Here is a 288,358-nt window from a genome sequence, read left to right as displayed (position 1 = left end):
CTCTTCTTTTCGATTGGTTTCATTCTTGAGCTTCATAACACTTTTGAACTAAAAGCACAACGCATCCTCTTTTCTGAAACCACTCCATGCTGTTCCACAGCTGCCTAAATAAAAATGCATTTCTGTCGGAAAAATTGTTTGGCAAGTTAATGTACCTGCGGCGGAGCTTTGTGCTCGCTGTGCAAGTCACCTGTCTGATTAGTGAGACCGACATAGCCTTTCAACTTTCTGATGTGATAAAATGAGCTCCCTTGAGTTCATTGACACCTGAGCTTTACAGCACTATAAAGATGCAAGACTGCGATAGTGAGCGCTATATAAAGTTAATATCAGCCTGTGAAGGGTGCACTTATTCCTTATTACTTTCCTTTGAGTGCTTTCAGTGTCCTTCATATTGTGCTTTATTATTGTGTCACATGACTGAAGCTCTTACTGTAAAGTGCTATTGGGGCCGATGGTGTCCTACAATTAGAAACGGTGACGAAACGTACATTTCTTGAGCCCTTACAGTCGTAATTATTTTGCTGGGGAAGGTGAACTGTTGCTTGCGAGACTTGTCTATGTCCTTTGCACATTAAATTAAATTATCTTTTTAATAATTGGTAATATTTCAACTTCAGTGTTAGATTGTGTCAATCTAAGCAGGATGAAATGCTGAGACACTCCTGGCGACATTCCAGTCCGTGATCTGCAAGTTACATGCCTGTAGCTGCAGTAAGTGCTCAACCCAATGTGCTGTTCAACGAGCTGTCTATGCAAGCACATTCCAAGCATGCTCTGTGACTGTACTTGCAAGATAAGGCTTTCCCTTCCATCAATGAACGGCAAGATTGCTAAATTATTGCTGTTTTTAGCGCTGCTCAATAAGATAGAAACTGTTTGGCTTGTGGTGCGGCGAATATTGACTGTATTTCTCTGCATTCGGACCGCCATTTGCTTTCCATTTGCTTTGAGCAAGGTCAGGGCTGTCAGAGAAGATTGATGAGGGCTGGCTCTGAGGTGCTGAAAAAGGCTGGCATGCGAAGAGGAGTTGAGCTCTAAAGAGTTGCACACTCCGAAACTGTCGCAACCGAGGCAATCAGCTGTGTGTACAGGCGCACAGTAAGGCCATGTAGCTGCCCTGTATATGGTGCACACAGATATGTGCTAGGAAAATGCTATCAATGGGGCCCTAAATCCTGGTTCCAAGCTTTGGGTAATAACAGGTGAACATAGCAGCTGCTCCACCAGCATCATAGTTAGAGCTGGGCACCGGTAAAGTAAAGTCCACTCCGCTTGCGGTTAGCAGAGTTTTTTTGCTGTACTACGTTCTCCAAACGGAGTGGCAAAACTCTGCGAACTCCGATGGCGGAGCCGAGTTTACTGCCCAGGGCTACTTCTAGCCAGGCCCTCAGCGCCTTTTGCAGCTCCACCTTCTTGGTGAAACCTTTGATAGAAACCTCAAACTCCTTGCAAAAATTCCTGAGTTGCTGTACTTTGTACTTCTCCACCTTGGACAACTCAAAATCCATGCTTGCAGGTGCAGGTGCAGTTATGGGACCTCCAATCAGAGACATGATTTAGAATAAAATGCAAAAATGGCAATTGGGGAGAACTGAAAAATAAAAAATGGCAATTAAAGAGAGTAGGAAAAGAATTACTGTGAGGTACTACAGAAACTCAAGTCCTATCCTCACTGCTGACCACCAAATGTTAGAACTTAAGGTTACTGGTTGGTAGAGTATACACCCTGTCCAAGCAGGAGCCCCAATCCTAGTCAGGGTAAGTCAGATACACACCCTAAATGAACCTGTGCTCACCCTCTGGTAGCTTGGAACAGAGCAGTCAGGCTTAACTGAGGAGGCAATGTGTAAAGTATACGTGTACACTTTAATTACCATAACACAGTGAAAACACTATGAAAAGCCTCCACACCAGTTTAGAACAATAGAGACTATTTATCTATGTAAAACAAGACCTAAATGACAAAATCCAATAAGTTGAATTTGAGATATGAATTTTTAAAGATTAAATGTGAAAACAATGTTTAGAAGTCACTAGCGGTCAAAACGTTACTTATGGTTGCGAGGGACTGGTCCAAATCCAAAGTCCAGGCCAACAGCGATGGAGGGCAGGCCAGGTACAGAACCCACACAGGGTCCGCTGAGAAAGAGCATTGGAGCAAAGCATCGGAGTCAAGCACACGATGTGGCTGAATTTTTCCTGCAGTCGGTTCACTGCGTCCGAGACAAGAATCACAGATGGCTGTGAACATTTTCCACTGCATCGTCGTCAAGCCTTGTAGACGGTGTGGAAGAATCGGAGCTGCGTCACCGTCAGACCTCGCAGTCGGACCCACGGCATCATCGATATGACACTGCATTGGGTCACTGCGTCGGGGAGTGAGGTATCAATTTTTCACCCACAGTTGGGTCGATGCGCCAGTTTATGCAGAAAAACAGCTGCAGAACCCACTTCTGAGGCCTAGGACTGGAGGGGGCACCTCAGGCAAGGGAAGGACTCACAGATGGCAGAGACCAGCAGCACCAGCAGATTAGCAAGAAGTCTAACCCTTGAAGAATCTTGGGCTCAAGGATGTAGAGAGCAGGTCCTGCCCCCCTCACTCCCAGGCAAGAAGCAGCAGGCAGAAGCCTAACACAGCAGAGCAAAGCAATCAGCAGGCAGCAGGCCAAAGCAGCAATGCAGGTATCAAAGTGGGAGTCCCTCATACAGCACAGTAGCTCTTCTTCCAGGCAGAATGTCCTTGGTTCCAGCAACGTTCGGCTTTGGTGGTGTCAGGGCTCTAGTACTTATACCCAAATGTGCCTTTGAAATGGGGGACACATAAAAGAGGCCTCTGAAGATCACAAGGTCCCTGCGTTTCCTCCCCTGGCTTCAGACTCACTACAGGGGGTATACACCTCTTTGTGTGTGGACAGGCACATCCCTATTCAGGTGCAAGTGTCAGCTCCTCCTTCCCAATCTACCTCCAGAAGGTCCATAGCCTTTGCGTGCCTGTCTAGAGGGAATACAGAAAGCCCAACTGTCACCCAACCCACACATGTATTCAGAGACAGGCAGACGCACAGAATGTTTAAAGTAAGAAATTGCCAACTTTCTAACAGTGGCATTTTCAGACTTAAATTTAAAATCTGACTTCACCATAAGTTGTGATTTTAAACTGTGAATCCAGAGAGACCAAGCTTCAAATTTCTTTCTGCTGCCAATTGGAAGTTACACTTAAATGATTTTTAAGGCAATTCCAATGTTAACCTATGGCAGAGATAGGTTTTGCAGTAGTGAAACACAAATGTAACAGTATTTCACTAACAGGACATGTAAAACTTAAAAGTACATATCCTACGTTTTGACTACACTGCACCCTGCTCTGTCCATCAATTGCTGTTTTTGCATGGGGCTACATTGGGCCTACTTTAAGGGTGACCTACATGTAATAAAGCAAGTAGGTTAACTTGCCAGGTTGAAATAGCAGTTTAAAACTGGACACACAGGAGTGGTAGGTCTGAGCCATGTTTAAAGAGCTACTGAGTGGGTGGCACAATCAGTGCTGCAGGCCCACTAGTAACATTTAATTTACAGGCCCTGGTCACGTATAGTGCACTTTACTAGAGACTTATAAGTAAATTAAATATGCCAATTGTGGATAAGTGAAAGTAACCATGTTTAGAGTACAGAGCATATACACTTTAGCACTGTTGGGAGTGGTAAAGAGGACAGAATCCTAAAGCCAGCAAAAATGAAGTAAGCAAAACAGGAGGTCAGAAGGCAAAAACTCTGGGGAAACCAAGCGAGGATTATTGGATGCCAGCTCTAACATCATCATGTTTAATAGAGCTATCCATCAAACATTTCCTACACTGACAGGAACTGCCATGACAACAGTTCCTGACAATGTATAGAGATGTCCACAGGGCTGGTGGTTGATTCTCAATTTCGAGGGCAGAGTAAAGGCAAGGTGGCTGACATCAATTCCTTGCCACCCTGTCTGCCTTTACTCAATCTGACAAACCTAAATGAATCACTCTGTCTAGAGAGGCACCCAGGGCAAAAAACAATGGGTTGGAATGCTGCATGAAGCGATTGTCAGTGATTAGATTATTTCCAAAAATTCTGGTGGAAGAGTCTTAATTTCGAGGACAGAGTAAAGGCAAGGTGGCTGACATCAATTCCTTGCCATCCTGTCTGCCTTTACTCAATCTGACAAACCTAAATGAATCACTCTGTCTAGAGAGGCACCCAGGGCAAAAAACAATGGGTTAGAATGCTACAATAAGCGATTGCCAGTGACTAGATTATTTCGAAAAATTCTGGTGGAAGAGTCTTAATTTCGAGGATAGAGTAAAGGCAAGGTGGCTGATATCAATTCCTTGCCACCCTGTCTGCCTTTACTCAATCTGACAAACCTAAATGAAGCACTCTCTCTAGAGAGGCACAGAGGGCAAAAACACAATGGGTTAGAATGCTACAATAAGCGATTGCCAGTGACTAGATTATTTCCAAGAATTCGCCCCATCCCTTTTTGGGTGTATAATTGCCAGTACTATCGCTGGAAATGTGATATTACTACTAATATTACTACTGCCAATGTTTGTGAATTTCAAAAGGTAGTAAGTTAGCATCCATTCAAAGAGTACTTCTATGGGTGCAACCTTACTACTTTTTGGTACTCTGGTTACTATATATATGTAAGTTACTTATCCAAAACATGAGAAAGTTAAAACCTCTTAGTGAAGTCAGGATAATGAGAAAAACCAAATCAAACGTAGCAGATCTGACTCAGGGTCCCCTGACCCAACTAACAAGCCAAGACTGCATTTATGGGGGGGGGGGTCACACCCAAAACACCCCCCTTAAGCTATATGCCTGCACTGTTAGTCTTTCCTTTTGACTTGGGTATAAATCTACCTGTGTCCTCACCCAAAGCTTCCTGTGTAAATCCTGATTTGAATGCAAAAATCTGGATTCCTCGTTTTGTACCATTCACCACACTGCCCCAGTGTTTACTGGATATATTTATCCAGGAAAGAAACAGGGAAAGTTTGTTCAAGGGAAAATGAATGGATGGATGCAACACGTGGTTGAGTGCACAAACTCCCAAACAATATCTTCTGTATCATTTTAACTCATGGAACCTCGCTTGGGTAGGCAATGAAGATTACCAGTAATATCAGCATTATCACATTGTCTCTCCTCCTCATGGCCACTGGCCTTACTATGTTTGCTGATGCCACAGCAGTGCCAAGTCATCAACCAACACTGCCCACAAACCCTTGTAATGCCATTTGTATCAACAAACAAACATATACTACTGTGTAACCCTTACCAAATGTTTAGAACTGAAGACGTAAAGTCAGAAAAAAGCAACCAACTAACCATAAGCCTTAAAAAGCCACAAAAGAGCAAGGGGGTTCATCCATGTATGATCACTCCAAAGTTCCATCAGAGAAACCTCAACATGTTGTCCATAAGACAGCTATGCGCCCACTGCAAAAGGGATGCAAAGGAGTGTCAAAATTCACATAGATCAACAACCACCTCCTGTAAGTAACCACGGAGGAAGTGGTGATAAGTTTCCTGCAATCTGATCAAATCCTATGTGTTCGCTGTAGATTTAAGACACTAGACGGGCCAGATGTACGTACCTTTAGAGTAACAATTCCCAAACCGTTCCACTTCTCTATTGGATAATTGGTATTCTAAAATTCTACGGGGCTTATTTACAAGCTCTTTGCACTGCCAGTACATCACTTTTTCCCATTTTAAAAGTGACGCCCCAGCGGCACAAGGGGCTTGTAAATAAGCCCCTAAATGTTTATTTCTTAATTTGCTATTTGCAGTGGGTCGCAAATTAACCTACCTCATGAATACTAATAAGGTAGGTCGCAATTTACAACCCATTGGAAATGGAAGCCATCATAGGGCTGGTGGCCTGCCGAGGTCAGCATATCACCATGTCTTTCATTGATTTTTAATAAAGCAATATTTTTTTATAAATGCAGCCCGTTTTCCTTAAAGGAAAACGGGATGCATTTAAAAAGAAAAAAAATGAAACTTGAAAGTTTCATTTTAGAAGAGAGGCAGTGGTCCGTGGGGACATTCAAGCACATGCATCAAAGGAAAAACCGGTCGCAAACGGGCAGATTCTCAGAATCTGCCCCTTTGCGACCGGTATTTTTGCATTTGGGATGCATCATCCCAAATGCAAAAATCGCAATTTAAGGAATCTCTAAATTGCGATTACTTAAATTGCGATTGCATTTAAGGAATCCCAAATTGAGATTCCTTACATGCAATGCATTAAAGTAAAAAAATTAGCGATTTCGCTAATAGGGGGAGCAAATTACCATGAAGTTGAACTTCATGGTAATTTGCAAAAACTTTGAAAAATGCACTTTTGTGCGTTTTTCAAAGTTTCATGTTGCGCACACACATGCCCTTAGAGCATGTGTGTGTGCAACATATGTGCACAGATCAATTTCAGGGGTGCAATAGGGTGTCATTTTGACACCCTTGCACCCTTGAAATTGCATGAGCAATTTACGAGTACCAACAGGTACTCGCAAATTGCTCATGCAATCTCCAATTCATTCCTATGTGCCAGAAATCCCATAGGAATGAGTGGGACAGCATTCCTTAATTGCGACTCACAACTTGCGAGTCGCAATTAAGGAATGCGTAGGAATCGCTATTTTTATAGCGATTCCTACATGCATAGGCTTTTGCAATTCCTTAATTGCAAAGTGTGATATTTGTGATTTATTACCAGGTGTGATCCCAATTTCCTGAATGACCACACATCAGCTATGTATGCCTCTATCACATTTTGTCTGCAGTCAATGCTGTAGGGCCCCAGTCCTCAATGGCTTTAACAAACTGCCGACCTGGCTACCACCTGCGCTCCAAGTTGGTATATTTTACCTGCTTTTTGCCTTAAAAGAGATCAGTAAATATTGTTTTATTGCTTCCAGTTTTAAGTAATTATGTGCTAACTATCCAATGACCAAACACATTACCCCAGGATTGAGCATTCTGTGTGCTCCGATGAGGAATAACGTCTGGTAACAAGGAACTTAAATTTGATTTCTTCAAACCAGCGGAAACTATTCTCTATCGCCACAATACATTTCGCATTTCTCTGAATCTGCAAGAATGATAGAACCTGATTACCAACCTTTCTGTAATTACCGCACAATTCAAAATGCACTACAGCATCTTACACATGGATGATTGGCTACAGAATGAAGACCTGTGCTAATTTGTGACTTTCCTTTAACCTCAGTGGTCTTCATCTGGACACCTTTCGGTAGAACTAGACTGCATTAGGGATATCCAAATGTCGGTGGTTCTTAAGTAAGTTTAGGAGGAGCAAACACTTCACTTTCCCTTATAATTCATTTCCAAGAATATTGTTTTAAATCCTGGGCAAATGTAAGATATCCTGATATACTATGTATGCCTGTCATTACTCTTTATTTTCAATTTAACATAGTCTAGACGGATCATGGAAAACATTATAGGTTCCTTTTTGATCTCGAAATTGAGGAGGCATGTTCCACTGGGACTGGTGCCAAAGCATGTGGTTAACTCAAACAAATGAAGGAGCATTTTTCATTTTTCAGAGGGAATTATATAAGGCAACAGAACATACTTCCCAACTTGTACAGCGTAAAACAAGCACTAACATTTGGTTCTGTTTCAGATAAAACCTAACAATTTAAATGAGAAACATGAACAAGCTACATAATGTCTCAATTCTTTGAGATGTGTGCTGTTCAAATCAGGCACAATCAGTAAACTGATCTTTGTACAAATCATTGGATAAGGTAGGGTGGTCAGTTCCTTCTCTTGGAAAGTAACTGCAGACTACCTTTCATCTCTAAAGAAGTCTCACTTGTGGAAGTTATTTACTCTTGTGGTTTCAGGCACCTATGCTTAGCTGTCTGTAATTTTACCACAATTGTCCAACGATGAATGCAATTTTGTTTCCTTTGTTGAAGTTCTACTAAAGACAAGGCATCTAAAACTCACTATGTCCTAGACGCCCGCAGAACTTGTTAACCACATATGACCATTTAACCCTGTCCTCAGTAGGACAAACTGGCACATTCGGGACTGTGGTGAAACCTGAAATCACTCTTACTGCATAATAGAGGTATCACAGCGTTATTTACCAAGTACGCTACACTCTACCTGGGTTTTAAACATCTGCAGCCAGTCGTTTCATTATCCTAGTATTTGAGAGGAACTGTCTAAGATTTTATCATCTGGCTATAGGAGCTATTTTATCACACCATACATGAAGTCATATTAATGTGAAGAAAGGGTGGTCCCTTCGACATTAGTATATTATTCTGAACATTCCATCTATTGGTGGCATTATTATCTCTCCTACCTTAAGTGAAGATTAAAGAACTTTAGTGTTTTATTCATTTATGTATTATTCAGTCATGCCTCCACAGGTTATCTTGCTCGCTACCTTCTGATGCATGTTTGTTTACTCCGTCCATAAAAGGATCCCGTTATTGGCTTCTTAACTGAGGATGACTCAAGCACCTTCTCCTCAAAGTCAACCATTGGTGCTACTAGATTAGAATTTGGTACCACTACAGCCACATTACCCGGTTATACTCCTGAAGTGGCTGTGTGTGACAGTGCCAATGGCACACTGCCTGTCTGGTTCACAACCACCTCAGCCCGGAATTCCACAATCTTGGATACACATGTACATACAGTCTCACTAAAATAGACCCTCCTACTGACATCCACAGGAACCTATTAACACTGTTGTGAGTGCACACCCTTTGGATTACAAATTATACAGTAGCTTACATTTTTTATTCAGTCACTATAGCCTTTCACACCTGGCACACTGTACTGGTCATGTTGGAAATAACAACTCCCTTAGAGAAATTAACCTTCAACTCATACCGATACCGAGCAGCCACTATCGCCACATGGTTGGCCAACTATCTGACTGAATAGGATGTTCTGATTCATGAGTAAATTTTCCTATACCTACACTTCTAACACAAGAGTAAGCAACTCCAAGACATTTACATTAGATGCAACATGGCCTTTTCTCCACCTCTATAGCTACTCCATTGTGCCCCATTTGTTGGTCATTAAGATTGCCCAAAACTGCAGGGGCGTGGCTTGCGGCCGAGCGCGATGGGCGCCACCTAGAGAAGCTCCGGGGACACAGCGATGTCCTCGAGCAATCCGGGCTCTAATCTGGACTAAATAAGGAATCAAAGGGCCCGCAACGCAATCCGGAGGTGCTGGGGTCCCGATCGCGGAACTTACGCGGCGAGAGTCCAGTCTGGAATGCCGGTTCGACCGCAGCGCGAGGAGCGGCCTGGACGTGCACCGGGAGCCGGGGACTCGCCTGACTGCTAGATCCGGCGGAGCGGCGCTCCACTTCACTACGACGCTGGGAGGTGCGCAGCGCAGACCCGGTGACCGCTCTTGGAGGGGGCATTAAGGAGGCTTTCCACCCCCCTCCTCCCCCCTCTTGCTACTTGGGTGGCACTGTGCTGCCCGCCTGGGACCAGCTGCTGGCGAGGCAGGGGCGGGGAGGAGAGAGACAGGTGCCGATGGTGGAAAAAAACAAAAAAAAACAACAACAAAAAACAAAGTACTGCCGAATAATTGGACCACAGGGCCCCATCGGCGGAGTGCCCCGGGGCGGGGGAAAGCGGCCCTGGATGCCTGGTGCCGGCCAGTGACGACCAGGTCGGAGCAACAGGTGCCATAGACGCCAGCACTGAGAGCAGCGTGGGCAGGCGGAAGAGGCCCTTCACTGAAGTTTCTGGAGCCTTGCTTTGGTGCACCAAAACTGGAGCGTGGTGGACGGCTCGGACTGCGACAGAGCTCATCATGGAAAAATGGGAGGCAGGGGCCCAAGCGCAAACACCCAGGGCAAACTGGAGAAGTACGCCTACACGAAAGAAATGCCGGCTTCCGTGTCCAGCAAAGAGGTGCAGGAAAAAGCAGCGAACCAAGGGGAGGCGAGTAAGGTGACGCTTGATGATATTATGGCCGCGCTTTCTCTGGTCCAGTCTACGGTGGGCACCATTTCAACCGATGTGTCTTTTTTGAGAGCCGACTTTCAAAAGATGGCGGCGCGAGTCACGGAGGTGGAACACACGACGAAATCCCTGGTTGGTGATACCACAGCGCTGCTTCGGAGGGTGACACACCTTGAGGCCGAGAACAAAACTATGGCGGCGAAGCTCGATGACCAGGAGAGGCGCTCCCGCCACAATAACGTCCGAATTACGGGCCTTCCCGAGAGTGAAGGAGGTCAGGCCATGGATCTGTACGTTGAAGAACTCATCAAGACACGACTCCAGCCGAGAGGATTATCCACCTTCTTCTCGGTTGAAAGGGCGCATAGGGTGCCGGGTGGTAGGCCTAAACCGGGGGCACCCCCCAGGCCGGTGTTGGCGCGCATCTTTAACTTCCGTGACCGAGATGCCATTTTACAGACTGCAAGAGTGGCCCCACCAATTCGTGTGCATAACTCACTCATCTCCTTTTTCCCGGACTTCACAGATGCAGTCACTAAACGCCGCAGAAGCTTCCTTGAGATCAAAAAGGATCTCCGGCGAAAGGACATTGCCTATTCAATGCTATTTCCGGCGAAGTTGCGAGTAGTAGCTGATGGAAAAACATGGTTCTTTGATCGCCCGGAGGAGGCCCGAGAGTGGCTTGAGGGGTGGCGACAAGTGGAAGGACGTAAGCGACCAGACAAACATCAGCAGCGGCGACGTGTGGAAGAGAGCCCCGAGGATCACGAACAGAGACGAGAAGAGGCGCGGCGCAGGAGGCAGAGACAGAGAAATGAGAGGAGGAACCATGGATCTCGCATAACTGCACATTCAGAGACAAAATATGACGGTAGGGTAATGCTGGCCAGGTTGATGGTCGGTGGGGGCCTCATGTGATCTTCTATACACACTAAACGGGTGGGCGAGGACCCGCAGATGCAGGGTACACATGGCGGCCGCAGAACGGTCTCGAAGAACAATGGCCCTAAGGAAGGGGATGGACTGTGGTGAACACCGGACTTCTCACCCCCGACACGCAAGTACTGTTACTGGGAACGGGTATAAAGCTTTCTGCAAAGTTGGGGTGGCGGTTAGTTGTACGTCCGTCTAGCAGGGAGGCAGGGTGGGGGGGTGGAGGGTTGGGTTTTAATGTTATGGTTTGGTTTTATGGGTTCATGTTTTATATGCAGGCACTTGGAAATGATATGTCCTCACATGAGAATGGCAGAGACTCCTTCCACACAGATCCGTCCCATTGACTATACGTCTTGATGATTATGACAATGTCACACTCGCAGTCCACTGAGCAAGGGCAAAGGTCGGACACAAAGGAGAGATCCCTAACACTAATGACGTGGAATGTACGTGGCCTGGGGGATAAAATCAAGAGGGGTCTTGTGCTGCAGTGTATTAAGCGAAGCTCCCCAGCTGTTGTCCTGCTGCAAGAGACGCATCTCACTGGGAGTGCATGTCAGGCGTTAGATAGATGGGGGTTCAGGATGGTGGCCCACTCAGAGTTCAGAGGGGTGGGCATCTTGGTACGTAAACAATCACGACGTATAATACATAAAACTAAAACAGACACGAATGGCCGCTTTGCGGCTCTGGTGGGGCAATGGGAGGGACACTCTATCAACATAGTGTCGGTGTATATTCCCCCGGCGCTACAGGCAGTTGCGCTTCCGGCCCTGAGTGACTTTCTCCTTGATCTCCCGGAGGGGGAACTGCTGATTGGAGGGGACTTTAACGACGTGGTGGACGGAGATGTGGACCAGCACCCTGTGAGGGGGCGGGCGATGGGGGGGTCACGACTCGGGTTTTTTTTGGAGGTAATGGGGCTGGTGGATGCCTGGCGACATCGGCACCCCCTGCGCGTCATTTTACTTTTCATTCTGCGGTACATGATAGCTTATAGAGAATAGACCACTTTGTGGCTTCCTCGGAGAGCCTCAGACACGTAGACTCAGTGGACATTCGGCCTAGAGGTATTTCAGACCACTCGCCGATGGGCTTAAGGTACACGTATCATCAAGGGGGAAGGCGGCGAATATTCCCCATATTTCCTGGCTACTTGAAAGTTCCCAAGATCATGAAATCCATAAGCACATCCACACAACAATACTTCAGGGAAAATGCCGGGTCGGTCCACTCCCCGTCCACCCTCGGGAGGCCTATAAAACCGTACTCCGAGGGCACGCTATCTCCTCTATATCGGGCTATAAGCAAGAACAGCGGCGAGAACTCACTGCCTTGGAATTAGAGCTCCAGAAGGCTGACATACAACATTCACAGGACCCGACTCCCGTTACGGCCCGCACCCTACGCCTCCAACAACAATTGCACAGGGAACATTTGAGGGGGGTGACTGTACTTAGACTGTCAGCAAAAAGGCATAAAGTGTACGAGGCCGGTGATAAAGCAGGGAAGCTGTTGGCGTGGCTCGATAAAAGGGAGAGAGATAGAAAGTGGATAGCGCAGCTGAGAACGACAGATAATGCAATGAACGCTGACCCACGAGCCATAGTCCACAGGCTAGCGCAGCACTTTCAGCAGGTATACATGTCACAGTCAGCGATGACAATGGAAGAGGCACTGACCTATATCAGGGATATTGCGATGCCCAAGATTACCCCAGAGACAGCCCTCACATTGGAGGCGGATCTGACGACCGAGGAGCTGCAGGTAGCAATTGGCTCCTTGCAGACGGGAAAAGCGCTAGGACCGAATGGAATCCCCGTAGAGCTTCATAAAAAGCTGGTGGGGACAATGGCCCCACACCTACTTAACATGTACCGGGACGAAGGGAGAACTCCCGCGGGATCAACGTGTGGCCACAATAGTGGCGATCCTGAAGACAGGGAAGCCCCCGGAAGAATGTACATCGTACCACCCCATTTCCTTAATGCGGAAGCTAAAATATTAGCGAAGGTCCTTGCGCTGCGGCTTACTCCGCATCTCGCAACCCTGGTTCACCCGGATCAATCGGGGTTTATGCCTAATAGGAACACGGCGTTAAATCTGAGGCGACTGCATGGAGTGATGGCCCGTATACCTGATCTTCAGGAGCCAGCAGTTATCCTGTCGTTGGACGTCCGTATGGCATTCGATATTGTGGAATGGCCCTTTCTATTTGCGGTTTTGACACACTTGGGGTTTGGCCCACGGTTTTGTGCGTGGGTGCGCTACTCTACACAAAGCCACTGGCCCACGTAGCGGCTAATGGACACATATCCGAGGACTTCCCACCGTCCCGAGGCACGCGTCAGGGCTGTCCGCTGTCACCGTTATTGTTTGTGCTGGTGCTGGAACCACGGGCGGCATGGATCAGGTGGGAGCCTCAGATACGCAGACTGAGATGGACAGCAGACTGGGAAGATCGTATATCGCTTTACGCGAATGACGTTCTGCTTTACCTGGCCTCACTCAGACGCTCCATCCTGGTACTTCTCAATTTATGTGACCAATTTGGTCGTGCATCAGGCTATACTATCAATTGGTCCAAATCAGTACTTTTCGTACTCCGGGGCCCACCGCCACAGCTCCCGGAGGATTGCCCACTACAGATCTCAGTGGCGGGATTACGATATTTGGGAATCTACATCACGGCGGATCCTGATGAATTTTTTAAACAAAATCTTGTGCCTCCCCTGGAGCGTTTCAAAAGAGATGCCACCCACTGGGGGACTCTTCGCCTAACGCGTCTGGGGAAGGCAGCGCTTTTTAAGATGATGGCACTGCCTCGATTCCTGTATGCCCTCAAAAATACGCCATACTCGGTGCCGCCCACCTACTTTAGGCACATTGCGGCTCAAGTCACGGGGCTACTGTGGGGGAACAAACCGGCACGCATCGCACAACGCAAGCTCAACAACGGGTGGTATGATGGGGGCATTGCACTGCCGGACGTCCAGCTATATTATTGGGCGGCGCATTTGAAAGTCATTAATCAATGGGTGCATGCTCCACAGGCGAATCCCACCTATAAGGCAGATAGATATGGACTTGGGGCTGAAGGCATGATGTCCGCACTTTATAACAGAAAGCGTACACCGATACTTCTCGGACCCACTAGGCAGACAATTGACATCTGGCATGTAGCACACGCTAAAATGGGATGGGCAGGGGGTGTGGCTTCGGAGCCGTTGGTGATGGCCGCTGCTTTCGGGAGCTCCGCGGCAACGTAGGCAGCGGGGAGTCTCCAGGCTTCTTTTCCCCTGTATTGGACCGCGGAAACCGGCATTTCTTTCGTCAGAATACCTCAGCTATCGCTATGAGGATTAGCGGAGAGTTTCCATGCCGTTAAGGTGATTTTATATCGGAAAATGCGGTCAGTCAGAACAGCGGCCGCCATTTTGTTTTCTGTGACGATATTTTCCTGATGCATTCGTTGCCTTTTTATCAGTGCCATTCGCTACAGGATTTCTACTATAACACATGAACAAAGGTTTTTCCTCATTTGCGTTGTGATTTCCTGGTCTTCTTTGTGACAGTTATTGGAGTACCTCCTGCAGACTCTTTTTTCTTCATTTTTATTTTTTCTTTTCATCAACGCTTTTTTGCGGAATTCCTCTAACTTTGACAAGTATTGCTTTCCGAACCGTCTTTCCTTGTGACCTTCTCTACCATCAACAAAAGGGACTTTGTCTTCTTTCTCTTCATGGCAATGCCGCGTGGTGCTCGTAGTGGTGCTCGTAGTGGGGCTCACCAAGTTATCTCCCCGCCACTGGCTGATAACAACCCTTTTAATGTCCTACGAGATAATATGGATGAAGCTCCCCCGGAATCCTCTGACCCTAAGGCCTCCTCCTCGGCGGATACTCGTCCCAAACAACTCTCCAAACTACCAGCAGCTTCGCCTTCTGGCAAACGGGTAAAAATTAATCCTCCTTCTCCTACTAATCCACCCTCTTCAGTCTCTATGGAGCTTCTCCTTGATGAAATTCGTGCTCTGAAGCCTTATATGGAGGAAACTAATTTGCACTTACAAAGCCTTGAAGACAACTGGTCTCACACCGTCCAGAGAGTTGTGGCCCTTGAACAAAGAGTTGACGCGTCTGAGGATACCATACATCAAGTCCCCATTTTACATACAGAAATTGCTCGTCGTAAGCAACAAGTCGAACAATTGGAAAACCGCAACAGGCGCAATAACCTGCGTATTTATGGTTTGGTTGAAGGTCTTGAAGGTTCTAATCCAATCTCATTTTTCCAGTCATTCTTACCTACTCTTCTTGGTCTTCCTGAATCTCCTCCTTTGAACATTCAACGCGCTCATCGTTTGGGCCGGATGTCTGCTTCTTCCTCCTCCTCAGCGAGACCTAGAGGTACTATCTTATATTTTCTGGAATATACTGACCTGCTCAAGGTACTCCAAGCTGCCAAACAAAAAGGAAAGATTTCTTGGCATGGCTCCAACCTATTTTTTACTCAGGACTATGCCAAAGTGACTGCAGATCGTCGGAAAAGGTTCCTGGAAATGAGACCTGCTCTTCGAAGTCTTAATGCTAGATATCCATGCCTTTTTAAAGTGACATATAACAACAAGACTATATCTTATGAAGATCCGGCTGTTCTCCAACAATTTTTGAATACTTGTCGTCATGATTCTATGGATGTTTCCAGATTGTAACTGTTTTGTTTTCCTCATGTAGAATGTTTGCTGTTTTACTGTATTTGGTTCTAATGTTCTACATTGTTAACATTTGTATTGTGTCTTTTTCCCTTTAGTTTTGGATATTTGGGCCCCTGTATGTTATCCTCTTCAGTTTTCCTGGATGACGTCCTCCCTGTCGTTGTTGCCCTGCGGTTTCCCGTTCGGCGTTCCATTTCCCTGATGTGGTTCCAACACCCTCATCCTTTCTTGTTTTCTTGTGGTATGTCTTTTGCCATTGTGTTCTTATGTTTATGGAACTGGTTGATTTTGCTTTGTTGTTCTCTTCTCTTTATTCTATTTTCTTCTTTTGCTTCTTATATCTTCTTTTGCTACCGTTGTTTCACTCTTTTTCTTTTTACTCTTACTTCCTGTTCTTTTCTTTTTCTTTATCTCTTTCTTTTTAACCATTTACTTCAATTTATTTTTTACCTCTCTTTTTCACCTGTTTACTCCTATTTTCTTCCCGTGTTTCAATCTCGTTTTCTCTTTGTATTCTTTGATTTTCTTGCCTTTTCAATGCAATGTGTTTATGGCGGTTCTTCGTTTGTATTTACTAAATTATGTATCTTCTTTTCTTTCTTGTACTTGGTATGATTTCTTCTCCCTGCAATGCTTTGTTTCTCCCTCTCTTACTAATGTAAGGATTACTATCCAGTTTTTCTCTACTATGCTTTTCTGTTTTCCTTTTATTTGCATTTTCTTCCTTATCTGTAAATGTCTTTGAATATTTTATCTTGGAATGTTAAAGGTCTTGGTTCACCTATTAAACGCCAAAGAGTTTTGTCTCATGTAGCAAATTTAAAAGGGGATATTGTTTTATTACAAGAAATTCATGTTAAAGATACTGAAATTCCTAAGTTACGTCGTAATTGGGTTGGTCATGTTTTTGCCTCTCCTGGGTCTGGGAAGCGCAATGGTGTCGCCATTTTATGCCATAAGAGGTTAGATGTTCATCTTGTCAATCAGGATAATGATGCAGATGGTAGGTGGGTAGCAGTTTCTTTGTTGATTAATAAAATTCCTCTGACTATTATTAATATTTATGCTCCCACTGTTCCGGATAAAGTCTTTTGGCCCCATATTCTTTCCCTGCTCATGCAAGTCACTGATGATTATCTGATTTTGGGTGGTGATTGTAATATGGTTATAGACCCCTTTTTGGACAGAAGATCTGATTCTAGGTTCTCCCCCTCTCACATGCATTCTTTGTTTACCTCCACTATTTCCCAAAGAGCCCTTGTTGATTCTTGGAGGCTTTGCCACCCTACCCTTAGAGAATACACTTTTTACTCACCTCCTCACTCTTCCCAGTCCCGATTAGATTATATTTTCATTTCCAAAGCCCTCACTCAACTTATTACTCACTCAGACATAGGTTCTATCTTAATTTCTGATCACGCTCCAGTCTCTTTAAGTCTGGATTTACTCCCCCCCGTGAAAGGCACTAGGAGATGGAGGTTTAATAACTCTCTTTTATTGGACACACAGTTTACACCAGCTTTTATGGATTTTGCCTCTTCATTTTTTGAAGACAATGACTCGCCTCAGCTAACCCCTTCCCTTATTTGGGATACATTTAAAGCCGCTTCTAGAGACTTCATTATTTCATTTGTTACCCGTAAGCGTCGTAAAGCCTCTCAATCTATTAATTTGCTTAACGCACAAATTAAACAATTAGAACACTCCTTTTACCTCTCTAAGAAACAATCTGACCTAGATGATCTTATTAAGGCTGAGCTTTCCTTTAATAAAATTTCTACTGACTCTGCCAATTTATTTTTACTTAAGTCTAGTGCTAAATATTACACCGCACAAAATAAAGCCGGTAATCTTTTAGCTAGATACCTCAAAGTTAAGAAGGAGCGTACTAAAATTGAATCCATTGTTACCTCCTCTGATTTGTGGTTCATAAAGACGAGGATATTTTAGCTGAATTCACGGATTTTTATCAACGTTTATATACTCCTGAATCCTCTCCTGTCTTGTCTGAAATTACTCGATATTTATCCTCCATTGCTCCACCTTCCTCTTCAGAGGTTGATTTCTCCCCTTTAGAGGCTGATATCACGCATAAAGATATTCTGGAGGCTATCCAAGTTCTAAAGAGGGGTAAGGCCCCTGGCCCCGATGGGTTTACTATAGAATTTTATTCCCATTTCTCCTCTTTACTTCTTCCAAGAATTCATCAATTATTCTAATCCTTTATAACATCTCAAAAATCTGAAGGTACCTTTCAGGAGGCCCTTATTTGTCTTCTCCCCAAGGATGGTAAAGATCACACCTTCTGTAAGAACTATAGGCCCATTTCTTTAATTAATTTAGATTACAAAATTTTTGCTAAGATCCTTGCACTTCGTTTAGAAAAAATTCTTCCACAATTAATCGCCAAAGAACAGTGTGGTTTTATCAAAGGACGTCACCTATCTGACAATACCCGTCTTTTCTTTAATGTCTTAAGTAAATCTCATTCTCATAAGACGTCATTGGCAGCTATTGCACTGGACGCTGAGAAAGCTTTTGATAGAGTCAACTGGCAATTTATTTTTTCTTCCCTTTCTTGGTTTGGTTTTGGCCCTAAGTTTCTTTCATATGTCTCAATGCTCTATTCTTCTCCTAGGTCCTTTATTTTGGCCAATGGCCTTGTCTCTTCCTCCTTTCCTCTTCTTCGTGGTGTTCGGCAGGGTTGTCCGCTTTCTCCGCTCCTATTTATATTAGCATTAGAACCCTTCTTTACTAAGATTCGTATGAACGCTGATATTTCTGGTTTCCCTTATGGTTCTACACAGTTAAAGATCTCTGCATACGCAGATGATATTTTGTTATTTCTCTCGAATCCTCATACGTCTCTCCCAGCATTTTTATTAGAGGTTTCGAACTATGCATCAGTGTCTGGCTATAAGCTTAATGTAGACAAATGTGAAATCCTTCCTCTCAATAAATTCTGTTTTCATGCCGATTTCTTAACTTCTTCCTTCAACTGGAGCCCAAACAAAATCAAATATCTTGGTCTTTGGTTTACACCTTCTATTAAGGATACTGTGGCTTTGAACCTTAAAAATTTACTATTAGCTCTTACTGCCTCTACGAAACAATGGAATCCCTTATTCTTATCTTGGTGGGGTAGATTAGATTCTATCAAGATGATGTTGGTACCGTTAGTCTTATTTCTCTTGTCGAATCTTCCAGTTCACATTCCTAAATTTTATTACAAGAATATTTATTCCGTATTATCTAAATTTTTATGGCAAAACAAAACTGCCAGAATGTCTTTTTCTAGACTTAAATCTCCTAAACATTTAGGTGGTGTTAATTTTCCTGACTTTCCCTCATATCATACTTCCTTTTTTCTCACTCATTCTGCCTCTTTCCTTTCTGATCATACTCCTGACCCCTCTTCTTGTCCTTTGTGGATAGAGGTTGAAACTTCCTTTTTTCATCCCTTTGCGTTTGAAGAGTTTGTTTCATTGGCGCAAGCCCCAAAGAAATTTTCTCTTCCCATTCTTCAACATGTTCGTAAGACCTTTCAACCTATTATTTTGCACAACCTGGATGACCGTGCTCGTTTTTTACAATCTCCTATTTGGTATAACTCTTTTATCAAAATTAAAAATAGATCTATTTTTTGGAATGACTGGTTATCTCTAGGTCTTAAATGGACTCATCAACTCTTTCATGATGGTTCTTTTATCCCCTTTTCTGTTCTTCAAGATCGTTTCTCTCTTCCCCTCTCTTCTTATCCCAAATATATTCTATTAAGAACGGCGGCTCAAGCTACTTTTGATGCTCTTACGGGTACTTCCATTCAATATAATTCTTCTCTCATTTCCTTACCATTTTTGCATTCCTCTCCATCTGCTTCTCAAATTTACAACAAATTGCGAGATTCGTCTGCTCATCGAGTGAAATCTGCTGTGGAATGTGCTTGGGAATCAGATTTAGATGATGGTTTTCCGCTTACTACCTGGGATAACATTTGGATCAAAATAAGGAAATCGTCTAAAGCGGCAAATACAACTCAAACTCTATTTTTTTATATACAATAGACTTTTAATAGCCCCATACAAACTACACCACATTGACTCTTCTATCCCGTCTATCTGTTGGTCCTGTTCGGCTTTAGTGGCTGATCTTAAACACATGTTGTTTACTTGTCCTGCTGTTCACCTTTTTTGGAACAAAGTATGGCAACAAATTAATTCCATTTTTTTCCACCAGTTTCCCCTTTTCTCTTTCTCATATTTTTCTTGGTAGTCTTTCACAAATGTGGTCCTCCTCCAATGCTGATACCTCTATTGTTGATCTCCTTCTTGCTGTGGCATTTCAACAAATCACGAAAGCTTGGAAGGATACTTCCCTTATTGCTTATCAAGCATGGTGGTATGGGGTTTGCTATAACCATAGACTAGATAGAGCTTATGTCCAGCCTATTTCCCTTGCGATTAAAAGGGACTTATTATGGTTACCCATTACCTCCTTTCTGAATTTGTCTGCCCAACCCCTTCCCTTACATAATCCTTGCAGGGAGGAAGTGCCTAAACCTCCTTGATCTTCTTGTTATTATTATTAATAATTCTGATAGTATTAATGTATGAAGTTTGCCAATTTGTTCTATCTCTTTTTGAGTATTAATTCCTGTATTATGAAGTCATATTTTTTCTTTATTCTGCCAGTTATATACTATATTGTTGTAATATGTTTATGATGATATCCCTTTCTCTTACCTTCTTTTCTTCTCTCTCTTTTTCTTTCTACTCCTTTTTATTTTTCTGAAATGTTTTACAATGTATTTTTTCCCACAAATGTATATTATTACTGTACTGCAACTTTTTCGTTCTTCAATAAAATCCTCTTTAAACTGAAAAAAAAAAAAAAAAATGGGATGGGATGGGCAGGAAAGATAACACAGCTCACCCGTCTGTGGGTGACACAGCGGCTGGGCGGCTTGGACACTGCAAGGGCTTTGACAAGTGGGAGGCAATTGGAATATCAACAGTGGGTGATATGTGGCATAAGGGAGGAATAGCCACGTTCGAGCATCTCAGGGCGCAATATGACCTGGCGCCCTCTGAGCGCTTTAGATACCTGCAGATCAGACATGCGCTACAGGCGACCCTACCACCCGGCACAGAGGTCCCTGAGGCCACCCCCTTGTAGGATAGGCTTTTGACAGACTGCACGTATAAACGAGCCATTTCTTTGACATATAGAAAGTTTGTGAACAATCTCCCGGACCCTCACGGGGCGCTCAGGGGAAAATGGTCACGAGATGTGGGCAATTTCGACGACTATGAATGGCGAGAGGCGCTAGCCTCACCACGGGAGGTGGGGATACCGTCCAGACTTAAACTTGTGCAACTAAAAATCTTACATAGAACTTATTACACTAGACATATCCTACACGCAATAGGGTCGGCTACATATCCGTACTGCCTGAGATGCTGTGGGGAGGAGGGCTCTTTCCTCCATACCTTGTGAGAATGTCCCAAGATAGTAGAATACTGGGTAAAAGTGATGAGGACCATATCGCAAGTGGTGGAAATATCGCTGGCGCCTGAGCCCAGAAGATGCATTTTAAATGTATGGGAACCGAATGACCTCACACGCCCAGCACAGACCTGGGTAACAATGGGGATAATGGTGGCTAAGCGCAACATCGCACAAAAGTGTGGTGCGAAAGAGACACCGTCACTTGCCGCCTGGTGTGGGGATCTCGATTTGGCCATGGTGGCAGAGAAAGCAGTGTTTGTAAATTGTGGCTGTCCGGGGAAATGGAACAAGATATGGGGGGCCTGGAATAAATACAGGGGATACATTTGTGAACCCCCCGACATCGGAGTAGAGGAGGACTCAGATACTGAAAACGGAGGGGTGCTGGAAATGTAAGGTGAAGACAGTTACCAATTTATGGAAATGTTTAGGATTTTATAACACCAAGTGCCATCATTTTCAACAATGTAAAGGTAATGATTATATGTATTTGACTGAATGTGTCAGAAATATCTATGCCTTGAACATGAAAATAATAAAAACAGTTAAAAAAAAAAAAAAGTTTGCCCAAAACTTATGTTTTGTATCTCACCCTAGTGCAGCTCCACTCACTGCAAGTCCTCTGCTTGCATCTACACCTGAAGATCCCTTTGAACTCTGTCAAAAACCCATTCCATTTTCCAGATGGTGTTTGGTGACCTAAAAAAGGTGTGAATTAAGTCCATTTTGTTCTAGGGATGCATCTACAAAATGCCTGTCTCAAAAGTATCACTTTTGTTGCACAATTGAGCTGCCTTTTAAGGAGTGTAGTTGTTTCCTTTTGCCTTTTGTCAGAAAGAAATAACCTGCAGTCTTTACCTATCCTTCTTCAGTCAACTAACCTCTACATTACAGCTCTAAATGTGTTAATGCTGTATATTAAAGTTGTACAAGAAAGGGTTAGTCTGACTCAGGAACAGTATAAGTCAATTTTTCAGGTTTCAAGACAAAAGATACCTTGTTCTAATCATCTGAAAAGGCCTTGAACAAGAAGTGAAGATGGTAATGGTATTCTTATTGCTCTTACTTCAGTAGGAGAGACCCAGGGGTCTGTGCTCTTCTGCTGAGGGGGCGGTGCTGAGCTCTCCTGTAGCCTTTAGACACACTCACCTAACAAGGTTAACCTTCTTCGACTGGCAACTAGTTCCTGACCAAAAAGGTTTTTTTTTTCAAATTTGTTTATTCAGGTCAGCAAATTCAGAACATTACAGTTAAATATATGCAGAGCCTTGGCAAAAGCAGGCAATTTCTGATCCAATCTACCACTGTAACGTAGCATGTATATAACAATCAGTTTTCTTTTACACCCAAATTCACCGTCACATAAACCATAACCAAAACAAACAATGGTACAGATGGAAGGCATTATTAACCACACAGTTCGCACTATCGATTGAGGAACGACTCCTGCTGAGGGAGCAGCACATTCGGAGAAGCACACAGCAATAGTAAGCAAGTTTGGACACTCAACCCAGCTCAACGGGACCCAAGTGGGCTTCCTCCCTGCCTCTTACAGACCTGGGGATCCATCCACCCTGGCGCCCCACCCCAAAACCGGCGAGGCTCAGCCTCACCTCCCCTTCACCTGGCCGGCCACCACCACTTACAATGTCGTCCAGGGCCCAGCGGTGCATGCGAACTCCTCCACACCCCCGATCAGTCTTAACCCATATCATCAGATATCTCACCAGACAGTGAACCTGTGGATCGTGGGGAGTCCGCCCTCTCACGGGCCCATTGCAAAAAGGGCTCCCAGATGTCCCTAGGTCGGGAAGTGACCGGCATTGTTTCCCAATAGCATTCAAGTTGTGTGTTGCCATACGTCACGTCTTTCACCCAGTCCACAAATTTAGGCAAGGATCTGCGTCCCCAACGTACCGCCACCTGCCGCTTAGCATAAAGGAGCAACAGCGCATGTAGTTTCCTAGATTTTGGTAGAGTATTTTTGACATAACCTAGTAGCCCCAGGTGTGGAGACGGCGTGTCGGTTCTATGGAGGATTTGATTAACAGCAACAAAAATGCTCGACCAGTATTCCTCCAGGCGTGGACAGCTCCACGCCACATGCAGAAAAGTAGCATTTTCGGCCCCACACTTCCAACAAGTGTCGTCTTCCCTGAGGCCCATACGGTGCAGCAACCGAGGTGTACGATAGTATCTGTGTAGGAACTTAAAATGCACGAGGCGCAACCTATAGTTAGGCGACAATTCCTTCAATTGCCCACAACAAAAGATCCACTGTTCTTCCGAAAGAGGGGACTCTAATTCCGCATTCCACGCATGCATCGAGGGCGGCACCATAATGGGAGCTTGCTCCTGCATACAGTTGTATAACCGGGACACAAGTTTTTTGGGGGAAGCCCTCGACAGTAAGTTTTGCAGCGCCTGGAAATGCGGGGGCTCATCCGGGAATAGAGGCCATAACGCCTTACAGGATTCTTTAAGCTTATGGAGCGCGAACATATCCGCAAAAGGCTCCGGTGTTTCAGTTTCCCCCTCTACAGGAACCCCAAAGGTGCCATCAGGGTAAATGTCTGCGAAAGTGCGTAGAACTTTCCCTCTAATCACGACATCTCCCCCCCTGTCCTGCAGGCAGGGAATCAGTGGATTGCCCCTCAGGGGCACAGCCGGCGCATACAGGAGAGGGAGACGTGCCCTCCTCTGCAGCTCGCGCCACGACCAGCGGAGCAAGGCCACCGTGTCAACGTCTCCAGACGGGCGGGGCGCCCTCACGTATAATGCCACGCTAAGGGGCAAGGGAGCCGCCACTGCCCTCTCCACCGCCACATGCGGCTGGTAGGGGGTGGGGAAAACCCAGAAGTGCAGAAATTGTGCTTGCGCACATAGCGCGTACAGCGCCATGTCTGGGGCCCCCAGTCCACCCTGTCTCAACGGGAGGGTGAGCAGCGCCCAGGACGATCTCGCCTGGCCTCCGGCCCAGACCAGCGTCAACAGCAGTGACCGCACCCGAGCATGGAACTGCGCAGTCAAGGGCACCGGTAGATTTACAAAGAGGTATAGGAACTGTGGTAAATAATTTTCCTTTACCGGGACTGAATTTGATACAGGAACATAATAAAATAGCTCAGTAAAATGAGAGGCAGAATCCGTGGTATTAGAGGTTCGGAATGGGCTTTATTCCATTAACTCGATTATAATCGGTTGCTCCAATGTTCCGTCACCACGAAGGTTCAGGAAGTGAAGCACACACATTATTGATATGAAATGACTTTTATAGTACATACATTACAATGAAGCGAATGCAATAGGCGTAACAATTGATAAGGAAAATGACGAGTTGTCTGCGTAACCGAAAATGGGTGTAATAAGGAGTAAAAAGGAACATAATTGGTTATGATGTCACCTATAGGTGGATCTATAAGATAATACTTGGCATAGATGCGCGCGCAGCAGCATGACGTGTAATTGACGTGTAACTAGGGGGTGAAGGGGACTTGACATTTAGCTCTACATGTGGAGACAAGAAGTCTGAGGGGTCAAGTCAACCTAATCCCAAATCATATCTAACATCCTATGTTTAAAGAACTATGTTATCCATAAAGAAGGACTCTCGAACAGAATCTATTCTATACTGACTGTGCGTGCGTGTACAAGCGTCTAAGTGTCTACACTAAATGCGAGGGCAGGAATCTTCCATAGTAACAGGGCTATGAATTACTTGTATTAAGACAGAGAAGCCGGGCCTTTTGCTCGGTGGCTGGGAGAATGTTTACTTAAACTACTAGGCAGGAATGCATCGGCTGAGGGGGAAGCAGATAACTCGAAGGTGAAATACAGTTCTTGGCAGAGAATAGGCTGATGTCAGGCTTCGTGAGCCGCGCAGAGAATGAGACAAAGTTCATGGTCACAGATGCAGGCTCAGACTGGAGCTTTCAGAGGCAGAAGGCAAGAAGAGTTTTGATGACAGAATCAGGGCCTACTTGCCTGGACTGTAAAATGGCATAAGTGAGCCATATAAAGCCGGTGGCCTTTCGTACCTAGGAATGGGATATCCGGCCTATTCATGTCGGATCTGACAGAGGACATGTTGACGGTGGACGCACATGTATTTGCGTCTTCATAACTGGAACTGGAGGGAACATACATGTACTTGTGACATGCACATAGAACCGTTGGGGTCCAAGATAGGGGACATAACTGACCAGAAAAATCCATATTTCCACATTCCCTCCTTGTCCCCTACTTGCCAGTTAAGAGATATCAATCTTCATTAATCCATTGATCTGTTCATATAGCATCATTTGTTCTTCTTTCTTCTTCCGGGATCTTGAATGAAATCTTGGTGGTGGAATACACGATGTGGCACACAGACCACAAATCGCTGGTCCACATTGTAGACATAGACAGCAACTGAATAGTATGAGAAGGCCAATACCTAGGAAGGATAGAACTCTCCATCCCCAGGCTGATATCACACTCCAAAACCAACTGGACCAAGTCCAAGTGCCTGGGTTCTGGTGTATCTGGCTTACAATCTTGTGAAGGCGAGTTATAGCTTTATATACAGATGGCGAATTCTCTGGTATGAATACGCAGCAGCTTGATCCGATGACCCTACAAGCTCCGCCTCTATCAGCCAGGATGACGTCAAGGACAAGACGATTTTGAAGCACAACAATCCGCATAGCAGACTGCTCTTCTGTTAAATTGCCTAAGGCGGAAATAGTTTCATTCACTACTGCTTCAAGGGTTCTAGTTAATCTACGTATCAGCTTACTATTGGTAACTGTACCTATATAGGGAAAGATGCCTTTATTGAAATCTACATACTTGTCCCATGCCGTCTCAGTATAATCGACAATTGGGAGATCTCTCCGCTCTCTATTGTGTACTAAATGAATATTTCTATAATAATCAGGAGGAGCTAGGAAAACAGGTGGCAAAAGGAATGCAATGTAGCAGGTACCATCCCAATCTAGAGGTAGACGCATATATGCAGTCTGACCACATATAAAGTAGGAGTGGCGATAAGCTCTGAATGAAGATTTGCCTTGATCACTGAATTCTACTGTAGTAGTGCACTTACTATGGCCCATATGTATGGAACCAACCTTTCTTACACACAATTCACCTTTTGCTGGGAATACTGACATGGTGGGTAAGACTAGTTCAACTTCGGATACGACATTTAGAATCATGAGATTAGGTGTAAAATTACCTAATCCATATACTTCATTTTCTAGATCAGTTCCTGTTCTTTTGGGGCGACCCTCCTTGTCAGGATAGCAGACCTTGAGTAAAACTAGGTTCAGGTTTCCCCATACCCACTGATCTTGGTAAACTGCTGTGTCTGAGTCTATGGAATTGATTAAACTAAACCATGCTCCACAGGAGCCATTATGTGTAAATGGGTGTGGAAAGAAAGGCAAGACTCCTTCATAATTCTGATAGGGAGGGAGTCGGCCACACACCCAACAATTAGTTGCATTACTAGTCTGATGGGAATGATGTAACATACTAATGAAAGTGTTATTGCGCAGCGCAAGTCTATAGGACAATTCATGCGGGGGTAAGTCACTAAAAGAATGTTCTGCAATAACATTGTGAACATTTCTGGCAATAGGGTAATATATGTGCAACAACATACTGGTAGTAATTATTAAAAGACTTATGGAAAACAAAATTAATAATGTCACTATACAATGGCTACGCAGTGATTTACAATACGCCTGTCGTTTCATCATTTTTCGCAATTGTCCATGATTCAGGTCTAGAGGATACATGTCAGAGACAGATTCAACCGCTTCACCTAGGAGAGGACTTAAACAATCAAATCGTCTGACGTCCTAGGCCTCAATTTAATTTTATAAAGTTCTGTTTCAGTCTTTTCAACCAAAGGAAGTTTTGAATCAGTCTGTGAGGGAGTGCAGGGCACAATGTCTATATCCGAGGATAGTCCATGAAATTTCTTGATATGACTTGAATGAATCCAGCCCTTGCGGCCCTCGATCTTCACGGCTGTTCTTGTGGTCAGCAGAACCAACTTGGGTGTCTTCCACCTGGGCTCCAGCTGAGTCTTTCGGTCGAAATTTTTCACAAACACGAAATCACCCGGAACTACGTCATGGGGTTTCACCTCAGTGTTGTCGGGAAATGCTGCAGCAACCTGTGAACGACAAGATTGTAGTGCAGACATCAAGGAAGCCAAGTAATCTGTCAGCATATTACAGTCAATATCAGTTATTTTGCGTGGTACAGGCGTCCCCCACATATTTGGTGGTCTGCCGAAGATCACCTCATACGGGGATAGCCCTGTTCTAGAGTGTGCTACCATTCTCATGTAAAAAAGTGCAACTGGTAATGCTACTATCCAGTCGACCCCTTTCTCTCTGCATATTTTGGACAGTCTGATTTTCAGTATCTGATTATGTCTTTCTACGAGACCTGCTGCCTCGGGGTGTCGAACACAGTGGAATTTCCACTGATATCCTAGCAGAAGTGAAACATGTTTCATTAATTCGGATGAGAACGGTTGGCCGTTATCTGAGTAGACAACACGTGGTAAACCGTATCGTGGGAAGAATTCTCGAACTAACTGTTTGGCAGTAGTCGGGGCAGTGTAATCTGAAACCGGGTATGCCTCCGTCCAACGGGACAGAGCGCAGACAACTACGAGAACATATTTGAATCCTCGACATCGTTCCATCTGGATATAATCCATCTGGAGGACTTCAAAAGGGTGATCAGGAGGATGAAATCCACCCTGTTCTACGGGAACACTTTTTCCTGGGTTGAACTGGCAACAGATCATACAGGTACGGACTTTTTGTTTGGCTGCTGCTCGTAAATGTTTATTGAACCAAATGCGTTGAATGCTGTCTAGCATAGCTTTTTCTCCTAGATGGGCTGGGCTATGGATAGTGTTAATAATGACTTGGACCATTGAATCAGGGAGGAACCACACAGATTTTTCCTTCGTCATCCATCCTTGGTCCGTTTGGATCCCTCCTAATTCAGTCCATCTCTTTATTTCATCTGGTGTAGCATGTGTCTGTATGTCAATTACGTCAAGGGTAGGATCTTTAACTGTCATACAATGTGTCGGCATCGGGACTACTGTCTTTGTCATGTCGGGGGTTTGAGTTTGAGCAGTCTGTTTAGCTGTTCTGTCGGCTAGATCATTGCCTTGAGAAATGATATCAGTAACTTTCGTATGAGCTTTACATTTCATAATTGATATTGCAGTAGGTAGATGTATTGCATCTAATAAGGCATGAATGAGGGGTCCGTGCTGAATGTGGGCACCATGGGAAGTTAAATAACCTCTCTCTCGCCACAGCACGCCGAAGTCATGTACAACTCCGAATGCATAACGTGAATCAGTGTATATGTTGACCTTTTTACTTGTGGCTTGAATACAGGCTTGTGTCAGAGCGATGAGCTCTGCGGCTTGAGCTGACAAAGTATTTATAGGATTAGTTTCAATGACTTCAGTATCTGTTGTGACTGCATAAGCAGCCACCAACTCTCCTGTATTTGTTCTCATACATGAACCATCTACATACAACGTCAGGTCTGGATCTGACAATGGGACATCTGTCAAGTCTTGTCTGGGTTTTGTCGTTATAGTAATAACTTCAATACAGTCATGAGCTAGTGGGTCTGTTCCGGTTACTGGCAAAAGTGTGGCAGGATTCAATGTGTTACAGCGTCTGATTTCTATATGTGGCTGAAACAATGTAAGTTCATACCCTGTAAGTCGTGCTATAGTCAAGTGTTGTGTTTGCGTTCTATTTACAAGAACCTCTACTGCATGTGGTACTTGAACTGTCAATGGATGTCCTAACACTATGGCATCGCTTTGTCTGATTGCTAAAGCTGTCGCTGCTACTGATTTTAGGCATGCAGGCAAAGCCTGAGCTACGGGATCTAGTGTACTAGAAAAATAAGCACATGGTTTGTGTGCTCCTGCTTGTTCCTGTGTGAGTACTGACAAAGCAGTACCTTCGCGTTCTGTAACAAAGAGTGTAAACTGTTTTCTGTAAGATGGTGTTGCTAAAACGGGTGCTTGACATAAAGCTTTCTTTAGGCTTTCAAAAGCTTGTGTATGTTCCTGAGTCCAAGGGAGAACAGTCGATGTGGCTGCCTCCTGGGTTGTCAACTGAATGAGTGGTTTTGCTAGAAATGCATATTGCGGGATCCACTGTCTACAGTATGAAGTGAGGCCTATGAAAGCCCGCACCTCCTTTTGTGTCTTGGGTATTGGCATGTTAGCTATTAACTGAATGCGGTCTGGTGTAAGCTGCCTTCCCTCCTTGGACAGCGAGTGTCCAAGATAAATAACTCGCTGGACACAGAATTGCAGCTTAGAAGGGGACACCTTGTGCCCCTTTTCGGCTAGAAATTGTAAAACTGTCAGTGATGCTTTTTCACATTCAGGTTCGCTTCGGGCGGTGATCAGCAGATCATCGACGTATTGAAGCAGAGCAGTGTTAACTGGCGTGTATATACTGTCAAGTTCTCGTTTCAGTGCTTGGCTATAGATGCTGGGGCTTTCTGTAAATCCTTGAGGTGCGCGTGTGAATTTAAAGCTACGTCCATTTAAACTAAATCCGAATAAATATTGGCTTTCCGGATCTATTGGGACGCTGAAAAAGGCATTCTTGAGATCGATTACAGTAAAGAATGTTGCTTCGGAATCAATGGCTGTCAGTAATGACGAGATATCGGGAACCACAGGAAATTGTGGCACAATGCATTTGTTTAATTCGCGCAGATCAATAACCAATCGATATACTGGCGGGGCCTTTGGATCTGTTCGTTTAAGAATCGGAATTATTGGTGAATTACATATATTGGAGTCAGTTTCTACAACCACTCCTTGGGCAATGAGTTCGTCAATGATTTGCAGTAAAGCCATTACAGCATCTGGGGGTAACTTGTATTGTCGCATTCGTGGTAGCACCACTCCTGCCTTTAATGTGACTCGATATGGTGTAATATTCATGCATCCAACATCAGTAGGGCCTTGTGCCCATAGATGTGTAGGTAAAGTCTGTAATCGGGGATCCATGTCTCTAGACACATAATGACCTTTAAAATCACGTAAAAACAATCTTACTCCTTCCGGAGAACAACATATTATGGCTCCTAGAGCTTTTAACGTTTTTATTCCTAATAGATTTTCTGGACATGATTTAGTAAGCAATAAATCTGTAGTTCGGGTCAAAGGTCCTATCGTAAGTGGCAGAGGTTGTGACACTTCATTAACAATAGGTTTTCCTGAAAAACCAAGGGAAATATTCTGTGAGCCTGAGAGGGGTGCCCCTGGAACTTCACTACGTTTTATAGTTGTTCGACTTGCCCCTGTATCGAGTAAAAATTTTCTATCTTGACCTAATAATTCACTGTGTACATAAGGTCCTTCTTGATCTACAGGTATCTCGATAAGGGGTAAGTCAACTTCCCTCTCTAGGCTTTTTCATGCGTAACGCTGGTACTCAGGATATTCATACTGTGCGGTCTGATACATTTGTCGTGTTGTTGTTTGTGTGGCAGCAACAGGCAACGGTGGTGCAGCTGGCACAAACTGTATTGGCTGTTGTGCGGCTGGCATGGACTGGGCATGCTGCAAAGCTCCTTGTTCATTCTGATCTTGTCTGAGTGGCCGTGATCTTTCTTGTGTTTTACCTATGGCGATATTATGTTTTAAAACTGGGCAATCGTGTACATAATGACCTGGCTTTTTGCAATAATCGCATGTCCCTTTTATAGGTCCGGCTGAATCACCGGAATGTGTCATACCCTTCTTATGTCCTTCAGCTGGAACTGTCTGGGAAACTAACATTTTCATTTTCGTGTCTTTCATGCGTCTGTGTTCATGTTCTTGTTCCTCTCTAATTCTATTGTGATGGTACTGTAACATTTGTAACATTTGTGATGGAGTGTTACCTTGCCAGGTACTCTCGAATTTTAATACTCTATTCTTTACTTGGGGTAGAGCATTCTCAACTAATTTTGTTACAAACAGATGTGGGTATGATTCGCTACTTGCTTTTATGCCACTATTTATACCAAAACATTTTTCAAATCGGGCATAGTAATCACTAGTGTCTTCATCTTGCTTCTGTTTACAGGCTGAAATTGTACCCCAATCTTCCTTTTTTGTAGTTAATAAACGCGGCAGTACCTGTACTAGTAATCCTGGTAATGCCTTAGTTTTGTCCCCAAGCCCTGCTCCTGCAGTTCGGGCCTTTTCTTCTGCTTCTAACACTGACCATTCTATCTTTTGGTCTCCTACCTCCCATTCTTTTTCCTTGAGTTTCTCATAAATGCCAGCAGGCATCAATACCTTTAATATTGTCATAATGTCGGGGTAGGTATACTCTCCCATGAGTAACATGTCTTTAATTTCTCGGTGAAAACCCGCTGGGTCTTTGTCATGACTGGGTACCACTTTCTTCATTTGTAACAATTCTATTTTCGATATGGGCGTATATACAAATACGCGTTTAAACTCGTTGTCCTCGCCCTTTATTGGGTGCACTTCTCGTAAGGGATTCTGTCTATCCATGTGATACGTGGTTCTCTCCTTGACGGGCAATGAGACATGTTCTGAACATACAAAAAGAATATACTGCTTTCTTGATTCTAGAATTTCTTTAATTAATTTAGTACCTGCACCCCTCCATTTATTCATAAGTAATTCAGTCAGTATGTCAGGTAAGGGACCAGGGTCCGAATGCTGACTTCGATATAGTATAATGAGTTGTTGAATCATATAAATCCCAGCTAACCTCTGTTCATCTGGGGTAAGATTCAAGAATGTGCGTACTACTGTATCATCACTATATTTTCCGGGACTGTCCACCCAATGGACAGCTGCCCTGGCTAAATCTTGTTCATCCATGGAATCGAGGAAATGATAACCCCTTCGTTCTCGGAGTAACTTGTCAGCTGTTTGGAACGAATGCTCGTTAGACCTTATATGGACTATGGGTGTTGGGAAACCCCTGTTATTGTCTGGACATATCGGGCGTATCGGGTCAATAAGACATCTCGTACTATTATAAGATCTTCTTTTACCTACATAGGCTATAGTTTCTGACTGTCCTGTGGGCGGTCCTGACCCTTCTTCCTCGCTTTGTTCGAAACCGTCTACCTCTAATCTCTCTTCGTGTAGGCGTTCTATTTCTTTACGGATCTTTCGGCACATGGCTATTATACAATTTTGTTTATCATGTCTCCCTTCTGATATATTCTGGCTCCATCTTGTAAGAATTTGCATTGCTTCCGGGTCTACCCCCGGTCGGTCTTGATTTCTGATCACACAGTTTATGAGGAAACGTAACAGTTCCCCCTGTATCTCTACTTTCTGGCTCTGTTAATACATTCTGGATCTCGCCCTGTTTGGACAAAATGGTATATATTATCTAGATGCGCAGTCATTCCTGGTAACTTCCCTAAATACACTGCGGCTCGTCTGATACGTAATGATGCTAGGGTCATTTCGTCCTCTTTTCCAGGCACAGGGTCATATCTACAATCTATAAGAAGTTCCTTAAGCGCACGGGCACTAATGAGTTTGGGTGTACGTGAATGTCCTGACTCTTGAAATGTAAGTTTATTTATTCTGGGTGGCGTAGAAAAAATATTGGTAGCACCTCCCGTGGCCCCATCTGGGGTGTCGGGTGTGAAAGGATTCGTTGAACGTGATACAGCAACTATAGGTGTGGACACAGCTATAGAAGCAGCTGTGGGAACAGATGTAGAAACAGATGTGCTTGCCAGAACTTGTGACTCGATTTGTTGCTGTAGGGATACGGGTGCCGGATCTTGGCGTTGAACCTCCCTGACAGGCGGTCTATGTGGGGCGGAATTAGCATACTCGGGAGCTGCGTCATCTAAATATGAGGAAAGAAAAACATCTTCTGCGGTTCGAGGATGCCCCTTAGGATGTACCTTTATTGGGAACAATGGGGGTGGCAAGTCTTTCGGTATTTCTGGGGTAGCCTTAGGTAATCCTTCGGCCAGAAGGGGATACATACCATTCATAAGGGCATTTCTTTGTCTGTCTACTTGTTCTGATTTCACTCGGATACCTTCCTCAATTAATAGATTTTCTCGAACTTTATTGGAATTCTCTTTACTCTTCTCTTCCAGTCTACGTGCTTTTTCTGTTCGTCTATGTGATTCCTTACGCCATAATTCAATGGCATCTTTCTGTGACTGTCTGACTTTCCTTTTCCATAACTCTTCTTCTACTTTCATGATGCACTCTGCATCCCAGGTTCCCGCTGTGGGCCACCTCTGACTTTCTGGTAATTCCTTGGTGTAGTCTACCCATAAATCAAGAAATAATATGGCATCTAAGCCATGTTTATGATACATGAAGTACCCTGGGGTGTCCCTAGGAGGAATAGGAACGGCTTCTTCGAGTACCCCTTTTCTTGTAGTGATCTGTCTTAATTTAGAAAAGAACGGCATATTGAGAACTGACCTTATACTTGATTTTGACCAACTGACCCGATACTTGATTTTGAACAGACTTAATACAATAAACACGATAATGAACAGTCATTCATACCACAATATACAGAACGTATTTAAACATATTAAACATTAAACATTAAACCTTTAACTGAAACAACAATGATGATCGTCTGCATAACTAATCACCAAGCTTAATTCTCGACAATAACTAGACACTTCGGAATACTTGATATACTGCTAAACAGTACAGATACACTGCTAAAACAGTGCAGACCGGATTTGTGTACCCAAACCCGTCTTGACCGGCACAACCTATGTGCACGTCAGAAATGCCTCCCCAGCAATGGTACTCACCGGGTAGCTTCGGAAACGGAAGGCCTCAGTAACTTGAACTTGAACCGGACTGGACTCGACTCGACTCGTCGGACACTGGGCTTGACTTCGGACTGGTGGGTCTCTGTGTACCTCGGATCTTGCTCTCTCAGCTAGGCTCTGGTCGGGATACTTCGCACTTCTCACCGCCTCGTCTGGGTGTTGATCGCAGTCTCAGTCGCCCCCGCTTGACCGGAGGGAGATACAGGAAATCCTGCTGGTACGCGTTATTGTCCGTCCAGCTGTGGCAGGAGACCGGGCCTGCAACGCACCGCCGGCGCGTGAGATGAGAAAGTGTCCCTATTCGGGCGCCATTCATGTGGTAAATAATTTTCCTTTACCGGGACTGAATTTGATACAGGAACATAATAAAATAGCTCAGTAAAATGAGAGGCAGAATCCGTGGTATTAGAGGTTCGGAATGGGCTTTATTCCATTAACTCGATTATAATCGGTTGCTCCAATGTTCCGTCACCACGAAGGTTCAGGAAGTGAAGCACACACATTATTGATATGAAATGACTTTTATAGTACATACATTACAATGAAGCGAATGCAATAGGCGTAACAATTGATAAGGAAAATGACGAGTTGTCTGCGTAACCGAAAATGGGTGTAATAAGGAGTAAAAAGGAACATAATTGGTTATGATGTCACCTATAGGTGGATCTATAAGATAATACTTGGCATAGATGCGCGCGCAGCAGCATGACGTGTAATTGACGTGTAACTAGGGGGTGAAGGGGACTTGACATTTAGCTCTACATGTGGAGACAAGAAGTCTGAGGGGTCAAGTCAACCTAATCCCAAATCATATCTAACATCCTATGTTTAAAGAACTATGTTATCCATAAAGAAGGACTCTCGAACAGAATCTATTCTATACTGACTGTGCGTGCGTGTACAAGCGTCTAAGTGTCTACACTAAATGCGAGGGCAGGAATCTTCCATAGTAACAGGGCTATGAATTACTTGTATTAAGACAGAGAAGCCGGGCCTTTTGCTCGGTGGCTGGGAGAATGTTTACTTAAACTACTAGGCAGGAATGCATCGGCTGAGGGGGAAGCAGATAACTCGAAGGTGAAATACAGTTCTTGGCAGAGAATAGGCTGATGTCAGGCTTCGTGAGCCGCGCAGAGAATGAGACAAAGTTCATGGTCACAGATGCAGGCTCAGACTGGAGCTTTCAGAGGCAGAAGGCAAGAAGAGTTTTGATGACAGAATCAGGGCCTACTTGCCTGGACTGTAAAATGGCATAAGTGAGCCATATAAAGCCGGTGGCCTTTCGTACCTAGGAATGGGATATCCGGCCTATTCATGTCGGATCTGACAGAGGACATGTTGACGGTGGACGCACATGTATTTGCGTCTTCATAACTGGAACTGGAGGGAACATACATGTACTTGTGACATGCACATAGAACCGTTGGGGTCCAAGATAGGGGACATAACTGACCAGAAAAATCCATATTTCCACAGAACTTCGGGAGGACTACCAGCTTCGCTAGGGTAATCCTCGCAACTAAAGACAGGGGGAGCTTGTTCCAGATCTCGATTTTCCCCTCCAGCCAGTCCACCGCCCTCCCATAGTTCAGTGTCCACAGATCACTCAGGTTGCGACTAATCCAGACCCCCAGGTATTTGACTGAGTCCGTTTCCCAGCGCAAGGGATAATCCGAAGTCACCTCCGGGGTGGCATCCGTCAGAGGGAACGCAACAGACTTGGAACAATTTATAGCTATTCCTGCCAGTCCCTCGAATCTGACAAACTCCCTCAGCAGTGGGTCCAGGTTTTCGGCGGGGTCAGCAACATATAACGTTACATCATCCGCGTACAAGGATATCAGCAGGCTGCGAGAGCTGAAGCCAATACCCCGGGCAGTATGGTGCTGGCGGACCCGAGCCGCTAGGGGCTCCATGGCAATGGCAAATAGCAGCGGGGACAGGGGGTCCCGCGAGAGATGCCAAATGGCTTGGAGATCAGCCCGTTCACCCGCACTCTCGCCCTGGGAGCTGCGTATAGGGGCCGTATTAAGTCTATGAAGAGGGGGCTAAATCCCATTCTGCCTAGAATCCGGAACAGGTAGGGCCATTCCAGCGAATCAAACGCTTTTGTAGCGTCAAGGAAGATGACCGCCGCCCGGATGGAGGGGTGTAGGTAGTGCAGTACTGAGAATATCGTTCTTAGATTGTGCGACGTGGCGCGGCCGGGGACAAATCCCGATTGATCGGGCAGTGCCACCATGGGCAATAGGGGCTGAAGCCTGTCTGCGATCAGTTTAGCGTAGATTTTAACGTCTACGTTGATGAGGGATAGTGGACGATACGAGTCGAGCAACTGGCTATCTTTGTCCGGCTTTAGCAATGTGATTATCAGTGCCTCCCGCATCGAGTCCGGCAGGGAGCCCGTCTCCTGGGCCTCAGCGAAGACCGAGAGGAGCCTAGGGGCCAGTTCGCCAACATAAGTCTTATAAAAACTAGTGGTCAACCCATCGGGGCCGGGAGCTTTGTGCGCCGGCATGCTCTTTATCACCTGCGCGACATCCCGAACAGTGAACGGGACATCTATATATCGACGGTGGTGGTCATTAAACCAAACAATGGCAATGGAGTCTAGGAAAGCGTCCAGGGATTCCGGGGCTGTAGTCTGCCTGGACGTATAGAGGGCCGAGTAAAACTGAGCGAAGGCAGTCAGAACTGCATCATGCCCTAACCGGAGTTCACCTGACCCGTCCCTTATGGACGTTATGAAATCAGACCGCGCGCCCGGGGAGATTAGCCTCGCCAGGGTTCTGCTAGGCCTATCGCCTTCACCATATCGACGGGCCTCCGCCTGCCTTCCCAGGAACTTCACTTCGCGCTGCGCCTCCTCGCCGAACTCCAGCAGCTTGGCTTTCATCTGAACCGCCAGTGCGGGCGACGGGTCGTGACAGAAACTCACATCCAAGTCCCGCAGCTCTCCCTCCAGCCTGCTCAGTGTGCCGCGTATTGCCCCGAGGACCCCCGCCTTCCTAGAGATGCACTGGCCCCGGATTACCACCTTGAATGCGTCCCAAAGTGCGGCCTCCGTATCTACTGTACCCGCGTTTATATCGAAATAGCGCACAATATCCTCTCTAATTTCCTCCGTAAAGACAGAGTCGGTAAACACGTACGGGGGCAGCCTCCAGGAGAACGCGCGAGCAGGGGCATCAGGCATCCTCGCCACCAACAGGCACGGAGCGTGATCAGAAAGTGACCGGGCCTGAATATCCACCTCTTCCGCCCAGGATGCCACATCCGGCGAGACCAGCCAGTAGTCCAGCCGGGACCAGGCCGCGTGTTGGCTCGTAATACATGTCCCCACAATATCAGCCGGATGTCTGACATATATCTGACAGCAACCCTTCTTCCATGATGTCAAAGACTGCCTGCCTCGCTCTGGTGTGTGTGGGTCCTCCCGCACCCCTACGGTCCAACGCATCCACCAGTGTTACATTAAAATACCCTCCCAGGATAATCGTGGAGCAGTCCATTAGCAGAATCCGTGCCCATAGATCCCTGAAGAAGTCAGGGTCATCTACATTGGGTCCGTACACCGCCGCCAGCACTATCTCCCTCCCCTGCAATACACCATGGGTAATAACGTAGCGCCCCTCTGTGTCCAAGTGAGTGCGGTGTTCCTTCCAGTCCAGCCCGGCTCTTATGAGGATCGCCACCCCTCTAGCATAATTAGAATAAGCGGTGGAATGTACCCATGCCCAGCGTGAGTGCTTCAGTCTAGGTGAGGGGGTGGACTTCACATGCGTCTCTTGCAGGAAGCAGATGTCTATCTTGTGTCGGGAGAGGTACCCCTGCATGAGCCGAGCCTTTTTATAGTCCCCGAGTCCTCTAATGTTCCACGTTAATATTCTAACGCCTGCTATCACTCTAGCCATTTTGCGTTACTTCTCCTCCACCCCCATCTACATACTGCATCTCTCTCCAAGTGCTCAACCAGTGCCATGCATATGGTAGCATCATGGTGATCTGAGAACCCACACATCCATCGTACCAGAACCAACATAACTCAAACCAACCCTCCTTCCCCCCCCGCCCCCCACCCTCACCAATCAGGTTGTGACAAATCCCCCCATGGATCAAGCGAAGCGTGATTGCAACTCAAACTCACCAACATTGGGATGCACCCCATGGGGCGTGGTGCACCAAGCGTACTCCCCCGTTTGCACAGGGTGGCTGCACTATAGCAAACACCGCTTCACACCAGCCGAGCCCGTCCCACTCAGATCCAAGCTTATACCTAATTGGGAGACCTTGTCCTGAAGGAGCAATTCAGCAAGTGCAGCACACATGACATATGCAGGCCCCACTCATCCCCTTAGCAACTAAAAACTGTAAACCATGAGCAACCGTGGACGGAACGGGGCTGGCACCCCACCCGCCAGGTAGAACACCCCACACGGATCATACATGACTCCCACTCCCGTCAGGGTCAATCATTGTCACTTAAGTGCCCTTCGTCCACCTCCGCCTGTGGCGGCCTGCGTCTCGACGCAGCCCCCCCAAGCTGCTTGGCGAACTTCAGCGCTGTCTTCGCCTCTGTGAAGTAGTGTGTGGTACCCTCGTGTGTCACCCTCAATTTCGCTGGGTATAACAGTGCATACGGGACGGCAGCCTGGAGTAGCAGCTTCTTAGCAGGTAAAAATTCCTTCCGGGCTGCCTGTACCAAGGGAGTGAAGTCCGGATAAAAGGAGATGTTGTTCCCCTTGTGTACAATTTTCCCCTTTTCGCGAGCAAGGCGTAAGATGAGGTCTCTGTCTTGGAAATTCAGGATCTTAGCCAGGATAGGACGCGGCGCCGCCCCCACCGGCGGCTTCTTTCCGAGCGATCTGTGCGCCCTTTCCACCGTGAACACCGGGGAGAGCGCCGGATCAAAGAGCTCATGGAGGAGTTCTGAGACATACATTTCCATTTCGCCAATGTTCGTCGTCTCTGGTATGCCCGTGATTCGGATGTTGGATCTTCGGGACCTCGCCTCTAAATCATCCGTTTTGGCCCGGAGGAATTCCAGTGACCAAAAAGGTTGGTTATATTTCGTGTTACAAGGCTGGTAGGGCATCTGCCAATTTCACCAATGAGAATCAAGAAGGGTCTATCACTCAGTCAAAAACGGATCTGTATGTAAGACAATCTGTCATAAAGGACTAAACTGTCTTTGAAGGAAACATGCTGTCATCCTTCACTCTTGCAAATTCCTACACAAAACTTGTTGGCACAGGTTTTACTGGGTAAAGACCCGGGTGGAAATGGGAATTTGGATCCTGGAGCAGCAATGAATGTCTGCAGCTGTGTTCTAGTAACAATGTCTTTAGCTTTTGCTGTTTAATGTAGTAAGAGCCCACATATGTATTTAAGAGACGTGTATACTGGGTGTCTAGGCATTCCTGGTATACCAGGCTTTGCATTACTAGCTACAATATATATTATATGGCTATAAAAGCTGCATGCCCTATCTGCTGTACACAAACAGAATCTGCAACATAAAGTCACAATCAGTTCTATTACCTCACAAATTGGACAAATCAGTTCCCATTTCAGAACAGAGTCCCGAAAAAAATGCATTCCATTCCTTGGCATTGTTGAGGTGGGGACAGAGTGGAAGCTTGGGCCCTTTTGAGATACAGGGTAAGAGACTTTTGGAGGTTCTAACATTAACATTTTGAACAAAATCAACACTATAATTTACCAGTTATAGTTAGCATCGCTTATGACTTCACATATTAATATTACATCACTCATGACATTTTCGATGACATAATTTATGACATAGCTGATGATATCTCAAATTACATCATTGATCACATCACTGAAGACATCATCCAATGAGTGTGTTAGTTTGTTTTATGGTTTACATAGAGACGGGTATATACTATTTTAGTTTTCTACCTAATTTTGTATAGCCTGAGTCCAGCTAATCGGTGTAAATGTTTACAAACTCATGTGTTCCTAATGCACCATGGGTGTGTAGAGGTATTGGAATAATTTATAAATCTTTGTATTGAAGAGTAACTCTGTGTGTAGGTGACAGCTAGCGACTTATGTTCATTATATTCCACACAAGCTTTTTGGTATTGCAGAAAAAGTGTCTATCAGGGCAAATATTCTACATACTAAGTATTGTAAGAAGCCTTGAGTTATTAAACAGAATTGTCTCAGCATGACAATTTCTAAGTAACATAGAAGACTGTGTGTACCAGGTACTAACCTAGGTACACATTTTTGTTTTTCTTCAGAGGATAGGCTATCTGTAAAGTCTTATTCACAGTATGAAGGCTGCAGGTGGTATGATCTTTAGCATCACCAGACCTGGCTATTTTAATTGAATGGTCACTCTTTGGACAAGTTTTGCAGAGTGTACACTGTACTTAGTAGATACATTTTAATACTCTGTGTTGTATTTCTCATAAGAGTTTCACAGTCTGCAAACAGTTTGGTACAGAGTAAACTCTATCCATAGAGTAAACACTGTTAACTATACCCACATTTCTACTTATATACACTTCATTTCTCAATGTAGGTTCAGTGACTGTCGGGGATTTAATATGGGTAAAGACTGTCCAAGGTAGGGCATTAGTTATGTAACAGGGCTTCAGTATCTGGAGGAACTTGGTTTACAGACTGAACAGTGTGTGAAGGATAGGTTACCCTTTCATCTGTGGTTCATAGTCAACATGAACTCAGCTACCTATGAAGTGTATGGTATAGGGTCACTGTATGTTGCACATAACAGAAGCTTGCTTTTATGTATGATAGCATTAATAATGATTCATATTATTCTGAGCTATTTTGCACTTACTTTCAGAGCTCTAATGCCTTTTTTACAGAAGCTTGGATGATGTAATCAGTGATGTCATCAATGATGTAATTTGAGATGACATCAGTGTTGTCATAAATGATGTCATAGATCATGCCATGAGTGATGTAATATGTGAGGTCATAAGCAGGTCATAAGCAGCGCATGGCAGGGGCGCTGTGCTGGCTATAACTGGTGAATTTCTGTGTTTTGTTTAGTTGTCACTGACATATTCACCAAACTATAAAAATACTTCAACCATTGTTTTTTTCAATACATTTCGAAGGATTTTTTAAACAAAAAGAGATCTTTTTATCACACATTACTTTAACCTTTGTTTTTTTAGTGAATTTCTAGGTATTTTTTAACGTAAAGTAATATTTTATTACCACATGTAAACCCAACCCTCTGTCACGCACGGCCGAATGGGGGTTGGCCACAGGACCTTATGTTTTTTAAAGGGGAGAGTGACGACATGGCCCAGCTCCCCAAGCCTTATAGGCCGTGGGGATCCCATCCCCAGGTCTTTTTTTTTTAAAGGAGAAGAGGGCCAAGAGTCCCTTACCCCGAGCCATATAGCCATATTGGACCCTGGGGACCCTATCCAACTAGGTCTTTTTCTGTTTTTTAAAGGAGGGGGAAAACATATCCCAAACCCTGGGCCCTTATATTACTTTTCTTTTTTTACTTCAGGACAGGGAATTAAGGGCTAAATGTAAAAACAGTGGGAATACCAGTTTCCTAATCGCGATTTTCTCGGAATCATAGTTAGAAAATCGGTATTCCTAATGTATGAAACTCATTGAGTTTCATTTAGGAATTCCTTGTGGGTCGCAAATCGACCTACCTCATGAATATTAATGAGGTAGGTCACAGTTTGCTAGCCATTAGGACTCACAGCAGCCATCACAGGGATAGTGGCCTGCTGAAGTTAGCTGACCACCATGTCTGTGATAGCTTCTTTTAAATGCAGCTCATTTTCCTTAATGTGTTTAAAAAGAAAAAAATGAATCCTTGAAGTTTCAAAGTTTCCTTTTTTAAGAGTAGTCAGTGGTCTGTGGGTCCACTGTCTGCTCTTCAAAAAATATAATTATTTACATTCTCAAAGATGGGGGTTCCATCAGGAGCTCTGCCCATTTGCAAATGGGTTTATTACTGTTTAGCGACCGTAACTCGGTCGCAAAACAATAACAAACCATACCAATTCAGTATTTGAAAGGGCAGCCTAAACATGCCCCTTCCAAATACCGAATCACAAATGCAAAATGAGATTCGATAAAAACTTACTTAATCGCATTTTGCATTCTGTACCTTTGGAAAAAAAAAATTCTGATTGCAAATGGCCGGATTTCGCAAATAGGGCCGTTTGCTATTGGGAAAATGCTCTGTACATCTGGCCCTAAGTCCCCAAGTGCTGTAATGGCTGCCAGCAAAATGTTCTCATGTTGTTGACAGCCAATCAGACAGCTCGCTCCCGCGGGAGTCTGACTCCAGCAGGAGTGAGATAGACCAAGGGAAATAAAGCTCACTGAGTCAATCAGAGCGCACTATTTTTAAACTGGCGCTCCCGCAAGAGTCTCTTGAACCTCTTGCAGACCCAACCATCCAGATAAACAATTATTTTTGACCCTTAATTTCTCAAAAACTACAGAACGGATTTATACCAATTCACAAAAAGAACAATCTGTGTACCAGGATCTAGCTTTCTGCCAAATTTTGTGCAATTCCTTTCAGCAGGTTTTGCAGTAGCCCTTCTTAAATAAGTCTATGGAAAATGCAAGAGGATTTTGTGTTTTGGGATCCCCCTTTTTTCTCAGCCCTGCTTAACAGATCACCCCAAAACTTTCCATTCACAAACTAGTTAATAAATAGCACCATTGGAAAGTTTAATGGAGATTCATCAGACAGTGACAAAGTTATTAGCAAGACATAATTCACTTTTCCTCTGGAACCGCTGACCTATCTACAACTACCCAGTGGCAGCTGCCACAGGGTTATATTCATATATACATATATCTATACATATATACACACACACAGGTGCTGTTCCTATGTCCTGATGAGATCCTGGGACGTTTGCCATTATAAACGCAAAATGTCAACACCATCTACAGGAGTGGAATTTCCACCATCTTTGTGAAATCCCATAGTAAACAGAGATTGTTTCTATCATAATTCTTGTAACCAATTGATTCTACCTGTATGCTATGCATTGTATATAATTTTTCTCACACATCTTTCACTGTGCTCTGCATCACATGCATGATATTTAGAAACAATCCAAATACTTTTTCTGATTTTTCTCTCAATCGTATGTTCTTGTGTTGTTTTTGCATTTATGAGCTGACAACAGATTGTGTTGTGTTGTAGTGATGATTGGTCGATATCTGGAATGAATTTCCCAGGTTTTGACATTAGATCAATATACTGTATATCCTAAATGAATAATTATGAACTGTTGTTTGTGTCTTGTATCCGCATGCATGGATCACAAGTTGCACAAACATATCCTTCCAAATAAGACACTGCACTTAAGTTGCTCCCAGTCACAGCCCTTAAGTGGCCAACCCTTCCTCTTGCGCATTAACCAATAGAACTAAACCAAGCTTATATACTCCTAGTCTAAACTTGAAATTCGACTGAGTGTAGTGCTAATTGAGACCGTCTTATTTCACAAATGAACTTAACAGAAATAAAATCATATTACTATACTAAACTTCTCATCACTGTCAGGACAATGTAATTATTGTATGTTACATGTTTTGGCAGACTGGATATCTGTCTCCATTGTGACGGAGTAACCCGTCCACCGAAATCTAAATCAGGCCCTTGGTGTTCACTATTAACCTCGTTCCCTACTGAAATTAAAAAGCCTAAGTAGCCAGCACTGGGTGGATCAGCGAGCATGCACTAGAAACAGGAAATTGTAGCAACAGGGACAGAATCAGTATTTGTTACAAGGATTTCCTACTTGACCTGAGAGATCTGGCATGACAGACACTCTGGACCATTCCTGCCTTCTGCAGCATCTCTATCAGGCAGACAATATAGATTCTGCTCTGAAGTGATTCATCATTTATGCCTGACAGATTTCAGCCTGTATTTTGTTTACTTATGAATCTTCATTTATTACAGTTATTTCTTTAGTTCCTCAGGTCTCATCTACCTTGCAACTTTTTATATAAGACCTTTGGAAGGCATTCCCCAGCATTTAGGGATTCATGTTTTTGAATCCAGACTGTGCATACGCTACATTAAAGGCTCAGAAGGATAGTGCAAAATCTTCATTTCCACCTCTTGGGGCTTATTTTCACCAGATGGTAAATATTCATCAAAACTTAAGCCTACCAGGTCAGAGTTCCTGCTCAACAAAAAAGAATCAATGTTTTTGGTAAGCCACTTTCCGGCGTGAATCGCGGGACTGGAGCATTTTATAAGCATACTGAAAACAGAAAAAGATAATGTAATTCATTATATCTAATAGATGAACAAAGCGTAATCTAAGAAATATGAACTTATATGATTAAACCTACAGCACTAGGATCCATATTATTTCCTGGGCACCAGTGAATGCAGTCAGATCCTGTTTACTTGCATGTGATAATACATCCTGGTGACCAGGACTGTTGGCTTGGCAGCGGAACTTATTTCAAAGATGATCTAAAATCATCAATGTGTTGACGCTAAGCTGCTTTGAAAATACTGATCTGTAATGATCCCCATATCGGGGTGACCACCTGACTCCAGGTCATTGTGGACACCGTCTCCGAGCTCAAATCATTGATTTCTGATGTTAGTCTAATTAGGTCGTTGGAGGCAAAATAAGACCTCAACTCCCAGAATGCATTAGACTATCACACAAACATCCAGGTCAGGAAACACTACCCATGATGACTTGGAGGGAATTGGTCATCCTATTATCATCCAGGACCACCAACAGCCCTAGAAATTCTGGAACAAGGCACAACGATTTTGCCACCAGCAACAAGAGGAACAGTTCCCATTAAATAATTGTCACATTTAGAGCAAATCACAACCTTACATTACCAGATGAACATGTTAATACCTTTCTGAAGGTAGGTCAGAAGTATTCACATGCATGTCTAGGGGTTTTGGGATAACCTACGTCTTGTTAGCTTTGTGCACCACACATTTATCCAACTTAGGAGCTGTTTACAAATTGTTTTGTTCACCTAGACCTCTGTTGCTAGTTGTCTGGTTCTCGCCACAATATGAGAACACATTGGCAATCGGGGGCAACAAACAACTGGAAAAATACCATTTGCACATAACATCTGGTCAATATTTGCATTTGATTACAGGTTTACCTGCTGGTGATGGGCTAGAACATGCGCAAACTGTTCTTACAACTATTTTGCACATTGTATTCCTCTTACCACAGTGTTTTCGAAGCACTGCGTCCTGCAATTTCTACAGCACAATGTGTAAACCAGGCACACAATCCATTTGCACCCAATTTCCACTTTGCGCAAACCCGTCATGTGGCTTGAGTGTTCTCCATTTGTCTAGTCAGCGCCTAGAGGTAGCAAAGTGGGTACCATCTTTATGAACATTTTGAAATGGAAATTAAAGGGGGGATGTCCCGGCCAGGAAGCAGACCCAGCAAGATGTGTCCCACCTGAGCTCCACACACGTTTTTCCGCCTGCATGAAATTCAAATGAGCCCCTAGTATGGAGACCCCAGCTCAGAGGGTGAAACTGCATTATAACACCCCAGAGGTGCTGAGAATTCTGTGCGGCACATCACAGCGGGAGGCGTGGCGGCCAAGATGGCGCTCATGCTGGAGATCGACTACCAGGAAGGTCTGAGCACAGAGGAGCAACTGTTTCTGTTTTTAATGTATGCAGACTCGAGGAGCGGCAACAGAAGACCTGAGGTGGTGAGGCCAGCGAAGCAGCTGCCGTCGGGGTCCTCCCCACCCAACACAAAGCTGCAGTGAGCAATGAGAGACACAGCCTTGAGGCATTTACATGGGTGAGGTTCGGCTACTCAGTGAGTAAGATTGCTGCATCGGTCTGGTTGGCAAGGTACCTAATGAAGGTGGCATCCTGAGGCCTATACATATATGGGGTGACCTAACAAACTCTTGTGGACTCACCACTGGTCATGGGAGCGTACGCTCAGCCTGGACAGACTGCGCCCTTTGCTCTACTGCCCGCTCTTGGGCCCCCACCCCATCAATGAGCGCCACCTGGGAGGTTTTTTGCCACAGTGGAGTGCCAAAACGAAGAGGTGCTCTTCACCCCTGCCTCACACTGCTGGGAGTGGGTACCACTATGGCTGCCACGGCCTCTTCAAAATCTAAGGCAACTAAAATTTCCACGATCAGGGACATGCTGCAGCTGCTTAGGACAGAGCGGGGGCACGAAAACGAGACCGCAGACACACCCCTCCATGATGTCTCTGCTCCTCTACCAGACCCTGGGCAGCATCTGTTAACCACAAAAACGAACATCCTTGAGCTGCTCCAAGAATTCCGCAAGGACGTGGCGGGTTGGCAGCAAGACATTTACATGGCAATATCTGATCTGGATAGCTCTTTGCAAAAGACAGAGGGGCATATTATCAAGGGCCTTATCTCCGCTTTTTTGGCTTTAAAAGCCAAAAAAGCAGAGATAATCTTTTCGCCCTATTTACGAGGCGGTGCTAACATGCATTAGCGCATGTCAGCAGCCGTTTTCCCGACACCTTGCTTTGCATCTCTAATGAGATGCAAAGTGGGCGTCACTGGGCGTACCTCACACAGAAAGACATGTAAAATATCGCTAAGTACACATCGCGATATTTACAAGGCGGCCCACAGCATTTTATCAGACGTTAGTTTTCGCCAAAAACTGACATCTGATAAAATGCTGACTTACCCTAGTTATCCTATGGCAGGTGGATCATAAGGCTAAGTGCATCGTTGGCCTATTAACAAAGTTTTCGCCATCTATGTAGTAATTCTGCTGGATTTCCAGCAATATGCCCTCGATAAAGCCGCTATCGCTGGAATTTTTATCGCCTCGGTGATACGTGTTAATAATGCGCTAACCGGGCGATAAATTCCAGTGCGCTTTGCGATATTTATCGCCGTCTATTGATAATATGCCCCCTATTCTTGTATTAACAATGTGGTAAAAGCATGTGGCAATCACAGACCATGATCAGGTAGAATTAGCTCAGCGGATGGCAATCCTGGAGACCCATCACTGGGAAGATCTTGAAAATCGTTCATGAGAAAACAACATACCAATCAGAGGTGTCCCAATAGAATTTTCATCTAAATATCTGGAGTTCGGGGAATGCATCCAAGTCTTATTTCAACACGTTTGACTAGATTCACGATCTGACCAGATACAGCTGAATTGCACTCACAGAGCCTTCCCCTCATTCCAACAGTGCTGGAATCTCACCACGGATGTCTTTACTAAGGGTGGACTTTTCTAAGGTCAAAGAAGCAACCCTCCTAACCGCATGCCATCAGGAATTCATCACCTTCTGGGATTCGGCATTGGCGCTCTTTCAAGACGTTTCTCCATCTGCATTACTCCATCACAAAGAAAGTGCACAAATATTCATGCAACTCTCTAGTGAAAAAATCCCATACAGATGGAGTTTTCCCTTCCATCTAGTGTTTACATATAAAGGCACACAACATGCAATCCGAGAGGTGGTAGAGGCGTGCTCTTTCCTGTGCCTGGCAACATCAGCTCCATGTCAGACCCAGTGTTCATGTCATCCCTAAGAGAAGGGGCCCAGGAGTCATGGCACACCCCAACACAAGTAAGGCTTACATGGAGCAGAGAAGTTGGGGAAAACAAAAGGAATGGTCTGAGCATGTGGTCAGCTTGGAGGATGACTAACAACAGTGTTCACTGTATCTCTCTCTGGCTAGCCATCAATTTGAGGCTACAAGGGCCCCTCTCTCCAAGTCCATACTGTTTTTTTTTACTAACCACCCTCCCACCCCCCTTTGGGAGGTTGAGTCCACCATCGACAATCTCACTAACCTCTGGGAGACCTACAGACTCACTCCTGATACCCACACTGATACTCCACAAAACATACACAGAACGAGTGCTCCACAAACACAGTTCAGTCAGACTAGCCCCTCAGACCCCTACTAGCGGATCAGCTGGCAAGACCATCAATCTTTGACTATCAGTTGGTTTGCATGGCTTCTTTTTTTGCTATTCTGTAGTTTGATTATGTTTTTATAGGTATTGGTTCCAACCACCTTAATTGGTTGAATACACATCCACAATTATCACACTGGCCTACACGTCATGTTTCATCACACTCCACACCACACTCGCTAACTTTTTACACCTAACACACATCTGAGGGTGGGTGGAAAGCTCTCTCTAGAAGGTTGCCCATCCTTTCAATCAACTGATAAAAGTCACACTGTCCCGCCATGACAAATGATCATCAATATCCAAGGCCTTTATTCGCCGATTAAGCAGAAAACACTGCTCCAGTGGCTCAGACATGAGGCCGCGGACAGAGCTCTTCTTCAGGAGCCCCATCTTCTCGCAAGCAATGTCCCTAGGCTGCACTCCTACTGGGTCCCCTGTCAATTCCAGGCCATCAATACTACAAAGACAAAAGAGGCATTTATCCTTAAGAGGGCTCTCCTTCGATTTAGACACAAAATTAGCCAGCAAGAATGGGCGATGGACATGCTTTGCAGGCACTCTGGGGAGGTTTTCCTTGTCCATTTGGTCATTGTACGCAAGTGATGAAGATAAAGAATCATTCTATGATGACTTTCTCCTGATAGTGGCCCCCCTCTGCAATGGACACACATTTTTGGGGGGCAACGTTAATGTGATCCGTCACCCTGATGAGGACAGGCACCGACCCGCCAGACTTGTCCTAGAGCCCCCATCTCTTCTGCGAGGTTTAGATGACCTTACTCTTGATGGCATCTGGAGGGCCCAACATCAAGGGAAGAAGGACTAGGTTTATTATTTGCAAGTACACCAGTCTTTTACCTGTACAGACATCTTGCTCTCTTCCAGAACCTTGCACCCCCAGATAATCAGTTCCGCACTGAACCAAAGGTCTTATCACACCATGCTTTGGTATGTCTGCATATACACGCAGTAGAACTCTATCAGCGGAGGCGTAGCCCATGGCTCATACACGAGGTGTGCTTAAGGATAGGGTAGTGAGAGAATGCACCTGGAAAGCACTTGGCCATTGCTTCCAGGACAGTTACATAGGGGAGGGTGTCACTCCATGCTTTGGGAGGCAGCCAAGGCTGTAAGATGGGGATGTTCATTTTCCATACAGCCACGTACAAAAGACTAAACAAGTAGAAGAGGCGGGAATCGTAAAACAGTTTGCGCTGTCAAGCAAAACACTTCACTTAACACACAGCAGGCCCTAGGCAAGGCACGGGGTGAACTAAAACAACTTCTTATGAAGAAACCACCCAACAAAATGACTGTATCTGCAGCAGAGTTACTATGAGAAAGGGGACAAAGCTGAATTTCTATTAGTCTATAAGACTTGTTAAACCCATACAGGGAATCACACCTACGAAATCAAAGACAGATGGGGAAACCACCACCCTTCGATACCAAATATCATAACATGCTTCACCAATTATTACGGAGCCATCCTCAGCGGAGAATCATTGTCCCCAGACACACAAGATAACTACTTCCGTGACTATCACCTACCCATAAGTAGGGATAGCACGCTCATAGAAACAGCCAAAAGAACTCACACATAGCGGGTCCTCCTATTGCTAAATGCAGAGAAGGCCTTTGATGCGGTAAATTGATCCTATATCACCAAAGTCCTACATAATACCCCCTAAGCCCTAGGTCTAGGATGTGACGAATGATTTTGACAAATTACAAAAACCAATTAAATAAATTAAGGTCAGCCGGGTCTATTCCCCTCCATTACCTATCATGAGGGGCACCCGACAGGGTTGCCCACTATCCCCGCTAATGTTTTCACTAACAATGGAACCCTTTATTCAGAGAGTGCAACAAAACCAGAACATAAATGGAATGAGAGTGGGCACAGAGGAATGCAATCTGGCATTTAATGCTGATGATGTCCTATCTTTTCTGACTGAATCGTTTATTTCCGTCCCAGCACTGAAGTGCGAATAAGCCCTGTTCGCTGAAGCTTCTGGCTTCCTAGTGAACTATTACAAATCCAAATGCATGAGGATCCCCTCTATATTAACAGCCTCAAGACAATTTTAAAGAACAATGGCGTTACCGTGACACACAGACCCTTTAAAATACCTTGGCATATATCTGCTCAACTCCATTACGATCCTCTATCACTACAATATTTCCCCGATCTTGCGGGCCCTCTATCAGGACCTTTATTGATGGGAAAGACTAGAAATCACATGATCTGAGAGGCTCACCTCAATAAAAATGAATTCTCTGCTGAGATTACTACACACAGCACAGATACTTTCTCATAGATTTCCATGCTCTACGCAAGATCATATGCAGATACGACTCCTTCAATTTGTTTGACAAAATTGCACCCCAAGAGTTGCAAAGGCTACCTTGCACAAAAGCACAGTGGAGAGAGACCTAGGTTTCCCCAACATCTGCACATACCTCCAGACGGGACAACTCAGACGAGCCCTAGCCTGAAATTACAATTCAGATAAGAAAAGCTGGGTCCAGGTAGAACCCCCTGCACCAAATCATCTGACTCCCTCAAAGAGCTCCAGTCAAAGACAGCCCGCGCTGGCTGCCACACAGATCCTTCTTGACACTTGGCAACAAGTCACCCACAAGACGGGTTCCACCATTTTCTCTTCCCCAATATCACCCATTGTAAACAATCCCGACTTCACCTCCAGCATCGATGATCCCCGTTTTCATAGGTGGAATGGTAGCAACCAGCTGGTCCTGGCTGAGATGTACTCATATTCTGTTCTAAAATCGTGAGATGAACTACTGAAACATTATCGACTGAATAATTCGGACAACTACAGACTCACTCAACTACACTGGGTTGGATCCAGAGATGTTAGGAAAAAAGCTAGCCGGGAGTGAACTCCCTTGGAAAGGCTCTTTCATTACAAACTCCAGTGCAAAGGGATGACCTGACTACGGAGAGCACTCCTAAACCTAGGCCCTAAAGCCAAACACACCTACATGTCGCAGTGGAAAAGGGAAGGCAGCTCCGCTGACTTGGCTCTCTCCTTCTAAAGCTGCTCTGCTGACCTGGTTTCTCTGGCTCTACAGCAGCACTGCTGACCAGGGTCGGGAGGAAAAAGCCTGGAGCAGGATATGACCGAGGACTGCAAAATACACCAATTGCACTTCACACAAAGAAAATGCATACAGATTGCCTACCCGTTGGTACGTTTCTCCAATCCACTCAATGTCTGTTGGGTCAGACCTATGTTGAAAAAACTATAGTGAACACGGCACATTCTTACACATGGTTGTCATGCCCCTCTATCAAATCATATTGGACGAAAATAGCTGCCCATATTCAAGCGATGCTCAGAGTATCACTACCTCTCCAGTCACTGATCATACTTCTGGGGGAGACGGGGAACACAGCGAATATCCTCTCCCACACCAAGAGGCAAGCTGAACACCCATCTTCTAGTAGCAGCCAGGCTGACCCTAGCTCAATTCTGGAAGTAACCCACAACCCCTACCCTTCACGTCCAGTGGGGGGAAATTTGGAACATTTAGGCTCTTGAAAAAATTATGGCGATAATTGGAGATAGAAAGGACAAATTTGAAAGGGTCTGGCTTTCTTTTGGACATTCGTGAAGCGAAACCGTGGAGTGGAATCTGACCCTGGTGGAGTCTCCTAAACAATGCATAGGGCAGGGCTTGATATATCAAGCTGCAACGCGAAAGATTCAGCTAAGGAAGAACTTGTAACGTGAACTGTCGTATCATCATCAAATCCCCTAATTGCCAGTTACATTAGCTTCCTTTCTGCACACAAAATGCGATTACTCAACAGAATTTTTTTTTCATATGCTATAAAATGAGTCAAGTCAAGTCAAGTCTAGGAAAGCTTTATTCGGCTGCTTTTTGAAACAGACATAAAAGCACATAAAAATCGTAAACATTTCATATTAGTTATAGTACAAAATATTAAAAAGCAATAGACATATCACAAGTTATACAATATAAAAATATTTACAACAAATTTTCTAAAACAAGAGCACATGCCCGCAGCAAGAGGATGCCCAAATTACAAGTCATCAGTTACACAACATTTCCTCTGTTGAAGCACCTTCTTTAAAAACATAGCTAATCTTCATGCTGTGTGCTCATCTTCCAGTAACTGGAGTAAAATAAAGGCTGGGCGACACTGCCTCAACCTTCGATTTAATAAAAGTGGAATTATCCAAACTTTCCTTGGCTCGATATAAAATTTACAAAACAGGACTAAGTGAATAGTGGATTGTTCTGAACTTTTGTCACAGGGACACAATGGTAACACATGGGACCAGTCATTCAATTTTGGAAATGACACTAATCTATGGACATTACCCAGACTAAGTCTAATTAAGAGGAGTCTGTCAAAGGGCCCTGGTACAAAGGTTAGGTAAGGCTCCATCCCTGGGGTAGTGCGTAACAGCTGATGTTGCCTCACACTTATCTTGGAAATTTCCCCTGCCATTCTGATAGAATCCAATAATTGGAGGCCCTCTTTCTTTAATATCTTTCTGGGTATCGCCAACATAGAACTTGGATTTGAAAAATATTCCGGATGACCCAGGTCGTTCATAAAATCATGAACAAATCTAAACCAGGGAATCTTAAAAGTCCCTTCCAACCTTAAGCTGTCTTGCAGGATCTCCCTATTTAACTTAGTCTGGTCTTTGTACCAAATCCTGTGCCACAGAAGTATAGGCTCTAGTTTAATAAGATCGGCAATGTAGGTAAGGCCAAGCTCCTCATGGTAGACATAAGAGGAGGTACTGGGAGGTACTGAGAGAATACACCTTAAGAAAGCATTTTCTACAGTTTGTAAAGGAAGAATGTTTGCAAAACCCCACACCCCTGCCCCATAATCCGCCATGGTGATACACATGGCCTAGTATATCTGCAAGAGTTCTAAGGGTGGTTTCCTGCCTAGCTTTTTGGCAAAGATTACTAGGGCTGTTGTTGATCTAATAAATGCCAATTTTTTGGCGAAGATAGTTTGAGCCCATGAGTCCTGCTGATTAAAATACCTAAGTAGGAAAAACATCTAGTTGAGGCTAACTTCTTCCCATCAACAAACATTTCGCATGTCCTCTGTGTCCCTTGGCCACATCTCATGACGAAGGTCTTGGAGATATTTATATTAAGACCAGGATCCTTCATAAAGTCACTAAAGCTCTCCAAAACCCTCTGGAGGCCGTTTTGAGTGCGTGCCATTAGCACGGCATCATCCGCGTGTAGAAGTGCGGGTATCGGTCGACCTCCAGCTTGGTGAAGATCTTTGCCCTTCGAGAGTAGCGCTCCTAGTCCATTAATATAAAGATTTAAATGGAAGGGGGCCAGCACGCAGCCTTGTCTGACCCCTCTCCTGATGGGAAAAGCCTTAATGCACTCCCCCCACCCCCCAGGCCATACCGCACGCTTGCAGTAGCACCACTATACAAGTGTCTTAAGAAAGCAATAATATGGGGATCAACCCCCAACTGCCTCAAGGACCTCCCACAGCCTATCGTGTCTTACGGAATCAAAGGCCGCGGTGAAGTCCACAAATGCCAGGAACAGACTACCTTTCTTTGCTCTTATATATTTGCCTACCAAAATGGCTAAATTTAGGCTTTGTTCTGTTGTACCAAGCCCGGCACGAAAGCCATACTGTCGGTTGGATAGGATCTGGGTATCCTCTGCCCAGTCTTGTAGGCGCTCCAGAATAACCCGCCCGGCCACTTTGACCAAGGAGTCCAACAAGGAGATCGGTCTGTAGCATCCTGTGTCATGACGGTCCCCCTTTTTAAAATTGGAATAATAATTGATTCCACCCAAGTCTTGGGGAATGTTGACTTGACACTTGCGTTAATGACTTGGGTTAATATGGGCCCCCATGAAGAAATGTTGGATTTAAACAAGTCGACTGGAACACCATCGGGTCCCGGGGCCTTGCCACCCAGGCTGAATGTTACTGCTCTGGTTATAAAATGAAAAATAGGGGGGCAGATTTACAAGCCCCTTGCGCCACCAGTGCGTCACTTTTAGTGACGCACCGGCAGCGCATTTCACTGCCCCATATTTACAAGGACGGGAAAAGCCACCCTGCATGACTTTTCCTGTCCTTGTAAATACGGCCCCTTTACACGCAACACATTTCCAGATTTACGAGGGATCGTAAACCTGGAAATGCGTTAGAATGCTACGCCACACTAGGGGTGGTGTAGCGAGGTGCAACGAGGAGGAATGTTTTCATTTCGCCTTGTTTTTTCCTCTTTCAATCCGTGCTACATTTTAAAGCATGCATTGAAAGAGGAAAATGCCTGTAGTGATTGTTTTATTGCAGGAAGGGGCACCTTCCTGCACAAAAACAATCTCCGCATGACGCAGGCTTCCTTGCACCATGGTTCAAGGGTGCCAGCATTGGTGCATGGCAGCTGTTTGTGCGCCAGCGCAGGGGTACGCACAGGAATGTGACATATTAGTGTAAATATGTTGCATTCCTGTGCTTTGAAAGTGCCGCAGCGTGGCGCAGCCAAAGGGCTGGCAGTGCCTTTCTTGCGCTGCAAACACTTTCTTGTAGATCTGCCCCAGAGTGCTTAAAAAAAAGAAATCATATCATGATTTATGGAATAAATTGGTATTTAGGACAGTTTCATGGACAAGGAGTGGGGTCTGGGCTTGGGAAGATTGCCAGAATTCCATCTCATAATGACTGGGTGTGAGCAGTTAAAAATTGCTACATTGTTCTGTAACGCTTGACTGGTGGTATGTTGTATTAAAACGCTAACAAAATATTTGGATAAAAAATAAATGCTGCATTGTTTCCTAATTTCTGTGCTAGGATGAATGAGCCTAGGGGGATAGTCAACACTGTGCATCGCAATAAATTTACTGTGCAAGCAGCTAATGTTGATATTTTTCACTGAAGGTCCTTGATAAAACGTAGAGTTTTGATGTTTATGAGCAAAATTTATTTTTGCATGATTTCAACCTCTCATTAAGTCTCTCCAGTGAAAAGGGGTCTGTGTTTAGTCCAAGGGGAACATAAGTCAAGCTGCAAAGCCGCCCTTTATTTGGCATACGTTTCTGCTCAGAAATACTAGAACTGGAGCACAGAGAATGGCTTTTATTCGAAAGCAGATCTATTATTAAATACGATACGCTGCAACCCGAGGCACGGGCTCGGGGAGCGGAGCAATGTATGCTTTAATCATTTCTTTAAAATGATACGGTATGTTTATTGTTATACGCTTGGTAGGTATTAAAACAAGATTTATAGAAGCAAAGATCGTCGTCTAGATATAAATGGCATGACCTGAATCCTAAACTAAACATACCATCGTTGCTTAAGTCATGCGATCTATGGGATGGCTCCAGCAACTCTGCTAAGCATACATCTTTTTTCTAAAGATGTTTATTATTTTGTGGGTTAAGTACAGGCCTCCTTCTCGGGGTCTCAAGCAGCTTAACTCTGAGGAGTATTTGTAATAAAACAAGTTATTATGTGCTGTGGTGAGGGTTCCATGGACCAAAAAATCAAAACAAAGAAAATGGCGTCTCACCATGTACCATGCACCATGCTCGTTGTTGAAAGACGTGTTACAGCAAACAAATGATGGACGGAATGCTGACAATGCAAACATTCTCCCCCAGTCAAAAGATCTGGGTTAAATCCATCGTTCTTTTGCCCACTACGCCAACCCAGTTTGACCCAGCCATATGCAAATCAGTCTTGACCCTGTGCCCCATGGGAACAGTCCAGACCGAACTGCCAGGCCAGGTCCTTCCTGGAACGGAAACAAGAGTGTTGAAAGACAGCCATTATTGAGGTGCAGTGGTACACTCACACCCGCAGGTCACAGTGCCATTGCATCTGCTGCTCTTATGAAATATATGGATCTGATTTAAGCCTAGTGACGTTTTCAGCCCTGGGCTTTGTGAGAAATTTGGTTGCTGTTTGAAGGGGAGGGAGGCGGGAAGGGGTGATGAGCCATTCTCATGCAACAGCCTCAAAACTTGTCAGAGTGAGCCACAAAAGTCACTAAATTAACCTGTGCTTAATTTACTCTGTGGAATTTGGCACGAAAGCAGTCAGGCTTAACTTAGAGGCAATGTGTAAAGTATTTATGCAGCACACAAACAATAAAAAAGTGAAAATCCGACACAAGGAAAATCCGACACCAATTTAGAAAAACAGAATGAACTTTACAACTAATATGATGACAGAACAAAAAAATCCAATTAGGTGACATGGATATGTGCAATTAGAAATATTTAGATAAAAGTAGCACCAAAAGGCACAAAGCGCCAATTGAGAGTATCTGGTTGTGCTGGACATAGTCAAAAGTTCAGGCCGACCATGATGTTTGGCTTGCTAAGGATTGTTCCTTATGTCTTTGGTATGCAGTCTGTGCAGAGTTCCTTTGCGCTGGATTTGGTGGCACCTTCAGTTAGGCTGATACAGTACCTTTAATCCCACTTCCAAGGGTCCAGGACTGGAGGGGCACCACTTGGAGGGTTAGGACTCACTTAGGATGGGTCCAGGTGGAGGTTCAAGATGGTTGAATTCTTTTCTGTATCTGAGGCTCTGATCAGAAGGCCAGACAACTAGCCCTTGGAGCTTCTCTGGAAGTCTTGGGTGCAAGCAAAAATGCAGGTCACAAGCAGCAGGATAGTCCTCTTGGTGATTTTCCCCACTGCAGTATCTGGAATTTCCTGCCTCCCTACCCTGGTTGTCTGGGGACTTAATGACCTAGTGTAAAGTTATTTGTGAGTGTGCTGAGGCAGCCCGTTTGAAGTTCAGGTGTGGTAGGTGACAGTTTCACCCCCCCCTATCCTGTCTAAATGGCCCATCCTGTCACCACCCAGCCTCTCTATTGTGTGGCTCTCTCGGAGGAATACACAAAGGCCAATTGCCCCTCACACCTAGTCATGTGACCCAAAAGCAAGCTGCAGGCACCAAATGGTTAGGATAAGAAAACGCCAACTTTCTAAAAGTGGCATTTTCAGAATTGTGACTTAAAATCCAACTTTATCATTAAAGAGGGTCTTAAATTACAATTCTTTAGAGACATTCCTACCTACTTCAAATTCAAAGTTGTCACTTATTAAATGTAATAAGGTTGGCCAATGATATTGTATGGGAGAGGTAGGCCTAGCAGTATTGGAAAGCAAAATTTCACTTTTCACCAGCTGGACATGTAAAACTTAAAAGTACATGTACTTACTTTTTAGATACACTGCATTCTGCCATGTGAGCTGTTTAGGACTTACCCCAGAGGTGACTTATATGTATTAAAAAAGAAGGTTTAGGCCTGGTAAAATATTTATTTTTCCAGGTCAAAATGAGAGTTTAAAACTGTCCTCAGGCTGCAATGGCAGACCTGAGACATGTTTTAAAAGGCTACTTAAATGGATGGCACAACTAGCGCTGTAGGCCCACTAGTAGCATTCAATTTACAAGCCTTGGGTACCTGTAGTACCACTTTACTAGAGACGTACAAGTAAATTAAATGTACCAATTGGGTGTAAGCCAAAAAAATCTGCAAACAATGCACATGAGTACAAAATTTGTCCAAGACCACAAATGACCCAAGTCGTAAACATCCCAGCACCTGCAAAGCACGCAAGTCAAAGGCACACCGACTCAAAGGAATAAGGGGCCGCCAAATCAGAGCTGCAGGCACGACTCACGAACAATGCACAATACACACATAGCAATCACAGTACATCAACATTGATGAAAATGTGGTACAAGGTGCAACCCTTACACCACAGGACAGAGGACACAACTGGTGCCGCTCATGCACAGAAACTGGCCAATCACATCTGGCATTGCATGACACTGTGAGATGATAATGTACGAGTACAACCACACATCCGTCATGTAGTCGAAATGTCCAATGTCTCCCATCAAATAGCCAGCTTCACCAAAACAGCCACAATGTACATTGTCATGCAGTCTGAATGTAAACATCTACAATGCGTCAACATACCTGCATCTCCCCATTACATTGCAAAGGGACAATCAAAACCTCCTGCAGAGCAGGCCACACATCTATACAGTGATGATGAAGAGGACACCCTGCACATTTGCCCAGACACCCTCCAACGGCTCGTGGACAGCCTCCGCACCCCACCCCCAGGAGCAGGGCAGCCCAGCTGCATCGTGGTGACCCCACACCCTGCACAGACCACACAGCAGGAAGCACACACCACCACGGTTGGTTCACAGGACCCCCATGACCAACACATGGAATTCCAACACTGTGTGTTAGAGTGCCAGGAGAAGATGGCTGATCAGCTGCGGGTGGGGTTCGAACTCATGGCAGCCAAACTGGATGCCATACGTGGGTGTCTGAGTCCCATCAGGGACCACTTACAGTCCCTAACAGACAACCACTGTCCGCACCATGCTCACCAACAATCCTTGGCTGACCTCGCTGGGGCCATTACTCGGATACAAGAACTGTCTAGTCAGAAAGGCGCCAGCGATGACAGCACAGAGTTGGCACAGATGCGAAGGACAATGGAGACCATGGAGCTGATGCAGCCTGGAAGTATGGTTGCCACGGCTGTACACCAGTGAGACGTAGTTGGGATCTTCCATGCCTTGCAGATCCTCATCTTGCCATTGCTGCCACTGAGCCTGTACCAGATGAGTGCTGCAGGAACCTCAAGACACACATTACCGCTCCCTGACGTGTCATTGGCACAAAGTGATGCAGCCCTATCACCTTCGCACCACCACACACACCTGACACACTGGACACAGAAGACACACTCAGTAAGATATGTAGGGTAATGACTGTGTGAGGAAGGAGGTAGTAGCATCCGTCCCCGCCACATGGCCTGTCCCTGCTTGGTTCAGCCCTATGCATCATGCCCTGGAACAACACCTCCCACTGTCCCCCGAAACACTCTGTGACATTCACCTGGACCCCAACATGGCCTGCCATATCTGCTCTGGTACCAATGACACAGCAATCCGGCTGCGGCCTAACTCTCCCTCTTCAGATTAACTTTGCATTCCCCCAAGGACTCTGGTTGGCCCACCACTGTGCAACCATGTTATGTGGGCATGAACTGGCCATGTACCGCTCCAGCTCCGACACTCCCCAGAATGTGAATAAAACATTCCAAATCACACAGATGTGTCATGTCTATGTTCACTCACGTATGAAAGTATGGATGAATGTAGGGACATTGATTGCACAAAAAGGTACACCCTGGTAAATGTCAGCAATGCACATGTTTGACCCTGACCCACATGGCCAATTAGATGACTGTGATGGTGTGAACTAGCTGTGGGCTCGTTGCACATAAACAACAATCTTGCAACCCCCCCAACGTAGCCCCACGTCCATGTATTAATTAGGGCTGTGTGTAGAAATGTCAAAATCGGTAGCACGCCTGAAGTAGTGTCCCCCATCGCATGTGGCAACAGAACATCTCTTTGCATGACGTACTCACACACATCAGTGTGGACAGAGCCTGTTTTGATGGATCACATTGATCCACATGGCCAGAAGTTGGACACCATACTCACATTGCTGAAGACACATAAGAGCACAGGTCTACCAGCAACTATCCCAAACACAATGTCTGGCTCACAGAGGTGAAGCTGCCAATAGAGATTCACCACCAGTGTACATGCAGCAGTCTGTCCCTCCCTGTGTACGGACAATGCTCATTGAGGCACACGATTTGTCATACTAATCAACACTCACAGTTGTACACTGGTGAAGTTGCGTAGACTTTATTAGCATGTGCGTGTGAGTACGGGCAAGGAATGGGCCACAACATGCAGACAAATGCTTAAGACACTTAGAGCCAGCATAGGAACGTGTTGAGGTGCAAGAAATGGGGAGGCAAAAATGAAAACATATACTTACGGATGGCAACGGTCTCAGCCCATCTTGCCTTGCTGGTCGAGTCATGTGATGGTTGGCGTCTGCTCATTGCCCCGTGTCAGGGGACACGACTCGCAGCCCATGGGATCTGCATGGAGCTATACCAGCAGACTGTGCCGATTGCTTGCTATGCTGACAGTGAACAGGTGAAAGGGACCAACAAGGTCACATGTCGTGCTACATTGCCATGTGTGTAGTCTCCCTCCAGCAGTATGTCAGATTTAGGAACGTTGCCAAACGACGCTATGCAGCTCCGCCCATGGAGCTGCATCACCTTGCACAGGTGGGTAACAACACGCGTAGCTGCATGCAAATGCATTCTGAGTCCGGGCGAATGCAGACATGTCCATTGTTGTTCTGGGATATGTGACCATTCCTCCACGATGCAACACGGTGTTGGAACCTGTGCTTTGGGCGTCAATAAGTTGTGGCTGCAGGAAGGTAGTTACTCGTCCATGAATGCGACCGCAGCTTCATAGGCAACCAGTTCCAGAAGTACGTACGTCATTCTCGAGTTCAAAGAACACGAGGGAGAGCCAATTCAAAAAGTGGTCCGGACAGATGTGCTCCGTTCACACGGTTTCACCAATCCGCAACACAGCCCAATAGGGGAGCGCCGCGATGTGGTCACTGCACAAGATGACTTATGCAATCTCCCATCCACTACTGCCAGCACATACGCCACAGATCAAGGCATCCCATGCACGGGTATCCCGGTTGCACTCCTGTTCATGGGCCAACAGGGGGTGCACACACAAGTCATAATCCAGTTCAGCTACCGTTGTGTTGGATTGGCAGACATCCATGGGCCACTCGAATGTGCATGGTCGACAGTGGAACCAGGGCTGGACGCATGTGACATACGCAAGCCGGAAACTCAGACGGAAACTGATTCGCAAAACTGCCACTGGCCCCAACAGATGTAGCATTCGTGCACGGTACAGTTCCAAGTGACAGGGGTTGTGCATGTGCCCGGGATTGTCTGCCATTGCGTTTGTTGGTCCCGTACCGCAGGCACTCCTCAGACCGGAGGCAGTTCTGTGGACGATAGGCCATAGCTCGGAGCAATGAGTCGTATGTGTGTTCAACATTTGGATGTATGGTTGTTTTTTACCAATGTGTCAGGGGCATCCCATGCAGGTGTAGCTCGAGCAGGGACAAGTGTGTGTGGGGTGTGGACACATTGGTCTTTCATTAGCGCAGTTCGTGGTGTGGGAGTCGTTAGAGTCTGGTATGGTATCTCATTCAGGGGGTGCCGGGCGCATTCAAGACCAAGGTCGGAGGTTTGTATGTCCTTCCGCCTTGTGTATTGAGACAAAGGAGCTTTCATGCCTAATTTTAGTCTGACTACTGCTTGCATTTCTGAAATGTGATGTGGCCTTTGCGCTGAAATTGATGCCAGGCCTTAGATTTAGGGTGCACCAATTGCGAAACACATGCAACAGTTGGCATGTATGAGCCAAGGGCCAGATTGACCTTGCGCTCCTTGTTCAGTCTCTCTCTCTCTCTTTCTTTCTCTCTCTGTCCTTTGATGAGTTCCTGACATACCTTCTTATCTTGGATATTGTCTTGCAGGCTGTCACTTACAGATTGTCCAGGGGTGACCCGCCATGACTCTTCCAAATAGTTGTTTGGAGACAAATTTGAGTGTGATATTTTGTTTGGACTTTTAATGGTGAATGATTGATTCTGCTTTTTCTGTACTTACATGACTGTTATTCGTTGTGATTCTGCGGCATCAAGCGAATGATTTTGTTCATGATTTCGGATGTTGATGTGCAATCTCTTGGTCTGGGGGAGGTGAGGGGTGCCCGGGGTAGGGCCCGGGGGGGTAGTTGAGGGAGTCCAGGGGGGTGGCGGTGGGTGTTGTGGCCCTCTTGGGGGTCCAAGCTGCATGATCCTTGGCTCAATGGCATCTGTTGTTCTTCAGGTGTGGCTCTGGGCTGGGCTCCCTTTTCTGGTGCAGGTTGTAGTCCGACTTTACACCAGGTGAGAGCAGGTATTAAATTCCTGCTGCTAAAGCGCCTTTTCGCCTGTTTTGTGATCTTATCGCAGATCTGGCTGGTTGTTGAGAATGTTGTGACGTGGTGTTGTCACAGCTTTTTGCTCGGGAACGCCTACTCTGCATCTCATTATCGATAGTTGCCAGGGTCATCTGTGGAGATATTTTTTGCGGCTGCTATCGCAGGTAAACTGGTGGTATCAGCTGTTAGCACCAGCTTGTGAATGGGGCGATGAATTTATCGCAACTTTGGCTGAGATAAAGTGCCGATAACTCGGCGATAGATCCTTGAGAATATGCCCCAAAGTGTAAACCAAAAAGATCACTCACTAAACCTTTTTGGAGTAACAATGACTCTTGAACTCCTTCAATGTACACAAGAATCAGGTAGTACAGTTCCCTTACCACCAACGTGGTTATTAGACAAGATTGACCTTGCCTTGACAATTTTGGAAAGATTCCACCAATGGCCTCCCTCCACTTGAAATGCATTGTTTCCAATTTTTACAACTTTAATTGGTTCACCATATTTACCTTTCTCTTCCTTGACATGCACGGGAATCTTGATGCGAACAAAATCACCCACAACCAGAGGAACCACTTTTACACCCTTTTTTTGTCAAACCAACCTTTCAGTTTACTTCATACAATTTCAGAATTCACCTCGACAATTTTCATGAGGGAGTCCACATTAGATTCAGATTTAATCGATTTGTTAATTCATCTGGGCCTGAAGAACGTATTATTACCCCTTAAAAGCTCAAACGGGGAAATCTTTGTGGATGAGTGGGGCATGGTCCTGTAAAACCAAAGCATACTTTCTAAAGATTTGACCTCATCATGGTTACCACCCACAGTCCACCTGAAACACTCACCCACCACACGGTTCATTCTTTCTACAAGATCGTTGGTCTGTGGATAATAAAGAGAACTTTTTAAGTGCTGAAAAGAAAAGTTTAAACTCTTCATTATCCGAGACAGGGAACTCGGGAAAATCTTCCCTCAGAAAAACTTCTTACAAAAAGTTGGTGACACCAGCAGAGCTAGCTTCCTTGACTATCTTTATCTCAGGCCATTTTGATGCATAATCCATAAGCACTAAAATGTACTTGCACCCAAAAGGTAAAACCTCATACGGACCCATGATATCAACGCCTACTTTAACCCATGAACCAGAAGGACATTCAACTGGCAAAAGCGGTGGAGTGACAACTTTCAAAGTTTGTTTTCTCAGCTGAACAACACACAAGACAATTCGCCACTAGGACACTTATCTCAGCATCCACACTTGTCCTTCATGTGCCTTCTTGACAATGGTGGGTCTGACTGAGTGAGGTGGAATATGTTTATCACATCTCATGAGTACACCATCCTCTAGTGAAATTTCAGATTCTACTTTCCAATAAGGCTGTAGGAGAGGGGACAGCACCTCTTCTCTGGGCCACCCCTCCCTGACTAACACACACACTTGTTGAAGAAGGTTACCCTCTAATAAGGCTGCTCGCCAATCCTCTTCTGATCCAACAACAAGATCAGGTATAGCCATAGCAGCCACAAAGCAATCTTCGGCATCTTCCTCACACAGCTCTTGAAAATTTGTACCTTCACATCCATCATTACTTTGAGGAAAGCGGGACAGAAAATCTGCCCTACCATTCCTCCCTCCAGGAATATGTGAGACATCAAATTGGTATTGTAACAACTTACTAACCATTCTTGTTATCCTGGGTGTGCAGCACTTACTAGGACCAGAACCAAGAATAGAAACCAAAGGTTTGTGGTCAGTAACTAGTTTGAAACGTCTTGCCCACACATACGGGCGATATTTTTCAATGGCCCACAAACAAGCAAGTAATTCCTTTTCAATAACAGAATATTGGACTTCAGCACTCCTCAACACCCTTGACGCAAAAGCAACAGTGTTTTCTTTGTCTCCACAACTCTGTGTGAGAATGGCCCCCAACCCAACTTGGCTAGCACCTACAGCTTTACAACAGGGCAAATCAGAGTCAAATGGCTTGAGAGCATCAATCCTCTTCAAAGAAGGCTTGACTTCATTGAACGCACGATCACAATCTTCAGACCATTCAAACCTGACTCCCATCTTGAGCAAATTGCTAATGGGTCGAACAATGGAAGCAAAATTAGGGATAAACCTTGAATAATATTCAAACAAACCTAACAAAGACTTGACACCAGTCTTGTCTTTGGGTACAGAAGCATTGGAAATGACAGCGACAAGTCCTTGTCTGGGTATAATACCTTGATGTGATAACAAATGACCAAGATATTCAATCTCTTTGCTGAGAAACCTGCATTTTTCGGTCTTAAGAACAACTCTGTTTTTCTTGAAAATTTTAAGTACCTTTCTAAGGATAGTTTCATGTGAATCATTGTCCTTGGCATAATTCAGCACATCATCCTGCAAAACAAGCACCCCTTCAACTTCTCTCAAAAGATTCTGCATGACTCTCTGGAACACCGATGCCGTGGAAGCTAGACCCAAGGGCATCCTTCGATATCGAAATGTCCCAAGAGGAGAAACAGAAAGCAGTGAGAGAGCGCGAGTCAGGATGAAGTTCAATCTGGTGGTAGGCCCTAGCCAGGTCTAACATGGATAACACTTGGGCACCCTTTACACACGTGAACAGATCGTTGATTTTAGGCAAAGGGTGAGAATCAACCCAGATCTCCTTGTTGAGGGATCTAAGGTCCACACACATGCGCAATTGCCCACCTCTCTTGCGGGCCACAACCAAAGGTGACAGCCACAAAGATGATTATGTTGGTTCAATGATACCCTGGTGAAACAAGCTCTTGAGTTCTTTGTTAAGGTCATCTCTTACACTAAATGGGACACCTCTAAGTTTGTGCTTAACTGGAATCGCGCCATCCCTTACAATGATTTTGTGCTTGAATCCAGATATTTTTCCAAACGTATCACCAAAAACAGAGGGAAACTCGGTTTTCCATCTAGCGCCCTCTTCTTCACAAGTAACTAGCATGACTTGTTCTTTACTGCCTGGCCTGAGTATCATCCCAAACAATCCCTGGTGGTACAACACAAGAATGTTGAGTCCCTTGACAGCAACATACATTTTGCCTCTGATCCTTCTTCCTTTGAACATCATGACATCTTCAATGAAACCCAATAGTTCAATTTTACGTCCCTCATAGGAGACTGGTGATCGATTAGGAGGCAATAACTCCCTGTCACCCCATGTTTCAGTGAACAACTTCTGAGTTATCATGTAATCCCAGCACCAGAATCAATCAAAAGCTCGAGTTTTTTTTTTATCTCCAACCTGCACCTCGACGATGGGGTCAACACATAAAGAGGATTACCAGTTACAGGCTCAGTCATCACACCACTCAAAGAAATATCATCATCCATGACAACAGAGATGATTTTGGAATCTGAGTCATCATCAGATTCTGCAACACAAGCTACAGTTTTCTTTTGAAGTTTCCTCTTAAGACAAACTTTAGCAAAATGACCCATTTTTTTACAAAAGTTGCACAGAACATTAATAGCAGGGCATCTACTACCTTTGGAGTGTGGAGGGTTACCACAACGAAGACAAACATTGCTTGGGATGCTAAAATCAGATTTATATCTGGTGGTGTTGTTGATATTGCTTTTGACTGATTTTTGTTTTAGTCTATTGGTTACCCCCACAGCATTCACATTTTCAGGAGGTTTTTCATCAAGTTCTTTCAATGAAACTTGTGAAATCTCGATGCTTTTGGCTACTTTAATGGTCTCATCGAGAAACGGGTTAACCATTGCAAGAAGCTTCTGTCTAATATGCTTATCTTTGTACTAGCAAACAAACTGATCTTTGATAAGTTGATCACTGAAGCTCTCGAATATACAAACTGAAGCCAACCTCCTAAGAACAGAAACATAAGCATCCACATCTTCACTTTCAGATTGCTTCCTCTTAAAAAACGTATGCCTCAAAACTAGTAAACTTGGTTGTTTGTCAAATCTTATTTTGAGTTTGCGTACAGTTTCTTGGTATTCATCAATGTTTTCAGTATCAGCTAAAGACAAATCTGGTAAAGTTTAAAAAATGGACCTGCCCTCAAAACCTAAAAAGTGAAGTAATAAACACTTATTTCGTTCAGCGCCAAATCTTAAAGCTCCAATGGCACCTAAATACGTTTCAAACTCATCAAACCAGACCTCCCATTTAACAGGTGGTTCGCCAGGAGTGTCTAGAAGAGATGGAGCTGGAGAAACAGCTTGCATAGTACACATGGTATTTAAAGTTCAAATGAATTCAGAAAAGTGCTAAACAATACATTTGTGAAGAATGGAAAGAAAACAAAATATGCAAAATTGGTAAACTTTAAGAGAAGTAGTGTGTGAATCACTGAGATCCACGTACAGAAAGCAGAATAATGCAGCAAGAAGTATGCAAAGCAGGAAGTGTGTGAATCACTGTGATCCACAAGTGGTTGAAATACATAGACAGTGTGTGAATCAGTTGGATCCACGAATTGGTAAAGGTATATGATGACAGTATAATGTAGAAAATGGTATGCGATTCACAATACTTACATACAAGATGAGTAATGCAAAGTCAGTGTTGAAGGGTAGACTCCAAAATGAAGATCAGAGGGTGAGAAGCAAACAGCAGTGCTGAAAATTGTTCTTGCGTAGAAGACAAAGTGGTTGCTGTGACAACAATATTGAAGAACAGCCGCGTCGAGTCAAAGGGATTTGCGGCGTAAGAGCTTAACAAAATGGTTGCTGTGGCAACAATATTGAAGAGCAGCCGCACTGAACAATGAAGATGGTTGCCATAGCAGCAACAACAAGAAAGACTCCAGGAACCGGTCACGTGTACAATTCTATGCACATGCACTAACGCGAGCATCAAATGCACGCATACTCTGCACCAGTACACAGTCACGTGTACAATTCAATGCGCATGCACTAGCGCAAGCGTCAAATGCGCGCGCGCTCTGCACGAGCAATCCGTTGCGACGGGTCAAGAGAAAAAGGAAATACATTTGTTTTCCCCAAAACCTCACAAACAGAGTCCAAGGATGATGGCAGGATGAAGGTGGACACCCTTGAAGACGGTCTTGGAGGCTCCGTCGGTAGAAGTACCGTCTTGGAGGCTCCGTCGGTAGAGAAGGTTACAGCTGGATTCCGCTTTGGAGGGTTTGAAGGAATCACAACTGGTCTTTGGTTGAGCAGCTGGACGGGTGCGACTTAGGCAAGTGAGACCAAAAGAGACACCAAGAAGGTAGTATTTGAAGCTGAGCGAGCAGTAGCTTGAATGCTGAAGGTGGCCAATAGAGTTAAAAACAAGGTGCGATTGGCCCATGCTGCGGGTTCCGCTGTGTAGTCTAATCGTCGCCAGAAAATTGTAGTAATTCACTCCAACACGGTCAAGATGAAGGAGAGATTAATTGTCAGGAACTACACAGCAGGTCATCACTTGCCAGGTACAGCAATCATATAAAAGTTGCAGTTACAATTCCAACCTTTGAACAGTAACATTCTGAACATGCACTTGACACCGTGACATCATACCATCAACAAGACAGCATCATAGAATTCCACACATTTATATTTACATTAATTACGATAAACCAAATCATAAAATACATACTGAGTCTGTTATTATTTGGTAGAATAGATAGGTATATAATTATTGCTATCGACTTCTCAACTATAGGTTCATCGCCACAAATGTATACAAATTATAGTGAGAAATGCATGTTCTATTTGTGTTTTTGGTAAGACTGGTATAAACTTGCATCACACTGAACCCCAGCGTGAAGGGATTAGTTGGGTAGTGTAAATGGGCCTTTGTTTATGACAAATTATCGAACACTGATCGCTGGATCACACCTACAAAAAAAAGCAAAACGTTGGTGTTGGACGGACCGGGAGGGTCGGCCGAGGACAAGGGGTGAGGTCTCTGAGGAGAGCCGTCTCCAGCGATCGTACAGATAAATAACTTCCCCCCCACAGACAGATACCACACAAGGAGATGAGTTAGCGTTCTTTATAAGCACTTCTTACGGTACGATGGAAAGGTACAAGGAGGTCTGGACTCAGGGGTCCCCTCGATTCAAGTCTCTCAAGGTGGGACAAGGGGGTAGCGGGATAGTCTGGTTACCAGTCTGGTAGTTGAGGTGGTATGGTGGGTAGCTCACAATCCTCGAGCTTGGTGGTCTAGTGGGTACGGGCCGCGGCAGCGCCAGCCGGTCCCAGTGAAGATGGTCGATACACGGTCCGCGGCAGCGCCAGCAGGTCCCAGTGAAGATGGTTGAGGTACGGTCCGCGGCAGCGCCAGCAGGTCCCGGTGAAGATGGTCGTTACAACGGGCCGCGGCAGCGCCAGCAGGTCCCGACGAGGATGGATGTTGCAGAAGGCCGCGGCAGCGCCAGCAGGCAGGACGATAGTTCACAAGATAGGGCTACGGCAGCGCCAGTAGTCCGTCAAGGCTGAGTTCTCTCGGTGTCTCTCGACTCCAGGATACAACTCCCTCCTACTCCGGAGCTGCTCCAGTTATAGGGCAGGTGCCCTTTGATGTCCGGACCCTCGCACTTGGAGGTCGGAGGGTCCGAGATGAAGGTGTTCAGACACCCAGCGGGGGGTGGAGCCGGTGCCTGGGGGGGAGCTGGAGGCGATCGTCACCTGGCGGGGGAGAGTCCTTGGCGCTTCGTTCTCCCATTGACCTGCCAAGTGGTCCGCTCACCTCCTGGGTGGATGGTGGTGCCGGGATGTCGGGACTGGCCAGGCCCAGGGTTAGGGTCGGGGGGAGGCCACGCGGCCTCGTGGCGCAGGGCCCAAGATGGCGGCTTGACCCGGCCGAGGGAGCCGGTGGTGGCTTGGGCCCGTGATACATGGAGGTCCAAGGGCAGGAGTCCCGTCGGGAGACGGGGTGCGGGTGATTCTCGTGGGTCACGCCTGGTGGGCCGGGGCTTGGGCCCTGTCAGGCGGGGAGGGAGCAAGCCCTTCGTGTGGCCTGTCCAACAGTTGGTGACCTGCAATGGTCTACAGGGCAACTCAAACAAAGGTAGGTTCCTGTGTTTGGGCACAAATCCACCGTTGTGACAAGCAGATCAAACATTGAAGGTTTTGATACCAAAGTACACTCTGTGGGAACACTAAGGGGCATATTATCAAGCACGGCGTTAAAATTATCGCAGCTTTAGCAGCAGAAAACTGCCGCTAAAGCGGCGATAATGGGCTTGATAATATGTCGGTGAGAATTCCAATAGAAGCCCATGTTGACACCAGAACATTGGCTTCTATGGGAATTCTCAAGGGCATATTATCAAGCCCATTATCGCTGCTTTAGCGTCAGTTTTCTGCCACTAAAGCGGCGATCATTTTAACGCCGTTTCTTGATAATTTGCCCCTCACAAAGTTGTGAATTTTACCAGTTTCACTTCACAACTATTTTTTTGCCCATTCATGGTTGAAATGGGTGGGATGGATGCAGATGCCAAAAAGAGGAAGCCTGAAAGAGAGAAAGTCAATAGACACAGAGGAGATAGAATAGGAACAGCGAGGTAAGAGAAAGAACTAGAAAGAAGTGAGAGAACCTAGCAATTTAAACAGTGATCGGCTGTGGCAAGGTTCAGGGGTCATGGACATACCTATGTGGCATCCTGTGCATGGATCACAGTATTCCTGAGGGTGGACCTCGATGAAGCTGATTGAGTTAGGGTTTTATTTTACATTATGATTCTTTAATCATATACACCCAAAACACAACCCTCCGTAGAGACTTAGCAAGAAAACTTATCACAGAATTAAAGCACAGTCATTTTGCACAGCTAAAATTGATTTAATAAAACAAAGATAAGAATCTGCAATACAGTCATTTTTAAGTAGTACTTGCTAACGCAGAGAGGATTTGTAATAGCTCTCAAATATATTTCACCAGCAAACGTTGAGCCAATGGGAGGTTTTTTTTCCTTGCCAATTGCTTCTTTCTAGGCGACCTTTTAATATACTTGATTTTTACACATGGGCCTTGTAGAACTTTCCTTTTAATAAGTAAAGCGCTTCTAAGTACAGAGGCTATTGTTTTCCTTTTATAACTTCTGTACTCCAGCTTACTGGGAACATCACTTTGTGAAATAGAAACTTTTTTTGTTTTTGAAAAGTGGAATTCTCGAAAGAAAATGAACAATCCACTTACCTTAATTGATGTATTAATCATTCACTTTAAATTTGAGCGATCTACTCTGTCTCAAGAAGTAAAATAACTGACTTTTCGTCGTGTGCTAGTGATACACCAAATGGTTCCTACATACTTTCTGAGCAAATACATATATCCCTTCTGAGCCTTTTTGCTCTTCATGTTTTAGGTCAGGTTAGTATCAACAAAGTGAAAGACTGAGGTCACTAGTGTAATCTTGGCCGCCCCACACACAACAAACCATGACATATTAATGTGGCCTTTCCTTTATGTGCCAATGCAAGCTAGCACTTTGGGGATGGCATGGCCTAAACAACGTCTAATGGGGAAGGGTGGAGGTACAGAAGTGGGGGTGGGGGGGGGGGCTGTGTGAACTGTAAGAGCTTCCCCTAGATCACCAGATCCACTTTCATGAAACAGCACAGTGGGTCAGGCAGTGTCCTCTCTAGTGCATGCTGTTTCTTCTTTTAAATTCCCGCACCAGTTCAATCAATATTTCCCCCAAGCACACATGCTTTAACTGCTGAGACCTTTCCACCCCCAATGCTGAGCCCTTTTTCTGATATTGAGACAGTTTGCACTTAAGCCTTCATAACTTTTTTTCACAGGTACTAGGGATTGTAAAGGTACACAGGTTTAATGGATTCTTTTTGAGGGAATTGAGAAAATTGGCAAATTGAGATAAAATGTTTGTATATATTTTTTTTTTAAGTGCTGTGCAAGAAAGAAAATGCTTTTTTTCTCCTAAAATTAGTACCAGCGAAACATTTGCTGTGCTTACAACCCCATTGTCCCTAGGTTCCAGAAATGCCAATTTGTAGGGTTCCCTGGGTACTGGCTAACCCAGAGTCTGAATTTGAGAGCCATTCATAATGGCAAGTAAAAGGAAATTGGGATTTACCCCCTCTCTGCCAGAGCTTATGTCAAAACTACACTCAAAAGAGCTAATTTCCTCTTGCTTGCCATGTGAATGGGGTTGCTTTAGGCACTAGCTGATCAGAAATACGTTTGCATCATTAGCAGTAGGGATTATGCCCAATGCCTGTGTGTGCAGCACTCACCCTATATTTTGTTTAAAAAATATGAACCCTGATTCCTAGTGTCAAGTGAGAGTTCTCTTTCCAACCCACTGGAAGGCCACATTGGGGTTGAGCTACCCAATCGGCCACCAAAGACAGTGGGACCTTTTATGGGTAGGGGTCAGACATAATGCCTGGGTGGACCACAACAATCTCATATTTTTCCCTAAAGTTTATACCAATGGTGTAAGAAAGACTTTAGGTGTCGGGACCGCACTTTAAGGGGTGTTTTTGTTACCGTAAAGATGTCCCCAAGACTCACAAGTTTCCAGATATTGTGCACCCACTGTAGTGTCCCCAGAGAATTTACTTTCACAAAAGGCCTTTGAGGTTTTAGGAACATATTGGACCAAACTTTGACAAGCTTGTGCTGGAGGTAGAAGCATGCTTTGAAGGTTGACATGAAATGCATTGTTACACATTATAGGCATAGCACCTCAGGTGTCAAACCATTAGTGCTGGCTACTGTTAAACTAAACTGGAATGGCTGGCAGTGCGCCGTGGCATGTGCGCACTGCTCCCGCAGGCTTGGGGCTTGCTGGCTGAGCTAGTAGTATCTGCTGCTGGCAGGCTGCTACAATGTATCAAGAGGAGGAGATTGATTCCCGGTGTGGGTTTCAGTCTGACATCACGTCGAGGTAGAGCCCAATGGCTAGTACCGAGACATCAGTCAAGTCAGGTTGTGTGATATAGTCTGACTTTAGGTGCCACGGTGACATCACATCCTGCTCTGCTAATACGGGGGAGAGGGTTACGGTCCGGCACACATAAGTGAGGAGTAGATAGCATCAATCTCGCCGCCTGCAAGATGGCCTTTCAATCACCCAAGGAGCGCATGTATTGTGTGTGGCTCGTTTGTCTGTCTGCTGTACCAGCTGCCAGCCTTCCATGCCTCATGTTTTAGGTTGAGCCTAGCAGCAGGGCGCCTCCACTACGGCTCTGCGAGACTGCTGTAGTAGAGTATGAGAGAGAAGCTGCACCCACTCTCCGCCCATATTTTCATTGGCTTGTGACATTGTCTTTTGTAAATGCTGCCTTCAGATTCGTTAATAGGCTTTTTAGTCCCTCCTTAGTATGGCCTTGTCTTCATTTGTAACCTATATAACCATGATTGCCCCGGTAGAGGCCTGGGGGAGGGAACCAGAGGCACAGGGTACTAGGAGCAGGCAGCCTCCAACATATAATGTTTAGCACAAATGGGGCCGCTCCCAGTTCCGAGGTGCTAAAGTGTTAGTTTGTGAGTGCAGGCATCTCACAAAAAGTGAAAGACTGGTCTCACACACCACCTGGTGTCATGCTTCATCACTGACCAGTCCTCGCCCTCTAAAAACTTGGATTGATAGAGGGCGGGCATACACCTGACACGGATGCACTTCTAAACTAAGTGGGGGCCCTTATAAGAAAAAGTGAGATTAAAAAGCCATTATAGATGTCAAATTAATTTTAATCTAACTGGCATCCAAATGGTAATTAAAATAAGTGATCGGTGTGTTGGGGATTCTATTGTCCCCCCACCGTGGTGAACATGTTTTTGCCAGTTGGCCCAGTAGGGTCTCTGGCATTCATCAGGACCTAAAAGGAAAAAGAGCGGGCTCCACTCTTATCAGACTTTGGTGAGAGGGTTTCACTGCGTGGGGTGACCTATGTCACAATCCACTGTTATGCGGCTTGTGTGTTTCAAGTCTGAAAGACAAAGACAGTTAAGCACCAAGGTCATTATTTACATCAAACTTCATTCAGCCACATGCACGGACATTATAGTGAGTGGCTATATGTGAATAATCTTGGCAATCATCTGTGCACGCGTTTACTTGTGGTAGCATTATCCCACACATCTTGCCCTAGAAAGGGTACCAAATCGACCCATAGGAGGGTGAGGGAGGAAGACTCCTGTAGTCAAACTCTAGATATTTTGGAAAGACAAAAACAAAAGAAGAGGAAAACATTTTTTAAGGCACCAGTACAAACATGAGACTCTATGAACTCTAAGGTAAAGTACCCCCTTCAGATTCTAACAGTATGCCACACATGCATTCATACAATCACTCTCTTACTGCCTCAAGGTGCGTCTCCCGTGTCTGCACTTAGATGTGTACTTATCACCTCCTCGTCGGTAAATGCGAGGCGTGGGTACGTGCTATTTATAGTGCTAGCACAAGACAGTGGATGTTAATTAGAGTTGTAATTGAGTGGAAGTGGCTGCCATGTATGGAGATCGGGTGTGCTAATACGGGGGAGAGGGTCGCGGTCCGGTACACAAGTGAGGAGTAGATCGCATCAATCTCGCCGCCTGCAAGATGGCCTTTTAATCACCCAAGGAGCGCATGTATTGTGTATGGCTCGTTTGTCTGTCTGCTGTACCAGCTGCCAGCCTTCCATGCCTCATTTTTTAGGTTGAGCCTAGCGGCAGCGCGCCTCCTCTACTCGCTCTTCGAGACTGCTGTAGTAGAGTATGAGAGAGCACCTGCACCCACTCTCCACCCATATTTTCTTTGGCTTGTGACATTGTCTTTTGTAAATGCTGCCTTTAGTTGGTAATAGGCTTGTTAGTCCCTCTTTAGTACGGCCTTGTCTTCACTTGTAACCTCCCATGGCTACTGGCCCCTTTACTTCGGTTGTTACATGGGACCTGTTAGTTAGTCTGTGAGCACTATTTACTTTATTGAGTTTCTCTTACTGCAGGCCGGACATGTGCTGCTTCAGCTGAAAGAGCTTGTGTTTTTTTTAAGCAGCACGGCTGCCCCCGTAACACGACACCCACTTTCAATCACTTTAACCCAGCATTATCTCATGTCTATTTCAAACCCCCAAGTAAAAAGATTTAGAAATGTTTAGCGAATTAAGTCATGTGAATTCCAGGTAGCACATAATCGTGTTCTAATCGGCTGAAGATAATATATATATTTTATTCGATCAAAAATATGATCATTTACATCGTAAAAAGAAACAATTCATAAGCATAAAAACAGTTAAAATTTAGCATTGCAATACATCACAAAAGATTATATTTTAAAAACAAGCTATCACAGCGTCTAGCAGTATTAACATTTTGCATTGAATCCACCTCTTGCAGGGGAAGTTGAAGTGAACTTATTTCCATGTTCCTGAGTAAATTTGTGAATAAAATACATAGTTCTATTCCCTGAGATCAAATTGGTGTACATTTTCATATCAAATTCTTGACCTTGTCCACCAGGCAAAGAGCAGAAATCTCGGGATTGCAAATACTAGCCACCTTGTGGTATCTGACCTAAAAATGCGTAAAGCTTCACTAGGGCGTGTAAAAGATAATAAACGGCAGGCAGGAATTATCCAGGTTTTCCGAAGGTCAACATAAGATGGGTACAGGAAAAGAAAGTTATCAAGGGTCTCGGGAGAAGTATGACAGGTGGAGCACAGTGGTGTTACAGATACATTTTCCCAGGTGCTTCTTGAATTTTAAGGGCAGAGCTCTATATCTAACTTGGATATACAGAGCTCTTGCCTGGGGGGGTTCGATGTCTTCCAAAAACATTTCGAAACCAAACCATCCTTTAATGTTTAAAAAACTAGAGGTTCAAGTACCATGTGCATTACCTTCAATAATTTGTAAGTCCATATACTCCCCAAACCTTTTTTTAAGGAAGGGAACCATTGATTTTGTTCTGGCTCCTCCCAGATACACCCCAACCCTAGTTTTAAAAACCAATCCTTGATCATGTTAAACCACTTAACACAACCTGTTTATTTTTGCAGAGTCAATAGCTCTTCCAGGGCCTCCTTCACCGGGACCTGTGTGTTACTAGTCCATATCCTTATCCAGAACAGGAGAGCCCTAAGAATGGCAAAGTGGTTAATAGGTTTAAGACCAAGATCAAGTCTAAGCAGCAGGAGGGGAGTATTCACAGGTAGGTTCAGGATCGCCCTAGTGAATTTATTTTCAGCAAGAGCTAGAGTCTTCAAGTTTTCCAGCCCCCATAGCTCAGCCCCATATAGGGCTGCTCCTAGACCTTTGGCCCTTAGAAATTCCAGAATGGATGAGCGCGGCCGATATGGGAACGCCCTAGCCCTCCGGACTATTGCACAATCGGCATGTTGGAGGGTCAGAGTACTCTTTCCAATTTGTGGTGTCCAGACCAGCCTGTCGCTAATGCGTACTCCCAAATAATCAAATACCTTGACCTGCTCCAGGGTTTGCGTGCCCAACATTAGTTTACCCTTGTGGGATTAATAGGGGTTAAATGAAGATGACAACAGCCCTTCTGTGTTACATGTCTTCTGTACTAAAGCCACCTGACGGGTTGTTTTCAAAAGCCTGTTTTATTAACAACACCACCACTACCAATACCACCACCACAATACCACCACCAGCAATACGACTACCATCAATACCACCACCACCACTAATGCCACCACCACCACCAATACCACCACCAATACCATCACTACCACCAATACCACCACCAATACTACCACCACCAATACCACTATCAATAATACCACCACCACCAATACCACCACCACTGCCAATACCACCACCACTGCCACCACCAATACCACCACCACCACCACCACAACCAATACCACCACCAATACCAATACCACCACCACCACTAAAACCACCACCAATACCACCACCATTACCACAACTTCCAATACCACCACCACCAATACCAATACCACCACCACCATCAATACTACCACCAATACCACCACCACCACCACTACCAATACCACAACCAATACCACCACCACTAATACCACCACCAATACAACCACCACCAATACCACCAACACCACCAAAACCACCCCCACCAATAGAGTATGGGAGAGAAGCCGCGCCCATTTTCCACCCATATTTTTCATTGGCTTGTGTCATTGTCTTTCGTAAATGCTGCCTTCGGATTCGTTAATAGGCATGTTAGTCCCTCCTTAGTACGGCCTTGTTTTTATTTGTAACCTCCCATGGCTACTGGCCCCTTTACTTCGGTTGTTACACAGGACCTGTTATTTGGTCTGTAAGCACTATGTATTTTATTGAGTTTCTCTTACTGCAGGCCGGACATGCGCTGCTACAATTGAAACCGCTTGTGTTTTTTTAAGCAGCATAGCCGCCCCCGTAAGACGTGTGCCTGCTTTTCACCACCACCAATACCAATTCCACCACCAATACCAATATCCCCACTAATACCACCACCCATACCACTAATACCAATACCACCAATTCCACCAGCACCAATATTACCAATAACAGTACCACCATCATCAATACCAATAACACCACCAATACAACCACCACCAATACTGCCACCAATACCACCACCACCAATACCACCGCCACCAACACCACCAATACCACCACCACCAATATCACCAATGCCACCACCACCACCACCAATACCAATACCACGACCTCAGCGCCTCTCGCTAATTAGTCATAGCAAGGGCACTGTACAAGGCCTGAGCTGCAGCCAAGACCATCCCTCTCACCCTCCATGCCTGCCATAAAGCACAGCCCACCCTGCACCAGGAGGTGAAGCCAGGGCTCTGCTACAGCTGGAGTGTTTTTTATTAGGCCAAAGATAGCAATGTATTATGCAATGCCACACTGCACACTCAAATCACGGAGAGGGCAGGAAATAGCCGCCCCCCTCCGCTCTTCCTCCTAAGCAGCAACAGTGTAATCACAGAGCGAAAGGTGTTGGAGCACTTTGTTAATGTTTATAGCTCGGATCATATGTATCTCTCATTTCACACTTTGCTTCTGTGTACAACACTTACACATCTAATTCATGGCAAATGTTATCACTACTTTGAAGACGTTGCCGGACGGTCTCTTCCTCTGATATTTACAATCTAACAAGCGGTCGAGAACGCACTTTATTGCAATGCAATAGGTCTCACATTTGCGAGAGTTTAAGCTATTAGTATTGTAAATGACAATGCCTTTTAATAATGTTTTAAAACCCAAAACATAAATATAAGACATTGTCATTTACAATGCCAATAACTCAAACTTGCGTGCATGCAAGACCTATTGCATTGCAAATACTTGTTTTTAAAGGCATTTATCAAACTTTATTATTTGCCTCTGTAAATGTATTGTGATCTTAATTTGCTGTACAGCTAAAGCCTGAAAGCTGAATGGGGCGGTGGCAGCACGTCTATTGGTAATGCTTTAAGTGCTCGTGTGCCCCCGATCCCAGGAGAGAGATTGTTGTAATACATACATTATCCTCTTAATCGTTTTTGAGTGCCGGGCATCAGTCTCACCCCTACTAATTATCCTGTAATGCGCACTGTAATTGTAGTTTAGGGAACCAGAAGTGGTTAGGCCAGTCGCTCTAAAAGATGCGACTCCACTACTTATAAGGAATATGTATATGCTACAGCCCAAGATGTATACATCGGGAACAGATTCATATTTGAATCCATGCTTATGCATCACAGGCAGAATTGACAAATGTGTTTACATTTGAAATGTCCTTTATCTACACTGGGCATTTAAATACATCCTAACATTCGGAAAAAGATGAGAGGGCTTATAAAAAACAAGAGGAATGTAATTTCCCCATTTGCTTTCATGGAAGTTCAGTAAATGTGTACTGTAAGAATGCAAAAATAAAGCATTATATTGCTTAAAAAAATTATGAGTCTAGTGCCTTAATCGGGAGTGGTATTTTTATGAAAGCAAATTAATTTTAAACCACAGAAAACCACCTCTGATTTTTTAAATAACTTTTCAGATTCAGGATAATCAACACAATATTTCTAAACTCTTGTGATTGACTTCTGTCCTGCGAGGGCGAGAGTTTTTATGGTTGAATAGAATGTGACAATTGTATGGGCACAATAAGCAGCATTTAAACCCAGTTTACCTGCTGTTCGTTGTATTGTCGACCTCAAGGGGGAATGGCCGAGCAGACTCCGCAGGGCTGTGCGATAGTTACTCTTGTAACTTCACTTCAGAGCGTTTTCTCTGATTGGTTAGCTCATCCTATGTATCCAGCAGGGACCAATGACTCTGCACTATTGTCATTCTATACACCGATTGGCTAGAAAGAGCCACTCAGAAGGCAATATTCAATGGACCCTTATTGTGTTTTTCACTGGGTCAAAGTGAATTTCAGAAACAACTGACCCTTTGAACCCGAGCCGTGCTGGGGTTTGTCCTTTCAGGTGCTCTTAACACATCACTCACATATTTATTAACAGGCCTCTTACAGTAGTGGGCATTAATAATGTATTTTTCGGGCATCACATGAAAGCTTGCGGAAGAATCGTACTGAAGTTTTAAAAGAAATGGTCAACAATAAAACATTTGAAGCCATGAACTCACTAGCATTTGGAAGCCATGAACTCGGCATTGTTCTTGTAAATGTGCGTCTGAACGACAATTAGACATTTAAACGGTAGGGGCTTGAGAGTAACAGAAAGATACAAGTAGGCGTGGCAGTGAAGAGCAAAAGCCGGAACAAAACTGGGCTAAGGGATGATAAAACACACAACAGAGTTGATATCCAACATAGCAGAACAGGAGAAACTGTGCAAAGTTTTTCATCTCTTGAGGCAAATTATAATTTTGCCACCCGGAGTGCTCCACATTCACAAACAAAAGACCAATAATTTGGCACCATTACTGCCCTACCTTGCCTTGTCACCCATGGACACTGACTTACTGGTCAGAGCTAGCAAAAGGGTGCTGGCGGGCACAGAGCAGGAGGTTTTATAGGCACCAGGGATAGGAGTCACTGGCTCTCCCAGCTCTCCGACCCTCCTCCCAGATTTTACTGGCCTTAGCCTACGTCAACTGCACAGCTTGTCTGCTACTGCAGCCCGGTGCCCCCCTGTCCAGCCCACCCAAAGTTATTGCAAGACACTCTCAAGACAAGTGATCAGCCTGGTGCACCCTCCCCCCGTACATCTCCCCCCTCGGCCCCCAGGCAGTTCTGGACTGCAAGTCTAGTCAGGTGAGTCACACTCTCTCTCTCTCTGCCCTGTTTGCTTGTTTGATCTATGCAGTTCCACTGATAACCAGAGGCATGTGTCTTCTTTATATTTCAAGCGCACAATTCCACACGAGAATACATTTGTGGTACACACGGCGAAGTGGCCAGGCTTGCAACTAAAAAGCTTCTGTTTTCTTACACGTAAAATTTCTTATTTTTAGAAATGCTTTATGAAACAAAAAGTCGATTAAAGGACCACTTCTCTTCCCCTTGAATTACCATCCTACTTCTACCTAAGAGTTAATTGTTGAATGTGCTTTTACTCACAAGAAAATGTCACTCTTAAGTGTCACACATTTGGTCACCTAATGCCACTCATAAGTGCCCTAAAATCATGGAAATGTCACACATAAGCAATCTTAAAACTTGGAAGCTATGAGTGCCCTTCCATTTCTGGGGCTTTCCAGCAGTTTTAAGATCTTCTTAGAGTTTCTTGTTGCTCAAATGGGTGTAATTTCTGATATTTATATATGTTTCCCTCGTCTTCATTGCTCAATTTTGCTAGCAAGAGAGTGTCACTCATAATTGTTCAATGTCACTCATAATTACACTGAAATTATGAAACTGTCACACATATGCAATCTGAAACCTTGGCAGCTATGCCTTTACCCACCTCACCGTCTGAACTTATTAAGATGGGTAATCATTCTTTTACCTTCAGGAGGATGAAAGGCTGAACCAGCCCCTACTTGCAACAGTGAGACGCCATATCACAAAGTCTTTTTAGAATACATACAGTACTACTCTTAAAGTACTCTTTAACATGTTCTTACATGAGTTTGCGAATTGGCTCTAAAACATCTAACTTCGGAATAAAATGGGAATTTTTATTGAACATTCTTCGACAATTAGTACAAGTGGAAACAACTGTGATCGCTTTGCACTTTTACTAAAAGTAACTTGGATGTTTCGAGCTGATTCACTCCTGTAGCCCTGCTTGGTGTACTCATAAATGCTTCTATGAATAAATTTGCTCCTTTGGTTTTGCACAGTGTAAAAGGCTTGTCACACCATAAGCTTCCCTATCAGCCCAAACTCCATGCATATGCATCCTAACAATTTTGTGTACTTGAGTCCCATTAATTCCTTACTTAATAGAATAACAGAACATTGCAGCTATTTTAGTCCTCAGTATTCAGTTTAATTTTAGTCTGATAGCCTCAACCTGAAAATATTACGAAATCAAACCTCCACTTACATATATCTGTGCCTCATATATCTTATATATTTTTACTAAAAGTTTTTTCAGAATTTTTTCTCCCTCACTGCGCTGATATTGTTTCATTCTCTTAATTAACTTCTGATGGGCGATCGCTGTCTGTGCTCAAATAATGAGTCCCGGCCCTGCATTTTGCTGCTCAAGGATATCCAGGTCAGTTTTTCTCTGCAATCTGGTTCATGTAGCCTTGCTTATCCCATTATAGATTCGAAACTACGAGTACCGGAATGCAGAGAAAGGACCCAAAAAGGTTGTACTAGTCAAGCACAAGATAGGCAAACTTGAAATATCTGCAACATGAGGCTTGGGTCTTATTATGAGTTTGGGAGACAGGATCCTCTGTTGCAAACAAGGGGGAGTGCTCTGTTCATCAAACTCACCAGCTTCATTTACACTAAATGACAACTCAGCCTCTGCTGGCTCTGCCAGTGGACACCTTTGGTACATAAGGGTATATACAAGTTGGGTATAAGGTGCAGGGGTTCCTAAAGTATCGCTCTCGGGTAGTCTAAGAGGACTGTGAGCTCAGTATAACACCCAGATCAAGTGCTGGTATGATTATTAGGACAAGCTTGTCATGGAATGACCTCCAGGAGTCTAATCTTTTTGTTTTTTTTTGTCCTCATACAGCCAAGCCTCTAGATGGGATTCCTCTAACCTCTCCATACCAAATGGGGAGAGGAGAGCTTTCCCTCCTAGGTCACACCATTACCTTGTCCCACTCCCGTTCACATATCGATGAAGGCCCTTGGGTGTTACTAAGGAGGCCAGGTCCAATGGTCTAATGGCTTAATCATAGGAACCAGTTTTACTTCTCGATCCAATTTAATAGAGCCACCCAAATTTTACTTTTACTTCGTTGATCACAGGCCATATCTGATTTTCTGGTATAAATAATATAATATTTTTCAAGCATTCAGTAAAGGTCGGGGGATGTTCTAATTTCCAAGCCTTACAGATTTCTCTCCTTGCCAATATTATCACATAGAATGTAAAATTAGATCCCATTGAGTTCACATGATAATTATTCATTAAACCGAAGAAGATCAGGCTGATACTTACTTCTATCGGCTTTTCCAAAACAGCTTCCAGAAATTTACAAACCTCCATCCAGTATGGCTTGATTTTGGACATTCCATAAATATATGGATATCATCTGCAACTGGATGCTTACACCTCGGACAGCAATACACTTTCCCCGTCACCTTAGTTAACTTTTTTGGAGACCAATACACTTGGTGTATAGTATACAGATGATTCCTCCTCAGTGCAGCTCGTTTAACTATGGCCTGCAACATAACAAAAGAGTCAGACCATAATTTATACAGATCCAGTTCGCTATCACCATACTTTTTGCCCCATACTCTTATGACTTCGGATTCCCCCTAATCCTCTGCTTCCAAGAGGGCTCTATACCAAAAAGAAACTTCCTTTTTTCTATATGCCTGTTCTAGTGATTGAGTTCACTTTAGAGTTTACCTCCTCCTCCTCCTGCCAATTCTGTGACGTCCACCAGGATGAAATCTGATAGAACTTGAATCTCGACAGGGTTCCTCGAGTTAACCTGCAAAAAGCCTCCCAACTCATTAGCTTACCGTCCTCTTGAATGTCACCCCAAAATTTAATACCCCCCATTTTAAGGGGCAAACTCAATTGGTCTTGTAGGCACTCCGGTGTCCCGGAGAATCCCAGACGGGGGCTTGTAGCGCATAGTATGGGATTTTCATCCTACTTCTTTTGCGCATCCAGGTCTTTAGAGCCGCCCTCAAAATCTTTAGCCTAACTCTTTTGAAAAACTTTGGGTTTCCATATTTGAATAAGAAGAATTCCTGGCCTTGCACCACGTCTTTTAACAAGGCCTGAAACAGTAAGCCTAAAGAGGATGAATCAGTTTTATTGGCCAGCATCCTAAAGTTTTTGAATTGGAAAGAATAGCAATATGTGAGTAGGTCCGGTAGTGCTAACCCACCCACTGTAAGACCTTTTCTATGTTTTTTCCAAGCTATTCTAGGACTCTTCGATGCCCAAATAAAAGTACCTATTTTTCCTTGTAGCTTAGCTATATCCTCTATCCTAAATTGCAATGGAATTGAGTTATATAGAAAAGTGATTTTTGGCAAAATTATCATTTTCACGAGGTTAACCCTCCCATAGATGTTAAGAGGGAGGTTTGCCCAGCGTGTAAGTAGACTAGCCACCTCTTTAGAGACCCTCCTCCAGTTAACATTGGGAATATCCTCAAGCTTCTGCACTAGCTGAACCCCTAAATACCTCATTTGACTTCTCACCCCCTGGCTTCCTTTTGCTTGGTTCCATTCCATTGTTTCAGTTTTTTCTATATTGATTTTATACCCTGAAACGTCACTATATCTCTCTGCCTTCTCAATTAGCCGAGGGATAGCTTCTGTTGGGTTTGTTGTGTACAAAAGCAGGTCGTCTGCATAAAGGGCAAGCTTCAATTCCAGTTCTCCCATTATAAAGGGATGGATACCAGGATCCCTCCTAAGCCAGCTGACAAAAGGCTCAATATACAAGTTAAATAAGAGTGGTGACAAAGGGCACCCCTGCCTGGTGCCCCTCGAGATGTTAAACCAGTCAGTCAAAGCACCGTTAACCAGAACCTTCTAATTTCTAATTTAAAACATTTATAGAGCGCAGCGTACACCGAACGGCTTCTTGGCGCTAGTGGAGGGTATTGGCAGCAGAGGCAAAATAGGAGCCTATGGGAGAGCAGGGGGGGAGGTTAAACCGGGAAGGCCTGTTTAAACAGGAACGTTTTTAGTTCCTTGCGGAAGGGCACATAATGGGTAGCCGCTCGGAGATGGTCAGGGAGGGAATTCCAGAGAGTGGGGGCCAAGGTAGAGAAGTTGGTCCCTCCCCACTTTTTACATCTGAAGCGTGGGATTTGAAGGAGGGACTTGGAAGAAGAGCGAAGTTCTCTGGTGGGAACGTATTCTTTTATTAAAGAAGAAATAAAGGCGGGGGCAGTGCCTTGGCGGGCCTGGAAAACCGTGCATGCGGTTTTAAAAAGGGAGCGTTCCTTGACAGGGAGCCAGTGGAGCTCCCTGAGAAGGGGTGTGGAATGGTGATAGCGTGGGAGACCAAAAACCAGCCGAGCAGCCTGGTTTTGGACCATCTGGAGCCTCCTCAGGCTGTATGCTGGTATGCCGTTGTAAAGGGCATTGGCGTAGTCCAGCCGAGATATTACCAAAGCGGCCATGATCATTATGAGTGCCTGGGGGGAAAAGAAGCGAGAGACAGTGCTGATAGTTCGGAGGGTGAGGAAGCAGGAGGAGACTACAGAGCTGATTTGAGAGTGGAGGGTGAGCTGATTGTTCATTTTGACCCCCAATGTTTTGACCGTGGTAGAAGGAGTGGGGGCGGGACCAAGAGAGGGGGGCCAGAAAATAGAGTTCCAGGGACTGGAAGAACCCCCGGTGAGAACCAACTCGGTTTTATCCGGGTTCAACTTGAGATGGTTGTGGTTCATCCAGTCCCTGATGAATGTCATGGTGGACTGGAAGCTAGAAACAGAGGCGGGAGAGGAGGATACGTCAAAGATAAGCTGGAGGTCATCCGCGTAATTGTACACGGTAACCTCCAGCTGCTGGAGGGCGAAAATGAGGGAAGAGATATAGAGATTGAATAGTAAGGGAGACAAAGAGGAACCCTGGGGAACACCACAAGTGACGGGGAGTGGGGTGGTTGTGAAGTCACCCAGCCGGACCGCCTGGGTACGGTCCCTCAGGAAGGAGGAGAGCCACACCAGGGCTGATCCTTCAATTCCAGCCGCCTTGGCACGGGACAGTAAGATGGTATGGTCCACCGTGTCAAATGCGGCGGAGAGATCGAGGAGTACCAGCGCCTGGTGTTTGTTGTGATCCATACCCTTCCTGAGGTTGTCAAGGACTGATACCACGACTGATTCAGTCGAATGCCTGGGTCGGAAGCCAGCCTGGCGGGAGGCCAGACCCCCATTAGCCTCTACGTGGGCGCTGAATACCGCGGTGACATGGCGCTCCAGCACCTTGCCCAGATAGGGCAGCAGGGAAATGGGGCGATAATTGGCTGAGATGGACGGGTCAGCGCCAGGCTTCTTTAAGATGGGTACTATGGTAGCTGATTTGAGCGCGGGGGTCACTACTCCCTGCGCCAGAGAACTATTGAGGAAGGTGATGGGGGGTTCAGGGCAGGAGGAGTAAATTTGTTGCAGGATTCGCGCCGGACAGATGTCTGCCGGGGAACCAGACTTAACTTTAGGGAGTATCTCCAAAAATACTTCCTCAGTGAGAGGAGGGATAGAGGTAAGATGATTTTGGACGATAGGGGGAGAAGAATCAACAAAGGCAGACGAGGGGGGGGATGTTGGCCTTGATGGTAGCGATCTTGTCAAGAAAATAAGTGTTGATTTGGTTGCAAAGAGGCTGGGATGGGGGGATTTGAGGTGAAGCTCTGTCGGAATAGGCCAGGTCATTCACTATACCGAAGATTTCCCTGGGTTTATTCTCAGCTGACATTATTTTTAATGAAAAATAGGAGGTTTTGGCAGCGAGAATTGCAGTCTTGTATTCGGCAAGTGATGTAAGGTAGAGGGTTTTGGATAAAGGGCAGTAATTTTTTCTCCAGTGCCTCTCTGCCTGTCGAACAGATAGTTTTAGCTCTTTTAGATGGTCACTGAACCACCTGTTCGAATCCTTGGGTCGCCGGACGGAAATGCGACGCAGGGGAGCCACTGAGTCACAACCTCTAGCTAACCAAGTATTAATAGAGTTGGCTTGAGAGTCAGACGGAAGACCAGAAAGGGTCGGGATAGAATTCCGAAGGTGAGAGGTCAAAGTGGGAAAGTCAACTCTGTTCCAATTCCGCGCCCAGGTATTTTTGGCGTGTTGGACTTTGGATACCGGGTTGAGAGAGATGGAGAAAGAAATAAGGGCATGATCGGACCAGAGACAAGGGGAGACCGTCACCGGGGAAACAGGAAGGTTGAGGGACCAAACCTGGTCAAGTATGTGACCGTGAGAGTGGGTGGGAACAGAGATATGTGACACAAAATTCAGAGATAGAAGAGACTCCGTGAATTCTTTCGAGGCAGTGCACTCAGAAGGGTCCAAGGGCCAGTAGTTGAAATCCCCTAACACCAAGACCGAAGCGTAATTAACCACCATATTGGCCAGCATGTCTTGAAATGCCGGCAAAAACAGAGGAGAAGACTGGGGAGGGCGGTACATAAGAAGACAAGTAATAGGGGGGGAGAAGACGGGGGAACGGACTAGAAGGAATTCAGTGGAGGGAATGGGGGAAGAGGGAAGGGTTTGAAAATTCAGTTCCGACCGGGCAATTAACGCCACACCACCGCCTACCCTACCCGCCGGGCGGTCGGCACGTAAGGCGACGTAGGGAGGGGGAAGAGTAGCCAAGAGAATGGGAAGGGAGGAATCACAGAACCAGGTTTCGGTCAAGAGCAGTAAGTCAGGCCTCTCAGAATCGAGCAGGACAAAGAGCTCATGATGGTGCTTGACCGCTGACCTGGTGTTGAGTAAGAGAACAGATAATGATGGAGTAGAAGGAAGGGGGTCCGTCGGGGAAGGGCATTGTGGCGGAGGGGCGGGCAGGGAGGACTGTGATGTGGGAATAGGGGAAGGGACAAGCCCTAGTGAGGCAATATGCCTGCGGACGGATTCTGAGAGTGGCCAGTGACCTTGGAGGGCGGTAAGCTCATCAGAAGAATAAGAAATAAAATTGGCATGGAGTCGTGCCCCTAGCCCCGTCCGGCCGCGGACGGGCGCAGACGGGCTTGCCTTAGGCGCACCTTCGGCGCACCAACGGCACGCCCGCTGCGCACGTCCGCTGCGCGTTCTGTAGATGCACATTTGAAATAGACGGCCTCAGGAGCGGGAAGAGGGCGTGGCCAGAAGGTGGGCGTGGCCAACGGCGAGGGACGCCGGTGCAAGGGGTCACGTGAGCGCTAGATCCGCTCCGTGATATCCAAAGTGCAAAGTGCAGAGTAAAGTGTCTAAGCACAGTTAAAACACATAAAATCACAGTAAACTCCCAAGCAGCGTCTACTCCCGGCTTTTCGCCTCAGGAGACAAACCCAGCCGAGCGCGAGGAAATCGGCGCTTATGAGGGGCGGGAAGAGGGCGTGGCCAGAAGGTGGGCGTGGCCAACGGCGAGGGACGCCGGTGCAAGGGGTCACGTGAGCGCTAGATCCGCTCCGTGATACCCAAAGTGCAAAGTGCAGAGTAAAGTGTCTAAGCACAGTTAAAACACATAAAATCACAGTAAACTCCCAAGCAGCGTCTACTCCCGGCTTTTCGCCTCAGGAGACAAACCCAGCTGAGCGCGAGGAAATCGGCGCTTATGAGGGGCGGGAAGAGGGCGTGGCCAGAAGGTGGGCGTGGCCAACGGCGAGGGACGCCGGTGAAAGGGGTCACGTGAGCGCTAGATCCGCTCCGTGATACCCAAAGTGCAAAGTGCAGAGTAAAGTGTCTAAGCACAGTTAAAACACATAAAATCACAGTAAACTCCCAAGCAGCGTCTACTCCCGGCTTTTCGCCTCAGGAGACAAACCCAGCCGAGCGCGAGGAAATCGGCGCTTATGAGGGGCGGGAAGAGGGCGTGGCCAGAAGGTGGGCGTGGCCAACGGCGAGGGACGCCGGTGCAAGGGGTCACGTGAGCGCTAGATCCGCTCCGTGATAACCAAAGTGCAAAGTGCAGAGTAAAGTGTCTAAGCACAGTTAAAACACATAAAATCACAGTAAACTCCCAAGCAGCGTCTACTCCCGGCTTTTCGCCTCAGGAGACAAACCCACCTTAACCTTAGCTTTAGGACCAGAGTACAGACCCCTAATCGCCTGAACAAAATTATTAGGCAAACCAAAACTTTTTAGGGCTTCCCAGAGATATACCCAGTTAACCTGGTCAAAAGCTTTTGCAGCGTCTATAGCTACTATCGTCAGGGGAGCCCTCTTAGCTTCTGCCATATCAATAGCCCCCACTACCTGGAAGGTGAGCTCATTTAATTGTCTCCCTGGTATGAAACCTCTCAGGTCGGAGTGGACTATCGCCTTTATAACCTTTGCCACTCTGGCTGCCAAGATACCTGTAAAAGCCTTGTAATCTGCATTTAATAGGGATATTGGTCTATATGACTATCAACTGCGGATCTTTAATAGGTTTTAAAATCAGAGTCACCGTGGCTTCCGCCCAGGAACCCGGGATATCTTCCCCCTCAATATATATTTTATTGAACAAATCCTTTAAGACTGGCACTACAGTGTCTAAAATGGTTATATAAAACTCAATTGGGAGCCCGTCCGGGCCTGCAGCTTTTCCCCTAACCCTTTTTTTACATTGTGCTCTGACTTCTTCCTCAGTAATGCTAGTCTGCAGGGATACCCTGTGTTCTTCAGTCAATTGAGGGAGGGCAGTCAGTTTTAGCCACTCCTGAGCTACCCCTTGTCCTAGTCCAATATCCTCCTTATATAGATCCTTCATAAAGGTTCTAGCTTCCTCTCAAATGTTTTCATCCTCATATATTATGCTTCCCGAGCCTCTTTGAATTAGTTGCTTTCTCAGATTCCTTGTTCTATCCGCTCTCGCTTTCCAAGCTAATAAAGGGCCGCATTTCTCTCCGTAGGCAAAATGCTGCAACTTACTAACTTTCCACCTATCAGAAAGCTTCCTATCTAGATTTGCTTGGTATTCAGCCCGCATGTTTTCCAGCTCTTTCTCCAGACATAGTGCTATACCCCGATTCTCTATAGATGCTCTCTGATAGGGAATCCTGTGCAGTAGTGTCTTCTTTGTTTTCCACCCGCCAATGAACTGTTCTGCCTCCACCGGCCCGGAAGCTAATCCTGCTTACTGCTGCCTGTACCCTCCTCCACAGCACGGCTTAGCATCTTCCAAAGCCGGTAAGACTTCCTTCATCCAGCCCCATGCGGTGACGCGACACCGCAATGCAGCGCGTAGTCGACTCGGCGGCTCAGGGGTGCACTATGAGCCAGATATGGTTATATAAGCACACGGGCGAGGCTTGCTGGTTGGGGTTATACATCTAAGCGCAGACTAAGAGGCAGTGAGTAAAAAAAAGCGCTGACGACTTACTCAAAATCTATGAATTGAGTCCCGAGGTTAATCCGTTCATGGCAGTACTTCCGTCGTAAGGCAGTATTCGGCGGCTCAGCGGCGATGGGGGCAGCAGATACAGCGTGCAGAGAGAGAGAGCGAAACAAAAGGGAAAAAAAAAAAAGGTATTAGGGACAAAATAATTCTATTTTAGACCATTGCAGCATCACACATACCTGGCATTCTTTTTCAATGGGCTTTATTGCGGGCTTTCTCGCATGCTGGTATCAATCTCTGCCTCGCTGCGTTGAGAGCTCCCGCGAACGGCGTCAGCCCGCCGCCATGTTCCTCCAGGAGTCTAATCTTGGTCCTACATTGAAACATTGCTCTTCACAGTACATATCTTGCGCTGCAATACAATGATTACTTCCCTCTGTGGTCAATGTCAATTCCAAACATTCAGAACCGGATGGCAGTATTGGAAAGTAACAACATATATCGTCACCCACTCAAATGCGCATCTCCATTTCATTGTCTCCAGCTTAATTTCAGGAAGCGGGGCTGGAGGCACTGCTCACCTTTAAGTCTGGTCCGAGTTCAAGGAAGCAGTACCTTGAAGCCATCAGCGCTCAGTACGCTTCTGTAAAAGTAGGACTGGTAGTTATTACTGAGTGCTTGTGCTGAATGGATTCAGGTTGTGAGAGTGGAGAGCACCAGTAGTGAGTTTTGTTTCCCTGTAGGCCGTGAACTCTTGAGTGTCTACATGGATGGTATTTACCTTCGATCTTCAAGTATAACCTGCCTCAAGCTGCACGGCTTGCTTGCTAGGCATCATGGTACAATGTTGCTGCAGCTAGGTCCTTACTGTGAGGATGCAAGATTTCAAGTGTTAAGACTTCTTGCTTTCTAGGCATTGTACTATGGCCATTTTGGATCCTAGAAAAGTTTCCTGAAGCTATGGGTGGTTGAAAAAGAACATTGCACTTTTTGTTCACATTATTAAACTCTTAAGGCTGTGTTATAATTAAATGTACTCAAAGACCAAGGTTGCATAATCTGCTAAGAGTTCCTGTGAAGGAACAGGATGGATTCCTAAGGAAGGGGACATTGCTAATGTGTATATATGAATGAATGTTGTTTACCAGTTATTAGAGTTGGAAACCTTTGTATAAATTGCTAAAAGTAAGGAATCACAGAATGGTGTTCCTTATTTTCCGGTTCTACTAAAGTCAAGAACACCCCGTAAACATCTGCCAAAAAGAATATAATGACACAGCTTGAGGTTGTTATTTTAAACTCAAGAAGTGTGAGTGTACATGTATTTGTAAGATATTTATGTTCCTATGTGTTTAGCTTTCAGGAATTCCCAGTTACTTAATGGACAGTTGGTTATACATAGATATTGCTAAAATATATATTTTCACAGTTACAATTTGGTTTAGGATTCCAGTTACAAGTTATTTAAAACAAGTTTTTATCTTGTAGAGATTCACTACAACCTGCAGACCTTCTTGACCCAGAAGTGACAGGCAGAGTGTGGAGTAATGCTTCGTTTTTTTCTCTCTTATATCATTACCTTTCCCTCCTTTCTACTATTGGCTATCATATTTTAGCATATATGGTCATGGGGTGCAGGGGGAGATGAGAGAAAGAAAGCAGCATCAATTCTGTTGTATTCTGCACACAAGGTTGGTACAGCCTGACATTTAAGTCCGGTTAGATAGAAAAACCTGCTGGATTGCTAGTTTCTACTGTGGATAGCACAACATATCTAGGCTTCACGACTCACAAAAATCTCATGATGCATGCCCACGTCAATGTTGCAGACAAAGGAGTGCATTACCAAATCATACTCCCAAGGGGAATGAGATCACTCATCCCAGTAGACAACTTGAGGACAGTTTTCCAAGGTCAAGTCCTCTTAAGGCTTGATTATTGCATCTCCCTTCTGGGAAGCATCCACAATCTCACCTTGATTCCCTCACACAGCTCTTAACACAGCTACAAAGTTGGTATTTGGTGCTAGAAGATCTGAAGATATCACTCTAATACTGTTTGAGCTCAACTGGCTTCCTATGGATGTGAGACGACTATTAAATTTGTTTTGCATTGCCCATAAGTCTATAAATAAGGGGCCATCCAACAGCTTAGTCAATAAATTGGTCATCTGTGGAGGTTCTTGTGAATTCAGTTGTGCTGATTCTCTCTGCATGGAAACATCAGTCTTTAGAAAATATGAATAACTCTAAATCAATCTTTTTCAAGAAGTGGACCTTGATTCCTGAAGTAATTTCTCCTCTACGAGGAAGAACTCCTTTGTCATTATCTTCATGAGGGCTCAAAGCTCTGCTCTTCAAATAACACTTCTAAGAAAAAAATCTCTTTTTCCATGAACTTTTAATTATCTGAATTGGTAGCCACCTTTTTTGGGGGGAATGATGATTCTGATGTCACCACTCAGTATCACTTAGATGTTTTTATGCTTGGTCATGCCGTATGGCATCTTTTGACCTCATATATATGGGTTCATTATTTAATGTTGTGCAATAGAGGATGCATTTTAAAGCATATTAAGCTGCATGCATTTGTGAATTTGATTGTCATTGATTTGTAGCAACTGTATGAGTAATAATTCTGATAAGTTTAGATTTAATAAATATATTTATTGTCTTTTTGTGTGGTAAGTGTTTGCACAGTTCATACTCATTGGGGTATTTCTAAACTTGGTCTTAGGGGAATGTTCCCTGCTCTTTGTGTGCTCTAGACCAATGAACTGGCTGGACCCTGAATAACATTACTGACTCTTACTGTCAGTTTCTATATTTGGTTACACTGTGCTAACCTGATCAATCTGGTTGGGCCACACAAAACTTCAAACGAGCAAATAAAATCAATCACCATTAAGATTGTTGTAATAAGTAATTAAGCTTTGACTTTTTTCTTTTTACTATTAAGTAATGTAGACACATGTGCAAACAATCAGGCAGCTGAGAAGGAACCACAGGGCCATGTGCAAAGGTTTCAAGTCTCAGGAATTCAATGAGCTTGGAGGCTTAACCTGGGTGCCATTTTACCTACAACGTTAACAGAATATTGGCAAAGCCAACAGGTCATGGTGTTTTAGTGGGGAAAGCATTTGATAATAGATGGCTGACTTTACTTGTGTTGCTGCCAGCCGTCCTAAAAAGAATATCCCATAAAGAAGCATCATTGAGGGGTACAATAATATGGGACCTAGCAATACAGTCCCTTTGTAGAACACCGAGTTAGCAGAGTTAAGCTGTATCCTCAAAGGTGACTTTTAAGAAATCAAAATATTAACTTTGACTTGTAAGTGGTAAACTTAAAAGGCATACAGATCAAAAATATTGACTAGTAAATAATTTTGACAAAGGGACAGTATTAGTATTTTTACTGCAAATGAGTGGCACATCTTTAGTTTGTGAACAAACAATATCATAATTACCATGCTATCTTAACAGCTAAGAAAAACAAGTGAATGAGCAAACGTGCTTTGTGACTAGCACTCTGTCTTTATGATAGGCTAAAGCATCCACACAACACAGGCTACTTAAATAAAAACGCCATAAATTAGCAATTAAACTGTTGTAGTGCAAGCAAAGTAAAATAAATCAACAAACACACATTGACTCACAAGCTACTCGTCATGTCTCATCAGAAGTCAAACAAAAAGACTACCTAATGTCCGATTACCAAGGGCATGATTTAGATTTTGGTGGATGGGTTACTCAGTCACAACGGTGACGGATAGCCCATTCGCCAAAATATAAATCCCATTAGACATTATGGGATTTAGATTTTAAGCGAATGGGCTATCCATCCCCGTTGTGACAGTGCAACACAACCACCAATATCTAAATCAGGCCCCAAATCCTAAAGGGAATACACATGGAACAATGCAACTATCTATAAAAATGCCATGACCTTGATTGACAGCCATTCCAAGCATTGACAGAAAATAAAAAAAAAACACATGCAAGTCAACGGCTGGCCCAAAGTGTAGTCTGTTTCTGCACTTTTATTGTATGTTTTTAAATAATTGAGGAAATGAGACCTTCTGATCAGTTAAAGCGGTCTGTAGCCAGACCGTAAAATAGGCAGATTTGATGGCGGCACATGCTCACAGAAGTGAATTCTTGATGGGAAAGGAGCTATGTATGTGCTACACCTCCTAGTATTCTTCCAATTATTTTGCTAAAGGAGCAGATAGTCCTTGTGATACTTTAGGCAAAGTAACCTGATGTGCAGGGAGCGTTGCTAACTACCTGTATCTGATATATTAAGAGCTATACATGACAACCATACATCCACTTAGCAAATGTAAGCAGAAGGTGCATTTGCACATAGAACTGTTCTTCTTTAAAGAACTGGTTTTACATGCAGAGCTGGAGGCTACTTCCGTGAGGACAACAAAGAGACTCTTTACAGCTTATTTGTGAGAGCTATATTGAATTCCTCGGGACATTCTAGATCTATTTGAAATCTGTTGCTTAAGCATCTAAGTTTCAATTCCTTGTTAAACATATGGGTGTGCCCCGATCAACAATGTTTTTACTTTATTTTCCTTTTATTTTATTCTGGGGTATCTATATAAAATGCACACCTAACCCCTGAGGGTGGCCGAGCTAGCTGCTTGTTTTACATAGAATTGGGAGTTATGTTGCACAGAGTACAGGAGACAATCATCTGCTGACATTAACCAATGTAATAATAAGGAACACAAATGATTTACAAAGTAAAGGCTGTAAGAGTATAAATGTTACACGCATTTTACATATTGAGCCCGTTTTTTCAGTTTTCAACAAGGGGAATCAGCAGGGATCAATACATTTTGTGCAGGGGCGTAAGCAGGCCCCGGCAGCCTGGGGCTGGAGGGGTAAACCTCAGGGGGCCCGCAAGCCCTAACGGGCCCCTTATTTAGCCCATGGCCAGTGAATAACTGTCAGATATGGGAGACCCAAGGGCCCCTCAGCATGTTCTGCAGAGGAGGCCCATCATTTTGAATTACACAACGGATTGTGTTGTAAATGTTCTAAAAATTGTTGATTTTGTGTTATTTTCTGTACAATTAGAGGTATATCTCCCGTGAGATGGAGAAGTACTATATCCTACAGTGAGAGAGACTTTTTTCCCCCATTTTTGTAGTGACATTCTGGGATATTTTAGTGGGTGCTACAGATATTGTACATGAAAGAAAGCTGGTCAGTTTGATACATGGGTTTATATGTGTGTTTGTTGCTATCTATCTATCTATATATATATAGATAGATAGATAGCAACAAGAAGAAACTCAAGAAGAAAAACATTTACTCTCTTTGGGACTATCTTTTTGTACACCTATGAATTTTATTTATGTGCAAACAAGACTTGATTTCTTTAAATTCGTAAGAAGGCTAAAACTTCAGAAATACTTTTCAACTAGCACATCAAGACAGTCAGATGTAGGGCGAACCAAAAGTAAACTTGGTATTACAGCAGCTCAATGAACTAGAAAGAGAAGCAGAAGGTGCTATGACTCAGTTGGGGGGATGATTGGAGATGGACAATTTTGGCAGAGTGGCAACCTCATTCAAACCGAAGTCAGTATTTTTACCAATGATGCCCAGGGATGTGGTGGATATTTTTTCAGACCTAGTAATCACAGATTTAAAGAAACTATCAATTGAATCAAGTCTAAGACACAGTGTGGACAATATAGGTCCTTTACAAGGTTATCAGAGTGTTATGACCAAGATCATTGTAGTAAGACAATCTGATAAAGGGGGAAACATAGTAGTGTGGCCCCTAGAAATGTATAAAACTAAAGCCATTTCACAATTGAATGATGTTGCATGTTACAGCAAAATCGCCCAGACTAAAATCTTAGATATCAAAGAGAGATTTCATGCTGATCTGTCTAAATGGAGGGGATTGGGACTGGTAACTCAAGATGAAGACAGATTTCTAGAATATTGATTATCCCACAGAGCCAATTATGTATTTAATCCCTAAAGTGCATAAGAATGTGAACAATCCTTTGGGTAGGCCAATTATATTGGCAATAGGAGGATTATTTGAAACCACATCGAAGTATATTGATCACTTCCTGCAGGAACATGTTAGAAACCTCCCTTCATTTTTGCTGGATTCTAGTGATTTTTTATGTAGAATTTACGATATAACTTTGGATGAATCCTATGTACTCATGACTCTAGACGTTATGTCATTATATACGAGCTTCAGGCATGAGGACGGCCTTGGAGCAGCAACACACTTTCTAGGCACGAGATCCATAAACCTTTATCAGCATACACAAATGCTCCTACATATGATGACATGGTGCTTAGAAAACAAGTTTTTGTTTTTTGAAAGGCAACTGTACAGACAAGTGAGAGGGACTGCGATGGGCACCTGCTTCACCCCCAGTTATACAAATTTGATATATGGGCTGGTGGAAGGAGCAGGTGCTAGCAGTGGATTTTGCCACAGAATGGTCCGAAAATGTGGTCCTGTTTTATCAACAATCTTTTTATTCTGTGGAGAGGTACTCCTGATTCCGCCAATAACTTTTCAGATAGATTAAATTGCAATGATTTGAATCTCTCCTTCACTAGTAATATCAGTCAGAGTCAGGTAGCTTTTTTGGCCTGAAGGTATACATTAAGGACAACAAAATATACACAAACAAATCAGGAAACAAACAGCAGGGAACTCTATCCTTCATGCGAGCAGTTTCCATCCTCCTAGACTTAAAGACAGCATCCCATATGCGGAAAACCTATGCATGAAAAGAAATTGTAGTGATGAGGCATCATTGAGGAAAGTACAGTTAGAACTAAATGAAAGATTTCTTGCCAGGTACTACAGAAAGCAGACTTTAGAGTCAGCTAGAGAAAAAACACATTTGAAATCAAGGAATATGCTGTTATTTAGGAAATAGAGTGCACAGCGAAGAGACAAAGATCAGGTGAGATTTATCACTGGGTACAGTGCCTATTACCAGAAGGTGCAAAAAATGATCGCCACACAATAGCAGCTAATTAAGAGCGATCCCCTCATTGGGAAAACAGTGACAAAAAATCCACTACTCACGTTTGGAAAGGCCAAATTGATGCACAGTGAACTCTGTATCAGCAGTCCGGAAATGTTAAGAAAATAGACGTGGCTAGCATCTGATTCTGGTTTTCAAAGTTGCCACAGATGTAAGGCATGTAAAACTGGCCAAAATATGAGGAAATTCATCTCGTCCTTATACAACACTCCTCTGAAGATACGTATTCTGTACAACTGCAGAAGTGACTTTGTTGAATACATTCTACAATTCACGTGCCCGAAGGTTTATATAGGCAGCACTATCCACAAGGTGCATGTTAGAATCCTACAGCACCTAAGGGCCATCGCAAAGGATGATAAAAGCTATCCTGCTGCTCGTCACATACATGAGAAACATGGTGGGAGGGTGGCAGACCTTGTATATTATGTAATAGACTCGGTCCCCAAGAATCTAAGAGGTGGCAAGAGAGAACAAAGGTTGAGAAGACTGGAGTCACGCTATATAGTCATGCTAAATAGCATGGCGCGGAATGGTCTAAATTCAGATGAGGAGATGTATGTACACTTGTAAATATTGTTCAATTTAACCTCCTCCTGTCTCAGACCAGCCATCTCAGTGTCAAGGTTTTGATTGAAAATAATTTTAAAGTAATGTTTGTTTATTTGATTTCATCACTAGGAGCACGTTTTGAGAGTTGTGTAGTTGCAGTAAGTGTGAGGCGGAAATGCCGAAGAGGTTGTAAATTGGGCTACAGGGAAAACAAGAAGGCGGATGTACCAATGGAAATTATGGTTTAGCTACAATATTCAGCACAGCAATTAACTGTTAGAATAGATTTCCTGACATTGCATAAGGACACTGGTCGGGTAACTCAAATAGTACGGAAATTGTGTTGAAAGAATGCGGCTAGGAATTGGATAATCGATCTTACCCCACTGGGGAGCTAGTATGGAATGATGACCTGAGGTGATCGTAACCCTCTAGCGTTTAACTGTCAGCCTTCCGCATATTTCATTTCACGTATGTGGAATGACAAGTCTGTTTAGAAAATTTTGAATTGCAGAGGGCTGAAGTTTTTTTAATTTGCATAAGAGATTCAAAATGATGCTGAGGAATTCTACAGAATCCTATGTTGCCATGATTAACTGCTCAATGTAAAGATGACTACATTTGGAGTAACACAATAATGGAATGCAATGTTAATTTTATAAGGTATATAATATCATTTGCGAATTTTATTTTTTTGCACTGTGGACTTTTGTTATGACTACTGTGTGATTGAAGACACCCTAAATGAGAAGTGTTTTTTCAGTCTCTACGTCGAATGATATAGAATGGTGGCACAATATATAGCAAAACCAAAATGGCAATGACATCAAAGTGAGCAAGGTGGCGGTGACCACCAAAACACGTCTTTCTCTATTTCACTTGATGAAAAAATGTGTATTAAATTCAGCCCCAGTGGTGTCGGTGCCTGTTTTCTGCCGATTTTGGGAAAGGAGTAGAAGTGGTGGTTATTGTGTGTATATATATATATATATATATATATATAGATATATAAAATATGATTTTGGAAATTATGCAATAATGATTTGAATTTTATGCAATCATTGATGAAAAGAATATGCAGTTTTCAGAGTGTGGGAAGATGGTGATTGAATTTGGGTTCTGCATTGACAAGGTAGGAAGTTATGTAGAAGGTGGCTTTGAGTGGGATGGAAGGGTGTGCAGGAGTCCAGTGGCTAGTCTCCCCTCCTTTAATATGATTGAGAATGTGAGCTTGTACGGTTTTGTAAAAGGTATGTGGGGGCAGAGTTTTATACCTTGAAAAATATTTATTTAAAAATTATGCAATGATGTAAATGCGATATTTAAAGAGGTCGTTAATTTCTCATACTTATAGGAACATTGTTTGCGGAGCTATTGAGAGGCTGATTCACACTCTCATTACACAGTGACTAGGACTTTAAAAACATTTGTTTTTGCACGTACAGTTTAGGTTTAGAGGATCACTTAAAATCTAACAAAAAATGTCCAGCGACCAATACAGGATCATGTAAAATGATGTAAGGGTGTTGCGAGTATTTTCGATTTCTCATAGTTAGGATCATAGACAACTCCTATTAAATCTGTTTCTTGCCTGCAGGACAGCAACAATAGACTAACCAAACTACACTTAATGTAAGACAGTAGGTGCTGACAGATATGATCCACCTTACATATTGACTCCACACTATCCTACCACTGTGATGCAACAACCAGACATGCAGCTCAGGTGAAGTGTGAAGCTACATGAAGAGTTGGGTTCTGAGGAAATGGGCCAGCATGGGAACCAGTGTCACAGTGTTGGGTGTGGGATATGTTTATGCCTTGTTACAAGGCACTATTGAACCACACCAACAAGCAAGGATGGTTTTGCACTCTACTTCAGGAGGATAGACGATATGTTGCGAGATTAATACATCTGAAGTGCAACTTGAATATATATTACCACACGTGCTTTGTTATACCTCTGTTGGATCCAGATACTAACACTGATTCTTATGTAAGAAGTAGAGCCCTCTGACATGTTTCCATGCCATGGGGAGACCCTGTCCATGGGGGCACAAGGGCAACCAACATAAAGGCAAGAAGTACTAGCGTGAGGACCAAAGAAGGTGCCAGAATCAAAAAGGCCGAGGAAGAACATCTGGAATAAATTTTGCTGCTTAAGTTTGGATGAGCTGCAGTTTTTAAATGAAAGCCTAAGGCAAACCTAGATATTACAAATTCCTATAATCTGTTGACATGTTATTACTGGGTATGAAGAATAGGTTCTTTTTTCGCACGATCTTAATACACAGAAAACATATGGATGCCAGTTTATTGATTGCCAATAGAGAGGAGACAGTCAAAAATAAAACCAAGATTACATTAAACTAAATACAATTAAAGCATATTATATAATTATCTTTAATCTAGCCCTAATGCAAACTTTAAACATAACATTTCTTTCTCATTATTGAAATTGAAAATAACCATAAATATTAATGCTAATCTGAATCCTCAATGTATTTAAATATTAAAATAAAGATAACTAAATAAGTGTCCCTGACCTTTCAGAGATTATTCCTAACTCTTATTTTATTTACATTGTTTTAATTTTAAATAGGATAAGTTACCCTCACCTTAATACATTTCAATTATATTAAATTAAAGAAGTAATCCTAAACTAACCCCAAATTAACCCTAACCATCAATTAATTTTATTAAATTATTTTTATTTGAATAATCATAACCTGTCAAATATTCAAATTAATAATCAAAATAATGTAACATTAAATATTTATACCTGCCCTATACTAGATTTGTTTACATAAAATGTATAAAATTAAATAAACTAATTTGTCCTAATCTTCATTGTTAATTAACTTAAATTGCTTTAAATTAAACAAATTACCCTAGCCATAAACTGTATCTAATTTAAAGTAAATTAAAATTACACTCACTCCTTTAATAAAAGAAAGTACCTTGAGTTGTAATAAATGCTATTGTATTAACCACGGCAGAGTAATTTTAGCAGTAATACATATGTAATGCCTATTATATTGTGATCACATGTGGCAAAAAGAGCCCTTTCTGGCTGTGACTCATCACGTTTTAAATATGGAAAAGAGCATGATTTTCAGACATGGCCAACCATACTTAACGAAAAATCCGAGCATCACACAAAAAACAAGCAAATGTGCCACACCCCTTCACCAGGAGAGTGGTAGGGTTGTAGAATGTAGCCGGTGGTGCATTTGGGAGCACTAGTGTGGTAGCTCACTCTCATTTACAGACAACACTTTTTTAGGTCTCGTCCGAGCCAGCGCGCATGCGCTGCTCTGCGAGACTTTTTGTAAGGGGGCTTAAAAATCTGACCACACGCTTGTGCATGTGGTTTGTTTTTGGTTAGAGGCTATTGGCCTTTGCGTGCGTCTTTCTAAGAAAGACAGCACACAATTGGGCAAAGGCGGGTGCATGTTCCACCTTTGCTCCGCCCACGGCCTATTGCTTGCGGTTACCCGCACAGGTACCATCAGTTTTGAATCATCGTGCCCAGACGCGTGCGCGATAATTAAAAACAGATATCTCGTTGTTGCGCACGCGCGCACCACTCGCGTGCTTTTTCTAACCTATCTCTATCTGCGTCTCTTTCTAAACTGTATAACCGCGCTCTCTCCCATTCAGCTGGCACTGTATCCCCTTACTCAACTGTGTCGCCTCTTTCAAGTCTCACTTTTTCACCTGCCCACCTCCCCACTCTCTGAACACAGTTCAGTCTAACTTGTCTCTGCCTCTCTCTAACGCCTGTGTTCCCTTCTCTTTGAGTTGTCTCTCTCATTGTTTCTATCACCTCACAATGGTCTTCCCTGCCCTCTACCTCTCCTTTCTCTTTTAACAGACTGTCTCTCACCTGCCTCCCCACACTCTCTCCACTGCCTCTTTATTACTTGTTTTACCCCTCCATTTCTAAGCTGTATTTTTCTAAAAAGTCTCACATGCCTCTTTCTGCCTTACGGTTGTCTATCACCAGCTAGCTGTCTCTATCACTTTCCTCACACCTGTCTCTCATTCTGTCTCTTGGCTATTTCTCATGTTTGTCTACATGAGGTCTCGCATACTGTGGTACTCTCTCACATCAGGTCTTCCATTCTCTCTGACTCTCGGCTGTCTCTCAGTCACTTGTCTGTTGTGTGTCTATCACCTATCCTTCTAACGTGTCTCGCTTTCTGTCTCATCTGTCTATATTTCTCCCACCTGTCACTGCGTACTCTTTAGTCTCACTCGTCTGTCTCCCGATCTCTCCCATCTCTCTGTGGTGTTGTATTCCTGCTCTTCCTTTCCTTATTTTCCCTTCATCATCTTTCCCCTCTACCGCCTCTCCCTCGACCCCTACCCGTGGTTGTATTTCTTGCTGCCTTCACATGCCCTGGGGCAGCAGGTGAAAGAGACATCTTTTCACTGTGGCCCGCACGGCTCACAAGCTTAGTGCCAGGGATCGCTCTAGGCACACGAGCTGAGCTGGAGACCACTAAATGACATACACCCCTCTCCCGCAGATCCAGACGGGAAGCTTCAATCGATGGCTGGTTCCTCTCAAAAATGATAAACGTGAACATTCTCTCCTGATACACACTCAGCCTCTTCCCATGAGGAGCACGAGCTCGCAGTAGCACCGCACTCCTACAGGCACGCGCTCAGACACACCTGGAGGTCTCCAGAGTCCAGGCTCACTCAGTTACTGTTCCGCAGGAGAAAGCTGCCTACATATCGCATATACGCCAGCATAAATCATGACCAATTGAAACAAGCATTGGCATAGCCAATAGGTCTCGCCTTTGGAACCTTATAAGTATTTAGCTATGCAGTACAATATCCTTGGTGCAACAACATCAAGTGTTGCATGCCTAAACACTTACAAGGTCCCAAAGGCGAGACCTATTGGCTATGCCAATGCATGTTTTCATTGAAATGAGCACTAAATTTGTACAGACATGCAGTTTTACTGGTGGTAAAAATATATAACGCACAAAAGGTAATGTGTGGAAATCATGTTTCAGAGAACATTTATCATTTGTGCATCACCAAGTGCCTTGATTGTTTTGATCCTATTAAAAAATGTGTTTTCATCAGAGTTGAAAATTTTAAAAAAGTGCATAATTTATTTTTTTGCTAATTGCTAAAGTTTTGAAATATGTGTATAGTTAATTTACAGGTATTTAAATGTTGTTGTGTTAGATATAAATAAAATGACCTCCTACAGTCTCTCCTTTCACTTCCTGTACCCCAGCAAGATTTTAACATAGGCCACTTTTACAAAATCCTTTCGCTTTGCAGTCAGAGAAATAAAAGTAAAGGGCAGTTTTCAAATAAGTAGCAATTTGTCAGAAGACATAGCCTGACATTTGGCCCCGGTCTTTGAACACCCAGCAAATGTGCCAAGACAAACACAAAATGTAAAACCATCTTTATTGCTCATTCACATTTTGAACTACAGCCGGGTTATTTTGGGGGATGCTCCAGCCCCCCTCCCCTTCCCCGCAACCATACTTCCAACGCCTATGGATCCAGGCTGATTTCCAGATGACACGGTCTATTCTGAGCTGGCATTGAGGGCAACAAAACAATGGACGTGGATGCGGCCCCAAGTAATTACTAGTGGCTGAGATTAATTCAAGCATCCCACCCATCACTTTTTTGTATACTTCTGTGAGCCCATCACTTTTTTGTATACTTCTGTGAGCTGAGCAAAACAGACATACCTCCTGCAGGGCCTGCTAGGTAAGGCCTACTGTGATCTGGTGAAAGTAAGGCAGAGGGAGGGAGAGACTGGCATATGATACTGTTTGTAAGTCTCTGTCCTGGCAACTGTTTAGAGAGCATACATCCCAGACTATCATTGTGTGGTGCCTGGGAATGTGCCTCTATTGCACTTAAAATGGAAACCTGTTCTTCTACTGCATGCTTTATAATTTCCACAATGACATGTTTCATCCTTCCGTCACCCTATTCACTTGCTCCAATGAGAAATTCAAAAGTCTGTCTCTCTGGTTAGGTAGTATGTTTTAGTGCTGCTGGAGCCTCTGTCGGGTGGCTGATCGGGACTCTTGCCGCTGGAATGTGACTAGCTCTGCCAAGTTGGTTTTCAAGGTGTCCATCCTGCCCCCAATTGTGGTGACAGCTGCAGTGTATTTGCAAGATTGTTGAAGTGAGCCATGCATAGCAGTTGCTGTCTCCTCCGACTGTGCCAGGAAATGTCACAGAAGAGATTGTGGTTGTATGCATTATTCTTCTCATTGATCTTCTGAGGGATGAAGGTGGAGGGCATGTACACAATGTATGACAACTGCAAATGAGGATTCATCTGAGCAATATTCTTCTGCCTGCAACTATAAATGACATTGCCAAACGTTGTCACACCTTCCTTCCCTATGTCACATGGGTGATTTACATTCAGCCATGAAACTGAATTTGTACATTACATTAACATACTTCCTGTGTCAAATGAGGGTTGTACCAGATCCCTCCAAGGTTTCCCAATCAGCATTTGTTTTATTTCCATTATTGTAACAGATACTGTCTGGCGCATTTTCACATCAACCTATCAGTAGATTTGTAGAGTGCTGCTGGTCACCCATGAGGGTACCCAGGCGCTGGCAGGGTCCAGTTGATTACCTTTTGAACATCTATTCAATCAGGTCCATTAAATGTCTTGACACAGGGCACTTGCTTCTAGGCCTTACTTGCTGTGCTGCCCGGCATCTTGCAAAGTCTTCTACAGCGGCCTAGGAGAATCCAGCGGTCTTTTCAGCATGTGCACAGTGCTTTGACTGAGTACCCGTGCAATGCCTCTGTCTTTCCACATTGGTTCCTTTTGTCTCTGTGCTTGCTGGGGCTACTTTGAGATTTTCTTTTGACGTTTTATTGTTGGCAAAGACTGCTCACGTTCTTCGACCTAACCTACAAAGACCCTGGAGACTTGTTTCTTGTTTGGTGCAACAGCTACATCCTGACTGAAAACATATTTTGAAGGAGTAGTTACTTCTTGTGGCTATGTCTGATACTACACTCATTCTATGAATCAAACATTTTCGATTTATTTCTTTAGTCATTCCCAAGACAATATAGCTGACGCAAGTACTTCTGGAATGCTACAGGAAGTAATCTCTGACAATACTACAGAAGTATGACCTTTTCATAAGGTCTTATTGGGAGCTACATTGCTCCAGCTTCAGTGCCTTGCCTTTATGTTTACCAAACAATTGCGTAGCTAGCCCTATGTGCGCCAGTGGCGAGCATTTGGGCGTCAAACAGACGCATTGAGGAGCGGAGGGGGCTTGCTATTGCCACCCAGAGATGGCAGGTGATTGCAAGGGGACTGCCCGCCCACCCTAGCTACGCCACTGTTATCAAATGAACAAGTTACTTACCTTCGGTAACATTGTATCTGTAAGAAACATTAGTTAGTTAGATTCCTCACCTTAGAATATCCCCAAGTGTCAGGCTGGATCCGGAAAGATTTTGTGTCAGCAATACCCATTGCGCGTCGCTAGGCGTCGTCTGCGGCTCCGCGTCCTGCCGTTGGCGTCGTGCGCCGGAATGACAGAGTACTTAGACGCCGCCCTCGTGCGCTGACGTCAGTTCTTGTACATAGCTTTCCGCGCCAGGAACGCAGAGCCATGCAAGAGACCGACACTGGTGCCAAAAAAGTCTAGGGCCCTGAAAAGGATAACCTTAACCCTAGATGGCGGTTCGCAGAACCGGGAGGATGGGTGGTTCGGTGAGGAATCTAACTAACTAATGTTTCTTACAGATACATCGTTACCGAAGGTAAGTAACTTGTTCATCTGAATGAAACACGTTAGTTAGATTTCTCACCTTAGAATAGATACCCCAGCAATACAAACCCCGGTGGTGAGTCTGCGAACCAAGATCACACCAGAAAGTCCTGGAGAAGAAAACAGCCAAAGAAGCCGTCTCTCCGGACTTGGCTGTCCAGGCAATAATGCCTGGTAAACGTGTGCAGCGAGGCCCACGTTGCTGCCTGACAGATGTCCTGCAAGGGGACTCCTTGACCCAGGGCAGTCATCGCCACCGTGGCCCGAGTGGAATGGGCCCTCTGCCCAAGAGGAGGTTCCTTTTTAGCTAAGGAGTAACAAGCTTTGATGCACAAAACGACCCACTGAGAGATGGTCTGCTTGTGCACTGCCCGCCCCTTCTTAGCGCCCACGTAGCCAACGAAGAGTTGGTCGTCCAGCCGGAACTGTTTTGTGCGGTCCAGATAGAAGGAGAGCACACGTTTTGGGTCCAGACGGTGGAGCCTCTCTTCCTCTTTCGAGGGATGCGGAGGCGGAAAGAAGGTGGGCAGTGTAACCGACTGCCCGATGTGAAAGGCAGTCACAACCTTAGGAAGGAAGGAAGGGCGAGTGCGGAGCACAACCTTGTCTGGATGGATAGAAAGAAAAGGAGGCTTAGAAGAGAGAGCCTGGAGCTCACTCACCCTTCTAGCAGAGGTGATGGCGACCAGGAAAGCAGTCTTAAGTGTCAACAGATGAAGAGGGCAATTATGAAGTGGCTCAAAGGGAACGCACATCAGATATGTCAAAACAAGATTCAAATCCCACCGAGGCATTACGAAAGGGACAGGAGGAAACATATGAGTAATGCCCTTAAAGAATCGAGAAACAACAGGGGATTTGAAAAGAGAAGGATGATCAGGAAGCCGGAGGAAGGCAGAGATAGCAGAAAGATAACCTTTAAGAGTGCCCAGAGCAGAGCACTGCTGGGCCAAAGAAAGGATGAAGAGAAGAACCTCAGAAAGAGGGGCAGAAAGGGGATCCACAGCCTTTGCTGTGCCCCATGCCACAAATTTGTTCCACCAGCAGGTGTATACCGTTTTAGTGGAGGGACGCCTGGCTGCCAGAATCACATCGCAGACTTCAGGAGGCAGGTCAAATGGCATCAACTGTCGCCGCTCAATCTCCACGCATGGAGGTGGAGACTGGACAGGTTCGGGTGGAGGACCGTCCCCTGCTGCTGCGACAGAAGGTCCTCCTGAAGAGGCAGTCGTATCGGGGGATCGATTGACAGACTGAGCAGCTCAGGAAAGCAGTGCCTTCGTGCCCAATCCGGAGCCACCAAGAGGACTTGGGCCCGGTCGCGTCTGATCTTCTTCAGCGCCCTGGGCAGAAGTGGTATAGGCGGAAAGGCGTCCAACAGACCGCAACTCCACTCGCGACGAAAAGCGTCCCCGAGCGAGTGCCGCCTTGGAAACTCCAACGCGCAGAATTGCTGACATTGCGCGTTCTCTTCAGTAGCGAATAGATCTAACCAAGGCTCTCCCCACTCCCGAAAGAGGCCTTGCGCCACGTCCGAGTTTAGACGCCACTCGTGATCCATCATGCACCGGCGGCTGAGTTTGTCTGCTCTGGCGTTCAGAGAGCCCGCCAGATGTTGAACCACCAGGGTGATGCCCAGATCTTCCAGCCATGTCCAGAGGCGCAGAGCCTCCTGACAAAGGATCCACGACCCCACCTCGCCCTATTTGTTGCAATACCACATGGCGATGGTGTTGTCCGTGAACACCTGCACCACACTTCCCCCGGACAACGGGAAGGAATGCCTTCAGTGCAAGTCGGATCGCTCTCAGCTCCAAAAGGTTCATATGGAGCGGAGACTCCGCCGGAGACCAGAGTCCTCTGATCTCTGCCTCCCCCAAGTGCCCCCCCCCATCCTAGGAGGGACGCATCTGTCACCACTACGTGCTCCGGGTGGGATAGGGAGAGGGATCTGCCGCTGACCCAATTGCGGTTCGTAAGCCACCACTGCAACTGCTGTGCGGTGCCCTCTGAGATCAAGACATGGTAGGACAGGTTGCCCCGATGCTGGGCCCACTGAAACTTCAGGGCCCACTGCAGAGCCCGCATTCGCCACCTGGCGTGATGCACTAACAGGATGCAGGAGTCCATCAGACCCAGAAGCCACAGCACCAACCTGACTGAAACCCGGGATAGAGGCTGAAAGATGGGAATCAGAGCCTGAATATCCCAGACACGCTGCTCCGGAGGATAAACCCAGAACTGCGCCGAGTCCAGAAGCGCCCTGATGAAAAGGAGCTTCTGGGAGGGACTCAGATGCGACTTCGGCACATTGATGGAGAACCCCAGTAAATGCAGGAGGTCGGCCGTAGTCTGGAGGTGGGAGACGGCTTGCTGGGGCGAGCCCGCCTTCAACAGCCAGTCGTCGAGATAGGGGAAGACTGGAACCCCTAATCTGCGCAGATGAGCTGCAACCACCGCCATCACTTTCATGAACACCCGAGGGGCACTGGTGAGGTCGAAGGGGAGCACAGTAAACTGAAAATGCTCCTGACCCACCGTGGACCACAGGTAACGCATCTGGGCCGGCATGACGGGGATGTGAAAATAAGCGTCCTGCAAGTCCAACGCTACCATCCAGTCTCCAGGGTCTAGGGCAGCCAGAACCTGAGCGAAGGTGAGCATCTTGAACCTCTCCTTCCGGAGGAAGGCGTTGACGCTCCTGAGGTCCAAGATAGGGCGTAGGCCCCCTTTGCCCTTCTTGGGAACCAGGAAGTAGTGGGAATAGCAACCACGACCTACTTCTGGACCAGGAACGCGCTAGACGGCCCCCTTGGCCAAGAGGGCTGCAACTTCCTCCCACAGAAGATTCAAGTGATCCCCCGACATGCGGTGGCACTGCGGTGGCATGGCTGGAGGGGTCGTCTCAAAGGGGAGGGAGTAGCCCCTTCGGACGATTTGCAGCACCCACCTGTCCAATGTGACGGGCCTGAAACTACGGACTAGGAGGGCTTTGAGGCGGATGCTGCCGGGGTTGATGTGGACTGACTGGCACGTTGACCCCTGGTACCGCCTCGGCGGCATCCACGTCCGCGACCACGTGCAGGTTGGTTCTGCGGCCAGTGGCTAGGCTGACGCGCCCTTTCGTTGGCCATGAAAGGGACGAAAAGCGGAAGTTTGCGGTCACGGCCCGAGAGGCCCAAGGACTTGGCCGTAGCCCGGGAGTCCTTGAAGCGCACCAGCACACTATCCGCCTTTTCGCCAAAAAGGCGAGTGCCATCAAAGGGCATATCCATGAGGGTGCTCTGGACATCCCCTGAGAAAGACGTGGACCGCCGCCAGACGTGGCGGCGAAGCGCCACCGTGGTTGACATCGCCCTACCCAGCGAGTCCGTAGTGTCTAGTCCACATCAAATAGCATGTCGCGCTGCATCCTGCCAGTCTGCAATAGCCTGGGCGAGCCGCGTCCGGGCCTCCTCCGGACACTGGGGCAGCACGTCCTCCACCGTATCCCGCAGAGTGAGAATAACGGTCCAAGAGGCAAGCGGTGTTCAAGGACCGCAGTCCCAAACTAAGGGAAGAGAACAGCTTCTTACCGAACTGTTCCAGCCTCTTGGATTCCCGATCCGGGGGAGCGGACGGGAAGGAGGATTGGGAAGTAGAGGCCTGGATAACCAGGCTCTCAGGCGTGGGGTGTTGGGACAGAAAACTGGGGTCGCCCGGAGAGGGGCGGTGGCGCCGGGCCACGTTCCGATCCACAGGAGGTACTGTGGAGGGCTTGGACCAGGTGTCCTTCAGAACGTCCACTAGTGACTCATTGAACTGCAGCAGGGGCTCCGAGGAGCTTGCTGACGGTTGAAGCACTTCAGTGAAGAGGTTAGTCCTCACGGCCACAGCAGGCAGCTCCAGCCCAAGGGCTTTGGGCGCCTTGCGCAGCACCACGGAAAATGCAGCACCTTCCTCCGAAGCCACATTCGGAGGAGAGATGAAACCAGTGTCCGGGGAGGTGTCCAGACCACTGGCATCCCCCAGCTCATCTGCCCAGTCCTGAGATAAGTCGGCCTGCACGGCCAGAGGATCCTCAGACCCCTCCCAGTCGCCCCGTCATCCGATTCCTGATAAACAGGGGGAATAATCTGAGCCGGACGGTAGATGAAATGGTCATCCATCGGCGTCGGCGCCGGACCGGGGAACGGCGTCGTCCGGAAACGGTGCCGGGGGTGGAACCGGTGTCGGCGCCGGTGGAGGAGGCGTCGTCATGAGGTCGACCGGCACCGACAGATCCAGGCTTGGACCCCACGGGGACCTGCGGCATCGGGGCCGAAAGGAAGGCACTGATCTCCGCCGAAGACGCGTCAGACCCAGGGACCGGTGGGTATGGGGACGGACGCGGCTCCTGCGGCTCCGTTGGAGCCGCGGGGGTGGTACCACCCGGACCCTGACAGAGTCGCATGACCGGCGAGGGGAGTCCGAAGAGCGGTGTCGTCAATTGGACTTCTTACCATGCTTCGACTTACCCGAAGACTTGGAACCCGACGAGCGGTGATGGTGGCTGCGGCTCCGCGACCGGTCCTTCGACCTCCTCCTGGACCGGGACCATGAACGGCGCGGAGCCGAGTGTCTGCTGACGAAAAATCTTTCCAGATCCAGCCTGACGCCTGGGGATATTCTAAGGTGAGGAATCTAACTAACGTGTTTCTTTCAGATAGCCTTATTATAGGAGTGTCTTATAAATGGATTGAATACTGATCTATCTTTACCGCATCTGAAGATGTCATCCAGGAGGGTACCTATTGTCCTAAGTACAGAAATACTTATGTGACAGCGTTCTTACTATTGTTTGATTGGATTGAGTGACTTCAATCTTTCTGCAGTCATGCCCATGAAGCTATAAGGGCCTTGAAAAAGTGAAAAACAGGTCTAGTATTCTTCTGTCAATATGTACTTGTGGACATATATGTATAACTCCAAAGGAAGACATTCATGCATTGAAAATCATTGAATGGATTTTATGAATAATTACAAATATTGGCATATGTACAAAGAATGAATCATCAGGAACTATGTGTTATTAAGTAGATTGGCTCACTATCAAAAGATCTCTGCCGTAGAGCCCTCTCACATGGCCCGTGGGGTATTGCAGCGCCGACCCTTCGAGGAGCAAAGCCCAATGATGAAGCATGACACCCTCACGGGTGAGTGAGGGCACCAATTCCAATTATGGATATGCCCATCAAACTGACCCAGTAGTTACAGAAACTTGCAAGGATACACTATAGGAACAGGGACCCTCTAGGATTACTTAACTGACTCTTGGGAGCAAGGGCACTGGACCTTTTATCAGTCTCCCCATCCCCCCTCTTCTTTTGATATTGCTAGATTGTTATTATACATGGAGCAACATCTTAGTGTAATAAATCAAATGTAAGAGGTTCTTGTAAATCGCACATCCTGAACTGAAGAATTTAAAAGTGCTCTCAGATGTTAAAATAAAGAAAAAGGAGGCTCTGTGAAATTTTGATTGCCTAAGATCAAACAATTTTGACAAGCAGAGAAGCCAGTTTTGTTTCCAAGTTATCGGATTTCACATTTTGAAATGCAGCCACTATATGGGTATCTCTGCGGAAAACAGATTGCAACCTGACTCAGGACCACAGACCCAACTACCAAGCCAAGAATACACACATTCAGAGGGCGTATCACCCCAAACAGCCCCCTCCAAAATCCATGCCCCTTGCTCCACATTGCTTTGGAGTAGTTTTGTTAAACTTTGCTTCTTTCTTCTATCGTAGTCTTGGTGTTCTTGATCTTCCTTTGAAGATCTAAGAGCACTTCTGTTTTCTTTTTAGTACCTTATTCTGGATTCACTCTTCTGATACCCTTGTCTTCATGGTTTCAGAAGAGGGGTGTCCAGAGAAAGTTGGCTTATCATCCTTCCTAGCTCAACAAAGAGAAGGTAAGGGCTGAGTACATGTATATAGAAGCTCATTATAATGTCGGGCAGATTTACAACCGCCCGAAATGTTAACGGTCTGAAACCGCCCAACCTTGGGTCGGCAGTTCAGATCTCAGTATTAGGATGCGACCGCCCTATGGGCAGTCTCAAACATTAATTTTATAATGACAGCTTGTGCGGCAGGCGGAAAAGACCCACAGCACAAGCTGCCATTGTAAAATGGATGTTTTGAAACATCTCTACACTGTGTAGCAGGCACTGCCGTGCCTGCCACACAGTGCAGGGATGTTTACGGGGGCACTACAGGTGTTTCCCAGGCCCCATAGCGGAGGGCCAGGTGGAAAGTGGACCCTGCTAGGGGCCCCCCCAAAGTCATTTTTGAACAGCCTTTCCATGTCGGTAAGGCCGACATGGAAAGGCTGTCGGAAAATGACATCATAATCCAGACGGCAGAGCCGAGGCTGGCTCCTGCGTCATTAAGGCATCATGAGCATTTCTGATGCTCCAACAGGCGCAATGCAGCAGGCTAACCGCAGGAGCATATGTCAGGTGGACTGCAACCGACGGTCAGTCGGTTGCGGTCTTTCCAACATCATAAATCAGCACCAAATCATGTGGCGCGTCATCATCAAACCTTTGCCACTGTTTTGGAATTCATTTATTATCAACTGTCAGGTTCCTAATTATCAGTCAATGACGAGAGGCTGAGGAAGTTTCTAAAGCCATTATTTATCTTTAAAGGGTTAGCAAAGTTTTAGCGTTTTTATTCAGATTAGTCCAATTACATATATATTGAGAAAAGGTTTGATTAGTGACAGCATAAAGCAACAGAGTGTTCCATAAAGGAATCAGTCCCTATCTATGTAAAGAGCATAACCTACCCTATAGAAAACCCATGAAGATTCTCTTCTGGAAAAGAACAAGATTCTCAGAGCATAGATAAAGAATCTAAGTTCAAATAAAAGGGTCGCTCTGAAAAACGTAGCCAAGTTCCCCACAGCTGCAGTAGCAAGTCAGAGATAGAGGAATGGTCACAGAAGTAGCACTGATCAGATCAGAATGAAAATCTCCCTGCCCAAGAGTCAAGGTAAAGGAGGGTAAAATCAGAGTCAACAGTAGCTTTCAGTAATAAGGATAGATCGCCTTAAGTGTCAGGAGCCGTGCAAGGTAAAAGGGCTTCTCCTTTCTCTAGCTAGGAACACTTTATAGTAATATGAAATACACAAATAATGTAATGAAAATTAGTAGGTTTAGATAATCTTCAGCCAATGGAAACCACTCATCCAATGGCATCGTCACCATTTATTGCTTCTCCACTTGATTCCCATGGTAAACATTCACGCCGGTTCATAGTTAAACTAATGTTGCAGTTTTAGATGCATGGGAGCAAAAGAATATAATGTTAAAGTTGTCACATTCTTCAGTAGGGTGCTGGTGCTAAGTAAAATATTCTAAAGAAACTTCTATTTAGCTGTAAGCAAAAGTTGAAAGAAAATTGGTTAGGGCCTAGTTATAGAAACACATTGAGAATGATAGCCTACTGCATTTTGCACTTCACGTTAATATTCTTAGACATTTTAAGCAAGCACATCTTCCCTACATGTGATTTATTTATGCTGTTTCTTAGAAGAGTTTTAAATGCATTCTAAAGTGAAATTCGAATACGTTTATGCAAGCCTCGTCTGATCTAAAATTCCTTTCTAACAATGCCTTAGTGGTTTGTTGTGCCAGGCTGGGAGTTTAGCTCATCACATGATCAGCGAAGTAGTCCTACCTGCTTAGATGTCAGTCTTACCTTACCCCTTACCTGCCTTTGAGAGTCTCAATCAAGTATTTGTACATTGTGAAGTAGTTAGGTAACTGAGGAGCCATATACGCCAGCTCGACACTCCTGAAAGCTGAGAATCTTGAGGGTCCCTTCCTCCTCTGCCTAGAGTACAGAGAGGAGGAGTAAGAGGTCTAGGATATAATCTGTGTGCTCTTCTTTCCTGTACTGGACATTTGCATCTGCGTTTTTCCCATTTGAAAGTGCTTAGATAGCTATTTAAGTAGATGGCTAAGGAAGGAGAGATTAAGGTTCTGGGATTGCACATTCTATGTTCATGAATTTAATGAAGGTTCTAGGATGAGAAAGAGTGTAAAAAGGATTTGTTTTCTATGAAGTCTGGTTGGAGGATTCATCTCCATAAGAGCCTTTAGTAATTCAGGGCTCCAGAAAAAATAATGAAAACTGCCCTTATGTTGTAATTCCATGTCACTTCAAAGCACTGTTAATACGAATCAATAGACTTCATTGTTTAGCAGGGAGTGAAGGAGCAAAGAGAATACTGATGTAAGGGTCTGTGGTATGGCATGGTAATTCAAGACCCTACCTGCAGAGTCATATGCTAACTAGAAACATCAAATGTGGCAGCTTTGCCAGGGGTGAGGATAGCAAAATGTTACTTTGCCTAGGGACTCAACACATCTACCGCCGGTTTTAAAGGCAGCAGTATCAAAACCAAAATGATTGTAGTAAGGCAGACAGAAATATGCACAAAAATAAAATACACCACTCTAAAATGTATGTAATTATTTATTTGCAAATGTTTATAAAGAAAGCTTATTAAAATAATTATCGTACTCTTTGTTCGAAGAGTGACGTCTACTTTCTTTAAGTTCTTAATAATAAGCACAAGATCAAGCCATACTAGTTTATTCCTACAGTACCCAGAGTCTATTATTTTTAACTCTGAAAATGTGTAGCACCTCCAGTAAGCAGGATTGTACTCATCTACACAGTGAACAGTGGCAACAGGACAAACATAAAAAAACATTGCAGGGCGACAGTTTGAGCCTCATCTGGAACATTCAAGGCCTGGCCAGTTTTGGGAATGCAATCAAAAAAAATATTTGGAGAATCATGGAGAAAATGTGATACACACAGCAGACATGACATGTTTTTTTAAGTGAATCAAGAAAATATAAGGATATATTTCATTACAAAATGCAATTGTGCACGATATTTCCCTAAATAAATATTGTGGTAAATTTCAATTATTCCACAGAATTTTTGGGAATAATAAGACCTACAAAACTCGGGTTTTATTTAAAGAACAATTAAAAAACATTGGACCTTAATCTCTATATTTACAAATAGCAACTTTTTATGAATTTGCATGCTTTAATTATAAACAAGCATGCTTACACTTATTAACCGAACAGTCAATGTTTCATGGAGACACAGTCACCCAATCTATTACTAAGAGTTCTTTTCAGCATCTACAGCCTGTCTAGCATCTGCAACAGCCTCTGGGACTCGAACTATTATTCCTTCCATTGCCTTCGTCAAACAGATCTGGCAGCCCAGTCGAGATCTGAAAAGAGAAACATATCAGCATATAAGAGTAAATAACAGTAAGTATGAAAGGAACTTACGAGTATGTAAACGAGTACTCCTCTAGTACCACTTCCCACAGTCATACATGATTTGGCAAATTGGCCCAAAAGTTTTTGGACGACCATAGTAACTTGACAAAATGATATTCATTAAATTCATGACAGCAACCTCTGCTGAATTCTATAACTGCTTTAAGGCCTGAGCCTTAGGGCTCGATTAAGATTTTAATAGGGCGGGAGCAGCGGGTGTGCCCCGCCGCCGCACCGCCTAACCCGTGGTCGGGCCGCCGGCCAAATTCGGAGTTAAACTCGCATCTGACTGGCTTTTTTGGAGCTCACACGGCAGTGCCTTTAAAAATAGCCACCACAATGGGAATGCCAAAGATAGTTCCTGCACAGGATGGACTTCGTTTCTTTTAAATCCTTTTTTTCGGTCGACGACCATAAAAGCAGGACAAAACAAGAAACACATTGTATATTAAAAAAATTAATACAACCTAAAAGCTCAAATTCCCAGGAGATACCCAAGACACCCATCTGGTGTCAAAAACCCTTAAAACTTTGGAACAATTGTTAGAAAGATTCAATTTGTTTGGCACCTCCAAAGGGTTAGCCGTAAATGCTGACAGAACAAAATTTATGGCTATTTACCCCCACAAACATTTCCGAGAAACAGTTAGATTAGGGGGAGTTAATCTGGAGAGAGTCTAAGACTTCAACTACCTGGGCATACGCTTGTCCAAGAACCAGCTCATGGAACAGCCAGGTCATCAAGAGCGGGTTACTTCTTAACCATAGGGCTGCTGCCACGCTGGAGCTTGCTAAGTATACATCTTTCCATCCAATGTTACCACTACTGAAAATCTGGGGAGTCCAAGCTGTGGCTGCAGCTATCTATGGCTCTGAACTATCGGGCCATAGTACTGTCAATTCACTGGGTATTGCTGAAAACAAGTTTTTTGCATCAAGATAAGGAATTCCGATTCCTTAATACCGATTTTATAGGAATCACGATTTAGGAGTCTCAATTCCTTATGCATGTAGGAATCTCAAAATAAATAGCGATTCCTACACATTACACAATAGCGAATCGCAAATTGCGATTCACTTTTAGGGAATGTATTCCCATTTATTGCTATGGGCATACAGGCCCAAAGGAATTAATGGGAAAGCAAACCAAATAGGTAATCGCAAATTGCGAATGCAATTGTAAGGTTGCTAGGGGGCCTAAGGCCCCCCCTTGATGCACCCCTAAAAAAGATAAGTGTGCATGTGTGTGAGCGCCACATGGCACTTTGAAAAATGAAATTTTGTGCATTTTTTCGAAGGAATTGCAAATTACCATCAACTTGAAGTTGATGATAATTTGCGAATCCTTAATGCAAAGTCGCATTTTTAAAATGCTTCATGCATTGTATTTAGGGAACCGCAAATTGATATTTCCTAAATGCATTCGCGAAATAGGTAATCCCAAAGGCTTTTTACCGGTCACAAACGGGCAGATTCTGCAAATCGGACCGTTTGCGACTGGTAAAAAGCTTGATGCATGTGCCCCTTAGACTCTCCCAAGGCCGCCCCCGGCTTTTTTTTTTTCTTGAGCCGACCTAAATGTTCGCCCAATCGATGCCATAGCGAGACGAAAACCAATCTTAAACTGACTGAGATTATGGTTGGTTCCTGAGTGGCAATGCTTCAGGAATGGACTGAAGGACATCCTTCTAATCCCCAGGTGTGTCAATACCTTGCAGTGGCTAAGCTATATCAGGCAATCCCTTTCTGAATTGGGGGGCTCTGATCTCTAGCTATATCCAGAGGCATCTCTGCTTCCTCTGTAAAAGGGATCAAAGATGCTTTCTGTATTAACGAATGTAGGAAGGTATTAGAAACCAACAGCAGTGATAATCAAGCTGTCTTTTTACTGCATCACACATCTGAGCCAAGGTTTGAAACTTTCATGGACAAAATTGACCCATTTACTGGATTCCTGTAATAAACTTTAGGTAGGGTACTTTGCCACTTGCATCCTTCATCTGTAAATAGAGATCCTCCTCATAGGGTAGTGCAGCCTGCTCAGCCTGTGGAGCAGCGCAGGAGATAGATGCCCACTTCCTCTTTTTTGTCCAGCATACACAAGACAAAGACAAAGCTGGATTGTCACCTTGTGCATACACCTTGGAATACAGCTTCATAAGCAAGCCTTCCGTATTTGTAGGTCAGACACTGGGTCTTGTGTAGTTCTTCAATAGCTAAATTCCGTGATGCAGTCTGGCTTGTTCGTACTAGGATACTAATGGCAAGGACTCGAAAGTCGATGCCGTGCAAGAATTGGGGTGAATGCACATGGTGGCACATGTTGTGCCCCCCTGTGTGCATACATAGGACAAGGCACAAGGGGGGCCTGTAGGGCCCCCTATGTTTCCTCTCCAACAGGGTTTTAATGGAGATGGAACCGCCATGAAAACCTTGGCGGTGAGGAAACTGGTAATATGCTTGGCAGGACCACAGAAGTCCCACAAGCATTTTGCGACCTCTGGACCGCTGTGCCACCTCCAGGGAACAACAGATCCCTGGCGGCGGCCCTATGGCGGTCGCCCCTATGGCGGTCCCATGGCCCAAGTCATAATGGGGCAGTCAGAAGACCCCCACTGCCGCACCACCACGAGTCTGGCGGTCCTCTGACCACCAGACTCGGAATCAGACCCTTAGTGTCCAGAGTGATAAGCCAGCCAGCTAACCCACCAAAAGAAGTCCCTGTTCCTTGAGAACATAATAAAAATACCGGATTAAAAATTGCACTTTAGGGCACATTTTTCCAATAAATTGGCTAAAAAGCTGTTGTGATGCTGAACATGCTAAAACACGAATAATCTGGTCATACAATGACACATTCTACCATTTATTTTTCTCAAAGGATTTACCTCCAAATCAAGTTTATCGGTTTTTATTTCCTATCATTTCCAATAAGATTATTTTATAACATAACAGAAAATGAAAATACACAGATCTTACAATCACAACTTACGGAGAATGGCTACTGTTTAGGTTACAGATACTTTAATAATTCATATATACACATACACCTATATCGCTTAAGTTACATCAGGTTCAGGCCCTAGATAGCAGATGATTGTAGCAGTGATGATGTAATTAAAGCTGATCAAGTTCCTCCAACAGGGTCATAATGTATGTCTCATAGCAGTGTCTATGTGCCCTGCTCTACCAAAGAAATTAGGCTACAAGATCAACAATCCGTACAAAATTCGAAAAATAGCTTTAACACATTACTCTTTTTTTTTATTAGACATCTCCTTGTCATTTTCTGAAAATATATTTTTATTGCCTAATACCAACTTTAGATTTTTAGTCAAAGGCTTTACTTTAAAAAATAACTAGTAATTCCAGAAAACAGCATTATTTTGTCAATTAGCACTAAATTGTCAATTAGTAAATGCACTAATGTATCCCAACATTAATTTGGCAGTTTCGTGCAGTGTTGGTAGCTTCGGGTATATATGGTTGCTTGAAATATAATCAGTCAAAAGCTGGCAATTCCCTGCAAAATGTTATACAGCAATATCAAAAACATACACATGGAGTCATTGTTTTGGTAAAATCCTGGATCCTCAATTAGATGGATCCACGGTTTCTGCTAGAGGACTGGATCCTCAGCAAGTAGCTCTGGTGGATAACATACTTAGCAGTAGAGCTGGTAGTGGTATGTTCTTCTTGTTGTAACTGGGTTCTCGCTCGTTTGCCCCTCAAAATTAGTATTTTGTTCTCGACTGAAAAGAGGTTGCCAGGCAACAAGGTAGTGTATATCCCTATTCTGTATAGGCTGCATGTGTTCTAATGTCCTCTTCTTCAATGAGTGAATGATGCTGCCATTATGCAGCTTTTTGTATGGGCATGTCAAAATACATACTGTTTAGTCAGCGTTACAGGTAATGTGTTTAGTAATCTTTCTCAGAAAGATAAAGTGACCTGTTTTTGGATGATGACGCACTAATTGCTGGTTACAATTTCTATCACCTGTGATTTTTTGGGGAATTCAGTATCAAATATCGTGTATGATGGTAATAGAGAATGGATAAGTATGCAAATGCATTCAGTATCGAGTCAGCGTACATTTTGATGATGAAATCACAAGGTATTTGCATGCATACATTGATATTTGGATAATACAGGGATCACAATACATCGTAGTTATATACCATGAACTAATTTTCATGATTATACTCATTCGTATAATTAGATGTGTTATATATATATATATATATATATAGATTAATGGTGCACATGTTTTTGCTGCTGGTTGCATTGAGGTACTCCAAAATGGCGCCCGTGTAACAGTTTAAAACTTAATGTTCTCATACATGGTTGTTATGTTTTGTCAACTTGCGTTATTTATGTGGAAGTTTTCTGTGTATCATTAACCATGAGTAAGACTTTATGGCCGAAACGCGTAGGGTTATTTGCCTCACCACAATAAACTAATTGAATGTATGAGAGAGACAGCGAGAGAGAGAGAGAGAATATATATATACACATTTACAAACACGTGCATAGCACAGGACTGGTGCGCCCATCCCTCTGAGTGGACAACTCCACCCCTCACTTGGATTATTTTGTTGTAATGAAAGGATACTCAATACATCAATGATTATTGTTTGCTATTGTGGTCTTAATGTATTTTAGTATGATGATACTGTTTGGCTTCGAGGTATGGGGTTTTATTAGGTGTGTATTGATGTCATTTTTTATTTGATTATTATGTATGTATCTTATGCATTTTATTGTAGCTCTGAAGTAGTTCACTATTGTGAACAAAATGCAGTGGCCGAGGCTGTAACAATCCAAATATTAATAGTGAAAAAATAAAGACGTGCGATAAAGAAGAAACAAGAAACTTGGATACATTTGATTGGACTCACAAGCCAGTTTCTTAACCCCTTCCATGCTGCGCAAATTCCGCCGCTGTGCTGACGGAATCTTGCGCGGGCGTGGTCATGACGGAACGGTTCCGTCATGAGCACAGCTCAACCGTGGCTCATGACGGAACCGTTCCGTCATGAGCACCGAAGGGGTTAAGCAACCCTTGACACCCTTCTAGAAACCTAGTCACCCAGTCACGCTAGGAAAAACTCCTTTCTTTTTCTGCTGGGAGAAAATTCCCTAAATCATCTAACATTTTTATGGTTAATTCTGTCCAGAAAACTTGATCCCTCATCCCCTTGTCCCAAATTACTGATTTTTATCAACTTTTAGAGGTACACTTATTACATTCACCTGCATTTGAAGGAGCAAAAAAGGTCTGGAAAACAGCATAAAAGCGTGCTTGTTAGGGCGCAGCAAGACTCAATATACCAAAGCATGCTCTTGGTGTAGAGTCCCACTACTCCTAGTTTTCGGTTTTATTCCATTCGGCGAAATTCTGCGAGAACACTCCTCAACCACTAGACAAAGCGCGTGATCTGCGACCTGTCTTTCATTCTTCACATAAACAGTTACTTAAATGTGTTTTCCCCAATATGATTATTTGGTGTCGCTACAGCCGTTGCCCCTTCCCTTCTACATTATAAATTAATGAAATGCCACCTAAATCCATCTTCAAGCTACAAAGAACTCAAAAGAAAGTCACCCGACATACTCAAAATATGTGGCCATCTGAGTGCCTCAACCCTCCGCTACAAGCACTTACTTAGCTACGAGTCAAAAACACAACTACAGCTCAAAATAATGTGCATCATGGACAAGCCCTGTATAGGAGACCACAATTTGCCTACCAGAGATCTGTAAATCGTACCAGAGTTCAAGATCATAACTTTCCTGAGACTCTTTACCATGCAAGCTACTAAATATAATTAGTATGGTGCAGAATCACTACTTTGTCCAAGTTCCACGTTACAGAGCTACACCTTTCCCTTCACCTCGGACTTGACAGAATTTCATGAAATTCCGAAAGGTTCTGAAAACCTATTAGATCCTCAAGAAATTTAAAGTCAGCCGCATTGGGTTGCACTAGAATGATATGGTCCTGTCCCTGTTCAAAGCTACTGCCCCACAATTGTCCCACGTGTTGCTGAGCATTTTATAAAGATTGGAAAGTGATATCAGCACTATAAAAACGGAACAATGCCTAAAATTGCAGTGTTGGCACGATCATAGGTTTCCAATTGCATCATAATGGCAAGGCATTATTTTCACACAAAGAAGAAACTAACCCCCCCGCCTGTAAAGTGATGACTTACGTTTCTGTTAAGCCATAGGCCAGGTCCAACATATCCATCTCCTCATCTGTAATTGGGTCCAACTGCTTGTAAACAGGGCTGTCAAAGATTAAGTGGCAGGTGGAGCAGGCCAGTGTTCCTTCACAGGCACCTAAGGAAGCAGGTAATGTGTCATTAGCTTTATATTATTTTTCTAGTAGATTACAGGGCACATTAGATTTAGGAGAAGCCATTGCCCTTAGTAAATGCTGTCTTTTCTCATCTCAGCCAAAATGCTTTGCTCTTTCCAACTCTTAGCCAATAGCGTGACATTCCAAAAACCTCACAAATATGGCTGTCAAGATTAGGCAAAGGAGAGCAGACAAAAGCATCAAAAGTATCCCTTGTAGTTGACTAGCAAGGATCACGGATGAAGAATAATGCTACTTACCAGTATGCATCTATTCTTGGCATGTAGAGCTGCAGAATCTCACACTGTGCATAGATTGCCATCTGGTGTTGGGCCTGGATGCTTGCACCTTGTTGTTGTCTTGGAAGAAGTCTTTGTAGTCATGAGATAGGGGACTCCTCCCTTGGACAACATTGCGCATGGGCATCGACTCCATCCTCAGAATGTTTTTCGTCATGAAGGTAAATGATGGAGTTTGTAAGAAACAGAAAAGATGTCCATGTGTAATGTATCTAAGTAAGATAACACTGGAACAGATACAGATTCCAGGGAGGTGGGTGGGCGTGTGAGATTCTGCAGCTCTACATGCCAAGAACAGATGCATACTGGTAATTAGCATTTTCTGTTCGAGGCATATGAGCTGCGGAATTCACACTGTGCATAGACTATAAAGCAGCGTCTCCCCTAGCGGTGGTCACCTGTATCTGTTGCAGTGGTTTGAAAAAGTGTTTTAATAACAGCCTGGCCTACTGAAGCTTGTTGCATCGCCTGTACATCTACACAATAGTGTTTGGTGAAGGTGTGTGTGGTAGACCATGTTGCTGCTTTACAAATGTCTTCTAGGAGAATGTTCCCTAAGAATGCTATGGAAGGCCCAAGTATGCGTGTTGAGTGCGGTCTAGGGGGAATTGTCAATGTGCGTTTAGCTTTCTGGTAGCATATATATATATATATATCCAGTCACAAGAATTGCTAGTCGTGCGCTCTCAGTAATACGAATCACTGACACTTCGGAGATTCAAGGGTGTTTAATTACAACGCGTTTCAGCTTACAGAGAAGCCTTGTTCACGTAATCCAACAGTGCACCACAAACCATGACTGATCAAGCTTTTGGCTGTAAGCATAAACAAAGGACAACCATTGTCTTTCTGTGACTTAGACGGCAGACATCTTAGAATGGTATGCTGACACAGTAAGGTAACATGCAAAATGATTAGCATAATGTAATAACGTTTTCAGAATAAACTTAAATGACAGTGGATCATAATAGTTCTAAACAATATAGTTATGCATGTAATAGTGAAAGTACATGGTGTCCGCATTAATCAAAGAGTGGTCAAACTCAAATGATGCCGACCATGTTGCGGTTGTCTGTGAAAATGTAGCGACCTACTGACTGATTACATGTCGATAAACACAATTGGGCGACAAAACGCTAAGATAGCATACGTCGTAATGTGAATGAATCGGTGTTTGCACAGAGTGCATGATCAGTACTCGTGTAGCTGTAGCCAGAGATGGACCACTCTTTGATTAATGCGGACACCATGTACTTTCACTATTACATGCATAACTATATTGTTTATAACTATTATGATCCACTGTCATTTAAGTTTATTCGGAAAACGTTATTACATTATGCTAATCATTTTGCATCTTACCTTACTGTGTCGAACAAAGCGGTACAAAAGGGGGTGGTGATGGATGGAGCATCAGAACCAATCAAACACTCACACCCAGTCAACAGATCTGGGTTTGATCCATCACCGTTCTTTATCCCACTCTGCCACCCCAGTTCAGACATGGCCATATGCAAATCAGTCTGACCCTGTGCCTCATGGGAACAGTCCAGCCCGAACTGCCAAGCCATGCCTTCCCTGGACTGGAAACAAGCTTCCCAGGACCGGTTTCTGGCATTTCAGCCTTCTTCAGTCAGGCTTGCTTGAATCCAGTGACAAAGTGAGCAAGGGACTCACGTCTGAGCATACCCTGCCAACTTATGGCGAACAAAGCGGTACAAAAGGGGGTGGTGATGGATGGAGCATCAGAACCAATCAAACACTCACACCCAGTCAACAGATCTGGGTTTGATCCACCACCGTTCTTTAGCCCACTCTGCCATCCCAGTTCAGACATGGCCATATGCAAATCAGTCTGACCCTGTGCCTCATGGGAACAGTCCAGCCCGAACTGCCAAGCCATGCCTTCCCTGGACCGGAAACAAGCTTCCCAGGACCGGTTTCTGGCATTTCAGCCTTCTTCAGCCAGGCTTGCTTGAATCCAGTGACAAAGTGAGCAAGGGACTCACGTCTGAGCATACCCTGCCAACTTATGGCGAACAAAGCGGTCCTAGGATGCTTGTTTCCAGTCCAGGGAAGACCTGGCTTGGCAGTTCGGGCTGGACTGTTCCCATGAGGCACAGGGTCAAGACTGATTTGCATATGGCTGGGTTCAAACTGGAATGGCATGGTGAGCAAAAAAACTATTGATTTAGGCCCAGATCTCTGTACTGGGGTGAATGTATGACATTGTTCTGCATTCTGTCCATCAATTGTTGTTTTTACCTTACTGTGTCAGCATACCATTCTAAGATGTCTGCCGTCTAAGTCACAGAACGACTATGGTTGTCCTTTGTTTATGCTTACAGCCAAAAGCTTTATCAGTCATGGTTCGTGGTGCACTGTTGTATTACGTGAACAAGGCTTCTCTGTAAGCTGAAACGCGTTGTAATTAAACACCCTTGAATCTCCGAAGTGTCAGTGATTCGTATTACTGAGAGCGCACGACTAGCAATTCTTGTGACTGGATCTCACTACCGGCGTGCTCCGCCGGTGTGTGCGCCACCTTCCTTGGGTCCGCGACTGTCGGAAGGAGCGACTTTGTTGGAATATATGAATGATATATATATATATATATATATATATCAAATTCTTTTTATTTGCATTTTAGTAACATGTACGACAATAACCAAAATTGCAGTGCATTACTCATACATTTTGGTAGCATATTTGAATGCATTTAACTATCCACTTGCCAATTCCGGCTTTGGAGATGGGATTACCTTTATGAGGGGGAGAGAAAGCTACGAACAATTGATTTGTTTTCCTGAAAGGTTTAGTTCTATCAATGTAATAAAGTATAGCTCTTTTGACATCAAGTGTGTGAAGAGCTCTCTCTGCTACAGAATCTGGGTTTTGGAAAAACACTGGTAACTCCACAGATTGATTAAGGTGAAAAGCAGAGATAACTTTGGAAAGGAATTTGGGATTTGTCCTAAGAACCAATTTTGTTGTTATTGCAGTAAATGACTAATCTTTTCCATCTAGCTGCATAGCAAGCTCCAGTAGTGGGGCACCTGGCTTCTTTAATAATGTTCGTACAGTCTGGTGGGAGGTTGAGGTAACCGAACTCCAGGACTTCAGAAGCCAGATTGCTAGATTTAGTTGTGCTGGATCTAAGTGCCTTATCTCTCCATGGTTCTGCGTTAGCAGGGTTGGGGAGAGACATAGTTTTTGGTGTGGAACTACTGAGAGTTCGAGGAGTGTTGTGAACCATGGTTGTCGTGCCCATGTGGGAGCAACTAGGATCATCTTGAGAGACTGTTGTTTAAGCTTGCGTACTACTAGTGGAAAGTGCGGAAGTGGCGGAAAAGCGTACGCAAATCTGCCTGACCAGTTCATGCATATCGCATTGCCCTTGGACAACGGGTGTGGGAACCTGGCGGCGAAGGTTGGGCATTTTGTGTTGTGGTGTGTGGCAAACAGATCTATGTCTGGGTGGGCCCACATGTGGAAAAAGGGCTGAAGAACTCGTGGATGAAGTTCCCATTCATGTATCTGCTGAGTCTGATTGTTCACTCCTGGAAGATGTTCTGCCAGAAGATATAGGTTCTGTGGAATGGCCCATCCCCATATACTTTGCGCTAGGGGAGACCGCTGCAAAGAATGTGTCCCTCCTTGTTTCTGTATGTAATACATTGCGGTCATATTGTCGGTGCAGACTAGGACAGTCTTGTTGAGAAGATGTGTTTGGAATGACTTTAACACTAGAAAGATTGCCAGTAATTCTAGGTGATTGATGTGGAGCACTTTTTGTTGAGTGGTCAACCTGCCCTGAATTGTATGGTTTAGGAGATGGGCTCCCCAGCCGGTGAGTGATGCGTTCGCTGTTAGCACTATCTGTTGAAGTGGCTCTAGGAACGGCCGCCCTCTGGAAAGGCGTTGCGTGTTCCACCACTGCAGAGAGCAATGTGTGCGGCTGTCCACCAACACCAGATCTGTAAGTTGACCTTGAGCCTGGTTCCACTAACGTGATAAGCATTCCTGTAGAGGGCTCATCTGATGTCTTGTGTGAGGCACAATAAAAATGCAAGAGGCCATCATTCCTATGAGCTGCATAAACACTCGAGCTGGGAGAGAGTGTTGGGGTTGGAATTTTGTGATGAGGGTTTGCACACTGGCTATCCTGGTTGGATTGGGGTATGCTAGAGCTTTGGAAGTGTCTATTGTGGCTCCTAGATACTGATGAAGGTAAGAGGGCTGAAGGTGCGACTTAGTGTAGTTTACTGTGAACCCCAAGTTGTGTAGTAGCTGAATCGTTTGGCAAGTGTGGTGAACACACTGGCTGTATAACTTGGCTTTTATTAGCCAGTCGTCCAGGTATGAAAACACATGGATCTGCTGCCTTCGCAGGTGTGCTGCTACTACCGCAAGACACTTTGTGAATACACTGGGTGCTGTGGTGACTCCGAATGGGAGAACCTTGAACTGATAGTGTTGGCCGCGCACTGTAAACCGTAGATATTTCCTGTGAGCAGGGTGTATGGGAATATGGAAGTAGGTGTCCTTAAGGTCTAATGTGGCAAGGAAGTCACCTTGTTGAAGCAGTGGAAGGACTTGTTGAAGAGTGATCATGTGGAAATGATCTGACTGTTTATAGAGATTGAGAGGTCGCAGGTCCAGTATTGGTCTGAGAGTCCCATCTTTTTTGGGGATAAGGAAATACAGGGAGTAGACCCCTGTTCCTTGATGCTCTATAGGGACTGGCCCTATTGCATGCTTTTGAAGCAGTGAGAGAACCTCCTTTCTGACGAGCGTTAGATGTTCCGCAGACATTGGACGCTGTTTGGGTGGTATGTTGGGGGGACATGCATTAAGTTCCAGGTAGTACCATACTGGATAATTTCTCTTACCCACCTGTCTGTAGCGATGGAATTCCAGACAGGTAGGAACTGCGAGAGTCTCCGTCCGACCGGAGTGGAATGGTCTAGAGGGAGTGGAAGGAAGTCACTGTTTGTTAGTGGGCGAGGCACGAGTGTTGTTACCTCAGCCTCTTCCCTTGTTGTTATTTCCTCTGTATCCACCTCTAAAATATCCTCTGTTGGGGGATGTTTGTGTGGGATTTTTAAAGGAGAAAAGAAGAGTCAGTGTCTGTACTGATGGTTTTGGATGCGCCTCTATAAAAGGAGCGGCGAAAGGAGCCTCGTGTAGATGGAGACTGTAATGCTCCCATGGATTTTGCAGTCTCAGTGTCTTTTTTCTAAAGCTGTGTCCACAGCCGGGCCAAAAAGTTGTTCCTGATTGAACGGTTGATTGAGGATAGTAGTTTGCACTTTCTGTTTGAACCTGGAAATGCACAACCAGGCATGCCTTCGTAGTAATAAACTGGTGTTGATTGATCTAGATGCAGTATCTGCTGCATCGAGGGCACATTTAATGGATGCGCTGGTGATCAACTTGCCTTCCTGAATCAGATCATTGGCTTTGTATTGGTCAGGCAAGTGCTGCATGATGGTCTCTAGTTTGTCATAGTAAGCCCTATCGTATCTGGCAAGTAATGCTTGTGCATTAGCTATCCTCCAGTGATTAGCTGCCTGTGAGGCTACTAGTTTGCCTGAAGCATCTAGTAATTTAGACTCTTTGTCTGGAGGTGGAGCTTCACCGGAGGTTTGAGAGTTAGCACGCTTTCTGGCATTGGACACTACCAGGCAATCTAAGGGGAGTTGTCCTTTAATGTAGGTGGGATCATTAGGGGCGGGTTTATATTTTTTATCAATCCGAGGATTGATAATTCTGGTCCTGACTGGGTCTGTGAATACGTTTGGAGCATGTTTATTGACACCCTTGAGCATGGCAGTGTTTGAACTGTCTTTTGTGTCTGTGCAAAAGTATCCACTAGGAAGTCTTCCTCTGTGGGGTCGGAATGCATTTGGACGCCATGATATTGGGCAGCCCTATCAATAAGCTGACTAAACCCAATGTTGCCATCTGGGGGAGACGGTCTAGTGGGGTATGCATCTGGATCAGGAAGATCTGGAGGATCTACTGGGACATTGCAGTCGTCCCATGGGTCTGGTGGTATGTTATTGTCATCATCAGGATCAGTGAAAGGGTCATTATTTCCTCCCCCACCCACTAGGTCATCATCATCCTGTGGTGGTGGTGAATATAGGAGAAGTATGGGAGACTTTGGAGGAGAAGTAGGCTTAGGAGGAAGAATAAGAAAAGAGGGTTTTAAAGGTGAAGTTGCACAGTCTCTTTGTTTCACAGGCACCTCAGGGATATGTGGGGTGTCCAATATCCTCTTTTTGTGTGGAACACTGACAATATGTCCTGTTTTAGGGTCCAAATGGAGAGTTATTTGTTTCAGATTGATGGAATCCGGCAGAAATAGTTCTTTCTCTTCGATGGTAGCCTTCGGCGGCGATTTTTTCGGTTCCGAATGCGGTTTGGATTTCGGATCTGGTGCCTTGGAAGGGGTTTTTGTGTCCTTCGGCTTCGGTGTTGTGTCCGAAATCTTTTTCGGATCCGAAGGTTTTCGAGGTGTCTTCGGTTCAGAGGCCTTGTGTTCTATGGGGGCGAGTTACTGTGTGCTGAGGCCTTTTTGGAGCCCGCGGGAGTAGGATGTGTTCCCGCTATCGGTGCGACGATGTTTTTGGGGCACTGGCGTGCAGCTTGCTCGGTCCCGAGCTGCCAGAAGGCTTTTCCTTTGTCTTCGGAGCTGGGCCAGAGGGCGGGACTTCTGAAGTTTTCTTTCGGTCGCAACTAGGGCCTTCAGGCCAAGTCTTGGCCGGAGCCTTTTGCTTTTCGGGTGGGGTAGGGGCAGTTGTACTCACTCGTTGACCTGCAGTGATGTGGCCATCAGAGTCATCTGCTTCGGATACGATATCGAGATCTTCCGAATCCTCTGCCTCTGGGACGTCGGGCCTTCATCAAAGATGTCCTCTGGCACCGGAGCAGCCTGTTGAGCCAAAACGTGTCCTCGAGCTTGGCGATCACGGATAGTCTTCTTGGAGCGGAAGGAGGCGCAGGCTTGGCAATTGTTCTACTCGTGGTTGGGCGAGAGACAGAGGTTGCAGACCTTGTGTTGGTCACTGTGTAGGAATCTAGATTCACACTGGAGGCATTTTTTAAATGGAGTCCTTTCCATTAGCCGTAGGCCCGAATGGCGTCGATAGGCCCAATGGCCCGCGTCGACAACTGGAATTGAGTTTGTGAGTTAGCGCATTGAGAGGCACGCGAACGAAAACAATACCGTCGAGTTTGTGATGGTTTGCTTGTCGAAAGTTTGGAAAAACACGGTTACGAAACGAAGCGCTGAAGTTACAGCCGAACACGATGGTGGAAAAAAAAACAATCTGAGGATGGAGTTGATGCCCATGCGCACTCTCGTCTAAGAGAGGAGTCACCCATCTCGTCACTACAAAGATTTCTTCCAAGACAACAACAAGGTGCAAGCATCCGGGCCCAACACCAGATGGCGATCTATGCACAGTGTGAATTCTGCAGCTCATATGCCTCGAACACCTAGTTGTAAAACATGGAATAGAAGCATGGATTTGGTGAAACACACAGAGGTGATCAATATTTCAAGACAGACAGAGATCTCTACCTTCAAAAGGCTCCCCTTCATGGCGCCTCTGCTGGATGCACTGAAGCAATACTGTGCAGGCGCTAAGTTTTAAGAGCCCACAGATCAAAGTTTTTTGTTCTTCAAAGACAAACACCAAAATCAGGAATTTGGTGTTGTAAAACAAAAAAATAATGGCCCTAAAGCAGGACCTTTTTAAAACCGAGCGGGAGGGGGGGGGGGGGTTTGATGGTTCTGTACCAAAAATGCAATGGAGTACCCTGTCTGCCAAACTCTAAATTCCCCAGCTATGTTTATAGTCTGGGGATCAACCATATTTCGGATAGTGGAACCTACAGTGGCCCTACTGGTGGAAACCTTGGCTCAGCTGACTGCCCTAAAGCCTGATTTGCGGTCAAACTCCGTTCCTAAAATACTAATATTTTGCCACCATTTCAGAACTGATGCAAAGCCATTCACAAAAGGGAAGGGGTCCCCAGGGGTCACCGTCCCCCTTAAGAATGCTGAGAAAAATATTTTTAAGCGCAGGCAGTGATCCATAGGACCTCTGCCTACACCTAAAAAAAAAAGTAAAATTTTTTCTTCATTATACGCATCTCATTTTTCATTTACATAAACAGGCTGTATTTAAGAAAGAAAAAAAAAAAAGATTGCTTAATTTTAAAGCAATCACTGACATGGTGGTCTAATGACCCCAACAGGTAACCGTGCGTGTGACTTTAGTCAATCTTACAGGCACATGCATCAATCATTTTTACGAGCGCAAACGGTGCAATTCACAAAAATCGGCCGTTGGTGCCCGCAAAAAGGGCATTTGCGATGCATCAAGGTTCAAGGCACTCGCAATTTGAGAATTCGTAATTATTTGCGATTTCTCAAATTGCGATCGCATTTAAGGAATCGCAATTTGCGATTCCTTAAATGCAATGCAAGAACCACTTTAGAATAGCGATTTCGCTAATAGGGGGCACAAATTACCATGAACTTAAACTGGAAGGTAATTTGCAAAAACTTTGAAAAATGCATTTAGTGCATTTTTCAAAGTTTCATGTTGTGGGGCATGTGTGTGCGCAACACGAGTTTGAGTTTGAGTTTAAAAACATCTATAAAGCGCACGTTCACCAGGCGGTTTCTGGGCGCTATGGAATGCTGAACCATTTAGAGAGCAGGAAAATCGGGGGAGTGAAGAGGTTTATAGTGGGAAGGCTTGTAGGAACAAAAAAGTTTTCAGCGCCTTTCGGAAGTAAGAGTATTCGGTGGAAGATCTGAGGTGAACTGGTAGAGAGTTCCAAAAAGAGGGGGCGAGTGTGGAGAATTTAGATCCCCCCCACTTTTTGCGCCTAAAACATGGGTGCACATCACTATTTCATGGGTGAAACAGGGTGTCATTTTGACACCCTTCCACCTTGAAATTGCATTAGCCCATAGGAATGAATGGGGAGCCATTCCTTAATTGCGACTCGCAATTTGCAAGTCGCAATTAAGGAATTTGTATGAATCTCTATTTTCTCAGCGATTCCTACATGCATAGATATTTGCGCTTCCTTATTAGCGAATCCTTATTTTTCGCTAATAAGGAATCGCAAATGGCATGTTTGATGCATGTGCCCAATAGTTTGTTGCAATTTGCAACCTGACTCATGCGTATTAATGAGTTAGGTCGAAATGAGACCCACTACGATATTAGTACATAGTTCGGTTCGCAAAATTCCTTATTTGCAAAATGTCGGTGCACAATCTAATACATTTTTTGTGCGGATGGAAAATGTGTCCATTAGGCCTTTAGTTCCCTCTAAATTGCGCCAAATTGAAATTACAAATAGACTCAATTCCATTACCCACGAGCTTCGTTTGGTGTGAGGATGAACCACTTGCTTCAGGGAATCACACGTTTATACATTTTATGTAGCGCTAAACGTCATCCTGTTTTAGGAGATGCATGTTTTCACAAATAATTCCGCGGCATCACATGACCAATATGATATTATCACAGTTGGAATATAGACGTATTAAAATATCATGAATCTCGTTAAGTTTTGGCAGACACCAGCGCCTGCAAAGACAAACAACTAACGTTAAACTTGGCATATAACACTTGACATCTCAGCTTTGGATAAATGGTGTCGTGCCATCAGTGAAAACACTAAAAAAAAGAAAAAATAAGTTTGCACTCTGCGGAGGACTCAAGAGTATAACAAACGAAAAATTAGGCCATGAATAAAAATTATAATTTTTTTTAAAAAAACAGGAAACAAAAATGTACCTTTATGGAACATGTGATTATCCTGCCACCTAGAGGAGTACCAAAATACAGCTCAGTTAAAATGTTTGAGGAAAACCCAGCATAGTCAATCATACACCTGAAGTTAGTTACCGCAATAAGTCAGATGGTGCAGGCGCGACTGATGAATGACTGGCAAGGTTAAGCCTAATACCGGTTCATAAACAGAGTACTGGAGCCACCAAGAAGAGATCTTATTTACCAACCAATTTCTCTACTGTGCGTATGGGCACACGAAAAGGGAGAAAACAAAGTCTGCGCCGGCCAATCAGGCCCTAGGCAGGGCTGGCTTTTAGCATGGGCGGGCTGGGCCAAGGGTGCCAATCTTCAGTGGGGCGCACGGAGCTGTGTGGATTAAAGTCCTGCAGACAGCAGCGTCCCTCTAACTTGACACCAATGAGGCAGACTAATCTGCTTTTAACCATTTTTACTTGCCTCCGGTGCCGTTCAACACCCCATTAACACCTTTCTTAACCCTCCTCTGTCCCTCTTACTTCCTTTCTGCACCCCTCCCTGACACACACCAGCACTGCCATTCGTACCGCCAACTTGGCCCTAGCGTGAACAAGCTACTTAGAGTGAATTAATTTTTGGGGGTGTTGCCGGCAGAGGCCAGTCACTGCTTTGATGTGTGACTGAACTGTGAACACAAGATGGGCCCCGTGCAACCTCATTTTATTTACTAGCTACATTGAGGGCGCCAAAATTCTTTCTGCCCAGGGCGATATTCGGTCATGGGCTGGCTCTGGCCCTCAGCGATATATTCCTGAGCACTTTGAGCTCAACACTGCAGCGGATCTCTCACGTCAAGTGCCCTCACAAGAAACTACATCAGAGCCTCACAGACCTCCACAACCTAGTGTACCGCCACAAAAATACCTATTTCACTAGCTTTTTAATAGCATTTCTGACCATCGTGTTTCAAAAGCACTGGTGGAGGTAAGCACTCCTGCTGGCTCCCCGTCAGACTTCTGTCCTGCTCATACCTTCCCAATTCTTTGCAGTTCTCAATGTGGTGGTACGACTTCCCCGCCAGAGCAAGAATTTGTTATCAATGCTCCAACATCAAGCACCAGCCCCAACCTGCCACCCACCCTCACTTCAAAATCTATTACATCAGACCACTCATCAAGAAGGTCCTGGTCCAGCAAAACACAGCCAGCAATTGATCGATCTCCAATGGCCCACTTTTACTGACTGAAAAGAGTTGACTTCATTCAGTTCTCCAACTTCTCAGAAGAAAAATATCATCTTTGGGACCACTGATCACCTTTCAGGCCTAGCTAAAGCACCAAATCAGCCTATTTCCATCCAGGACAACCTGAAGGGTACAGTAATGGTTTTTGTACTTCTACTACTCGACCCTCTGCTGCCTTCTGCACATTCCACCACCACTTACTCCTACTGAAGCTAGACTAAATTTGAATCCAAGCAAACATAATAGGCTGGATCTTCTCAAAACCATAGGTCCTAACCCGCAAAGAATGGGAAATCTACCAGGCTTCATCCATCTCATAGTCCAACAGTCAGCTCATTTACCAGCCACTTGCCAAGTAAACAGTCACAAGAAGTGCTTTCTACAACATGTAGACTCTTCATCGCCTTGCCCTAGCTTGACCAGACTTCCCAAACAGATTCTACCTTATTGCACTCTTCTACTTGGAAGACTTCAAAGAATAAGAAAAATGCAGCAACAAGAGATCTCCAACACCTATGAATACATGACTTCATCACGTCAGTCCACCAACCACTTCACTGACTACCCAAGGCTAAATGGTATTTCAATTCCTTGAAGACATTTGTATTGCCCAAAGGGACGTCTACACACAAGGCCCATCTCCAATCAAGCAAAACAGTAAACTTACTGCAGGAATAGAACCCTTTGATCAAGACTGGCACCCATGCTAACATTTGATGAATCAACAAATGGAGAAATTGTGGAACTTCCTCCTCCATTATGGAACTCCCTCCTAACAAAACATAGCAAACACTCAAGACCATCTGAGAATCAGGAAGTGGTGAATACCTGACACTTCCTTTTCAGAAGATGACGGACCACACCAACTAAGAGACAGAACCATTTTTCATAATGCAGAGGGGATGAATGAAACACTCCCCAGAAACATACCAATCCAAAATCTGGAAACAAGTTTCTGAAGATCAGTAGGCAAAAGCACATGAACAACTATCTCATTCTCCCTCTTCCCACTCTTTGCAGAAGCGCGGATACACAATAGCAGCTACGGGATTACAACAAAATACTTCCTATATGGGCCACACTTACCCCCGATACCGTTCACACCAACACAACCATAGATTATCACCTTAAGCGTCCTACATTTCATTTCTCTTTGCTCCACTACATGCATAAGCACAGCAAAATATAACATGCCAAGAATACAACTATGGTTATCAGTCATAACACCAAACAAAACTTCCAACATTGGCCACAATAAAAACACAACACAACCTTCTAACAAAGCTCAACCTATGTAGCAGCATAATGCCCATTGCCAAAGTGTTTTTCTGCCTCGCCCTGGGTACAAAGTGCAATATAAATGCAAAACAATGCTAACTCTTATCAGACCAAATAAAAAACGGCTTATAGGAATAGCACAGACGCTAAGCGTTCAAGGGATGCGGGCTATGAACCATGCTATAAAGATGACCCATGTCAAGTTCAAATATCTTAAAACTCCCTTTGCCTGAATTCTAAGTACACACACTTTTCTATATCAGAAAGTTCAAAGTAGCTTTTAATTCTGTAAATCTGCATTAATCATGCCTTTCATTCAATAAACCATTCAATGCCACCATGGCTGTGCTAGGTGAAGGTTAAATACTCCTAAGGAAATCTGTTGGTGAGGGAGAAGGGAAATAAATGAACCTACATTTTCACTTGTGTTTTGCTTCCGATATATCTGTTTTCACTGAAAGAAAACAAAGGTTAAAGTGACGTTATATCTAGGTTTATAATTAAAGACCTTAGATTACAGTACAAAAAAAAGAATACATCAAATTCACAGATTAAAAAAAAACAACAACAAAGGTTAAAGTGATATAGTTAGGTGACAGAGTCATACAAGAGCTAAAGTTTAATTAAAAAAAAAAAATCACCGGTTGTAATTCAGTGAGCTAACTGTAGCTTGTGCACATACTGCTTATGATCTCACATATTACATCACTCATAATTTAAATTACATCATTGGTGACATCTCAAATGACAACGGAAGATGTCACTGATGACCTCATCTAATCATTGTGACAGCATGCCATAGGGTTCAAGATGCACTGGGAAGTAATTCAACATGCCACACCTGTGGCAAATTTTCTATCACCAATCATGGGATAATGAACATGACTTTTGACCACATGCTAGATACATAGAATATTTGTGAATTCACCCATATTTGCAGGATGTTACCCTCTTTTTACTAGTATTTGCCCACCAAACAAAGAATTACCGAATAAACTTTAATGGAGTCCCCCCTTTTTCAAACCTTTAACACCGTTTTAAGATTTCATACTTTAGTCACGTTAACTGGATCACACTCTTAAAACTTCAAAAGAACTGCAATTTGAAGTTTAGAGGTTGAAAGATATGCGGCTACCACTTTCAAACAAGACATTTTCTACCAAGTCCTATGGACAGCTACACACATTCACACATTTGTGAGATGAGCACAATGCCACACAAACTTAGAGCCATTCTTACAACTCCAGTGCAAGTTAACCCACACATATGAGCTCAACCCCACATTTTACATTATCAAATGATCTGCTGTGCCTCAAAATCTTCAGCGAAGTACTGGAAATAAATATTCACACCATAAAAACATCCTTGTCACATTAAATATGTCTACAGCACTGTATTACAACTATATGTATAATCTGTCAACAGCAGCTTTGGACTTTCGCATAGATTTGTTGCAGCAGGCTTTGGCTTTAAGCTCAGCAACCCACCATTCATTCTTTTTTTTTTTTAAATGTATTTTAACGTAAACTAAGGTTTATTTCCACACCCAAGTATATCGCCACTCTAACCTTTGTTTCTTTCAGTGAATTTCTAGATTTTATTTATCATCATTTAATTTTCGTTTGTGTATAAGCGTTGCAGAGTGGGCAACTACCATGTTGGCCAATCTAGGTCTTTGTGCACAGACCTCAGATCATGACTAGGCCTCTAACCTTTAACTGTGTCTAATCCTTTACAATCAATCATCCCTACCACTTCTGCTCAGTGACACTAGCTGTGTGAAGAGGTCGTTTTATGCAGGTCTTTACCTGTTGACATTCATTTTTTTTGTATTTGTTGCGGTGAGTAGAACTTTTTCTTTTTTTAATTTGCCCTGGGAGCCGGGTTGGAGAATGGGTTGAGTTGTTGAGTTTGGGTGTCCATCTGTGTACCAGCCACAGGTGACTGGTCCTTACCTTGCCCCCCCTGTTTGTTTTTACAAACTTTTGCAGGACATGGGGACCAGGTCCCCAAGTCCTGTACTAGCAGCCACAAACGTTTCCTCCAAGTTGCAGCCAGCAAATCAGATTGTTTGGTACTACCATATTATTCTTGATGTACAGAAACGGCCAGTGGGAGAAAAACCTCCCTCAATCAATTAGAGAGCCCTTTTTTTTCTTTAATTTTCAGTTCCACAAGACCATCCATCCAGATGTACAGTTATAGGTAGGTCAGAGTTTCCATAGGAAGAGCGCTTTTTGGTTCTTTAATAACTTTGGCACAATATGGTGTGAATTAAACTTTCCCAAAAATAAGGTTCACCCACCTCAGCTCCTCTGTGTGCACGTGTCCCACACGAGACCCGAACTATCCCTGCATTCACAGTGGGACGCGGGCACACAGAGATCAGTGGCATGGTTTCCCCCCTCTGTGGGCAGTCTGATTTATTCAGGATTGCATCAATGACTGACCCAGACGGTCCTATCACTCTCCTCATATCTTCTCTGCTAAGAGATACAGCTACAAGCCAGGCAAGGTAGCTACATTTGTCCTGATGAAGACCCTTTCAAAATCTTACAATTAGGGTCTAAATGTTGACTTGACATTAACCACATGTTTATTCATTGGAAGGACCACCACTATTGTGTGATTTTGTATTCTCATATATGCAATCTATGTCCTGCTGGTTGATTAAAGTTTTTACCCTGTATACTTTTTTGGCATGTTGTGCACTGTACATATTTATCCAAATTATCTCACTTGGTCACCTTTGTACTGCACCGTCACATGTAGCACAGCGTTTTTCATTGGAATTGTCATATGAGGAGTTTTGAATATGATTAATCCAATCATTAAACCTAGAACTTTCTTTGCATTTCTTTTCTTGTCACATTTTTTGTGAGTAAGAATTCTCTTTTTTACCAAGTCTTTTTTCTTTACAAATGATGGTGTTATACCCATTTTCAGAATGCAGACAAGTTCATAAGTGAATTTACCAGGTGAAAATGCTGACCAGATGCTGAGCCAAAACTGTTTTCTCAGAGTTTACAGAAGGTACTCCAGTAGCTAAAATGACAGCACATTTTCTGTAAATTCAGACTACTTTCCTTATCCATGTAAGAATAAAGTCTGATATTCTGAGTAAAACATGTACTTTAAATAGCAGCTGCAGCCTATCAGTTGATTCCCCAGTGTTCTACTGTAGCTTCACCACGTAGACTAATGAACAACTAGAACTACAACATTCTGTATTTATGAGAAAAGTGTGACACACCTGATGGAATCAAAGCTGTAAATTCGATAGCATTTCCTTTAGAAATGAGGACGTTAATTTTTTCATACAAATTATCGCTAGTGTTTGAGAAAACTAAAATGAGTACACTTTCTATGACTTCTATATTATCTTCCTTATCCATGTCAGGAAAACATTCTGAAATGCAGAGGAAACATGAACTTTCACCACCAGCAGCAGCATGTCAGTGAACTCACTAGTGATAAACTGCGGGTTTACCACAGAGTTCTAATGAGCAACTAGAGCGCTAACATTCTGCATTTATGAATAAAGCATGACTTGCCTGAACGACACATTGATGGAATCAAAGATGTAAAATTAAATGCAATTCTTGCAGACAGAACTGCAGTAAAGGAACAGAATGAGTGTGGGGGGGGGGGGGGAGGGTGACAGATTATGGTTAGTGTTCTAGAAAGCTAAAATGAAGATACATCTGTGAGTTCTTAAATAGCTTTCGCACCCCATTCAGTATAACATTCTGACACGCGGTGAAACATGTACGGCCAACACCAGCCGGTCAGTTAACTCCCTAGTAATCAACTACAGCGTCACCACAGGATACTAATGGGCACTACAACTCTAACATTTTGTATTCAAGACAAAAGTACGGCACGCTAAAAGCCATTTTTCTGGAATAAGAGCGGTTACATTTAATGTATTTCCTGAGGAGCATGCTGAACAAAAATGCATTGAGATGTTAATGCAAGTATGAAACCAGTGGGTTTAAGATTTCAGGGGAGGTGTGGTTTTAGTAATTTGAGGCATAATATTTTTTTTTAAATAGGTTACAAATAGTTAGAGAGCAATCTCCATAAGTACAGCATCCCCTTACCATAACTGTTTACTAAGCCTACTTATTTTCTTAGTCACCTAAAAGCTCCCTAGTTTGAGATATATATATATTCAGGATTTTCTTCACCAGAGCAGCCCCCCACTCCCAGGACTCAGAAGAAGGCTGCACAAACAGGTCCTTGCAGCATCAAAGTAAGTCCTTTTATTTATATCATGCCACCGACAGTGCAAATAAAGACCTAAGCATTTCGGCCTGAGCCTTCGACAGGATATAGACGAAGGCCAGGGTGCCGGAACGCGTGTGTTAGCTTTCACGGAAACAACAAATAAATGGATTTCTGATTGAGCCAGGAGTGTGCTGCACGTTTTCTTTGTTGAAGACGTGGTGTTTTTTGGATATATATATATATATATATATATATATATATATATATATATATATATATATATTTTTTTCACTTAAAAAACCATAGGTTTCACACATGTTCTAAATCAAATCCAATAGGCTGCACCCTGCTCGTCACACCAGCAAGTTGCCCCAAGGAACTGTGGTTATAGTTAGCTGGACATTTCACTCGTAAAAAACCAATGCAATTCCCCCGTTATAGTTAGTTCAGGTAACTATAACTAGCGCGCCCGCAATCCACTGCTCATGACGTCACATATTACATCACTCATGACATGGTCAGTGGCATCACTCATGACATCACTGATGACATCATCCTTGTGATAGAGTGGCGGTCGCGCGAGTTATGAGTGGTGTAATATGTTAATTCATAAGCAGAGCATGACAGGGTTGCAAGTTACTGTTAGTTCACGAAACTACATTTGCCATATTCCCTCACCTTCGCTGACTCTCCAGGCGCTCTCAGGCGGTGTGGACCCCCACGGCCGAGCCCAGCCCAGCTGTAAAATATTAACCACTCCTCTCCACCAGGACAAGAATTGGGTCGCACTCCATGAAAGGTTCAATAATTCCTTTTACTTTCAATTTAGCTAAAATAAATTCATGGAAACAACAGAAACCAACGTGCCGAGACGTGTCTGTCAGTGGTAGGAGGCTTGAGCAGTACAGTTTTTCAATAACAACTTATCCGCGAGTGCACTCGTTATTGATCGGAGATTACAGATCAATCGTGTGGATATATATAGATATATATATATATATATATATATATATATTCTACTGGCGGTCGCCAGTAGATAGTTATAGTTAGGACCGAGTTCCCATAGGAAATCTGAAAATTCTATTTTGAATAACTTTGGCGCCCGTTGACTTATCTTCGTGAAATTTTCAAAACTAATGGGGCGCTCCGCTCAGCTCCTACCCTGAAAGTCTCAGGGTGATTCGTCAAGCGGAGGGCTGAGAAAAAAGGGGGGCCCCAAAACGCGTTTTCCCCATGCATTTTCCCATAGGACCTTTAGTCGAAGGTACAGCCCGAACGGCTGAACAGAATTACTTGACATTTGGCAAAGAGGTAGTCCTCAGGTCAGGCATGTGCCTTTTGCTTAAATGGTGTAAATCCGTTCAGTAGTTCCTGAGAAATTCAAAAGTAAAATCACATATATATCTGGGCGGAGCCTAACCACACATCTCATCGTGAGATCTGATTGGCTGTCAGCACTTCATCCAAGAAGTGTTGGCAGCCATCTTGGGACCAATATACATGATAGCACCTCATTAAAAAGCATTGCAGTTAATAGAAGGTTTTAAGACTTTAGTTACATTATAAATCATTTGTTGATGGTACCATACTCATTTTAGGAATTGTGGTGTGTTCTAAGGTGATTTTATCATGTGAAAAAGCCTTCTGCTGTGATATCATGAATCATGTTTGAGAAAAAACTATTTTCTCATGCTTTTCCCACAGAGGTTTGGAAGGTGATCTATAAGCTAACAGAGCATATTTTTTGTACATTCACATTATCTTTCTCAGTCATGTGAGAATGAAGTCTGACATTCTCAGTAAAACATGTACATCCAACAAGGGCATAGACTTTCAGTTGATTCCTTTGTGTTATACTGCAGCTTCCCAGAGTGTTCTAAAGAACAACTAGAGTGCTAACAGTCTTACTTATGACAAAAGTATGGCACACCTGAAGCCATCTTGATTGGAATAAAGTGGTAACACTTAAAACATTTATTTACAAAGGAACAAAATGAGGGGGTTCATTTTGCCATAGAAATTATGATTAGTTCTGCAGAAAGAAAAATTAGGCCACATTTTGACTTCTCAAATCCTCTTCTATTTCATAAACAAATTCTGACATGCAGACTGAAACATGCACTATGAATACCAGCAGCAGACTTCCCTGGTGAGCAGTAGTTTTACTACAGTGATCTAATGAGCAACTAGAGTGCTAACATTCAGAATTTATGGCAAATGTGTGACACATCTGAATGCCTTCTTGATGGAACCAAAATAAAAAACTGAAAGTATTCCCACTGAGGAGACTGCAGTAAATGAGGAAATTAGGAAACTTCACAACAAATAAATCTCCCAAGATGGCCACCAGAGACAAAAGAGCTCAAATGTAGCCCAAATATCACCCAGATGTAGCCCAAGTATAGCCTAATGACAGAATGTCCCAGAGTGTTCTTAAGAACAACTAGAGCGCTTACTGTCTTACTTATGACAGAAGTATGGCACACCTGAAGCCATCTTGATTGGAATAAACTGGTAACACTTAAAACATTTAATTTAAAAAGGAACACAATGAGGGGGTTCATTTTGCCATAGAAATTATGATTAGTGCTGAAGAAAGAAAAATTAGGGCACATTTTGAGTGACTTCACAAATCCTCTTCTATTTCATTAAAAAATTCTGATATGCAGACTGAAACATGCACTTTTAATACCAGCAGCAGACTTCCGTGGTGAGCAGTAGCTTTACTACAGTGATCTAATGAGCAACTAGAGTGCTAACATTCAGAATCTATGGCAAATGTGTGACATATCTGAATACCTTCTTGATGGAATCAAAAGTAAAAAACTGAAAGCATTTCCTACCGAGGAGACTGCAGTAAATGAGGAAATTAGGAAACTTAATAACAAATAAATCTACCAAGATGGCCACCAGACACAAAAGAGCCTAAATGCAGCACAAATATCACCCAGATGTATTCCCACATGTAGCCCAATGACAGAAGTGTGCAAAACACTTATTTTTTGTGTATTTGCAGTTTTATATAGTGCAGACTTGTCAGGTATTGGAATGCTCTACATGAGCATTGGTTACATCACACAAGATCAAATTCATTTTGGTTGTAGACATGGGGAGATTAAGTGATTTGACCAGAATCACAGAATGTTGAGCTGAAGCAGAAACTCCAACCTGGTTCCCCAGTTGCAAAGTCTGCAGCTCTGGAAGTAACACCACATCCTCTCGCCAAGGTGCAACATTTAATCAAGTGGTCAACTGGATAAAAAAACAAAGATTACAAATAATTTAAAAGTTTTGTCGCTATTTGAAAACTCAGAAAATATGTCCTCATTTTAGTTTTTTAGAGCACTAACCATAATTTTGATGCAAATAAGACCCTCTCATATATGTAATTTCTAAAGGAAATACTCTAGGTATTACAGTTTTGATTACATCAAGATGACGTTAGGCGTTCCACACTTTTGTAATAAATATAGAATGGTAGCAATCTAGTTGTTCATTGGGATACTGTTGAGAGGCAGAGGCCAGGGGCACGGACTCTGAAAATTGAAGGCAGGTAGGAGAGTGCAGAGGCAACAATTTGACCACACTGGGCAGGCAGGAAGGGCAGTGGCAGCACAACAGACTATGGAGGGCAGTGGAAAGGGGGGCAGGGGCAACAAACCAACAATACAGGACTGGCAAGAGAGGCTGTGGCAATATAATAGACCATTGTGGGCAGAAGGAAGAGGCAGTGGTAGTACAACCATACATGGCAACAGACCCGTTTCAGCCAGGAAACGTCCAATGTTTTTAAGCTCAAATGGGCTTTATTTGATCTGTCTCCTGTCTACAATCTCCTCTTTTTCAATGTAACTCAAAGGGGAAAATCAATACCCCAGTTTTTTTCAAAATCTCCCTCTTACCAAGTTCAAAATGTTCACAAGTATGGTACATTGAATCATGGTAGGCAGGAGGAATTGGGGTAGGGACATGGACTTGGATAACAGAGGACAGGAGGGAAACGGAGAGGTGCACCAAACTGACCCTACAGGGCAGGCATCAGGGTATGCAGCAGCACAATACACCACACAGCGCATGCGGGACGGGATTGCAGCACAACAATCCATAGAAAGCAATAGGGAGGGGACAGGACCATGCACATGGACAACAGAGAACAGATGGGAAAGAGGCAATGGTAGCTAGCTGACCATAATGGACAGACAGGAGAGAAAGCTGCAGCATAACAGACCATAAAGGGCAGGAGGGACGGATCAGGGGCATTACAATGGAACAGACAAGCCAGGAGGGAGGAAATAGGGGGTCTGTACATGGAAACAGAGGGCTGGGGGCAAGGTGGCAGGGCAGGATCAGCAAGATGACCATGGAGGTCAGGCAGGATGGGCACTAGAAACAAGACACACCATGGAGAGCAACAATGAGACTATGGTGGCATACACACAGACCATGGAGGGAAGGTGGGAGGGGGTCAGGGGCAGCTAGCTGACCACACAGGGAAGGTGGGAGGGGCCATGGCAGCACAGAAGACCATGCATGGCAAGCGGGAGGGTTAGTGGCAGCACAATGGCTATGATGGGCAAGAAGGAGGGTGCAGGGGCATGCACAAAGGACCATGGGGGATAGAAGGGAGGGTCAGGACCTGGGCACAGACAAGAGAGTTCAGGGGAAGGGGCCTCACAACAGACCGCGCGGGGCAGGCAGGAGGAGCAGGTGCAGCACAACAGATCAGAGAGGGCAGAAGGGTGTGGCAGTAAAATGGACCATGGAGGACAGGAGGAAGGGGATAGGGGCATGGCATGTGAACAGGCAGGGTGGAGGTGGCAGGGACAGGTTACAGTCATCTGACAATGCTAGGCAGGTGGGAGAGGAGTGGCAGCTCAACAGAACACTCAGAGTAGATAGGAGTGGCAGGTCCATGGAACATGGTGGGCAAAAAGGAGGGAGCAGGGGCATGCACAAAGACATCGGAGGGCAGGGGGAAGGAGAATCGGGGCAGCAAGCTAAGCACAGAGGCTAAGCAGGAGGTCAATGATGGGCCATAGAATTGGGCAATGGAGGGCAGGAGGAGTGGACTGGTACATCATGCTAAATGGAGGGCAGTGGCAGCACATCAGACCATGCATGGCAGGAGGGAGGAGGCTAGTCCATGGATTCAGACAACAGAGGATAGGGAGGAGGTGGATGGGGCAGCAAGCTAACTGTTCAGAGAAGGTGGGTATCACAAACTTTATTGTTTTTAAAATGTGCGTCTGTGCGAACTACTTAAAATATGAACAAGTATGCGGCATAATCTCACTTTTATTGAGGAAGAAGAGGACGTTTGTGACTGTGACTCTGGGCTCACTTGGCAGAAAAAACCCCTGACCCTCCACCCCCATCGCAAAATGTAATGCCCGTGAAAAGGGTAGGTGGACGAAGTGTAATATAGAACATAGTCCTGAGAGCACGATTGAAAATGAAAACTAGATGTAGTATATGGTATAAACTATGCACCAAAAAGTGTGATATAAGATGAACCGGGCGTGAAATATAATATGCAATACATTGTGCGCAATGACAGATTCATTGGAGAGCGCGAGATAGCACAGGCACTAGCGTGCTATGCGATATTGGAGTGTAATATGCACAGGGCAGTGTTGTGTAACATAACTAGTCTCTAAAGTTGTAATATAAAATATGTGCTGGGGAGTGCAACGTTGCATATGCACTGTGACAAAGATATGGATCCAAGATTGTAATATGTATGGCATAGCGCTGTGCGTTATAACATACACATCGAGGAAGGCACGTTAGATGGGGCAATATAACCCGTGCGAAGGCAAGTGTGGCATGACATATTCACGGGGTGGTGTTACAGTGCACATGGGCTAGAGAGTGTCATAGCATAAGCACTAGCTGGTGGAATACAACACAGAGGTGTGAGGCAATCGGCGGGCACTGGTGGGTGTAACACAGCATTGGGCTCAGCCAGGAGCACGCTGTGACTCTCAAGTGAGGTTCGTCTCCTTTCCAGAGAGTAAAATAAAAAATATTACACATCCGGCGGTGGATGTGTATTTTATAAACCGTGAGGGGGGTTTCTTGCATAGTTTGTTCAAATTTTTGTCGAATCCCCTTTGAATGGCTTGTTGTGCGTGTATATTAAATGTGCCCGTCAATAGCTACCCATGTTTGTATAAATAAACGACAAGGGTGTCTACATGGAGAGTACCCACCGGCGGGGGCGCCGGGATTAGGCACGGTAGGGCGTCAGACACGTCAGAGCTTCACTAGCAGTGTAAATACATTCCATGTGGATTCATTATATGCATAGTCGCCTTTTAATGAATATCACGCAAATCGTCATGGTGATGGGTACATACGGTTTGTCCAGCATGTCCTAGGTGTTTCTATAAATATACATATTTTTAAAATAATTAAAAAAAGGCCATGACCCGGGGGTTGGGGTCCCCGGGGCCGATTAAGACCTTGGGAGGGCCAAATTTATTTTTTTCAACAAAAAAAATTAGGGTGCAGGCCCTGGGGGATGGGGTCCCTAGGGCCAGTAAATTAGAAAAAGAAGGGGGGGCCACACAGCCCTCCTTCTTAAAAAAAATAGAACAAATAAAAGACTGGCATCGCGCTGGAGGCCACGCCCCCTCCTTGCAGCACTCTGCAAACGCGCCCCTGGCCAGTTGTAAGTTGGGGAATTAATTCCCCTTCAATACTGAGGGTCCCTGAGGGCCAACTAGCCCAACAGGTATCTCCAGTGTGCGCCAGGGAGCTGCGTTGCAGACAGGTGTTCTGAGGCCACGCCCCTTTTTACACCTCTATGCAACGCAGCTCTATGGCGCTTACTGGAGGTACCTAGTGGGCTAGTTTGACCCTAGGGACCCTTAGGATTCAAGGGGACTTAATCTCTCAACTTAGAACGGCCACAGGGCGCGTTTACACAGTGGTGAAGGGAGGGGACGGGGCCTGAGGTGACGTGTGCAAACACGCCCTGTGGCGCATTTTAAGTTGGGGAAATAATTCCCTTTCAATCGTGAGGGACCCTGGGGGCCAACTAGCCTACCAGGTGCTTCCAGTAAGTGTCACTGCTCTGCGTTGCAGAGAGGTGGTGCTGGCCGTGCCCCTTTTTACACCTCTCTGCATTGGCGCTTACTGGACGTACCTAGTGGGCTATTTTGCCCCTCGGGATCCTCAGGATTCAAGGGGACTTAATCTCCCAACTTAAAACGGCCACAGGGCGTGTTTACACAGTGGGGAAGTGAGGGAACGGGGCCTGAGGTGACGTGTGCAAACACGCCCTGTGGCGCGTTTCAAGAGGTAGTTTTAATCCCCTGCCCTATTATATACTAGGGGCTTACAGAGGAGGTCATGCTGATCACAGGGGGACCCCAACGCATAGTGTTCCCTAGTGTATGTACGTGTTTTCACTGTATTCTGAGTGTCTTTTAACATAGCACTGGCTCTAGGACTGGTTAGTCAGACTCAGTTACCACCAGTATCCGTCTGAAAAAGTTGAGGGTACAGGATGATTTTACAACAAGGCTTTTTTCTGCTCTTCTGTTTGTTCTTTCTGCACGTTATCCTTCTTCCTGCACTTTTCTTCGTCTTTGAGGACTTCTGTTGCTTCTTTCTGCATTTCTTTTTTTTCTTTCTGTGCGTTTTTTCTTCTTTCTTCACATGTCCTATCTCTGTAGGCATAGTTAGAAATTAGCATTCAAAAAACCTTTGAAATTCACTGAAAAAACCATAGGTTTCAGGGACGTTATAGTTAGCTGGACTTTTCACTCGTACAAAACCATTGAAATTCCCCCGTTATAGTTAGTTCAGCTAACTATAACTCGCGCGCCCGCAATGCACTGCTGATGACGTCACATATTACATCACTCATGACATGGTCAGTGACATCACTCATGACATCACTGATGACATCTCAAATGACGTTACTAATGACATCACTGATAACATCATCCTTGTGATAGAGTGGCAGACCTCCTCTTCCCCTAATATAACCTTTGATACACACATTCAAAAATAGAAACTACAATGTTCAAAACAATGGACATAGCAATACCAGTTACAACAACCTATTCAGTAATTCTAAGATCCACATACACATCCACTCATTCACCAACAGTCCTATACAGTCACTCATACATGTACTCACTCATCATATGTACTCACACACCTATACATCCTGTTACACAACGCCACTCATCCATAGAGTTACTCACACACAGTCACTCATGCTAATAAAGAATCAAACCTCCATTTATTTGCATATACACTTATACACACACCACCACACTTACTTCTACAGAAACTTACACATACTTAGTCTTTTAAACAATCACTTATAGAAACACATACTTATTCATACAGGAACTCTTTCAATCTCTCACTCTCACATATACTCACTTATATACACCAATAGTCACATATACTAGTTTAAAACATATGTAGTTACTCATAAAGACACTATTGAGACAGTCTATCACTCACTAACACACCCATGCACACACTCATCCACCCATACAGTCCTGCACACATGCTGTCTTCAATACATACAAACAGTGAGTCACTCATTCATGCACCTATGCACTACGTAATACCCCCCACCGAACCATACAGACATCAGACACTTATACTGATACTCAAAAAACCAACTAATAACCTATATAGACACTCATGTAGCTACTCACCAACCCATGCAGCCACTTATACACAAAGTGAGAGACTGATACAGATATTTACACAGTTAAACATTACTCACCAGCCATGTGTTCACTAAGATACACTTAATCAGTCAGTTATACAATCAATTTTTCAAAAACAATCATCCATTTAGACACTTATATACCCATTTATTCTTCCATCGACCTTGAGATATACATATATAAAACATATGTAATTTAGAGAAAAACACACATTCAGTGGATGATGTCATCAGTGATGTCATTTGAGATGTCATCAGTGATGTCATGACTGATGTATGTCACTGACCATGTCATGAGTGATGTAATATGTGATGTCATCAGCAGTGCATTGCGGGCGCGCAAGTTTTAGTTAGCTGAACTAACTATAACGGGGGAATTTCAATGGTTTTGTACGAGTGAAAAGTCCAGCTAAGTATAACGCCCCTGAAACCTATGGTTTTTTCAGTGGATAGAGATATATATAGATAGAGATATAGATAGAGATATAGATAGAGATATAGATAGAGATATAGATAGAGATATAGATAGAGATATAGATAGAGATATATATAGATAGATAGAGATAGATATAGATAGAGATATAGATATAGATATAGATAGAGATATAGATAGAGATATAGATAGAGATATAGATAGAGATATAGAGAGATATAGAGAGAGATAGAGATAGATAGAGATAGATAGAGATAGAGATAGATAGAGAGATAGAGATAGATAGAGATAGAGAGATAGAGAGATAGAGAGATAGAGAGATAGAGAGATAGAGAGATAGAGAGATAGAGAGATAGAGAGATAGAGAGATAGAGAGATAGAGAGATAGAGAGATAGAGATAGAGAGATAGAGATAGAGAGATAGATAGAGATAGATAGAGAGAGAGAGAGAGATAGATACAGCAAGCAAAAGAATGAGGGAGATAGAGGAGGTGTGGGAGCCATGTAAAAAAATCCTAAAACAAATGATGAGGAATCAGGTGCAAGGGGTATGGTTAATTTATTTGATTTTTGAGTTTATAAAGCGCAACAGTTACCCGAAGGCATCAAGGCGCTGTAGATCACCATTCAAAAAGAGAGTCCACTAGTATTCCTAATTCAGAAGATAGCTACAAGCAGAATAACCAAGTCTTGAGAGCCTTCCTAAAGGGCAGGAGCTGGGAGATGGCCTTTATGTGTTTTTTGGAAGAGTGTTTCAGAATTTACTGGCGGCAATAGAAAATGCTCTATCGCCCCATCTCTTTCTTATGGTTATGGGGACATTAAGCTGTAGATTAGATGATGAACGAAGGGGTCTTCCTGGGGAATACCAGCTAAACATGGATTTTAATCTTGATTGATAAGGGAGATAGAGAGCCTTATGTGCCATACAGAGAGATTTGAAGCGGATGCGCTAATTGTGAGCCAGTGAAGGATTTCAAAACCCTTAGCAGCTGACTGCCTTCTAGGGATGTCCAGAACCAGTCTCGCCAGTGCGTTCTGTACCACCTAGAGTTTATGTTGCATACTCTTGTTCGAGTCCAGGTAGTGTGAGTTGCAGTAATCGAGTCTGGACATTACCAGGGCAAGAGCGAGCTGCTTGCGTGCAGGCTGCTGGATGAGTGGGAAGATTTTCTTCAGCATCCTTATAATCCAGGTGCAGGTTATGATTTTACGATTAGTTTGGGCATTGAAGTTGAGTTCAGTGTCCATCATTACGCCGAGGTTCTCAGCCTTTTTTCCCGGAGTAGGACAAGTTCCCAAAGAATGAGGCCAGCAGCTGCTATTCCAGCTTGATGCCCCAGGGCCAAAAGTCATCACTTCTGTCTTATCCCATTTAGTTTTAAAAAGTTACATGACATCCATCATGCCACTTTAGTCATGTAACATAGAACGTTCTCAGCTAACGAGCATGAATTCTTAGGGATTGGCACCATGATCTGTGTCGTCTGCATACAACACTACCTCCATTCTGAAGGAATGGATAATAGCCGCTAGGGGTGCCACATAAAGATTAAAAAGGTGTGGGGCTTAGCGAAGAGCCCTAAGGCAGTCCACAGGACAGGGAAAAGGCTTTTTAGTAAAAGTGCTGTAGCTTCACCTTTTGAGATTGTTCCTCAAGGAAGGAGGACAGGAGGGCTAAGGCTTGATGCGAGATGCCAAGACCTTGGAGTCTGTCTAGCAGAAGAGTAGGAGAGATGGTGTCTAACGCTGCAGACAGATCCAGGAGTATCAGCACCACTCCATGTCCCTCATCCACTAGACGTCTGATACTATCCGTAGCTGAAATTAAAGCGGTTTCTGTCCAATTATGTTTTCTAATGCCAAACTGGGAGTCATTGAACCAGTGTTGCTGTTCTGCAGTCTCCTTCAGATGGATATTAAGATGCATCTCCAAAATCTTTGCAGGAACAGGAAGAAAAGAAATCGGACAATAGTTTTTACAGTCCGTGATGTCCATGCGGGAATGCAGGGGCACCCTCTCATCACAAATAGGGAACAGAGTAAAAAAAATAAACTGAAAATGTAACTGTGCCAAAGTTAAAAAGTGTAAATAATTAGAAATTACTTACATCAATATTTTCTTGAGCAATACTTTTATATCCAATCTTCTTAGAGAAGATTAGTAGCATACTGACTCCTTTCTTCAATAGGGACACCAGAGGTGAGGAAGATCTAACAGAAAAGATTTGGTTTACACAACTCCAAGGCAAATCTAGCTAGGGACTGATTTGCCTCTGCAAAGGTGGCAAGGAATGACCCTTTATTCTTTCGGATAGGACAATGGCCTCTTGATTGGTGCTAAAAAAAAAGTAGGTCTGTGGGACCCAAAGACAGGACTCATAAGACTGGTACACCAAGTAAGCAAGTGCAAGATTAAAGGTGCACTGAGGAAGAGGTTTCCTCACTGGAAGGAATAGATGGAGCCTTCCATTAGGCAATACTCGACGCTCTCTAAACTAAGAAAAGAGCTCATCAAGTGTGTCCTTAGAAAAGCTATGGTGCCAATATCGGTCGAACAAGTTTTAGCTTGAATACATGGTTGAAACTTTGTAGGGAGGTATGGGATGCCTCAGATTATTCCAAGTCCATAATGGGTATACCTCTGGCCCCAATTGTTTTTGTGTTTGTGGGGGCATCCTCTCATGACTCCCTAAGATAAATCCCTCCATGGAGGACCACACCCCCACAGGATAGAACACTCCCTCTGTGGATAGACGTTTACACTACTGGGATACAGACCACCTCTAGATACATTAGCCCAGTCTTTCCTATCTTTCTTCTACATTCTATCCCTTGTGAGCCCATTTACGAAGTTAAGCATTCTCTATCGTTCCCCACAGGATCAACGAAGGATCTCACCTTGGGGTTTCTGATCCCTACAATGCGACGAGCATTTGTCTGAGAGCGAAGCAAGTGTGCCAAACGTTTCCCGGCTTTGTTTTCCCCCTGGTAGTAGCGCTGCTTAGTGCGCAAGAGAGCCTTCAAGGCCCTCAATTGCTTACACACGGTGTTGAGCTGTCGTCTGGTCTGGGCGGTGCACCCCTTAAAACTCCCTGATCTGCGACTCCAGGTGCTCCCGTTTGTTCCTCATTTCTTTGTTCAGGCCTGATGCCATGGCTAGAAATCGCCCCGTATGACGTTCTTCAGTGCATCCCACACCAGGGAAACAGAGGCTGAGCACTCATCATTAGTTGTTAAATAAGTTTGTATGGCTGCCTGAATTTCGTTAATGTTGGGGTCATATGTGAGCAGTTTGTGGTTTAATCTCCACGTTCTCTGGCGTGGGGATCCCTCAGCTAGCTGTAGTACAATGGAAATCGGGGAGTGATCTGAAAGAGCAGCCGTCCCTATCATGACCTCTTGTGTGTCCCTCGTCATTCGCGGGGATGTCAGAAACAGATCTATGTACGCAAAGGTTTGGTGTGCCGCAGAAAATAAGGTATACTCCCGATCAGTGGGATAGCGGTGTCTCCAAGCGTCTGTCAAACCAACCTCTCCCAGCTTCTGTATCATGGAATCTGAGAGTGACCCTGAATGTCCAATCCATAGCACAGACCTATCCAGTTGGCGGCCGGGTACTATATTAAAATTCACCCCCCCACACACTATTAAATACTCATTCTAGGATGGTGTTTAGTGTTTCCCGGTGGAATGTTTCCTGATGTTCATTTGTGCTGTAGATAGAAGCTATAGTATATGTATGAGTCCCCAATGCTGCCCGCAGTGCCAGCATCCTACCTGTAGTTTCTGCATGCACCCCCAGCACTGCTCCCGGGAAATATGTTGCTAAGAGAATGGCCACCCCTGCCCTTTTCCATCAGCCTGCGGCCTCCCACCCATACCCTCCCTCAGGAAGCAGTAAGCAGCCAAGGTCTGACAGCAGAGGTTTTCGCCAACCCCAAAGAGGTGGAGCTACACTGAACCTGTTGCTAGTGCCCCACATGAAGATCAAAATATTAAAGCCTTGGCTGGTTTAATACCCACTGAGATTACAAGCTTACCATACCAAAACAGAGCCCCCCCACCCCCAACTGCCAAAGACTGTTCCTACGTGTCTGCGATTCGTCCCACTCAGGCATACCCTGTATCTCCAGGCCGCCTAGCTGAGTCCCTGACCCTACCTGTGGAGAAGCTGTCTCCGGATACCAAAGGGAAAGAGAGAGGGGTAAGAAGTAAGAGGAGAGAAGAACAAGAGAGACAAATATAACAACAGAACCGCCCTCCGTTGGGTATTGGTCACACCATCGTGCATGGGTCCAAATGACCGGCAGTCAGTCATCACCTCGAGTGGGACAAGCTCCCTCCACCAAGGCCGATTTAGTTTTCTACCGGGATACATCAACCGGCCTTGAGGGCCTGTGGACAAAGGAAAGGTGCATGACTTTTAATTCAGTCATTAGATGACTCTCCTACACCGTCTCGACTCTGTAATTGCCGAAGCAAGGCTTCTCTTTCTTTCTGGCTTTCCATTTCAGATGGCCTTGTGCTCTTCACCCTCCCGCACCCAGTCACCAGTCCAGTTTCGGTAGCCCATGAGAAGTTGTGTCGTCTTTCTGCCCCTCCGAGGCTCCCTCCTCCTCCAAACTGATTCCAAGAACCTCCTGTAACTCCTTTTTCCACACGAAAGTCAGTTTGAAGGGATGTCCCCAACGATAGCGGATTCCTTTATTGCGCAGATAAGTCGTAGCCGGTTTCAGGGTTTTACGCTGCTGGATTGTGAGGGGTGAGAGGTCTTGATAGATTCCAACCTGAAGACCCTCAAAAGCGATGGTCGCTTTGTCCCGGGTTGCGTTCATTATGATTTCCTTCTTTTTGTATGAATGAAGGCAGGTGAAGATGCCCTGTTGCTGACCTGGGCTTGAGGCTGGCCTTCCAGCGCAGTGAGTACTATACAGAGTGATCTCTTTGTCTCCAAGCGCCGCCGCGAAGTGGCGAAAGAAGCGAGTCACCCACTCCTCCAGTTTTCCGCCATTCGCCTGGAGTGGCACTCCTTTGATGCGGATGTTGGACCGCCTCGATCGGTTTTCAAAGTCCTCCAGGCAGAGGCATAGCTCCTCGTTTTGGTCTCTGAGTTCCAACATTTCCCGGGTAGGTTTAGTGAGCTCCTCATCTCTACAGTCCCCAGATCGCTCAAGTGAATCCACTCGGTCACCTATCTCTTGGATTTCTGTTTTGATTGGTTTAATGTCAGAGCCGACATCTTGCCTTAGGCTCGCAAAGTCTTCCCTGAGCATGCCAAACAGTTGTTCCAGGAAGCCACAAGCGATCGGTTCCTTCCTTGTGCACACCTGCGGGGTCCATATCCTTCTCTTGGGGTTGGGCCGGCAGCTGCTCAGAGCCATGTCCGTCCACCCTCTTAGAGCCTGTCTTCTGCAAGAGGTCCTTGATCGTGGGCTACTTTCTAACCTGGTGGGTGGTCATCTTGTTGAGGCCTCCTCTGAGAGGGCCCAGGGGTCCTCTCTCCTTAAGCAGATCAAGTTCGGGCCACATAAGCGGGGGACACCCGTGTGCCCTCTCTCCTGCTCCAGCGCTGTGTAGTCACAGGCCCCCGGTCTCCCCTGGTGGCAGGGGCAGGATGCACACTTGGGGGGTAGGCCACTCCTTTGGGGACCTTCACGCCCAACCCCTCTTTAGTAAGAACAGTGGAGAATCAGATGAGGTTGGCAGATCGCTCAGGGGTCCAAGCCTGTAAACTCCAGGGTTACTTGCTGTATGCAAGTATTGTTTCCACCGACCCATACAGTCAGTCTGGCGCTGTTATGGCCTTCGTTGAATGTTTCCTTTATACGGTTTGATACTCTGAGCCGACTGAAAGCCATGCTTTTACAGCAAACCGTACCCTTAACCTCCACCCAAGAAACTTCTGATCATCAGGTTGCAAGGTCCTCGGCTGAGAAACAGGCACTGATAGGAAGAAACTGCCCTTTCCATTTCACAGAAATGGTACAACGTATCTTTAACATGTCTGATACGATGAGTATTGTGCACCTATTTAAGACCATAGGTTCTGGACTGTTAATCATCTTTCAGACAATCCTCAGAGCTGTGCCCAACTTTATACACTCCGTATTCGGCAGCATTTTTGGAGGGTTTCCGCTGATCCTGTTTCTAATAGCAGGTATCCAGATCGTCCCTTTTCTGCTACGCAATGGACGTCCCAGTCACCAAGGAGATACCTTAATCGCATGGTAATCCATCTGGGCCACCTCGTCTTCGAGAACTGAGGGAGTCTTGGTTCTTGTCATTTAGACCAGTCTGGATCAACTGAATTCTGCCTGTCCTCCGATGCCTATTCTGCGTGCAAGAATGCGTGTTGGATCTCTGCCTAACACTTCCAATAATTGCGCCACCAGACATTGATATACTGGACCCGATAACGGCCCATGTTCTGCAGTGTCCTCAGCATATTCCAATGCTGATGTCTGCATTCTTAGAGCCACCTCGGGATGCTTCAGCTCCTGTCGGGAAGGATACAGGCTCCTCAACAAATACTCAGGCCTCAAATGATACTAGAACATCCCCAGCAACAGATGTGGTGAATACGGAGGAACATCTGTGCTCGATTGACATGATCTGCGAGGTGTTGCAGGGACCGCCATCTGCGATTGCAGGCAACGTAATGTGGGGTCTCCCAGCCAGGACACAAACATTTGGATCATCATGTGCTGGGAAAATTTGACCTTTTTCAAAAACAACTAAATTTGGAATTTTAAACAAAACATTTTTTCTAAACTGCATGGCTTTCAGTCTTTCATTGTTCGGAATATATTTACGAACTTATTTAGTACAGACTTCTATCGCATGCACTATTTTTTCCCTTTTTAGCATTTTTTAGAATTATTTTTTTGAGTACTATTTTTAATTGACTTATTAATAGTTGTGTACCACATTTTGCAGTACGTAGAATTTTTTGTATATCATCCAGTCAGATGAGGAGTGGGTGATATGTTACATATAGGTACCCCAATATAGGCTCAAGGAATCACCTAACCTTTCACCTATATTCTCCCCTACCATTACACTGCATAACAGTTCTTAGCACTGACCTTTTACCTAGTTACGGTAATGTCCAGCGATGACATGGGGTTTTCTCTGAAAAGCTTAAGCCTCATTCATGAGGATTCTTGGAATCACAGCAGGCCTACCATCTCCTGCACAATAACTATGTATAAGGGTCATTCCTTTCGTCATCATAGACCGACATGACACAGCAAGGTATATCCCCAGGGAGTACCACTTTGGGTATATATACATCATCTCTTGCTGAGATAGTAAGAGGAGAAAAGGACTTCCATGCCGACACACTGATGCGAGACGCTGAGGCACCTACACGCAGACACTCCAGCTCGCAGTGGTCTGACATCCCTTGCAGGGTGTCCATCTCGAGATCAAGACGGGGTCCCACAGTCTCTTACTTCATCAGGTAATGGGATTGTCTTTATCCTAGAAGGATTCTTGGCTTTTACACCCACATACATGCTAGGTACATTCAGATACATCTAGTTAGGGACGCATCATAGGAGTACACATTTTACTGTCATGTATTTTATATACTTGCCTGTATTTATTGATTAGCACGATGGTAGAAATATAGCATCCTTTTACTCTGTTAGTGCTTATAATCATTTATATCTGTTACTGTCTAATGGTTGTTTCAGCACATCTATTTTACTCTAGAGTGACGCTGGTTCAATAAATGCTTATTGAGAAATGTCTCCACCATTTATTCTGTGTATCTCTCTGAGACAAAGTGAGCACGAGTAACTGAGCGAAAAGTATACTGTTTCCAGGATCCCTGATGGGACAGGGTTGTCATGTTCAATAGGTGCCAAGATCTATCCTTTCCTTGGTAAGAGGGGTTTCTAGTGGCACTGTGAGCTAGCTGGCATATAGGCTAACATATTGGGTAGGGGTGTCTAGAATTAGTCTGACTCCAATCAAACCGTATATATTGTCTAAATACGCTATATAGGTTTATAGGAACTACACAACAGTCGCTCAGGGGTCCAAGCCTCCATTGCCGTTATAGTGGTCGCTCCCTCCGCACCCTCCTTCAGCTGTGGCCTCACCGCTCCGCCGCAGGTCCCCAACCTCTCAGCCAGGGGTCCGGCCTTCCTGTGGAGTGGTCCCTGTTCGTGTTGCTGGTGCCTGCCTGCTGTCCCCTGTATCAAGCGACCCCAGTTGCATCAGATACCAGGTTGCTTTCTCTAAGGGAGGGTTTAGTTCCTACTCTCAAGGCCTTCCTCGACCCTCTCATCCGAAATGGCCACAGCGGTACTCTGTCTGCTCTGGGCCCTTTGCCGCCACTTAGGTTCTTCCCTGCAATACAGACTTCTTGCACCGCCGCCAGGCGCAATTCAGGCTCAGCGCCAGTCTGCCCTGTGTTTGCGGCCAGTGCTTCAGGCGGATTGAGTCAGTAGGGGCCCAGGAGTCAGGTCCTCCGTTGCCCTCACGGGGGTGGGGGGGGGGGCTGCTCCACCCACTCCTCCGTTGAGTTGTGGCCTCATTGCAGGCCTCCGGGCTCCCAACAAGGGGTCTGGCATACCTGTGAGGCACCCATCGTGGCGCCTGCTGGACCCTGCCTTCTTCGTGGCCCACCGGGGATTCCTGGTTATTGCTCAGTAGGAGGCAGCCTCGGGCGGTCCTTGGACCCGATCTCGCCATATTAGAGTGGGTGTCATTGTGGCAGCCAGGTCCACCTCTGGCCCACCATCCAAAATGGTCTCTGGACGTCCTCAGAAGCTCCTGTCTGCATCCGGGCCACACGCCTCCGCTCGGTCCCTACTCGCGGACCACGTCTCCAGCAGTGCCGTCGGACGTCGTCAAGGCTTATCACCGGTCTGCCCAGCGGGCACAGTCAGCTTCTTCAAGCGGGGATCGTGGTCAGCAACTGCTCGGCGGCACCCCAGCTCGATGTCAAGGCGGCCCGCTCAAGACCCCTCCGCAGTTGCTCCGAAGCCGCTCAGACCTCCGATTACCGGCTCAGCACCTGTAACTAGTACTCCAACCCACGGGCCTCTCCTCTACGGCACAATGGGCCCCGGGAAAGCAATGTTGATGCCTATTATCGGCCTTGACGAGCAGAGCTCCGACGATTCGCAGCTACTCCGCCACCATCATGGCCATTATCCCAATCGGTATTTTTAAAAATGCCCGAGTGCTGTGCTCCTTCAAGGATTTAGTAGGAGACTCTCTGGAAACGGTAGACGCATTGGCAGACGCGTCACCACACAGGCACTGCTGATGCTCTGGAAGCACGCCGACATCCGCTGTTCTGTTTGGATATATATAGATTGGCAGAGTAATTCACAGGGAAACTGCATCCGACAGAGCCAACATCCGATTGGGGTACTATACCGGAATTTTGATTTAGCCAACGTATACTGCGGTGTGTTCACATACTATAACAGCTGAACACATTACCTCGATATGAAGGGTACTATACCTAGGATTTCTACAAAAGGTCAAGAACCGGGTCACATCCCGCACACACCTCTACTCCCAATAGAGATCTAGTCACAAATACACTGTATCTAAATAGTCATCATTGCAACACAGGCACATAAACCAGCAGTGTGGTAATTATCGCTGTCTTACAATAATGCATCCGGTCACTGACAACGTCATCATGTAAATATTCTGTGCCTTAACAAACAAATTTTCTTTATGTCCATCACTTGACACATGATTTTGTGCACTTACCTTGTACCTTTAAATAAGGTGGAACCCAATGATAGGTCATGTGACCAAGACCACGGATGTGTTCGAAAAACGCCTTTCTCTGCCTTTGGAACAAACATGTTTGTGAAACCGATCAGTGGGCTTGTGGAGACTGGATTTTTTGTGGACATATGTGGAGATATATGTGGATATATATTTTCTCTCCCCTCCCCTCCCTCCCGTGGGCAAAGGCTATCGATCTAGCGGCTTGCTTTATGTAAAATGTTTTCGTCAACAACAAAATGAAGAATACATTCTTGTCTACAATAACCTTGTGTAAGGGCTCCAGTGACACAAATCGTTCACCTAACACAGTGAAGACACTGACATTAAAATCCTTCCGAATTAAAAAAAAAAAAAAACATACTAGGATAAAATTCCATACATTTCAGGAGGAGAACCCATTATTCTCAATTCAATGGAGCTTCGATTACTACAGGTGCAAATAAAGATCTTTTTCAACGTTGAGACTCAAAAGGGTTCTAGTGTTCATTTCAATAATCTATCTAGACTCCAGTTACATTAACTTTATTTACCTGTCACCTACTCGGTTTACTATAAAAGTCCCTGTTGGAAAAGGGACAGTTTTAGCTGGAAGACCATGCCGAGTTTTTTTGCAGTTTGAACATTGCACACATTACAACCTCCTAGACAAACACCAATCCGGCTTCCTTCAAGGGCAAAGCACAGAATCGGCACTCACCCAAATAATGGATGACATACTAAAAATGCTAGACCATAACGAATCATGGCGATTGATACTGCTTAACTTATCCTCCGCATTTGATACGGTTAAGCATGACAACCTACTGACCCTACTGGAACGAAGGATGGGCCTAACTGGCCCAGTGCTACAATGGTTCACCTCCTTCCTAAATAACAGAACACAAAGAATTAAGACGAAGCATTCACTCTCTCAACCCTCCATGGTCACCCTAGGGGTGCCACAGGGCTCAGCTCTCTCCCCCATTCTTATCAATCTACTCATGGAACCCCTGGCAAACGCATTTAACTCTGCGAACATTCTAGATCACCTGTATGCGGACGACACCCAACTATATATGAAAATATCCCAACCAGAAGACTTCATCTCCCTCAGTGCTACTCTACAGAATACTCAAAGTTGGCTCACTGACAACCACCTCATGCTTAACACCAAAAAAAATGGAATTCCTTCTCATCTCCCCTCCCAATCACACACCCAAGATAGACTTATGGTCGAAGCATCTAACTTACTTTGATTGTGCTCCCCACATCATTGACTCCGCAAAATCCTTGGGAGTCACCATAGACAAACACTTAAACATGTAGGCACAAATCAATATTGCCACCAAGGGAGATAATCATCAGATGAGCATACTAAGGAAACTTAAACCCTTCCTCACACAGAAAGACTTAAAAATGGCGGTACAAGCCCTAGTGCTACCAAGATTGGACTATGGAAGCACCACTCTATGCGGTCTCCCTAAATACAAGCTTGCCCCACTGAGTGCTTCGCTTAACTCTGCGGCCAGACTGGTCTCAGGAACCAAAAGAAATAACCACATCTCTCCGACCTTGAAAGCTCTGAACTGGCTACCCTACGAGGCAAGAACACACCTAAAGATCGCCTGCAAGACCCACAAGGCCCTGCATAGCAATACCCTCAGTTACCTAGCACGTAAGCTAGAACGATCAGGAGGATGCAGACAATTGAGAAGTGCGAGTTCACTACTACTGAAATTACAATCCTTTCACTAAAAGAGTACCGGTTGCAGAGCATTCTCAGGGATCGCTCCGGAGATCTGGAACTCCCTACCTCCAGTGGCACGCGGAATCTCTTCCCTTACCTCCTTAAAAAAAGTAAAACCGCTTCTAATGAACAAATTCACATCCTAAGACTTTAACTATAAGATGACTACCAGTCACCTATGCTACCCTTATACGGTCTACCTCTTTTTGTATTGAATGACGAATAACGAATGTATGTATTCTACCTCAACCACCTAATATGTAATAACTGTGTATTGTAAAGCGCTCCGATTCCCTTGTGGATCATTCCTTGATGGTTACTAGTCCCCTACGCTAACCATATATTCCTACCTACCTCTTTTGTATTGAATGGCGAACACCGAATGTATATGTATACTATCTCAACCTTCGCATTGTTCAACTACGGTGTATTGTAAAGCACTCTGATACCCTCGTGGGTCATGTTTGCGCTATATAAAACTTTAGAAACAAATAAAATAAATATATACACAAATTTGACCCGAAGTTATTGGAGACGTTTAAATGAGCATCAGTTACATTACACAAGGACTAATATGAGTGCTTGTGTTTCAGGCCATCCATCTCAGGTTTGTACACAAACTCTGAAATGTGTTTTGCGTGCACTGGAAAAACACTCACAGCAGTACAGACTGCTGTAGTCAGAGAAAGAGAACTAGCGCAGGGAAAGGCATAATGGTCATTCCACTGGAACCCACCCTAGAGGCCGTTACCAAGGCTAGCTTTCCGAATGCTAAAGCACTGCATCCACGATGGATTGAATCGGCTAACTCTCTCTCTGCAACAGATGTAGATTACCGATTTGATTCTACATTACAAACACAAGCATTTCTGCAGTACGAACAAGAATATCCTCTACCGAATTAAATAATGCCTCTAAATCGATGGGAATGCATCATTTATACCGATGGATCTGCCAAGCCGGCCGTAGGACCGAAACAGCAATATTCCGCAGCATGCGCAATTGTAAAAGCAGTTGACCTCGAAGCAGAGGAACGGGGTTCGATTCTCGACAACGACGCTCAACATCCTGTGATTCTGATCAAATCACTTAGCGCCAGATGTATCAATGCTTTTTGCGATCGCAAATGGGCCGATTCGCAGAATCGGCACGTTTGCGAACGGGGAAAAAAGCCTTTTGGGCTGTATCATCCCAAAAGGCAATCGCAAAATAGGGAATCGCAATATTTGCGATTAACTATTTTACGAATGCATTTAGAGAGTCACAATTTGCGATTCCCTAAATGCAATGCAGGAAGCCCATTTAAATTTACGACCCTGCTTTAAGGAATCACATTTTACCACCAACTTCAAGTTGGTGGTAAATTGCAAATCCTTAGAAAAATGCACAATTTTGCATTTTTCTAAGTGCCATGTGGCACACAAACATGCCCTTAAGGCATGTATGTGCACCACATGTGCACACATGCATATTTCAGGGGTGCAACAGGGTGTCCTTTTGGCATCCTTGAAATTGCATGCACAATTTGCGAGTACCTATTGGGTACTCGCAAATTGCGCATGCAATTCTTATTCATTCCTATGGGCCTCTAAGTCCATAGAAATGAATGGGAAGCCATTCCTTATTTGCGACTCACAATTTGTGAGTCGCAATTAAGGAATGCATAAGAATCGCAAAATATTTGCAGAAACCTACATACATTGCATTTTGCGAGTCTATACTAGCGAATCGGTAAAATTCGCTATTATAGACTCGCAAAATCCAATAATGATACATTTTGGCCTTAATCTTCCCGTGCCTAACAAAAATGAACGTTTCATTCTGTAAGTAAACTGGTGCTCATGTAAAGCGCTCTGATAACAGATATCTTTGGGTCTAGTTCGTGCTCTATAAAACCTTAAGAAAAACATAAATAAATAAATAAAAAGGCGCATGCAGGATGGAAAGTCTTTTCCTGGAAAAGGAGACTGTACGGCACAGCTGGCAGAACCAAAAGCCCTGATACTGGAACTACACAATAGGGATCACACATTACCCATACTCACAGTGTATGATCCATTTTACAGTGCCCAGTCCTATATTGAATATTCCTAAGGATGCACAGTAAAGCAGAAGATACTTTGGGAACAAGTGGCGAAGCTGCTAAAAGGCCGGCCACGGGCTCATTTTATTCATACACAGAGTCATCAACGTGTTGGGGGTTCAAGTTGAAGGGAATTCAATGGTGTATGAAGCCGCCAAGTTAACAGTGCATACTGCTGCCGTTGCTGCAATAACACACTCTAGCACAAGGACGGACGGAGCAACTATGGTAGCTGTCAATGACACGCGCAACACCTCAGCCCTGCCGAAAGGCTTTCCACTCAAGTACTCCTACAAATTAAGAAGTGCAAAACATTCCATATGCTCAAATTTCAGGAGTGGGGGATAGAGTAATACCAAACACTGATCGCAGATTGGGATTAATACTAGCTGCACATGAGGGTCTGGGTTCAGCACGTGCAGGGATCACTGCTACAGTTTCACTACTAAAGCAGCGCTATTGGTGACCAGGTCTTACTAAACAGATCAAGGATTCGTCAATGCAACATCTGCAAGCAGATAAAGGGATCCACCATAGCAAGTCCACCACAAACACCTTTATTGATCTCAGGCAAACCTCTTGCATGTGACTATTTGGATCACTACGGCCCCTTACACTCTGACAGGGCATACAAGTAATGCTCTAGATTCCTGTGTGTTTAGCCCCAGCGCTCGGCTGACGCTCAAATTGTTATCAAGGATGTGCGAGTCTTATCGAGACATGCGCAACTGGCCCACCAAATTCCGACCAGGGCCCGGCGTTTAGCGCTCATACTTACAAAGAAGCAATGGGAAGTTTGGGTGTGGCCATGCGATAATCCTTTATCCATCATCCTGTGGGAAATTCGGTAGTCAAGAGGAAAAACCGTGACTTAAAGCAGTCCTTAACAGCAAGGGTATTCAGCGCGGGTGGAAGTTGGATCAACCACCTATATGGGGTCCCGAAGGCACTTAACATGCCAAGAAAATCCCTGGGGTGATCGTACACCTTATGAGCTCCTGTTCAGGGTAAGAATGTGGGTACCCGAGCTAAATAGTGTCAGCACAGCGGTGGCTGAAACACAATTTGACCTGAATGATCGTTTGGATGTTTTACAGGATCTAAAATAATAGAGAGCTTTACAAAGCAACGTCCAAGTAAAATGCACCGCCACTGGGGAAGTGAAAACCATAACAGCAAGACCTGCCTGGGTTCCGGAGGGAGGGGGTCTGGTCAAAGAGAAAATCGTGGACAAAAGAGAATTTGGGAAATCTTACTGTACTTGTCATAGCTATCGAAGGAACCAGAACTGTCCTTTTTCTACCTCTTGCTGGCCATCGAGACAAAAGATTTGTCTCAATTGATCTTACAAAACCACACGAGATGGCCGATTCTCAACAGTAGGCCACATGGGCTCCTGGGTTGCCACCGCACTCCTCTCTCTACCATACAGGAAATTTAGATGGAAGCTTTAATGACGACTGAAGAATCCACTTTTCAAACAGAAGCGGTCAATGAACATGAGATGCTTCTCCCTATTAAAACAACCACAACTGTACATAAATTTAAATTTGAATGATTGACGACGTCTATGTCAATATGCCACAGATAGAGGCATCTCAAAGTTCCTGCTGAGCTGCCAAGAACAGACCGGATGGCATCTGGCTACTTCTTGCATTATGAAATTTTTTCATCAGATCCAAGTGAACCTAAGCTGTCTACACTGCCTCTTCCTTTCAAGCTTCAAGTTTATGCTTTACTATCTTTGGCTGAAAAAGACTTACTTTGGTGTTCACTGGATACATCTATGGATTACAATTGCCTCACTTTTCCTGTTACTTTGGATCGGTTTAGTAACAGTCTTTTTCCTGCTTCTGAATGGACGCTTTCTCCCAGAACACTCTGTAGTGCAACTTGTGAACTTGGTTCTTAAAGCACATGCATCATCACACCGTAAATTAAAAGACTCGTCCTTGGGAAACATTATAGCTGTTCCAGTTCCTGAAGGAACTGTATGGTACAGGGTATCATATGATGTATATGATCCTACTGAACTTTCGAAAATTCCTTATTTGCTAAACATTATTTTAAATGACATTATCACCTCTAGTACTTTCTCTGATGATTGGGAAATTAAAACCGTGCATAATTTGCTTCCAGATTTAGAGCAATCGACTGCATTTTCTAATTATTAATTGTATGATGGTACAAGTAATTATGGAAACATGTTCTTTTACTAGCATTATGGTCACCATTTACATAAAGCCAGTATCTCACAAGCTTTTTAGAATTACACATAATAAGAACACTGCCCAGCACTACCTGAAGTTCAAAGACTTTTGCACAGAAGTTTGCTTATGTCTCACGTTTTAAAACATCAGACCCAGCCTCATATTACTGCAGGCTCGCACCTATATCTGCAAAGAAAAATATGCTAACACCAAGCTGATATACTCTGCCTCCTTTATTTCCCAAATGTCTACAGGGTTTCGACTTTTGAAAAGATACAATAGACACAAAATCTATCTGGGGGACAAAAGAATGGCAGGTTCAGGGGAAGGAGGCCTTATTTAAAGCATGCTTCTTACCACATCAAATTATTTTCCTGAACAAGACTGTGCAACAAACTTCATGTCTAGGTATGGTGAAAACAAAAGATTTGAAGGCACCTCATATTCCTGCTTTCTCACATTTCAAGAATTGGCAGCACTTTACACACTTCAGTGAAGATACACTAGACACCATGATACGGAATGGTTCTTTCAATTCATCAGATCCCAATTGTTGGGTTGGTTGGTTGGGCCTGTGGACACAAATGGGTGTCAATATAGATTCCTGGGTAACACCGAAGGGTTTAGGATCAATAGGCCTGATCAAAGATATGTACAGACAGAACACTCAGGGTGGGGACCACTGTTCCTTATGAGGTGCGTGTGCACACCGAAGTCACCCCTTGCACACAGTGTCCCATATTTAGCACGCACACACATCACATCCCGCGAGACTGTTTGCGCTGCTACTTTTAAAGTGCGAGTGACACGAAAAACAGTAATTTCCTGGTTGCGGGAGGCAGAGGAAGAGACGATGGTGACGAGGAGAACACGAAGGAGCGGCAGGTAAGTGTCTACCTTACATCCTGTGGGGTTAGGGAGAGCTTGTGTTCACCAGCAAGTGGCTCCTGCACTAGCTGCAGTTCATTGCTTAATAGTGCGCGGCTGCGAGACAGATTGTGGGCCTTTGTGAAAGTATTTGTGTTACTCGCAGCGCCATCATGCGCTGCAATTAACATGAATACTATCTCAAAGGCCCACTATAAGCCCCGCACTATTAGGAAAAGGAATGCAGCAAATCTAAAGCACGATGTTTGCCATCGGAGCATTCTGAAACCACAAGTTCTGTTTGAGACAATAATGGAGATGACTACTGAAGATCATGGTTACACTCCTTAGGTGGCACGTATTTTGGGCATTATGACCACTTCAAAACTATGGCAGAATCGACACAGCTAAACAAGGCAAATCCTTGCAAAGAAGCAGCCGCACTTCGTATGCAGCACACCAGTTATTGTGCAAGAAACCAACAACAATGCAGAAGCCCTTGTTAAGCTAAAGAAATGCTCACTCCCCAACAAAATATATCTCAAACCAACATTGACATGGAGAAAATATTTCTACACAGTGATATCATGGTCACCAATTAAACACTTTGCAGAAGTAACCAGTGGGTAATACTACATTTCAACACACCATATAGGTCCACAGCTATATGTTCTAGTTGTGAATTATCAGAAAAATGTATTAATGCAAATGTCATGGACATTAAAGAAATGCTATTCCTATTGGGCCACACGATAAATGTGCACTTCCATATATATTTTGTACTCAAAGGCAGCGGATGGACAAAGGAGAATTGACAAATTGCGTGATGTGACAGCCTATAGTTAGAGGAACTAAAATAGGATTACTGATAGTCAGGAGATACGTCGGCCTGTGTATATTGTGGGTCAATAAGGGAAGAAATGTTCACAGTGCAATAAAGGAGCATGTTGGGCAATGTTCATACAGGCTGTAAGTACCAAGTCCCATACTGACAGTCTATCGGGCAAGTTCCCAACCCATGCAAACCAATCACATTCTCCCCAGGGCTACCACTGCCCTTCGTTGCTGCCCTTTTTCCTCTTTCCTCCACTCTTGTTCATGTGCCTGCTCCTACTCCCTCACCTTCCCTGGTTTGTCATGTTACCACTGCCCTACATTTCTCTCCATGACCCCATCTCCTCTTTCCTTGTGGGTTGGGGGGCTAATTGGATTTCTTTTTTGGTCTAGGATTGGTACCTCAGTACTCTCATGGTACTGGGCAGGGAGCCAAGGGTTTTTTGCCCGGTTCCCAAACATTTTGTTGCAAATATTTCAATTGAGATAACATGTATAATAGTGAAAAAGATGTGTGTGATGGTTAGGTAGATAAAAGACAATAGCATCTAAAAGTGAAGTTCTCACACCAGCTTTTAAATACAGATGTCTAAAAACTCAGAATCCACCAGAGCAGATGACCACAGAGTTTAAGTTGCGAAACTGCCCAATCCCTTGCTGCACACAGTTGAAGGCCATGCTCAGAGGGGGGATGGCCACTTGCATGGTGATTAGCTACCAATGGTGGGTGGATGCTGTCAGACCCTGCAGCCAACCACACGCTGTGTATTGCTGATGGTTTATGGTGGCCAACTCCCATATATAATAAAAACTTGCTTGCAGCTTGAGGCAATGGTTCTAGAGTAAGTCTTTAATGTCTGCCATGGCAGGCCATAATGGTACATAAGGACCTTCTGTCATGGAGAAGAATGTTCTTATAATGTTATAGTCTACTGTATCAAGTCTCTTGTAGGCAGTAGAGTCCCTGTCTCATTATAGGTGTTCCCTTCTATCATGGACCTATAACAGTAGAGTGGTTCTTTAATGGCTAGTAAAGCCTGCTATGGCAGGCTGTAATGATATTTAAGACATTTTGTCATCATAGAGGAGAATGTTTTTATACCTTTGTAGTCTGCCGTTCCAGGCTATTGTAGTCATTAGAGTCTCCTGTTATAGGTGTGACCTGGTCCCTGGCTAGGGCACCTTTACCGCAACCAATGCAGAAGAGCACAAAACACTCAGATGATTGCACTAGGCTGCACTTATGTGTCGAGGTTAGGAGGTCGAACAAATGAGTCAGTCTTCTGTAATTTAACACAGCCAGCGCTGGGTGGCAGCAGCAATTCCTGGGGGCCCGGTTTGTTGAGAAAGTTACCAGATTGTTAAAATAAACTATTTAATTGGCACATATAAATGGAGAACCGGTACCGGTACTGTCACAATGCTGTGTTTGCAAGTCTGAATCCTTTGTCTTCTGGTCAGGAATTATCAGGCCCGGAGATGGCAAATCAGACAATTCCAGGCCTGGGAAAACTAGGAAGCTCATAGTAACCTATCATACACTGTAATTAACATGAATACTATCTGATGTGCAACTGAATGAAAAGCACAGCATATTAATATTGTATCTAGAACATTTTGGTGGCAAGACAAAATTCCTGTAGTGTTATTATTAAGCTAACTCCATTAGTTTCATTTAAGTACATTTTACAATTACATCAATTATAATTGAAATAGGAGAGCGGCTGCGGGCCAGAATGTATGCCTTTGCCAAAGTATTCATGTGCAGCACCATGTAGATGCATGATGGATGCTGCGATTAACATGAATACTTTCAACAAGACTCACAATCTACCCAACAGCCATGCTCCTATTAGCAAAAGGGATGCAGCCACTCAGAATCATGAAGGGTGGCCCTGGGCCAAATGCTTGTGTGCGTCTCTGTCCTCTTTGTGAATTTTCTAGTTCACCCGGCTCAACCACTTGCACAGTTTGAATGCCAGGGAAAAGCTGCTTCACAGAAGGTGTAACACACAAAGCAGATTTATAGACCAGTTTAGAGTAATGGATACTAATAATGAAGTACAAGGGCATGTGCTTGTTTGGCATTAACTGGAATCCCAGGTAACTATTTGGTTGATTTTCCTATTGGAGTCTCTGGAACAGTTACATACATTGTTTGTAACTCCTAGAGCCTTTGCCAACGATCTTTTCTTCAATTGCAGGTTTTCAGTCTGTAAGGTATTTGGATTTGAATAGTGAGGCGTGAGTACCCACAAAGACAAAGTAATTTTGTTTACGTTCCTCATTGGATTTGGGGTTGCTGGGTAAATAGATTCAAAACCTGCACCCCTTTTCTTTTGAAGGTTTGGGAGACTGTACTACGAATACAATTGCATGGTCAGACATGATTACTGGCAGAAAAAACAAGTAATTGTTTGGTAGAGTTAAACTGTGGTGCATCTTGTACGTTGTAGTATAACAACATACCTTACCCATGTTTTCTTCTGTTGCAGGTTTTGCAGACAGTACCACACAAATCTGAACGGGCATACGCAAGTACAAGCAGAACAGGTAATTGTTTGGAAGAGTTAAACTGTAGTGCATCTCGAACATTGTGGTACAACAACATACTTTACCCACAATGTGCTAGAACAATCTATGGAGTGCGGGCAATGCTGACAGCAACTGCCACCAAGAAAGCAAACAGAATAGAATTGGTTGAACGACAAAGATCCCTGCCTGAGAAGATAAAGATTCTCATCAACAACATGATGTTGGCAGTCAAGATAAATACTTCAATATGGTCTGTCCAAGACCTCCATGACCACCAAGCTTTGTATGTGAAGATACCAGACAGCTGGAGGAGCAAGAACTATGCCTTTGAGTTCCTTGAGGCCATCAATAGTGTGATACACTGTGAAGCTATGGCAGAACTTCGCAACACTCTGTCTCACACTTTGAAAATAGGTGAGAGCACAGATATTTCTGTTACAATAACGCTCAACCTGTACTTCAAGTTCCGACCTGTAACATCAACAGAGCACAAAACACTGTTTGGGTGTATAGTGAAGCGGACTTGCTGTAATGCTGAGGCTATCACTACTGCTGTGAAAGAATTCTACACTGCCAATAAACTGAACGTTATGAAAATGGTCGTTTTGACATCCGATGGTGCGTCTCTGATGCTGAACAAGAATAATGGTGTTGCTAATCGTCTTAAACAATCTGTTCCTCATCTAGTTGAGGAGCTCTGTGTCGACCAAAGGGAAGATTTGAGAGTATATGATGCCTGGAAGAGGGTTCTGATGATTAAAGAGATAGAGACATTATTGAGGACTGTCTACACTGTGTTCTCCAGATCTCCTGCAAAGAAGTACAAGCTGGATGAAATCGCATCGGTCACTGAATGTGAAGTGGCCTCTTTTCGACCACTGAATGAAGTCCGATGGCTTTCAAGGCATTTTCCAGTTGGTGCACTAATTTGTAATTACGAGGCTGTTCTTAAGTACTTTGAGCATGAGGGAGTTGACGAGAATGATCCAGTTGCTAAATATTGTTACAAAAAGCTATCAGACTCAAACTACCATATTTACCTTGTAGTACTTAATGACATTCTGGGTGAATTTGCATCTTTATGCAAGAACAATGATTGGCAAAATTAAGGAACAGTACTTGGGGGACACTGTCTTTTGGAGGAGCACAGTAAGGGATCTGATTGCGCTGTATAAGGAAGGACAAGAGTTTAATAGTGGGCCTATTTTGTCTTTTGTTTCTCTTCTGTGTGAGCACATGCAAAAAAGGTTCCCGGAGGATGAACTGAAAGAATGGGCAAGTTTTGAATTCCAGGCAATAGCAATACAATCACATTTTGAGACTGAGAATGTACAAAGACTTTTTGAAAAGTATAAAAATGTCTTGGGCTATTGTGAAATACCAGTAGCTGTTGTTCGACAATACAAATATGTGGTGGCAGAACATGTAAAGGGTGGGTTATTTACAACCTTTCAAGACATGGTGAATTTCACTGTACGCAATGCTGCTCAGTATAGTGTGGTGCCTCAGTTTGTTGATGTCTGCGCAACATTTTAAGCATCTAGTGCAGATTGTGAATGAGGATTTAGCCTCATGAACACTATAAAGAGTAAATTCAGAAATAGACTAGAGAAGCATTTGGATATGCTGATGAAGACAAAGGCCTACCCCCTGAATTGGAAGGTTGACCTCAATAGAGTTTGCCAGCACTGGAACAATGGTGAGGATCACTGTGAGAAGAAACCATGTCACCCATCAAGTGATGGCACTTGACTTGTGTGAACGCCCCTCTCCCACAGTTCATGTTTGCCTGGATGTCAGACATTTTACAAACTATCTATGACAGGATATCCAGACATTACTCCATAGCCTGCACATCAAATAGTAAATATGCTATGTTATTGTGTAACTTAGTATATACATGTGATCTTGTATAGGCTCCCAACATTTCCCCACCCTATGAACAGTGCTAGAGTTGAAGATCTTTGATGAAATCTTAATATGATAACACCGTTGGAGTCCTGTGCTTTTCTAACCCAGAAGTGTACTTGACTGTGTAACCAATTCATGCCATGGTGTGTGTATCTAAATTGAAAACGTGCCTTAAGACCCTTCGTGTGGCACTGCAAGTGTAGAAATGCACAGCCTTTTCACTTTAAGCAAACGTTTTGAGTGAAATTTGGAGCTGCACCCACACGTGCGGTCTGGCACCGGCGCACATAGCCTTAGTTGCAGCACAGAGACCTTACAGTGCCACACACAGAGAATTTTTTTTAGAGGGAACATAGGTGGTGACATAATATAGTGTTGGGAAGCTATGCCTAGATTGGCTAATAACCTCAACACTCTCCCAGGTAAAACAACACTCGTCCCTTTCTTCTGGTGACAGAGCTCAGGAATGTTTTTACAATGTCCCCGGTACCCATGTCAAAACGCTATTTGTACAGAATATACAACAAGCTCTGTAAGATTTCTCAGCAGGAAGCTGCCGAGAGATCGCGCAAGATTGATAGGGTTAATTTAGGAAAGGCCTTGGCTGTGGTTGACAATAGTATGACCACTTATTATCCACAATTTATTCACTGGGCAACATAGTGTCTTCTGCGATTGACATAATACTACAAGACATGTCTATATTACAACATGGACAGTCACAATTACAGTCAATAGTAATACTGAGCTGGGCGTTATAAACGTTACGTTCTGGCCATGTGCCTTGGCGTTACATAAGCAGTGTAATCTGTTTTCAGCATACAATCTAATACAAAGACAGATCACAATCGCGAGTAGAGATGTGAAATATACCATGCTGCACATTGAAAAATTTGATGAACTACCTTTCACCGTGGCTGAGACACCATTCACTGACTGGATAATCCATGGTACAGGTAGGCACTAGGGGGAAGGATATGTGCAGAGTATTGGGAATTACCGTTCAGGTATAGATGCAGGAATGGGGACACAGAGGTTTTTCTTAGTGGCTCTGACTGTGAAGACGCCTTAAGCAGTTCCTTGGTTTACAAGGACATTCCCCTCCATGGAGCATGCAATGCTTCAATGGCGAACTTGTCTTGCTATATGAAGGGTTCCACTGCTGCCGTAATTAATCCTGTGTTCAGGCTACTCTCGAATGGGAGCTATTTGATGCTGAAGGATCAAGGCTGCTGCTGAATGGAACCAGGCATCGCTAATCTAGTGACTCTAACTCCATAGTCACTTGTTGTACACAAGTACTGTTTCCACCTGCCCGCACAGTTGGGGAGGCAGCGCTATGGCCTTTGATAAATGTTTCCAGCAAAAAAATGTACTTCCTAAGCAAACTGAAAGCCATGCTTTTACAGAAGGATGTGGCCTTAACTTCAGCTAAAGAGACGTTTGATCTCTAGGTTGCAAAGTCCTCCTCTGATAACAAAAGAATAGTGCACTTTTAAAAATGTACTGGTTCTGGTTTGGTTAGCACATTTCAGACGATATTCAGAGTTATGACATCTTTCATACACTCCGTGTTGGGAAGCGGTTTTGGAGGGCTCCCGCTTGCCTGCTACTTGTGGCATAATACTGATTTTATTTTATCTGCTACGCAATGGACCTCCCAGTTCAACTTGGAATGTAGACGGCACTGTTAGTGCTCTGTTGCCATGAGAGAATGATACACTGCTTCAGCACACCATGGCTTCAAGAACTGAATGAGCCCTGGTTCTTGTTGTGCAGGCCGGTCTGGCTTGACTGCATTCAACCTGTCTTCTGCTGCCTGCTTTGCAGCCAGGAATGAGGCCTGGATATATGTCTCGGACCTGAATTGGTTGCACCACCAGATATTGAAGTACTAAGGGACCCCTTAAAGGCCCATGCGTATTGCGGTCTACAGTGTATTCCATTGATGATGAATGCATTCTTAGAGCCACATTGGGGTGCTTCAGCTCATAGTGATGTGAACAATTTGGTCTCTATTTAAACAAAATATACTCAAACTGTTTTATTTTATTTCCTAGGCACCATGGCTTTTTCAGTGCTGGGGATCTCAACTTTTAAGACTTTTAATATATATTTTATTGGGAAGGTGGCTTTTAGATATTTTAAAGAGTAGTATTTTGACTACTTTTAAAACCATCTGCTGGCTTTTTAGATAGCTTTTTTAGATATCGACCCTTAGCGTGAGGAATGGGTGTTATATTCCAGTGTAAGGCCCATGTAGCGAAGCAGCTTATTTCTTACATTGTCCTCACAAATAACATTTCCAGGCATACATTTGCACGCATGACAATGTTGGATTAGTTTCTCTGAAACGTAACTGGTTTTACATCTAGGTTCGCACAACATTATCAAAACGCCCTGAACATCATGTACGAGGTCTCGTTCCTCACTACGTACAAATGTCAAAACTATCCTCATCCACGGGGCGACATGGCTATCTACATATCCACAACACCACTAATTTAAGCATATATCCAAGGCTACTTTCTATTATAAAAGATGAGCATTCCGATAGATTAGTAGAGGAGGTACTACAGCTTACATCGAGGGTCCTTGCATGCTGAGAAATCACCACGCAGCAACCTAACATCTCGTGACGGATGTCCAGTTTGTGATGGTCCTTAACTCTATCCCATCAGGTAATGGGGTTGGAGCTTCCCTTGGGGGGATTCTTGGCACTACACCTACATACACTCTAAGCACACTTGGAGTAGATCGCATAGTAGCAGTACGCGAGATTACGGTTTTGTTTATATGCCTGTATACATACAATTGTATAGCACCATGGTAGAACTAGATCTGCTATTTACGCTCTTGGTGCTTGTAATCAGGTTCATCTACTTCGGTCTACTAATCATTGCTGCAAATGTATTTTATGCAAGAATAACGTTGGTTCAATAAATATTATTGAAACGTCCCACTGTGTATTCTCTGACAATAAGTGAGCATGAGTAACTTAGCAAAAGGTTCAGTACGGTTTCCACGATTCCAGAGGAATCAGGGTGGTCATGTTCAGTGGTTGCCAGAAACAATTAGCTCCCTGGTTAGTTAGGGGGGCTTATGGTGGCACTGTGGTCTATAAAAATCAATTGAAACCCTGGGTCTAGAAAAAAGAGGAAATAAAAACTATTGCTAATGGAGTGTCCCTTTTATAGGATGGTCCCCCTCACCCACCCGAACGTGGCATGATTCATTAAAGGGCAACCTCCTAGCACTCTGACCTAGTCAGAGTGCGGGCTAAAACCCCCTCTCTGAGATGGAGGAGCTTAGGGATGTTTTCATTCAGTTTGAAAGAGCCTGTTTATTAGACCCGATTGTGCTCTTACATCACACTCCACACATATTGAGATAGGCACGACAAGACCTTGGGAGCAGAGATATCATACCAACTGCAACAGTGAACGAGTGATTTATCTGATCACCTGTCCCTGCGGTTTGAAATACGTGGGTATGACGATGCGGAAGCTTAAGACAAGCATAATGGAGCATAAGAGCACAATCAGGTGTAATAAACAGGCTACCAAACTAAACGCACATTTTCTAGAGAAGGAACACAAGGTTGGATTGCGTTGGATAAACCTGCTATTCCTCAGTCAGTCCCTGATGTCTCCCAATACCTATTCAGAGTGGAGCAGAAATGGTTCTTCAGAATTGGTAGCGACAGACGAGGACTAAATGATGAAATCCTGTGGGCCTCATTACCTTAGATTTATACAGCAGGCTGACTGTTGAGGATCACTTTCTTGATTCAAGTTGCATGATAATACCACACGAAACGTACGGACATCATTTACAGTGGCATTTTAAGCACACATATGTACAACGCTATGAGAGTCTAATGTGAATGAAACAAGTGAAAGAGGATGGTTCTTACTCTGAACCATGAACTGTCCATGAAGTTGACTACTCCTGCAATATGTATTGATTTTAAGGGGAGTTGGTTTTTGGCGTTGGGAGCTCACAAACCACGAGTAATATCCAGGCTTGACATTGCTAACACTTCATCAGTTATGATACAGGATGAAGTTCGAGCCTTCAGCTCTCACAAAGCATAGGACTACATTTCCCTTCCCTCTGGTAGTTACCACCGTTGTGTGTGACCGGCACATTTTGTGACGTCATGCGTCTGACTGGCCGGAATTTTCCTATTTCGTCCTGGTCACGCTGGGATCGAATTGGGATACCTACTGCGGAACACAGCATGCCGCTTGTCACAGTTCCGAAAAGGTATGTAGGCATGTAAACTGTTCTCTGTAGAGTACGTGACCAGTTTGCTGTAAAAGTATGTGATCCATTTTGCTATGAAACTGGGTACTGGCCTAATGTGTATTATTTACTTTGGTCTAGAAGACCAACACCAGCACTCACAGCTAGTACCACATTTAAGGGTGGTACCTGATAGGACTGCTGAGTAATTAATCACAGATATGTTTGTCAAATTTTGGATGCACAAGGCTCTACCTGCCCCCAATATATGATAGCGAATGGATATATATATATATAGATTCGTAGAGATACATCTTTGAGTAAAGCTCAGTGATTTAATGTAGCTGACGATATAACCTGTAAGCATACCTGACAACTGTACTAGTTGGATGTGCTAATAATTTCTAATTGTAAGTACATTTCCATACCTTTTCATACTACAATGAGTCAAGTCTTTCAAAAGAAAAAGTAATAATTCCCTGTACTCTTGCAATTACAAGAGCCGGGATGTCCTTGAGATTTGTGCTAAGGTGTAGAGGAGGTTGGTTGCCTGACTACAGCAGGTAAGCCAATACATTGGTGTTTTGATACACCGCTTTCCTGATGGATGTATTGGCCCTATTTAGTCTCCCCATGTTAAAAAGGGCCCCTGGAATATTCTGGGTGGGGAGTTCTATACATATATATTCTTTTCCCCCTTTTTTGCCGATAGGAAATGAATACTGTGCTAAGAAATATTTATGTTGCATATGATTGAATACTGCTTGTTTTGTTTTTCTTTTATAGGCAGCATTGACCAGTGAATCACTGATTGAAGTTACTCTAAAAACTCCAAACTTTGGTTTTGTATATTTACTCCTTTTTTCAATTATTTTTGTTATCTACACTGTTAGTACCTAGCATGAGGTCCTGAGGAAGGACGCTGCAATTCTTATAAGGGCATTAGGCTGAAACAAGTCGGCATATGACCAATCATGCGCTCTTGGACAGATCTAATTTCACTCTGACCAGGATTAAAAACAACTCAGGCAGAGGATGCGTGAACAAACTATCTGCATACCTCGGAAATAGTTTAAACTCATATTTATAGTTTTCTCTTTGTCACCACACCTTTTTCACATAGGGTATTTAGTATACCTCTTTCAAACTGAATGAAAACATCCCTGAGCTCCTCCCTCTCAGAGAGGGGGTTGTAGCCTGCACTCCTACTAGGTCAGAGTGCGAGGAGGTTGCCCTAAGATGAAGCATGCCACTTTCGGATGGGTGAGGGGAACCGTCCTATATCAATCTCCTCTTTTTTTCTAGACCCAGGGTTTCAATTGTGATCTGAATTGATTTTTTAGGGGAGTAAACCCATGCTGGTCTTTAAATTCCTCTTGGCCCCTTCTAGTATTGTGTTGTGTTGTACAGTGGTCTATAGGCCAGCATATCCTGCAGGGGTGTCTAGAATCAGTCTTGACACTAAGCCCTTAGTTTATGTTGTGCGAATAATAAGCAGGTCCTACGGATTGGCAGAAACTACACAACAATGGGTGCCTAGATACGAAGTATTGGCATTTTGAGTTTTATGTTGTTTCGAACTGGTTTGTTTCTGGAGTTCCCATCTTTTGAACAATTTTTCTATCACAGTCTAATTCAGTTCCCACTTGTGTGAGGTGGATGCTTACCTACTCAGTTTGTCTGCTTCCACATTATCTACTCTTGGTACATGTATTTTATTATTGTTATCTGTCTCTGAATGGCCCATCTCCATATTTGTTGCACTAGTCTTGAGGTGAAAGGATTTTGTTCCCCCTTATTTGTTGAGGCAGACCATTGTTGTTGAATTGTCCGTTTGCATTTGTGTTGATTTGTTCCACAACGGTGTCTGAAAGAAGTTTAAATCTAGGAACACTGTCTTCAACTCTAGTAGATTTAAGAGTTATGTATGGATTCTTGTGGTTTCCATACGCTTCGGGGGTTGAGTTTCTCCATAGAAGCTCCCCATCCCATATGTGAGGCAACTGTAGTGATGGTCACTGTTGGAGCTTGTGTCATGAAGGGCTTTCCCAGAGTCACACTTGCTTTGTTCCACCATCTCATTTCCTCCTGTACTCTCGGTTTGACAACCAGCTCCCCGTCACCTGTGAGCATTGGTTTTGGACATACTCTTTTTTTAAATTTGGTTTATTGACAAAGTGAACAATCATATGATCTGGCTGGATACATCACATCACAAATGTTGTGTTTTGTTAGTATAACATGAAGTGACACAACAATCATAAATCCCAATGTAGATTTTACAATCAGATGAGGGCCCAAGCGAATAATCAAAACAAAGTGTTGGGGTGCCAACAGGTCAGATACATTTATCCAAGGGATAAACATTCCCCTTATTCTAACATATATAGTGCATAAAAAAGGTGGAGATTCAAAGTAAATCATCATCTTCACCTTCTGTTTCGCCCGTCTCCTTACCCACGAAATACATTTGATATGTGCCCCAGAATCCCATAGGACGTCTCCGAGGTGGGAGCAATTCGCTATATGTCTGATTGTGTGCTACAATACACCATATCTGTATGCAATTCTTTGAAGATCGGACCAGAGCCCAGCGCATAGCCACCCGGTGTTTAGCCAGAAATAACTCCATGGCTACAAATCACCTAACACTCTTATTCACAGCTTTATCAAATCCCAGTAGAGCAAGCAACGGATCCGGTTCCAGGAAGGAGCGAGGAATAGTTCCCAGCTCATGAAAAATAGTTTCCCAAAACTCTAGGACATTTGGGCAGTACCATGCAGTGTGTATGAATCCGGTTTCTTGAGCATGACAACACTGACATTCCGGGGTGCTACGAAACTTACTGTGCAAAAGCGTCAAATTTTGTCACCAATTTTACAGGACAGTCTGTCTGTATTAAAGATGAGCATGCAGGCAGTTCTGGGGTTCCTGCATGTCATCCCCTAGTAAGTTTTTAATGCATGGTGGGCTCTATAATATTGGAAATGAGTTAGGGTTGACAGCACACGGACCTCATCTGGAATGGACTCCCAACTATTCACGACTCCATTACAGAAGAGGTCTCCCAACTTGGTTATTCCAAGAGCATGCAGAGCTTTTACAGCCTCCCCCACCACCCCCCCTCCACCCCCCAACTGGGAACCATGACCACCACTCTAAGCGCACATGCGGGGAGTACAATAAGGAGACAGATTATTTCATCAATAAGCCATGCATGTATCATCGAGTTTAAGGAGTCAAAGGTACTGTGGCGCCTCACTGGATCATGGAACAGGGATTAGAGCAGGGAGGGGGTTGGGTGGGGTGGGGGGGGGGGGGTCTGCTGCATCCCTCTCTATACACGAATGTGGCTACTCATGTGGGTTGTGGAGCCAATAGTGAGCATGTGGGTTATGTGCTGCTCTATAGCATAGCTATAGTTCTGGCGTGTTTAACCCCCCATATCCATAGATAAAGTAAGATCATCCCACTTAACCCATGGCTGTTTCCCGGCCCAAACCAGCTTAATCATCAGAGTGCGTAGGGATACAAACAAAGACCGTGGCAGTAGCAATGGAATGTTCTGGAACAAAAACAGGAATCTGGGGAGTACAATCCTCTTCATCAGTGCAATACGCCCTATTAAGATTAATGCCAATTTAATCCTGCGATTGAGATTTCCTTCTAATGTATTTATCGCTTTCCCATAGTTATCCAACACAACTATCCTTGGGTCAGTATGGAGCTGTATACCTAAGTATCGGAGTATAGGGGAAAGATTTCTCTCCAGATCACAAACATACAAAAGGATGTCATCTGTGTATGCCAATATGATGAGACAATAACCAGGAAAGCATAATCCTGTGTGACCATGATACTCTCTCAGGGCACATGCTAAAGGCTCAGTAACTAATGCATATAATAAGGGTAATAATGGGCAGACCTGTCGAGTACCCCTTGTGATCATGAGGGGGCCGTGACCAAATTGCATACTGGAACCCTCGACGAAGGGGCTGTATGAAGGAACACATCGCCAACTCCAATACGACGAAGCAGGGCTCTCAAATTCCCACTCAACCAAGTTGAAAACCTTTTCGGCATCTAAAAAGATGGCTGCAGCCCTCATCTTGATGACAACAAACAATGTTCTAAAATTATAGATTATACTGTGCCCTGGTATGAACTCAGCCTGCTCCGGGCGAACTACAACTGGCAAAATTGGAGCGCACCTATTCGCCAGAAATGTGGCGAAGAATTTGGTGTCAATGTTTAAAAGTGATAAGGGTCTATGGAGGAACAATTAATATGTTGTCTACCTGGCTTCAAGAGAGTTAATGTCGGAGTTTCCCTCATTGGTGGTGGCACAACATTGGCCTCCCCCATCTCCACATACAGGATGACCCAATGGGGTAGGATTAATTCTTGGTTTGTCTTATAGAAGGCCACTGAGTCCATCCACATCAGGTGCACCAGCAATACGCATGCTTCTCAATATCGCAAGGATCACTGCAGGGTCAAGAGGGCCATGAGGTGTTCTGAGGTAAGGCACGGCATATGTATATGCACCAGATAATCGGCAATAGCATATCATTTGGTGTAATACGTGAACTGTACAAATCGGTATAGTATCTACGGAAGATATTTGTTCTGTATTGTGCAATGGCTGCCCATTTTCATCTCGAATTTCCATAGTCACCCCAGCTTCTCTTTTAGAACGTATTAAGGCTGCTAACATGGCTCCCGGACGTTCTCCCTCCCCACATACCCTTGCAGTTGCGTATTTGCCAAGGTGTTTGATTTCACGATCAGCGGTATCATAATAATCATCGAGCTTCATCTTAATATCTTTCAGAAGCGGGACGTCACCTGAGCCCAGATGTTCCCGCTCCAGTTGAACAATATCCCTTTCTAGACTCGACAACCTGTTTCTCAACTGTCTGAGTACTTCAGTGTGCTTCAAAATGGTGACCCCTCTAATATAAACTTTATAAGTCTCCCAGACTGTGGAAAAGCTATCAACTGTCCCAATGTTATTGTGAAAAAAAAAAAAATCTATAGCTTGTGCCAGTTGAACAGCTCAAACTTTCTGGTATGGAGTACCAGGTCCAAAACTACTGGAGAATAATCAGAATATGTTCTTGGGAGAGGGTCGCACTTAATGAAACGGGAAGCCAAAGTTCTAGATAACAACCAAAAGTTAATATGGGTGTAAATATCATGTACAGCAGACTAATGTGTGAACCCAGTACCATCTGGGGAACGATGCCTCCATATATCGAGTAGACCCAATTGGTCAACTGTGTCCGCAATGGCCCTAACAGTAAAAGAGGGGGGAAGGCCTTTCGAGCGATCACGCTCTGGATCTAAAACACAGGAAAAGTCACAACCCCAGATCTGAGGTAAGTTGCCCCTCAGGAGCAGGAGTGCACCGAGTGTGTGGTAAAAGTGTGTATTATCATAGTTTGGTCCATATACACCAACAAGCATTATAGCCAGCCTACCTTTATAGCAGCAAGCAATAACAAACCTACCTTCCAGATCAGTACATACTTCGTGTAATGTTATTCCAGGACCTGCTACTAACCCATGTAAGAACATGAGAGGAGGGTTCCAAACTGTGGCATCACATCAAGCCGTCCAGCACACAGGCATGCGCAAACAGCAACACACCAGTGGCAATTCCACGTGCCACAGAGACAGTCCTTTCAAGGGCATGAGAAGTGAAGCCCGCCGAATAGTGTTCCTGTAGCTTGCATTGTGTCAACATCCCAGTTTGTTTCCTGCAGGATGGCAACATCCACTTTAAATCTCGTGAGGTTTGCCAGTACTTTACAAACTTTTCTGTGATCATTTGAGGCCTCCCACATTCCATGTAAGCAACCTGATTTTGGGACGAGGATACTGATCTGCCTCAGTCTGTTCTAAATCATTCATACAACCCTGTTTGCATTTAAATATCGAGCATGACGAACCAGTCAATACATATTAACATTTTGCAATAACCCCAATAGGAGACCCACCCACTCTATACAATCCCAAACTTAGCATAGCAGAATTTCCTCCCAGCTCTACCCATCCCCAACAAACCCTGGGGGGAAAAGAAACAACTAAACTCTACTTTTGAGGAGCACACATGGGATGTTACCAGCTAACGACTCTGTAATAGACCCAGCCTTTCAGATACCGTTTGATTGAACAGTGTACCCATCGCTAAAGTAAAGAGAGAGTAGGAACACAGTGTTGAGCTTCCAACTACCACAATGGCAAACTAGTGTAAGATTCCAGGAAATAATGTTACACAATTATCCACAGAGGGACAGGCCAGATATCCCCCCCAGCTGCAAGAGACCCCTCGTACAAGGGGGACAGTAGAGCACATACGGAAACAGTCTTACAAAGATTTTAAGTTCCGAAACCAATGACAGGTTACCCCTGCTGGTTCTCCAGACCATCTGTGCAAATGTAGTCCCGCTTGTGTGAAGGGGTGCCAGCATGTATATCCTTCTCTGTGCTGGCTAGCATGAAGCCTTAGCTGGATCCCTGCCACCACCCACAACACAATATATTTTCGGCCTGGATAATATATTAATTAACAGATCCTTGTTCCTCTGCTTTCAAAGATTCCTCCTCTATGACAGAAGTAGATCCCTTACGAGAACCAGAACCTTCCTTCCATTTAAGGAACTGGAGGACCTGTTTCGGGTCAGTGAAAAAATACAGCCTTTCCTCCGACAGAATCCGTAGTTTAGCAGGATACATCATATTGTATTCAAGGTGTAGTTCGCGAAGTCTCCTCTCGACTCGGATAAATGGATGGCGAGCTTGTAATTGCTGCATAAAATTAGGGTAGAATGACAACTCCATGCCTTCATATCTCAGTGTCTTCAGCTCACTTGCCTTCCGGAGAGCAGCATCACAATCACTATAGTTCAAGAGACATGCAATTATTGGACAGGGCAAGCACCTGGGACCGGCTTGGGCTTTACAACGAAAATGTCTCAAAAGATTTCTCTGCCCAATAGCGCTATTAAGAGTTGTTCTACATATTGTTCCATGCTGTCAATATTAGTTGATTCTGCCTCACCTACAAGTCTTACTTTGTTCTACCTTGAGTGAGCCTCCAAATCTTCGGCTGTAGCTTGGAGTGTGTGGAACAGTTTACCCGTTTTGTTGTGTGCCGTCGAGTCAGTAGTAATTATGTCTTCATCTTCAGATATTCTCTTTGCCACACAGTAGCCAACCTCTTTGTGTGTTTGTCTAGCCTCTCCGTCATTCTGTCCATTCTATAGGGGAGGGCATCGATTTTACCATCAATTTTGGTCAAGCTGCATTACCATCGCTACAAGAATCGGTTTCAGATTGAATCCATGGTGGGATCGTTGGACTCCGAGCCGGATTCAGCAGTGTTAGAGTAAACTCTTTGTGTCTAGGGGTTTTGCGTGCCTCAAACTGGAGCTTTGACTGTGACCTGTCAGTTATACCCATACTGCTCACTTCCAAAACTACTGTAGCAATTACTGTCACCAAGAGCTATAGACATCACTGTAATGGCCATGCCTTCAGAAACGCCCTGCACTATTTATAGCTGAGCAGGCAAAATGTCAGAGAGAGATGTGTACTATGCTCCGACGCGCATCAGGGAGAAAGTGCTGGGGCGTCTGGTTAGCAATGTTCATTATATAGCACCGCTACAAAATAAAGGCCGGTAACCCTCCCAGTATCTGGCTGTACTCAAGTTACACACAGCAGGTCTTTGCTCTGAGGGGTCTGCTATTAACAGTAATGGTCCAGTGCATCGAGAATCGGAGCCCGACTAAAAGTGAAGGCATTCACACTCAAGAGGTAGGTCCAAATATGGCAGAGCAATGTTAAAGACCTCTCTCCAGCAGTCAATGTGGTGACTTCTCACCTCCAGCCAGGAGTCATGCGTCTCGCCACCTCCTGGCAGTGCGGCAGCCAGACTCCCAGCAGAACTCCTCTTATTGCTCTAGCCCCTCCAGGGGCCGCGGCCAGGACGCCTGGAAGCTGATCCTCTTCCGCACAGCCCGGGACACCGGCCACACATTCAGCTAATCCTGCTGCGGCTCTGCTGCACTCATCCGGCTTACTTCACCGGACCACAGGCTGCGCTACCCCTCCTCAGAACGACTGGTAACGTCTCAGTGGCAGTCCAGCCGCGACCCAGGGAAACAGACCATGCTGCGGGCGTCATGAGGCGCCATCCTCTAACTGACCCCGTTGCTTCATTTTCAGCCACAGATTCATTGCAGCGCCTCGCTGGTGAGACACAGAATACGTGTCAGGGGAAATAAGGGCACATTTCAGTGATGGGAGCCAGGATTTTGACAGAGAGTTGGCCTGGTTCACAGAGCTCTACTAACAAGCGGCAAGCTCAACCCCCAGTTTTGGACCTACTACGGGATCAGTAACATGTGTAGCCTTGCATGTGGCAATAGTGATATGCAGGGAGCCATCATTCCTAATAATCCCCCACAGTCCTCACTGTCAGAGATTGATCGTTCTGGTAATGGAGAGCTTCTTGTGTTATGGCCAGGACTATTGTCTTGAATGGAAATGCCCTCACTTGTACTACGTTTATTAATGCTCCCAAGAGTTTCTCCTGTACTCGAGAATGTGAGGACTTCTACATGTTTATTGTGATTCCCAATCTGTCCAGTTTTGTCATCACTTTTTTTATGCTGTCTCTGCACTTGCGTGAGGAACTTGCTCTCACCAGCCAGTCGTCTAAGTAGGGGTATACATGTATTCCCTTTCTTCTCAGGTGAACGGCTACGGCTGCCAGGCACTTGGTGAATACTCTGGGAGTTGACAATGCCAAAAGGCATTGAATTGGTAGTGTGTTTACTTTATTATGCAGCGCATGAGCTTCTTGTGTCTGTTATTCACAGAACTTTTTTAGTAAGCGCCGAAGTTAATAAATTCCTTGAATGATCTTTTTTAGGGGTACCTTTTCTACTGCTTGTTTTTGCAGCAGCTATTTTGCTGCCTTTTGAAGATGGATCATTTCTTACTTTGTGTGGCCGTTGTGCTTTGGACATCGCGTTGGTAGGTATTTTTCCAGTTCTATGCAATAACTGTGCTGAATTATGTTGATAATTCATTTGTCTAATGTGACCTTCACCACTCCTGGAGGAAGTATCCTATCCACCACAGGTGTGTATGGCTGGAAGTCCAATATTCTTTGTTGTCGCTCCTCTTGACGGCTGGCTTTTGCACCTTGCTCGCTCATGAAAGGACGGTCTCTGTGGCACGTGGAATTGCCACAGTTGTAATTCTGTTTGGGCCTGCCCGTGTGCTGGAAGGCTTGATGTGAAGCCACAGTTTGAAAGCCTCCTCTTCCTGTTGGTCTTCTAATGGGGGTGGCTCCCTTTGCTGCTGGCCCTAAAACTGTAGGGCCCCCCCCCATCAACTTGGCAGCATTACCTTTTTTGATATGTTGCAGTGTGTAATCAGCTGCATAACCAAAAAGGTGTTCTCTTCTAAAGGGGTGTTGATGGTGTTGCCCTGCACCTTATGTTTGAACCCTGAGTTTTTTAGCCACGCATGGCGCCTTAGGGTCGTTCCGGTCACCACTTTACTCACTGCTCTGTCCGCGGCGTGCAATGCGGACTTTAGGCACATGTTAACTATGCTCCTTCCTTCTTCTGTGAGGGCACTTTCCCTATTATGGTATTGTTCTGGCAGGTGTGTCATTAACTTTACAAGTAACGGTTTGACAACCAGAGGGTCTGAGGGCAAATATTTATAAAGACCACACAGGGTTTATTCCCCCAAAAAACTGAATCAAAAACCAAGTGAAACCCTGGGGTCTTATCAAAAGTTTAGAAAGTGTGGGAAGCTGCTACATCAATAATGGATCCAATGATTCCAAATATACTAGTGAAACACCACCCAACGACAACAAAGGGCATATCCCTTAAAAGGACGAAATCCCTCACTCACCAGAGGTGACATGCTTCATCATTGGGATTCTCCATACCAGAGGAAACCCCTAGTTCCTCTGGGGGCTACAACTCTCTCTCTATGAGGGAGGAGCTCAAGGATGTTTTGTTGGTCAAAATAATGGGATGTACTAAATCCACAATGGCGAGCTAGTGGTATGAGTGAGGGCGCAGCGCAAAAGAAAATATTTTTGATATTTATAATTTTATAAATTTGAGTGTAAGTGAGATTAAAACTAGCTCAAGAGCGTAAAGCTCGGCTTTATTCAGTATACGTCCTTGGCTAGAGTTAAAATGATGGTACACCAGCAGTCAACAATTATTTAGACCGTGGTGCTGGTGAAGTTTGTCAACATGTTTCAGCCAACATGCCTCAAGTCGGGCACAGCTTTCATCAGGACTAGAATCAGCTACTGCATTCAAAAGAACCCAAGTAAAGGATACTCTAGGTCCATGTTCTTAAGACAAGTGCATCATAAGTGAAGACCACCCGTGAGTACTGGGTAAGTCAGCCCACCTCTCACTGGCAACTGCTCACGGTCTAAATAATTGTTGACTGCTGGTGTACCATCATTTTAACTCTAGAGAGAGAGTTGTAGCCCCCAGAGGAACTAGGGTTTTCCTCTGGTATGGAGAATCCCAATGTTGATGTAGCAGCTTCCCACACTTTCTAAACTTTTGATAAGAACCCAGGGTTTCACTTGGTTTTTGTGTCATTAACTTTGCCATCTGATCCCAGTTCTGTCTGGCATACTAAGGCGTTGGAGTTTTAATGCGCCATTGTGTTGCTTTCGAACTTTCTTCCCACCATTTCTATCTGTAGTGTCATGAGACTATGTGCGCTAGGACCCTTGAGGTTCTAGACGGACTCAACAAAGAATAGCGTAACTTGCTGGGAGGTGTTAAGGCGTAGGTATTTATGGTTATGGCGTAATGAGAAGGCAATGTGTGATTGTAAGCAGAGGAATAAAAACATACGATCCAGAGCTCAATGTGTGGAGTATTCCTTTGCATGCTCTCGGGCTTGGGAGAAGATACAACTGGCAAGGAGGATCTGTGCCCCGAAAAAAAGACACTACCCTCCCTGAGAGTTTGCAACACTACTGCAAACTGCTTATGCGTGCCACATGCGCTCACGTGAAATGGGCTGCATGGTTAGCCTACTCGCTGTGTTAGTGATTATATGGTTTCTGAAGTGTGTGTGTGCAACTACCTCCCTTAGCGGTGGATAGAACTTAGCTGTGCCTGTCTATATGATTGAATTGTAGGTGTTTCTGTGACTATTTCATGGAGTGTTTTTGTGTCTGTCTCTTTTACTCTTTAGGACATCAGATTAAAGTCTGGGTGACGGGGTAGATGTTGAATTGGCAACATGGATCTCTAGAAGTGCTTTGTAGCTAAGAAAATATTGAGAGTACATGCAGTATCTTTTAAGCACAAGTACTGTCTCCTATGGCCTAGCTGCAAGCTACCTCAGTCATGATTTATAGATGGTAGAAGAGCACTTTATGCCTTATATAGTAGTTTTAAATCTGAAGGTCAGCCTAGCTGTGAGACTGCATGCAGTGGATGAAGTGTAACAGGCCCAAAACACAATGCAATGGCTACTTATATGTTTGTTAGACTGGCAAGTGTCAGTTCTTTAGGCCATATCTAAATGAGAATCCTATTTGGAGCTCTGATTGCAGGTGCGTGTAATTCCCTGGTTAAATAACTGCCTCGTTTAGTCACTTGTCAGGTTTAGGAAAAAATAAATATAACTGCAGCATGGATTGTGTCCTGGGTGTGTGAGTAAGTATTGGCTTATTGGAGTATATGTGCAACTGTCTTCCTTAGCGCTAGATACATATCAGTTCTACCTCTCTGTGCGAGTAAACATTTAACTGCTTCTGTCACTACAGCACAGAGACCGCCCTACTCGCCGCCACAGATGACATCCGCACCCTTTTGGACCAAGGCCACTCCGCAGCCCTCATCCTACTAGACCTATCAGCGGCCTTCGACACCGACTCCCACCGCACACTAGTCGCCAGACTACACGACGCAGGCATACAAGGAACAGCCCTGGACTGGATCCGATCATTCCTCACAGGAAGAAGCCAAAGGATCAGACTCTCACCCTTCATCTCCGACCCCCATGAAAATCACCTGTGGAGTCCCACAGGGTTCATCCCTGAGCCCCACCCTCTTCAACATCTACATGGCCCCCCTCCTAGCCATCGTCCAACAACACGGCCTCAACATTGTGTCCTACGCCGACTACACCAAGCTCATCCTCTCCCTCACCGAAGACCCCACCACTGCCAAACTCAACTTCCAGAAAAGAATGCAAGACGTCGCAGTCTGGATGACCAACAGCTGCCTGAAGCTCAACGCCGAGAAGACAGAAGTCCTCTGTAGCACCCCTTCTGCATGGGACAGCACCTGGTGGCTGACTGCCCTCGGAAGCCCACCTACCCCCTCAGACCACGCCAAGAACCTCGGCATCGTACACGACTCATTACTCACCATAAACCGGCAGGTCAACGCCGTCACCTGCAGCTGCTTCAACACCCTCTGCATCCTCCGCAAGACCTTCAAGTGGATCCCCCATGAGTCAAGGAAGACAGTCACCCACGCACTCATCACCAGGAGACTGGACTATGGAAATGCACTCTACGCCGGCATCAACAAGTCCCTACTCCACAAACTCCAGATAATACAGAACACCGCCGCCAGACTCGTCCTCGGCATCCACCGACAGAAACACATCAGTCAACACCTACGAAGTCTCCACTGGCTCCCCGTGGAGAAAAGAGTCACTTTCAAAATCCTCACTCTCGCCTACAAATGCCTACCCAACAATGGACCCAACTACCTCAACGACAGAATCAACTTCCACATACCCAAAAGAAACCTCCGATCTTCCAACCTCACACTGGCCGAAACCCCACGCATCCACAGAGCAGGCGGAAGATCCTTCTCTCACATTGCAGCCAAGACCTGGAACGAGCTACCGGCAGACATCAGACGTGTCCTGTCCCTGAACACCTTCAGGAAGACCCTCAAGATGTGGCTCTTCAGCTAAACAGATCTGCGGACCCCCCCCACCCTCCTCAGCGCCTTCAGACCCCCACGGGTGAGTAGCGGGCTTACAATTCCCTGATTGATTGACTATTTTACTGGATGTTCAAGTGTCTGCCTCCTTTTCTGTTTAGGTATGTCACATTTAAGTCTGGGAGCAGGGTAGATGTATAATTAGGCAAATGGATCTGTAGGAGTGCATGTAGCTGAGAGAACATATTAAGTGCATGTGCTACCTTTTAAGCAGATATCAAAATGGCCTATACTCACTGGTCAATTATACATACAAGAAGAGCAGTTTATATCTTGTGTAGGACTTTCAAAACAGACGGTTGGCTTAGTTGTAAAACTCCATTCACTAGCTGAAGCAGGTCGACGTTGGTGTGTGTGGAGTAGAAGCCCTGTTCCAGCGCATATACAGTTCTTGAAGAAGTTGAAGGCCCTGCGGAGTAGCGCATTCAAAAAGCCCACCAGAATTGGTTGGTAAGAGACAGTATCCATGCAAAGCAAACACTAAAGGTAGTAATAACGAGGTACGAAAGAGTAAACTTACTTGCCAGCCAGAGATGGGGGGGGAAGTGCCACACGAGCTTGAATCAGGTGTGATGACCAGGCCCAGTTCAAATTGTGAAATTTTTCATTGCCTGCAGAAGGGGGTGCAAAGTACAGTGCAGTCACATTACTGAAACAACCACTGCCAATAGACACGCAGAAGAATATTGGTGCCAGGTGGACTGCGTGAATCCAGACGCTCGATGATTTCATAGCCGCTTTGGAAAAAGCAGACAATGAGAAAATAATTAAGTATTTAAAGAATCTTGCTGGTGATGGAGAGAAAGAAGTGATAAAGAAAATATCACAAGTTGATGCAGGATCATACTGTCAAATCAAGGAAGTGTTAGAAGCTAAGTTCAATCCGATGCCGAATGTAGACTATGAAAAGTACATTTCCAATCCGGCATGACAGCAAGTTGGTGAAACGATGAATGAGTTTGTTTAAAGACTTGATGTGCTTATCAAATACTGCAAGTTATGTGAATTTAAGGATGAAGAAGTCATATGTCTCGGAGTCATCAATGGCTGTCTTTCAGACGCTTTCAGAAGATGCATGTTGAGAGAGACGCTCTGCTTAAAGAAAGTACTAATGGCTGCAAAAGCCGAGGAAAGAGCAGATCGACAAGCTGCTGATATGGAAGCTGGAACTGTGAAAAATAAATAAGCGTTGCTCATGAAATGCAAGCACATGCAAGTCTACGTCTACAAAGAAGAAAACGTGTTTCCGATGTGGGTTACTTCCCCATGAAGGCAAATGTCCAGCCACAGGGCAAACGTGAAAAGGCTGTGGTAAAGAAAACGAGATCATAACAGTTTGCAAAGTGAAAGCGAAACTCAGTCACAGTAAGAAGAGAAAATGGATGCCAGAAGGTTCCAGAAGCATTCTCACCACGTCCACAAAGTCAAAAAGCAACATCGGTTACGACAAGTAGAAACCAGACAAAGTTGATCGTCGTCAAGTTCATCCTACAAAGACTCGTCAACGTGATTATCGAGTGCCAGTGAATAAGATGAATGTGCGATGATGGCATCGACCAAGAAACGACAGGCACATGTAGGTTTGGCTGCTTCCAAAGAAGAACAAAAGACAAATTTGAACCACTACACGATACAACAGAATTCATTTGAACATTGCCCTAAGATTACATTAAAGGTCAACAATTGCCCCATAACCTTTATCATAGAGACAGTGGTGCGTCGAATAACATCAAGGTGGGTGAAAAGTTCAACAGCCTAACTCCCTTGCCATGCCACAACCCATCAAACACATTCAGAGCGACAATGAGACATAAAACTGTATCAGTGCAATTGCCAATTAACGCTCTTCAAGAAGCTTCATCCAGTGCATGCCTACTCAGTTTTGCCACCGATGCGGACATAGGTATCTCTAAATTACAACCTCCACACTCAATTTGAAGTTGTGAGTCAGTTTCTGTTGTTATTTCATGGCCTAGGCAGGCTCGAGACAATGAAAGTGTGAATTCACATCAATGAGGACGGTTGTCCTGTTGCCCAGCGGCACTGCAATGTCGCTTTCCACTTGCAGGAAGCTATTTAGAAAGAACTCGAAACGCTGTTGAAGCAGGACATCATTGAGCGCTCCACCGGTCCTACATCATGGGTTTCTCCCATAGTGGTAGTGCCAAAAAAGGACAGTGGAGGTACGTGCACATCTGTGTTGATATGTGCCAGGCCAACAAAGCAATTGAGAGAAAGACATTCAGGTCCACACATCGTGGACATGATCATGCGACTGAACTAAGCCAAAGTCTTGTCCTGTATTGGCCTGAACAAGGGATACCATCAACTAAAGTTGGAAGAAAACGACAGGTACATCACTACTTTTTTCACTCATGCTGGCTTGTTCAGATACAAAAGGTTGAGTTTTGGAGTATTGTCAGCTGCAGAAATATTTCAGGTTATTATACATCAAATAATTCAACCTGTCACAAATGCTTTAATTACAGTGACATACATGCTTGTATTTGTGTCAACAAAAAATGAGCATGACGAGGCTCTAATGCAAGTGGGCTAGTTACTTGCTGATGGTTAAACTCTTTGGGCACATTCTCTGATGGAGGGAACAACTCCTTAACCATATAAAGTGCAAACACTATCAGCTACCTGCCCCGACAAGATGTTACCATGCTGCGATCCTTCTTAGACCTGACCAGTTATTGCTTGAGGTACATTTATGACTTTGCTACTGCGAGTGCCCTATTGGGAGACTTGAGAAAACAACATGTCCCTTTCCAGTGGTCTGCTGAATGTGATCAAAGCTTCAAACGAATAAAACATGCAATTGAAAATGCAACCGAGATGGGCTATTTTGTCCCCAAGTTATATACTGAGAATATAGTCAATGCAAGTTCGGTGGGGCTGGGAGCAATCCTTGCTCAACATACTGGTCATCCAAATGCTCAGAGACACATTGTAGCTTATGCCAGTCGAAGTCTGTCTGACATAGAACACGCTTATCCTCCACCAGAGAAGCAGAGTCTGTCTAAACACGTTTGTGTGTTTCTTTATGGAATACATTTCACTATCATTACAGATCACCAAGTGCTGCTCACTAATTTTGGAAACCCGAAAGCCCTTCACAATGAGAGGTGGGGGTAGCCACTGCATATGCATGACTATGCAATCTTGCACAAACCGAGAAAAGATCAGAACCCTGCTGATTCCTTTTTTGAGTACAGTTACAGCGGCACAGTTCAACATGCAAAATGACTGAGTACATTAACTTCAGCTTGAGCTCCAGCACACTAGCACCCTATCTACTGAACACATCATTGCCGCTACTAATACTGATAAGAACATGCTTATCCTCAAAGACATAATTTCAACTCAATCGTGGAAGAAACATGCCCAACCTTTTTGTTGACAAATTAAAATTTAAAAAATTCAAAAAATTTACAGGGTGAACTGTCTGTTTTTAAGGAAGGTGTTGTATTGAGAGGCTCACAAATCGTCATACATGAAAGCCTAAGAAAAGCAAGTCACTGAACTAACCCATGAAGGACATCATGGCATTGTAGCCACCAAAAGAACCCTGAAACAACCCTAAAAGACAGAATGTGGTTCCCAAGCCTAGATGAACGAGTGAAGAGGGAACTAAAAGAGTGCCATGTTTGCAACTGCCTTTCTCACAAAGTAACGCAGCACCCATTGACAATATCCGAGCTTCCTGCACATGGGAAGAATTGCAGTTGTTTTCTTTGAGCCTTTGGAAAACAGACATTATCTCATGGTAGTCATTGATGAGTTATGTTATGTTATAAAAGACTTATACCGTGCACTAATACTCAAGAGTGTCCTAGGAAAGTTTTCAATTGTTTTTTAAAGGATCTAACATCTTGGATATTACGCAGCTCCTGAGGTAGCGCATTCTAAGCCATAGCTGTTTTAACTGATAGAGACTGGCCCCCTAGCGAGTCCTGCGAAAGCGAGGAATCGACATCCTGCGGTGGGTGACTGACCGCAGCACTCTATTCGGAGCATAGAAAGCAAAACGCTTCCGAATGTACATGGGGCCAGAATCATGCAGTGCTCTATGTGCCAGAGTAAGGGCTTTAAATTGCACTCTTTGGGCAACAGGCAGCGAATGCAGGTCACGTAGATATTTTTTTACGCTGACTCTTCCAGAGATATTAAACAGAAGTCTGGCAGCGGCATTCTGTATGGTCTGTAGTTTTTTTTAGAAGGTATCCCGGTATCCCCACATACAGAGCATTTGCATAGTCGAGGCGAGAGAGAATAAGAGCACGCACAACCGTTTCCTTAGCTGACTGCGGCAGCAACGGAAGGAACCTTCTTAAGGACTTAAGGATGCCAAAGCACAGTCCAGAAAGCTTCTTAATTTGGCGAGTAAACCGTAGGTCCTCTTCAAACCAGACCCCCATATTTTTTGCAGGAGCACCCTCAGAATTCGGACGGGGAAAATCAGGAGGCCATAAGGATTTTCTAAAAGTAAATGGAAAATGGCCGTACAATAGGACCTCGGACTTGTCCTCATTGCATTTCAGTTGGGCGGAGGCCAGCCACCTAAACACCGCGGAGAGGCAATTCTGGGCAGTCTCAGTTGACAAATCAGAGTCCTTCCAGGTAAAAAGCAACTGTGTGTCATGTCATCCGCATATGCAATTATTTTTGCGCCCAACTCCTCTGCCAAAAAGATCAGAGGAGTCAGGTAGATATTAAAAAGTAGAGGGCTCAAGGTAGAGCCCTGCGGGACACCAGTAGACAGCTTCTTGGCAGTAGAGGAGAAGGGAAGCATCCATACCTGCCGAGTCCGATCCTCCAGGAAAGATTTCAGCCAATCCCAGGCGGGGCCGACAATACCGATAGTAGAAAGGAGAGAAAGAAGCAGTTGGTGGGGTACCGTATCGAAGGCGGCAGAGAGGTCGAGTAAGACCAAGGCTGCTCTGCCGCCGGCGTCGAGGCACTCCCGAATTGCTTTAGTCATTTCCACCAAAGCAGTCTCGGTACTGTAGGATGCCCTAAACCCAGACTGCGCTGGATGAAGAAGGTCAAAAGATTCCACGTAGGACTCCAGCTGACGAAAAACCACCTTCTCACAGATTTTTATGATTTTAGATGAGTATTCACTTTAGTGGAGTAGTTATCGTCAACTACCCATGACAAGGTCATCGAGCAGCTAGATGACATCTTTGCAGCATGTGGTATCCCCGTCATTCTCAAATCTGACAATGGTTCCCCGTTCATTAGCAAAGACTTCAAGGAGTTTCTGGTCAGACTAAATGTCAAGCATCTAAAGGGAACCCCTCTGTGTACCCAAGCTAATGACGATGTGGAATGAATCATGGGTCCCCTCAAACGGATAATTCAACGAGCATCAATGGAGGGAATCAAGTTAAAGTAGGCCCTGAGTCAAGCCCTCCATGCCTATCGTTCAACTCCTCACTCCACAACGGATGAGAGTCCTGCCTTCTTGCTATTTGGGAGAGCTATCGGAACAAAACTGCCACAGACTAATTCTTGACTGCTAATAAGGTTTGTGTCACAGACACTTCTCAGAAGTTTCAGATGAATACATATGCTGATCGTCATAGATGAGCTCAGGAAACAGCCTTCGATGAAGGTGACTGGGTCCTGTTCAAGCAGATACAAATGTGGAAAATAGACACACTGTTTGCTGTCAATCTTTTGAGGGTTGTGACGTGCAAAAGGACAAATGATGACGATGCATCATCCTGGAAAATCCATCACACGCGACCCGTTAAACTTTAAGCACCTACCTCGACGATCGTCCGCTCCTGCAATCATGAATGAGACGATCCCACCTAACAGCCCAGCTCAAGCATCAGAACCTGTGCCATAGCTGCACAATCAGAGTGCATCTCAAACCACTCGATCTGGCAGACTAGTGTTAGTGCCTCAAAGCCGTATTGAATAAATAGAATGTGATTATTGTTTTTACAAATGTATTTAACATGGGGGGGATGTAGCGTCGGGAGACTGCGCTAGGACCCTTGTGGCTCTGGGCGGACTCAAAAGGGAATACCATAACTTGCTGGGAATTGTTAAGGTGTGGTTATTAATGGTTATGTTGTAATGAGAAGGCAGTGGGTGATTTATGCTGAGGAATAAAGGCATACAATCCAGAGCTCCATGTGTGGCAAATTCCGGTGACTGCTCCCGGGGGCGGGGAGGATGCTATATTATCCTTGCGCGTTCTATAGCTGGAGGTGTACCGTAGGTGGTTGGTATCTTTCCTCTCTTCCTGGTGGTGGCTACAATGATTGAATCCGTCACCACATTGCCCCGAATGTGTGGTGGCTCCTTAGAAGAATGTTTGTATTCTTTCTCGACCCTGGCAGTGACTGATCTGTAGGTTGCTGGCTCTTTGAATGCCTCTCTCCCCTGGTCCAAGATGCTTAGGGGATTGGAAGGAACTGACTTATTTAGAGAGGGTAGTAGTGTCTCTAGTAGGAAACAGGTATGTGACTATTCCTAATCTATTTGGACTCCATACTGTTCCACCTGCCTTCTTAACCTGCTGATTGTACATAGTAATATCGACTGGAGGCGATGGTCTTAACTGATAGGTGTCTACAGCGTCTTAGACTTCCTGGTACAGACCTTGTTCTTCTGTGTCCTCCTCCTGAGAGCTCTTTTTCTTCCTCCTCTTGCAGGTCTGGCATCAAAGGGGTTTCAGTGCGCACAAATCTTTATCTTCCTGCATGCTTTCCACATAAGGTTTTGAGGGTATTCGAAACCCATGGAGGGAGGCATCGAATTACTGCGACCAATTCGGCTTGGAGACATTCTTTGGCGTCAAGCGTAGGTGCTGCTCTCTTTTTTTTGAGTGTCAAAGTTTCGGCTGCTGTTCACTGAGCTGCCGTTTTTTGTCTTTCTCTCAACCTCGATTGTTTTTGACACTGGTGTCTTCTCCAAGGCTTTATGGGACCAGAGGGGTTATTTTGCCTCATCTTGCCTTCGATCGGCGAGATTTTAGGCACTGAGGCAGTCTTATGTGGTGTAGATTCCAAAGCTTTCAGCTGGACCACTCCCATCTTTTTCGGCGTTACCTGAATGTTCTACTTCGGTCTACAGTGTTCAACATCGATAACTCTTTTGGTGTCAGAGCCCTTGACTTCTCCGGAGGGATTATCTTCTTCTTCACTCAACAGTCCTTGATCTCTGACTGAAGTTGTTGCCTTCTGCCCTTGCATGGCGTAGTGTGCTTGTCTTTGTTTCGCTCGAGTCATTGGTATTTTTGGCTTGAACTCTGTGCACTCCTTGTAGAAATCAGACTTGTGTTCTATAAACATGTAGAGATTATACACGTGGTGGTTATCCTTATGTGCGAATTTATAGTGGCACTCTGAGCAGAACCAGAATTAAGAGCTGTCCATTTCACGCAGAGCAGGAAGCCCCCTGCCTGCGCATTCTCCTTCTTTACCTCAATGCATGTGCCACTTACTTCCAATCTTTCCCCTGTAATTCAGTGGAACCTCTGGGTCAAAACTCTTACTTCATTATGGTGATAATCTTTTCCTTGACAAAAATCCAGTTTTGCTTCTTCTTCCACTTGGTGTTTGGAGACCTTCACGATGCTTCGAGACCCAACGGAGGAAAAACATAATCTGAAGATGGCAACCAAGAGTGGGGACTTCCCCCTTCGCAATTTAGCAACAAGAGCACGAATTGGCAGAAACTGTAAGATACCGGTATTTACAGATAAGACATGCCCTATAGACAGTGATCCCAGGGGGAGTGCCCCTCCCGAGGCCTCGCCACTTGAGGATAGAGCACTGGACGGGTATATGCCAAAAATGGCGATTTCATTGACTTAGCTGAAATTGATTAATCATTCACATGATCCTTTTCGCAACTCCGTGACAAATGGGAAGGGGATTTACGAGGGCTGGAGGAAGAGGACTGGCAAGACGCACTGGCATCACCAAAGAAGGTTGCAATATCCTCTAAATTTAAACGGGCGCAGCTAAAAATATTGCACATAGTGTATGTCACGGGACCCGCCTAGGTCAAGATGGGATATAAAGAGGACCCCAGTTGTAGAAGACAGTGTGGCCGGGAGGTCACATTTTTCCATATTATATGGGAATGCCCATATATACATAAGGACTGGAATGATGTCGCCCTGTGCATGGGGGAGGTACGGGGTGGAGAAATAGTACCGGAAGCCAAACACTGCCTACTGATTATATGGGGACCAACAGACTTGGGTAGTAAGGAGAGGACATGGGTAACATTAGGCCAGATGGTCACAAAGAGAAACATAGCAAGGAAATGGGGAGTGCAAGATGTCCCTGAAATGCAGGATTGGAAGAATGACATGGATTGGTGCATGTTCAGAGAGAAAACAATATACGTATCCAGGGGGTGCCCGAGAAAATAGATTCAAGTATGGGATAAATGGAATGCATACAGGGGGGATATCTGTATACTACCTACATTACCATCGCAATTTTCTCCTGATGAACCGGAAGCCTGAAAGATAGGAACAACCCAATGGGAATATGTTATTTACAGAAATTGCCCAAGTGTACTATGTAAATGATTACTGTGATTTAAAATTTGCATTGCTCGTGAAATCTGTACTGTCGATTGTTGTTGTCAATAAAAAGAATCTTAAAAAAAAAAAAGTGGGGACTTCCGTGGAGGGCGTCTGACATCAGCGGAGGATGGAGCAAGCACCAAATAGTGGGGACGGTCGAGGTACACATTTTTATTTTTTTTATTTTATAAAAATGGAAAAGCAAAAAAGGGCTACAATACAAGGAGAGCGTTCCAGTTTCAACCACTAGATGGTGGAATAATGCGAAGCACAGATTCATGCTACAAAACACTAATACAAAAATAAAAGAGATGGCTACTGATGTGCTGTGTTTTCAGATTGTGTGTATAATGAAATTGCAGCATTTTATAACCATGTCCTTACTGTGCCAAAAATGAAAGGTGGTGTGGACATATATACCTTAGTTTTCTCACTTTTTGACATCACAAAATGAGGACTGATTGCAATTTTGTGTTGTAAGGGACCTGCCTGCTCAGGCATTCACTTTAAAAAGAAACAAGGCTTGTGGGTTAGGAATAGTTTGGACAGCACACGGGTGGTTCTTTACACAGCAGCATTCCTTTTAGTGCTTGCTGTTTGGGAAAAAAATAACAGAAACCAAAACCTTTATCACCCTTACTGGGCAGATTGGAAATTTTAATAAAGGTAGTAGTGTGATGATAAAAACGGATTGTGAAGAAACTATTATGCGGCTATTGGAATGGCCATAGGCCGGCACTTCTCCGCTCGCACTGATCGGGCTAATAACAATTCTAAAGAAATATTTTCTATTGTGAAGAGTTGATGGCTCCCAGTGCTCAGGTTCTGGCGGTACCTTCCTCGGATACCTGGTGCAACACCTTGGCAACATTTTTCAGGGACAAAATAGTCAGCATACAGGATTCTTTTTCAACCGCATCCAAGAAGTCTACTCTCGCCTCGCTGGGGAAGCAGATGATAGAAACTGTTTCCATCTTTTCTGCATTTAAACCTGTTTATCTGCCTAGCACCCTTAGAATTCTTGAGGCACTCAAATCTGGATCACCTAAGGATCCATGTGAGGCTAGGCTTCCGTCAGAAGTGGCAGACACTATTAATTTTGAAGTTAATCTTATGGTCAACAAGTCACTCCGCGAGGCTTGTGTTCCATTATCATGGAAGCAGGCGCTGATTCTCCCCCTCCTCAAGAAGCCATCACTTGACCCTCTGCTTCCTGAGAACTATCGTCCTATCTCGCTCTTGTCAAGTTTGGCCAAAGTATGCGAGAAGGTTGTTACGTCTCAGCTCAACAACTATATAGAGGTGTCTGGTTTGCTTCATCCAGCACAATCTGGTTTCCGTGCCTCTTATAGTATGGAGTCAGCACTGCTGGAGGTGACTGAGGCGATCCGGGAGTGTTTGGATGCCGGCGGGAGAGCAGCCTTGGTTATGCTTGATCTCTCGGCGGTATTCGATAAAGTGCCGCATTCTTTGCTCCTTGATCGCCTAGAGGAAATTGGTATTTCTGGATCGGCGCTGTGCTGGATCAGGTCCTTCCTGGTAAATAGGTCGCAGCAGGTTTGGCTTCCACCTTGTGCCTCCATGCCTATGCAGCTGACAACTGGTATACCGCAGGGATCATCACTTAGCCCTCTTCTTTTTAACATTTATGTGATTCCGCTGGTCTATCTTGCGGAGTCACTAGGGGCTAAAGTGATGGCCTACGCAGATGACACTCTGCTTCTGTTTTCCTGGAAGAAGGGTGACGACTCTGTTGTGGCAGCGCAGCACTGTTTGTCCTCTGTGTTCCATTGACTGGCGAGTGCACAGTTGAACTGCAATGAAGAAAAATCTGAAGTACTCTTGTATGGCTCGTTCCCAGTGGACTTCAGGGAAAGGCTGTGGCCTCCGGATTTTCCACGACCTACTATGGGTAAGGGCATCTGGTTCGACGAAAATTTGAACTTCTCAACACAAGTGAAGAAACTGGTAGGGACCCGTTTTGGCACTCTGAAAATCTTGAGGAAGTTTCTCCCTCTTCTGCCTGACAGTGCTAAGGAAACTGTGGTCCGGGCTTTGATCTTATCCCGATTGGACTAAGCCAACGCTCTTTTGGTTGGTAGTCCAGGCTACCAGGCAAATACATTGTAAGTAGTCCAAAACTCAGCAGCCAGACTGCTATTGGGACTCTCATCTGCACATAGTGTTCGGATCCATTTGCGTAACTTGCACTGGCTCCCAGTTGAATCTCGACTGAAATTCAAGATGTTGTCTATTGCACATCAGGCCCTTTATGGTCTAGGCCCTATTAATCTTCAGAAGAGATTTGCTTTTTATATACCTAGCAGACAGCTTTGCTCGTCCGACCAGCTTCTGATACAGATTCCTAGGTTCAAAAGTCAAAGGCTTGGCAGGAGCTCTTTTGTCCATAAAGCCGGCTTGGCCTGGAATATGCTACCGTTGGCACTCCGAGGCATTCAGGATCCACTGCTTTTTAGGAAAAAGCTTAAAACGTTGCTTTTTTAGTTCCTGATTTGTGTGCAGTCTACTTTTTTGGAGTAAGCGCCGGGACGCTAAGTAGCCGTGCGCTTTATAAATTAAACATAACATAACATAACTCATCACAGTGGACACACAGTCATTTTGGGGGCATTGGCTGCACAAATGAATAGCATGGTTAAAAACCACCAGATTGAGTGACAGGGACACTGGTCTCATTTTCCTCACCACTAACGGGAGGAAAGGAAGAAGGAAAAGCAAAGGCAAAGATCCCTGTGCAGTTCATCTATAGTGCACTGTCCTTGGACTGTGGGTGCTGGTACTTGGAGAAGCAGCTTGAGCATTTTGCTTAATTGGGGTTAGCAAACAGGTCTATTTGCAGGGTGCCCCAGCTCTGGAAATACTTGTGTAGGACTTGTGGGTGGAGTTTCAACTCACAGATTTGTTGATGTCCCCTGCTGAGCATTTCTGCAAAGTTGTTGACCACCCCCAGAAGATTTTTCACTAATAGTTGAATGTCACCCAATGCCAATTCCCTTATGCTAGCGCTGAGAGCTAGGGAAAGTGCATTTCCTTGTTTCTACTAGTAATATATTGCCATCATGTTGTCCATCTTGATGAGGACAACCTTCTCCAGAATTACTATGAAGAAGGCTTACAGGCGTACGCATATAGCCAGCGCTCTAGGTTACGGATGTGGTGGCTCCTGAGTTGAAGGACCCACACCACCTGCACAGTAATGATGCAAAGCAGCACATCTGAGCCAGTGAGGAAGATGTCCATGGTAATGCTCATCTCCGTAATTGAGTCAGAGAAAGGCCCGCCCTGCAACAGGGTATCGCTGTTCAACCAATGCAGACAATGGGGAGTGCTGGCCTTCACCAACACTACATCTTCCCGAAGACCCTCTACTTGAGTCCACTGCCCCGCGGGCACTTTTGTTGGGGAGTTATGTGGAGCCTGGTGTGGGGTATGAAAGAGAGGCATGCCAGCCATGCCTGGAAGTCGCATCACAGTTCTGATCATGATCTGTCAATTGGGCTGAAAAAAAGAGGACGCATCTGCAGGAATGCCAACATACTCTGGAGCTTGGGGTAGGCCTTCCTTGTAACTATGTTCAACACAGAACCCAAGAAGAGTTGGATCTGGTGAGATTAGAAGTGGAGCGTGATAATATTTATGGTGAATCCCAAGCTCTAGTGCAGGAAATTGCTGCTTGAGTGTCCACTAGGCATTGCTGTCAGCTTCAGTGATTAATAAGTCAATCACTGAGGTGGGGGCCGTGCTCACCCCTTGTAGATGGGTGGATACCACTGCTAAACATTTTGTGAACACACTTAGTGTTGTCCACTGACCACAAAGGGGTGGTATGAGCAATGGGCAGGGTGGATGAGTATCTGGAAGTAGTTATCTATCCCTGAGGTCAACTTCTGTCATGTAATCGCCTTGTCAGAGGGATAGCTTTCTTCAGGGTTGTCATACTGACATTTTCGACAGGATGTATAAGTTTAGAGGCCTGAGGTCCAGGATGGGCCTGAGGGAGCCAACTTTTCTGGGAATGAGGAAAAAGATTAGATGCCTTTTCCCTGATGGTTTGGAGGCACTCTCTCTATTGCCCCTTTCTGGAGATTCCTCTTCCTCGAGAAGGTGGAGATAGTCTCTACTGAGAACGTGTCTGCCATATGGAATGTTGAAGGGGTTATGAGAAGTTCTACACAATAGCTGTGGCAAAACAGCAGTAAAACCCACTGGTCTGATATGATTTTTCCTGTCAGCAAAAGGAAATCTTGCATTCTTCCCCCGACATGTGAAGAATGATCAGGGAAGAGGTACGGCAAGTCACTACTTGGAGGTAGAAGCTCCTTTACTGGAGCCGCCACTGCCCTATTCCCTTTTGTTTCCCCTACATGCACCCCTAGTGCAGCCCCCGCTGGCATGGTGGTGGGAGGTGTGCTGCAGTCTTTGGTAAAACAGAAGCTGGTCTGAGAATGTAGTCTTGGTCCCATGGCTGTTGTTTATGAAAGTCACCTTCCAGTTGGGGTTTGCAGGGCACCCATATACCTGGCAATCTCTGTGACCTTATTATTGTTTCTAGCATCTTGTCAACCTGGGGGCCAAAGAGACCCTCCTCATCAAGCAGGAGGTTGAAGAGATGCTTCTGGACTTCAAATTTGACACTGGAGATGCAAAGGCAGGTGGTCGTCTGAGGAGGACGAAGATGTTAATGCTCCTGTAGACTGTCCACAGTGTTGGTCATGCAATGCATGTTGGTGTTCGAGATAGTCTTCATCCTTCGGACACCATTTTCTGCCCTCTCTTTTTGTACTCGCCTGCATTCCCTGGAGAGGGGTCTGACAGAAATGGTCATGCACCGGAGTGTGGCTGCCTCTACCGCTAGTATTTTGCAGCAGCGTCACATTTTTTTCCTCTACCCCAGTTGTCACCACACTAGCCTTGACTGGTTCCTTAAAATTAACTTGGGTAGATTTAAGCACGTCTTTAATCATCATGGGGAAAATTGGCCTGCGCGTTTAGACTTTGGAAGAGTCTCCACCAGGAAGTCCTCTTCCTCTTGAATGACATGTATTTCTACTTTGTGGTGTGAAGCGGCCCTCTAGAGGACCTCCTGGTAGGCCATGGTATCAACCAGTGGGCATTCCGTAACTCTGAAGTGGTCCAAGTCAGGATCATTCAGGGGTCAATATTATAGTCTTCCCAGGGGTGATCATTTGGCCATGTGTATAAGGGCTGGTCAAATGGGTTGACGGGGTCATATGGACGGCTGGAGTCAGAAAAGACATGTTGCGACCCCCAGGTGGGGAAGGTGGCGTGCATACGCGTGATAACAGAGAGGGAGGAGGAGGCAGTGGTGGAACATATGAGAGGGGGCTTGTTCTCATGTGCCCGTGCCTCGTAGGACCTGACTCCAAAAGGAGCCTCAGAGAAGGGCTTTTCTTCTAAGGCAAGCCTTCTCTTGTAAGTGTTTCTCAATCAATCAATCTGGGAATTGTAAGCTCGCTACTCACCCGTGAGGGACTCAGGGCGCTGGGGGTGGAGAGGACAGAGTAGCTCTGCTCAGTTGAAAAGCCAGGTCTTAAGTGTCCTCCTGAAGATGTTCGGGAAGAAGGCTTTTCCGCCTGTTCTGGCCCTGCGGATACGCGGGGTGTTGGTGTCGGTGAGGGCTAGGTTGGCGGATCGGAGGTTTCTTTTAGGTGCGTGGAAGGAGATTCTCTCATTGAGGTACCAGGGGCCGATGTTGTGGAGCCATTTGTAGGTGTGGGTGAGCATCTTGAAAGTGACTCTCTTCTCGACGGGGGGCCAGTGGAGGTTATGTAGGTGTTGGGTGATGGGCTTGTGTCCGGGAGGGAGGGAGGGGGGGGGGGGGGTGAAGGGGGGGGGGGGAGTGCCGAGGACGAGTCTGGCTGCAGTGTTCTGTATGGTCTGGAGCTTGTGTAGAGGGTGTTTCCTTAGCCTAGCGTGCTGATTATGAGTGCGTGGGTGACGGTCTTTCTTGATTTGAGGACGATCCATTTGAAGGTCTTTCAGAGGATGCAGAGGGTGTGAAAGCAGCTGGAGGCGACGGCGTTGACTAGTCGGGTCATGGAGAGGGAGGAGTCGAAAATGATGCAGAGGTTTCGGGCATGCTTCGTGGGGCTGCCGAGGGCGGTGGGCCACCATGTGTTGTCCAAGCAGAGGGGGAGGGTCCGAGAAAGTTGAGCGTCAGGCAGATGCTGCTCATCCAGGATGCAACGTTCTTCATTCCTTCCTGGAAGTTGAGTCAGAAGGTGACGGGGTCCTTGGTGAGGGAGAGGATGAGCTGCTCATCCAGGATGCAACGTTCTTCATTCCTTCCTGGAAGTTGAGTCAGAAGGTGATGGGGTCCTTGGTGAGGGAGAGGATGAGCTGGGTATCGTCGGCGTAGGATATTATGCTGAATCCATGCTGTATGACGGTTTTGGTGGAAGTAGTTTCCCTGAGACCTATCTAGTGATGGGATGTATAGAGTCACTTCTGCCTTGTTTCAAGGTCCTCTTGGAGTGTTTGTAGAATCAGTGAGTCCGACACTTCAGATCCGATTGTCGAAATAGCTCTCAATTTCAATGGGATCATTCAGCAACGCTTTAGGTGTAAGCAGGGACACTTGACACCCTTGACTCGCTTAGGGCTTGAAGGCTGCCAAGGTTCAACGCCCTTCGGGGGAGGCTTGATGCCAGACTCCGGAGGAAGAGGTGCTCTACCTCAGCATGGGACTTTTGTGCAACATTGATTTGATCACATGGCTCTCAGAGAAGAGTGTAGTTCTTAAGAGTACAACCCTGGGCCACTTCTTGGTTTGAGGGTCAGTGGTCTCTGGCGCTGGTTCAACTTTCTCCTCGTCCTTTTTTTTTTTGGGCGCTCTGGCACCCTCAAGGATAGTCTTTGGGCTGTGTGTTGACTGGGCTGCCAGATTCTGGGTTGACCTGCATCATCAAAAATGTTAGGAGTGTCAGAAGATGTTTTTAGTGCATTTTGCATTATGCACTAGCCTTCCCCCTACGGTACCTTAAGGTCTACTTGGAGGGCAAGGCAGGGCAGGACTTGTAGGAAGAGTTGTATTGGTCGGGGAGAGGTTCAGATTGCAGAAATAACGGTGATCCAACCACAGATAGATCAAGTTGTGCCAGAGGCAATGTTGAAAGGGTGTCCATTCGATTCATCCCCCCCCCCTCCCCACCTCCCAGTCTGCATTCTCTTGGGCCAGTGGTGGAGGGAGGACACGCAGTTCTTAAGGGAGTAGGGAGGACCTAGGCATCCGAGATGTCAAATGGTAGCCCACGGTCCTCCAAGGTGTCCAGTGAAGTACAGGGCTGGAGAGTTGTTCAAGTGCAAACTGCTCTTCATAAACGTTGTTGTCAAAACTGAACTGGCTTGGCAGTTCGGGCATGACTGTTCCCATGAGGCACAGGGTCAAGACTGATTTGCCTATGGCTGGGTCCGAACTGAGGTGGCGAAGTGAACTAAAGAATGATGATAGATGCAACCCAGATCTGTGACTGGGGGCAAGTGTCTGAAAAGTTTTATCGCTCAGTCCATCATCTCCTTGTGTTTGCTATGTTCGCCCTAAATTGGCAGGGTATACCCAGACGTGGGTCCCTTTGCTGACCCTGCCACTGGATTCAAGCTAGCCTGGCTGATGAAGGGTGTTAACCAGAAACCAGTCCCAGGATGCTTTTTTCCAGTCCAGTGAAGACCTGGCTTGGCAGTTCGGGCTGGACTGTTCCCATGAGGCACAGGGTCAAGACTGATTTGCATATGGCTGGGTCTTAACTAAGGTGGCGAAGTGAGCTAAAGAATGATGATGGATGCAACCCAGATCTGTGACTGGGGGCGAGTGTCGGAAAAGTTTCAGCGCTCCGCCCATCATCTCACTTGTGTTTGAATTGCATTGGCCTGAAAAAAGTGTAAAGAACATAAACTCAGGGCCCTCTCGGTGTACATCTGACCCGATTGTGGGAAAAAAAATATTTAAGATTCCCTTTCGCATTGTAGACCAAAGGAGGAGTCACAGCACATCCTGTGACTCAAAAGACTTCCTCAAAGAAAAACAACTTGCAAACAATCAAGCCGAACACTAGACTGCAGGAATATGCAGAGCATGTGCATCTACAGCCATACAAACTACAAATATCTTGGTTTTTTTCCCCACTCCTAATTCACTAATTCACTCTTCAAACAAATACGCTGTAAAACTTTAACAGTCCATAGGCAGGGTTACAAAAAGTGGAGAAAGAACTAGCAAATAACGTCTACCTTATAGGGTTTAACATCCAAAATTGTTTAGGGGTTATTCCCAACGAGTGGCAAACTTGGGAGCCTAGTCTACACAACAAACCATATCTCCTTAGACTTGAGGGAGGTCAGGAACAAGTTTTAACTTTAAGCAAAATCTAGTGTTTATTTTTGAAATATAGTGTTCATATTAGAAAAGCGTGATATAGCTTTGTATCCCATCCTTGTCTTGAAAGTTTTGCAAAACTGATAAGGAACAAAAGGGATGGCACTTATGGATTAGGCAGCCACAGCTCTAGTTTTACTTAACAGAAAAACCTCATCTGTGGCAGAAGAGATTAACATTTAACTTTTAAGGAGGATTGTTACATCATACCGTATTTGTGCTGATGCAGGGATGCACACTTTTAGCCAGGCATCTTCTCAAGGTCTTTGTTTCTACCACTGCACTTCACAGTTTTGAAAAGAAGCTTCTCATCATGAATTATGCACAAAAGATTAATCCTTTGGTAGCAGAGTATAAGTTCTTTGGAGCTTATCTATATTGCACCGTAGACATCTTTTAACAAGCTAGTGGAAGCATTAAACTGTGAAATGAATAATCCAACGTTTTGGTGTACCCTCTTAACTGATGAATCAAGGATTTATCTTCTAGTGAATGACAAATGAGGTCCAAGGGTTATAGGTTGTGGGGAGACAGGTGGGAGTAGGAAGAAAAGGGAGCCTGGGCATTTTTACTTTTACCCATTACAGTAGCTACAAGAGATGGCCGAGTTGTGATCCATAGATTAATTTTAGGGAGTTCTTTATCTACTGTCAAGCTTTATTAAAAGACAACATTAAAGGAATATGCTACTTACCAGTATGCATCTGTTCTTGGCATGTAGAGCTGCAGAGCCACACACTTAGGATAGTAGATCGCCATCTGGTGTTGGGCTTGGATGCTTGCAGGTTGTTGTTGTCTACGGAAGAAGTCTTTGGTCACGAGATAGGTGACTCCTCCCTTGGACTACAGTGCGCATGGGCATCAACTCCATCCTCAGATTGTTTTTCACCATGATGGGAAATGATGGAGTTTGTAGAAAAGAGAGAGATGTCCATGTGTAATGTCTAAGTAAGACGATGCTGGAACAGATACAGGTCCCGGGGAGGTGGGTGGGCGTGTGTGGCTCTGCAGCTCTACATGCCAAGAACAGAGGCATACTGGTAAGTAGCATATTCCGTTCGAGGCATATGAGCTGCAGATCACACACTTAGGATAGACTATACAGCAGTGTCTCCCCTAGCGGTGGTCACCTGTATCGGTTGCAGCAGTTTGCAATAAAAGCTTTAAGGACAGCCTGACCCACAGAAGCTTGTTGCTTTGCTTGCTTTGCTCTTTTAACGTCTAAGGTCGAATATGCTACTTATGCATCTGTTCTTGGCATGTAGGGCTGCTGACATTCATATCTGTGCATAGATCGCCGCCTAGTGTTGGGTCCGGATGATTGCACATTGTTGTCCTGGAAGAGTCTTCGAAGTATCAAGAGATAGGTGGCTCCTCCCCTGGACTACAGTGCGCATGGGCATCCCCTCCATCCTTAGATTGTTTTTCGCCATTGTGGCATAGATGGAGTGTAATACAGTGAATGATGACCATGCTAACTAGTAATTACTGAATGCTACAGCTGCTACAGGCGCCGGGGAGGAGGGTGGGCGATATGAATGTCAGCAGCCCTACATGCCAAGAACAGATGCATACTGGTAAGTAGCATATTCGGTTCGAGGCATGTGGGCTGCTGAATTCATATCTGTGCATAGATTATATAGCAGTCCCTCCATTTAGCGGCAGTTTCCCGTGCCAGCTGCAGCAGTCTGAAAAAGAGTTTTGAGAACAGCCTGTCCTACAGCTGCCTGCTGTTTTGAGTGTACATCTACACAGTAGTGCTTGGTAAATGTATGTATAGTGGACCATGTGGCTGCTCTACATATCTCCTCTAAAGGAATATTTCCCAGGAAAGCCATGGAGGCCCCTAACTTCCGTGTGGAGTGGGCTCTTGGAGGAATTGTTAGTGTGCGCTTAGCTTTTTCATAGCAAATCTGTATACACTTAACGATCCACCTAGCTATTCCTGCTTTGGAAATGGGGTTGCCTTTGTACTGTGGAGAAAAGGCAACAAACAGTTGTTTTGTTTTCCTGAAATTTTGTGTTCTCTCAATATAGTACAGGAGAGCTCTTTTGATATCAAGTGTGTGGAGCATTCTCTCTGCTACATTCTCAGGATTAGGATAAAACACTGGTAGTTCTATGGATTGGTTCATATGGAACTGCGAAATTACCTTGGGCATGAAAGTAGGGTTGGTGCGTAGTACGACCCAGTTAGCATGAACCTGTATAAATGGCTCTTGAATGGTTAGTGCCTGAAGTTCACTAACTCTTCTTAGGGAAGTAATGGCAACTAGGAAAGCTACTTTCCATGTTAGAAATTGAATCTCACAAGAGTGTAGAGGTTCAAAAGGTGGTCCCATCAGTCTGGTGAGGACCACATTTAGGTTCCAGACTGGTGAAGGAGGGTGTCTTGGAGGAATCACACGTTTGAGTCCTTCCAAGAAAGCTCTGATGGCAGGCACTTTGAACAGTGAGAGGTGCTGCCTGTTCTGAAGGTAAGCTGCCAGTGTGGTTAAATGTATACAGATGGAATTGTATGCTAGATTGCATCGGTATAAGTGTAATAGATAACAGATAATGTTTTGCGTTGATGCATCCAGCGGATTGATGTCATTATTTTTACAATAAATGACAAATCTTTTCCACTTAGCCGCGTAGCAGGCTCTGGTAGTGGGTCTCCGTGCCTCCTTGATGATATTCATACATTCTGGAGGCAAGTTTAGGTAGCCAAATTCTAAGATCTCAGGAGCCAGATCGCCAGGTTCAGCTGTTGCGGATCTGGGCGCTGAATCTCGCCATGGCTCTGCGTTAAAAGCGTGGGTGTTAGCCGTAGTCGTTGATGCGGTACCACGGAGAGTTCCAGAAACGTGGTGTACCATGGTTGGCGTGCCCACATTGGAGCAACCAGGATGAGCGTCATTGAGTGTTGCCTCAGTTTGCGTGCCACCAGCGGTATTAATGGTGCTGGGGGAAAAGCGTACGCAAATCTGCCTGACCAGTTCATCCATATTGCATTGCCCTGCGACTGTGGATGTGGGAACCTGGCGGCAAAGTTTTGGCATTTTGCGTTTTCCCTTGTGGCGAATAGGTCTATCTCTGGATGACCCCACCATTGGAAGTACGGTTGGAGTACTGATGGATGTATCTCCCACTCGTGTATTTGGTGGCTGTGTCTGCTGAGCAGATCCGCCATCTGGTTGTCCTTGCCCGGGAGGTGTTCCGCCATGAGGAAGATGTTCCTCTGAATGGCCCACTTCCACATGCTCTGAGCCAGATGAGACAACTGTGGGGAGTGTGTCCCTCCCTGCTTTTGTATGTAGTACATGGCGGTCATGTTGTCCGTCCGGATCAACACGACTTTGTTGCACAAGTGTACTTTGAATGCCTTCATTGCAAGGAAGATTGCCATGAGTTCCAGAAGGTTGATGTGCATCCTCCTTTGCTGTGTCGTCCATAGTCCCTGCACTGTGTAATTGAGTACATGAGCTCCCCATCCCTGGAGAGACGCGTCCGCCGTCAGTATGATTTGTGGGACAGGTTCTCGGAACGGTCGGCCCTTGCAAAGGTATTGTGGATTCCACCAATGCAGAGAGTTGTATGCCCGACCGCTCACCAACACTAGGTCCTTCAATTGTCCGTGAGCCTGATTCCACTGACGTGCCAAGCACTCCTGAAGCGGGCGCATATGTAACCTCGTGTGCGGGACTATGAAGTTCAGGAGGCCATCATGCCTATCAACTGCATAAACACTCTTGCCGGTAGTGAGTGTTGAGGTTTGAACTTTGTTATGAGCAACTGCATGCTGTTGATCCTTACTGAATTGGGCTGTGCCTTGGCTGCCAGAGTGTCTATGGTCGCGCCTAGGTACTGCTGTACGTGGGCGGGTTGAAGGTGGGACTTTGGATAATTCAGGGAGAAGCCAAGGCTGTGAAGAAGGTGAATGGTGTGGGTTACGTGGTTGGCACACTGCTGGGCCGACCTTCCCTGGATAAGCCAATCGTCCAGATAAGGATAGACATGCATGTGATGTCTCCTTAAGTGCGCCGCCACTGTCGCCAGGCACTTGGTGAACACTCTGGGTGCCGTTGTTACTCCGAAAGGGAGGACTTTGAACTGGTAATGTTGGTTGAGAACAGTGAACCTGAGATATTTTCTGTGTGATGGGTGTATGGGTATATGGAAATACGCATCTTTGAGATCTAGTGTCGCGAGAAAGTCTCCCTGTTTGAGCAACGGCAGCACCTGTTGCAAGGCGAGCATGTGAAAATGCTCTGACAGAATGTAACGGTTTAGAGGTCTTAAATCCAGTATGGGTCTGAGAGACCCGTCCTTTTTGGGGATCAGAAAATACAGTGAGTACACTCCTGATCCCTGTTCTTCTGCTGGCACGAGTTCTATGGCTCCTTTTTGGAGCATACTGAGAACTTCCTGGTGGAATAAGTGCAAGTGCTCTGCGGACATAGGACGGTGTCTTGGTGGTATGTTTGGTGGAGTGGATGTGAGCTCCAGACAATAACCGTACTGGACAATGTCTCTCAGCCACCTGTCTGTAGTGATGGACTTCCAGACCGGCAGGAACTCCTGGAGTCTCCCCCGACAGGTGTTACGTGGTCGGGGGGCAGTGACAAGGCGTCACTGTTTGTTGGTGGCGGAGGACCTGGAGCTGTTGTTACCACGGCCTCTGCCTTTGACGTTGTTTCCACGGTATCCACCTCTGTTATTCTTATTATAGGTGGTCTGTGTACCTTGTTTAGTGTAATGCGACTGTTGGGAGTTCTGGCCTCTAGATGGTCCTCTGTTGGTAGAGCGACGAAAGGACCCACTCCTAAACTGCTGTGATTGCAGAGCCCCCATAGACTTTGCAGTCTCTGTATCTTTTTTGATCTTTTCTAGGGTGGTGTCAACTTCGGGGCCAAAAAGGGAGTCAGGGTTGACAGGTTGATTGAGTATCGTTGTTTGTATCTCTGGTTTGAATCCTGAGATTCTCAACCAAGCATGCCTTCTTAACATGACGCTGGTGTTAATAGCCCTAGCTGCAGTGTCTGCTACGTCAAGAGCGCACTTAATGGAAGCGTTGCTTATGAGCTTCCCTTCTGTAATAAGCGACTCTGCTCCTTCCTTAAACTGATCTGGGAGGTGCTGTAGCAGTGTCTCTAGGGTATCATAATGTGCCCTGTTGTATCGAGCCAGAAGTGCCTGAGTGTTGGCAATTCTCCAGATGTTAGCTGCCTGTGCAGCAACTCTTTTCCCTGAGGTTTCCAAGACCTTAGACTCCTTGTCAGGGGGAGGAGCATCACCCGTTGTCTGTGAATTGGCTCTCTTCCGAGCATTGGACACCACCAACGAGTCCAAAGGCAACTGGCCACTTATGTAGGTAGGGTCCACAGGAGCTGGCCTATATTTTTTGTCAATCCTAGGGTTTAGTACTCTCGCCCTTGTGGTCTCCTTAAAAATGTCATTAGCCGGTTTTAGGACCCCCTTCAGCATGGGCAGAGTCTTAACAGATCTTTCTGAGGTAGAGAAGGTATCCATCAGAAAATCATCCTCAATAGGATCAGTGTGGAGCTGTACATCATGATGTTTAGCTGCTCTCTCAATCAAGGCATTGAAAGCAGCAGTATCCTCAGTAGGAGATGATTTTACCACATATGCCTGTGTGTCTGGAGCAGTATGTGGGTCCCCTGTACCAATATCGTCCACCCAAGGTTGGTTTTGATCTTCAGGGTCAGTGTCCACAGGATAAGTGTCCTCAACATCACCAGCATCCCCTGCATCCACATCAAATTGTGTGGGTGAGAATGACTGAGGCTCCTGGTCATAATAGTGAACATGTTCTACTAGAACTGGTGACGTGGTCCTCTTCTTCTTCAATGGAATTTTGTATGGCTCCATTGATTTCTCTGGCAGTATCTTTCTTTTATATATTGACAGTCTACCAGTCTCCGCATCGATAAACTGCCTTGGCTCCTCATCTTCCTGAGGTACTTCGACAGCTCTCTGTCCCATTGGCATTCCTGTTGGTGCTTCGACAGGTTTCTTCGGTCGACCCCTTTTTGCGGCTCGAGACCCTTCTTTGCGTCGAACATCTTCGGTCGTACCGCCGGTGGTAGTCCGAATTTTATGTGCGTCGACGCGATGTGAACTGTGCTGACCGTCTTCGGCTGGGGGGTGCTTTTGCGCCGAGCATGGAATCCGTGTCGTGGATGCGGAGTAACGACTCCGACACCTTCTTCTTTAGGAAGGGAGACGGTGTTGTTGAGTCGACACGTTCCGTCGATACCCTTTTGGACGTGGCATCTAACCCCGAACCAGACGCCGTGTTCTCGACACGAGGACCGGGATGGGTCGGCCGTCGCGAGGCGCTCTGTATTTTTGTGTTGACGATTCTCGGCGCCGATTTGTTCGGGTCGGCAACCTTGACCTTGGTTGTTGGCGCCGCCTTCGGCTCGACGTCCCCATGAAGTCTCTGTGCGTCGACGGCCTTCTTTTGTTTGTTCGGCTCCGAGGGCTTCGAGGCCTTGTTGCCGATGAGAGACTCTTTCACTTTCGAGGTAGGTGCCTGTGCCTTCAGTTTCGATTTCGTTTGATCGAATGATGGCGCTTTCGATACCGATGGCTCTTTAGGGTAGTTCGTAGCCGGGCCTTTATGCGGGGCTGTAGAACGAGAGGAATGATCTTGGGTAAGGCCTTGTGGCGATCCCTCGACCTGAGCCTTATCGAGTGCCTCTCTGGGCCCTGTACCGACATGTGGGCCTAGCTCATCTTCTGAGCCATCTTCCTCGGCCCCAAGGGCCTCCTCGTCGTCTCCTACCTCTTCGACGACACCATCTTCCTGTTCGTCTACTATACGCTCGTCTTCGGCATCATAGTCGGATTCTCGCTCCGAAGCCGGATCCGAGAGCTCCCCCCGAACTTCAAGGTCCACGACCTCCTCATCTTCTGTCCCGAAGAGGTTGTCCGGGTTTGGCGTCGCTTTCTGCGCCTCGAGCCGAGCTGCTCGACGAATGCGAAGGGTCTTCTTCGATCGAAACCTGGAACACGCCATACAGGTGGCTTCGTCGTGGTTTGGAGAGAGGCACTTGTTGCACACCGGGTGCACGTCGGAGCGAGCATACTTAGCGTTGCAAAGAGGGCAACGCTTAAAGGGGCTATTCGATGTCTTTGTTTCCATCGTTGATGATCTACTCGAGAACGCCCTCGACAAATATACTTTGCGCCGAACGAAAACAATACCGACAAATGTAAAGGCCTAAATACTCAAAGAGCTAAGATTAGGACATCCGAACCCAATGGCGGAAAAAAACAATCTAAGGATGGAGGGGATGCCCATGTGCACTGTAGTCCAGGGGAGGAGCCACCTATCTCGTGATACTTCGAAGACTCTTCCAGGACAACAATGTGCAATCATCCGGACCCAACACTAGGCGGCGATCTATGCACAGATATGAATTCAGCAGCCCACATGCCTCGAACATGAAGAGCTCTTTCAGCTACCGAGTCGGGATTTGGGAAGAACACTGGTAGCTCTACTGATTGGTGAAGATGGAACGGAGATATGACTTTTAGAAGGAATTTCGGGTTTGTTCTAAGAACCACTTTGTTACGGTGTAATTGTAAGAATGGTTCTTGTCTGGTTAAAGCCTGGATTTCACTCCCCCTTCTGAGGGATGTGATAGCGATAAGGAAAGCCACTATCAATGTGAGGAACTGTAATTCGCATTTATGCAGAGGTTCAAATGGGGGTCCCATGAGCCTTGTAAGAACAATGTTTAGATTCCACACTGGAGAGGGTGGTAATCTGGGAGGAATAATTAGTCCTTCCATGAAGGCTTTGATCGCAGGCACTCTAAAGAGTGGTAAGCGTTGTCTATTTTGTAAGGAGGCTGCTAAGGCTGCTAGGTGGAGACGAATGGATGAGTATGCCAAATTACATCTTTGCAAGTGTAGCAGGTAGCAAATTATGTCCTGGATGGATGCATCCAGTGGGTTTATATGATTGTTAGTGCAGTAAATGGCAAATCTTTTCCATTTTGCAGCGTAGCAGGCTCTAGTGGTAGGTCGTCTGGCCTCCCTTATAATATTCAAGCAGTCTGGTGGAAGGTTGAGATAACCAAACTCTAGGACTTCAGGAGCCAGATTGCCAAGTTCAGTTGACCTGGATCTGGGTGTCTGATTTCTCCATGGTTCTGGGTTAATAAGGATGGGGAGAGATGCAGTTTTTGGTGGGGCACTAGCGAGAGTTCCAGTAGTGTTGGGAACCAGGGTTGGCGTGCCCATGTGGGAGCTACTAAGATCAGTTTCAGAGACTGTTGCCTGAGCTTGCGTACCACTAATGGAATGAGTGGGAGAGGCGGAAAAGCGTACGCAAATCTGCCTGACCAGTTCATCCATATTGCATTGCCCTTTGACTCCGGGTGGGGAAACCGATCTATGTCTGGTTGGCCCCATTGTTGGAAAAAGGGTATTAGAATTTGGGGATGTAGTTCCCATTCGTGGATTTGTTGAGTCTGTCGACTTAACAGATCGGCAATCTGATTGTGAACACCTGGAAGGTGTTCTGCAAGTAGGTATATTTTCTGTGGAATGGCCCATCTCCAAATGTTCTGTGCAAGGTGGGACAGCTGTAGAGAATGTGTGCCTCCTTGTTTCTGTATGTAATACATGGCTGTCATGTTGTCTGTCCGAATGAGGACAGTTTTGTTTTGGAGATGTATTTGGAATGATTTTAGTGCTAGGAACACTGCTAGCAGCTCCAGGTGATTGATATGGAGCATTTTTTGTTGAGTGGTCCATTTGCCCTAAGTGGTGTGGCCGAGGAGGTGGGCTCCCCCTCCTGTGAGCGATGCGTCCGTTGTCAGCACTATCTGTGGAAGAGGCTCTAGGAACGGCAGCCCTTTGGAGAGGTTTGTTATGTTCCACCATTTGAGAGAGCGATGTGTGCGGCTGTCTACCAACACCAGATCCGTAAGTTGTCCGTGAGCCTGGTTCCACTGACGTGCTAGACATTCTTGCAAGGGACGCATTTGAAGTCTTGCATAAGGCACAATGAAGATGCATGACGCCATCATGCCTATGAGATGCATGGAAGAGAGTGTTGGATTTGGAATTTTGCGATATATTGGCTATCCTGGCTGGATTGGGATATGCTCGGGCTGTGGAGGTGTTTATTCTGGCTCCCAGATACTGATGTATGTGAGCAGGTTGGAGGTGAGATTTGGGATAGTTTATTGTGAATCCCAAGTTGTGTAAAGTTTGGATAGTTTGGCGAGTGTGTAGGACAGACTTGTTGAATGACTTGGCTTTTATTAGCCAGTCGTCTCGATACGGGAAGACATGGATTTGTTGTCGTCTCAGATGTGCTGCTACTACTGCTAGACATTTTGTGAATACTCTGGGTGCGGTTGTTACCCCAAATGGGAGGACTGCAAACTGGTAGTGTTGTCCGTCCACCACAAACCTTAAATACTTCCTGTGGGCAGGATGTATGGGAATGTGGAAATAGGCGTCCTTGAGATCTAGTGTGGTAGGGAAATCGCCTTGTTGCAGTAGTGGGAGCACTTGTTGAAGAGTGATCATATGGAAATGATCTGAATTGATATACAGATTTAGGGGTCTGAGGTTGAGTATTGGTCTTAGAGTCCCGTCCTTTTTGGGGATTAGGAAGTAGAGTGAATATACCCCTGTACCCTGATGTTGTAAGGGAACTGGTTCAATTGCGTGCTTTTGAAGCAATGAGAGAACCTCCTGTTTGAGGAGTGTAAGATGATCTTGTGACATGGGAGGCTGTTTGGGTGGTATATGCGGGGGGGTAGTTGTGAGTTCCAGGCAGTAACCATACTGGATAATTTTTCTTACCCACCTGTCTGTTGTGCTGGAGTTCCAGGTAGGAACTGTGTTAGTCTTCCCCCGACCGGAGTGGAATGGTCTGGGAGGAGTGGAGGAAAGTCACTGTTTTGTGGCAGGGGAGGTGCGAGTGTTATTATTACCTCGACCTCGCCCTTTGTTGTGGTTTCCTCTGTATCCGCCTCTAAAATATCGTCTACTGGGGGATGTGTGTGTGGCGGTTTTAAATGTAGAGGAGGTGTCCGTTCCAATATTTTTGGAGGCTCCTCTATAGAAGGAGCGCCGAAAGGACCCACGTGGTTGGGGAGATTGTAATGCTCCCATGGACATAGCCGTTTCTGTGTCTTTTTTCATTTTTTCCAGTGCAGCGTCTACTGCTGGCCCAAAGAGCTGCTCCTGATTGAATGGCTGACTAAGTATGGTAGTTTGTACCTCTGGCTTAAAGCCTGAGATGCGTAGCCATGCATGTCGTCGTAGGAGCACACTTGTGTTAATTGCTCTAGAGGCGGCGTCTGCGGCGTCAAGTGCACATTTAATTGCTGCACTTGAAATGAGCTTTCCCTCCTGAATGAGGTCATTTGCCTGGGCTTTGTATTGGTCTGGCAGATGTTGTAACAGAGCCTCTAATTGATCATAGTGGGCCCTATCATAGCGTGCCAGTAGGGCTTGAGTGTTGGCAATTCGCCAATGATTAGCGGATTGTGCTGCTACTGTTTTGCTGGAGGCTTCTAATAGTTTGGATTCTTTGTCTGGGGGTGGTGTATCTCCTGTGGTTTGGGAGTTGGCGCGTTTCCACGCATTGGAAACGACATAAGAATCCAAAGGTAGTTGGCCCTTGATGTAGTTAGGGTCTTCAGGAGCAGGCCTATATTTCTTTTCAATTCGTGGGTTGAGAACCCTGGCACGAATGGGGTCTTTAGATACCTCTGGGGCGTGTTTTATGACACCTTTAATCATGGGCAGGATTTGTACAGACTTTTGAGACTGTTTGAAAGTGTCTAATAAGAAGTCTTCCTCTGCTGAGTCTGAGTGCATTGTGACGCCGTGGTATATTGCTGCTCTATTTAATAAATGTCCAAACCCCAGGTGATCGTCAGGAGGCTATGGTTTTGAGGGATATGGCTGAGGGTCAGGCATATCTGGTAAGGGGAAAGCCCAATCATCCAAGGGTGTGGTGTCTGGGTCCGTAAACGGATCATTAGGATCACCACCACCCCCTAGGTCATCATAATCATCCTGTGGTGGTGGTGTATGAGATGGAGAGGGTATATGTAATGGTGGTGTAGGCAGAGGGGGTGGGATAGGAGGCAGTATAGGAGAGGAAGGAGGGATACGGGAAGTAGAAGAGTCCTTCCTATTTACAGATACTGGGGCAGGTGGTGTGTCCAGCTTCCGTTTTTTGCATGGCAACGCGGTGACATGTCCAGTTTTGAGGTTGATATAGATCTTTTTCTGCCTTGGGTCTGGATAAAAAAGTTCTTGTTCTTCAGGAACAGTCTTTGGTACAGATTTTTTCGGTTGCGATCGAGGTTTTGGTTGATCGGTAGCGTGTTTGGCTTTAAGAGGCGTATGAGAGTCCTTAGCCGGTGGTTTCGGTACCGACGATGGTTTCGGTGCCGATGTGGTTTTCGGAGCCGAAGGTGGATCTGTGGGCTTGGGAACCTTCGGTGCTGGTGTCTCTATTGGCTTTGTTGGTTTCGGTGCCAAGGGCTTCGGAGCCGATTTCGGTGCCGAGTAGTCTTTTGTCTTCGGTGCCGGTTGGACAATTACATGCGGTTTGCTCGGTCCCGAGCTACCGGAAGGCTTATGCTTCTTCGGAGCCGAGCCCGGAGATGGGGATTCTGAAGGATGTTTTCGGTCTCGACTGGGGCCAGCAGGCGAAGTCTTGACCAATGCCTTTGGTTTTGGTGGGGTTGGGGCAGGGGCAGTGGTACTCACACATTGCCCAGGAGTGATGGGGTCGTCTGAGTCGTCTGCTTCGGAAGTTATTTGCAGATCTTCGGAATCTTCTTCCGGGACATCTGGGCCTTCATCAAAGATGTCCTCTGGTTCCGGAGCTGGTCTCTGTGCCATGATGTGGCGTCGAGCTCTTCGATCCCGAATGGTCTTTTTGGATCAAAATGCAGCGCAGGCTGGACAGCTGGATTCGTCGTGTTCCGGTGATAGGCACAGGTTGCAGACTTTGTGGTGGTCACTGTGCGGAAATTTTGCTCCACACTGGGGGCATTTTTTGAACGGAGTCCTTTCCATGAGCCGTAGGCCTCACGGCGTGGATAGGCCCAGCGGGCCGCGTCGACGTCCGGAATCGAGCCGAAGTAATCGATGTCGAGGATGAAGGTGTTTCGATGTTTTGTTGCGAAGTTTTTCGCTTCGAGAAGCTTGGAATTGATATTTCCAACCGGAGCGGAAAGGTTGCATCCGAACCCAATGGCGGAAAAAAACAATCTGAGGATGGAGTTGATGCCCATGCGCACTGTAGTCCAAGGGAGGAGTCACCTATCTCGTGACCAAAGACTTCTTCCGAAGACAACAACCACCTGCAAGCATCCGAGCCCAACACCAGATGGCGATCTACTCTCCTAAATGTGTGATCTGCAGCTCGTATGCCTCGAACAAGTAGCTTCCTGGAGGGGCGTGGCCAAGCATCAGAGAAAATGGACACCAGTTAGAACAGCTCCGCTTAGAACAGCTCCGCTTATAACCTCTGCCCGCCGACAATTAATCCATTCCAAACTCCGAATCAGCAGGCAGTGATCTGGCCCGGGACGAGAGGCAGCAGGAGGAGTGGTTGGTGAAAAGTCCGACTTGCAGGAAGGAGGCGTAACGTCGCGCACCGGGTTGGGGCCTAGAACCAACAGCGAAGTCTCGGACTTGCGCGTCCGGACAAGATGCGCGGAAGCGATGTAATGCTGCATACTTGCCGACTGAGGGGTACAAAGAGAACCGAAGTTCATACTTCGCAATTTAAGACCTTCACAAGCGAGCACGATTGGTTGCGTGCCCCGGCACGCTGCACCAGAACCCTTTACACAGATGGCACAGTGACCCAGCCGTCGACGACGAGAGAAAGACCACAACTGGGTTATCGAGCTGGGCCATTGAGTGCTCAATAGAGACGAACCAAAGGGAAAGCGGCAGGAAGAAGTGCAGCACGCAGCGACAAAGACCTTGGACAAGGTGTGGAGGTCCGTCAGCAAAGGGCAGGCTCACGAATTGGGAACTGAATCGAACCGCTGTGGTGAACCACGAATGTGCAGGCGCAAGCACCTTAACCACACTGGCGGGATGGATGCTACAGCAGTGAGTCACTCTCCGGGGTGGTAAGGATAGTGTAAAAGTCGGTGGTCAAGGTAATCCAAAGTAAAAGAACTTACTGAAAGGGCAGTAGCTGAGGAGCTATTTAGGATAGCAAAAGAGCATCTGTCATAAACCTCAAGGCGGTCAAGGACGAAGTGTGGGGTCTACACAGCACGCTACGCTAAAGGGCCACACGGAGGTTCGTTGGGGCTAGAAGAGAACTACTTGTCTAGCTGTGGGTGGATGATAGATCTTAAAAGCTTAACCTACCTAGATCTACCTTCCCCAAGTACGAGCTAGAACACAGGAACTGTGAGAAATCATAGAGGGGAAAAACTGAACCTACCCACACAAGAGAAACAATCCTGGGGGAGTGTGGTGACGTCCCCTCCCCCGCGAACAATTCTCCCTGCCCTTGTGTTCCAGTGAGGAGAGCATCCGGCAGCTACTTAGGCGTGTATCCGTTCTGAGGATGGCCGATACCATTCCTAGACCTCTTAAAGACAGGAGGTCAAACTCCTCTGGATGAACCCTGAAAGGCCGCATGGGGCATGCAGTGGTAGCGCTCCACAGACTGGCAGCGAGCAGTTGCCTGGGAGTCCGGGCCGAAATGTGGGCTAAGGGGGCACTCCTCTCTCGCTCCACTTCTTCAGATCCGTATCCCACAATGTCTAGTAACAAGAGCGCCAAAGGCACGCACCACACAGAACTCGATAGGTACGCCATGTCCAAAAATTCAACTGTTGATGGACCCCCGGGGGCAGAGGCAAAGACGGGGTCGCAACACGATTAAGAAGACCCGTCACTGAAAGACCTCATGGAGGCAATCACCGGAGTGAGAACATCACTCGAGAGTAGAATGGATGCAATAACAACCGAGGTCACACTTCTCCGGGTGGACTTGCAAAAAATCAACGACCGGGTCAAGACTGTAGAAGTCACCACATCCAACCTCTACCAAGAGTCCAAAACAATGCAACATCAGATCAAACAACTGCAGGAGGTCAGCAAGACCTTGGAAAGCAAGATGAAAGAATATGAAGGCAGATCACGCCGGAACAACATTAGAATAATTGGAGTGCCTGAACGGGCGGAGGGACTCACCCCAGACCTTTGTGTAGAAGAACTAATCACTAAGCACCTCCTGCCTAAAAATCTATCCAACTTTTTTTTTCATTTTTCAATGGAGAGGGCACACCGAGTCCCAGGAGGGAGGCCAAGGCCATTGTTGGCAAGATTTTTAACTTCAGGAACCAAGACGCGGTCCTGCAAACAGCCCGCACAGCTCCACCAATCAAATTCTAAAACAGTGTTGCGGCCTCCTTCCCTGTCTATACTGCAAATGTGCAGAAACTGAGATGCTCGTTCCAAGGGGCCAAAGCCAGACTCCAAGCAAAGGGTTTGAAGTACTAAATGTTATTCCCCACCAAACTCCGGGTGGAAGCAGAGGATAAGATATGGTTCTTCGACACCCCAGAGGCGGCACGAGAATGGATGGATGGGTGGAGACCCGTCCATAGAAATGGCTCCCAATCGCAAAGGGAGAGATCCCCCAGACGACGTACAGGACCAGATGGACCGCAAAGGCAACCAGCCGATGACAAGGATCCAGAAGGTTGATAGCTAAAATGGACAGCAATGGATCACAGACTGAGAATTTATGAGTAAAGAACTTAATCTGACGGAATGAAGAACACGGCCTCCAGATCACTCTCACCATGTGCTAAGTGACTCTCTGTTTTGAATACTTATTATCTTTATTACATGCTTATGATATGTTCAAATGGGCAGTAACAGCAGGCACGGAGAGCAGAGTGGACAGCCCCCATCACTTTTAAGTTAGTTTCAAATGGGGAGACAGGCGCTCTGCATAGTTGGGGATAGGGGCAGTTTCAAGCCCGAAATGTAGGGAAGCAGGGAGGAGGGGTATGGGTAGTTTGTTTTGTCTTAAGAGTAGTTTAGACGACAGTAACTCAGAGTATAAATGGGGGCCTTGAGTTCTCAAAATATTTCACAAGGGCTGGCTCACACACCCTCCCCCCTCAGGAGGGCATTCGCAGACAAAAGGAAATAGGAATCAATTTTTCCAAAACTAATAGATTGCTTAAGACCACAGACGTCGAGGGTAACGGGTATGGGTAGCAAAAAGGGGATCAGACTGCTATCCTGGAATGTAAATGGTTTGGGGGACAAGCTTAAACGAGGGATGGTACTTCAATATATAAAAAGGCACGCCCCAGACATCGCCCTACTGCAGGACACATCTGGTGGGGAACACATGTGGGGCCTTAACAAGATGGAGATATAAATTAGCGGCTCACTCGGCGTTCACTAGTGGATCCAGGGGAGTTGGTGTAATGATAAGGAAGAAGTTCCTGATGACCATAGATCAGGTCTGGACTGACAAACTGGGCAGATATGTGGTGATCATGGGGAGCTGGGAGGGCAAAACTCTCACAGTGGTGTCGGTTTATATTCCACCGGGTCTTCAGGGCATGGTCTTCAATGACTTAGGAGATCTGCTTCTTGCCTTTCCTGAGGGGTGGCTCGGGATGGGTGGAGACTAACTCGATAGTATCGGGACAACTAGAACGCTCCCTACTGAGGGACGTTTCCCCCTTGTGAACGCAGGTGAATGACTTCCTGGGAGCAATGGGCCTGGCTGATGCCTGGCGCATACTAAACCCTTTAGAGAGACAATTTACTTTTCACTCTGGGGACCACAGCTCCCTCTCTAGAATCGACTACATTATAGTGCCGGCAGGGCAGGTGGGACAGGTTAAAGTGCGTCATTTGGCAAGGGGTATATCGGACCATACCCCAATATGGGCCCTGCTAGGAGTGCACAAACCACGGGTGGGAAGAGTTGCTCCAATAAATCCCTGGTATCTCAAGAACCCTACTATCAAGACAAAACATTACTTTCAGGAGAATGAGGGCTTGGTGGACTCCGCTCCGACGCTCTGGGAGGCGTTCAAAACAGTAGCCAGGGGGCAGGCGGTCTCTCTGATCATTGTGACTCGAAAGGAAAAGAATGCACAACTCACCAGACTAGAAGCTGACATCCTAGAACTCGAAAGAGGGTCGAGGGGGGAAAGCTTAGAGGAGGACGACAAACACCTGCTCAAAATAAACAGACGCCGCTCGAGCCCAATTTAGATCCACGCGTTGCAAAATTTATGAGAGTGGAGATAAAGCAGGGAAGCTATTAGCTTGGTTGGACCATAGAGAGCAAGCCAACATGCTGGTAGTTGAACTAGTCGATGACTTGAATAGACAGATCAGAGACCCTCAAGTGGTTGCGGATGAGTTTGTGAGCTATTTTAAGCAGATTTATAAGTCCCATGCAGTTTCCACAGCGGATGAATCAGCAACCCTGTTATTATATATGCCCCTACCCACCCTCCCACCAGAAGATCTCGAGGCACTAGATTGTGAGCTCACCACTGCTGAGGTTGTGCAGGCAATAGGAGACCTACAACCCGGAAAGGCGATGGGCCCCAACGGCTTGCCCATAGAGCTGTATAAACTTGCTCCTAGTAAAATAGCGCCCTACCTCACCAAGATGTTTCAGGAAAGCCAGGAATAGGGAAAGCTCCTGGCAGATCAGCGGCTGGCTACTATTGTGGTCATCCACAAGAGTGGTAAACCTAAAAATAAGTGTTCCTCTTACAGACCAATATCGCTACTTAACACCGAAGTAAAGATCTTGGCAAAGATACTGGCCACCCGACTGCTCCAAGTGATCACCAAGCTTGTGCACCTAGATCGGTCGGACGTTATACCAGGAAGGAATACCTCACTCAATCTCCGTCTGCTGCATGGAGTGCTGAGCAGAACCGACACTATACAAGAAGATGTAGCGGTGGCGTCGTTAGACACCACCATGGCATTTAATACCATCGAGTGGCCATATATGTAAGCTGTACTAAAAAAAAATGGGATTTGGTCCCCAATTTCTAAGCTGGATCTAACTTCTGTACACCGAGCCACTTGCGCAAGTGTTAGTAAATAACCGAAAATCATCAACATTCATTCGCAAAAGAGGAACTAGACAGGGCTGTCCCGTTGCTCTTCGCTCTGCTGCTTGAGCCGCTGGCATGGTGGATATGGAAAGATCCTATCATCACGGGCCTAAGATAATCGGAGAGCTGGGAAGAACGCATCTCATTGTATGCCGATGATATACTTCTGCACTTGGCCTCACGAAGGCCTCGTAATAGTGCACTCCATATTTTCACTAATTTTGGTAGATACTCTGGATACACCATAACCTGGGGGAAATCTGTCCACATGTGCTGAGAGGAAGTTTTCCCTCCCTACCCCAAAACTATCAGATAGAAGTGGCGCAGGAGGGATTCAAGTACCTGGGGGTGTATGTCACCAAAGATCCATCACTATACTATGAACGTAACCTCCGATTCCCTCGGCAGCGCCTGAAAAGCGATGTCAGACATTGGAAAACTCTTCCTCCCCTGTACCGGCTAGGTTGAGCCGCTTTATTTAAAATGATGTCTCTGACGCGCTTTTTATATATTTTGCAAAATTCGCCACACCAGATTCGAACAGACTATTTCAGGGCCATTGAAGAAGAGCAGAGAGAACCTCTATGGGATGGGAAACCTCCCTGCAATGCGACACAGAAGTTGATAAGAGGCTGGTACGACGGTGGTATAGGACTACCGGATGTGCGCAGGTACTATTGGGCAGCTCACCTAGCAGCCATAAACCACGGCATGTATAGACCCCGTGATGACTCTGGGTATAATATGGACCGTTGGCTCCTCCCAAGTGGTGACTATACGAAAGAGCTATATTTAAACAACAAAACTGAGTTTAACAGCCCCCACCGATCATGAGGTCAGTATATGGCATACCGCAAATAAAAGCCTGGGGGGGGAGGGAAACACCACACAGATGATCCAGTTGTGGGACTCTGACAGATTCTGCACTTTGAGAAATACCAGGGGCTTTGATAAATGGGACATGATTGGGGTATCAAGGGTGGGAGACCTATGGAAAAAGGGAGATGTGGTCCCCTTTGCGCAGCTGGAGACGGAATTCGAAATGGCGGACAAAGAATACTTCAGATACCTACAAATAAGACATGCCTTAAGATCAGTCATTCCAAAAGGGGAATCCCTTGTAGAATCCACCCAGCTGGAAGAAGAATTCTAGGTGGTCATATGACCCAAAAAGCCATATCACTGACCTATCAGAAGTTAATTAACAATTTGACGGATCCCCTCCTGAGGTAGCGCAAACACTGGGTAACTGACGTGGGAGATATGGAAGATGAGGACTGGCAGGAAGTCTTGGCTTCCCCCCCGGAGGCGGCGATCTCTTCCAGACTAAAACCTGTGCAACTCAAAGTTCTACATAGGGTGTATTTGGCAGGCCCACCTCTTGTGAAATTGGGATACAGACAAGACTCTAATTGTGGTAGAGAATGCGGCAGGGAGGGAACATTATACAGATTATCTGGGAATGTGTGCACATACAGCGCTATTGGTCTGCAGTGACCCAATGTATAGGATCCCAAGTAAAACACACGATAAGACTATGCCTTTTAAATATTTGGGAACCCACGGACCTCGGTAGCAAGGAAAAGACCTAGGTGGTGCTGGGTATGTTAGTAGGTAAACGTAACATCGCAAGGTTATGGGGAGCGCGGGAGGCACCAACGATTACAGCATGGAAGAAAGACCTGGACTGGTGTATGTTGATGAAACAAACAGTGTATGAATCAAGGTGTGCCCAAGGAAATGGTCACAAATATGGGGTAGATGTAACGAGTACAGGGAAATCTCTGTGAACCTCGACAGGCGACCCTCCAACTGACTCCAGTCGCAGAATAAGCAGGATATCATAGAATCATTAGCTAAAATGGAAAAGATAGAATGGGATGGGAATCAAGATTGTACTGCTATGATTGTCATGCACTGTATAATGATGTATAATTCTGTCGTATTATATTAGTATTGTCATTAATAAAAAAGAACTAGAGAAGAAAAAAAGTAGCTTCTTCACAGGTTTCAATCTTAGAAAATGTATGGGAGAACCTTGTGGTACGGTTTGAGAGAAACCGCCAGAACCTTGAAGGTTTTCAGGAAAAGTGTACGGTTTGCATGAACAGACTTTGGTTTGACTCGTTTTAAAATCTTGTTTCTATATGCAAGTAATGCCTTTCTCTACAGTAGTAGAAAAGTCTACATCACCCAATCCTTCTCATGATTTCTGACAAAGTTGAGTACACACTAGACTGTGCTGGCAAAATCAGTAGGGAAGATGAAAAAGACTCTGGCCCGATTCACCAAGGGACTTGTGTGTAGTAAAGTCTGGGGTTTCCACACAGGTTGCAGAATCTCCGCAAGGTGCACTGCAGAGTGTACTGGTCTGAGATTCCGACTTGAGTGCGAAGACTTTGCACTCGTAACTTTACTACACTTAAGTTCTTTTGTGAATCAGACCCCTGGGTACAATATCAGTTCTCAAAACACAACAAAATCTTGCTCTCAGCTGCACTATAGGGTTGTCTAAAAAAAGTACAATCAAAAGATAATTAAAAGTGTATGTATCATCAAATAAAATGGGGAAATCAAAAGGCATACTTGTTGTTTTGCCCTCAATTAGCACTTGAGAAAAACCTTGAGATATCAAAGCCAACAATATCTGCTGGGAGATCTCTGGTAGCCACATCTGAAGCAGATGAGCCAAATGAATCTGCAAAGGAGCAAAGAACTGGGCGTTATTACAACGAGACACTAAAAATCACAAGTTGGAAGGTCTTAGCTAAAGAAAACTGAACTGAAAAAGCCGGACCAAACTGTGCTGCTTTGGGTGAAGCCAATTACCGAAAACTGGGGAAGAGAAAGGTGATAGAGTGTGCAGACAATACTCAGGTGTACAATTACCAAAGGAATTAGAAACAGACCAAATGATCTGTGCTTCAAAATCAGGAGTCCCAACATCTGTTACGCCTTCACCTTGAAGTGAAATGTGTATGTGGGAGTAAAATAACGATTTCTGCATGCAAACAAGAAATCCTGGTTCACATGATTGGATTTCCATTAATATTCACCTACTTGAGAGAAAGATTCAGCTATGATTTATCTATTTACAACATAATAAAGGGTGGGTAAAGGCGAGGAAGGGATAGAACAGGGGAGGGGGCGCCAGACATAGGAGCAGAGAGTCTTATACCTGGAAAACTATCTGTATTTTCAGGTGTAGATTTTTTTTACTTTGCAAATACCCACAAGGTTATACATTTAGATCAGGAGTAGACATTTCTACTCTCCAAGATTCTCAAATTTCATTGTTAATTTGTTCTTGTAGGACCACAATGGACTTGCAGTTTAGAACCCTCCAGACCCAGTTAATAAGAATCTTCTTTCACTAAAAATAGCTGATGTGAAGTGAATGCACTATACTCAGTAGCCAGAGAGGCTAAGAGACCTAAAGCATAACTGTCTTTCACCTTGCATGTTGAGGCCTACGGAGATAGAGGCAGTTATGAAACCCTGGTACCCAACCCAGTACCAAATCACAAATGTTCTTATTTCTTGACCTGTAATTGAACTTACATGAAAATAAGTCACTATTGCATATTTGTTGCAAAAGAAAGAAGATCTCCTTAGGGGCCAAGTTGCAAACTTTGAAACCCAGAGCTCTAATTTGTACTTCCGCAATTGACCAAATCACATTATGTGATTCAGACCAAATCGCTTCTCTTTCCTGAAATTGCTAACAGCTACAGAAGGGTTCCAACCTATTATGTTATATTGGTAGATTGCCATGTGGAGCATGGTAAAAAGGGGAAAGGTCAGCTAGAAAGAGACACAATTATTGCAACATGTCTCATCTGCCTTTTAAGTCAACAAATGGGTTCTCCCTTTGTGAAAGACTGGAGATTACAAGCCATTTTTAAACCGTCAAAACCAGACCAAAACTTGCAAGTTGGTTTGAGAACCCCAACCATGGGACGGCATTGACCCTAAATTCAGCTACATCATCTTTCCCTCAACCACTATAAAACGGATTAAGATAGTCTTTTAGCCATAACAAGTACTAGGAGCCATCTAGTCACAATTCTTAACTGACCTATATTTTGAACTATAGAGTTTAATGGCTTTCTCAATAACATAACACTGTCTAGACATTCAATCTTTACAGTTTGTGATTATTTGTGTCATGCAGTCTATAGTCACAAACCCTTGGCAACCCTACAGCAAGCCCTGACTGCTTCATTAAGCTACCGTTGGAGAGTCACATATAAAAAGGAAGCCATGACCAGTCATTTGTCAAGCAAGTCACCGGTGAACATGGCCTTTACAAATACAGGTTATTGTTGTGTTTTGAAATCAACAGCTAGTTCGCTGATGCCCAAACGGATAACATATGCGAGTCTTAAAAAAAACTGAAAACATATATTAATTTGAAATTCTATTCTTACCAAAACCATCGATATCCAGATTCTTCTCAACCACTACATCCAATAGTGAGTCGCCAACTTTTCCTTTTGCTACGAGTTTATCCCCATCACGATTTATAAAATTGACAGTGACTTCATCTTTGGAGCTAAAACAGAAACAGAATGTTTGCAAATTCACTCAAGAAAACAACACAATTCTCAATGGTGCAAAACATAAGGAAAAAGCAAATTGGGCTATAGTAGGAAATTTGAAAGTGCATTTGTAACTAACCCTATTTGATAATGCAGTAAGTCCACCGCACTGTGTTTTTGTCACAGTCAATGGAGATCTTTGAACATGCTAAATATATTTAAGTGACTTGTAATGTGCATGCTACGAATCAAATTGCGTCAAGGCCTTAACCTGCAGTAGGACATAGCAGAAAAAAAGGTTGGAAAGGGAGGATTTTATGTAAAGACGATTTTGAACCGCCTGCATTAATATATGGTTGGGACACCTCAGATATGTATGTGAATCAGTTCCAAAGGTTGTGGACCAAACCAGGGAAGTACCTATCTCTGTGGACCGTTCTTCTGGCTGCTGAGGTTGGGAGTGGACAAGAATCTTGGCACAGTCTCTTGCTCACTAGTAACCCACTGGAGGCTTTTCAGCACTGGGGACATTTTCCAAGATGAGCAATTAGTCTCACCTCAGTTTCACTTTACTTACATTTGGTAAGATTCTATGGGTGGTGGAATACATTTTGGCATTATGAAATGGCCCGTAGCAGCAGCACGCAGAGAAGGTGTGACGTATTTGAAACTACTCCCGGATGAAAAGAAGACTCTGTTAATCACAATGTTCTCTTTTGTGTTTTTATGCAGAGGTTGTTATCCAGGAAGACATGTAGGCCTCTGGCCAACTCGAAGAAAGGCACTTTGTGACCACAGCTGTGGGAAAAGTGGAGACAAAATGCAGAAGCGGAAGAATTATTTCCATTAAGATTCAATTACTCTGCCTCATCCTCTCCTCCAGGATACTCTACAGTAAGATCAATAAGGAGAGATCATTCTGAGGACCATATAACAAAGTAGATATGCATGTCGCCTGCAGAGGAAAAGGCTAGCTCCAGAACATCGAAATGTGTCCAGAGATGAAGAAAGTAAAGGCTGAAAATAGGAAAAAGGGGAACCCTGGGAGCTCCACAGTTGACGGGAGACTGGGATGCTAGTTTATCATGAAGTAGTTCTTCTATATTTGATTCCCTATAGCTTACATGGACCAACACATGAAGAGGATTTAGAAGTACATATTCAGAAGGTAGCTGCTTGACCACTGTTTAGGGCTGGTCTGGCGAGACTTTTTGTGAGGGCTCAAAAAAGTGCTACCACTGTAGCCTAGAGCTACAGTGCATGTGCGCGGGCGCGCACGCCTCACTTTCGCGGCCGCACGCCCGCTTTGATGTTTGATCGCGATCACTTTCACCGCCGCACGGCTGTGAGCCAGGTTTTTCCCCCTGTTTATTACTTCTATGTAGTAATGGTGGCACCCGTGCGCCGCCATTACTACAGAGCAGTAATAAACAGAAACAAGCATTGGCATAGCCAATAGGTCTCGCTTTTGGGACCTTACAAGTATTTAGTTATGCAACTGTTGCATGGCTAAACACTTATAAGGTCCCAAAAGCGAGACCTATTGGCTATGCCAATGCTGGTTTTGCAATTATAACGGAGTATAGTTTTCTCAAAAGACACTAATTGCCTAATGAGTTTGTGCTTCTAAAGGTAACTTCAATCAATCAAATAAACAATATTAAATGATTACATTATATACACATAAAAAAGATTTTCCAAAAAGATAAGTAAACCTCGTTTAAAGAAGCATAGAATTACTATTATGCATTGCTGATTTTAAAAAAGGACCTACAAGCAAAACATACGTCCGGTCCCGTTAATATCTGTAAAAACATAATGCTGCCTACATCTCTTAAAATTATGCCTTTTGGTAACAGAATTAAAAATCTTTTCATTTACAGACAATAACATTTTCTTTACAAAATGTAAAGTGTCTGATTGGATACCTCATCATATAGGCAGGATCAATAACAAATGAAAGAAGAAAAGGTGGCCAAAGGTGTGGCGTTCAATAAAATAGATACTTGTCGATGGGACAGGTTGCTTCATAAATCTACTTAGCCTGTAAAAAAATCTACTTATCCCTTTGGTGCCATGCATGGCAGTAGTCTCATTATATAAGAGCTGGGATAATAGTCTCTCAGATTATGCCAGTTCTAGTACTACTGTAGGGCGTGAATACTAGCAGTTTCCTTATTTTGTCATCTTTCTGCAATAAGCAATATTTCCAAGGTTGGAATGCCCTTTTGAGTCTATACAAACCTACTACTTGCATGTTTTAGGTGTTTTAACCATCTCTTCTCTAATCATTTCCCATGCTGAGAAAAGTTCGAAATGTACTCTTGACAAGGGTCATAAGTAAAACTTATTCTAGGATTGGGAAAAAAGTGGTTGGAGGGAATGTGAACTAGTAAACGCTTAACAGATATTCGCATTAGCAAATCTACACATGCATTTACAGTTCACAAATACTTTCTAGGAGTACGATTTCTTGGTCTGCTTTCGTAATGTCTGTGAATTCATGGAGTACGTACATGTGTACCAATGCAAAGACATACCATGGGTGTACTTTTGTGAGTTTCCTTAAGAATTAGGCCCCTAATTAGGTCTGGTGTTAACCAATACTTTTTGTTTTTTTTTAAATGTTATCTTTGTTTCTATCCATCTATCGGCTGATGTCACTGAGAATTATCACAATCTGCCCTTTCACAAGGAACATAGCAGCACGCAAAGTAGTTTTGTTCAGTGCCAGGAACTACTATGTTAATATATGCTTTGGAGAAGAAATAACATTTGTGCTTTTTGCCACGGTTTGTTACAATAGTAAGAGCTCAGCATCTCCCACAACAATAAAGTTTCACAAAAGCCATGTCAAAACAAGACACGCATTGACAAAACCAAAAGACTGATAACCAATTTCTGACTTATTGTTTTGGCCAATGCTTGTTTATTTAAATTTTTCCCAGAATCTTGTTGAAACTGGTTACACAGACTTTCTATTATAAATACTTTTTGGATCACTAGCATACCTCAACGCCTTTTACTAAATGATGTTTCAAAGATATGTACCTTAAATGTCATAGTAGTTTAGCAAAGCGTTTTTTTCTCTTTCAATTTTTTTGTGAACATTTTATTTTGAAAGCAAAGAATCATCCATCTCGCTTTCAAGCTTACGCAAATATTTGCATCAAATCAGAGAGCATTGTACGTAGCCTCGTATTGTTGAACTTTGCAAACGTTTGTACACCTCTTTTTACTGGAACCACTGTCAGTAGTGCAGTCCAAGCTTACAAAATTTTTTGACAGCGCCCACCCTAATAATAAACACTTTGCATTAATGAACCATAAATACAAGTTCGAACAGTGTAAACATATCGACACAAATATTACCTCAACAGCAGTCATTTCCCTTTCTTGCTCCATAATGTGGAACTGTAACTTGGAAGCCCAAGGGTTTGTGCTGCAGGAGGTTGGGCCTACTTTCCCACGACCCCCCCCCCCCCCACAAGGACAAAGTAAACCTGAAAACGTGTTGTCCTTGACCCCAAACAATATGTCCAGGGCATTCGGTTATAGGAATTTCACACTCCTGGTTGGCGTATAGTGCCAATTTTATATCTGGAGTATAAGACTCTTTGCCAACTACTTGTGACAATCAACAAAAAAGGCTCTTTTCCATTTGTGGTTTGCACAATGGCATATTGTCTTATAGTTCTGTTGACTCTGTAGGGAGGCAGCTACTATCTAACAAGCATTGGCATAGCCAATAGGTCTCGCTTTTTGGACCTTATAAGTGTTTAGCCATGCAACAGTTGCATAACTAAATACTTATAAGGTCCCAAAAGCGAGACATATTGGCTATGCCAATGCTTGTTGTAATTGTTTTCGGAGACCAATAAGATGGAAGGGAAATGTCAAAGGGGAAGGAGGGGAGGGTATGGGAAGGGAAGGAAAGGGGAAGGGAAAAGGAATGAGGATTAGGAAGAAGGGAGTGGAAAGGGAAGGCAGGGTGGAGTGAGGTGGAGGGGATGGGAAAGGACAGGAAGGTGTTGACACAAAGGGAGGGAGAGGAGGAGGGGGAGGAGAGGGGAGGTATGGGATGGGATGGAAAGGGAAGAGTAGAGAAGGGAAGCGAAGAAGAGGAGGTGGAGGGAGAGGGCAAACGGAAGGGAAGAGATGGATGGATGGAAAGGGAAAGGGGAGGGGAGAGGAGGGAGGGGGAAGGACAGGGAAAAGTGAAGAGGAGGAAAAGGGGAGGGTGGGGGAAGGAAAGGGAAAGGAAAGGGTGACTGAAGGAGTGAGGATAGAAGAGTTAGGGAAAACAACTAATAGAAGGAAAGGGAAATGGAAAGGGGGAGAAGGGGACAGAAATGGAGAGATATGAACTTGAGGAAGAGAGGGAAAAGTGGATAAGAAAGAGCATGGAAAGAAAGACGTAGGACAAAGAAAAGAAGGAAAGGCAAGAGCAGTGTGGGACATGTGAGATCACATTGGAAGGCCTCTCATATCATAAATGTTCCATTCACGGGGTTCTGCTGGGAAAGCGCAGAGCTTTTATATTAATTTAAAACGTGGAGTTCTCAGATTTCGTTTTAAATACATGGGCTTATTTACAAGCCCCTTGCGCCGGTGGTACATCACTTATTCCCATTTTAAAGTGACGCCCTGGCGGGGCAGGGGCTTGTAAATAAGCTACCTTCAAGGCAAATTGGCACATGCACTAGGCACACGGAGCAACCACTGTTGGGCTAATAGACCTTCCTTTGGCCGCCTTCTGAGCTGCCGTGGGCTGGGCTCACATAACTGGGGCTGCAGTCCTGGCGGCCTACCTCATCGAAGTGTTCCGCTTTCTTCTCCGGACAACAGTGCTGTTTTGCACAAAGATTAGGGGGGACTGTTAAAGATGGTCGCAGATATGGAAATGTAAAGGACTGGTCCCGTAATGAGCCGATTGATTCTGGGGAGATCAAAGGGGAGCAATTAATACCAGGAGATGGCGTCGAGAAAATATGAAGTAAAGTAAGCAAAGCGAGACATGCGAACAAAAGAAAGAGACCCACTGAAGAGAGTTGAGCACTAATGGAGGGACAACCTGGAGAGAATGAGAAGGTGAATACAAAGAAAGAAACACAAAAGATTGGTGAAACATACACAATAGGACGGGTGCCGAGAGATGGGTGTACACAGTGAGAGTGAGAGGGAGCGCGGTAGAGGGAGTTCAGTGATACAGGCATGGGGGTGGGGTGAGGCAATGCGGAGGGAAGCAGTTAAAAGGTTACTGGGGGAGATGTGGACTAATGGACACTGACAGGGACATAGAACAAGCAGGAAGTGGGATAAGGGAGGGGGTAAGGGAGAGAGGCACGCAGGCTGGTATATGGTGAGCACTTTCGCGGCCGCTTTGATGTTCTCAGTGGCCGCGCGGCTCACTGAGAACATCAAAGCGGCCGCAAAATGATCACACAGGCTGCCAAATGGTGCGCGCGCCCGGCACACATGCACTGTATTTGGAGGCCTGAAAGCACTAGTTTGCACTTTCAATCTCCCATTTACAAAACCTCTCGCGAGAGCAGCGCTAAAGCGCTGGCTCAGGCGAGACCTAAAAAGGGCTTCTTGAGCAAGGCTGTGTCTGATTTGTAATAGAGGGATTAGAAAATAACGATAAAATTACCTACCCAAGAGCCTCCATTGCCATTTTTAAGTAAGACAACTAGGGGCTCTGAATCATACCATGCAGAGACCCACAAAAAAAAAAACGACTGAGCTTGATAGCAGCTTTCATATAACCTACACCCAGCTTCTCATGACAAAAGTAATTGAATTGCTAATTGAAAGAGAAAGAAGACCGGGACAAAAACAGTTCTCCTTTAACTGCAAACTCCTGACTTGAGTGTAACCCCAAATCAGAGCTCCATACAATGCAATCAGTGCAGACTGTATTTTATACATTCAAAGTAGTGAGTCTATTCTTTGGCAACCTACGTTAGATGCAAGGTTAAACACGTTGCCAGCCGACTGACAAAATGTTAGGAGCAAGACAAGGTAGCCATGAACTTTCAGAGTCAAAAACTACTCCCAGATAAGGAAATTTGCTAGGCTTCCTGAAATATTTTGTTTTTGACATAGATGGTATGCGTTCTAGAGCTGTTAGGTCCACAAGGCATACATGTTTGTGAGATTAGTCCAAAGGTTAAAATCTTCCATAAAGGGGACAAATGCAGCAACCAAAGTTTATAGGCCAATAGTCATACGAGTCAATGGACTGGTACTACCCGACTATAAAAATGCCACATGGGCTTGGAGTCTATTAAGGGAACATCCTGCCCACAGTTAATCAAAAATGTATTAAGATTTTTAATATATAAAATAAGGGCAAGGACACAGCCCTGACGGACGCACACCCTGGTATATTTTAAAAGGTTATGTGCACTCACCATTGTTTCCATGTTTAGGTACCTTACCCTTAGCAGGTAGGTTAGAGTGGAACACAGATGTTTATATTTTTTTAAATGACTAGCGAAACATCAGGACCAATTTGGATTTAACGCTGCCAAAGCTTAGACCTGTAAACCCAGTCAAATACGGGGGCAAGTTCTATGAAGGCAAGCACAAGGGGCAGCCTTTGGCGGTTGGGTATTTGCCACTAATAAGATGTAGATTCAGGCATTGCTCCATTGTATTCAAGCCTTCCCTAAACATATACTGGGTTTACTTAAAATTTTGTGATCTTTGATCCAGTTCAAAATTCTATTATGCAAAATTCTACCTACTACTTTCATGATTGGGTCAATCAAGGATTTAGGTCTATAACATTGGGGACCTAGTAGATTGCTTTTCTTAAAAAGGGGAAAAATGGTGGATGCAGAGTGCTCAACACGTCAAGCCCGTAGGTTAAAGTTATAAAAGTTCTCAAGAGTAAACAAATGAATAATCTGCAGACTTCTTGTGTGGCCTCTTGATCAAAACTTCATGTTGACAAAGCACTTAACTTCTTCATATCGGACCTCAGTAGGAAGGCAAATTATGAAATTTACAGTATGATGCTTTTGCCGGTTACACAGATGTACACAGGGATATGGGAATTTCCAAACTAGCGTCAAACCTTTATCTTTAAACACTATGAATATATTATCCATCGTGTGATAATGTAATCTAGAAACCAGGAACTCTAATGTAACAGCTAGTGGATTCAGGCCACCATAATCTTTGGCTATTACCTCCCCTACAAAGAGATATTAAATCAGGCTTCAGGACACAAATAAACAACCAAAAGAAGAAAAGCAGCCCCATCCAAAAAACATTGGGATGGAATTAAAATCTCTTGCATGAGAGTCCAGGGTGATGATGATATCCCATTCTGACACATAATCCGAGAAAGGACATCACATCGATTAGATATAGTATCACTGCTCATCTGAGACTTGTGGTAAGCATGGCATAAGGTATTAGTTGATAGTTTAGCATTAAAATTGACCAATTAAGATTAAATGGCAAAAATGTTTACTTTTTTTTTTACAAACAAACACTTGTATAACCCTATGGTTGATATTTATTAAATTGACATGACTATACAGTGACATCTTAAACCATGTCAAGAGCCCATCTTTAGCTCCAACAGAAACAGAGGGGTCTGTAGGTTTAGAGTAAAAGACATAGCCACCCTTTACCAGACTTGAAGTGGCCCAAGCATCTTTATACAAAACTATATCACAGTAATTAATAAAAGACATCTATTTCCTTAATTATATTATTAATGCTGCCATGTTCCAACAAGCCACACTTAGGGTACTCAAGGCACAGGTTGAAAGGCGCTTAGAAGCATTGTCAGTTTTATTAACAACAGAATTACCCACCTCAAAGACAGAAACTGAGAGGGTGCTAGGTGGCGCACAACCAAGATGGCCGCACGCCTATGGACGCTTGACAGCAGAATTTGCCAATTATCCTTCTAAATTCACGTGTTATTCCTGCTGAAAGTGTCCGCCGGGTCTTCTGTAGCTGGTGGTTCCCCTCCGGTGCTGAGATCTGAGCTTGTGGATTCTGCTGGAGGCTTCTGGGCGATTCAAGGATCCTCGCCTGGAACATGTGCGGTGCCTGATGGAAGTCCCCGGCAGCCGGAGCTGGCAAGCGAGCGCCGGGGATCCCAAGTGGCACCTGAGCCCCATCTGCCCTCCACTGCAGTGTACCCCGCCTGCTACCGCTGCCTTCACGACATTGCGGCGGGGCTACCGTATTGCTTGCTCTGGGCCTCCCCATTGAGAAGGCAAGATTCTTCACTTGACGGGCGGAGAAGGGGGACACAACACTACCTGCTTGCCGGCCTACTACACTACCCGGCATAACCTCGAGACCCGCAGCCCTGTGCACCTCTGCGCCTGGAACCGGCTGTGAACCCCCGCATACACAGACAGCGGAGCTATCCTCCAACATCAATCACATAGTGCCCAATGCCCGCACATTTCTTGACCTTGTGACACCCGCCACTGGCTCAAACTGCCGCTGCTGCCGCTTCACAGAGCCTTTCCCTGCGCCTACAGCCTTGGATACCGCTATGTTGACAACTCTCCAGCTTGTTCTTGCTAGGGGCTGCAGTAACGCCGTACATAATTTGCACTGAGGACGATTACCAGAGGTAGCACAGCGAGCCACTGGGGTTGCTGTCCCCCTGCCGATTCCTTATCAGTGATTGGTACGCAGGTGGAGGCCACTCGCGTGGCGCATGAACACACATCCATCGCTGCCAGACATTCGATATATGCCTGCAGGACTTGTCAGAGCCCCCGCAGCGCTGCCCTCCTGGATCCCACGGCGACCACTAGCTGTAGGGGCGGGGTATTGTAGGCACTCTGCAAACTAACTCATCTGTGCAATAATACTCTACGGACTCTTTCTTTACTGGCCCAAACCTTGTGCAAATCCTCACCCTTGATACTGTTGTAGGGATTGAACGACTTCTCTATCTGGAACCTCCTGCAGACTTGGGCTGGCGACCCATACAAAAGCGGGGATGTCGCATTCCCTTCACAATTTGAATCCCAACGCGGGCAAATCCCCTGGTGGTCAACCCTTACGTACTCGTTGAGTGCGGTAATCTTTCTGAGAGACTTTACCTTGGTGTAGATCGTTGCACACATTTCCATTCCTGACCCCTCCTGGGGTTACATCTCCGACATCTCACACTATTATCATCATGGGGAACCTGATGGTCGCCAGTCTAAGCTCCCCTTCGACACAAAGAAGGTGGCCACACGCTCCAGCTCCGAGGACCCAGAGGCTCCTACGGACGAGCGGGCACTTGCTCCTCCGCCCACTCCGGTCGACGAAGTTAAAACTCTCCTGCTGGCCATGCAACACGGCCTCACATACCTTTCAAACAAAATGGATTCCATGAACAATCGCATGGACTACATAGTTTTAAAAGTGGAGAAACACGGTGAGCAGCTCAAGGAGGCGGAGAAGCGGATCTCAGACAACGAAGACGTCACGACTCACGTGACACAACAAATGGCGCAAATGGACAAGCTCCTTAAGGTAATTGCGGCAAAAAATGAAGATTTGGAGGCGCGCAGTAGGCGCAACAACATCCGCGTCATCGGAATCCCTTAGAGCACCGACACTGGGCGCATGGAGGACTTCATCGAGCGACTGCTGCGCACCACCATTGGCGCGGAGGCCTTCTCCACTCAACTGATTGTGGAACGCGCACATCGTTCCTTAGGCCCTAGACCTCCTCCAGGAGGGAGTCCGCGCCCGATAGTTGCTCATCTCCTCAACTATCGAGACCATGATGCCGCTCTGAAATTGGCCAGAGACAAGAAAAATGTTCACTTCGAAGGTAACGAGTTCACCATATATCCGGACTTCACGGCTGCTGTCCAAGAGGCGAGACGCAAATTGCTGCCGGCCAAGCAAAAGCTTTGTAAGGCGCAAATCGAATATGCATTATTATATCCAGCCCGCCTGCGGGTTAAACACCAAGGCAAGCAGCATTTCTTCACCAACGGGCAGCAGGTCGACGACTTTCTCCATACTGTTAGAAAGATCACACCACCCAGAGAATCGCAGGAGCACCTCTCAAGATCTCCAGCGCTTAGCACTGACTGATAATTGGACTCACCCGACTTTTCTTTCTTGTTACTCCAGTTGTACTGCATTGTTGATGCTTATGGACTTTCTTTTAGGCCAGATGCTTTGCACTTGGTGAAGTTCAGTCTACTGGTGGAGAGCACTGGCTTCTCTTACTGTTCTCTCTTCAGTTCAAACTCCTGCTGCTTCACGGATGTCTGAACTTGATGATCTGTTCGCATCGACAGATAAGTGATACAGAACTTCTATATGTAACTTGTTCTCGCTAGCGAGCACTTTCTCTTGATGCTCCTCTTTGCTAATAAACTAGACTTTGTCAAGCACCCCCCCCTTTCCTCTTATTTCCCCCTACCTTTGGGGAATAGGCTTCACGGTTATGGGAGAGGGGAGGATACCATTGCACACCAGCGTCCCCCATTGGGTGTTTCCCTGTTTTCTACTGTACAATTGTTTCCACTTAGACTTTGTTCAGGTCTGGGGAGGGATAATGATGCCGGCACAATTGGGGTGCTGTTGTGGGCGGGGTGGGTTGGGACTTATTCGAGATGTTTTTTCATTACATCCTTTTCCCAACTGGTAGACTTAGGACTTCATCCTCAGAGGTACACCCTCCCTTTTATCTATTTTTTCCTCAGAGTATGCAGCGGCATTATAATACCACTCTGTTATGCATACACGCACTGAGGGACTACAAATAAATCTCCTCACTTGGAAGGTCAGAGGTCTGCGAGACGCCCGGAAAAGTAGACAAATCCTTGCATATTTGGATAGGCATCATGTTCACATTGCAATGTTACAGGAGTCTCATCTAGACCCGGTACGCACTCTCGCTTTTGCCAGTAAGTCGGCTGCTGTACGTTTATTCTCCTCTTCCTCCACTTACTCCAGAGGTACTGTGATAAAAAAGAATACCCCTTTCATACTGGGTGTCTCACAACAAGACTCTCTTGGGAGGAGTTGTATGCTATGGGGCACGTTAGGTACCCAATCGGTCACATGGGTGTGCTGTTAAGGGCCGAACATTGATGACTCCGACTTCTTTACAACACTCTGGGGGCGCATACTCCAAAATGGCTTCACTCGTATCATATGGGGGTGGGACTTCAACGCCGCGCTCCAACCCGCCTTAGACAGGTCCAACCCCCTGCCCTCACACTACACTAAAACACAGGGAGTACTGGCAGACATGTTTACTGCTCATGGCCTCACGGATGTATGGCGACATGTCAATCCCGATAGTAGGGAGGGCACACATTACACTGCAGTGTACTCATCTTGGGCTCGTCTAGACTACTGGGTCACTCAAGCCGCTCACCTAGCCAGTTCGTATCACGATCACGCACCAGTACTCATGACGGTTGCACCACTTAATTTGATTGCTTCACCCAGGTTTTGGAGATTGATGCCAGAGGCCCTACTCGACACTGTTTTCGATTCTGAGCTGAGCACAGAAATCACCGACTTCTTCCAATGAAACAGATTCGGTCGCACGGATCGGCACGGTCTGGGAGTCGTTTAAGGTTACGATCAGGGGGACTTGTATTGCTGAAAGCTTCGGAGTCCTACGTGATCTCTGCCGCAACTTACGCACACTGGAGGGAGAACTTAAACAATTAGAGAGTGATCCTCGGGAAGACACTTGTGGGCAGCGTATAGCAACATTCAGAGATAAACTCTCAGATTACAAACAAACAGCTGACCGGGAAGCTCGTTTTCGAGGGAAGTACTTCATGGCGCGCAAATATGGTGAGGGTGAACGCCCAGGCAGAGCATTGGGGCAAGAAATCCGTTTACCCAAATTCTCAAATTACGTTCTGGAAATTCGGGACACTGCAGGCATACGTCACAGGAACAGCCTGGATATTCTAAAGGTCTCTACTGATTTTTATACTGATTTATATAGTACTCGTAGGGCCTCGCCCCCGGATTTTACAACATATTTACAAAATCCAACCCTTGGCTGGCTGGGAGATTCGCAGAAGGAGTTCCTCGCCGCGCCCTTTGAAAATGACGAGATACCTGGTGACGAACGCCGCTAAGACCCTCAGTAGGGAACAACAGGGCCGCTTGTATGATGTTGGTGATAAGGCAGGGAAACTCCTGGCGTGGTTGGACAGGAAAGAACGGGTCAATAGAGTGGTGCCAGAGTTGACGGGAGAGAGGGGAGAGGCGATTGTGGAACCTGAGGGGATTGTGAAGTGTTTCGCGGAGTATTTTCGTAGGGTTTATTCCTCTGTGTCGGACAGGCCGCCCGAGGACTCATCGGATCTCCTCCATGATATCGAGTTGCCCTGCCTCTCTGACATAGATAGGGACGATTTGGATGGTGACATAACGGTTGACGAGGTGGCGGGGGCTATTCGCGCGTTAAACTCGGGTAAGGCCTCTGGACCAAACGGATTGCCGATCGATCTGTACAAGCTGTTCCCGGATAGGGTCGCCCCTCACCTGCGCGCCATGTTTTTGGAGGCGCGGGGGGATGGGATCCTTCCGTTGGATCAGCGGCTAGCGTCGATCGTGGTCATACATAAAGAGGGTAAACCCCGAGATAGGTGCGCCTCCTATCGGCCCATTTCACTCCTCAACGCTGAGCCGAAAATTCTGGCTAAACTCCTGGCGACCCGTTTGATTAGGGTACTTGGCGACTTGGTCCACCCGGATCAATCCGGCTTCATCCCGCACCGAAACACAGCATTAAACCTTAGGCGTCTTCATGGCGTCATCACCAGGGCGGGCACGCTGCGTGAACCGGCTATTGTGGCGTCTCTTGATGCCACGATGGCCTTTGACACGGTGGAGTGGGCATACTTATGGGCCGTGCTGGCCAAGTTTGGTTTTGGTCGCGGATTCGTGAGTTGGGTTAGGTTGCTGTACGAGGGGCCGCTAGCGAATGTTGTGGTGAATGGTCGGGCATCTACTCCGTTTCGGCTTGGTAGGGGTACTCGGCAGGGTTGCCCCCTGTCGCCTCTGTTGTTCGCCCTCGCCCTTGAGCCGTTGGCTGCGTGGATACGTTGGCACCCGGATATACGGGGCCTTCGGTGGTCGCCTGATCACGAGGACCGTATCTCGCTTTATGCCGATGATATCCTGTTGTATCTTGCCTCACCTAAGAAGTCACTTATAGTGGTCTGTGACGTACTCGCATCGTTCGGTAGGAACTCGGGGCTCGTTATTAATTGGGGCAAATCGTACTTGTACGTTCTTAGTGGCGAGGTCCCACCGATCCCTAGAACATGTTCGATACAGGTCGCCCAGCAGGGTTTCGTGTATTTGGGGATCTTTATATCCATGGACCCTGCTGTGCGCTACGAGAAGAATCTGCTCCCCCCCCTGGCACGCTTGAGGCGAGATGTTGAAGGTTGGCGGAGGCTGCCGCTCTCCCTTGTTGGGCGTGCGGCCCTGTTCAAAATGATGTCTCTTCCCCGCTTCCTCTACGCCCTCCAGAACACTTTGGACTGGGTACCGGCCAAATACTTTCGGGAGGTCGAAGGCCTCCAACGGACGTTGCTGTGGGATGGGAGGCCGCGAATAGCTATTGCAAAGTTGACGCTCCCGTGGTACGATGGGGGCATTGCGCTCCCAGACATCCGACGGTACTATTGGGCCACGCAGCTGAGTGCGATCAACCATGGGTTTTATGGCCCCGCCCTCAGCCCTGGGTATGCCATGGACAGGTGGTTGCTGCGTGGTGGCAACTACTACAGGGCGTTGTATTCGCGGTCCCTAGACTCGTCCCTCACGGGGCCCACAGGTGTGGCGGTGCGTGTGTGGAAGATGGCGACTGACTCGCTGGGCTGGAAGGATAGGCTCACCCTCGCTACCCCATTGTTTGAATCGGAGAGATTGGGAAGGCTCTGGCATACGAAGGGCTTTGATAAGTGGGACCTGATAGGTATATCCAAGGTGGGAGATGTGCTGCATAAGGGGAGGGTGAAGTCCTTCGAGGAGTTGCAGACTGAGTATGAGCTGGGGCCCTCCGAGTATTTCAGGTATATCCAGCTGCGCCACGCCCTCCGATCAGTCCTCGTGGAGGGTGAGAAGGTGCCGGAGTCCTCTCCCCTTGAGGACCGGGTCCTTGATGGTCATATGCCCGAGAGCACGATCTCGCTCATATATAAGAAATTGATTAACGTCCGGGCAGACATGCTTTTGGGGCTGAGAGAACAGTGGACTAGGGATGGCCTTGAGTTGGATAATGAGAACTGGCAGTCAGCGGTTTCTTCTCCTAAGGAGGTTGCGATCCCGTCGCGTCTGAGGCTGGTGCAGCTTAAAATACTGCACCGGGTGTATGTGACGGGGCCAAGGCTGGTCCACATGGGATTCTCGGAGGACGGCCTGTGCAGGAGGGGTTGTGGTATGGTGGGTACTTTCCTGCACATCATTTGGGAATGTGGTGTCATTGTGGAGTTCTGGAGGAGAGTCCATGCAGTTATGGGGGAGGTGACGGGCATTGCTGTGCAGCCGGAGGCGCGGTGCTGCCTCCTGAACGTCTGGGGGCCCACTGACCTCGATGAGGCGCAGACCCAATGGGTGACTCGGGGTAACATGGTCGCTAAAAGGGATATCGCGCGATTGTGGGGCTCCTCGGGACCCCCTACACTGACCGCGTGGAAAGAGAACATGGACTGGAGCATGTTTAGGGAGAAGACGGTCTATTGCTCCAGAGGTCGCCCCCGGAAGTGGCATGCCATCTGGGGGCGGTGGAACCAATACAGGGGGGGAATATGTCTTGCCCCGGATCTGGAACCTCCCGAGGAACAGCTTTCCCCCTGACCTTCTTTCCAGCACAGTTTGGCTTTAGGAACCGTTTTGGGCCTCTGCTGTCCCCCTTCTTCCTCCGTACACTGTCTTGTAACTAGTAGATGAGTGGGGTCCGGCCTCCCCTGGGGGCTTTCACCATGGGCTTTCAATGTTCTTGCCTTGCTGGGGTTTGTTGTGGGTTTTTTGTGTTTACCTAAAATTGGACCTTTGCACTACTCTTTGTACTGTACTGGGGACACATCACTGTATCTAACTCTCAATGCTGCCGAACCTTCGGGCTGTCGGCTGAATAGCTGTGTCCTGATTTTTGAAATAAAGGTTTTTCAAAAAAAAAAAAAAAAAAAAGAAAATGACGAGATACGAGAGGCAATCATGCAAATGAAGTCCGGGAAAGCCCCAGGCTCTGACGGTCTACCCATTGATTTTTATAAAGCATACCTCGACCAGCTGCTCCCTATACTCAAACAGGTCTTTAGTGAAGCGGAGGAGCCGGGATATTCCTTCCATCTTTAAGGGAAGCTTTGATTTCCTCACTCTTAAAACCAGGTAAGCCTGCAGATAATTGCGACTGCTATCGTTCCCTTTCCCTCATAAATACGGATCCCAAAATCCTTGCCAAAATATTGGCCAATCGCCTAAGCCTACTCATGGAGAAACTGGTTCTCCCAGATCAGGCTGGGTTTATACCGGGTCGGGCAACATCACATAATTTGCGCACGCTCTTCTCAATCTTGCAGTCGACTCTCAATTGCCTTGGGCGGCAGTCTTTTTGGACGCCACGAAGGCTTCTGACTCCGTAGAGTGGGACTACCTATTCTTTATCCTTCAAAATATGGGGATGCCTGTGGGGTTTCTTTTGTGGGTTTGCCTATTGTACTCTGGTCCAGCAGCTAGGGTTCTCATCAATGGGCACTCCTCTCCTCCCTTTCCCATCACCCGAGGTACTCGACAAGGCTGCCCGCTATCTCCCTTGCTTTTTGCCCTGGCTGTCGAACCTCTGCAGCCAGGTTAAGACAATATCATCATGACTCCGTTGTTTCCTCAGGCCAATTTGTATATCCCTTCATGCCGACGACATTACCTTATACATCCGAGATCCTCACCTCAACTTTAATCTGCTATTCCGTGAATTTGTACGCTTTGGAGGGCTCTCTGGTATCCATATTATTTGGACGAAGTCCCAATTTCTTCCCCTTACCGCGTCCGTAGCGATGTTTACAACAGACTTCCCAATTGAATGGTGCACTGACGACGTGAAATACCTGAGAGTATTTGTCGCTACTGACCAGGAAGAGCTGATGCGGCTTAACTACGGTCGCACCCAGGAAGAGCTCAAAGACAAGGTCACAAGATGTATCGCTCTCCCCCTCTCTCTCGCAGGCCGCTTTTACCTTATCAAAATGCTCATCCCCCCCTAAACTTCTTTATCTCTTTTTAAACATTCCATATGACCTAGGTAGACATTTCTTTTCTGCACTCCGATCGGAGTTGATTCGACTCACCTGGGGAGGCAAGCATCCTCGGCTTCAATGGGACACGATCACTAAGCCGTACTCCCAGGGAGGGTTCGATGTACCCAACTTCGAATAATATTACATATGCGTGCAAGCCCACTATGCTCACTTCTGGTTTCACCCCCCCAGATATATGCCTCAGGTGGCTGCTGAGCACTGGCTATCTGATCCCATCCCGATTGAGGGTACCATACTGACTGCCACTAAGCCACGAATGGTCGACTAATTGCCAATCACTTGCACAGTAAAGGCATGTCAAAACATCAACATACGCTCCCAGGCCCCCATGTTATACTCAACACTGCTCCCTCTAGTTTATCACCCGAAGATGTCGGTCCTGCAGGAGGGCGTCTTCAAAAAAACTAAAGCTAAATACGGGATTACATCCTGGGGAGATCTCTATCGCAACAGTAAGTTTTGTACATCACAACAACTCTTTTCCAAGCATCCGCCTTCTCCTATGGATACTTTTCTTTATATCCGGCTGAGACAGGGTTTCAAAGAACACACACCCACATACCCATTGGAGCCTCCAGAGGTTGCCCCGTTGCACAGGATACTTCGCCCTGATGCTGCGCCACACTTAGTCTCCTCATTATATCATAGCCTCTATGCTTCCTCGAGCCAAACACAAAGTGCTGCTCGAGATAAATGGGCCGCCGAGATGAGGCAAGTCGTCACAGATGAGCATTGGACTTACTGTTGCAAACCGATGGAACAGAGCACGTCCAGTAGCCGTGTCCGCATCCTCCATTTTAAATTCCTACATCGCACTTCTTATACCCCAGCTAAAATGTACAGATACAAACTACGTGATAATGACCGGTGCGATCGATGTGGTACTGCGGGGGCAGATTTCCTACATCTTGCCTGGGATAGCGGCGCTGTGCAAGACTATTGGCGCCAAGTCCACATGGCCCTAGAACAAATGACATCCACTTTCTCCTTTACTTGCCCTGTTAGGCTACATTGGAAAACTAGCTGTGGCGCATAGGAAATTTGTCTCCTTCGCCTTTCTCCTAGCTAAACAGCGAATAGCATGTAGGTGGGGCCGGGGCAGGGCACCCAAATTTAAGGACTGGATTAATTACATGGTATTCTGGCAGGAGCAAACATACACACTTGTCGAACTCCTCCCTTTTACCTCACGAACCCATGATATCTGGGGTCCCTTTACGGCATACTTGCTCTCCCACCTGATTGGGGACATCAGCACTACCCAAGCCGTCAACACCAAGTTGAACCACGCTTGCTTACTCACCTCTGTCGCTTGCACTTTACTGGAATTGTCTGCAACCTCCGCCAATACATTCATGACTCTCTGGGGTAGTAGTGTCCTCTCGTGCACAAACCCTAGCATATTGATCACTGTATTGCCTATTACTTTATGAGCTACTCTGTAAATTTCTGTTATTGTATCATCATTAACCCGTTTACCGCGGCTGTGTGGGCGTTTCCGTGCGCGGGCGGGGCCGCGTCAGCCAACGGACGTGCGGGGCCGTGTCAGCCAACGGACATTCGCAGCACTACGGAGGTAGTGCGTGCGACGGCCATTGGCCGGCGCACGCATCGAAGGGGTTTATCTCAGATCCTTTTTCATTTTTTGTCATCTTGCATCTACCTGTAAATTGCACATGCATATTGTTTGTATTTGTTCTTGGAAAATTTAAATAAATAAATAAAAAGAAAAAAAGACAGAAACTGAAATACCCAGGTGTCCATCTAAATGCTCAAGTTCCTTTAAAGGCTGGACTCTTTTGTACAAGGGTAGAGCATTACTGGTATGCATAAGGGAGATGGCACCAGAAGTATGACATACTGTATGGCTAAGCAAGGTTGATGGTCGATAAAAGAATCCCACTTATAAAACCTCAACAGGACTACATTTAGGAGCAAAAATTTTGTATTGGAACAACAAGTTACTAATGTATAGTGCTCTGAAAGTCAACTATGCAATCTCTCAAATATTTTCAGGCAGTGGCCAATCCAAGCAACTCTTCTATTCAAAATCTGATCAAAGTTAAAAGTCTTAACATCCAAATGTTTTGAAAGAAAGCGGATCACTGTTTTTAAGCTGAAAAACATCTTGGCTACTATAAGAGCATAGCAAGTATCAAGGAAAAGGCATGCATCAGGCTCAAAATAAGCAATAACTTTTTTATATTTCTGCATGATCAAACCTGTAGACCTTTCGAGGGTGCCAAAATAAGGCTTAGGCTATTCTGCCTGCAAAAAGAATAAGTCAAGTGAGCAACATCCAAACTGGCACAAATGATTTCTGAAGCAACTTCTCTGCCACAATTCTAAATTGAGCAAGAGGTTGAGGCAGAGCTTCACGAGACACAGGTGTACGAGTCAATTCAGGGACAGAGGCGGTTTCTGGATAAAAAGGGCTGATTAATTAGGAATATATATGTTAGTGCTCTATCCAAGTGCTGCTCTATAAGCTCTACTGTTCAAAGAGAGGCGAAAGAAGTTCTTTTAAAATAGTGCCCAGTTTGAAGTATGAAAGCTTGGCATGGTCAAACTCCAGCAGGACAAAAGCAGACATTTCCTGGGAAGTGCTCACACATTTGTCCAAAGATCTAGTAGGATCAAGTTTCTAAGCTGCAAGCTTATTTTCTATTGTGGGGCGGTTATCCTAACAGCGATATTCTACTGTAAATCCGCCTTGGGTGCACAATTACTGGCACATTAAGCATTTAGAGATGGTATAATAGAGCTGCTTGTACGGACAGTTCCATCTATAAACATCTTTCAGCAAATTAACATTTCTTTAGTCAGTACACCCCCAGCACGCTTCAAAAACATTTGATAGAGACCCCTCCAAGGGTAGCAGTAACTTTGACATTAGCAGTGGCTTTCCATTTGCCCATACTTGTCAGGCAAATATAAGGGGATGGTCCAGCCCAGCCTCTTCTGACCACGTTCCGCACTGTGGAGCAACAAGTCATACTATGAAGCAATTGGCCCATCCTCCACCACCTGACAGGCCAGAGTGCTGCTAGTAGACGCAGTTCTAAGCCCCACGCAACAGCCAAAGGTTCATAAGTGAATCCCACGCTACAGAGCAACAAGTTGTGCTATTGAGTGCTTGGGCCCATCTCCACTACCTGACAGGTCAGATTGCTACTTATAGATGCGGTCATAATCCCTATGCAGCAGTCACAGAGCAACAAAGGTCATAAGCGTAACTTAATAATTATTTTGCTTCGAAAGTTCTCAGCCCTCCTTGTTGTGCTATATATTTTTTTGCAGCTAAGCACTCAAGTACTGTAAAAAAAAAAAATTATAAATTTTATTAGAAACATGTGATCAGTGTACAGCACGGCATCATGCCTACATCCCCTCTGGGCCGGGAATGCGACAATGAATCTTTGCATATATAGAAGCAGCTGGGGGTAGGGAATTACAAAGCAAGCTGCCTACAACCCTTCCGGGCCAGTCGCGTCTAGAGCTCATTCGGCTGTATCACCTAAAGCAGTATCTGATACAAGCTATGTCTAGCATTAATAAACAGCAAACAACATACATAACAGTCAGCTCTACTTGTGACCATAATATGATAAAGTGTATCTACGCTGTTGGAGTACCGTAAGCCACCCCGTGCGGCAGTATTTCGCAACACCCCGCGCTCTCCAGTGTGCTAAATGTGTGGGCTCAGATCAAAGGCAATGGGTGGGGATATCGCTGGAGGTCCCGATGTGGGCATGTCAATATCCGTGGCAGCGGCATGTTCCAGCAGATAAGCTTGCAGGGGCTCCCATATGTCTCGTGGTCGAGACGAGGGGGGCTGGAGATCCGCATATACCTGCAGCTGTTCTTGACAATAAGTAAGATCATGGATCCAGTCTTTGAACTTCGGCGCCCGCCCTCTACCCCACCGGCAAGCAATTCTTCGTTTAGCTAACAGTAACGCCAACGAGGTGTATCTGCACATTTTGGCAGCCAGGGGCTCAGTGTATCCGAGCAGGGCAGTAAGGGGGTCTGCGGGGATGTGTAGTCCTGTCTTCAGGTTTAGCGCAGCAAAGACCTCAGCCCAGTAGCGCCGTATAGAAGGACAGTCCCAGGCCAAGTGTCGAAAATCTGCCCCCTCCTCCCCACATCTGTCACACCGATCGTTATCCCGGAATTTCAATCTGTACATCCGCGCTGGTGTGTAATAGAACCTATGGATTAACTTGTAGTGTATGATTCTAAGTCTACTGCTAGCCAAAATTTCTCCCGTCTGTTTACAGCAGTAGAGCCACTGTTTTTCCGTGATGGGTTGATCTTCCCAGCGACTACGGGCTAGTGGTGGGGTGTAGTCCCTGTTGAGTTGGGCAGTGCGGTATAAGAGTGAGAGCACGTGCGCAGGGGTATCCTGCTGGAGTAAAGCATGTAGCACGGGCATCACCGGCGGTTCATGGGGAAAGGCAGGTGTAGCAGCCTTCATGCACTGTCGAAGCCTTATACAGTAGAAGCGGTCTAAGGGGGTGGGATTTACCGCTCCAAAACATTCATCACTAGTACGGAACTTTCCGCCGATGTACAGCTGTCCCCAAGTGTGAAAAGCGAGTCTACGAAGGAGCTGTCTGCAGCCTCCCTCCTGTGTGACCGGAAGGTCCTGCCGACCAGAGAGAGGCAGGAGCGGGGAGTACAGAATCGTGCATCGGGTTGCCTTGGCTAGATCGTGCCACGCGCTGACAGTGCACTGGACAGTGGTGTTCGAGAGGTGTCGGGGCACCCCTGGAGTGCTAAGATATGCGGCGCTAGGGGCGGGCCTCAGGTAGCCGTCTTCTATTGCCAAGTGAGGCATGAAAGGGGGGGGGGGGTTCAACCAGTAGGCAGCGTAGTGTGCCTGGGCACAGCTATAATACAGCTCAATGTCCGGAACAGAGAATCCCCCCGCCCAGAAGGGTCGCGTGATGATGTCCCATTTCAGCCTGGCCTGCTTCCCGCCACATAAGAGGCGGATAAGTTGAGTCTTCATAGCGGAAAAGAAGTGACGGTTAGGGGCATACGGAATATTGATGAACAAGTAAAGGAGTTTAGGTAGTATGACCATTTTGATGATTGCTGCCCTACCAGCCATAGAGAGGGGCAGCGTGATCCATTGCGCTATTCTATCAGTAATGGAGTCTAGAAGCCGCCCGTAATTGTCTCGCATGAGCTCCACGCGTTCTCGGGAGATACTGACTCCAAGGTAGGTGATGGTGCCTTCGCACCACCTAAGGGGATAATCAGTTACAAACCGCTGAGTGGAATCGGTAAGGGGAAATATGTGCGATTTGTTCCAATTTAAAGTGACTCCTGACAATCGCCCGAACAATATGAAGAGCCGCAATATGGGGTTCAAACTGACACCTGGGTGGCGTAAGTATAGAGTGAGATCGTCAGCATACAGCGAGATGAGGATCTGCCTCTCCGGGTATATGGCGGCGTGCTCTCTATGATGTTGTCGTATTTTCGCAGCAAGGGGTTCTATGGCCAGAGCTAAGAGCACAGGGGAAAGGGGACATCCCTGCCTGGTACCCATGCCAACAGAAAGGAAGGCCGTTAATCGACACGGTCGCACGGAGCCCTGTGTAAAGTAGGTTAATCCATGCCAAGAATGGGGAGGGAAGCCCATGCGCACCAAGACAAAGGACAAGTAGTCCCATTCCAGGGAATCAAATGCCTTGGTGGCATCGAGAAAAATGGCAGCCGCATCTTCATCAGGATCCATGTCATGGAGCAGCGCAAACAATGTGCGCAAATTATGAGCAGTGCTTCTGTGTGGGATGAACCCGGATTGGTCGGGGAGGTCGAGCAACGGCATCAGGGGCCTGATGCGATTGGCCACTAGTTTCGCGAGGATCTTGGCATCAACATTTATGAGGGAGAGGGGCCTATATGAGTCTAGGTGCTTGGGGTCTTTGCCAGGTTTAGGTATGGAAATGATGAGTGCCTCCCGCATTGAACGGGGTAAGATGCCAGTTTCTCGGGCTTCTTCAAACATGTGTCGTAGTATGGGAATGAGTAAGTGTCGATACAGTTTGTAAAACTCGGCCGGAAGGCCATCTGGCCCCAGGGCTTTGCCAGATGGTAATTGCATAATAGCGGATATAATGTCCTCGTCTTCGTGATGCGACAGGAGGTACTCTCTCTGGCCAGTGCCAGCCAGGCTATGGCAGTGTCTTCGAAAAATGAGTCAAAATCTGCTGGGGACGGACGTTGGGACGTGTAGAGTTTTTTGTAGAATCACTTAAATGCAGCAAGTATCTCTGCGGAACTGCTATGTGTGAGACCATCCTCATCCTCCACTTCCAAGACAGTGTTGGCGAATCGCGGAGGCCGGATTGAAGACGCCAGCGCTCGTCCCGGTCTCTCCCCCTCCCCATATTGCCGGGCTATGTGATACTTCCCCCGGAACTTACATTCCCGTTCCGCAGTTTCCTGATACTCAGTGAGTAATTTGCGCAGATGCGCCTGCACCGCCAGGGAGGATGTAGTCTGGAACTCAGACTCGGTACGCTTTAGATCTAATTCTAACTGATGGAGCGTATTCCGGATATCTTTTAACACTCCTCCGCTCTTCGCTATGCATATGCCCCGCATGGTCACTTTGAAAGCTTCCCATAGGGTCGAGTACTGAGATACAGAACCGGTGTTGCGACGGAGAAGTCCGATACTTCTTGCTCGAGTTCAGCCTTGAAGACCGGGTCAAGGAGCGATTGTGGGTTAAGGCGCCAGGAAAGATATGGGGATCCTTCTTGAGGCGGTGCGAGAGTCAGTACCACAGGAGAGTGGTCCGAATATGTACAAGGCAAACACGATACATGTGAGGTCCACGCCGCAAGGCCCCTGTCCACCAACCAATAGTCAATATGTGACCAGAAAGCGTGCGCTGAGGAGTAGCAGGACCCCTGGCGCGTCTGCGGGTGCAGAGTTCTCCATGGGTCCGCAAGGGTGTTTTCTGCTACCAAGGTTTGAAGGGTTAGTTGTGCGGTTGTGTAATGGTGCGGTTGCGGGTGCAATCTGTCAAGCCAGGGGTTAAGAGTGACATTGAAGTCGCCTCCCCAAATCAAGTGTGTGGTATCTATGTCCTGTATCTTCCCCAAAGTACCCGAAAATATTCCGGGTCATCCAAATTAGGCCCATAGCACGACACCATAGTAATGGACTGCTCAAATAGTCTCCCCCACATTATGTTAAATCTGCCCTGCGGATCGGCAAATGCTCCGATTGGGGTGTATGGAAGCGTACGTTTCACTAGAATGGAGGTGCCCCGTGAATAGGAGGAGTAGCACGAGAATCCTCTAGAACTGGCCCAGCGCGCTGCGAACCCCGGAGTTATACTGGGGGACAAGTGTGTTTCCTGCAGCATTGCGCAGTGAACATTAGGTCTGTCCAAATAGGCGAGGATATGTCGTCTCTTCCTGGGGTTCCCCAGGCCGTGCACGTTCCAGGTCAGGAAGTTATATTGGGGTGTCCTGGGGCAGGGCTCCGTCATTTAGAGAGTAGGGAATTTCAGTGTAGGTCAAAGTGTGTACGGTCGAACAGCATGTGATGCCAAGTAGAGCCTCAACAGTCCTGTAACAAAAACCGGCATAGTGCTCCCACAACAGCAATCCCAATCTGCCGTGCTACTACCCTCCCCCCTCCCGAACCATCCCATAGTTCCCAGTCCCAACAGGGGATAATGGGAGAACATCAATAGCAAATTGCTCAAAGTCCAACAGTAGGGTTCACCTGGTGAGCCGCAGCCAGAGGGCAACCAGGTGCTCCTCGCAGTGAGCGAAGGTGTTCGGGCATATCATCTTAGGTCTATGATGGCACAAAGAGTGAGTATTGTCACAGGTCCAGGTACCCTGATGCAGCGCGGGGAGGCACCAAACACTGTACGGTGCAGATTCTCAGGACCAGCGCAAGGAACCCCCCCGCCCGGAGTATGCATTCTCAAGACAGGGCCCTCAGTTCGTTCCCCTGCAGGGTCCATTAGGGTCCGCGGGTAGAGATGCGACCTGCCGATATGGGAGACCAGCAAGCGGCCTCCAGAAGGGAAATAGGCTCAGCGGGCTGGGTAAAGAAGATAGGGGAGGCGCTTGACGAGTTCAGCTTGGCATTCTGGAAGTTTAGGAGCCCAGGGCCGCGGGGACACTCATTCAATGTCAGATAAGCTTCTCCCGGTCTCGTCTTGTCGTGCCGGGGAGCGACGCTTTACTGGTGACTTGGGTAGGTTGTTGATGAAATCTGAACGTGTTGTGGGTTGGTGAAAAAATGTTGTTTCCCCAGAGAAGGGATGTTAAGCTGTTGCAGCTTCTTTTTTACCTGAAGGAATTTGCGTCGCTGTTCTTGCACAGCCATGGTGAAGTCCGGAAAGATGGAGATCTCCGATCCTGCATGCGTGAGGTGCCCCTTTTCTCGGGACAACTGAAGTGCAGCATCGCGATAATTCAGTAGTCTGGCTATAATGGGCCGCTGGGGGCTCCAGGCGGAGGCCGGCTCGCCAGAGCCCGATGTGCCCTCTCCACCACAAAAACCTCCGAAAACGCCCCTCTGCCAAAGAGCGCAATAAGCAAGCGCTCCACATAGTCCTCCATTCGGCCAGTCGCTGTTGATTCTGGTATGCCCAAAATGAGGAGGTTGTTCCTCCTGGACCGCGATTCCAACTCCTCATTCTTAGCAGCTAACACTTTTAAAACTTTATCCATTTCGAGGGTACGGGCAGAGGCTGCGTTGGAGGTATCTTCCAGGTCAGATATGCGTCTCTCCGCTTCGGTCAGGCGGTCGTCATGTTTATCTACCCTGAACTTCAGCCCGTCCATCCTGGCCGACATGGAGACCATTTTGGATGCGATCGAAGTCAGGCTCGCCTGCATGATGAGCAGTAGGTCCTTCAATTCCGCCGTGGTCGGAGCCGGGGGCTCAGCAGAATCCTTCTCCGGGCCCACCTGGGAACGCGGAGTTTTCCAGGTATCAAAATTGAGCTTCGGCTGTTTGCCGTCTGGTTTCCCCATGATGGCCCTGGGGGGGGGGGTGAGCAACTGGTCGAATTGAAGTTAAGGGTTTCACGACTGTCCTTCAGATAATATTGCCTCGTGGACGCTCAAAGAGCAGGCGGATCCACAGTGTAGGCAAGTAGAGGGCAGAGGTCTGTCCCAGCTGGAGTACCACTGGGGGCTAGTCGCCCACCAACCAAACAGCAGGCTTCCCAGTCCGGACTTGCACCTGCATGAGCAGCAAACGATAGGCTCCACCAGGTAGCCGCCAGACAGCCACAGCATAGCAGGCAGCAAGGTCACCCCGAAGCCCGGGTCTCCGGCCTCCAGGGCATCTCACCGGTATCCGCTGAGGCGCAAGGCCTTTTGTACTGTGGAGATCTGCACCAGGGCCCCGGTGCCCTCCGATCAGTCCGGCCCTGTCCGAGAGCTCCCAGGTGGGCAGCAGGAGGGGTCAAGCCCAGCACCCCGCCGGCAGCCCGGTGCAAGGCCGCCGATCCCTCAAGGGGTGGATGTCGTCGCAGGGCACGAGCAGCTGCAGGAGAGGGGGCTCCCGGGCGCGGGAAGATCCAGGCCGCGGCCTCACCAGCAAAGGGCCCGCAGTAACGGTACCGCACAAGCAGGCCTCGGCCCCGGGCCGCGCGCCCAGACCCCCCCACGCCACGGCAGTCGGCCGCCGCTCCCGTCCCTCCCGCGCAAGCCAGCCGCATCGGAGGCGGCGAAGTGGAAAACACCCAGGCACCAGCAAGGGGCGGTAGCCGACGAAGGCAACTCCCAGCAGGGGCAGAGCTCCGCTAGATTACCCGCGTCGGCAATGGCCGTCTCCCCAGCCCAGTACCAACAGCAACAGGGTCCCCGCACAGCGCGCCTACATCAAGTTTGCCTGGCGCAGTGTTCTCCCTTCAGCATCGGGCAGGCGCGGTCACTCCTCCGCAGACCTCCACCACCGCCGCCGGCCACCAGATCCTCAGCGGCCCCCAGGACTCAGGCACCGCAGGACGGGGGCCCTCCGGAGCCAGCAGCAGTGCCACAAGGGGGTCGGGTCTTCAGCGCTCATCAACGCGGATCCGGCGGGACAGCAAGGTCGCGTCCCCAGCAGCGACTTTGCGGCTCACAGCCAGAGCACTCCCCGCACCGGGCCGATGCAGACAGTCAGGCCGCCATCTTAGGCAACGCGGTCGCGGAAAGCAACTCCCGCATCAAACGCTTTGCAGGTACCAAATCTCGTCGTTCCTCCCTTCCAGGTCAGCGCCAGGCATTATTCATGCAGGGGAGGTTCTTTCCAGGTGTGTAGGTGCCAGGATGGCCAGGATTGAAACTGGATGTCTGCTTGAACCGCAAGAGCCTCACGCAGGTGCGGACATCTTGCTTGGCGCCCTCTAGCACCCCCTAAGCACTCAAGTACTTATGCATAAATCCTTAAATTACTTCAGTAGTAAGATATTGATCTACACATTATATTATGCATATTTGTAAAGTGCACTATCACCCAACAAATTATTCTGGCGCAGAGCAGTTGTGTGTGCCTAGCCCTGCCTATAAATGAAAAGCCAGGTCTTCAGCCTCTTGCAGGATTCAAGAAGAGAGGAAAAGGCTTTGATATGGAGTTGGAGGCCATTTCACCCGTTAGTAATGATGCAAGAGAACACCCATCCTTCTGATCTGGTTCTGTGTATGCATGGGATGTGTACGAGTGCAGCGGAGGGGAGGTGTCTGGGGTGTTAGTGTAAGGAGATGTGACTGTTCAGGGAGGTGGGGCCCAAGTTGTGCAGTGCCTTGAATGTGCGTATGAGTATGAAATGAGCATGTTTGTGGATCAGGAGTCAGCGGAGCTCCTGGAGTTGTGGTGTGATACAACTTGTGTGTGGAAGGTTGAGGAGGATTAGGCTGCCAAGTTCCAGATGGGTTTAGTCTTCTAGTGAGTTGCTTTGTGATCCTGGGGACTTGCTGGTGACTACGGCATGAGTGATTTTTTTCTAGTGTTACTTGGGAGACATTTGAAGATCTCCACAACATCTTCAGGGTGTGGAAACAGCATGCAATGACGGCGTTCATTTGCTGTTGATGAATATTCGGAGGTTCCCAGAATGGGTGCAGAGTGCGGTTCAGAGTCTGGTCGGCCACCACTTAGAGTATCAAGGTGAGGTGTTTGTGGTGAAGATCACTACTTTTGTCTTGTCGGTTTGGAGCTTGAGACATCTGGCTTTCATCCAGTTAACGACTTTGGTCATAAATGCTGTGAACTTGTTTCTTGTGTTGGGGATCTTGTTCGAGAGGGAGTATGAGTTGTGTGTTATTGGTGTATGAGAGGATGTTGATATTGTGTGCAGAGATGGATTTGCCAGAGGGATCATGTATGCATTGAAGAGGGTGGGGCTGAGCGATGAACCTGGAGGCTGGTGAGGTGTTAGTTATTTAGTTTCTCTAAGACCTTTGCTGGGTATGGTAGGTGGGAGATGGGTCTGCAGTTGTACAGCGTGGCTAGGTTAGCATTTGGTTTCCTGAACCGAGGCACGACTGTGGCATTCTCCAGGCGTCTGGGAAGGTGGCGAGGATAGGTATTTGTGCTTTGCTGATTGGTAGGAGTCCTTTAGCTAGGTTATGGGTCAGATGGAGCTCACCCCTGAGTGGAAGATCTATTGGTACCAGTGATTCTGACAGTGGAGACAGTAGGCCATAAGGACAGTGTTCATTCTTCGGTCATGATGGGAAGTTGTGTTGCAGCAGCTACCTGGTCCGGTTGAGGGTCAAAGCTGCCTAATGACAAGTTGAATCTTTTGGAAGAATTTCTTGACTAATTAATCAACATAAAAAGCTAGATGAGTATGGTCAGTAGACTTTAACATTTGTGAACTACACCTTTCATTCCAGCGGGTGGTTTCAGGATTGTATTGATCGGATTAGTCATGAACTCACCCCACTATTTAAAGCCACCTCTTTTGACTTATATAATGACACAATGCATATCATTCGACTTCCACTGCATACCTTCCACATACACTTCTTGCTTCCCCGTTTCCAAGCCTGGGGTTCTGTCAATCACCTATTCATCCACAGATTCCCAGAAAGCCATCCATCCATAATAGATTGCTTCCCACTGTTTGCCGTCAAGTAATCCTTCCACCACTTACCATTCATTCATCCTACCACCGCCTAGCAGCCATCCATCAATCATCCCACGGCCAGCTATCTTATCGCTGACTACAACCAATGTTACCACTCAAAGCTCTCACTCTCAGACATTGCTAATAAGACCAAAACAGCCCGGTTCAAACGCTCTATTCTGAAAAAAGTGAAACTTTATTTTCCAAGAGAAGACTTCAAAGTTCAAGTCCTTGTCCTGTCCCACCGAGATGGAAGCAAAGCCCTGCTCAAAAGAATCCACTCTGGCTTATCAGAAAAATACATATTTCACGCAGTAGCATGGCTCATCAAGGTGCTTAAGAAATCTGACCACATCACCTTTGCTCTAAATGATCTACACTAGCTTCCCTTGCAAGCCCGGATCTTGCATATCAGCTTCATAACTTACAATATCCTCTACACCAATACCCTTGTTTACCAAGCTAACAAATTAACAAGGTCTGGTTGCCAACATGACACGAGGAGCTTGAACATAACCAGATTACACAATACACACTGCAGGAAGGAGAAATTAAAAAACAAACCTTCTCAGCCAAAGCCCCCATCATCGTGATGGTCTCTGGCACCAGAACAGCATAAATCCTACTACAACTGAGGAAGAAACTGAAAACTCATTGCTTAAAGAAACCCTATGTGAGATAGGCTAACCTCAACCTCACACTTGCTCTGCCACCTCCCTCTGTTCTCACCCCTATGTATCCACACTGGGGCTTGCCTCCTATACATCATTCTATTGCAACCCAGATAAGCTCATGGTTTAGAAATGCTGAAACATACATACATATGCCAGCCAGCATTCATCCAACGATCCAACCTTCCACTGTGTGGCAGCCATCCTGTATATGTCAGCCAGCCATTAATTAATTGTGCCACTGACTGCCAGCTATCCATACCCTGCATGCTAGTCATTTTCGAACTAAGCTAGCAACGGACTGTCTACCATCTTCCCTCTCCAAGTTAGCCATGCCTCAACTCCAAGCCATCTAGAGCCGTACTGCCACCCGTGCACTGTCCCACCCAATTTCATGCACTGACATATCCCCCTTGCACTTACTCCTATGCATTCATTCTACGGCGCCCCATGATCCACCCATCAATCAACTCTACCTCACTTCCAAGCATCCATGCTGTAATTACCACTGGCCATCCTTCCACAATACAAAATAGTTGCTACTCTGCATGCCAGCCATCCGTCAAATCCAATCATTTATCCATACATGCACTGATTCCTTTACCTCCATCCTGTAAAGCCTAGTACTGTGCATCCATTCTCTCACTTCTTCAATATATCCATCCACCCCTTACATTCATGCGCCTCGACACCCATAACTTGTTCATTATGCATATATTCCATTGACCGTCCACACTCCGCACTTCTTTTTGGCCACTGATCAAGCCACCAACCTTACCAACCCTTTCATCCATTCTCCCACTCCCATCTATCCATACTCGCACAACATTCTGTTCAGCAATTCTCTCTCAAGGGAACCATCCTTCATATACTTGTTTTCTACTCCTTTCATCCACTTACTCTTTTTCAGCCGTACCCCCACTCCTATTCTTTGGTCCATCAACCCATTCTTCAACTCTCATTCAAGCACCTATTCTCATACTACCTCCACTTTTTGTCTACAATACTCGCACTGCCTGGCTGCAATTCTACCCACTGCTAGCCTTATCACTACTCTTTTCAATACACTGCTCCCTCCCATTGAGTGCTTTGTTCCTTTCTCTTCCAACAAGTCTCAAACTCTTCCATCCATTGTCCCGCTCCTTTCCATCCAGTCTCTATTATCTCCCATCCATCTATCCTCCCCTCCCAATGTCAGCCACCCATCCTCCTACTACCTACACTTCATTTACACACTCATTCCCATGGATAAGTTCATCCTAAAAATTACACCCATTCATCCATCCAACAATTCTCTTTTGTCCAACCATCTTCCCACTTCCAATCATCTATTCATCCTCTCACCCACTTTCCTCTATCCATACCCCAACACTCAGGAGTCAATCAAACCATTCTCTAACACCAATCGATCCCTTTTGTGAAAATCAATATGTCCATTCCAAACTAACCAATCAATCCATCTATCTCCAAGCTATCAATCCATTTCCCTTCTATTAATCATAGTATTCATCCATACTCCTTCTCCAATCCACCCATCTATCTCCCTCTTCGATCCATCTGTCCACCCTCCCTCTCCAATCGCTTATCAGACTAGCCATCCTTCACCAATCTTCCCACTACAGTCCACCTCATAGCTTTCTATTCATTCATCTTCACAACCATCTATTCTCCCACTGCAATTCATCTATCCATACTACGTCTCTAATCTATTCTCCCTCCCACTCACATACATCAACCCTAACCCAATCCATTGTCACTCCCACGCCCATACATCTGCCTATCCGCCCATTTCTATCCTCACTTCCACTCCCATCCTCTTACTACCATCCATACATGCACACCTATCTGGTCTTTATTATTCCCATCCTCCTCCATTTTGTCTTCCTACCCTTATTCTCTTCCCTTCTGACCACGCCCATCATCCCAGGTCTTCTTAATTGTGCTTCTTCAGCTGTGCAATCAGAGCAGCAGCCGCCAGAATTGCTAAGTGATAACATTTGAATTGGGTTTTAAAATATTTGGGTTTTTTACTTTCCCCAAAATATTGCTGACTGAAGCTACAACTGTCCTCCAAGCCCATCCTTGCGTCTTGCCAGCCACATTGGTGCTACCTTACACTGTTCCTGCCCCCGTCCTACCTACTTTTCACCCTACCTGCTCTCTTCCTCTTCTTGTTGGTCAACCGCTCTGTTCACTAACTACTCTACACTTCCTCACCACTAAGGCACTAGAACATGTGTGTAAATGTCTCCATTGCTGTACCATCTACACATTCTTTACTTCCCTTACCCTCTGCCCTGATAACAAAATGCACAAAGGAAAATAATGTTATTCATACCAGCCATAGATCTTCAGCTTACACACAAATGTTCACAAGAGAATTCTTCTGTATCCTCGAGACAAAGGGGATCTATCCCACCCAGAACTGACCATGCACATAAAGAAGGAAGTTACCTGCACACAACCCTTTGACCTGAATAAACCTAGACATATAAGATGCCTCACAGCCTTGACTGTTTGCTCTGTTAACATAGACCTGCCCGGTCTATCTCTTACCAACCCCATTCCTTTTCGATGTGCTTTCCAACATCATTATACTACAATCTGGATTGCAGTCCTGCCTGCTAACAGCATATCCTGAGGAAAACAACTGGTGCTGTTAGCCCTAATTATTGTAGTTACTTCACTCCTTCTTCCCCATTCCAAATACACATTCATGAAGGGTCCCTACCACCAAATTCAACATATTCTGGGTGTAGTATTTTTTTAAATATCTACTTGAAAAGGTCCTGCAACAAAAAAAAAATCCAAAACAAAATCTACTTATCACTTTTGATTCCATGCAATGAGATAAAATGAGAGCAGTGACATAAATTGTTATCGGAGAACAGTTTCTCTGATTACAATACACATATCAGAATTTGGATTCTGACAGTACTCTGATTTCCATGCATTTTTGCAACTCTACAATACAGGGGCAGAAAGTAGGTGGGAAGCAGTTGTTTCATGGTTTAAATTCCTGTGAGTCTTTCCACAACCAATGACATTGCATGTTCAAGGAAATTCACCAACTCCTCCACTATCTCATCCAGTAATAGAAAAGGTTGGGAATTAACTCTTGAGGCGGGCAGAAGTAGAACATATTTCAAGATAGGAAATAAAGGTGGGTGTAGATATTTTGAATGTATAATTCCCCACTATATTTTTGCATGCGCAAATATACGCTTGTATATTTGATCAGTGAAAAAGGAATTCACAAAAATCAGTTAGTTGTAGGATTTCCAAGCATACTCAAGTAAATTCCCAAAAGTCATCAATTTGAAACCAATGCAAGGACATGCACCTGTGGGTTTACTTTTATGTATTTCTTTAAGAACTGGGCCACTAACTTATTTTATTGTTGCTCATAATGGTTTCACACCAATTCTCCCTCATTTTTTAGGTCTTGCGTTAGTCAGGACCTTTTAATTGTACCAAAAATATACTTATCTAAAAGGGGCTTTCAGCCACATGTTCGTCCATTGGTCTGTTCTTCTGTCATTCACATTTTGCTTCTACTCACAGCAATACAGCAATTCAGCATACAGCAAGAGAGCAATGGACCAGCCTATTTCAGCCACTGACTAAATTCACTTTGAGTGACTGCATTTAGCCCTTCCACAAGGAGCACATCAGCATACACGATAGTTCCCTTCAGTGCCAGCATTTTTTTGTTTTTACTTTATTACTTTAGTGTTCCCTTTGTTTCTTTGGCCTGATGTGATAGCCACCATCTAGCAGATCACAGTACAGGGGACATTCCAGCTTTATCAGTTCCTGTCTCCTATTAATGGAGTTATAAATTCCTTTGTTTATCTGACGACTGCTTTTTCACACCATACCAGCAACTCACATGCAGTCTGTATATAAGCTTATGAGGGGGCTCAACTTTGTAATCTTGCTGTAATTCAGTTTTTTCTAAATGAAGGGGGAGGGAGCACACTGCTTCACCACCCAACACAGTTCACCCATTAGCATTATGGTAAATGCAGTTCACTTTAAATGCTTAATTGCATGTTTGCTGAAGTGTTTCACAAAAGTTGGTGCGGGTTAGTGCTGTGAATCTCTAGACATGTGATTCTAGATATTATTAGTCACCAGTAGAAATAAAAACTAATTTAATCAGGGGTTGCCGAGAAAGCTGCCACAATCCTCTTTGGTCTCAGTACCTCTCTCTGGCGCCAGGTGCATCTCCAAAAGCTTGCCAGCTCAATGACTCAAGGGAGCCTTTTGAAAAAGAAAGGGGTGGGAACACACTGCTTTATCTCCCAGTACAGTTCACCCCTTAGCATTATGGTAAATGCAGTTCACTTTAAATGCTTACTTGAATGTTTGCTGAAGTGTTTCACAAACGTTGGTGCGGGTTAGCTGTAAATCTTCAGACCCGCGTTTCTGGATATTATCCATCATCAGTAGAGATGGAAATGATTGCCGAGAAAGCTGTCACAATCCTGTCAGATCTCAGTACCTCTCTCTGGCGCACAGGTGCATCTCCAAAAGCTTGTCAGCTCAATGACTTAAGGGAGCCTTTTCAAAATGAAGGGGGATGGGAGCACACTGCTTCACCTCCCAGCAGGGTGAACTGTGCTGGGAGGTGAAGCAGGGAGCCCCCAGCCCCCTTCATTCCTTTTTTCTGTCCTTTCTTTCTTCACCTCCTTCTTTCTTCCCTTCTTTCCTTGCCTTCTATCTTTTCCTTCCTTCTTGTATTCTTACCTTCTTTCTTGTGTTCCTTTCATTCTTCTCTTTCCTTCCTTTTTTCATTCCTTCTTTTATCTTTAAATTAATTTTTCTTCTTGCACTCCTTTCCTTCTTAGCCTCCCATCTTCCCTTCGCTCATCTTGATCTCCTTTCTTCAGTCCTTTATTGGTTTCTTCCATTCCTTCTTTCTTTTTTTCCTTCCTTTTTTCTTTCTTTACCCTTCTTTCCTTCCTGCTTTCTTGGCAACTAATGCCACACCAATTGGCTTCTTTTTAAGTCTGTATTAGCCAAGACATTTAGATTAAACCTATTGGGGTTTCCATTAGTCTATGGTTCTGTCATTTACTGTTTTCTTCCACCCACTCCAGCATGCATCACAGGGCAATGTGTCAGCCCACTTCAATCATTGGTGGACTTCACTATGAGTTCAGCCATTGGTGGACTTCATTATGAGTTATGGGTTGCTGCCCTTTCACAAAGAGCACAGCAACACACAAAGTAGTTCCCTTCAGTGCCATGGAGTACTATGGCAATGTGTACTTTTTTAAAGACCAAAACAACATTTTTGCCTCTAGCCAATGCTTTTGTTTAGATTGATGAGGGCCTGGCAGCTATCCGAACAATAAAGTTTGGCAAAAACCATAACAAAACAAGAATTTCCAAAAGACTGGGAGCCAACTCCAGACTTAATTGCTTTGTCAACACGTGTTACTTTAAATATCACCATGCATCAACACAATTTACTAAATGACAGAGAAATGTGATCTAATATTGCACATCAGTTCAGCAACAAAAAAAATTCAAGTTGCAATTTTTTATGATTTATTTTGAAAGCAATCACCCATTTTGCATTCAAGCTTCCGCGAAAAAACAGGCAGCATTATAAGCAAAATAAAATTAACAATTTTTGCACATGTGCATGTGTTTTTGTGCTGCAACCACTGTCAGTAATGCAAGTGGAGCTCACAGCTTACTGCTTTTCTTTACAGCGCTGGCCCGAATAGTAAAATCTTTACATTAGTTAATCATATAGGCAGCTTTGAACAATCCAAACATACCAATATAAATCTTGCGTTGGTGGCAGGGAACCCTCTTTCACAGATTTGTACTGTAAATTCGCAAAGATTGTCAGGAGGTTGGGATCAATTGTCTTTTAGACAAATAAAGCATGAAATCATGCGCTCTTGACTCCAAACGTCTAAGGTGTTGGACTATAGATATTCCACACCCACGATTTTACTGCACGCTTTCACTTTTCAGAAGTGAGGAACACCTTCTACCAAAGTACAGGTGCAACACTGACCTCAGACCAGAGAAGATTATTTACTCAGTGGGTGCAGATGTGTGTACAGGTCTGAGTTGGCATACCTGTCTACAAATGTATATTCAACTTCAGGGGTTCTTAATGGCTCAATGATCATTAGATTGGGACTCTGGTGCACCTCTCCCTCCTTTGTCAGTGTGAAATAGACACAGCCAGGGGGGAGTATATAGAAATGTTAGAGAGAAGATGGAGATTTAATGACTGGTGAGGTAGAGAATTAAGATATAAAATAGAGAGTTAGAGAGATGAAGAAGAGATAAGTACTGCAGAAAGTGAAGGGAGAGGGAGAATGAGAGACAAGACAAAGGGAGCTCAGAATAATTTAGAGGGAGGCAGATAAGTATAGAGAGGCAAAAGGAGTTGAACAAGGGAGGGACAGAGAGTGCAAGAGGATAGGGCAGGAATAATGTAGAAAGAGAAAAGCATAAATAAAGGTAGAAAGTGGTAACGTAGGATAGGGAGAGAGGGACAGACAGAGGTCGAGGTCGGCAGAGATGTAGAGGGAAAAAGGATTCTTTTATTTTCCCTCGGCATCGTTTCTCGAAATCTCCCCCCACCGCTGTTACCTGCACGGACTGCGGCTGCTGGATACAACAGGTTAGTCACTGTATTTCTTGTGCTGGACTTCCATCCAGCCCAATTAATATTTCACTTTCTTACAAGTGGGTTTTCTTGCAGAGAGTCTTTGTTGAGATACCACAGTGGGACAATGACAAGATGTTCTTTACGTGGTTTGGGGAAAGGAGCATGTGAACAGGCACATCTTGGTAGAAGTTTCTTTTCCTGGAGTGTGGAGAACTCTTTCAAATGAAGCATAGGGGTGTGTAGAGTTTTTTTTGTAGTATGGTTTTGAATTACTGAAACTCATAATTAATATGCCTAACCCCATACATTACCCCTTCATCATCTGCCACAGGCTGCCTTGGGCCTTCCAGCTTGGAACATTGGGTTTCTTGGTGAGAAACCTCAGACTCATGCGCTCCTAACCATTATGCCTAAGACGTGCCCCTGACTATGGCCCTTCCCCCCTACTCTCAGAGAATTGTGGTTTGCTGAGAGTTAATCAAGTTCAATGTTAATGCAAACAAGTAGCAACGCTCTTTCAACATTTAATGGAGAAAATATGTTTCCCCTTGATGAAAACCGTTCACTTAAACCCCACTGAATGCAAGGTTATTTGAGGCTCGATCTCACAAAACAACGGCATGTAGATCTACTTCCTCTAGGAGCGAGTGAGTACACACACAAATGTTTGCATGGCTCCTACTCCATTTATAGACTGACTTGAACAGTGGCTTTCTATTGGCTATTCGACACAAATGATTAGATGAAAGCAAGACTACATGAAAGGATGATAGAACATACAAAAAAAAGGTTAATGGCAAATAATTTTGCTCAAATGTCCTAGCCAATCCTTATGGCAAAAAAGCAAGCATAGATATCCCTGGCAGCTCTTTAATAAATATGTAGACCTGGGTGAAAAAAAACCAGGAAATAACTTAGGGAAACAGTTTCTTATGCCAGTGTATGGGCACACTTTTGCAAGCACCAAAACTCTGCTAGAAAAACCTTCACTATTACCAAGAGAAAGGCAGTATAACCAGGTCATCATTTCCTAGTATTACTACTGCACCCCTAATGAATACTGAACATGCCTTTAACTGTAGTAAGTGAAAACAAGCATTGGCAGGGACAATACGTCGCCACTTGATGGTCAATTGGCATTAACAATTCTTATACACGCGCAGCGCGTGAATGTTGCTTTTGTAACTAAAACGTGGCCAGATTGTGGCTCTGGCCCAGAAATCGTCGCAGACACATCCCCCAATATTCTGTCTATCGGCTAGACAGGCAACTAAAAAAGGGCGGGGCTGGCTGTTTTTTTTCGTACCCATTTCAAAATTACTTTTGAATCATTAACCACCCCTGATTTTGGAGCCCTAGCTTTCTCGATGCAGCTGCCGGACTCGCAGCCTTTTAAGGAAATGCTAATAGACCGCCCACCAGGACTCAGATGTGACTTTGCTGATGAGCTTAGCATGATTCTTGAATCATTTATTCGTAATGCTAATTTCTTGGTGTTAGGTGATTTTAACTTCCATCTGGAAAATGAAACTGACCCAGACTCCTTAAAGCCGATTGATGCGATGAATGCGCTTGGACTATCTTTAATTTCCAGAGGTCCGATGCATAAGGCTTGACACATGCTAGATGCGATCTTCTCCAACTCCCCAGATATTAATCTACTACCATCTCTTCCTCTCACCTGATCTGACCACTGGGCAGTCAGCTGGCAGATTGCAAAAACCCCCAGGCACAGAGACACAATTCAACAAACCTCTAGTAGAGCCTGGCACAAGATACAGCCAGCCGAACTGAGTGATGTCCTTACCTCCGTACCCTGGCAAAGAGCTGATAATCTGTAACAGAGTACTGAAAACTTTTCCCTCTGGCTAAACTCTGCTCTAGACATTGCAGCACCGGTCAAACAAAACTATAGCTACGAAAGTCTCCCAGCCATGGTACAATGTAAACCGTAGGATCTCAAGGCAGGACTGCCGTAGGTAAGAACAGAAAAAGAGAAAAAAATATGAGGTTGAGGAGAAAATTAGCTACAAAAACAAATTAACCGAACACAAAAAACGTATCCTAGCTACAAAAACTTCCTATTACTCTGAGCAGATGAAATCAGCTTGTGATGCCAACAAAACTCTTTTTCTAGTTATAGAAACACTGGTGGTACCAGCCAGCCCCAAACTGCAGTAATAAATCAAAATGTTTGTGATGCTCTGGCCAACTTCGTTCAAGAAAAGGTTGCCAACATCTTCAACAAATTTACTGCAGGCAGGACAGCCATTCAACTGAATGGGCAATTTCCACATCAGGTCAAGCCAGATTATCCACATTTAAGGCCCCTTCAGAAGAACAATTTACAAAGTTAATTCCATCAATTAAATTTGGCACCCCACAAGACCCCTGTCCTCCAAAAATAATGCACTTGACCCCTGCACAAGTAGCACAAAACTTGGGGTAAATCTTTAACAATATGTTCACAGAGGGTATCTTCCTTACACGACTCTGTTCTGCCCCTGCTAAAAAATGACAATCTGTAGTGAATGAGCCACTTTTGTGGTCTGACACCCTATGATGACCCTCAACCACCACCATTTTGTACTGACTTAAGTGTGTTATGTTACCCTAGCCTTAATGTAAGATGGGTTTGCATATGCCTGCTTCTCTTCTGTCCTGTAATCTTGCTGTCTTTTAGTAGAATAGTCTTGCCAAGAATAGAAGGTATGGGATGTTGAGGTGCAGTGTTGTGGGTGGTGGTCCACACATGTGCTCAATGTTGGATACTGAGGGATTAAGTGTATAATGTTATTTGGGTTAGGTGAATTATGACTTTGACCTATTGGCTTTGACGTGGTCTAATGTCATTCTGATTTCTGACTTTACCTTGCTTTATGGCAGTGCTGACTTTTGCCTTTGACATGGTTTCATGTCATCCTTGCTTTTCTGATTCCATCTTGCTTTGGGCCTTTGTGTGCATGGCTTAACTAACTCCATTTTCATGCTATTTTCTGTGCCTGCACGAAGCAGCAGTAGGTGGGGAGGGCATGTTTTGCTCTTCTCCTGTTTTTTAGCACTTTACTGACTAGAGAGAACTGGTTATTATCAGAGGAATGTACATGGTCTGTCTCGGAGCCATAGCAAAGGCCTGATCAACCGATGCAGTGGCCTTTGGAGCAGGCTGGTACGGGCTCTCATGAGAACGAGGGGGCGAGGCTTGCTAGAAGCTTTGTTTGTTTGAATTTGTATTAAAAAGGGGAGCCTACACTGGCCTGGTGGAAGTTCACGCCGTGGAGCAGACGTGTTGTCACGGAAGAGTGGTGTCACCTCTCAGCTTTCACCCGGTTCAAGCAATGGACTCCCCTTGAACGAAGTGGGGTGAAATGATGGAGCAGTAGGGGAGGTGTCTCTGCTACTAACTGTCTCTTGATTCTTTTCTGAATTCTTTCCTTTCCTTCTTATTTTCTGATTCTTATATCCATACATATATATTTCTACATATATATTTGCTTTGATTGTGTATTTCAATCATACTATTGATATGTTAGAGTCTGCTATGATAGGTACATTTGGCTTACTGTGTGGTGCTATTTACTAATAAATATATCCCAGATATACCAATTCGTCTTTTCCTTGTAGCAGGAGGTGTGGACTCTTCTTCGCCAAGTATTTTGTTGTAGAAGGATGGGTGAATTCCCTTCTAGCAGGTAATTGTGTTATAGGAAGTTGTTCTACTCCTGGCAAGTGATGTGCAAAGTATGTTTATATATTGTCTTCTTGCCTTGCCTTTGGGGGAGTGTTGAAAGTTTGCCCACCTTAGGAAGTGCTGTGTATATGTTATATTCCATAAGTTTGGAACTGATATTCTCTCCCTGGGAAAGTGACGGTACATACCTTGGTCCAGGGGAGATCTGAGCATTACACAATCTGAACACGCTGGACCTAAATAACTATTGCCCAATATCAAGACTCCACTTCACCACCATACTGGCGAGGAAAGTAATGCATGAACAACTCTCAAGGAGTACATAGAGGAAAACTCTCTCCTGGACGACACACAACATCAGTTCAGGAAAAACTGGAGCACAGAATCTGGCTCGCTGGTAGCCAATGAAGAAATCAGAGAAACGCTGGATGGGGGGGGGGGGGGGGGGGGAACGGCAGCTCTGATTCTGCTGGATCTCTCCGCTGCGTTTGATATGTTTAACCATAAGATTCTGGTTGACCGCATGCGGAGTCTGGGGATCGAGGACACAGTACTAGATCTCCTTCAATCCTTCCTGACCAATAGACAACAAAATGTGGCGATTGGTAACTTCACATCTAGGCCTTTCTCCCTGCCCTGTGGAGTCCCCCAGGGCTCGGCATTGAGCCCAACACTGTTTAATCTTTTATCACGCCACTGGTGATTCTTATCAAAACGCCTGGCTTCTCCTTGGCATCATATGCTGACGACACCAAAATTATGGTGTCTCTAGCAAAATCTGAAATCAATTCTGGCTCTGCCTTTAGGACCTGCATAAGCAATGTGAGCAAGTGGATGGACAACAATTGTCTTAAACTGAATGCCGCAAAGACCGAGATCATCATTTTTGGCAATAACCTCGCATTTTGGATGCCGGCATGGTGGCCGCCTGAGCTAGGCCTACTTCCTGAACTCACAAATAAAGCAAAAAATATTGGCTTTCTGTTAGATAACGAGCTGAAGCTCAAAGACCAAGTGGAAAAAATTACATCCCCTCATATTGCTCTCTGAGGCTTGTAAGAAACATTGAAAAATTCCTACCTTCTGAGCTTTTGAAAAACGAATCATTGCACTGGTGCTTTCAAGGATCGACTACTGCAACAGCCTCTATTTCAACCTCCCATCCGGCTCTCTGAAGAGGCTTCAGACTCTGTTCAATGCAGCTGCACGCTTCCTCTTCAAAATTCCAAAATATGAATCTGCTAAAGGAGCTATCAGAAACTTCCACTGGCTACCAGTCAGACAACGCTGCAGGTTCAAGACCCTTTGTCTGGCCTATAAATCACTGCACGGTCTGGGGCCAGTCCGTTTCAAGGAGACACTCAAATGGTATGACCCAGTGAGGACTCTTCACTCAGGTTCTGCCATGAACCCGACTGTCCCCCCATTTAATAGGACCACCTGGGGTGGGAAGAGCTTTTTCAGGACCACAGCTGTGCTCTGGAATAGCCCACTACTGACACTAAAAGCTTCTCCCTCCTTGCTCATCTTCAGGAAGGCCTTGAAGACCTGGCTCTTTTCACAAGACTAGCAGGCACACGACCAGGCACATGACCATCTGCAAGAAATCTTGTTCTAACTGCTCTGCATCTATACCCGCCCTCTATAGCGCCAAGATGCCCTCTGGCATGTGTTTGCGTATTACAAATCATTAATTCATTCATTTTTACAGATGCTATGTAACATTGACCGTAAAGTAAAGAAAAGAAAGAGGAAAGGAAAAAAGCACCATGACACAGCTGCTGCTGGCAGCCATTCCATTACTGCAGAAGAAGCAGGTGTGGGGAAAGCAACAAGAAGTGACTGGGGGCAAGGGAGCAATAGCACTTTTTGGAATGGGGAGCAGCCTGGCAGCTGAGCAGTCAAAACTGACTAATATTAAAACATGTTATTTAAAAGGCTTGGAGAGCGATGAAAAAGCTTGTTGGGAGCAGGTGAAGGGAACGCACCAGAGCAGATTGGGGGGGGGGGGGGGGGGGGGGGGTAGATATTTGAGTGGGTAGAAGCAGCACACAAGAGAGCAAGAAAATGCATGCACTCTTGTAAAGTGCTTAATAAAAAAGTAGAAAATAGTCCCCTAAATGCGAGTAGGAGGAGGATACAAGTCAGTCAGTCAAATGGTTGGTACAGAAGTTATGCTTCAGGCGAGAGACAAAAAAAACAAAAAACGAAGGCAAGTCATTGAATAAGTCACGAAGATAAAGGACAGTGACAGTATAGCCAACCAATGATAAACAATGGGTGGGCTCCAAGCGTACTGTAAGGTTTTGGTTTGGTCCACAAGTGGTCTTTCGCAAACAGAGAGCTAGAATTTGCTTAAGGGTAAAAACCTAAACATAGCTAGTTAACAAATTATCAGATCTTTATTCTTCTCAACATAGTTAAGGCACAGTTTGTAATTAAGAGCTTTGTTTCAAAGACAGCATACTATACACCACAAGAAGCACATTTTGCTTTCCAAGAGTTTTAAATAAACTTAACAAACAGCAAAAACATAATTGGTGCATGTTAGGGGGCATCATTTTCTTAACCCACTTAATTATTTTATAATTTTATTAATGTGTTTCTTTTATAGCAAACACATTACTCAAAGGTGCTAAAGCATTTGCATTGGTGTCCTAAAATGTATATAACTGAGGGTTTTCCTTAAAAAAAGAGTCGAGTCATTCAAAGCTTGGGAGGCTTGTTAACAAAAGGTGCGACCCCCATGTGGAGTTTCTTTGTTCTGGGAATATGCAACAAGTGACCTGAGGATCTCAGGGGCCTTGGAGGATAAAAGCGCTTCAGGTGGAGTTTGGCACCCAAAGAGTATTTATTAAAATAGTCTTTGTGTATCAAAGGATCTTAAACCTGACCAATGCAGATGCCTCCTTGCGACAGGGACATGGCAATGTTTCCTTACATTACAAATTAGTCTCACTGCAAAATTCTGAATACACTCCAGCCTGGTAATTTGAGCAACCGGCAGGCCCACATAGACAGCAATACAGTAGCCCAGCCTAGTCATGACGCCAGCAGATATTGTGGCCTGCTGAACATCTCTAGGTAGAAAAGGGTAAAAAAAATTCCCAGCACCTTCAGCATCCAAAAACAGGAATTAGTAACAGAAGCTGTACAGTGATCAAAGGCTATGTTTTCATCAACTATCACCTCCAGAGACATAACCTCTGTCAATTGGTGGGAGTGCCCATGGAACTAGGGCAGACAGTTGTTTCAACTTGGTTTCCAACTGATAAAAAAAATAGGAACTCTTTTTCCCCTCCCGACATTAACCCTTAAATATTGTGAACACTCGCGGCTGGCATGGCAAGGGTGAGAAAACTGTAGTGTTTGCCTCTCATTCGTTGCCTGACATGTAACGTAACTACTCCGTCATTGAGTGTGAGGCATTCGCTGACGCTTGGGTTACTGCTTACTTTAGGATGTTCTTATGGGGAGGTGTGTTCATCCTTAGGACAGATCATAAGCCCCTACTGAAAGTGTTAGGACTTGGTGGGACTAGGAACTGTTCTGGACGGTTAGGTTGCAGGATTACGATAACAGAGTGGAGTATGTTCTGGGATGCAAGATAAAGTGGCTGATTGCCTGTCAAGATTGCCTGATGGAAATGCTGAAATGACTGAGATTATTACTGAAGAGGTTGTAGCAAGCGCGGAAGATGTCACTGGAGGTTTGAGAACTTCCATTTCCAAAGATGAATGGATGAAAGCCATGGAGCTTCAGCGTGTGTTGAAGTTAATGAAGGGGATGGTCAGGAGAGAAAGTGCTCTTCCCCATGTGGTTCAACCACTTGGGCCAGACGCTAACCACCAGAGGGTCAGAGAAAGATTTTGGTGGCCGCTCATGGATGGGGAGATTAAGGAATGGATTATGAGGTGCAGTGTTTGCAAGGATAAACTTTTGAGAGTGGGTGAGGGGAAATTGCATGAGGAACAGCATGTGTCCGAATCTAAGGAAGTATGGAAGAAAGTATGTTCTGGCTTTATTGGGCTGTTCTCCTTTCTACCTGAACAGGATAAGTTTGCAGCCGGCCTTGTGGAAGCCAAGTCCAAGTGGGTGGAAGTAGTGTTCATAAGAAATATTACCACCTTTTCTACTGTTGGTTTTCTTAGTGATGTGTTTAGAAGAAAGGGGATACCTTCTGTTTTACTCATAAATAATAGCACACACTTGAGGTCAGAGGAGATTAAGTTGTTTTTGGACAATATGGGTGTGAGACGTGCTGGTGAAATGGTCTGGTGGAGAGGGTCAACAGGCATGTCAAATGGACTATGCAATTGGCGTGCAGAGCTGGTTTGTCTATTGAGGGGGTGGTGAAGGACATGCTCTGGGTATATCGCACTGCTATCAATTCCACCTCAGGGAAAAGCCCTGTTGAGATGATGCGAGACAGGTGTCCTGGGACCAAGTTGGTACTGTCAAGGATGCGGGAGAGTGTGGCAAGGGGTTGAGAATGTTTGACTAAGTCTGTGGATTTTTTTTTCTTGTGGCTAAAGATTGAGTCAAGGTCAAGCCTGGTGGTGGTGTAAAGGATTTAACCAAGTTTGGAGGTCCATATAAAGTTTGTGTGGTTAGTGGCAATTGGGTCAAATTGGAAAATGGCCAAACCTGGAACCTCAGGAGGGTGGCCTTGTACCAGGACAAGGAGAGGTGTTGGAGGGTTTGGGAATTGAGGGAGTAGAGTAGAGTCAGGCTCATGTTTGCCTTGGTTATTCATGAGAGATTGTGATTTTGCAAGTGACTTGGGAGGTGTTAGGTCTGATACCACTCCCAATGTATCGGGAAGAGATGATGAGAATGGGGAAATGGTTCCACCAGACAGTGTGACTCAAGAAAAAAAGGGTTTCACAGAGTAGTGGGGCCATGATAATTTCCCAAAACAGGAGGGAGATGAGAGTGAGGAAGCATCCTGGTTATTTGGGGGATTAGGTTTACGATTGAATTGTTTCTTTTTCCTTTACGTAATCAGTTCCCTTTTGGTGGGAGATTTGTGTCATGTAGCCCAACCTATCAACAGTATCTTTATGTGCAGCTTTTCTTCTGTTCTCTTGTTTTGTCCATTGTTGGTCGGGGTGCCTGTTCGGGAGCGTGTTACTGTTGTTACGGCTTTCTTTGTTTACCAAGATAGGGAGATGTGTTGTATTATGCCTAGGCAGCCTTGGCCACGTTGAGGCTGCACACCCTTCTATGACATCTAACATTCCATGATGTCACTTTTGGAACGTGGGAATTATGTGTGGACAGTTAGTTGGAGCTGTGCCCGGCAGGACTGCGGCGTGGGGTCTCTTTTCTTCTGTGAATAAATTTACCTTCTTCAAGATACATGCGAGACTGGACTGACAATTATTTCTAATCAGGAGAACCCTAAGTTCTACCATATAAAAGGTAGCAAAGAGATCCAGCACTATTACTACATCCGTGTCACCTTCAGCTGAAATTACCTTGATTTAATCAATTACAGCTTTGAAAGTAATCTCAAAAGCCGCTGCTCAGAGGAGTTCGGGTTTCACCCAACCAAAAGCAATTTCAAGTGTCACTAAATGAGGTATTTCTGCAATCTGAACTGTCACAAGTGATATAGGCAATTCATAAACTGCACTTTTATTTTACTCCAATATTTCTTCTTTCATTTGTCAACTCCGCATGTTCCCGTTTGATTCTTAGTCCTATTAAAACTGAGAATGCTAAGCAAACCCGCTCTGCTTCCACCTGCTCGCCTTTATGCACACCTGTGCTCCGCTTTCTGCTGTTCACTCCGTGCCAGGTCTGCTACACAAGGATCAGCTTGATGAAGGGCACGAACTTTGCCCTTTCAGTTACTGAAGTACCACTAATTTTTCAAAGTCGAGAGAATACCGACTGATCTTAAGCACGAGGATTTGCCGGGAGCCGTAGGGTATGCAGATACAGGGCCATCGGTGACTTCTGATGGCATGGACTGTTGTGTCATTTTTCCAGACTCACCGGCCGGTCGACGGTCACTGACAGACATGTTTACCGGCTTTCACTGCGCCTGCGCAAAACGCCGCTTCCAGCTCTCATCAGCACTTACCTGCGCTTGCAAGGGGACACGCTAAAATCACGGGATCCACAGGCTCCTAGCCGCAATCCCAGCGGAATAGCAGGCCCGGCTTTAGGCAGAAGGCGTAGGGAAGCGCACAGTAACCTACTGGTGACGGGCGCCGCCATGTCTGATCGGGGGCGGGCTCAAAGTGGGCGGGGACGTATCCGCACATTCATGCGCACGGGGCAGGCTTTCGGTTTTTACGTAACACGGAATGTGTGTTCGTCAGGTGAACTGTGCGGTTTGTCCACTATTCGTGGCTGTGCAGAGCACAGCGACAGATACACGGTGCAATGTGGTTTTAATCCTCAGCAGTGCTCTTCTTCTCCTTAACTCGAAAGAAGGACCGGTTTAGCGTTGGTATACGTTTCAACATTTTAGAAGAGGCAAGTGGGAATTTTACAACAAGCATTGGCATAGCCAATAGGTCTCGCCTTTGGGACCCATTAAAGTGTTTATCCGTGCAGCACACAAGCTGTGAGTTTACAAAGATCAGAAAGTAGACAGAGCAACCAGTCACATTTCGTTTAACAGCGGTAGTTGTGCTAGACAATTTTTTAACTGCATGAGCTTGAAGCTTTGTGCTTATAAATTGATTTCAAATGTAATTATGAAATATTCAGCCTGTTCTGAGGCTAAAGTAATGTATCTCCATGAGGGCATTGTTAACTTCTAAAGATGGCCCCTGTAAAAAGCAGTGGTGCACCATATTTCTGACCTTGATTCAGATTGGTTGATAGGAAATCAGAAGGGTCACTAGATTCCTCTGACCATAGATTGCACCAGGATGACATTTACAAAGTACAATAAAATAAACTGGCGATTCAATCCCTCGTTTTTAGGTCTCGGCTCGAAGGCTGCGCTTGCGCAGTCTCGATCCGAGATTTAATGACTTGGAGAAGAGGGGCTTGAACCCGCCCCTCTTCTCCCCTGTTCTCCATTGGCTGGCCTCTTGAATGCTGGCCAGCCATTGGAGAAGAGGTCCGTCATTCCGATTAGGCCCCGTCCTTTTCGGATCGGGGGGGGGGCGTGTTTTTTTCAGAAAGTCTAATCATCTCCTCCAGCCAATGGCAAGAGGAGAACACGCCCCCGAATCCGAAATCGCCGCTGCCTTTCTCCGAGGCATTTCTGCTTCGCCTCGGAGAAAGGCGGTGGTGTCTTCCGGTGCCCTCGGCTTGTTCCTCTTTACTTGTTTGTGTTTGTGAGTGGAGGTATGGTACAGCAGATGCGAACTGTGTGGGGGGTTGTTGATGTTTTTGAAGACAGCAGTCGTGCGTTGCATTCTGTGAAGCTGCGCAGCTGGTGGCTTCTGGTTGGAGTGGGTGTCATGTTTTTAGGTCTCGGCCAGTTAGGAAAAAAATAAAAAGGAAAAAAAACAGCACGCATATTTTAGCATAGGCGAGGCTTTGCAGCGCGTTTGCATAAAATCAAACTGTTGTATTGCTCGTGGTAAATTCTTAATGCCCGCCTCTGAGCTGGCAGACGCCGGGCGACGTATATTCAAATGTGATTTCTATTCTGTTGACATTTTCTTCCAGATGAAGATGAGATTCTGCTGAACTCTCTGCCGCTTAATCTTGGTAAAACGTCAGAGAGGGGAAAAGATGGAGCGCCTCGTTTCAGCTAGAGATGCGCGGCTCAGCTCCACGCGCGGCAGCCGGCACCTTCGCTGGAGCCCCGGAGACGCGCAGCACAATGGGTGGATGGCCTAAAATGGAGACTCCTACAGTCAGAGCCCGCCCGTGCTCTGTTCCCGCCGTCCTTTCACGTTGTTGTCAGATGGCAGGAGGACGGGTGATTTATCAGCCGAAGCTGTAGCAAACAATGGGGGGGCGGGGGGTGCCCGGAGGTGAAGCTGCCCCAAGCAAGCGGTGAAAGGCGCGCACCTGGGCACCTCTTAGCAGGTCAGATGGCTTATCGCTCAAAGCTGCCCCTTCACACGAGTGCTCGCCCCCCCCATGAGCACCTTGTAAATTCAGATTATCTTCCTGGATGCAGGACTTCAAATAGCCCTTCAAAAGATGAGCGCTCATAATTGGGGCCTTCTCTTAACCTTTTGTTTGCCGGTGACACCTCTGCTGAGAGGCAGATCGCGGCGATAGTGACCTTTCAATCTCGCGCCTTCTAATCGCCTAGCGCCAACATGCTTCCGGGCTTCCAAGCCGCTGACGTTTACAGTAACTATCGGTAGGTATTTAGGGATGTGTGTGTGTATTTACATGTGCTTTGGTCGGTATATAAAAGAGGTCATGCAGATACGTGGCCACGTGCAAACATGATAGGCAATCTGCACGCAGGATATGCCCCCTCCATCCACAAATGCACATTGTACACATACATATCATTTGCACATCCAGAATGTGGGGTCCCTGCCTCCTCCACACACGACTCTTTCCAGCATCCGGATACTCAACATGTGCATCAGTTGGGTAAGACGCAAGCATTGCTAGTGCACACACAGGGATGCACAACACACATCCTTTACATATACATATATCAGACATTCCAACCCTCCTGATTCAGGAAAGAGACTACCGATTTCAAGGCTGGTCTCCCACCTCCCGATTCCTACAAGCAAAAACCCGATTCCTCGAGGTTTCAGCTGACAGGGCTTGGTATTGTGTGTAACGTGCTAATTCTTCCAGCAATAGTCAGAGTGGCGTTGCAGGGGCTCTAGAAGGGGTGAAAAACCAACAAAGCCCCATTAACAAGCGAATGGTCTTTTAAAGACCTGTAAAGTACTCGGGGGCGGCTGTGTGTGTGCCTGGGCTGCCACACAGGTGGGTGTTGGTATATGCACTGCCAGCAACCTGCCAGGCCAGTGAGTGCAGAACACTTGCATCACCCTCTCTCTGCCTACCATTGCGCTCCATGCTTCTGAAAGGTAAGAAAACAAGCATTTACAATGCAACGGTCTCGGCATTGTTAAAGTTAGACCTATTGGCATTGCTCATGACAATGCCGTTTCTTTAAATGTTTTAAAAACAAAAACATAAACAAAAATAATGTCATGAGCAATGCCAATAGCTCTGACTTTACCAATGCCGAGACCATTGCATTGTAAATGCTTGTTATCATCAGTCACTGGTAAGCGCTCAGAGAGGTCTGTTGTCATGTTTTTAGGAGGATTAAACCACACGACAACAGAAAGAGTGATCTGAGTGTCTGCTTTGTACTGTAATCCTCCACAGAAAGGCCACATGGGGCTGGCGTTCTCGCCCTTGGGGTAAGTACAGCTTAGAGGAACAGGAGGCAAAGCTTTATCATCTGTGTGGGGAGTGAAAAAGCATGCTACTTTGTTCAGGTCAGTGGCCGAAGTGGGGAGTAAAAAGTAGGGGAATTGTGGGCGGAGGATCAGAGGGCGGGAATAATCCGAGGATTCAGTCAGTGGGCGGAGTCAGAGGTGTAGCCTGAAAGAGCAAAACATCCCAATTTTTTGTATTTGTTTGGCATTTTAGTGACTAGTTACAGTTTATTACATTATCTAACCAATGCATTTGTATGTTAAACTGGTACTAATAAGGCAACATCTTTGTAGAGACTGTTAGTATGTAAAAATGTCAAAATAATAAAGTATTAGATAATACACAGGTAGCACATGTAAAAGTGCTTGTGCATTAAGCAGAGAGACCGGAAGTTTGCAAACTTAATTTGGTGTGCGTGCAAAATCCTACATAGCCGATCCCTGGTGAGTTACACTACTACTGCTGAAACAAGGCCAATGGAGGTACCAAAGGGTGAGGCGGACTGGCCTCAATGGTCCTGTGACCTCAGTGACGGAGTCACTGCCGCTCTAGGATGTGCTGCTTAATAGGCCTGCCCGCAAGACAGGAGGCGAACTTCGGAATGGATTGTGGAGGACAGGCCTTCAAGGTTAACCCACACTTGCCTCCGCTAGGGTCAAGGATCCACCTGCTGGTGCTAAGACACCAGGGCTTCTAAGGTCTAGCAAGGCCTTCTCAGGTCTAGCATGGGAATGTGCTCCCTCAGGAGAGTGGTCTGGTGGACTGGTCATGAAGGCTGAACCTGGTTCCCCAGTTCCAAATTCAGCAGCTCTGGCCGTAGTGCCACATCCTCTCCCACACTGAACACGTTACTGCCCCACTGAGAAAAACTCATACTTCCTTCAGCTCAGCTACAACCCAATTGTGCCCCGCTATAAACACCTGGATGTGACTCAATTCGAATTATGCCCTGGACGACAGTAATATACTGCCGGAAAAAAAAAGTAACAACATCCTGGAAAAAACAAACACTCAAAGGGAATGCAAAATTAGGTAAAGTATGTGAAATGCAAGCAGGTACAACAAACAACATGGTTACCTTAAAGCTTTTACACTCATTCAGAAATCAGTGAGTGATTTTGCCTAAAAGGTCAAGGACATGGCTACAGGGCCTAGAAGGTACCGGTTTGTGTGTCCATTGCGTATATCCTTACCAAACGTAAGGAGTATGGTTTAAAAAGACCACTTCCGTGAACACATAGGTGCGGTACACATTTGGTTTTCCGATCCACCCATCAACCAGGTATTGCAGTACCTCTAGGAATGGTGCACTTCCCCACCCAGGGAAAACAATGACGTTCAAAAAAGAGACAAGAAAACAAAAGTAGAGCTTCACTGGCATACTCTGTAGAGTGGCGCTAATGCCCCGGTTACATACCGGTAATCTTCATTCCTCCGAGTATAGTCTTCCTCGCCACATGACTAACAAAGTGAGCTTCAGCTCCACACCAGAACCCTTCAAAGCAAAAAGTCAGCCTCCCATGCCTCCCATCCCTTCCCAACATGGCCGACCCATTACACCCTGACCCCTATAAGAGGCGGGCCGGCCCAACCCATCAACCTGAAACTACCAAGCACAACATGAAGCCGATAGCCAGACAGGGAGGGAGGGATGGGAACTCATATGGCGAGGAAGACTATACTCGGAGTAATGAAGATTACCGGTAAGTAACCGGGGCATTACCTCCTCGTTAGTCTTCCTCGCCACATGACTAACAAAGTGAGCACATACCAAAGCCAAGCGGCTTCATGGAAACTCACAAGAAACCAACGGATCAGAAAGGGACGCCCACGAATGAGGGCAAACCCAACAGACCAGATTAGTGGAAGGACCACCCAAGAGAGAGGCAACCACGAGCAGGAAGAACCAGCCCGGGACAGAAAGACACTGTAAGGGCCGAAAACCTGGACCTTCGAGACACGAAGAGTCGCCAGAAAATCCGCCTTAACCAAAAGCCGAAGGAGGACAGAGAAGGTACGGAACCAGACCGTACGGAGCCAAAAGCAACCGCAAACAGGCCCCAGAACAGCAACCAGGTCCAATTACACCAAGACCGCCCAACGGACAGCCAAAAACGAGAGGGGAGCAGAAGCCAAGACAGCGGAACTGAGGGCATCCCCACCACCGCGACCCAACAAAAAGCCATATCAGAAAAGAGACGCAGTACGACAGAAACACAGCAACACCGCACGGTGGACCACCAACTGCGGAAGAGCCGAAACCACCAGAGGAACGGGGCAGCGGAACCAGACGCAATCAAACAGACTGGCAGGAGCCGCAAGAATGGATAGGGGTGCAAAGAACGCCCAAAAAAGACAAGGGCCACCACAACCCCACCCACCAGGACACGAACAGGAGGGACATGGACCCCAGATGCAAAAAGGGCCCCCCGGAAGGGTGCGCAACACCAAGGAAAGGACCCAGGCAGGCACCCGGCCACCAAGTGAACCCAACCGTTCAACAGTGAAAAGGGGAAGGCCCACAAGGCCGCCCAGGGAGCTCAAAAGAACGGAAGGAACCAGGCCCAAGGCCAAGCCACCAGAAAGGAAGCAAACAAGCACCAGAGGCCACCAGGCAGAAGAAAGCACAGAGAGCCCGGCAGGGAGAGGAACGCAGCACGGAGAAGCGAGACCACCCCGCACAGGGACCAAGCAACCCAGCAACGTCCCACAAGAAGGAACCAAAGCCAGCACCCAGACGGGCAAGAACTAGACCTGGCCCAGCTGAATAAAGAAGACCCGACAGGACCAGGAGAGAGAAGAACAGAAGAGCTAGGCGAACGAGCCTGAGCCAAGTCAACACTCCCAGGGAGCCACCCAAGCCAGCAGGCCCAGGACCCCAAAACCAGGGAGAAATAAGAAAAGGACACAAAGTCCGCACCGGAAGCGCAGGGCCCCGCCTAGGAGAGGAGAACCGGGAGCCCCAATACCCCTCGGACACCCAAAAGCACCGCTGGAAACAAAAACCACCACGGGGAAGCAAGAAGCAGGGGCAGGACAAAAACCCGTGCCCACAGAGGCAAAACACGGACCACTGAGCAACAGCCCCCAAGTCCACCATCCACAGCAGCAGACGCCAATGGAGAAGCACCCAGGCGAGCACCACCAACAGGACAAACGCTCGGGCCAGGCAAAACAATCCCAGAACCCCTGGAAGAAAAGGGACCCTAGGAAAGCGCAAAGCCGGGAGCCTGGACGAGAAGGCCGAAGAGCCATCACCGGGGACACAAACCAGAATAAAAGTGACCCAGGGAAGGACAGCACCATCGCGCCAAAAAACAACAGGGGCAAACCCCGCAAACCCCCCCGGAACACGAGGCAGGGGAGCAACCACCATGGAGAGCAACAAGATAATAATAATAATAATCCACATTGGTAAAGCGCGAACAATCACCCGTAAGGGTCTTTAGGCGCTGGAGGCCGTCAGGAAGATTAAGCAAGCTATTGCCCAGAGTCACATGGTGCTGGGCTAATATGCCGCTTGCGCCAGGGATCGAACTGTGATCCCTAGATTCCGGAATCAGTCGCCCTGGCCGCGGCGCCACACCACTTCCTGTAAGAGGCAGGGCCAGGGCAAAGCCCAGAGAAGCCAAGGAACGGTCGACATAAGGCAGACCAACCGACCCAGCACCGACCGGGAACCCATGCATGCCCCAAAGGATGGCAAGGCCGCCAAAACCCGGGAATGGGAACCCAGAACAGAAAGACCACTGGTCCAAAAAGGAAGTGTCCGAAGATGCTGAGCCACAACCCACACAAGACAAGGGCCCCACCGGAGACCTAGCCTACGGCACCTGGCAGTCCCAGGAGGACTCCCCTCAAGGTGCCAACCTTTCCAAACCCTGTTTAACTACCCAGAACAGACGAGATCAGATGCTCCCAGGGTAGTATGGCCATAGGGCCCTGGAAGACGAAGTCCGGGAGCAGGAGGATACATCCAAATGCCAAGGTGCAGCGCCCCAAAACTGTGGCAGCAAGCCACCCCTCCGTGCAAAAAGATACCGGAGACGGTGCCAAAGAGAGGAAGGAAGGGGACACCCCACCACCTCACCAGATTAACCGAACGTAATCCAGTCAACAATGGGTGAACGACTCCCCTCACAATCAGAATCCCCCACAACCTCGTGAAGGGGACACTAGTAAAAGAAGTGAACACAAAACCTAGAGAAGCAAGAAGCCCCGACCACTAGGCCACAGCGACACACGGACAAGGGAAGGCACAACCAGGGCACCTCAAAATGCCGAAAAACATACTCAGCCATACCGCTAGACGGAAGCACCCTCCGGGATGAAGGGGGCCCTGTGCCACGGGGCCAAGGAGGCCAAAAACAAGCTGCACAGTGGAGAGCCACACTTCTGCCGCAACATAAGCAGAAGACGGGGAGGGCAGAAAAAAAACACACTGCGCCTCCGCCCAACACAGTGTCCCAAGCCCCAGTAGAGACTCGGGGAATGTGAAAGAAACCGACGAGGAAAGATGGCAACATCCCAGTCCGTTTGTGCACCCACAGAAGCAGCCATGGGAAAGGACAGGCGCCAACAGCAGCCCGCCCCTAACAGAAACGCAGAAGCCAACAGCCCCTGTAAACCTTTTAAAGCAGAGTTTGAAAATTCGCCATTTTAGGACACTGTGACAGCATTAGCAGGAGTCGGACCCTCATCCATTGAGATCTATATCCCACACAGGCACATGACTTACCATTGAGCCTTAGCTCGTGGTACCCAAAGACACGAAAAATCTACTTCTACCAGGACAGAAAACAACATCAAAATAAACAGCTCCACTTATACGAGAGGAGCACCACCTGATGGAACCTTGATTGCCCGTAGGAGTCTGGGCGCTGAATAACAGACGTCCATTGTCACCCAACTCAATGGTATTCATTTTATCGACCACAGATGGATGAAAGCCTGAGTAGACCCGCCGGGATATGAACCTATGACCATGAGGTCGAACACAGGCCCCTGCAGTGGCTGCCGTAGTCCACGAGCCACCAGACCCAGCTTCCCAACGTCCACCCAAGAAGAAAGAAACAATGAGACAACACTTGGAAGGCCAAAAAGCCGCAACCTGCAGCGCACGTCAGAGAGCGTGTACGGCCCCTTGATGCCACTTAAAAAAAACGGAATTACGAAAATACTAACTACCAGCAGGTAATAAAACCGTAAGAATTCACACAACCAATGCGTATGTGGAAGACCCACGTACACAAAGCACAAATCCGTAATGTGGATCACAGGCAGAACTCAACCCCACGGCATGGAAGAGCCGGCGTCACTAGCGGTGCAAAACCGACCACAGAGCCATAGCGCACTAGTCCAGTCACATAATGTCATTTGAAGCAGGAAAGTAACTATCACAAACAGCTAGGCAAACATACCTACCGCTGCAACTGTTCGTCCGAAATCCTTCAGGACCAATAAAATATATATATATATACATGCACAACACACACACCCAGAGTCCGTAGATCTATCACTACAGCAATGGGCCACCATGACTAAAAAGAAATATCAGCGATACCGTTCTAGTATGAAACATGAAAGTAGTAGAAGCGAGAGCCCCCAACATGACAAGCACACAGGCACTGGTAGAATGAAACCAGGGATACAGTCTCGCTGCGTAGAGCGCATGCGTGAGTGCAAGACACCTGACAAAAACAAAACAAGGTGCAGCCAACGACCAGATAGCAACACCACCATAAGTATTAAAAAAACAGGTGACACCCCAAAGGACATAATACCAGCCGCATGCCGACGGCCCGAGGAACGGGTGAGACTGCGGCATCCAACGGGACAGGGAGAGAAACGGCCGCGGGGGAAGCCGTACGAGCCGGGCCCTGCCCCACGCATCCGAGGAACAAGCCAACGCCAGGCCAGGGAACTGCACCCATCCCGGCGGCAAACAGGTAAGCCCTTAGAGCTCCGAGGAGTTCGGACGCAGCCAAAGGCCACAGGCCCCCGCAGCAGCCCGCGCGGAACGCCAACGCGGGACACAGCGCTGCAGTGAGCGGGAAAACTCAGGAAAACGGCCCTTAGAGCTCCGAGGAGTCCAGACGCAGCCAAAGGCCCTGGGCCTCCTCTGCAGCCCGTGTGGAACGCCAACGCAGTGAGCGGGAGAACTCAGGAAAATGGGGGGCACGGCCGGGGACTACAGAACGGGCCGCCAGAACCCCCCGCCCAACACCATAGCCAAGAACAGTAAGTGTCTGAGTTCTATAGCACAAACTCGACCCAAATGAATCAGAGCGCTTTTACGGGAGTACCAGTGGACAACACACAAGTACATGTCAGGCACGGGGAGATTGCTGAGGCTCGAACGCAGTTTTCCTAGCCGGATGTCAAAAACAACTGGAGCAACCCACAGTAGGCCGGGTCAAAAACAATGTACGACAGCCAATGTCAAGCCAAAACCATCATCTAACACGGACGGGTGGCAGAAGGGGCCACAAGGCATAGCCCCAGACCACCCCGGCCGCCCCCCTGTAAACCCTTGGCTCGCTAAGGCAGAGTCTAAACGGCCCTGTAGGTTACCGGGGGAAGGAAGAGGGGAGGGTTCTAGATCCCACAGGTCCGCTAGAGCAGGACCACCAACCAGGGACCCATGTACCTGCTACAGCAGGAACCACTTACCTGAATGCGCATCTGGAGAGTAATCTTGCGCAGAACAAAAAAAACAGGCTGAGGTTTGGGCCGGCCCGCCTCTTATAGGGGTCAGGGTGTAATGGGTCTGCCATATTGGGAAGGGATGGGAGGCATGGGAGGCTGACTTTTTGCTTTGGAGGGTTCTGGTGTGGAGCTGAAGCTCACTTTGTTAGTCATGTGGCGAGGAAGACTAACGAGGAGGTAATGAATTTGGGTGTGAATAAAATTAATCTAACCTATTTGTGACCACTCTATATTGCTTTATTTAGATATTTTTCATATATTGAAAATGTTATTTCTCTCTGTCCTGAGGCTGCACTTTGGAATAGAACGATATTTCAAGCAAAAGTGTTTTTCTGTTTTTGGATCCATTTCACAGGGGAACAAATAAACAAAAGTAGAGGAAAAAAGAGGGTAAGAAGAGTTTCAGAAAGACAGAAAGAGAGGGAAGAAGAGGAAGAAAGAGAGGGAGCAGCTGCCAGCATCAGAGCAGGAGAAGTGGACACTGTCCTCGACTTCTTTGGGCAAAAAGTTAAAAACAGAGTCCTTTTCCATCTCTGTCCACCTGCCCGTCTTCTGATGACCACAAACGCCAAGCCTCATCTATAAACCGTTGCTATTTTTGCCGTCCTGGGACGCGTTCTTAAAAATAAATAGTAGGGGAATGGATAACACTAAATTAAAGAAGTAGGGGCACGCCGTGCCCTGCCGATCCCGCCCACTTCGACCACTGGTTCATGTGCAATAAACAACACCTGCAGTCAAATGCGAACAACCAAATGGCTGCATGCAAAGGAGCTGTTGGTAAACCTTTTAATAAGTAAATATGATGGCATTGAACTACGAACATGATTTGTATTTATAGGAATAGCCTGATTTGCCTAAGCAGAGAAGGATTGTGTAAAAAACACAAAGGTAAAGGGAGGGTTGCAAATAATTGAACCACCAGCAATTGCCAGGCTTAGCTTTCTAATACATCATCCTTTTGCCCACCATGCATATGCAAATCAGTCTTCTTGTTTAATGTAATGTCCCAAAAGACTATTAGTATGCCCAGAACTTTGTCTCGAGCTCTCCGTATCACTGGCCTCAAGCTGCACCTGAATGAAGAGGCCCAACTAGGCTGAAACTATTTTTTGGCTGCTGATGTTCTAGTTCAGATAAGGCATCGCAGTTCCACATAGCAGCAGTACTAGACTCATTTGCACATGGAGGAGTTTAATCTGAGATTGCATAGTGGTAAAAAAAAACGATGGGTGGGAATCCTACCCGAGCGATTGCTAGTGGTCTGACTGTAAGCTTCCCTTCTTTTCGAGCGTTTGTTCAGAATTATGTAGCCGTTGTAGCTCAAAGACCACTGTCGCTAAAGAGCATGGATTTATACCATAATTGTAATTCCTTGCAGAAACTGAGGCTGCTTGTCGTGTGGGAGTACTTGCTTTTATTATCCTCATGAAAATGTGTTAGCTGCTCATGAGATCCAGTGTTTTGCAACAGCTCCCTTTTCTTTTGGCTATTAATTTGGGCTCATGGTAGCGTGTGTGCACGCCCTTGCATGTGTATTTTCGTGAGTGTGTGGGGGTGGGTGGTTAGGGTGCATAGCAGGGTGCAGTTGAATGTTTTTGTTGATCTTAATCACTGGTTGAACGCTGGCCAGTTGCTGCCAGATGCACGCAGCACAGAAGATTGCTTGTTGCCATGGACACTAAGAAGTCTCTTTTAACACCTAATGCATATACGTGAACACACCGAAAATACAGTACTCCACGATGTACACTCAACGCCTGTGCTAGGAGTGAGGCCTTAGATCTCACCGAGCCACCACATTGCTGCAGAGTGATGCTGCTGCGACAGAGCCACGCGCTGGTGTCAGCGGATGGATTCCGTCCGGAGCAGGTAGCGGCCCCTGCGCTCTTTAGTAACAATTTAGCGATTGTCCTAATGGCGTAAGCGGCTTTGCAAGACAAGCCTTGAACAAGGCTGGCGCACGGGACTGTTGTTAAAGAACCCGGTACCTGCCCTCCTTTTTGGGGACTGAAACATGCTTTCCATCATCAAAATGTGACTCGGAGAGAGGGCAAGGGGAGGGCAGAAAAGATAGGAAGCAGGATGAAGAGAAAAGTAGGAAAATAGTGAATAGAGCAGAGACGAAACACACCATGCAAGAGTGAAATAAAGAGACAAAGGGGGTATGGGAAGAAAGAGGTGTGCAGTGTATCTAGCGTGCCTTTATGTCCGCGCTCTATGGCGATGTCTTTATAATGAAATGTGATAGACAGTCCAGAGGCGTGCAGTGTATCTAGCGTGCCTTTATGTCCGCGCTCTGTGGCGATGTCTTTATACTGAAATGTGATAGACAGTCCACTACGCCTTTCTTACTCTTGCTGTTATCACCGGTTCAAGGGATGAAGACGTGCATAACAAGCACGCGGGTGGTGCGCGCGCGTGCCACAACGAGCAATCTGTTTTCAATTATCGCGCCCGTGTCTGGGCACGATAACTGAAAACATATGTGGCCTGTGCGGGTAACCGCAAGCAATAGGCCGTGGGCGGAGCAAAGGCAGGACATGCACCCGCCTTTGCCCAATTGCGTGCTATCTTTTGTAGAAAGACGCACGCAAAGCCCAATACCCTATGACACAAACAAAAACACACGCACGAGCGTGTGGTGAGCTTTCAGAAGCCATTACATAAAGTCGAGCAGGGCAGCGCATGCGCGCTGCGCTAGGCTCGACCTAAAAAATAATCGGGAGACTATATTTCTCCCATGGACTTCTGTTGAGGCCGGGATCGGGTCTATTGTTATGTATGGGACTTGGAACTCTGCTGCTGCAGGTTCGTATATTAGAATTGCAAATGTAATTTTTTTTCACTTGCCTGTCAGGAGCACAGATAAAAGCCTATGGCAGGCAGCGACAGCGTGACAAAGGATCAGGTTATACTCCGAGTCACACAAACCACGTCCCTGTAGCCAGAAGCCTGCCCAGGAATTGGGTTTTTGGATGTAGGAATAGGGAAGCGGGAGGCTAGACTTGAAATCGGTAATCTCTGCCTGAATTGGGAGGGTTGGCATGTATGTGTTGGTGGCGCCCAATGCAACAATCTTTGTTGGTGCCCTCCTCTCAACGACTTCCTTTTCTGACAATTCCCTAGGTACCTCTATCTGATGGAGCCTTCATGTCTTCATGGTCCTCGCAGTTATTTTATTTCTTTTATAGTGCCACTTATCCTAAGTTAGATTGTCTGAACGCTTTACATTACACACACAAAGTGAATCATACAACTGTGCAAATCGATGCACAGGAAATGTTACAGAACACAATGAGGGCTACAAAGAGTAGGAGTAGTGGCACACATACGGGTCAGCATTGTATGTTAAGAGTGCTTGGCCTGAGGAGCCTAGCGCGCAACCAAGATGGCCGCGTAGGTGCGAGGCTCCCGAGGACCTCCGCAACCTCCTACGTTTATCCTGTCTTCATCCTGAATCGGTTGAGGGGACTGTGTTGGTGAACCTGAGCCGAGGTGGTACCCGTTTTCCGTTTCTGAATCGGACCCCGGGGGCCGGGGTGAGCATCGACTGAAGTTTGCGGCCTTCTTCACTCCTGACCCCGGACTCGAGTTTGGGGGTGACCCAGTGGCGAAGTGAATAACAACGGCGGGCCGGGCCTGGCGAGTCGCGTACCCCACACTTTCCCTTTCGCTTTTGAGTCCCCTTGCCGTCATCACGAGTGGGACTACGGCGCTTCTTTGTGTGGTGGTGGCCTCGCTGGGGGACCCTGCCTGCCTGCGGGGACCCGCTCCGCCTTCCTGAGGTGACCCCCGGGGCTCACGGCCTTGATTGCTTGCTCTCCACTGCGTGACTGGCGGGGGTGCGACATACGCGACGATGGCCACGAAGCAGGATGGAGATCGGCTGAAGGCCAAATCGACCCGGCGTGGCACCGCACCTCAAGTCAACATTATGGATCGCTACACCCTCCCGAAGGGGTCTCCCGGCGGATCGCACAAGTCTTCCGAGTGTCCCCCGGATGCCCCGGATTTGCCTACGGATCTGACTTTGCAGGACGTCATGGGCGCCATTGCTGAGATGAAGACCTCAGTAGGCCAACAATTCGATACCTTGGCGCACAAACTCGATGCGGTCCTCATCGATGTCAACCTTGTCAGAGCAGATCTATCTAAGACAAATGACCGGGTTGACTCCTTGGCCCATACCGCGTCGGGCCTCACGACTGAGGTCGCGGCCCTTCAGACGGAGGTGTGCCGGCTCCGGCAGGCAAGTGCGCTCACGGATCGGCGCCTGGAGGACTCCGAGAGCAGGGCCCGGAGGAATAACATTCGCATCATCGGAGTGCCCGAGGGACGGGAGGACTCGGCGGCGGATCTCTTTGTGGAGGACCTGATTTCTACCCATCTCCAGCCTCGAGGACTGAGTAAATTCTTCGCGGTGGAGAGGGCTCATAGAGTTCCTGGCGGCAGACCGAAGGTCGGAGCTCCTCCGCGGCCTCTTATTGCCCGTATCTTCAACTTTCGGGATAGGGATGCGATTTTGCAAGCTTCCAGACTGCAAGGGCCGCTTAAGCTGGAGAAAATGGAGGTGAACTTTTATCCTGATTTCACGCAGGCGGTCCAGAAGCAGAGACTGAGTTTCATGGGCGTTAAGCGACGGCTTCGAGACATGAACTTAAAATACGCCATGCTTTTCCCGGCCAGGCTGCGTGTGGAGGCTGATGGTCGCACTCACTTTTTTGACCGTCCTGAGGTGGCCGGGGACTGGTTGGACATTTTGTCTGGGGGACATGATCGGGATGGGATGGGGGCGGCGGGAGGAGAGTGCCCACCGGTCCGGGTATGAGGCATTGACACTGGGGCTCATTCCTGATGATGCCACCTTTCGGCCAGGCTTAGGGTTTTTTGACCGTTGTGTCTTGTTTCCCCTCCGTTGGAGGTGGTGCTGTGTCTCGAGGGGGTTCTCTTTCCTCCTCTAGGGGGTCTTTGTAGTTTAGTTTACACAGGGGCGACAGGCACACTGCAAGTTGGGGGGGCTATTTGGGCTCATGCAGGGGTGCAGGGAGGGGGGAGTTTTGTTTGGGATGTTGGGTTGGGGTTGGGTATTGTTTATTTGTACCACAAGGCAGAAGTATTGTTGTGCTATCGCTAAAGTGCTCTCTGGGGGGAGATTGGTTATGATGGGGGGTAGGGGACTGAGCCTTTTGTCCTGGAATGTCAATGGACTGGGGGACAGGATAAAACGGGGAGTGGTCCTGCAGTTCTTAAAACGAATTTCACCCGATATAGTATTTCTGCAGGAATCACACCTCATTGGAAACTCCTTTCGTGCCATGAACAGACGGGGCTATCGCCTTGCAGCCCACTCGGGCTTCACATCTGGTTCGAGGGGTGTGGGTATTATGGTTAAAACCTCGTTCCCGTTGGAGGTTGATGAGGTGCTCCATGATGATAGGGGACGATACACGGCTCTGGTGGGTAGATTGGAGGGTAAAGTGATTGTTTTGGTTTCTGTTTATGTCCCGCCAGGGTTGCAGACAACTACTTTTGCAGATTTGGGGCGCCTTCTTCTTGGCCTGCCGGAGGGGATTCTAGTGGTTGGGGGGGATTTTAACGCTGTAATTTCCGGAACTGAGGATCGTCACCCTCCCAGGGATCTCCCCCGTGCCCAAGCTTGGTTATCTGGCCTCTTGGATACCCTGGGGCTGGTGGATTATTGGCGGCTGAAACATCCTACGCAGATACAATACACCTTCCATTCCGGGGCTCATGGTAGTCTTTCGAGGCTTGATTATGTTCTGATGCCAGCAGCACAGGCGGGGAGGGTTGGGGAGGTACGACATCTGGCTTGGGGTATTTCAGATCACTCCCCGCTCCTGTTGCACTTCGACATTGTCCCGAGGGGGGAGGGGAGGGTGGTCCCGATTAATTCCTGGTACCTGCGTGACCCCACAATTCGCGCTGATTTGGTTAAATCTCTTGAGCGATATTTTTAAGACAATGTGGGGTCTGTGTCGTCTGCGGTTTCTTTGTGGGAGGCGTTTAAGACGGTACTCCGGGGGGAGGCCCTGTCCCTCATTTCCCATTCCCGGAGGCGCGAGCGGGAGGAGGTGATCCGTATCGAATCTGAGATAACTGAGTTGGAGGGTGATCTGGAGTGTGGGGTAACGGATGACAAACTGCATGCTCTCCGACTCAAACAGGCGGACTACAGGGCCCTAGTCACGGAGGCAGCCAGGGGCCTGAGTAGAGAGCAACAGGGGCGACTGTATGATGTGGGTGATAAGGCTGGTAAATTGATTGCGTGGCTGGATAAAAAGGAGAGAGCGAGTCGAGTTGTCCCGTCGATTGAGAGACTGGATGGTGTGTGTGTCACTGAGCCGGAGGGAATTGTTGGTTGTTTCGCTGAGTATTTCCGTGGGGTGTATTCCCCGGTATCTTCCCGCTCGGAAGAGGATTCCCATGACCTGCTTAAAGACATTGCGCTGCCTTCCCTTTCGGAGGAGGATAAATTGTCGTTGGACGCGGCCCCAACATCTGAGGAGATTGCCCTCGCCATACGTTCGGTCGCCTCTGGCAAGGCCATGGGTCCTAATGGCCTTCCCATTGAATTGTACAAATTACGACCGGATACGCTGGCTCCACATCTCCGCGCTATGTTCCTCGCGGCCCGGTCGGTGGGTTCCCTCCCGCTGGACCAGCGTCTTGCCACTATTGTGGTTATTCATAAGGAGGGGAGGCCGCGGGATCGGGTCACGTCTTACAGACCCATTTCGCTGTTGAATGCGGAGCCGAAAATTCTCGCCAAGGTGCTGGCTAATCGGCTGGTTGGCGTGGTGTGCGATCTGATCCACCAGGACCAGTCCGGCTTTATCCCTCATCGCAACACCGCGCTTAACTTGCGGCGTCTGCACAGGGTGCTCGCGAGGGTCCCGTTCATACGTGAACCGGCCATTTTGGCGTCCTTGGACGCCACTATGGCGTTCGACACGCTTGAGTGGCCATATATTTGGGCGACGCTGGCTAAGTTTGGGTTTGGCCCGGGATTCATTGGCTGGGTGAAACTGTTGTATTCCGGACCGCTGGCGCAGGTGGCGGTGAATGGCAGAGTATCGGCGCCGTTTGAGCTGGGAAGGGGCACGCGGCAGGGCTGCCCGCTGTCGCCGCTCCTTTTTGCGCTTGCCTTGGAGCCCCTGGCGGAGTGGCTGCAGTGGCACCCTTCGATTCGTGGTCTCCGATGGACCCCCGAGTATGAGGATCGCGTATCCCTTTACGCGGACGATATTCTTTTGTACCTTGCTTCCCCGCGCAAATCACTGATTGTTTTAGTGGATGTGTTGCGTTCATTCGGCCGCAACTCCGGCTTAGTTATCAACTGGGCTAAATCCTGTGTGTATGTCCTCTCTGGGGAGGCTCCTATCCTTCCGCGGGGTTGTCCTATCCAGGTTGCTCCGCAGGGATTTAAGTATCTGGGTATCTTTATTACCCTGGACGCTACGGCCTGATATAAACAGAACTTACTCCCCCCCCTCCAGCGCTTGAAGGAGGATGTGGCGCGTTGGAGGCGCTTGCCGCTCTCGCCGCTCGGCCGTGCGGCACTGTTTAAGATGATGTCGTTGCCACGTTTCTTATACGCTTTACAAAACACAATGGATGTCGTCCCGGCGCGCTACTTTCGGGAGGTGGAGGGTCTGCAGCGCCACCTGTTTTGGGATGGGAGGCCGCGTATCGCCCTCGCGAAGCTGACGCTCCCGTGGTATGACGGGGGGGTCGCCCTCCCAGACATCAAATGGTATTACTGGGCCTCCCAGCTGGCTGCGATAAACCACGGCATTTATGGGCCCGCCCTTAACCCGGCTTTTGAAATGGACAAACTGTTACTGCCGGGTGGTGACTATAATCGTGCGCTTTACTCTACATTGCTCGACGCACGTTTGACGGGCCCTACGCGGGTCGCGGTACGGGTGTGGCACGCGGCAAACTTGGCTATGGGGTGGAAGGATCGGTTGACCCGGGCGACGCCACTGTATGCATCTGAGCGACTGGGCTGCTTGTGGACCTCGAAAGGCTTTGAGAAGTGACATGATAGGCATCAGCAGGGTGGGCGATCTCTGGACGAGGGGGGGGATTCAAAACGTTCGATGTGCTGCAGAAGGAATTCCAGTTGCAGGACAGGGAGTACTTCCGATATGTACAGGTTCGTCACGCGCTGTGTTCTGTATTCCCGGATGTTGCCTCCATACCGGAGTGCTCCCCTCTGGAAGATAGAGTGCTAGATGGGCATGTACCGGATGGCACTATCTCATTGATTTATAAAAAGCTCATCAACGATCGCTCCGGACTGCTGAATGGCCTTCGTGAGGCATGGGTCACCGATGGCTTGGAGCTGGATGACGAGGACTGGGTGTCTGCGGTGGCCTCCCCGAAAGAGGTGGCCATACCGGCCCGCCTTCGCTTCGTCCAGCTCAAAATACTCCAAAGGGTCTATGTTTCGGGGCCGGGTCTGATGCGTATGGGATATGCCGTGGATGGACTGTGTAAGCGTGGGTGTGGTTTGTTAGGGACCTTTATCCATATTTTGTGGAAATGTCCGGAGGTGGCGCGATTCTGGCGTGGTGTACATGCGGTGTTGCAAGCGGTCACGCATGTGGCGCTGTTTCCCGAGGCTAGGAGATGTCTACTAAATGTGTGGGAGCCGACTGATTATACGGTGCCGCAGACGTGGTGGGTGACTCTGGGATATATGGTGGCCAAGCGTGACATAGCACAATTGTGGGGCTCCCAGAGGTCACCAACGGTTTCGGTGTGGAAGGACAACATGGATTGGTGTATGTTTCGGGAGAAGGTAGTGTATGTGGCGAGAGGTAAGCCTGGGAAATGGGTGAAGGTGTGGGGCCCCTGGAACTCCTATCGTGGCGGGATTTGTACCCCGCCGCTGACGCCTGACTTGGCAGTGGCCCAGTCTCCCTAGTCTGCTTGTCACCTTGGTTCTGGGCATTCTGTCTACTTTGTTTCTGTCCCGGCCTGTCCCCCCCCCCCCTATTCCTGTGGATTGGTAGGGTCCTCCCCAGGGGAGCTCATAATGCTGCTTTGACTTTTGCTGCCTTGTGGATTTGTTTGTGGTTTCTTATAAAAAATGGAACCGTCATTTGGGGGGTCCGACCGGTGTGGCCGCCAACGTTTCCCTCGACTTCTGGGACCTTTATCACTTGCCGCTTGTGTTTAATGATTGTATTTTACGCTCTCACTGTTTGCTAGCGGCCGGCCTGAAGGTTGTAGGCCCATCTTTGTATATCTTTTGCATTCTGTAATAAAGGTTTCAAAAAAAAAAAAAAAAAAAAAGAGTGCTTGGCCTGGCGACAAAGCTTTTATTTGGTCAGGTACCGACCATGGGCA

The 288,358-nt window shown here is 45.7% G+C and overlaps 1 protein-coding gene across 1 annotated transcript; it reads right to left on the bottom strand.

Annotated features, from left to right (window-relative positions):
• Nucleotides 1–112,410: 112,410 nt before the first annotated feature.
• FDX1 (ferredoxin 1) lies at nucleotides 112,411–269,191 on the bottom strand. The gene is made up of 4 exons (XM_085621536.1): nucleotides 269,013–269,191; nucleotides 223,393–223,517; nucleotides 119,475–119,604; nucleotides 112,411–113,204 (listed from the first exon to the last, which is right to left on the bottom strand). The coding sequence occupies exons 1-4, from the start codon at nucleotides 269,147–269,149 to the stop codon at nucleotides 113,090–113,092; spliced, it is 507 nt and encodes a 168-aa protein (XP_085477662.1). The 5' UTR covers nucleotides 269,150–269,191; the 3' UTR covers nucleotides 112,411–113,089.
• Nucleotides 269,192–288,358: the final 19,167 nt, after the last annotated feature.

Source organism: Triturus cristatus, chromosome 8 (genome assembly GCF_964204655.1).
Source record: "Triturus cristatus chromosome 8, aTriCri1.1, whole genome shotgun sequence".
Classification (NCBI taxonomy): domain Eukaryota; kingdom Metazoa; phylum Chordata; class Amphibia; order Caudata; family Salamandridae; genus Triturus; species Triturus cristatus.
The sequence above is the reverse complement of the archived record's forward strand: the minus strand, read 5'-3'. Positions and strand labels throughout refer to the sequence as shown.

What these genes read in the sequence shown, in the direction of transcription:
- FDX1 (XM_085621536.1), bottom strand. Translation starts at nt 269,149, where the DNA reads ATGGCGGCGCCCGTCACCAGTAGGTTACTGTGCGCTTCCCTACGCCTT. An exon ending in TCTGGATATCGATGGTTTTG is followed by an intron (nt 119,605 to 223,392) that starts GTAAGAATAGAA and finishes CTGCTTCCTTAG; the next exon opens with GTGCCTGTGAAGGAACACTG. An exon ending in GCCTATGGCTTAACAGAAAC is followed by an intron (nt 113,205 to 119,474) that starts GTAAGTCATCAC and finishes TTCTCTTTTCAG; the next exon opens with ATCTCGACTGGGCTGCCAGA.